At 37.9% G+C, this 288,358-nt stretch overlaps 20 protein-coding genes, 1 long non-coding RNA gene and 1 other non-coding gene across 39 annotated transcripts in view; 9 read left to right on the forward strand and 13 right to left on the reverse strand.

The window, feature by feature from the left end:
- Positions 1 to 588: 588 nt before the first annotated feature.
- On the forward strand, positions 589 to 24,391 carry LOC113496115. The gene is made up of 3 exons (XM_026875233.1): positions 589 to 1,067; positions 16,095 to 18,703; positions 23,235 to 24,391. The coding sequence occupies exons 2-3, from the start codon at positions 16,095 to 16,097 to the stop codon at positions 23,341 to 23,343; spliced, it is 2,718 nt and encodes a 905-aa protein (XP_026731034.1). The 5' UTR covers positions 589 to 1,067; the 3' UTR covers positions 23,344 to 24,391.
- On the reverse strand, positions 24,382 to 33,728 carry LOC113495911 (spidroin-1-like). The gene is made up of 20 exons (XM_026874912.1): positions 33,714 to 33,728; positions 32,823 to 32,921; positions 31,222 to 32,553; positions 30,989 to 31,046; positions 30,855 to 30,902; positions 30,749 to 30,775; positions 30,419 to 30,609; positions 29,786 to 30,346; positions 29,504 to 29,673; positions 29,187 to 29,293; positions 28,469 to 28,581; positions 28,149 to 28,245; positions 27,887 to 27,999; positions 27,514 to 27,591; positions 27,188 to 27,310; positions 26,779 to 26,922; positions 26,518 to 26,693; positions 25,802 to 25,937; positions 25,111 to 25,243; positions 24,382 to 24,792 (listed from the first exon to the last, which is right to left on the reverse strand). Exons 1-20 carry the CDS (start codon positions 33,726 to 33,728, stop codon positions 24,638 to 24,640), a joined length of 3,876 nt encoding a protein of 1,291 aa, XP_026730713.1. The 3' UTR covers positions 24,382 to 24,637.
- On the reverse strand, positions 33,546 to 40,842 carry LOC113496116 (V-type proton ATPase catalytic subunit A). 3 transcript variants are annotated; one of them, XM_026875234.1, is made up of 14 exons: positions 40,744 to 40,842; positions 39,190 to 39,296; positions 38,348 to 38,460; positions 37,936 to 38,163; positions 37,581 to 37,718; positions 37,103 to 37,254; positions 36,695 to 36,819; positions 36,396 to 36,542; positions 35,808 to 36,023; positions 35,459 to 35,618; positions 35,134 to 35,203; positions 34,808 to 34,944; positions 34,482 to 34,671; positions 33,546 to 34,312 (listed from the first exon to the last, which is right to left on the reverse strand). In XM_026875234.1, the coding sequence occupies exons 2-14, from the start codon at positions 39,272 to 39,274 to the stop codon at positions 34,220 to 34,222; spliced, it is 1,854 nt and encodes a 617-aa protein (XP_026731035.1). In that variant the 5' UTR covers positions 39,275 to 39,296; positions 40,744 to 40,842; the 3' UTR covers positions 33,546 to 34,219. The 3 variants fall into 3 exon arrangements, with proteins under 3 accessions (XP_026731035.1, XP_026731037.1, XP_026731036.1); XM_026875236.1 differs by lacking the exon at positions 40,744 to 40,842 and adding an exon at positions 40,636 to 40,654; XM_026875235.1 differs by lacking the exon at positions 40,744 to 40,842 and adding an exon at positions 39,588 to 39,677.
- A 1,267-nt stretch (positions 40,843 to 42,109) lies between these two features.
- Positions 42,110 to 44,358, forward strand: LOC113496118 (tRNA 2'-phosphotransferase 1). Of its 2 annotated transcripts, XM_026875239.1 has the most exons (5): positions 42,110 to 42,332; positions 42,410 to 42,490; positions 43,187 to 43,400; positions 43,545 to 43,845; positions 44,241 to 44,358. In XM_026875239.1, coding segments are annotated over exons 1-5 (618 nt in total). In that variant the 5' UTR covers positions 42,110 to 42,330; the 3' UTR covers positions 44,261 to 44,358. The 2 variants fall into 2 exon arrangements, with proteins under 2 accessions (XP_026731040.1, XP_026731041.1); XM_026875240.1 differs by lacking the exons at positions 42,110 to 42,332; positions 42,410 to 42,490 and adding an exon at positions 42,827 to 42,879.
- On the forward strand, positions 44,037 to 49,696 carry LOC113496117 (speckle targeted PIP5K1A-regulated poly(A) polymerase-like). The gene is made up of 4 exons (XM_026875238.1): positions 44,037 to 44,524; positions 45,490 to 45,759; positions 46,208 to 46,363; positions 46,747 to 49,696. Exons 1-4 carry the CDS (start codon positions 44,263 to 44,265, stop codon positions 48,576 to 48,578), a joined length of 2,520 nt encoding a protein of 839 aa, XP_026731039.1. The 5' UTR covers positions 44,037 to 44,262; the 3' UTR covers positions 48,579 to 49,696.
- Positions 49,697 to 52,029: 2,333 nt separating this feature from the next.
- LOC113495983 (speckle targeted PIP5K1A-regulated poly(A) polymerase) lies at positions 52,030 to 54,196 on the forward strand. Of its 2 annotated transcripts, XM_026875013.1 has the most exons (4): positions 52,030 to 52,157; positions 52,370 to 52,522; positions 52,690 to 52,850; positions 53,286 to 54,196. In XM_026875013.1, exons 1-4 carry the CDS (start codon positions 52,145 to 52,147, stop codon positions 53,781 to 53,783), a joined length of 825 nt encoding a protein of 274 aa, XP_026730814.1. In that variant the 5' UTR covers positions 52,030 to 52,144; the 3' UTR covers positions 53,784 to 54,196. The 2 variants fall into 2 exon arrangements, with proteins under 2 accessions (XP_026730814.1, XP_026730813.1); XM_026875012.1 differs by having other exon boundaries at positions 52,690 to 54,196.
- Positions 54,197 to 55,742: 1,546 nt separating this feature from the next.
- On the forward strand, positions 55,743 to 57,506 carry LOC113495573 (terminal uridylyltransferase cid1-like). 2 transcript variants are annotated; one of them, XM_026874341.1, is made up of 3 exons: positions 55,743 to 55,846; positions 56,223 to 56,417; positions 56,683 to 57,506. In XM_026874341.1, exons 1-3 carry the CDS (start codon positions 55,834 to 55,836, stop codon positions 57,492 to 57,494), a joined length of 1,020 nt encoding a protein of 339 aa, XP_026730142.1. In that variant the 5' UTR covers positions 55,743 to 55,833; the 3' UTR covers positions 57,495 to 57,506. The 2 variants fall into 2 exon arrangements, with proteins under 2 accessions (XP_026730142.1, XP_026730143.1); XM_026874342.1 differs by having other exon boundaries at positions 56,223 to 56,264.
- A 512-nt stretch (positions 57,507 to 58,018) lies between these two features.
- On the forward strand, positions 58,019 to 60,116 carry LOC113495572 (terminal uridylyltransferase Tailor-like). The gene is made up of 3 exons (XM_026874340.1): positions 58,019 to 58,089; positions 58,471 to 58,644; positions 58,976 to 60,116. The coding sequence occupies exons 1-3, from the start codon at positions 58,074 to 58,076 to the stop codon at positions 59,926 to 59,928; spliced, it is 1,143 nt and encodes a 380-aa protein (XP_026730141.1). The 5' UTR covers positions 58,019 to 58,073; the 3' UTR covers positions 59,929 to 60,116.
- A 97-nt stretch (positions 60,117 to 60,213) lies between these two features.
- Positions 60,214 to 77,030, reverse strand: LOC113495569 (acid phosphatase type 7). Of its 2 annotated transcripts, none has more exons than XM_026874337.1 (10): positions 76,680 to 77,030; positions 74,942 to 75,136; positions 66,564 to 66,685; positions 65,848 to 66,032; positions 65,307 to 65,507; positions 64,972 to 65,084; positions 64,521 to 64,653; positions 61,685 to 61,746; positions 61,237 to 61,328; positions 60,214 to 60,746 (listed from the first exon to the last, which is right to left on the reverse strand). In XM_026874337.1, the coding sequence occupies exons 1-10, from the start codon at positions 76,801 to 76,803 to the stop codon at positions 60,666 to 60,668; spliced, it is 1,308 nt and encodes a 435-aa protein (XP_026730138.1). In that variant the 5' UTR covers positions 76,804 to 77,030; the 3' UTR covers positions 60,214 to 60,665. The 2 variants fall into 2 exon arrangements, with proteins under 2 accessions (XP_026730138.1, XP_026730139.1); XM_026874338.1 differs by lacking the exons at positions 60,214 to 60,746; positions 61,237 to 61,328; positions 61,685 to 61,746 and adding exons at positions 61,928 to 62,336; positions 62,659 to 62,750; positions 63,148 to 63,209 and having other exon boundaries at positions 76,680 to 77,028.
- Positions 77,031 to 78,005: 975 nt separating this feature from the next.
- On the reverse strand, positions 78,006 to 152,452 carry LOC113495568. Its single transcript, XM_026874336.1, has 5 exons — positions 151,923 to 152,452; positions 151,620 to 151,767; positions 151,262 to 151,280; positions 81,595 to 81,691; positions 78,006 to 81,335 (listed from the first exon to the last, which is right to left on the reverse strand). The coding sequence occupies exons 1-5, from the start codon at positions 152,379 to 152,381 to the stop codon at positions 78,684 to 78,686; spliced, it is 3,375 nt and encodes a 1,124-aa protein (XP_026730137.1). The 5' UTR covers positions 152,382 to 152,452; the 3' UTR covers positions 78,006 to 78,683.
- Positions 82,221 to 89,000, reverse strand: LOC113495570 (interferon regulatory factor 2-binding protein 1). The gene is made up of 4 exons (XM_026874339.1): positions 88,042 to 89,000; positions 85,806 to 86,042; positions 85,093 to 85,334; positions 82,221 to 84,980 (listed from the first exon to the last, which is right to left on the reverse strand). Exons 1-4 carry the CDS (start codon positions 88,709 to 88,711, stop codon positions 84,855 to 84,857), a joined length of 1,275 nt encoding a protein of 424 aa, XP_026730140.1. The 5' UTR covers positions 88,712 to 89,000; the 3' UTR covers positions 82,221 to 84,854.
- On the reverse strand, positions 150,690 to 150,761 carry Trnat-cgu. Its single transcript has one exon. It is a non-coding gene; the product is annotated as a tRNA-Thr (tRNA).
- A 762-nt stretch (positions 152,453 to 153,214) lies between the features above and the next one.
- LOC113495575 (ribosome-recycling factor, mitochondrial) lies at positions 153,215 to 154,200 on the reverse strand. The gene has a single exon (XM_026874346.1). The coding sequence runs from the start codon at positions 154,103 to 154,105 to the stop codon at positions 153,338 to 153,340; it is 768 nt and encodes a 255-aa protein (XP_026730147.1). The 5' UTR covers positions 154,106 to 154,200; the 3' UTR covers positions 153,215 to 153,337.
- A 127-nt stretch (positions 154,201 to 154,327) lies between these two features.
- Positions 154,328 to 158,229, forward strand: LOC113495574 (poly(A) RNA polymerase, mitochondrial-like). Of its 2 annotated transcripts, XM_026874343.1 has the most exons (8): positions 154,328 to 154,611; positions 154,682 to 154,857; positions 154,957 to 155,277; positions 155,583 to 155,711; positions 156,000 to 156,107; positions 156,430 to 156,641; positions 157,041 to 157,270; positions 157,362 to 158,229. In XM_026874343.1, the coding sequence occupies exons 1-8, from the start codon at positions 154,500 to 154,502 to the stop codon at positions 158,036 to 158,038; spliced, it is 1,965 nt and encodes a 654-aa protein (XP_026730144.1). In that variant the 5' UTR covers positions 154,328 to 154,499; the 3' UTR covers positions 158,039 to 158,229. The 2 variants fall into 2 exon arrangements, with proteins under 2 accessions (XP_026730144.1, XP_026730146.1); XM_026874345.1 differs by lacking the exon at positions 156,000 to 156,107.
- A 352-nt stretch (positions 158,230 to 158,581) lies between these two features.
- On the reverse strand, positions 158,582 to 159,451 carry LOC113495576. Its single transcript, XR_003400742.1, has 2 exons — positions 159,355 to 159,451; positions 158,582 to 159,102 (listed from the first exon to the last, which is right to left on the reverse strand). It is a non-coding gene; the product is annotated as an uncharacterized LOC113495576 (long non-coding RNA).
- Positions 159,452 to 159,485: 34 nt separating this feature from the next.
- LOC113495912 (thyroid adenoma-associated protein homolog) lies at positions 159,486 to 181,246 on the reverse strand (the record flags this gene model as incomplete). The annotated part of the gene is made up of 25 exons (XM_026874913.1): positions 180,845 to 181,246; positions 180,542 to 180,722; positions 180,118 to 180,351; positions 179,661 to 179,919; positions 179,272 to 179,450; positions 178,770 to 178,993; positions 178,206 to 178,387; positions 177,356 to 177,543; positions 176,628 to 176,823; positions 176,113 to 176,268; positions 175,341 to 175,555; positions 174,884 to 174,998; positions 174,412 to 174,557; positions 173,422 to 173,586; positions 172,789 to 172,947; positions 172,325 to 172,400; positions 171,850 to 172,034; positions 168,387 to 168,516; positions 167,859 to 168,086; positions 167,345 to 167,497; positions 166,737 to 166,862; positions 166,262 to 166,365; positions 165,680 to 165,931; positions 164,699 to 165,444; positions 159,486 to 159,610 (listed from the first exon to the last, which is right to left on the reverse strand). Coding segments are annotated over exons 1-25 (4,830 nt in total), but the record flags the coding sequence as incomplete, so codon positions are not given.
- A 425-nt stretch (positions 181,247 to 181,671) lies between these two features.
- Positions 181,672 to 185,527, reverse strand: LOC113495682. Its single transcript, XM_026874553.1, has 2 exons — positions 183,637 to 185,527; positions 181,672 to 181,926 (listed from the first exon to the last, which is right to left on the reverse strand). Exons 1-2 carry the CDS (start codon positions 185,138 to 185,140, stop codon positions 181,778 to 181,780), a joined length of 1,653 nt encoding a protein of 550 aa, XP_026730354.1. The 5' UTR covers positions 185,141 to 185,527; the 3' UTR covers positions 181,672 to 181,777.
- Positions 185,528 to 192,350: 6,823 nt separating this feature from the next.
- On the reverse strand, positions 192,351 to 199,279 carry LOC113495786 (23 kDa integral membrane protein-like). The gene is made up of 5 exons (XM_026874724.1): positions 199,136 to 199,279; positions 195,178 to 195,375; positions 194,663 to 194,815; positions 193,472 to 193,657; positions 192,351 to 192,505 (listed from the first exon to the last, which is right to left on the reverse strand). The coding sequence occupies exons 1-5, from the start codon at positions 199,193 to 199,195 to the stop codon at positions 192,434 to 192,436; spliced, it is 669 nt and encodes a 222-aa protein (XP_026730525.1). The 5' UTR covers positions 199,196 to 199,279; the 3' UTR covers positions 192,351 to 192,433.
- Positions 199,280 to 203,696: 4,417 nt separating this feature from the next.
- LOC113495778 lies at positions 203,697 to 216,642 on the forward strand. Of its 2 annotated transcripts, none has more exons than XM_026874708.1 (7): positions 203,697 to 204,108; positions 211,682 to 211,784; positions 212,146 to 212,259; positions 213,816 to 213,941; positions 214,707 to 214,765; positions 215,275 to 215,448; positions 215,904 to 216,642. In XM_026874708.1, the coding sequence occupies exons 1-7, from the start codon at positions 203,935 to 203,937 to the stop codon at positions 216,081 to 216,083; spliced, it is 930 nt and encodes a 309-aa protein (XP_026730509.1). In that variant the 5' UTR covers positions 203,697 to 203,934; the 3' UTR covers positions 216,084 to 216,642. The 2 variants fall into 2 exon arrangements, with proteins under 2 accessions (XP_026730509.1, XP_026730510.1); XM_026874709.1 differs by having other exon boundaries at positions 203,698 to 204,108; positions 213,816 to 213,899.
- A 464-nt stretch (positions 216,643 to 217,106) lies between these two features.
- On the reverse strand, positions 217,107 to 239,479 carry LOC113495776 (eukaryotic translation initiation factor 5). 7 transcript variants are annotated; one of them, XM_026874706.1, is made up of 10 exons: positions 239,117 to 239,479; positions 238,778 to 238,912; positions 222,006 to 222,111; positions 221,016 to 221,229; positions 220,671 to 220,885; positions 220,434 to 220,551; positions 220,106 to 220,292; positions 219,487 to 219,591; positions 219,254 to 219,410; positions 217,107 to 219,148 (listed from the first exon to the last, which is right to left on the reverse strand). In XM_026874706.1, the coding sequence occupies exons 5-10, from the start codon at positions 220,825 to 220,827 to the stop codon at positions 218,484 to 218,486; spliced, it is 1,389 nt and encodes a 462-aa protein (XP_026730507.1). In that variant the 5' UTR covers positions 220,828 to 220,885; positions 221,016 to 221,229; positions 222,006 to 222,111; positions 238,778 to 238,912; positions 239,117 to 239,479; the 3' UTR covers positions 217,107 to 218,483. The 7 variants fall into 7 exon arrangements, with proteins under 7 accessions (XP_026730507.1, XP_026730502.1, XP_026730500.1 ...); XM_026874701.1 differs by having other exon boundaries at positions 220,094 to 220,292; positions 221,016 to 221,211; positions 239,117 to 239,477; XM_026874699.1 differs by having other exon boundaries at positions 220,094 to 220,292; positions 239,117 to 239,477.
- A 446-nt stretch (positions 239,480 to 239,925) lies between these two features.
- LOC113495777 (mitochondrial import inner membrane translocase subunit TIM44) lies at positions 239,926 to 242,972 on the forward strand. The gene is made up of 8 exons (XM_026874707.1): positions 239,926 to 240,093; positions 240,175 to 240,270; positions 240,678 to 240,845; positions 241,220 to 241,361; positions 241,586 to 241,692; positions 241,854 to 241,943; positions 242,117 to 242,239; positions 242,347 to 242,972. Exons 1-8 carry the CDS (start codon positions 240,091 to 240,093, stop codon positions 242,932 to 242,934), a joined length of 1,317 nt encoding a protein of 438 aa, XP_026730508.1. The 5' UTR covers positions 239,926 to 240,090; the 3' UTR covers positions 242,935 to 242,972.
- A 2,154-nt stretch (positions 242,973 to 245,126) lies between these two features.
- The window catches only part of LOC113495774 (echinoderm microtubule-associated protein-like 2), a 43,702-nt gene continuing 470 nt past the window's right edge, over positions 245,127 to 288,358 (reverse strand). The window contains exons 1-18 of one of the 4 annotated variants that reach the window (XM_026874695.1): positions 268,423 to 268,601; positions 266,496 to 266,681; positions 264,880 to 264,988; positions 264,269 to 264,409; positions 262,885 to 263,001; positions 261,818 to 261,889; positions 256,739 to 256,903; positions 252,814 to 253,024; positions 252,192 to 252,398; positions 251,584 to 251,770; positions 250,926 to 251,134; positions 250,342 to 250,468; positions 249,965 to 250,217; positions 249,494 to 249,626; positions 248,425 to 248,512; positions 247,376 to 247,520; positions 246,861 to 246,942; positions 245,127 to 245,944 (exon numbers count right to left, since the gene is read on the reverse strand). In XM_026874695.1, coding sequence (XP_026730496.1) covers positions 245,819 to 245,944; positions 246,861 to 246,942; positions 247,376 to 247,520; positions 248,425 to 248,512; positions 249,494 to 249,626; positions 249,965 to 250,217; positions 250,342 to 250,468; positions 250,926 to 251,134; positions 251,584 to 251,770; positions 252,192 to 252,398; positions 252,814 to 253,024; positions 256,739 to 256,903; positions 261,818 to 261,889; positions 262,885 to 263,001; positions 264,269 to 264,409; positions 264,880 to 264,988; positions 266,496 to 266,681; positions 268,423 to 268,510 — 2,646 coding nt within the window. In that variant the 5' untranslated portion in view covers positions 268,511 to 268,601 and the 3' untranslated portion in view covers positions 245,127 to 245,818. Of the gene's footprint in view, positions 245,945 to 246,860; positions 246,943 to 247,375; positions 247,521 to 248,424; positions 248,513 to 249,493; positions 249,627 to 249,964; positions 250,218 to 250,341; positions 250,469 to 250,925; positions 251,135 to 251,583; positions 251,771 to 252,191; positions 252,399 to 252,813; positions 253,025 to 256,738; positions 256,904 to 261,817; positions 261,890 to 262,884; positions 263,002 to 264,268; positions 264,410 to 264,879; positions 264,989 to 266,495; positions 266,682 to 268,422; positions 268,603 to 288,358 lie in introns of those variants that run through there. The other 3 variants (XM_026874696.1, XM_026874697.1, XM_026874698.1) reach the window with 3 other exon arrangements.

Below are 288,358 nucleotides of genomic sequence, written 5' to 3' on the forward strand. Positions count from 1 at the left end.
TTTAATTTTACGAGCTGTTGCTCGCAAATCATGTATTTTACGTAAACGTCACTATAAACCAATAAACCTTAAGAAGCGAACCAAAACCGTGAAACCTACATCTACTAAAGTAAGATTTAACCTTAAACCGATTACCGTGAGAGACTCGATGGCACCATATTAGCATACAGTTTCTATCCATCAAGAGACCGACATCTCACTACGGCGGTGCCCCAAAAAGGCAAGCCACATAAAAAGGCCACCTGTCCCGCATCGGTGTCAGGTGACCGGCCCGCGTCCGGCCCGTGTCCGGCACGCGAGCCGGCCGCGGCCGACGAGTTTTCTCCGGTAATTGTCGCGTCCGGGCGCGCTGCCGTTGCGTCACTGACCGCGAGCTTACATGCACAGCTTTGTTTGGGACATGTTGGCTACTTGACAGTGTTGTGATGTTTAGTAGATCATGTCGTGGACTTTCTAATCAGAGCGATGCTGTCTGTATTGCAGGATGAGCTAGCAATCAGTACCTAGATTATAATAAACAAAAATTTCAATTAAAATATGATTTTATTAATGAATTTTGATCAATATTAATTTTCAAGTAATCAGATGGTCTATAAAATACATAATCTTCACAAACTGGACACAAAATAAATCATCTATATGAAGAGAAAATATCCAAAACCGATATGATGTAACGAGACCCAGATTCACATCGAATGGAATGTTCAAAAAAATTGTCAAAATCTTCACACCATCCCACCTCGGTGGAGAGTTACACAACACGAGGTGCGCCGGCGCAGCTCTCACCGCCAGTCGCACCTGACGCGCCGGCGCGGACACCGACAACACCCGAGCACGCACGAGGCCGCACACCGCCGCCAAACAACCGCAGTACTACATACTACTCACAATCATTCTTTAAGTGGTTTCATATAAATTAACGGATTTTGTTATTGCTTTTGATAATTTTTGTAAGTGTGCTGAGCTTGGGATCCGAGTGAGAGTGGTGTGAGGAAAGTGAGTGCAGGCGGAGCATGCGCTTGCGCCGCTGATATTTTCACTTTCTACGCGACGGGACATTGCGCACTGTGAGTATACTTACTATAGTACCCTCGTGTTATGTAATGTTTGGACTTTCTGACACGCCGCCGCTGGCCGCTGCTAGTGCCCGGCCGGTCACAAGCCGCAGCAAATTATTATGAGTAAATTAAAACAATATAGAAAATTAAAGGTGCAATACCCTCTCATAAATTGCTCTACAGTCTACAAGTCCAGGAACAAAATTCATAAATGAAACAATACCTATTAAAATAAAATTAAAGCAATGAGATAGAAATACAGACAGAATTTTAACTCTTGAAAAAATAACGATATTTTATACAAAACAATCAAATATACTTCCTTTTCTTCCATAGAGCTATGAAAATACCCTTTCACTTTAAACATTAAGGATTGTTCTTAAATATGCAACTCGTGAAATGCGCCTGCGCCGGGGTCCTTAATACGTCTTTCGTGTTGACAGCCTTCACAGATAAAATTCTCGATTTATGGCCCAAGTCCTTAAGGTCTAAAAAGGGAGTAAAAAGTAAGGCTAATAAAGGAGAAGCTTTAGATCACGATCCTCATTCCGACGCGCGCTGGGCGTCTATAGCCCCATACACAACATACATTTCATGATGACCACCCACACGTACAAAATTGAACACCGAGCAAACAAACATAGTTAAGCCGCACTTAAACTTGCAAATAAGGAAAACCATCTCGACATCAAGAACTAATAATACGGAGACCACCCTTAATCTCAACTATACTAAGCCTCTACAAGAAGCATCCTTTGTCCAGCAACAGTTAGAAAATTACTTTAATTGAAGAGAAAGATGACTCGACTCGCAAACGTTTAAGGATAATTCTCGTTAAAGCTGTTTTTACAACAACATTGACCGAGGATCGACCTACATACGGCGCATAATGAGCGAGTGAACATTCAACAGGCAAACGATTAAGAAACGTTGGGAAACATTCACTGCAATAAACAGTTTGATCGTGGCCGGAATACATAGCTAACAGAACTGCATGCGGGGATAAATAAACACCAAATAATAGCAGTTCAATATTAATAACAGTTCCGTAAAAGTCTGATCAATAACATTATGTAACTTGATACGGACCTGTATGTTAATATCTGTATCTCATAAATATTGCTAACCATAACTCGTAAAATACGTAATCTGTAATGAAAGTAACGTATTTTACAAAAAAAAATTGAAGTATTTCCTAAGTAGCAAGTCCGTAGTAAATGCGAGTAGGATTCGCGACTCTGAACGTTTCGTGCAAATAGGCTAAGGAATGAAAGACCATATCGATCGTGCTTCACTTAGATTTTTATTATTTGGCATTATGGTGCCCACGGAAATACATAATCTTTGTAAATTTTAACTCCCTAGCTAGCACAAGGTACAGCCTAGTGACAAATGAAGAGATCGGCAGCGAAGCCTGAGTAATAGGGTTCCGTTTTTACCCTTTGGGAACGTACGGAACCGAAACAAGGATTACTTTGTTCATTTCATTAAGACGTTTATTATAACCTTGTTAAAGAACTCGTCCTATTTCTTACTTCTTACATTGAAAAACTAGAGTTAAAAGAAGCTGTGACTTGTTCAGCAACCGCTTCACTCAAAGGAAAGTAGCATCTGTGTAATATTGAATCAAGTTATCGCTACGTATAATACTCAATATTATTCCACACCGCTTTTGTTTAATTTGTCTGACCTTAGCTAATTTATATGTAATCGCTGTCCTAGAATCCTCAGGTCACAGTGTGTCCTCGACAGTTAAATGGCGTCGTTAAGTGAAGAGCTCGTTAACACGGCTTACTACAGAACGTAAACAATCACGAAACCAGTTAAACATGAACCACCTCCGCACCACGAGGTAAAGGAATGGGGGTTCTATGCATGCTGTTAACTTATCAATACGACTATAATAACCATAAACGCTTATATTTATATGGATTGGAAACCTGAGCTTTCTGTTCAAATAACAGTGTTTTAACAACAGTAGAGAAACAGAATATGATATTATGTTTATCGTTATTATACAACGTGACGATGACCACATAAAATAAAACTAAAAAAAAATAGAACTGCTACATCCATGACTTCATAAAATTATCGTTCCTTCTAGCAGAAATACGTAATAAGAAATACTTGTGCAATTTAAGTAAGTAAACAAAACAACGCATCATTAGTAGTATCAGACTATCGGTAAAAGAAAAACTAGAGTACAAAAGACAGATTTTACAATATTAAATTGTCACCGAAATTAAAAAACCGAGATCAATGCAGTTACAAATATGAGTCACACACTAATCCGCGCACCAAGAGCGCAGCTTTTCCTCATTCGATCGATATTGTGAAACAAACAACAATGGCTGGAACAAAAGAAAATCGCACAAAAAGTTCTCCGATCGGCGGCAGTTGTGTAAGAGATCAGTTCTCGTGTGAAACCTGACTTACGTCACTGAAACTGGGCCAGCACACCTGACGTGTCTGATCGACTTTAACTACATCTGTATAGCCTTTTTTGTTTTGTTTTCTCTATCGTTTCGGTGTTTTGTTGTTACTTTGGCTTATGATTTTTAATAATAGCAGAAGCGGGAAGCCAAGATTAAATCTACGTCGCGAAGGATGCTGAAATGAGTTTAGTAATCAAAACAGTAGCAAAAGCAGAATGTTAAAAAAGGAAATAATTTACATCAAAAGTGTAGATTTCCGATGCGATTTATGTAAGACGTTACCGAAAACAGTCCATTATAATAACTGTTTCAATTTTAACACCTGAAACCACTTTAACCGAGATCAAAATTGAAAACTCAAGAAAAGAGTGCAATTAAGTGGATCTATTGAAAGTAAGGCGGGTAGTTACGCACTGGTTCACTGCGCATGCGCGGCCCGCGGCCCGGAGTCACACGCTTCAGTAGGCATCGCTACAGCTTGTTGTTACACAAATACTACAGTTTTTGTGTAAACACTGTTAAACGGTAGCTTCAACTTTATCTATTGCCTTATTAACCAGCTGTGATATGGGGTTAGTGCAAGAAAAAAAAGGCACATAAATAAAAATTCTAAAAAGTTATTGTATTCAGACAAATCATCAAGGCTTAGCATATTTTTTATGCTGTGTTCTCCATATTCTATTTCTGTTCGGCGTAACCAAAAACTCTTTCTGCCCAATCCTAATTTCATTCCTTGAAGTAGGACTTTTTAAGGCTTCTGCCATCCTACAAATTATTGAATCTCCAAATTGTGTTTGTAAAAGTACAAACTAATTACCTGATATGTAATTACCGCTGTCAAAAAATTGTACATAATTATGTTTTAAATGTGCAAGATTTAAACTCCTCAATGCAGTAATACCTACTTGTAGTTAAATAAAACCTTATTTTTTTATAAAGTGAAATAAAACTGTCTACACTTAACACCACCTTAAATCAAGAATAAAAAGTTATCAACAAAGCTACCAGAGACGTACCACAAACAGAAATAATAGGCTGTATACTGAAATAAATTAACCTCAAACAGCGAAGATAATCTATGGCGTCGTATATAGAGCGAGACCAGATAAGAAACGCTATTAAAATAGTAAACACCATAGTATTCGTGTCGGCAGAAAACCATCAAAATTATAACGACGAAACCGAAAGTTAATTAACTGTTACAACTAGTTTGTGGTACCTGGTACAGTCGACCACACTGGTTGAAAAAACTGCATTCAAAATCAAACCTAAAACCCTTGATATAAAAGCGCTAATTTATAAAATGTTATGGATAATATGCGGTTGACGGTACACTAACCTCGTATTATTTTGTTTTGGAATTAAAGCCGGCGGCGAAATACCTTCTCATTACTCGAGGCCGAGCTGATTTAGAAATAGATTTAATCATATGTTATGGCAAAAAAAAGTCGTGGAAAAAGTATTACGCGGTTATAGGTCAATATCAAGTTACAGATCTGGTTGTACGCGAGAATCAGGTTAATAAGCATCTGCATGTATCGCTGTTATATTACGTTTAATCTGACCCTAATATTTTTAAACATTAACGAAACTAGAAAACTAAGCTTTTCAAATAGCCAATCCACTTATATAACTTGAATTTCAAATCTAAGGTTACACCTAACTCTACCACACTGCCCTGTGTATAACCCGCGATAACCTGTGGCCCGTGATCTCACTTTCCAAGTTTCCATCGATTTGCAGCCACGAAATCGATAAACGTACGATATTTAAGTAAGATTACCGTGAATGCAAGTTTTAGAGACCTTCCATCATCTGCTGAGGAAGCGAGAGGTCGCTCTACCCCCTGTAGAACGATGTCTCTTTTCCACAAATGCAATAGTCACCTTTGAAGATGGTGGTAGGATGTCAGATAATCTCCATAAATACAAGTAGAACATTGATACAGCATGGGAACCATTTAATAACAGAGCCGAGCCTGCTTTCGCCGTGGTTCAGATTGCCATGGAGTAATCAAAGGAAGGTCACAAAGCACAGATGGTTTGAACTTTCAGCTTTAATCAGGAGTTTAATCTAATCTTAATCATATATTATTTATAGAATTAGCCATTACTTTGCCGGAAGTCTAACTGTTTGTATGTACATTAGTACGCCATAGCTGTAAACTCCGCTCATTACGTGTAATATTCGCTAATGCGTCGTTATCGCAACTGAAAGTATCCAAACACATTAATTACGCAATCTAACGGACACTCGTGTGTGATGTCTGAGAAATAATAAACACTCATATTATCATCAGAATTAAGCACATTAAGTAATCAAACACTATTATAAACACATCTCAAAGATTATCCACACTTTGATTACTTTATCAACGTGAAATACCCACTTAGAAGAAAGTGTAACGCTTTATTGCAAGTACGGCAATATACTCTAATTCTATACTTAGTTTAAGATCGTGTGAAAATCCGAAATCGTCGAAATGGTATTTCACAGCATTCATGAAATATTGCGCGAAACAACAGCTTTTATGTCGAACTCCAAAATGTTGCTCTCTAATTAGTAATTACAACTCGCGTACATTAATTTCTTGAACGTGGGAACCGTTGCTCGGCTAACTTCGTCTTGCATCGTGCTCGTTCGGGTCTGCTCGTGCAGAGTCGGGTGCTGTCGTGCGCGGCGGCGACCAATCAGCGTAACATGACGCAACTGCTTTCACTAGCGCCCAAAGCAAACACGTCGATCGATTTTGTAATTATATTGGAATGCGATGCTTTCTTATTTGGATTTTGATTCGGTTTCCTTGGCGTTATGCAACGAGGCCTTCGTATGTATCATAATACTTCCGTTTTTTAATACTAGTTATTGTTAAGTTGGTCAAATGTTAATGTAACTCGTACGTAATCGATGACAGCTTCAGAGAGTCTTGTTTTGATTTGTTTACAAATAATATGGATACGTGTAACTAATGTTCCGGTAACGTGTAGCACTTTAAGCTCAACTTATTAATCGATTAGTCACGGATACATGTACTTTTGATTGGGTAACCAATTAATATTTTTGTTTTTGAAAAAAATAAAACACATTAGATTTTTTTTCAACTTTTGTCTAACATCTAGGCTTATTTTTATACGTGTCACAGTACAAAAGTGAAGCTTCACAAGAAATCCTATTTCTTCAGCAGCCTGTAGCCCCCTGCCCCAGTCGCCACTCGCTTGCCACACCGCACTGAAGTCACGCTTTTCGAATCAACTTGATCAGCACGCACAATAAACACCTGCTCTGCGCCTGCGCACGACTCTAATTGTTATTTATATGAAAGGCGCCAGTCTCGTTCATTCAGTTTATTCAATAAACATAAACCTACTTCAGACCATTACTTCACCGTAATTAAAATCATTAAAAGAATTTTAAAATTTGACACTATTTTACAGAGAACCAACGCATCATAAGTAACTAATATAATTTAGTTAAGGCTTTAAGAACACAATGTTTTTGTAAGTTACTTCATTGCTAGAGGTTTTAATTATTGTTTACAACTTTTGCCAATAATAATAAAATAATGTTTCATGCCCATGAGGTCGAAGAAATTTATAGTACAGCATTAACAAATCTGACTGGACAATTGAATTATAGTCTTTAATTAAAGTAAAAAGCATACAAGACACTACATTAAATACCAATAATATATTGTAACGTGACAAATATATTATTAGTATACTTAAGTAAATAAATAATATAAATGCTTAACGAGGCGCGGATCCCGAGTCCTGCGCAGGCGCGGCGGCGCGCGGCGCATGCGCGGTCACCTCGACACTGATTTATGACTCACTTCATACGAAGCGAGTGTGTAATGTTTGTTTGCCTCTTATTTATGGACTTTCAGATTTCTTGCCTCTTCATTATTTACTGATTTACCTTAAAAGACAATTCACCGTTGAGAACTTATTTTATATGCAGTTGTTTTGTGTGCGTTAATACAACTAGATGCAAAGCTCGTAGTTCGAGTGTTGTGAGTACCACACTGACCTTTGACGCAGAAATTTCAAGCTTATTTGAAGTTTGCTATCTACGATCCGAATTAAGTCTATCTTGTTAGGCTAAAACGTTAACATCTTCAATGACTTATGAGTAATCCACAAAAATCCGTAGCACTTCGTAGCACATTTTCTATCAGCCCTACGAATCAGTTACGACTAGAAAAAACTTTTACAAACAACACCTACAATTTACAAATTACTACAGGCCCTGCTAACAAGCAAGCAGAACAAACAAGCTCGGTTCGTTATCTGCTCCCTCAAACGTAAAACATAATTAAACTTAGTAAGAGCAACACTCCAACATTAAGAAAACAAAACATTACGAGTATCTCAACTATCTGTTCATCAGGTAATTAAAATTAGCTAATGACCGCGCTCCGGCGCAACGGACACTGCGCAAGGAAACGCAGAAGGCTCATTAATTTAAATGAAACGGATTAATTTGTGCGATTAGTCGGAGATGCTGAACTAGCTTGTTAATTACACAAATGCTACACAAGTTAAACAATAAGAACTAAACTAATAGGATTTTAATTATGATCTGCACATATTAGTCATATTTTTGTTACTCTTCTACTCAAATCAAATTGAAATAGACTAGGGAGGAAGGGGGAACTAAACTATATACATACAGTTAGTATGAATATAGGACACGTCCGGGTCTCTTTTTGCTTGTCTAATAACGAGTATTAATATAATTTTAAATATGAGTTGGAAGTCGGATAAGCTGTCATTGCATGTTCAACTGAATCCAATGACGTTGGAAATCAAACCTAAACATAACTTGGGGAAAGGTTAAACTAAAATAAATTAAGACTATACGAAATTGTTGATATTCGAGGACTTAGAATTACATGATCTACCAAGTGAACCTTCTATTACTTATAACAAACAGTGGCACAGATGCGCAGGGTGCGGTCGTCGACCCGGTGGCCGGTCGCCATGGAAAGTGAAATCCCTGCAGCCCTAGAAAACGAGAGTTACGCCGACTTCTCATATATTATACATATAAATAAATACATATGTATATGACGTACACTTTGGGCATGTTTACCAGCACTAAAAGGAGAGAAAAACTTAAGGTTTCCTGTGCACGATACAAAAAGAGATTTTCCATAATTTTGCAATATATCACTTCTAGTATATTGCAAAAAAATAAATTGTTTGCTTAATATCGTTGCGATCACTAATACCAATAAGTTTCTAAGAGCTATGTCAAGAACCGTAAAGTTTCATTGTTAATACAAACAACTTATTTATAACCTGCATCACACCACATTGTATCATCATGTTCTCAACAAGATTGCACAATACAAAGCGTTTCCCAGCAAAAAGTTTTCCCCACGGATCAATGACTCACTCCACTCGACAAAAATAGCAAAATAAAGCAAAAGAAACCTTTCTATTAAATGGGGTCAAAGACATCGCGACACCGCTGAGGAAAATTTAATAACAGCCTACAATATAGGTCGGATTTCTAGCCGTCACCCCGTGTGAACGGAGGCTGGGGCGCACAATGCGAGGAAAACGCGCAGCGCCGCACAATGTGTGAAACACGCGACCCACATACATCCCCGGCTGGTTATGAAAACTATTTTAAAAGTTTCATTTCTCCGCTTATATTTTATACAGCTTTTATATACTTATGATACAAGTGAAAAGGCATGGGTTTTCTCGAAGAACATTTCCCAATTACTACATATGCCTGATGGTTGGTTAACATCTAGTTCAATTCTAGTTTTCAGAAAACATAAACTTAACAATGCGCCCTTTTTAAAGTCTATTTACAGGCAGGTAAACCAGTCCCCATAATTCATAGTAAACTGATTAAAACTTATTATTTACGCTAAAAACAACTCATTTGAGCACAAAGTCCATTATTACGCCAGCAATATTTTATAGTTTTCCTGTAAATCATCTCTATTAGACATTACATCAACGAGAAAGTTAAAACGAACACTTTACTAGAAAAACATTTAGTTTAGACAAATGTCTCGTACATTACGTGAGTGAGCTTAGCTTGTTGCCATTTACATAACATAGTGTTCAGTGTTAGCGGTAAACTTGAAAGTGAATATATTTGCACGCTGGACGTTTGGTAAATGTCGGCTGACCTCGGGACCCCGGGATAGTGCCGTCAAAGAAAGTGTCAAGCTAATGGCTCGCACGTTTTATTAGAAAAGATAAACAACTACATATGTTAATACGGCGACACGGCGGCATGTGCAACAAATCATTAATATGACGTGTGTGTGGGCTTTACGTGTCAAACAAAATTTTGATGCTTAGGTAAATAATAACTGAATATTTCTTTTATTTGCTGCAGTCACCGGTTATCTTCCTAATTACGGGAAAATACTAGTTAATTTTCAATTTCATTACGTAACAGATAACTTCGAGTACTTTTCTGACCGAAAAACAAAACACAATAGAACTGCTGAACATTCTATATTCATTTCTTAGCGTCCTATCTCAATAGGATACGAATAAATTAAAGTGTCATGCATGTCACGTTACAGTCCCTCTCACAGATCGTACTCAGCGATACAGAATATAAATCAAAGTGCAGTACATGTGTCGGCGACTGTACATTTTCACTGAACGCTCTGATTATTGCGGTGAATCGCACTACAATCATACGACAGGAGAAATTAAAACTAACGTGAAGCCCGAGTGGAGTGACGCCCGAACATTATACTCGTATCATAATTACATAGCGAGCCAGTAATTAGAGACATTAAACACGGGAGGGTGACAACCCGGTTACCGCAATCGTCCAGGTTAACAATTGTTTTTCTGAGAGGAGTATCAATCTGCTTGCAGATGGACTACGTTGGTGCGAACTACTTAAATTCGACTGAGTAATACTCATTCTAATAATGATTATAGATCGAATCTATTTCTATTCTTTTTAACCCAATACAAAGAGGAAGAAGTTCTCGATTCGTCTGTTTTATTATGTTTGCTAGCTCAGGGCTTCGGACTAGAATCTAGTCGGTAAAACCGTGTAAGTAGGTGTAAGTTTGATTAAATTATATATGTTAGGTTATAAGTTTTTGTTTAAAAAAATATATTAGCTTCTATAATGTACATATTTGTGACAAACTTTGCAATTCGATGAAAGCTAATTAATTATTTTAATCTAATTCTATTGTTAAAGGGTACAAACAACTATTTATTAATTTACTACGGGATTCTATCTTCGACTTCATTTAACAACAAAACAAACGTGACATCATATGACACAACATTATGTAAAGGCCATCTTAGGTATAAGGCCGGTGACCTAAGCCGGCCTAGGTCTTAAACGTGCACAATACGCGACGCGATCGTAACTCCGACGGTTATAGCTGTACGTGACTTCAAATAACATTAGCAATGTAGCATTGAAATTTTATGGCCAACCATTTTTTGCACCTAATTGAATAATTAATAATAATCTAATAATCTTCCTTTACTAAAAAGAATAGGAACAATTCACAATGCACTAATTTGATACAAAAGAGTTTACAAAATTTGCAACCTCTGCCCCCCAAAGTCATTATGTTTTGGGAGTCATTGAAATATACCTACAACATTGTGGATTTATGTTAATAATTGAATACGCATTTAATTTACAAACTACTTCTTAACCAAACAATAAGACAGTACGCACCGGAAACATTTCCCACATCCCATGCGTAATGAGCCACTTACCACCTAAGTAAACCAAGTCAACGTGGAAGCGAGACAACGCATAACATGTTGTATAGCGCCATCACTCTCCCACAATGGTAAAATACTTTTGTTTTGTTATATAGTGGTGGTAGAGTGTCAGATGTGAGGATAGCAGAGTTACTAGAGCATAGTTAATTGTGCTTGTTGAACCTCGCGGTAACCTCGCCGCTGCCTTCGTGCGTTTGTATTGGGAAAGCGGCAGTGAGGCTTATCATATATCTAGAATTTACGTCGGTAATATGTTACAAAACAAACAATAAAGTTTGCCTACAAACTATATACTACAAAAGTTAATTAACTTTACGACATTAGTACTTGGTCGGTACGAGGAAACAAGATATTTATAAATAACCATGTCTCGATGATGAGAATAAAATTAACCAATATGATGAAGCTAATTCGAGGATGAAGATACAATACTAATCAATAAGATAAAGGAAGAAAGCCGCTAGAGAACATCTCATCAAGTCAAACGTAATTAACTGTCATATAAAAAGCGATGAATGGGAAAATCTAAAGTGAATAGTCGTTAAGCGTCCATAGTAATGATAATAATTGACCCATCAGCGAAGTGATCGACAATCACTCAATAAGCAACATTTACATCCCGCCTTATACGGCCGCGTCGGAGGTTTCACTGCGCATGCGCCGGCTGTGACGACACGACACGGACACGGGACGACATCGTCTGTGGTGGAGTCTTTGATTGTACCGAGACCCGTCTCCCACTGTGAGCTAAGCTATATAGCACTATAGCATGCGTATGTCAGCGATAAACTCATAATGATGCTACTTTTCTATTCTTCAAATACTAAAACTCCGGTTTGGTTTTAAATAATTTCATTTTTTTTTCATTATGATTGCTTGCTATACGATGACATAAGCGACAGTGCAGCGCGAGTATAATTTAGAATACTTTGACCTCTTGGACTTTGTGTAAGAAGTCATTTAAGTATAATTCAGCATCATCTAAAAATACTTAACAAATGCATCATTAGTTACTTTTCGTTGGTTTTATTATACGCACCGTAAGGTAAAAATATATATTATATAATAAAACTCGATTAATGGTGGTAATTTATTTTGTAGTAGAATAAATAGCGTCGTATTTTACTATAATTTACATTTTTCTTTACAAGAACATTATTGAACATTATTGCGACTCGTATAGTGAGGATGAATGGATTTTATGACTCGTTTCAAATTATTATTAGATAATTTATAATTATGATTTATTCATACTAAAATGTAAGACATGACTTGCACGAGGCTCTTCAACAAAAACGTTAATAGCTTCAAAGTTTATAGTCTAGCTATCTCCTCGCTAGATGTGAAGTGTCGGCCTGCTTACTTCCTGCAGTGACTAAACATAATGACACTCACATATGTACAAGTTTCACCTCTAATAGGACAGCACTAATAGCCCACTAATCAGGTTTTTTACCGAAACGATGCGATTGCGAATAATCGATTCGTAATACTTACCGATCAATCGGTAGAAAGCTTGGAAAACATGTTAATTTATAAGAAAAACCGAGCAGCAGACGTCGCTATCCTGGATATGTTATTGTCAAGTTGTCGAGGAAAGAAGTTGATAATTACACTTTTTAAACGACTACTCACCGACTTACTTACATTCAGTAATTAATTATTTGTTAACGTAATACAAATGTATATAGTATCGATTTATTCTAATTAAAACCCAAAAAAAAATTGAGAAAAAAAATTAATGTCATTTTTCATCACCCTTAAAAGTTTTTTAACAGAACTGTTAAATAATATGCCTACTCTTTTTTAAGTTCTTCACCAGACTATGCTGGCCAATAGTCTCATATGCCAATGAAGGGGCCTATGACATTACATAGCTAACTACAAAACATCCTGTATCCATATTTCTCTTTTTTTGATAAGGCGGGAGAATCCTCATGGAGACCCACTCCCTCGGGGGAGGAAATGGGTAGTGTCAGACTCTTACTGACTAAACCTGAACCGCCGTGTTACGTCATCCGCGTTGTTGTGTCGGTGTATGCGTCGCAATCCCTCATACACCGACCGCGGGGTATCCATACTTCCCTACCATCACCAGTAGACAGGTCGCACTCGAGCCGACACTAATCAATGCTCGCTCACGTGCACGAACAATACTTACGTGTGGGCGGCGCACGCGCAGCATTCTATGCCACGACACGAACCAATTTAGTGTCATACCACACATAATATCTGGGTGTAATTTATCTATAATATGTATGTATTTAGAAATATATAAGAAAGTTTATCAGTTGTCTGGTTACCATAACACAAGCTCTGCTTAGCTTGGGATCAGATAACCGTGTGTGAGTTGTCCCATGATATTAAAAAAAAAAAAAAAAAAATATTGTGACAATGGTGCGTATTTACGACTTTAAATTGTTTTCGTTTTTCATGCGCCGGTAATAGAAACCACGTCTATACTATAGTTACAGGTTTAATGACTCTTGGTTTCTTAAGAACACATCACTATTATATTATCAATTTATTGATATACTAGCTGTCCCAGCCAACGTTGCTATGCCATATGAAAATAAGGGTATGAAAAAAATAGATGTTGTCTGATTCTCAGACCTACCCAATAGGCACCAGAAAATTTCGCGAGAAACGGTCAAGCCCTTTCGAAGGAGTTCAATTACGTAGACCATGATACGAGAATTTAATATACCTATATTAAATTTTGATCTGACTTGAAAGCTACTAAGCTGACTATGAAAGTAAATAGACAATCTTTCATAACTCAGAAATCGGGTATTGAAATCCATCCATAAATCGTAGGCAATAAAATTAATGAGAATAACTTTACAAAACGAGATAAATGGTATATTTAAATAATTACACCATCACTGTAATCACCGCACACGCTGACACCAATCAATTGTTCCCCACATCATTATGTCACGCGGTGATTACTACGTGTCGACCAATAATATCTGTGAGTCGTAAACGTAATGATCTGTTGGGTCACGCCGAGAACTATTTTTGTAGAGACCATTAAACTTTCTTTACAAGCTACATAGGTTACCTAATAGTTATAGTACAAGATGGTCGTGTTAAAAGTAAAAGCTCTGTAGTCAATAAACAGATCGTTATTATTATTATTATCTATTGCCTCGCTTCACATTATAAACACTGACACTATAATTGTCGAGATATAGCTAATTGTGTACTAAGCCGACAGTACTTAGAGGTTAATATTAAAGAAACAGACCTGAGACCGTTGGTGGCATACATTATGAGATCAAATCATCTTTTTTGTGAAGAAGTTACTTACACTTGATAGGGAGTGGTCGTTCTGCTTCGAGAAATAAAATGGGAGTAGGGTAGTTGTTCAGCAGGTCTGATCCAAGAGAGTCAACGGGCAGTAAAAGGGGGACTCTCCTGTTTTACCCAAATCGGGAAGAGTTATTTGATGATTTCCCATCGCATAAAATAAATAAATCGGGGTTATTCAGGGTTATCTGTAATATAACGCCCTTCAGATACCTGCAAGGCTGCACTACCCTTACTACCCGAAGACTTTAGGTTCCCAGTGGTTAATGTTACTTGAATGCTTGTGAAACTCCCGCAAATGTGGGTTGCGCATTTTGACGTTAATATCTTCAGATAGATATTTGCGATGCCTTGTGGGATAGGCTACAATATTTGTTCGACCTTCAAGCTAAATCCATGTATACTACTAGGGGAAAGTCAAAGTGTAGAGCACCGTCTTAATAATACGTCGGTTAACCAAGTGCCGTATATAGTGTAACAGACACACTCCATCATCATGACTGTTAGAAACCCACACGCCTACACTTTTCTTCTTTGCTTTCTACACCAATATCTAGATATAGAATCCGTACAATTTCACTTGACGATCATCGTAATATATTCTTTAGTTATTATAATTGTGTCTACAATTTTTATTACAACTCGGCGCTTAAAAGTACTTACAAAGGACCTCAATCTATAAAATGAAATAAAATATCTAGTTTGACTGCAAATAGAATGAATGTTTTCACTTTTATATGTCAAATAACTTATAAGCTAGTGAGAGTCGACATTTCCCATCAAGCAGGCTACCCTGAGAAGAAATGTCGATAAAACTCAGGAGAATTTTCATCATCATCGTCTATTAGCTTTTATTACATAAAGCGATCATGAAATATGTTGTAGGTAAAGGTTTACGAAATAATATGAACAATTTTAAATAAAACTGTAATATTCCAGAATTTAACTATTTGTTCCTTTCAAACAGAATTTTAGTGGAGCAAGTTGCATGAGTCTTATAAATACACAAACTCAGGTGGCTCTCGTAGTTGTAACAGTCAAGCCACATATCTGACCTCATTTAACTTTGTGATAACCTTATTTCCCATTTAGGCGCATTCCATAAAGTGAGCCTACCTCAAAGATAAGAATATAACTCATTTGGTCAACAAACAAATGACTGTCGGTTTGAGTGACAATCAGTATAGGTATCAAAAATAGAAACATGCTGTTTGGTTGACATAAAAAGCAAATCACATCAATGAAACAAATCGACCACAAAGTATGATATGAGATAAGTAATTACACACGGTCTTCAAACTGGGCGCAAGAAAAAGTAACTCTCATAAAAACTTAACTTATAGGAAGTAAAAATGTAGAAACCATCTACCGTGAAGTGTATTCAAACAAATATAAATTACTCACTTTCACTTAAATATATGAAGTTTATAGAACGTTAATTAAACATATAATTATAAAATTAACTATGTTGTATTTAGGTAATAAGTAGTGCAATTGTTACAGATGACACACATAAGTTAACGATTTCCTTGTTGTTGTTCCAGATGACTCCCGTGATACGGCTCGGCGCCATCCTGTGGCTGTTCTGCGCCGCACTAGCAGAAGTCACAGAACAAAACACCACGACCACCACGAAGGCGATACGGACCACGATCCTACCGTCCAGAACCACGAGAACAGAACTCAAGGTGTCCAGGAGCCTGAACCCTCTAGAAACACAAACACTCAACGTGAGAACGAAAGCAGGACATGTGACGCAACTCATTGTTAAGAAAAAGGACAAGTCTACCACTCACCATGCCAGTAGCACTACTCCTGAACCCACGACTGTTTCGATAAAGACAACAGTATCAGTCTTCAACAGTACCTCCGATGAAAACAAAAATAAAACAGAATCGAGGGACCAAAGAAAACTGAACTTCATGGGCGCAGTAAACAGCGATCTAGCTGGATATGACTACTACATGAACCGAAACAAAAACGCTGAGGAGCCCACCGATATCAAGGCGGAGTACGGCAACTGGTCGCCAGTGTCTGTGTACCCTGAGTCTCATATCCAGGAGGACGGAGGCAAACCCGACGCCGACCCTGACACTGCCAACTACTACCCCACGTACGACAATGAAAAGAAAACTGAAAACAAAAAGGTGTACATAACATCAACTAGCCTTTTAAACTACGGAGGTCCTATCAAAAGTTACAGGTTTGATCCCCACAATCCAGTCATAAAGAATGACAGAAACCCAGTCTACATTGAAGTCGTAAGCACTAAAGTTTCTGAAGGCGAAGGGAAATCGTACAAAGTACCGGATCCAGTTGTTATAAGTTCAGAACCTATGTACATAAAGAAAGCCATAGATAAATACAATAAGCGTGGTCGATCAATCCTTACTCTTGGTGAAGACGGCATTCCAGAAATCCAAGGTGTGAGGATGCCCGATGACGAGTCGGATAAAAAAACTTGGCGCAACGCTAGAGTTGTAAACGGAGAGCTCCTTCCTTATCCAGAGGGTTACACTCCACCGAAAGCTGTACCTGAAGCTGACGTGTATCCGGACGTCGCCGCCGCAGACCCCGCGCAAAGCTTCGGACCCTTCACCAAAGCAGACAACTTTGAACCAAAAGACGGCCCATTCACCAAATTCGATAATTTGAAATTCGAACCCTCTGACAACGGCCCGTATTTGACAAGTGATAATCCGACGTACTCATACAAACAGAAAAAAGACAATTATTATCTGAAATCCGGCTACGGTCCTTTCACCAAAGCTGATAATTCGAAAGTTGCAAACTCGAAACTCATCGAATATATTAAGCAGATAAACGAACAAGAATCGAAACGCGATTACTTCAGTGGCCGCAGCTCAAGGTCGCACAATGGCGATTTGGATTACGCGGAAAGCCACATCCAGAGACGTATGCTCCAACACACCGGCGAAGTCAACTTCCCCAACTCCGCCTTGTACACGCCGAAGAATTCTAAACCCGGTTTTGATGAAAGTGTTAGGAACCCGGTCCTGCAATACGCTCATCCTGATCTAGGAGTGCAGCCCGCGAAAGCGACTCGTGACGGTGTAGACGGCTACAAACTCGAAGAACGAAAAATTAAGTATTACACAAATAACGTGCCCAAGAGCGCGCACCCGTACCCTATGGAACCGGTTAACGGCTACGGACAACAACGTTCCCAGGCCAACATAAACGCTAACAAGTACTACGAAGACGAATACAACAAGTTTTCTTACTACGACAACAGCTACGCCCCCAGCCAGAGCGCCCCGCGGTACCCTTACAACAACTACGCTTACATTAAACGCGTGCCTGAGCCCTCTCTGTGGAAAAGATTTACTGACTCGATGAAGGACACGTTCAACTCCGCCAGCCAGACAGTGCAACAGTTTACCAAACCTATTATTGACCCCATTGCCAAAGTAACGCAACCCGTCTTCGACCCTATTGTAGAGGCAACTCAAAAGATTTCATCTAACTTGGGTTTGTACCCCTCGAACTCCATCCAAACACAGAGGTACGCGCAGGACAAGATAGGCGTGGTGGCGGCGGCTTCCGGAGCCCCTGCGATGTTACCGGCTATCGGACTGATGGCTGGCGGAGCTGCCCTAGGGCTCGGTGCAGTGGCTGTTGGGAGATTCTTAGACGTGAACCTAATGCGTAGCGCTGGTTTAAGTGAGGATGACATTCAGGACGAGATTGAGAAAGAACACAAACGTTCTTTTGGCAGTTCATACGACATAGACAGACAAATTCTAAGTACCCAAAAAATTTACGACGACAACTACAAGATGCCAAGTGAAAACGTATACGTTGTAATGTCACCTGACGGAGAAACCACACGTACCAAGCGTGATGTATTAAATTTCTTCCAAGAGCCAAGTTACCAAGGCGCTCGGTTACGGAGAGTGAAGCGAAAGCACATCACTAAGCGGTCTTTAAACGAGGACCTGCCTGACGACCTGCAACAGCTGGACAGTCCCGCAAGCCCGCAGTCCCTCACGTCAGCCGCCATGGACCTCGTCAAGCAGACTGACTGGAGGGACTCTCAGTGCGCCAAGTTCACCTTCTGTAAAGTGCTTACGTCACAGTCATCAGATTCAATCTTCGCGATGGAAAAGAAGATGGAGTCTTTATTAAAACTGTAAGTAAATCACCCTGACATTTTGTATTTCAAATAATTCATTTTAATAGCGCAGTTTGCCCTATAAGGTTGCAACAAGCAGAGGATTCTTGCAAAACTTCGGTCACGATATTCACTTTAAACCTTTGTAGTTGTAGCCTTTTAAACGATTTGATAAATACCAGTGAGAACGTGCTTACAATTCAAACATTATTATTAATAAAAGCAATATATCGTGATCGCGGGACAACACAAACATGTAATAACGTAAAACCAACAACGTAGTTACTGACCTAGGCAATAATATAAATTCAGAACTCAATCAGTAACTTGATTAATAATTAAATAAACTTATTTACATCAAATATTTTTTCGGATGATAGTTGTATAAAGAAATAACCAATATGATTTAAAACTAAAACCCGCAATGACTTCTTTCTCACTTCTTGCTTCGCCATAATCAGGTAAAAAAATGATCATTTGATTGCGTTTGGAACTGCTTCGAACACATAATGACGGTACTTAATGTTGTCGTTCAGTGAATCACTATCATTACACTAAGTAATGATAAGTTTACCTTACGCGTAGAAGCACAAACCACTTGACAAAGCTTGACACGTCTTCAAAAAAACATGATGATCAGGACATCAAAAATCATAAATAAATCAAACTTGTGCAGCCTCTCTTATGTCGTTACGTCATTTTACAAGTACAGGGCCCCGATTCTCCTATTTACTATGCCCGATTAATGAATGGCAATTGGATTATATTTGCAATTATTCCTTTTCCCTTGACAATTTTTCCAACTCAATGATTGGAAATTAATTGAATTGATCTTGAGTTTACAAGGCCCATACTGAATTTTCAATTATTGTGTAGGAAAAATGCTTAATAGAATACGAAAAGTGACATTTTAAGTCAATTTTCATTCATTAATCGGCCATTGCAAATAGCAGAATTGGGGCCCGGTCTTGTGTTCATTAAACTAGATCATTGCCAGCCGGACATAGTCCACAAATAAGGCTATTAGTGCCCTCCCAGCCCTGCAGTGTCGCGACGCGTGTCATTACATTAGGATACGTCCACACGAGTGAACGGGCATTAGAAACCGAGAGAAAGTGATGATTCGCCTCATCTGATGCGCGAGGCGCTGATAACGAACGATTACTTAATAATCATACTTTCAACTTCTTCCACATTTTTATATTTGTTTTATTCTCTAAGTTATTTTACACAATTAGATGCTAACATTCACGCTGGATAAACTGACGATTATGTTGTAACCAATGTTTTAAGATTTCAAATCCATTATTTGTTGTTTTTCCCACTATCTGAAGGTGCTAAGTAGTAAAAATATAATATTCTTTTAAATTTTTCTTAAAATATTAGATCACACCCAGATGGTGCATAATATTTATTTAAAACTGTTTTACAATATGCAAAGATCAATTTTGGACAACGACCTTGTGCGTGGGACGTTGTCTACAAATCGTCTGGTCTTAAAAATGGTCAAAATTAACCAACTCAGCTGTGAGTCGCGTCAGAAGGGCTCATAAAAACATAAAGTTCCTATCTCCGAAATAGCATACGTTTCAAAAGGGTTTCAACGTCGACTCACATAAATCCAACGTATTACCTACTTATGTTAGTACAAAGCCTTTACAAGCGCAGCTTCTTCACTTACTCAATTACTGTCATTACGCCATGTCCGCCATAAAATAGCGACATTTACATCAAAAAAGTAGTGACGTACTAATTCACGTGACAAACATTAACAGAGGTTACATTAGCATGCATTACGTGTGCACTTTCTCCCGCTGTCCATGTGTCCGTCACGTAACGCCGGCCGCGGCGCAGGCGCAACAAAACACGACCGTTTTGCTAATAAACACCGCGAGCTTCATGTCCTGCATCGTGTGCAACCAAATAGAGTAGAAATTTGTCGAAAGAATTTATTCAAATGACGAGTGACGTACAAATACCAGAGATTCGTTCGGGAATGCAAATTGCAAATATGCACGAAAGTGCTCAGTGAAATGGCTACATAAGAGGCAGAAAGTATGAAGAATCTTGAGTAAATGTTAATGTATCCGGTTAAACAACTGCTTGGTTGCAGTATTGTGGTATTTTGTGAAAGATAAATCTTTACAACCTCATTGTAACCATCTTGAAGTGTTCACTGTACCATAATTCCGGGTGGCAACCTCGTAACCTACTTAAATATATAAAAAAGATAGAGAAATCACAGAGTAAATAAATAAAACGTTCAAATATCGAGCGCGGTGCGGAATGTCCGGCTGAGCGGCGACGTAACACCACATAACCGTTGCGTCACGCGCGCGGACGCCGACAGCGATGACCGCCGCGCGCCGCACAGCCGGTACTGTGTCAAGCTGGTCAAGCACTTGTAACTTAATGTTGGCTAGTTTAATAACTTGGATATTTGACGCCTTAATTAATAGTTAGGTCTGAATTTAATAGACGTGATTACCAAATTGAAATGCAGTGCAGTAGAACAGATTCGATATTACTACACTGAATTTAATTAGTGTCTGTTTTTGAAATGGCATAATAAGCGACAGCCCCTCTTGACAATACCATCGTTAACATCAATAGAAAACGCTCTACTAAAGTATAGGGTCACATCTCTCTTAAACATCTTCATTAATGCCAGCATTTACTAACAACGCTTAAGACTGACGAGATGTAACTTGACTACAGGGACTCTGTGGATGGAAGCTTTAAACGTTTATCTCATAACGCAGGTTAAGATATCCACATCACCCACGATTCATAAAATCATAATATAAAATAAACTCTGACTTCTTAAATAAGTTTCAGTAAATCAATCAATCATTTTCCTTCGGCTGTATCGCTGACTTGTCATACGCACACTCTCAGACGGCTTGCCGCCAAAAAACGTAACCGCTTACGTAAGGAGGTGCGTTCGGAACAGGTGAAAGTGTTCCGCCCACATTCCGAACAGAGTTACATGTTCCGATCGAACTCGCGGAAATTTATTTTACTTTATAAATTGTTTTATGATCACTCGAATGGGAATAGTTTATTCATGTGTAATAGACGTAATGAACCTCCTTTGTAGGGCCCAGTCCATAGTATATCATATATTATTTCGAGCCGAATTTAAGCCGCCGCCGCCGCCGGAGGAATGTTGTCTTGGCTATATTCTGAGGCTGTACAGCCTTGAAAGTACTTTGAGCCGGTGTTTAGGACAAAACAGGTACATTACAGCGAAGTATCGGATATTATGCTAGTAGATTGAACGGAACATCAAATTGTAGATAGTTCTAAATTAAACATTAAATAATGACCCCATTTAAGTAGTGCAATTGACTAAGTCTATTGATGGCATAAAAAAAACATCTGAGAGAAAAGCGGAACGGTTTACTTATTTTAGAGATTACCGAAAATGGGGATAATTTTCAGGATTTATAGAAGTCGAATACCACGGTATTTACTTATAGCAAATAATTGGTTTTATACTAGTACAAAGTTTAGTACTAATATATCACTTACACCATGCGTAACCATTGTTAAAATGTATCAATAGCAACAACGTACGTGAGTTTTTTATAATGACACATTGGGTAATTCTCATGGCACTACAAAACAAGCTAGTTCCTGGTACTGTGAACTAATACATATTATTGTGTTTTAGTTAACCTAAGCAATATGTACAATCAGAAAAATGAATCATTCTGATTTTACCCACTTCAACATTAATAATTGGATATCAGCGTCGTAAATTAAGAAGCATACCATATTTGATTTTAGACAAAACCAACATATGTAATATTTTTTAAAATTAACATTTATAAGTGTTTTCCGATTATTTATGAACTCGTGCAACTGTTCTTTCTTATTTTCGAAATCATCTTCCAAACCACTTTTATTTAATAGTGGTTTAAAAGAGTTACGTTCATAACTAAACTTACTTAAGTAATTTAAAGTCCACAAACCTGAAAAACGTCTTTGACAATCAAATCTTCGACATCCCTTCAAGTAAAAAATGTACGATAAGTACATGCGACCTCAACAGGTAACCTTTCAACACGACCACCCAAAGACAGCTATCGAAACAAAAGGGAAAACAGTACAAAAAGAAACTCGCCACAAAACTAGTGTCAATATAGTTTCTAAGTCATAAAGCATGGCGATGCGGCGATGGCGGATAGAAAGCGTGCTCCGTGGTATGACCCGCCACGGGCAGGCGCAGGGTTAACCTCCTTCAACAAAGGAAATTGGGAAAAGCTATTGTTCTTGAAACAAGGGTACTTTTTTATAACGCCTAGAACTAACTAACCTAATCTTACCCCAGCGGGGTTGATGATGCTCTTTAATAACAACGATTTGGGACTGCAAAAATTAAGTAGCAAGTTGTGAAGGGAGCGAAACAAAATGATTCGATTCAAATATAAATTTTAAACCAGAGTTGGTTTAATTCGTTGTATTGTTTCGTTAAATTGGCTTGTCTACTACTTCTAGGTACCTGTTACCGATATACTAACTTGTATCCCTTCTGTAATCGCAGCATTTCCCGTGGCGGCGCAGGCGCAGCGACGGTGGCGCACCAGCTCGGTGACGTCATGAAGGCCAGCAAGGACCACGACTGCCACCGCTTCCGATGTGATCAGCACTAGAAGAATCTTCGTAATATTCAGGGACACCTTACCAATTGAATACTTTACTAGAATCCTGCTGTAAATTGAGCAAGGGCCCTGTTGTTCGAGAACGAAAATTATTTTTTGTTGGCAAAAATTATAGAAACCAATTACCATATTGGTAAATTGTTCCATCGATCCATCGTTAGTGATCTTATTTTTCGTTGTAAATAAGTTCTTTCCTTTGAATTTCAGATATTTATGTAAGTTATTCAAATATTATTCTATTCATTGTAAGCAATACAAAATCGAATCGACTTTAAAATTGGAACACATCAATGAAAGACAACAATTCTTGGTAGTGTGACCAGTAAACAAATAATTTATTGTTATTTATTCTGTAGTCTTAAGTTAGTTAGTATAGATGCTAAGGTTCCAGGGTGAGAAAGTCACGGTTTATTTATTAAAAAGTTATTGTGCAGCAAAATAGAGGGAAGTGATCTATTTGTTGTGCATCGCATTATAAATAAAGCTTGTGACGTAAATTGTAAATAAAGCTTACAAAATCGAGACGACTAATAATCGCAAGGTCGATTTTTAAGCGCTTAGCGAAAGGCAGGCCTTACGTGAGTAGCCATCAGTGGCACCCGCCATATAACGAGTCGTTCCTAATGTCAGTACCACCACCACTACACTGCACACCACCAGCTGGCGACATCGCTTCGTTCGTATTTATTGTTACCAAATAACTATTTATATCAAAAGGCTATTGTCTCGTAAATTATTGTATTTATTCTATTAGATTAAATTATTTAATCACTAATTCGTTGAGTTACTTTTATTCATTAAGTAAATTATTAAATTGTTTCTAAGACCTAAATGTCAGAGACCTAAATGTCTTACATTTACGAGATTGGAATTCTATCATCGTTTTATTTATGCAACATACTATATTTAACTATAACTTTGTAACCTAATTTTATTTTTATTTAATAGATGGCGCTGTAAGTTGTAAATACGCTTTTTCAGAGAATGTAAATTATTTATTTATTTTTGTACGATTAAAATAAAAAATAATTGAAATAAAGAGTTCGTTTTATTGACTTCAAGAAATTCAGTAAAAAATCTAAAACTTCGAACGACTGCGCCATTTCATACAGTAGAGTGTTTAAAAAGCAAATAGGAAGTAAAAAATATACCATAAATCATGTAAGAAATAAACGATGTTTCAATGACATAGTAAAACAAGTCAGTTGAATTTATCAATGTGTTTATCGATGGTGGACGTAGACCGCGCACCAGGTCCCTCCTTCTCAGTAGCCCTACCTCCCAGCTAGTTCAGCTGCAGCTTGCTGAACATCTCCGCCACGAAGGGCGGGGGGTGGTGGCTCGGTACCACCGACATCACCGACCCTTCGTTTTCTTCCTCCTCTGCCTTCTCCTTCTTGTCTTCTTCTACTTCCGCGGCCTTGTCGCCTGCTGCCTCTTCTGGTAATTACAATAAATTATTTCCATAATCTAAAGAACTAACGTAAGCGTCAACCTACATACAGACCTCAACAAGCGATTTCAATAAGGAACTGAAACAATGTGTCTTTAATCCACATACTTAATGTAGTCCCGAATGTATCACAGAACTGTTCAGCAGAAGCCATTCGGATAAAAAAATGTTCGTAGGCTTATTTTACGTAAATATTTTTCCTTATTAATTACTTGCGTCAACTCCTCAGGCAAAGTAAAGATGTAGCCCCTTTTCTTAAGGACAGAATAAGATCATATTCATTTCCTCCAAGAAAAAATGGTAACCTTTGTGAGGCGAGGGATGCTTGGCGGGGTGGGAGCGCTTGGCGTGCGAGTCGCCGGCGCCCGCCTCGGCCGCCTGCGGGCTGAAGCGGTTGCACTCCAGGCACGGCTGCAGCTCCTCCTCCAGCATGTACAGCTAAACATGGCCACACATTACATACATCACACCTACTCCCACACACTCATGAAATGTATGCACGGAAGAAATACAAAAGGATAGTATAGTTTAATCCGTGACCTAAACATCGTTGAGTATAATAACATGAACGTCAACATTGCGTACCAAATAGTAAATAAATTCTACTATTAAAATTAAAACATAAAAGCATACTTCTTAAACAGTTTCTGTGGGACGGCAATGTTAACAGATAGTTGGAGCGACATCTGTAGACTAATTACCGACAGCTCACATTATGCGTTGAACTAATACTTTTAATGATTAGATGGCATATGTAAAAATACAGTACAAAAGTTTTGATCATGAAAGAGCAAAACAAAACTCTGCGATACTCTGAACGATAATTAATGTGGACGGCAGAAAATACCCACCATATTAGATATAATTTAGGTCAAGTACGAACAGTTTGTTTTCATTTGTCATAATATTACCGAAGTTGAAAGATGCAGCGAATATCGGGGAGGTCCTGATAAGTGATACCCTATCGTGTACGTGTGACAGCCAGCAGCAGCTCACCCGTCCGTCGGTGCCATAGCCCGCGTACCGCTTGGTGGGCGCGGCGCGCAGCTGGCTGGCGCCGGCGCGCTCGTGCGTCACGTTGCCCACCATCAGCGTGTGCGACCCGCCCACCCAGCGGCGGCACACGTGCTCCCTGAACATACACAACATATTACATTCCTAACACACTCAAACACACTTGTCTTAATAGCCACTCTTTAAAAATCTAAAAAGAGCCATTAAAATGACAGGAATGGTTGCCCGTTAAACCGGTGACCGGGATACTTGGCAAAAAATAAAAAAATATTACACTTGCTCGATATAATCCTTCGTTGGGCAAAAGCCTTTTCTAACTATGTTGGTGTCGAGTCCCAGTCTACACGGAAGCAGCTAAGTAACAGTGTTTTACATGGAACAATAACTTATTTCACTTCCACAACCCAGCAACTCGGGCTCCACGATATGCCTTGAAAATACTTGCTATCAGACTTTTGGCTTTCGACTATCCAAAAACATTAAAAGATATATTAATAACATCCGAGACCCACGATTTGAAAGCGAAAACGAAAATGTCGTATTCCTGATGGAACCAAGTAATAAACATAAAGTAAAAAATATATCATAAACTATACCTTGTACGAATCGGCTACAAAACACGGTTGTGGTTTTACCGTCTCTTCTTGATATCTCCTGTCGTGGTTCTCATGTCAGAAATTTAAGAAAGCCGATGTTACCGTTCGTCTGGTGGGGGCGGCAGCGTGGTCCCGGTGAGGCAGGGCTCGTCGGGCGGGCGCAGCGCGGGCAGCGGGAAGGGCTTGCCGTGGTTCAGGTCGAAGGGCTCCATCAGCGCGGGGACCAGGCACGACGCGCACATGGCGCCCTTCGCCAGGGTGCGCGTCAGCATCGCCGCCTGGAACAAGGAGCGGACCAGGAAGTTATGCTTTACTTATTCGACTAAAAGCATATACGTTCAGACCGGTGCAGCTCTAACCTACCTTGGGCTCGCCCAGCATGATGTACAGTTGCCGCAGCGTTTCCTGAATGGTCTTCAGCTCGTCCGTAGCGTTGTCCTTGATCACTAGCAGTTGCATAATCTCAGCTTTGCCCTCTGCTATTGTTGTTAAGTCGCTAATAGCTCCCTGTAACACAAAAACAGGGACAGGATGACAGTCTTCCGGTGTAATAATAGACTGCAAACGATTGCAATTTAAGCCGGTTTCATAAACTATGCCAAAAAACATGGTAATTTAACGTCAAGGCCAAAAAATCCATGTCGTTTTAAAAAATATGATTCTATACAGGAACGTTTTTACTCACGCTAAGAAGCGACTTCATCTATGTTCACAAAGCTTAGATCACACAATTATGAACCTAGAGCCTACAAAATGCTTGCAAGAAACTGACCAGCCACACGCGGTCCTGTTTCTTGAACTTCTCGTAGCACATTTCTAGCCGCTTCTCCAGGTCGTCCCGAGCCACAGCGAAGGCATCCTCATGCAGTAGACCTTCCAGGCGACTGATATCAGCCTGAACATAACAGGACATTTACTCAATACTATCGCAAATGTATGGGCGAGATCTGGGAGGAGAATTTTCGACCGTTGCCACTTTGCTATGGGGAAAAACAGGTATGGAAGCAAAAAGTTCATATCTTGTGCACAAAGCAAATTTAAAGCATCCTATACAGAAGTCTGGTATTTCTCGTTTATGGAGTTAGAGGATACAATTACCTTATCTCGGAGCCCATCGAACACTTCATCACGGTCAGCCTTCTGTTCACGAAGCATCTCCACACACTCCACGAGACTCTGAAGTCGTCAAAAGCACTTAGATATAGATACACTGGAATATTTTTCTTACAGAACAGGATAGAGTATAGGATTTACAGTTTTATTTAGAAAAAAACCCTCTAAATATTATTTTCCACTCATTATACTTACAGAATCGCAGTGAGCAACTGAATTATTTGAGCTATTTATGGTATTTTTCATAAGAAATAAAGATCGATATTTAAATGTAGAGCATTTTTCGTTTTTCTCAGGTTTTATGCATACGAAACCAAACCAAGTAGAAGTTTTTTTGATAATATGGATGTCCACTTACTCTCAGTTCTTCGCTCAGCTGCTTCTGCAAGGCAGTGAGACCCTGGTGCGCGTGCAACGTGGCATCCAGCTCGGTCACCAGACCCTCGTAGTGTTCAGTCAACTCCATTATGGCTGAAAATATCCTTTTGTCAACCAGCAACTTAAACCACAACTCCAGATTCATCAAAAATAATGTAAAATGAGCTTTAACTACAGTTTTTATAGGGTCCATTATCGCAGGTGCAAGTCCTTTGTTAATGAACCAGTAGTTAGAGACTGACCAGCTGTCTCTGCGTTGTTGTTGGCCGACTCCAGCTGAGTGATGCCTCCCTTCAGGTCAGACCTCATTTGCATCATCTGTTCTTGGAAACTTGCCATCTGAAGCAGGTAACATCAAAAACGGTTAAATATTTCGTATAAAAATAACAACAAAATTTCGGTATCAATTTCGCGCACAGTTTGTGGGCGTTTTTTTGTATCTAGATCTGCTTTAAATTATTGAGCTAATATCTATTTCTCCAATACGTTTATATTTGCCCTTTTGTCAACTATAAAGAACATATTTTTCATTTCAAATATTGTCTGCTGCTGTTATTTATACCTGTGTGGTAAGTCCGGAGTCGAACCCGCTCAGCTGTTCAGCGTAGTCAGCAGTCTGCCCGTAAAGCTTGGTGATGCGCTTGTCTAGCTTCAATGCTATGTCGAGCTTTTCAGCTGAAACAATAACGGGTAAAATGTTAATGAACACATTTTAGGCACCTCGCAATGCTCAATACAATCAGTATACTCTGTCGATCCTAACCCTTTGACTGACGTTATTATGACGCATGCAATTTTCCGAATTTCGTAAAAACAACCCTTTTAAATGGGTTGATCTATAAATATGTCTGCCAATGACACTGGCACATATTAAAGCTAGTAGCAGACATCAGAATGTAGTGCGTAAAATAAATTGCGTAAAGTGCCTGAAAGTAAATTATTACAATTTGGCAGAATAAAACAGATTCAATCTATCAGCTATAGTAAATTAATCAAATGCTTTACAATATCGCTTTGAAACGTTATTAAAAGCTATAATATAGTATAACCTTAGATATAATAATTGACGTTAAAACTCAAGTAAAGGATGTTTAAAAACACTGGTGATAGAAAAACGGTCACGAGAAGTAGATATTTTATTCAAATTAAAAATTACTACGTTGGTCAGCTAATGGACTATTTCATTTGACAATGATGATGATAAATAAATAAAGAATTGATAGAAAAGATCCAACTGAAATAGTAATCCCAATTTTTTTATGACCTATTGTACCGCTTACCTACAGACTTGGCGACGTTATTTGCATTTTCAGAAGCAAACGAGGACTTAGCAGTCATAGACGATATTTCCTTTATGATTTCAGTCTTCAAACATTGCAGGATATCTCTGAAAGTAAACACTTCTCAATGAAAACTGGAATACTTTAATGTTTTTTTCTGGTATCTTTTCGAGAATTACAGCACTATTCAAGAACGACCCTCAGCTAAATGAAGTTCTGCAATACAGCCTGACCTCTTAGGGCGACTTATTGCTGTGCGTCGTACATACCTCTGTGTAGCATATTAAAGAAAATAGATGAAATACAGATAGCCTTACGCCAACTCTGGCTGTGTAACTCCGGCGGTGAGCCCCCCGGCGCCGGCCGCCAGCGCCGCGGACACGGAGGAGGCGCGCGCGTGCCGCGGGTCCTTGTCCGCCGCGTGCGCCTTCTGCTGATCGACAGCCACCGACCTACGTTGCTGAATCGATTGACGATTCTTTGCAGTCTAAAGGGATGAAGACGATTGTGATTATACTCGGCAGTTAGAGCTTCATGAGGTCGCCTAATTCTATTTCGAACTGGTTCATTAATTTTATACACAATTAAAAATTATTTACCGATGTAGGGCTGCTTTGGGTGCCAGAACTTGACCCCGGCCCGCCGCCGGACGATACACCTCCACCTCCGCCGTAGCCTCCGCCAGCCCCAACGCCTGGCCCCTTCGCCCCTCCCGCACTGATTCCGCCACCAGCAGGAGCACCTCCTCCACCTCCTCCACCGCCCCCGCCGCCTACACCGCCACCGCCACCACCGCCGCCCACCCCACCCGCACCGACCGCACCAGCCCCTGTCCCCACACCGACCCCTGTCCCCACACCAGCGCCTGTCCCTGCGCCAGCGCCTGTCCCTGCGCCTGCCCCTGTCCCCGCGCCAGTACCAGCAGCTAGCACCGCCAAGACCCCACCAGCTCCTGCGCCCCCGGCTCCCGGACCACCGCCTCCGCCTTCAGCACCACGTGCTAGGCTCGAGGCAGTGATAGCAGCTTGCTTGAAGTCAGCTTCAAAGTTTCCGATTTGATTGGTCACATCATCAGGCAAAGCGCCAGCTGCCGCTAGCTGGGTGAGCAGCCCTGCCATACGAGTCAGCGCTTCTTCTGCCGCTTGCACGCGGGCATTCAACTGGTAATCGAAACACCCCACATTTTAATGATTGCATGCCTAGAGATATTTTTTTTCATAAAGCGACAATACCTGCATGGCTTGCATGGTGTCCGTGAGAGACGCAGTGCCGGCAGCGAGGTCTTTCCGAAGTTTCTCATTATCGGGTAAGGCCGGCATTGGCACTGGTCCCGCCAATGTCATCAGATCTTGTACAGCTTTATACAGCATTGCAAACTGGGTAGGGGATACTACTTCAATGCTGCCAACACGATGGCGAAGATCTGATTCAGAAAGAATAGCAGGATCCATAAAACTGACTCTCTCACTAAAATTGACAAGAATATGCATCCAATCTTCATCCAGTCTTCATGGAGTGGGTGCTATTCATTATAGCACCCACTCCATGAGCCTTGAACATACCTTGTCGCCCGGCTTGACCCTTCTCAACTGAAAAAAATTTTTTTTTTTCAAAATTATGAAACAATAATTTTGTTCAGGTATTGTATTGTAAGTGTAATGTATTTACCGACTAAAACGGTGTCCTGAGCTCCTTTTCCACCTTTGCGCTCGGCCTCTAAATTTAATCCAAAAAAAGTAATTATTTACCCTGCTGCAATATTTTATCCCTTTAAGTTATTACGATCATCAGCAACATTTTACCTGATACTACAATACTTGTGCGCGATCCCTCTCTTGCTGAACCTCTGCCCTGTGATCCCTAGAACAATACAAACAAATTATATCTAAATGTTTACTCAAATTCTACCAAAACGTGTGTCCCTCAGTAAGGCAAAAGCCTCCAAATGTTTTTTATACATATTTTCAGGATCACACAATTTTTTTACTTTTTACTATAGTAATCTTCAAGAAGATATCCATTCAGGACTGCTTACAGATTTCACGGTGTCAGGAGATTTGCCACCCCGACTTCCGCCGCCGCGGCTGCTGTCGTCACGATCATCTGCTCTGCCTCCACCGCGGCTACTCTTGGCCCCACGACTGTCCCCATCGCGCCCACTATCACGATCGTCGTCACGGTCACCATCGCGCCCCCCTTCGCGGCCACCTCGCCCGCCACGGTCTTTTGTCTTACGTCCACCCTCGCGGTCACCGCTACGGCCTTCCTCGCGGTCACCACTGCGACCCTCACGGTCCGCACTTCGGCCCCCACCTCGTTTACTTTCCTTATCGCGATCTCCACTTTTACCACGATCTTTAGTGCGTTCCTTACGCTCCTTGCCACTTTCTCCGCCGCGACCTCCTTTCCCACCAACTTGCCCACCTGGCTCAGCTCCGCGTGCGTCGCGCTCATCATCATATTCTCCGCCACGACTGCCATCGCGTCCGCTACGATCGGCATCGCGCCCACCACGATCGGCATCGCGTCCACCACGATCGGCATCGCGTCCACCACGATCGGCATCGCGTCCACCACGATCGGCATCGCGTCCACCACGATCGGCTTCACGTCCACCCCGATCGGCATCGCGTTCACCACGATCGGCTTCACGTTCACTACGATCGGCTTCTTTTCCGCGACGATCGCTTTCGCGTCCTCCACGATCGGCATCACGCCCGCCACGATCGCCATCGCGTCCACCACGATCGGCTTCGCGTCCTCCACGATCGGCATCACGCCCGCCACGATCGCCATCGCGTCCACCACGATCGGCTTCGCGTCCTCCACGATCGTCCTGGCGTCCACCACGATCATCCTGACGTCCACCACGATCATCCTGGCGTCCACCACGATCGGCATCGCGACCACCACGGTCGTCTTCGCGACCAACACGGTCGTCCTCGCGACCACCACGGTCGTCCTCGCGTCCTCCACGGTCATCCTCGCGTCCTCTACGCTCGCCACTTCTGCCTCTATCTTCTTTATCTCTTCCCTTGTCTTTCTGTCTATCCTTTGAACTTCCGCGACTCTCTTGGTCTTTATCTTTACCCCGTGTGTCTCTGCCCCCAGTTTGATCATTGAAATCTTCTTCGGGTATCGTTTCTTCTCTCACAGATTTCTCCTGGCCACGAGGACTATCATACGACGAGCTATCCGACTGTTCATCTCTTTGCTTGTGTCTAGCATCGGCTCCTCTTTCCTTCATTTCTTTCTCTAGTTGTTGTACTTCATCAAACTTAATCTCTACGTCCTGCTCTAGTAGACGCAACTGGCGCGCGAAAATATGGAGCACAGCTTGAACCATTTTAAAGTTCACCGTGTTTTTCTGAAATGAGAAAGTTGTTTTTAATAGTTTATGCAGTACTAGCTGATCCCCGCGTAGAAACACGTTTTTCTCAAATATTGAACACCTAATACTTATAAATTCTTAAATAACTGAACCGTCCAAAACAAAAACGTGTTCAAAGACAAGAATTGAACCACCCAAAGTGATACACACAACACATAGCTACAACCCATATAGTTAAAATACTTGTTAGAGTATTATTTATGACATTTTGTTGTTCATTATTACAAAATCAATATTTAACTTACATCGATAGACCCAAAAGCACAGTTGATCAGTTCTTCAACGTTGAGAAGCAGCGTCTTGTCGCTCATGGTGAGTTCGTCTAAAAACTTACGTAATTTCGACTTTTACATGTAAGTATTGATATTATTTAGCCCTTGTTTCAGAGAAACAATATAATACCTTTCACAAATTCTGCGAACGCTTTGTTCTGAAAATTCTACAAATGTCGATAGTATACATAGGTACGTGCGTCACTATCTATTTAATACGTGACAGAAATATAACTAGCCAGACTTTTATGGTGCAACCTTCTTTAAAAATTCAATTATTCCTAAATCCAAGCTAGTTGCACACTTGGCTAAGAATACACCTACGAATAATCCTCTAGGATTTGCTCCACACGGGGTTTGGTGATGAGATATATCAGTATATCAGAATGTACTCTGTGTGAGACACGTGCTGCCGCGGTGGGTCACATGTGCATATTTGCCCCTTGTCGCACAATCAACAGTTGAAGTAAGATACGCGACTTGTAACAATTGAAGTATGTATCAGAATTTATCTCCCTTATTTTATCCTGGTTTATATTGTTTTCAATAACAAGCAAGTGGCGGAAATATTCCAAAAAACTTGTAATCAGACAAAGGTGTCGTATGGTAGCATGCGAAATACTGTGATCAGACTTGAAAGACATCTGAGATAACTGTGTACAGGAGTAGGGTATTTATAAATAATACAACATTGTCTACACTTTATTTAATTATTTATTTATTTATAACTTTCGTCTCCTCAACACGTAACGTCACAGAGGTTCAAACAGCAAGTAATATACGTTATTATTGCGCATGATTTTTGTACAAGACGCCGCGCGTCGCTAGCTCAAACACAGCGAACTATCAAAGTAAACATAATACTGAACTCTTAAACATTGCCGATATATCGAAATGCTGGTAACACTGATATCTAGACACGAAAAGCGTAAAAAACTGCATATTCAATTTTTTTTTAACAAAAAACATGTTACTTCGATTAAAACTCTAATAATAACGTGGAATGCAAGAGGGTACTCGATATTATGACTTTTAAAAACTCGCGAAAATATAAACGGGCATAAAACAATTGATTGTTAGTGTATAAATAGTATATATTTTATATAAATAACAACTAATTAACTGCGAGCCGGTCGCGGACGCGCGGCGGCATTTGTTCGTGTATTTACAAATGGAGAGGGGCTCCGCCGCGCGAGCGCGAGCGCTCAATTTCAACAATTGGAATCAATAATTCTGCATTGAAATACGAGTAATATAATTAATCCTATACACACTACGTAGACTTTAACACATTTATTTACGTCTATAGTGTATTAACAATATGCGATGTTGTGGCCCGGCGTCGCTAGCCGCCAGCCCGCCGTGCGCGCCTAGTCCTCGAGGTTGCGGAAGGCAGCCGCCATGTCTTCCAGGAGCTGGTCGAAGTCGGCTCGGATCTTGGCTTCTCCATCTTTAACGGGGTCCTGGGAAATACATCATCATTTAAATATAAGTAAAATCAGTCATCCAAAGTAAGCAATTCCAGGCGTCATTCTGGTGACGTGAATTGGGCTTCATTTACTATTGAAAGCTGTCTCTTAATACTTCTGTAACAGATTGCAGTCAGCAAGGATCTTAAAGTATCCCTCATACCTTGAACTTCATGGATGAGAGCTGGTAGAGCACGTTGCCCATGGCGTCGCGGATGACGTTCCACGTGACCTTGTTGTCGGACTGCGCGGTGGACTCCACGGCGTGGCGGGACATGTCGTAGAACGAGATGATGTTCTTCAGCATGCCCACGGTCTTGTAGAACGGGCAGAAACGATCGTATGACGAGTAGCTGAGGAATAAACACTTGTTACTACCAAGCTTATAAAAAAAAAAGATGTACTCAAATTATGATCACTACTCAAATATGAAGTTAGTTACCTTGGCAGTTAACCTTCAGAGTTCAAAGATTGATGTTGTGTACTGACCTGTTCTGCTGCAGGAAGTCGTCCTTAAGCAGCTTGGCGACCTCGAGGGTGATCTTGTCGGTCTCGGCCAGCGAGGCCTTGCCGACCAGCTGCACGATTTCTGAGAGGTCCTCTTCCTCCTGGAGGATCTCCTTGACCTGATAGCGAGACAAAATCACTCATAAACAACGGCTGATGCATATGCCCGACATATAAGTCTGAACATGTAAAGCAATCCTTACACAATTTAAAGATTTAATATTTTTTTATTTACATCATTTTTTTATCTGGGAAAACCAATAATTCATAAAAGTTACTTTAGAATTTAGTTTGTGTACAATTCATACCTTGGTCCTGAGGGGCACGAATTCGACGTAGTTCTTGTCGTAGAACTCATCCAGAGCACGCATGTACTTGCTGTAATAAAAACATATCTTCAGTCACACGAAATTCTAAATCACTTAATTTTACTTCGATTATTACGTCCAATCTTTAAAGTTAAAATCTGTCCCTTTTATAAAAACCAACAACTTGATTCATTTTATTCCTCATTGCATGACTAAGAGACTAATAGGCTATTACAGTGGTCGACAGGCAGTGAACATTTTTTTTCTATTGGTTTCATCTTGCCATCATTTTTGTCATGTGTAAGCTACATGTTAGGTAGAGCACCTGTAGGAGATGAGCCAGTTGATGGAGGGGAAGTGCTTCCTCTGCGCGAGCTTCTTGTCCAGCCCCCAGAACACCTGCACGATACTCAGCGTGGCCGCCGTCACGGGGTCCGAGAAGTCTCCTCCGGGCGGGGATACGGCGCCCACGATGGATACAGAACCTGAACGATAGCTTTGTTGGTGAGTAATTAGTCTAAACTTTACTTTTAACGAAGTGGATATTGGACACAACATGCAGGATAAGGCATGAAGCAAAAGAGTATGCACTCTTTTTATTTCAATAGAAATACAAATTCATTTACATATATTATATTCGTTTAAAATATATATGAGAATAACATGTTACTGACCTTCCCTGTCGGGGTTTCCGAGACACTTGACTCGCCCGGCGCGCTCGTAGAAGGAGGCGAGTCGCGCGCCCAGGTAGGCGGGGTAGCCCGAGTCCGCCGGCATCTCGGCCAGGCGCCCCGAGATCTCACGCAGGGCCTCCGCCCAGCGGGACGTGGAGTCCGCCATCATGGACACGTGGTAGCCCATGTCACGGAAGTACTCGGACAGAGTGATACCTGGTGCGACAATAACATTATTATCATTAAGTATGTTACATGGTTTGACGCAAAAAGTCATACTGCAAAAAATTGAGATAAAAGATTTTTTTGTTACTTACTTATATGAAAGTACCATACAATGTCTCACATTTTTTTTTCAACTAAGCTCTCTCTCTCATTCATTCATGTCATTCATCACTCTCATGGTCCAATGGTAAACTTTTAATTTTTTTCTCAAAGTAACTCATTGGCGAAAAAAACCTTCAGCTTTCAAACTTTCAAGTGGAAATTGAACCATAGAAGAATAAATTATATGAATTATTTTAATATTCTCAAGTGAACCCTACAGTTCATCTTATGATGGATGTTATTATAAGTTATAATGCTGACCGGTATAGATGGAGGCCTCTCGGGCAGCGACAGGCATGTTGGAGGTGTTGGCGACGAGCGCGGTTCTCTTCATGATGGACTCTGTCATACCCTCGATCTCCACCGTCAGCTCGGGGAAGTCACGGAGTACCTCAGACATCTCGTTACCTGAACAAAGGAAATACTTTTAGTCATGTTTTCTAATGTAAATGTCTTCTCTTATATCTAAATATTTCCTTAAATGAGAACAAGCCTGCATTTATAATGGGAACTTTTATAGGCTGGCATTATACATTCAGATCGTGCACAAGTTTACGTACCACGCTCTCCGCAACCGACGTAGATGATGACGTCAGAGTTGGAGTACTTGGACAGCGCCTGCGAGATTACAGTCTTGCCGCAACCGAAGGCTCCGGGGATGGCGGTCGTACCACCCTGGACACAGCTGTGGCAAACATACATAACATTAAATTTACAATATTAATAGGTACTGTTTTAGCTGTACACTACAAATTACATTTTAGGGATTTCCACAATATAGCATTGCAGAGGACAGAAGAAATCGAGTTGATCACAAGAAAATCAAAGTCATAAGTCGTGTACATGATACAGTGTTAATAGACTTTTGTTGTTGACCATTAATTTTGGAAACTGGCACATAGGCCTGCGCTGTGGAGGCCAAGATAATTGAGTGATTACAAGTATGCGAGTGTAAATGTGTTACTGACGGGAAGAGTGAGTCGAGCACACGCTGCCCGGTGAGCAGCGGGTGGTTGGCGGGCAGCTTCTCGGTGACGGGGCGGGGCTGGCGCACGGGCCACACCTGCAACATGCTGTACGACGACTTCTCACCGTCGAACTCCGTCTCTAGCACCACGTCCTGCGGACACACGGACCGTGACAAACCTCTACATAACCCTTAGTTAAGGGGCAATTAAACCAGACCTGACCTTGGCATCTTATTCAGATGTCATGAGAACGACTGAATACCGCCAATGGCGACGTAAGTTGAAAGTCTGGGGGACTTTCTGTAAAACCCAATGAGATACAAAGATTGGATTCCTTGCAGCGAAAGTGGTGTTTTAACAGAAAAGAGGCTTATTATCACTAGTGGACCATGATACTATGAGCTAAAAAATAACTTCTTCTACGCAAGTTTAGATGTCCTTCATCAAAACTGTAGCAATATATACAAAGTATACTCACAGTGACTTTGTAGTTGCCGGCGGGCGCGATGTATGTGACGGTACCCTTGGCCTTGGGCGGGATGAGCATCCTGTGCTTGACGAGAGTGTTCTCGTGCACCAAACCGTACAGGTCTCCGCCGGTGATGTGCGAGCCGGTCTGTTAGCAAAAGGAAAAGTTTTGTTAATAAATATACGCAACATGATTTTTCTAAAAAAAAATGCTTTTGTAATATAATTTTCCTTAACCATGTTATATGTTTTGGTCATCTTTTGCAAATCCAAGGTTGAAATTTCATAGGACACCTTTAGAATACTACCCGATTTTTCTTGTTAATCTATTTATTTAATAGTTGCGATATGTTTTTGTTTCTTACCTTTACATTGAGTGGGTTGAACTCCCAGCTGACGTCCCTACCAAGACTGGGAACGTTCACACCCTTGGGGATGTAGATGGACTGGGTGAGCTCGTTAATGTCCTTCAGGGGACGCTGGATACCGTCAAAGATGGATCCCAGGATACCAGGGCCCAGCTCCACGGACAGGGGCTTGCCGGTACGCAGTACGGGGTCACCCACTGTCACACCTGATGTCTCTTCGTATACCTATGCAAGGAACACAATATGTTTTGTACTGCTCATATTTTTTTTATTTTCTTGTCTATGCAGCAATATTATGAGAAGACAGAAGACAAGTTGCCATATAACATTTCGTATTTTACAAAGTACGAATTATATATTAAGATCAAAAGAAGAGATGATGAAATAACGGTATTATAGATAGACTTACCTGAATGGTGGCCATGTCACCCTCGAGACGAATGATCTCTCCCACCAGCTCATGGTAACCGACACGCACCAGCTCGTACATAGCCGATCCGGACATTTTCTCCGCCGTAACGACTGTCATAGTTAACGAAATGTTGTTACTTATTCAACTTAGTACGGAAATATGCGCTAACCTGGTTGTTACTAACTTTAAAGAAAGAAGATTACTCATTCTACTGAAGGTATATTCAACCATATTTTTGATTTAGGTTGCTCATTCTTATATCGGAAAAATAAATTGTTTCAACTCCTCATTAAGTTTGCATAACATATGCAGAACTCATCTATGATTCTCTCATTTAACAGTACTTTTTGCATAACACTTGCAAGATATATAAGCTATTTCCTTTAAGGTAATAACATACTCAACTCCATTGTCTGTAAGTCTTGCAACCATAATATTTAATTTACATCAAGCTCTAGAGTCATCCTGTTCGTAATATCATAACTGCATAGAATATAAAACTAGAGCAATAATAATTTGTCTGTCATTTGAACACAAAACCACTGCCAAATGTTGTTGAATGACGTAATAGGCGTCGATTTTACTGCGACCTATTTTGCATAGGAAATTAATGACCTTGCATTTCTCATGTCATCCTTGGAGGTTTTAATTGCTAAAAAGTGATTAGGTTTTCAGCAAATGTGTCTAATTGGTATACTATGGAACAATGTGTATTTACATTGTACACACACTAGCTAAACATACATCATTGTAGCTTGTATCTCATATTATGAAAGATTAACGTCATCTGATGTAACGAAGCCTATAGGAGAACTGTAATTGTTATGTGTAGGACTTACCGGGACCGGATACGGCAAAGACATAACCGAACTTGTCCTCATTCTCTTCACCGGCGATCGTCTTCAAACCGCCTTTGGTCGCCATGATGAATGGTTAATTCTTATACCTGTACATAAAGAAACCTGACATTGAAATTATTTATTTCAGAACTGCTATAGTTACACAAAATCACACAAAACAGTATGAGCATTCTTGATTCTGCCATCATTTAGTAGTATCTCTAATATTAAATATGTACACTAACTTATTATTGTAGAAAAGTCTAGCACTAAGTTTAGCACTTTATTTTGATCAACTACTGGTACCACTTTGGACTATCTTGACTGGATATTGTTTGATTTTTTTTCCTATTTAAAATGTTTTTAAAAATATTATAAACTCTAATTATATAACACACCTTGGTAATAGTAGCTACAAACTTAAGTCAATAGTGCAGCAATGTAACTGGTTGGGATGTGACCATAGACTGGCAGATCAGCTGATCACTAACTTTTATCAATAAGCACTGATAAACACACTCATCCATCACTGTCAAATCTCTTTTCATGGAGATTTTGGAAAATGAAATATTATTTTGCTTTGAAAAAGTTATCATTTACTAATTGAACCTTATTTCTTTTGTACTAAGGACAAGAATCTATTATAGAGGCATAATAAATTCTTGACCTGAAAGCTTGAAAAAAGATGATCAGATGTGAAGGAATACACTGCCAATAGATATACAGAGTTTTTTCTGAATTTAGTTATGGATGCAGCTCCAAAATGCACCTACCTTCTTGAAATCTCTTAATCAATAAAACCAAAGACTAGGTCATATGACCTAAATTTTATATACTTTACATACATTGCAAAGTAATTTCATATATTTTTATTAATAAGTAAAATGAAAAGTAATTTTTAGGATAATGGTAGATTTCCATAGTGAGATATGTATGAAAAGATTGCTCTCAGATAACAGAATATGATGAAACAAGCTTTTTTGGCAGCTTACAAGGAGCAGTTAAAAGCTCTCCTAGTGGACATCAGCCACATACCTATTGAGCGCTATAGATAGAGCCTGTAAGTATTTATTCAGCAGCCTCCACTTAACAATCATAGGAACAACATCACAACTATTCAGGATCCTTCACTTCTCTTTATTTCACAAAAAGCATACGCACCGTCCAGGTAAGATGCTTCAGTTATTTTACAAGTATAGGAATGAAATTCTGATTGAAATCTTATTAGTCTCCAGTCACATGATAAATGGGTGGAGGGCTAATTAACTATCGTAAACCAAAATACAAATGCTAAAAGTAGTTTTAACGGCAAAATATGCTAAAATTAAAACAAATAACACTTTAAAGTAGAACTGTACCGGATATATATCAAGAAATCTGAATAATGCGTGACATTACATGGGTTTCAAGCCAAATTGACTATGGCAGAATCAGGAACAATCTTACCGCAATTCAGAAGAATTATACTTCACACAGTAAATAACACATACACCGACCAAACGAAACTAAATTTATAACGAATTACAATTATTTAATATTAAAAATACAACTCACGGGACGACAAAGATGGAAAAGACGGACCGAGAATGGCGGAGGATCACAACTTATCACAAGACCAATGATAAAAGTGAAGTCAGCTGACCTAACTCTATGCCTCATTGTCTATTCCACACACTTCATTGATTTTCTGACACTTGATCACATAGCTATAACCAAAGATATTTTACTATGTGCAAGCCATTAACACCCGTAACGCCTAGAATATTGAAGTCATTATAACATGAAAAGATTGTGTGTTACTAAAACTTTTTGGTAGTTTAATTTTTAGTTTGTGGAAAATCTACTAAAGTACGATTGTGTAGATTAGGAAAAATATATAAGTAAATAAAAAAATATTAATTTCTCACCCAAATAAAACGGCATTCTTGTCACTAATGTCGTATCATCATCATCATCATCATCTCAGCCCATAGCAGTCTACTGCTGGACGTAGGCCTCTCCATAATTTTTCCAGCGTATGCCTGTCTGAAAATAAATATCAAAACTAACTACGCATATTTTTAATAATTCTGTTTTGTTATTTTTATGAGCCAGAAGCCAAACGACACTCACCAATACTTTAGCCTCTGGATTGCCCTAAGAGTGTCTGTGTCATATATTTGTTTGAAACATGGTGGCACAATAAATGTCATGATTGTCATTTTCTATATTTATAGCATACATTGTACATATTTCACCTTAATTACGGGTATACAAAACCACACTTAAGTAACTTACAAACCAGGTACAAACATATTAGGAGAATACATGTAATATATATAAAAAACTATGCTAAACTTTTCCGAACTTTTTATAATGCAGATCAAACGGAAGAAGGATGGGTGATCACGACTGTTAGCAGGTTAACACTAAGAAGAAATCTTGTTTTCTGACTTTATATTTAATAATTTTATTAAGTACGAAGTCAAGTGTGAATGTTTTATTAGGACTATTATATAAGAACGTCATTATTTATTTTCATTAAAACCAAAACAGATTAGTATTTTTTTTCACTGAGAAAAGATGGTGTGGACAATATCTTGATAGGTATAAGTCTCGTGGACGATGTACGTACCTGAACTCATACTAAACGGCTGGATCGAATTTAATGTTTTTTTGTAGATGCATTAAGTTCGGTGGATAGGCTAGTTTTAATTCAAATAGGAAAGGAATGCTGAAATTACTAGTCCATATATTAGGGGCGTGAAACAAAAGCAACACATCATATTGATTAACCTCTTACCGCGAATTTATCCTAGGCATTGCTGCATTGTCTAGCATCCAACTAATCCAGAATAACGCTTGCATAAAAAGGAATGTTTTAAAAGTAGGTATTAAATTTTTTGTATTTTTAAAGAAATTGACAGTTGACAATTTTTGACATTCATTTGTCAAATAAACGGGAAAATAACGCATGCGTTTTTTGCGAAGACAACCGCATCCTTTGTTTTCTAGTTTTCTGTTATAAAACTTAAATCGCAAATTTTCAAGTCTTGAAGGACTTGATTACCAAAATAAAGCATAATCCATAATTAGTGTTAATCAGGAGCATATTCCAGTGGCATTTATATATCGTAGAGTTAAATTTTGTTGACAAATTAGATGTACGTTGTCGGAATGACGCGCTGTGTTGAAGCAAAGTATTATTATCATAGTTTACTCACTTACATATATTTTTCAGGAATAATATAGACATACAGTTAAGTAAATCGTTGTCTTGGTTGTTACGACACGGAGCACTTCAAGAAGGTTTCAAGCTGAGGTATCGTGTCATACATTATATTCCGGTCAAACTCGCGTATAAATATATTTAGTAAAATGTCAGTTGGTTGGTTGTATACCTGTTATTGCGTGCGTTGTGTGAGACAATTCAGCCGGGTTACCCCGTTATTATTGAACTACGATGTAGATACTCAATGATAAGTTCCTAAGTTTGGGTATTACGCCGAATATTGCCCTCTAACCAAGTTGGTCAAGTGAATTAATTGTTCGTTAATATAGTGAGCAATAAAAACTGAATCCACTAAAATTAATCAAAGTTCTAAACTAAATACATAAAATCAGGAACTAAAGTTAAGTAAAAAACAATGTTTTGACAAGTGTGATATTGTTTATGTGGCATCAGAATCTCACAATATATTATATAAAAGTGTAAGAAGTTTGCATTTGTAGCATACATCTGTTTTTTTTTTGTTTACATGGAATAACATTTTGACCTTTAAACATGCTCACTGCATAAAGTCAATGATATTTATTGTAATTAAGAGGTTAATGATATTTAAATTATGTTTATTCAATTTGATACACCCAATTTAACCTTACTGACTGTGACTTAAAGTCTGAAATCAAGTGAATTAACTTGGTTACTTAACTTTAAATACTGACTATGTATTAGATTGTGGTTTAGTTAATTAAATAAAACATATTAATATAACTAATAGATATCTATTAATTGCAGCCCAGAAGGATATTTAGAAGTTAACAAAATACTACAGCACAAGACATTCAGAGGTAAATTCAACACATCTGACATAGAGCGGGTTGTATGCAATAATGATAAGCAGCGATTCAAACTGAGACGGAACCCTCACAACAACTGTTTGGAGATTAAAGCTAACCAGGGACACACTATCAGTGACGTATCAGACGCCGACCTAACACCTATCACAGAGGTAAGTTACATATATTTTATAAATGTGCAATTTGTCTTGACACTGAAGCTCTTGTCAAACCAGACAAAATATTAGATATTGTATTTGAAGCTAAAACATTGACAGCATAATGAAAAATGTAATGTAATATTGTTTGAATTGTAGTCTAAATACAAGACAGTAATCCATGGCACCTATTTAAAATGTTGGCAAGAAATAAAAAGTAAAGGATTGAGCCGTATGAAGAGAAAACATGTGCATTTAGCTAAGGGGTTACCAAATGACGCTTCGGTGATCAGTGGACTACGCAAGGACGCAGACGTCCTCATATACATTGACCTACCCAGGGCATTAGCTGAAGGTATCAAGTTCTTTGAGTCAGAGAATGGTGTCATCCTAACTAGTGGCAACGAAAAAGGATACTTGGAGCCAAAATACTTTGCAAAAGTTATTAATATTCATACAGGTAAGATTCTATGGCATTTTACTAATCATAATTGATAATATGGTTGCCACTTGAAATTGTGATCGTACAGAAAAGTCAATCATAGATAATTTCAAATATTGTACCACACCAAGAATTATTTCAACTGAAAAGTTTATTATTATCTGTTGTATTGGTGATTCCCCGCACTTGAAGAAATGTAACGGCGACATTAACTATCGCAGACTCAACTTAGGGGAGTCCCCATGAACATTTCTTTACGTCATTTAGCATAACTATTTATAGCGTCTAGTGGGAACTTACGCGAGGAAAATATTCAAAGTTGTGGAATTAATCTTCAATTTCTCACCAAAGTTTTTAAAGGCATTTGTAAACAAAACATCTCTTGAAATCGTGTAATAATTTGTATCCTTCAGGCGCCCAGCTGTTCCCGTAGTCATGGAAGGCCGCTCGGTAAGGGCGGCGTCCACGGGGGCGCCGGGTGTGGGCGCAGGCGGGCCGGGTGGCGGAGCCCCGGCGGTTGGGGGCCCGGCGGCTGGAGGCCCGGTGACTGGGGGCCCGGCGGCTGGGGCCCCGGCGACGGGCAGCCCAGGTGGCGGGACGGGATCGTCGCCGCGCCACGCCGCTCGCCGCCGCGTCGACCGCGAACCACCCGACATGCACCCTAACACCCCGCACAAGCGGAGGATAATCGTGTCTGGTTTGTATTATTTACTACAATTATCATTTCAAGAATAATAAGGTGGAAGAATAATAACCAATAAACCATATTTTATAAAAAAAACCCTAATTTCGAAGTTAGTAGTCTGATAAAAAGTGATTTATGATTAATTTCCTTGATTAAATTATTTCCATACAAATAACATTTTTAAATATATATGAAAACTAAAACAAAATACTACATTTAAAAATTATAAATTATATTGTCCAACCGGCAACGGGTAGTACCGCTTTCTGAATCAAACCCTTGACTCAGACGCTCAACGAAATCCTCCAAAGATGATGGTCGAGGCTCTTGGCTATTAAGCCATTGGCACTCACGACCATTTGCATCGGGCTAATGATTGCCGAGTCCACCTGCCACGGTCGACGACCTCGTGAGAAAAATCCAAATTTTCCATTTGTTTTTCTTTTTCTGCGTTCACGAGGTTCTCCTTATGGAGAATGACATGAACAATCACTACTCGATCTACCACCTCCATATCAGGCTTATTGGCAACTATGTGATATGACCATTTTCGAGAACTGGGTCGGGAACATATATTACGGCAACCTATAGTACGGCATCTCAGATTCCACAAGCTTGTACTTAAGCAATCTGCTGATAGATAATCCTGGCCATTTGATTATATGTGTGCAAGTATTCGCCAATAGCAAGAAGAGAAAAGCCCGAAACTATATGCCCCAAGAATTCATCGGGACAGTGAGATGCCTGACAGATGTCAACTGTGCCATCCTTAATGATATATTTTCGGTAGTTATTCGTCATGATAACTTCATCCATAATAGCACATGCAAAGCCTTCGGTTTATCGACAGAGATCACGAAAACTTATTATTATTATTTCCCATTCACCGACCAAACAAACTATCAGTGTTTTCGTTACAGCCACAACATTGAATAGTCTGAGTCGGAAGTAATACAATATAATATGTGTGGGTGCAGGGTTCCCGAGCTACGCGCAGGCCCACGACCTGCTGGAGGCGTTCCGTCGCTTCGGCAACGTGCGCGTGGACAAGCTGTGCGCCTGGGCCTGCGTGCTGAGCTTCCCCGACGCGCGCGAGGCGGCGGCGGCGGCGGCGGCGGGCGCGCGGCGGCCGCACGTGTACGGGCACGTGCTCAGCGTGCGGCCCTACTCGCCCGCCGCGCTGCAGCTGCTGCGCCCGCCGCCGCCCGCCGCGCCCAAGCGCGACTTCCCCATGAGCAAGCAGAAAGGTACTGCCAGCGTTGCACACCGCCCACTCGGCAGTGCCCACTATCCAATGAAGCAGTGAAAGCCTACGCTTAAGCTAACTACATAGATCTCTTAGGTCTGTGCTCTATTAAGTGCTGGTCCATGGTTGGCAATTTGTGTGTTAACCAACATCCAGTTGTTGGATTCAGACTTTATGAGAGGCTCTGCTAATTGACATAATAAGTATACATAACAGATGTTTTCATCTCAATCTAACGCTACTTAGTATTTCGTCATTTCATTAGGTACACAACGTGGCTAATGAAGGATATTAATTTGACATTCGTTTTTCTATCAAGTCAATAGAAATTTTACCTATGTTTGATGCTACTTCTGCACTAGAATGCTATACAAATAATATTGGACTGACATTGTAAGTTTCTTTATATTTTAGCTCACTGCACTAATAACTGAAAAATTATTCTCCAGGTGTGATCATAGACCCTAAGAAATTAGAGCTGACAGGTGACTTCCACTGCCAGCTAGACAAGATCCTGTCCGCCGTGCGGCTGACGCAGGAGAACGTGAAGACGCTCAGCCAGCTCTACACCGACCTGGAGAGCGCGCTGCAGGTGCAGTGGCCAGGTAATGGGCAGCCCGCACTCAGTACCTGCTTGATACATTACTAAATCTAAATGTAATATAACTTACAGGTCGGATTGATGTTATGACGTAGGCATCTGCTAAGAAATGATTTTGATAACCCCCATGGGGATACAATGACTAAAATGAGTGATGATGGAGGATGTAAAAGTTGGAACATATCAGTACTTAATTGAACGAAGTGCAAATAACTTTTCAGGCCCAAATTTATAATAATACACGCTAAACAAAAGTTGCAAAAACTATAGCTAACTAATGATAATACTTCTTAACGCGAGTGAAGCCGCTAAGAAAAGCTAGCAACTATGTTAGTTTTCACACTTCCACTTGCCGGTCGTAAGAATATTTGTATGATTTGGTTGCAGGTTGCAAAGCGGTCCCGTTCGGGTCAATAACTACTGGGTTGGGCATAAAGACAAGCGACGCAGACTGTTTCATCAACATCCCGGGGCAGTACCGCGTGCCCAACGGCAACTACGTGAACAAGGCCAAGCGCGTGCTCATGCAGCATCCCGACACGTTCGCGGAGATCCTGGCCATCCCGCGCGCCAACACGCCCATCGTCAAGTTCTTCCACATCCCCACCAGCACCAACTGCGACGTGACCTTCAAGACGCCGCTGGGCGCGCAGAACAGCCGCCTGGTGGCCTTCCTGCTGCACTCGGACCCGCGCCTGCTGCCCATGGCCGTGCTCATCAAGTACTGGGCCAAGGTGCACGACCTGTCGGGCACGGGCAAGCTCACCAACTACGCGCTCACGCTGATGATCGTGTTCTACCTGCAGCAGCTGCCCATCGCGCTGCTGCCGTCCGTGGAGTGGCTGCAGGCGGCGGGCGGCGCGGCCTACCTGGTGGACGGCTGGGACACGGGCTTCCGCGCGGACTCCGCCTTGCCGCCCACCGCCAACACCTCCAGCATCGCCGAGCTGCTCGGCGGCTTCTTCGAGTACTACGCCAAGTTCAACTTCGATGACTTGGTCATCTGCCCGTATTTTGGCACTCCCGTTAAAAAAGAGTTATTCAAAGACACCGCCAAGATGCCTAACGAGTTCCAACGATACAAGACGAATGTTCTGAATAACTACGCGTTGCCGCTGAGGTATCAGACGGCCTTCTGTGTGCAAGACCCATTCGAACAGTGTCACAACGTCGCTTCCACGATAACCAACCGACTGGCAGGAGATCTCAAATGCTACTTCATATTTGCTGCGGACGCGTACGAAAAAGATAAACTAAATGGTTGTCAAAACTTTCTACCGATTATATTACAAGAAAAACCTAAACTGCTCAGAGGAAAGTCACATCCTGAGTACAGAGTGAATTTGTTCCCTCGACTACTCAATACTATTATGGAGTCAGAGTGGAAGGTAGTCGTAAGAGATTTGGTAAAAGACATCTTCGAAAATCTATTCAAAATCAAACTGACTTTGCTTGAAGAAACTGTCAATCCTGAAACTAAAAAAGAAAAAGAGAAGTATTCGGCATGCCTGAACAAAGCTATCTGGAAGAGAAAGTCGTTTTCTAAGCTGTACAGCATTGTTGACATGACGTTTGTCGAGAGGCAAGCCAAGATCACGGAAGAAATAATAACTGCAGATAAGCATGACCTGGGCATACAGTTCCTGTTGATCTTGACGTTCTGTAATGACCCCAAGAGCGCCGTAGTGGCCGTGCGGCTGGTCACCGGGGATGTGCACGTTTTTAGAGATTTCGGCAAGTTCTTCATGTCCTCATGGCAAACCTGGTTTACACAGATGCTTAAACAATTTTTGATATCACACTGTCGGAGCGACACCATAGACGATTCTATAGAATTGGACAACAATGATATTGGAATGGAATCTGATTACGATGATGAAGACACGCTCAACTCCAAATCAGAGTCTCCAGAACATGAGCCCGTGAAGAACAACACGAAAACTGTCGAAACAGTGTCGGGTGAGGCTGTGTCCAGTACCAAAATAGAAACTCAGGCAAACCATGCAGATGAATGCATGACTAACAAGAACGAAAAGCTGAATAATACTACCGAAACTTTAACTGAAAATGCCGAAACATTGCCCGTAAACAGCAACCTCCCGACGTCAGACGCCGCTACTTTGATCAAAAGCGCCGACGCATTGATCAGAGCTATCAACATCAACGGCTCCCCAACAAGTGAGGTCAGCGAGTTGACTGTCGCTTGCGCACAAAAGTGACGTTACAGAAGCCATGTTCTGTCTTGAGACTGTAAAGTTTTTTTTTTACTTAGTGTAAAAATCGTTCTATCAATAGACATAGTGAATACAAATTATTTTAATATTAAGCTAAGTCACGTACGATTTATTTTTATGCGGTTTTTAGAAATTTTAATTTCAACTATAATCAAAGTTGTTTGATTTCTTAACCTGCCCTGCTTTATTTAAAAAGTGATCATCAAAATTATTTCTAAGAAATTCTGCTCTTTCGTGGACTTTAGAGAATAAAGCAGCCCTACATTGTGTTGTCTAAATAAGTATGCTGCTACAGTAAACAGCGCAGTCATTTCTTCTTCGCAGGCATTTCTCGTGTGAGAAGTTAGGTTTCGCACAAACTGTCCTATTATGGCAATTAATAAAAGTATGTATGCAATACAAACAAAAAAAAATCATTTTTAGATTTAGTAAATGTGGTGTTAAAGGTATAACGGGAAAGAAATATCAAAATAAGACGTTCAAATATTATTATGCTAGACCAGTTTATTTTCTGACCTACAAAATAGTTTATTATTGCATTTCTTTTTTCAAAATGTATTAAAATAGTAGGGAACACATAATAATTATAACAATACTGACACCTTAGCCGCTACTATCGGTTAAAGTAAGAATGAATTTAAAGAAATGTTAATGCTGCATGATAAAATAAAATAGAAAAATGAGAAATCTTATACATTCGTTGTTTTATTTTGACATTACTTTCAAATGTTTGGCCTTTGAACAAATTATGTCGTAGATAACTAGGTATGAATTAAATCTAAATAGGTACAAAATAGAGTTACGCCAGACACTGGCTCGTTCTTTACAGTTGGAGACTGATGTCATGTTTGTTAAGTTATATTTTATCATATATGTAAAATAGAAAGAAAAATACCCTTTGACAATATTAATTCAAGTTCATGTTGACTTCCGTTATAAATAACTACCTATAAATGTTAATAAAATATTGGAATTGAATGCTAAAATTTTATTTTAATAATTGAGTGTATTTTTCGTGATACATGGATTTTATTGTTTCAATTATGTATTCCGAGAGTCAGAAAATTGTATCAAAGACAATAATATAATTTTGTGGAACCAAACATTTTATTTCATTGCAGCATTGCACTGCAACTTCCCGCCATAAAATAATACCTATTGATTAACGTTAACACTACATGATACACTAACATGCTTACTTCTTCCACTCATTTTTTCATTGTTTAAGAAATAATATTAACTAATAAGAACCTCTTGACAGTAACAAATACAACAGTAAAAAAGAGAATTAGCAAAATTGGTCCAAGCGTTCACGCGTCATGCCATGCCGTGACCAAGGGAAATAGGGATTCATTTTGTATTATAATATTATAGATAAAATGTTTAAGATGTTTTTTTCCTGCATCTTTATTAAGTATCTATGCTGCGACTTCGTCCAAGTGGAGGTTCAACAAATATTGAACAAGTTATTTATTCGTTCATTTTTGTTATTTTTATTTTATTATCTACTTTCATATATTTGCGTTATTGAAAAAATTATAAGACATATATGTATACGATTTTCTTGAGCTAAAAATAAAGAAAAACTGTCATTCCTCGCACGTAAACAGATCAAAATCGTTTCACCCACTTCATAGATTAACCGGAACAAACCGACTGACAAATGTTAATATTTATCATTACTCTGTTGTTTTTAATTGTACTTATATTAAACTGGTTCAATTTGCATTTCTAAAAAAATAAGACGGTTTCTTTGTTCTTTACCTAATTAGATTACTCTATTTGCGCGTGAGCGAGACCTGTGAACGTAAATTATTAACAGCGCGGCCTATGCGTGAGGGGCGGGTAGGGTGTGTGGGTGGAACTCGCAATTTTTGCAGGCTTAATCTTTAATTTCAATTCAATCAGGAGATATTAAATGACGAATTACACTTTTATCCCTTGCGCAGAATTTATTAAAATCCTTTCTTAGCGGATGTCGTATGCATGTTAAATTTCAGCCAGATCTGTTCAATAGTTTGAGTCAGTAAGTCAGTCTCCTTTGAGTAACATATTAAAAACTATTATATTAGTAATTGCTTCTTTGTTAAATGTTATAGCAAAGAAATTGCGAACAATAGTAGACTGTCTCCCTATAGTGGTATTCAGAAATACGTCCCTTCCCGGAACCGGAAAAAATTACCATTACCGTGTAGGTACTGTTTTTCAAAATGTTGCGAAATGTGTTACAACAAGATTACAGAAACTTGTATAATAAAAGATGCTTGATAGAAGTGATGTGCAATTCAAGGTCCGTGATTTTAAAAATATTTATTAACTTCCGCTGGAAATGAACGGTCTAAAATCAGAATCGTTGAACTGCTCCTAGCAAAATTGTTCTTATGGCGTAGCCTCATGGTCGCTCGTCGCTCATTTTTAAATTTCCCGCGTCTCGAAAAAGCGACAAAATATGGAAGAAAACTTTTTTCTTTTCTTTTCTCTATTCTATAGTGTATTAATTACCTATGATCTTTTTTTCCCAGCGACAAAGCTGAAAATGTTGAGCTATGGCCTTTGCAGTCGCTCGTCGCTCGTTTGCAGCGACAAATCTGGTCATGTAATATGTAGCAATAAAGCTCAAAATTTTGAGCTTTGTCGCTGGGAAAAAAAAGATCACAGGTAATTAATACACTATAGAATAGAGAAAAGAAAATTAAGCGGTCGAGACAAGTCGATGTAAATTATATAAAAGCGGTGCTGCAAACGGTCTCTAAATTAAGTCCCGTAAATAATGGAATCGGACAAGGTAAACACTTTAAAACATTTCATAAATATTAGTAGAGTATGGACACAATGTGCGTTTAAACCATAATTTTGTTTCCTCACTGTACAGTTTTATCGACTTTAATATGTGCATTGTTTCTACATAATAGCCAGTTCACAATTAGATTATAGATATTAATGTTTTGTTTTTCGGGATTTTTTTTTAAATGCGGTCGCTCGACCAGATTGTCACTGCAAACGAGCGACGACCGACTCCATGAAGCAGTGACTTTTCGAGTCGCGGGAAATTTAAAAATAGGGTCACGTGATTGGATTTGTCGCTGTAAACGAGCGACGAGCGATTGCGTGCGGCTACGCCTTTAAAGTTACCTACTTGTATACTGACTTAACTGGAGCTGGACTATCTTAGGTAGATGTTTGTTTTACTAAAAATAATAACTTAAATAAATCGGAATCCGCCATATATTTTATTCTTAAAAATAAATGGTAAGGTTACAATCACTGAGGTTTACCGTGCCTGTGCAGCATAGAGTAAAGGTCAAAACTCAATTTTATAGCTTTGTAGCTACATTATTATTATCATGTTACCGTATTTGTCGCTGGAAACGAGTGTCGAGCGACTCCATGAAGCTGCACCTTTAAAGTAAATATAGAGAGAGCTGTGCAGTCACATTGACGTTTGGTAAAATGTCACATTGACATATTATATTACATGATAACGATTTAAACGACAAACCACATTGTTTGTTTATGTGTAATTTACGGATGTAAATATTTTATCATTTAACATGGATCAGGAAGGTACCTATATATAATATAAATAATTTAATGTCTGGTGCGCATGATATATAAATTCAATCGTCCGATGTCTATTATGTGCAATATATTCATACATATGTAATGCATATGTTACCTTTACTACCTGATTAAGTGATACGAGGAGATTTAGCTTTAGATTTAATTCGTTATATTATTCTACTTTACCATTACACGCAATTAATTGTTTTCATTAGATATATTGGATACCTCGCAACTATCATTCGATGGAGACTTTGACGATCAAGTACAAGAAATATTACAATTTGTACGATTGACAGCGGACAGAGTAGAGGAGCTGCAGCTCATATTTAATAATTTAGAAGATGCTCTTCAACAGCTTGCACCAGGTAATTAGCACTTCATCAGAATTTAGATATACCGGGATTTAGCTTCTCTAATGTAGATTTGAAATTTTCAGAATATTAGTTTATTTACAGTATGTGTTGGTATAAACATTAACTAGTAAATAAGAGCAGATAATAAATAAGTGGTTTTCAAGTATAATTTGTTTCAGGATGTCAAGTCATACCATTTGGTTCAATAGTGACCGGACTGGGCATTAAAACAAGTGATGTGGACTGTCACATAGTCCTGCCCCCAAACATAGCACCCACCATCAGACATGTGACGGGTGCCAGGAATATACTCAAGCGTTACTATCGCACATTTGCCCAGGTTATTGCTATTACAGCTGCTAAAGTGCCCATTGTAAAGTTTATACACATACCCACTAATTGCCAATGCGATGTTAACTTCCAAAGTCCAATTGGGGTACATAATAGCCAGTTAATTGCACTACTCTTACATTGGGATAAAAGGGCTTTGCCGCTGGCGGTACTTATCAAGTACTGGTCAAAGGTCTATAAATTTACAGGAACCAACCTGATGGCTAACTATTCTCTTATCCTGATGTTAATATTTTATTTACAAACATTGAACATCTTGCCTTCAGTTTATGACCTACAAAAATACATGCCCCCTTATTTTGTTGAGAATTGGAATGCAGCCTTTGATAGTACTACGTACAATAATTCAAATACCTCTGACCTCTCCTTGTATGAGCTGATGGGTGGCTTCTTCACATACTACAGCACATTTAATTATCAACAGAATGTTATATCACCATATCTCGGCCGAGTGATAACCAAAAAGGCTCTTGAAGATTTAAGTACTTTACCTGAAGAGTTATCACTATACAAGGACCATGTATTGAGTGGCATATGTGTCAAAATAAGGATGGAATCGAGAATATGTTTGCAGGATCCCTTCCAACACAGCAAGAACTGCACTGTTGCTATATATGAAAGACTAGCACATAAAATAATTTCACTGTTCAAGTTCGCGTCAAAAAAATATGAAGAAGAATCACCCAGTAGTTTTCTAAAATCGATCTTCACAGAAGACCCATGCATTGAGCAGTTACCTTCGCCGCCGCCAAAACACCAAAGACCTGGAAACACTGGTCAGAAGGTTGAAAAGGTGCCTGTTATCCAAAACAGAATCCACAAGAATAATCCAAAGAAAGCCAAGCGAAACTTACAGAATAGCTTCAATAATTGGTTTGCACAAAATAATAAGAACTTGAGAGGAAACATAAAGAGTACTTGAAGCGAGTAATGTGTTGTGATATGAGCATACTTTACGTGTGATAATATACTGTAAGTGTGGGAAAGCCAGGGAACACAACGACAGGTGTAACGTGCGTCGTTTAGTGTCATCAGATAAGGACTGCCTTTGCAACATGAACATATTGTTACTGTCAGTATTAATTTATTTATGTGCATTGTACATGTTTAAGTAAATCTTACTTTAACATGAGTGTATTACACAATCAGCTGATCAAACAGAATAATTAATGTTAAGAGGACAATATAACTATGCTATTTTGTGGCTAGTTTATCTTAGAATATAAGTATGTATACTTATCAATAATTTGATAATGATTATGGAATACCTTTTCTGGATTTCACGTGTAATATTTAAACTTAATATGAGTAATAAAACATAATTTCTCATAAAAACGTATTTTTATATAGATGTTAAAAAAACTAGTGGTTTTGTACACACCGTGACTGACTATTTCAGCTTCGATAAAATACTACTTTCATATTTGGCAATGTGCAACAGCGGCAATCGGTACAAAAGCACACAGACTAAAAAATACAGTGCTGTTGACTCGACAGTAACTACTGCCTGCGACGTACTGTATGTGTACCTATATGTAACGATTAAGAATACATTAGCTGTCCAGTTATTATAACAACATGACGATATGTAAACGACTTGCGCTGTGAAGCATGCGCTACTAATACACAAATTATATTTATTTGTTACCAGCCACTATAAGTGCCTCAAGGCAGGATAAAGGATCCCACCCTCCATTTATCTCGGTTTGTGGTTCACAGAGCACAAGAGTCGAACCTGCCGTGAGGTCTCCTTTTGTTGCAAACTAGTCTGTGTGTAGTTGTTCATCCATTGTAGTACCGAGCTCATTTGGGCGATTGCTAATTTTTTCCCACGTTTTTATACCTACACTCACTTTCTTGTTGATATTGCGATCAGTAAGCTTAACTCCTAAAAAAAAATTGACTTTAAAAATCAAAATACCCACTTTCTTAAAACGTTTTTAAATGTCACTTCATTCAAATTTTATCAAAATCGGTCCAGCCGTTTTTATAGTTATAAATTTTATTGTTATCGGGTTTGACGCTACCCAAAAATTTCAGCCTGCTAGCTTAACGGGAAGTCCCTCAAATCTGAGTTATAAAAATCCAACCGAAACGATAAACAAACAAGAAAATGAGTGGGAAAATAATGCGCTCCATGGATCGTTGCAGAAGAAGGGGGAAGAATGCATGAGTCCTTGAGTTTTCTCTTTATTGGGAGCGTTAGTAGCCCCTTCGTTATTTGTTTAATTTATTTCATTATAGGTTTTTAGGCGTTTTCGTTGCGTATCTAATCTATACTTATTTAAATTCTGTGCTACCTATGTGTGGTCGGTGCTTCTAGAATATATTACGTACTAATTTATGTTTATTTTAAACTACCCATTTATATTTCTAATGACAAAACGTTTAAATAGAAATCAATTATAATCGTAGATTAAACTCTATCTTCGAGCATTAAGGTTTTAAATTATTTTGAGGTCTTTTCAGTGCGTGGTTTTTTGAATGTCTATTATGCCTAATACAATTGTACGCATAGAAACACAAACACTTTCATTTAGTGGTCTTGTGTCCGGTCTCTCTAGCTCCAGTCTATTCTACTTTGTTCGCCCTTTAATTATAAATGTTTTAACTAGAGCTCGCTAATCTAAACTTGTATAATATATTATAGCTTAACGATACGTGAAATCAATAATTATAATCATCAGGTAAATCTCAACATAACAATATGTACTTAATGATGCAGTAACTATGTCTGACTTCTAACAGAGGTTAATTAGATTTAATAATAATATTATTCATAGTTAATTTGTATAGGGTAATTTATTAAGATTATTTGGTTAGGTTTATTTATTTTTAATGTAGGTACTTTAAATATTAATGTAGATTAGCGTACCTTTATTTAGAAATATTGATTTAATGCTTGACCTACCTTTTGCTTAGCGTTGTACCTGACGAACGAAGTAAATTGGGCATCTTGTTAATTCAAGAATATGAAATTAAAAGGTAACTCACTAGTGGTTTCTTAGGTTTACGCGAATGTTAGACATTGATATGAAACTACTTTTACGGATTTTACGGATGCAAGACATCGAGACACAGTGAGCTCATACTGCGTAGGTCGGACCACAAATAATTAATTAAAATATGAAGGTAGAACGAGCAACATCTTCTGTCAAGACGAACGCCATCTCAGTCTGCCCGTGACCATGATACCTGCAAAGGTTTCGAAACGTCGGGAACTAAAATCTAAAATTAAACCGCGATAAAATCCGTAAAAGTAGTTTCATTTCAAGGTAACTCACTTTTAACATCAACACGACTTCAGCGACTCCGTAACAACTGCTTTGAACCGTTAAACTAATGGGCTAGTGTTGTGTAGGTACTTCAGTGGCAGTATTAGCGTTGGTGCTGGTCTGCTTGGGTAAGTGGGAGTATTGTAAGCTGCTACTGGTGCGGGACTTCGAGGCGCAGGCGCGGGTCGTGCTGGCGGAGCAGGGGCTCGGGCCGGCGGAGTACGCCGCGCTGGGTCAAGTGTATGATGACGTGCGGCACACCCTGACCCGGGCCTGGCTGGGTCAGTTATTACATTATTCCGATGCTAATCTTGCAATCACTTACAATGTGAATTAATATTACAATTAGGTTTAGTTATCAATTGGGTTCAGTTACGCAAATTACTTGTTTATTTAGATAGGGATAACAAACAGCAGTACGTCTTATCAACAAGTTAAATAATACATTAGTGACAGCGATATACACTTGTTAAACACTGATATAACGTAACGCAACGATGTAGAAAAATTGGAGAGGAAGTAATTAATAATCTTGTTTAATTGCAGATGTTGAGGTGTTCCCCATTGGTTCATTGTTCACTAGATTGGCTTTAAAGAATTGCGACGTTGATCTGGTGGTGAACGTGAATGATGACAGTGAGGTGTCAGAGCGTGCGCGGGTGTTGCTGCTGCGGTCGCGCGCCCGCTACCGGCGCGTGGCTCGCGGCGGCTCCCGCGCCGGCGCGCGACCCACGCTGGTCCTGCACTTCACCCACATTGCCTCGGGCAGGAAGTGCGACCTCAGCTTCAGTAGCCAAACCAGTGTCGAGAACAGCTTACTCTTAACCTACTACTTAAAACTGGACGAAAGAATAAAGCCTCTCATATCCCTCGTCAAAGTTTGGATCAATCACTTGGACAATTCTAAACATTTTAGAAGTCACATTCTGTGTCTTTTAGTTATTTTTTATTTGGAACAAAAGCATATTGTTCCCCCACCCATTGTCCTTCAGGAAAATTTAAGTGATAATTATAGGAATGGATGGGACACGAACTTTAATATGATACCATTCAAATCAAATAATACGGAGAGTCTGTATCAACTGTTGGGAGGATTCTTTAAATACTACAGTATATTTAACTTTAGAGACAATGTGTTAGCAGTTCGAAACGGCAAGACTTACCATAGAAGCGTGTTCCGGAACATCAGCACTATCCCTGAAGAGTTTTCAGATTACAAAGATTATCTAAAGAGGCCTGACAGCACGCCGCTGAACTTGGACAAGGATTTATGTATTCAAGATGCCTTTGGTCAAAACTATAACATAGCGGACACTGTGCCCAGCGACCTGGCTGCTGACTTCCTATCTCATCTGTAGTTTGCCGCAAAAGCTTTTCAAGAAGCACCAAGCTACCGATTTTTACCTACTATACTTGCCAAGACCTGTGCAAATCGACACCCAAATTAGAATAGCATGACAATGGATGGATTCGCTAACTAACGACATTATATGGAACATAATATCTCCTCCCGGCACTATAGCACCTGCAATAATTACCTACTTATTTAACAACTATTGGTCAACTACTCTCTGATATGAATGACAGAAGTTTAATAAGTTAATTTTAAAACTCTTACAAACAAGTTCAGCATTAATCTCAATAGCCCAGTAATTGCTAAGGTTTAGAGTAATTACACTTAGTCGCTTGTCACACAAGGTCACATCGCGGTTTTTATATAAGTATTGACCATGCATGTGGACGCCGGTGGCGCTCTGCTCTGCGCCGAGATATCAGTGGTGTTCAATATTTATATTGAATTATTCTATTTTATCTTCAAGCATCTTACAATGAATATAATACAATTAGTTAATTTTCACCTCGTATTGTCATTTTTGAGACATATTAATATAGTTTTTATAGTCTGATGTAAATATCGTCATTGTACACTTGAAATTATGATTTTATTTCTTGGTAAGTACCTATCTAAGTATACTTGTTACTTATAATTTGTTTTTTTTTGCGATGACCTATTTTTTAAATCTCAACGAAAACGAGAAAGATCAAGTGTAACCATTTAATATTTGAGCTTATATTTTTTAAAGGGCGAATTATATGGATGAATATAATATATTTGAATTTCGGAAAGTACCCTAACGATTTTCATGTTTTTAAATATAAGCAAATAGGTTTCGGAGGCTTCAAATTGATCAAGCTAGGATTCAATTTTAGAAAATGTCGTTTTAGATTAAAATTCTCTTCGGTAAATTTAATTGTAAATAATAGGATATTAATTTATAGAACTTTTTGTATGGTGGTTCAAACTTGATTAATAACATTATTATATTTTTGTAGTTCTGCCGTTGGTCTTATGTGACAGAAGTTTGTCGCAAGAGATATGCTTGGACGGGGACTTCGACTCACAAGTGCAGTGGTTTGTAGAGAACGTCATGTTCTCATCAGAGGACAAGGCTCAGATCCGCCGCGTGTTAGACGACGTCAAGACTACCATGCAACGGCAGTGGCCAGGTGGGATATAGTCCTAACCCTACCAATATTACAATCGTAAAAAATTGTTCCTCTTTCACGCAAACAAGATTAATACAAAGGATAGTTAAATCCCGATTTTATGTCTTATTTTATGTTGGGGTTATTATTTGAAGCGGGCGAACCTGAGGGCAACAGCTACTGTATAATAAAATTTAAACTAATATAAATCTATATTTTACTGCCTCTGATATAAATACTATGAAGTTGGATTGATAAATAATTACTTATTGTTGCCAGCAAGAAGAAACTTGAGAAATAATGTATTATATAGGTAGGTACTAGGCAATAAACTTTTATATTTTCGTCCCAGGCACTGAAGTGATTCCGCACGGATCGGCCGCGATGGGAGTGGGAATAAAGACAAGCGACGTCGACTGCTACGTCAAAATACCGAACTTTAACACTTCGGCGGACCTGTACGTGCTCACAGAAGCCACGGCGCTCCTGCAGCTGCAGCGGGACATGTTCTCCGACATGACGTGTGAGCTGCTCCCCCCCCCAGCCGACTCCTCGCTGCTCACCTTCCGCCACCGCCCCACGGGCCGCCTCTGTGACGTCATATTCACCAATAACTCCATCTACCAAACGAGTGCCCTTAACCGATACTACTTCAATTTAAACGAAAAATTCAAACCTCTTGTTGCCATCATAAAATATTGGTTTCAAGTCCAAGAATTGAACAAGAAAACAATTATGAGAAGCTTTCACTTGTACCTGTTAATTATATTTTATTTGCAACAAATTAATATGGTTCCCCCAGTGTTTCGATTGCAAAATAAACAAAGACACTTCGAAGGCTTGTGGGATTTGAGTTTCGATGAGATTCCATATAACAGCACAAATACAGATATCAGTTTGTATCGACTTCTGACCGGCTTCTTTACTTACTACAGTGAATTTAACTTCGACGACTATATCGTGTCGCCTTACGCGGGTCGTCCGATCAGGAAGATTGAGTTTTTAGGCAACACCAGCGTGTCTGGAATATTTTATTTATATAAAAAGAATATGAGAGAGTCCGGCTTTAAGCCGCTGGATGTAGAGAGGGCCATCTGTATCCAGGACATGTTTGTTCACAACGTGAACACGGCGGCGCGCGTGTCGCGGCGGCCGGCGGCGCTGCTGCGCGCGAGGCTGCGGGACGCCGCGCGGCTGTCCGCACACGGACTGCTGACAGCTTTGTTCACAAACCCTCAACACAAGGAACTACTTAATGAAACTAATCTAAGTATTCCAAGCTGCAACAACGCAACCGATATGTAATGCAAAAGTGAGGTAATAAGACACAAGGACAAGTTGTGATATGAGAACCATATTGTTCTGCAATAAAAAGAAGAGTTAATTAATTAGTTAAAAAAAACTTTATTTATATTTAGAAAAACTGAAACAATTTAAGTAATTTACTTAACAATACAACTGAGTAACTAATAAATGAAGGCTTTTAATATAAATTGCATTTTTATTATTTGCATTGAATGCTTAGCTGTACTTTACTTTGTGTACCTAAGCCTAGCCTAAATCGAATAAACAACATTTTTAATGTCGCTAAACTGCAAATATCTTAAATGGCAAGAGCTACAGACTACCGTCTCCTAACTAATTATTTCCTACAATATAAAGCGAGTAAAATATATGCATATTTCAGAGTGAGGTATTTCAATCAGTGGGATAACTATGTTACTTTGCTGGTACATTATAAACTCCTATTAAATTGAACTTAATACCAAATTGGCTACTTATTGCCATACGATGAGTATTATATTTAGGCTTCAGAGTAACACTATTAATATTTCTACACTATATGTAACAGGTACCTAAATATTATAATTCAAAGCTTGAGTGAGTTTTGTTCAGCTAACATTGCATTTAGTCTGCAGTTTCCTATTTCTAAAATAATAATACAACCTTTTTCGTAATATGAGGTAAGAATCCCTGATCTGAAACTACTATTGATGCGGTTTGATCACGGGTTGCTCCTTCTAAATATGAGTGCATGAATTCTATATCTTAAAAACTGGCACCGGTTTGTCTTTGATCAGCCAAAACGAATCGATCACCTGCCCCTCAAGGTCAACTGACACCTGTAACAATGAACATTATAATAATTAGGTTGTATGATCTATGTGGCGACTGCACGGATAGCCGTATGGTTGGGTTCACCAAACCAAACCTAAAGAGCACGATGTGTCGCGGGTTCGATCCTCACGTAGGACAAGCATTTCTGTGATCCACGATTGCTTGTCCTCAGTCTGGATGTATTTGTGTATGTGACTTGAATGCTTGTGAAATCCCCTGCGACACAAGATTTAAATACCATAGTGCGTTTTTGTTTTTTTTTAGTCTATTCGCCTGTCTAGACCAGGGGCATGTCTTTACGCTTTGGAAGGTTGACACTAATTGCTAATATGTCATCGTAATCCACAAACTCCCGGCAGGAGTTAAGAACAGATAAAATTTAGGTTATAAAAGCGTAAAGCTCTATAAATGAGCTAAAATGAACTTTATTGCTTGGCAGCTAGAATACATATTGATATCATTGTCTTATCTAAGCGAGCTTGTACTGACACTGACCTGTTCCATGTGGATGTGCGTTTTGTTGAACGCCTTGAACTTTGTGTAGCCGTAGTCTTGCGAGCGGAACGCGGACCATTTCGGCTGCTTGTCTGATGATGTAAATCACATTTTATTAATAATGTTTTCTTAATATATTTTTTATTAAAAAAGCACTCTTAAAATAAATACTATTTTTTTACGAACCAAACTTAATAAAAAAGAATGAAATCGGTTCAGCCAGTCCGAAGTTCTGAGGTTTTAAACATTGTAAAATAATGATTAAGAACCTCCTCCTTTTTTAAGTCGGTTAAAAGGGGCCAGCCAACATTTGTGCTGTTATGACAAACTGCAACACTATTTAAGGGGTGGCGGTAGGCTTTTTGCCGATATTTTGAAAGTCACTAATATTAAAATGATCTACAAGTTGAATAATACGTTAGTGATGTTAATTGCATGAGTTACTTACTTAGGAAGTGATCCCTGCCCTCCTGGCAGCCGGCCGAGCCCGTTATTATGTGAACCGGAGCTCTGCAAGTACCATCATATTAATTTGCTTCACCTATAGTATAACAGTGGGCATACAAGTTCACATAGTAGAGGGAGCGAGAGATAGATTATTAGACAAAAAATTGCCAAAGCTTCCAAGACTTCTTCTCTCTCTTCTAGTTTGTACTATTTGTCATATTTTCAGGAGAAAAAAAAACATAAATTATATACTAAATCTATTTATTAAAAACACAAGATTTACAAAAAATGAGATTCGTAATTTACAATTTTGTGTATAATGCGTGAAATACATCATAACATTTCAACTAAAACCATACTAAAATGCAAGTTCGTGTTTAAGAAAACCGTCATCGAAATAAAGTACATGATCCCTTAGTCAAAACTTAAAATAATATAAAAGTAACTATTAAAACTACGAATAAATGTTTAGTAACATCACAAAATAAAATCCATGGACTCGTAAACTATTACGTCTCATTGAGTTTTACGTATGCATTGGTATCATTACAACTAGTTAAAGTTGGTTAGTTAGATTATATTTTGTAAGGCTTGTGCTCATCTTTGACGATCCAGAATGAGTCGATCACTTCGCCCAATAAATCCACGTCGACCTGAAACAATATTTCTTGCCGTTAAGAGTTGAATATTTGAATGAAACTAAGCAACAATCAGACATCAACGCCTTCAGCAAGTCTTCACATTAAGTAGAAAAGTATTAGTCCTGTGTAAATTCAACTAAAGATACTTATGATCAATGCTTATTCCCTTTTGATAAGATTCAGATTATTGACAGAACTATAACTTGTAGTTTGACCTTTTAGGGAAGTGGAATACATTGCCATAAGCGACGTTTTACATCAACAATTGCAACATGACTAAATCGCATACGAAAGCAAAATAAATAAATGATTAAATACTTATTAATGTGCATACCTGTTCGAAGTAGACATGCGTCTTGTTGTGAGCCACGAACCGCGTGTAGCCGTAGTCGCTGCTGCGGAACGCTGACCACGGCTCGGGGTCCGCTGGGACACAACATGCATCTTTTTTAGAAAAACGTCTCCCGCAGTAGGGAGTTTAATCCTTGTGTCGCGGGGGTTTCACAAACATACAAATCACATGGACATAGACACCCAGACTCAGAACAAGCATTCGTGGATCACACAAATGCTTGTGTTACGCGGGGATCGAACCCGCGACACGACGCACGCAGTGGGTTTGGCGTGGTGATCTCAACCACAATCTATCATGTCTAGTGATAGTTAAGCCAAAGCAGGTGTTAATTTATACAATACATTTATCAGAATAAGTTTCAAAATGTATAATAAATAACCAAGTTCAACATTGTCGTTGGTGTTATTTTTTTTCTTTACTTAATTTTAAAATATTTTCGGTGAAATAAAAAGAGTAATAAGGACTTACGCCTGAAGGGATCGGTTTTCTCCTGGCATCCTGCCGAACCAGTCACTATGTGCACGGGAGCTCTGAAAACAAATGTTAATAATGTTTCAGGTAACGTTAATCGATTACGGTATGCGTTCAAAGCATGCATACAATCTCTTGCTGTGGGTACTATCTGTCCAGAATGTTTTAACAATGTCGGATTACTGCAAAGGCTATGCTGAAGGTTTGAAGTGAATTACACTAATTTTACCAAAAAAAACACTAACTTTGGAAAAGAACCCAGGCATAAACAATAAGGTTATGGTTAGATACAAAGCTGTAAGCTGTTAGTCGTTTAGGAAGATTTTATAGAGACAGGTTAAAGTTCCTTTGATCTTTCGAAATTTGACCAGTAAAGCATGGGTATATATTATAATAAAATATAAATACAATTAATAAGTTGCAGGTTTAAAGTGTTATGTTAGAAATATAAATAACAATAAATAAAACATATATTTACCTTTGGAATTTTGACATAAATTATCACAAAGCTCGTTCCAAATGATATTATCTATTGGTATACAAATACAACCCACTCTACATACTTTATTTTTCACGAAAACAAACAGTAATTTTAGACACAAAAAAATAACACTAGAAGTTTTATTTAAGTACGGATTTAAAGCTTATTTGAGCAAAACAACCGTTAAAAGACATGAAAACTGTTAGCACTAAACCATTTATACTTCTTTGACCAGCATTTTGAGTTAATAAAAATGTAATCTAAGGATTGTTACGGTATATGGAGATAATACAAATAGTCTATCCTTACACATAATAAATATTCGTGCTATATTAATTAAACCTCTGATTTAGTAGCCAAGCTCCTCAAAGATTAGTATTATTATTGTAGAAAGATTTGTTAAAATGATGAATATTATAACTTAATAGTTTTCTTTTAAGTTGAACTTTACACAAGACGAATAATATATTAACAAAAGTGTTAAGTTTTATAAGGTGACATATGGAATACCTGTAATGATTAGTTTTAAGCATAATAGTGCACCAAAGTCAAATAATTAGATATTATTAATTATGGCAATAACCCGTCCGGGACTTGTTTCTTTGATGGAACATTAAAAGGTTTCACTCTAATGAAATGACAATCAACACAAAAAAGAATGTCTGTCAAATATCAAGTTATATGAGAGACCACAAAACACGGAAGGGCCGTCAAGGAGTCATGATCAAAAGATTTATTTCAACGTCAACATTTTTATAGAAATCAGACTTTTTGAATACCATAATAAGGGTGTTATCACATTGAAACCGCTACCCAGGCTGTATTAGTAGAAGCTAGATAAAAAGTCACAGTATGGCTGGCATGCCCTACATGTAGAGTGTGGGCTCACCGCGGGTTGTGGTAGGGCTGGCGCGTGCCGTTGTAGACGCGGTTGTCGTAGAGCGGCCACGTGCGCTCGTACGAGTGCTCGTGCGCCCACACGGCCGCGTCCACGCGGAACTCGCGCAGCAGCGGCTCCAGCCCTGCGGGGGGGGGGGCTTCAACATGTGGCGGCAAGCAGTAAATATCAATGTGTCATCCAAAGGCCATGCTCAGACACATTTATTTATTACTAGCTGTCCGAACTACGTACCGCCTAGCAGTTGATGTACAATTATTTTTTTTGGAATTTTTCCATATTTTAAACCTTCTGTGGACTGCCACGAATATTTCAAGAGTAAAATGATCCACATCGATTCAGCCGTTCTCGAGCACTGCTCATACTTTTTTTCCCTACAACTTTACAGCTTTAGTCGACAATCAAGATATATACAAGATATCTACCAGTTACGGTAACGTACCATACACGCCGAGCAGACCGACCCTGGTGTACTCGCAGCTGCAGTCGATGTCATTCGAGTCACTGCAGTACATCGGACGATGACCGAAAAGAATAATCCACGGACGCTTTGCTCTAGAAAAATAGACCGCATTTATAGTGAGGTAAGATTCAATTTTAACTAAATTATTTATAATGATGGATACTTTCCATTTTGAATTGTGTTTAAAAAATACAGTAAAAATAGTAATATTCACTTTAACAATCGTATATCACGTATACATGACAAATACATCTAGTTGAAAAGGACTCCTTTGAAAACGGATTTTTCCTAAATAAGTAAGTTTAGAGATTTACCTATTTTGGGGCAGGTTGGCTTTAGCGAGGTCTTTCTTGAGCCATTCGTACTGGCTGACGATGAGCTTGAGGCCGTACTGCGTGAAGTAGTAGACCTCCGTGGATATGGACACGAAGTGTATGGGCCCGAGGTCGAAGCTGTAGTACAGCGAGGAGTCGCGGCCCGGCATGCGGAACCGGTTCGCGTAGTTACTGAAGTTACTGGAATAAAGAAATTTTATATATTCTGGCGTTTTTTGTAGCATGTAGTAAGCTAAAAACTATGAGTATGTTACAGTCCATTTATTAAGCAAAGTCATCTTCCCTGTAATTATTTGAAGGAGAAGAGTTAATTAAAATTCTTGTGAGTTATAGCAATTAATTCACAGAATATAAAACGTAGGGTTAAAATTAAACTGTCACTTTTATTTTAAACCAAGAAGGATTACAAAAAGCCTATATAACTCATTTTCTGGTCAGTCAATTCCCTAACCAAGGTTACAGGAGGCATATACTAAATACATGATAATATGTATAATGCAATGTGGTGCGTGGTACTGACTAGGCCTGCTCGTGGTTCCCGGGACAGGTCATGTATGGCACGAGCGCGGCCAGCGGCTGTATCTGCCGCATGAACTCGTCGCCCACGCGCGCCTCGTCCGTGTCCATGTCGTACGCGAAGTCGCCCACGTGCAGGATCACGTCGAACTTGTCGCGCTGGGCCTCGTCTTGGAGGTATGAGAGGGACTAGAAATGTACACCAGGTTAATGATTAATCATCTTTTTATAGAATACGTCCTTATTTCAGGTCGCAAAACAATAATAAATCCAAAACAGAGTTAGGACCCAATTTGCAGAGAAGCGTAATAAGCGCTGCACTAACTAGGGTACACGCCCACCCTCGATGCAGGGCCCTTCATCGGGTTGTGTAATAAGCGTTTAACTCACTTATATACTTAGACACAATACTTGGTGTTTCTGGTTAATCTTTACATAATAATCTCGTGTGTTTGTAGTTAAACACCTCCGAAACAGCTTGACCGATTCTCGAAATTTTGTGCGCATATTGGATAAATCTGACAATAGGATATCTCTTTGTCATCCCCTTGAGTATTTTTTTTCTTATTCATACATCAAGCTTTTTTCTGCACCATTATAAAAAGACATTTGCTGGGTCAGCTAGTAATAATGTAAGAAAACATTGTTTATTGCAGGTTGCTACGTCGCGTTACGCAGCAAACAGAAGAACGCGCAGTCACTAGGTATAGTGAGTAGTACCTGTGCGTTCTTGTTGCCCATGTCCCCGTAAATGGCGGCGCGCACGGGCCAGTCCTCGCCGGCGGGCGGCACGCGGAACCAGAACATCTCCGACCAGCCGTACACAGAGCCCGCGTGGTAAACTGAAATGTACCAAATAGACTAATGTTGTAATTGGTTTTCAAAGGCCGTCGCGTCATTGTAACTAGGACTTATAACAACTTAAATAAAACCATGCCCGTTTAAATTTAATAAAGAATAACAAGAATCCACAAAACAAAGCGTTATTTTTTTGGAGGTCAGCCTGGCAAAGCTTTACAGAATTCAATGGTCACTAGAATCAAATATGGTCAGATAAATTTTACTCTAAAAAAGCTACTATAGTCATATTATATTATGTTTCGTTTTACGAGGAATTATTTGGACTAGTTCTATCCCCGACAATATAATTAAGTAGATTGCGATGCAAAGATTACAAATAAACAACGGATGAACATCCGCGTACGATAACTGTGTCGCACGGGCTCCAACTTTACAGCAAGAGACACCGCGCGAGCACAACTATTGGGGGTGCCGGATTGGTGAAAAATGAGAAGGCCCTTGTATAAACACCAAACTCAATTTATTGACGCTCAAACAGAGGATGCAAAACGTAAACAAACGCAGTTTGTTTACGTCGACTATTTCGTAGGGCTCCGTTGATGTCCTTTAGGGCTTCGCTGATGTCCCGGGGCTCCTTCGTTGTATCCGAGGCGTCGCTGTTGCTGAAGTCTTCGAGGGCTTCCTATTTCTTCCTGTTGGTCCGCTCTTCTTGCTGTGTTGCCGCCGAATGTGTCGACTCTCGGTGTGGGCCGCATTTTATACAAATTCGGGCCCCGAAATTCCCCCGCTCCCATTGGCCGACCAATAAGATCGCTCGCTTTTCGACCAATAAGAGCGGGGGCGGGGCCCGCGCGCGGTTTTTTCCTTAAGGTTAAGTACGACGATACTTTACCACACCGAGAGCCGTTTACTTAAAATGCTATTTTCTATTTAAAAATGAATTACAATAGTATGTTAACTATACATTTTCTGAATCATTACTTAGCCTATAATATGAGAAAAATATAATTTTTACAATATTCCTATCTTAAAAATATTCACAATTTTCGTATAACTTTAATTAATTCCGGCTCTCCTATTGGTCGCTGTTACTGGAATGTTTTCCAATAGGAGGCCGGAGTATACTAAACAAACAATAATCTAATCAGACTCTAATTTGACTTAAACTATACTTAAACCTAATCATATAACACTAATCACAAATACTGTTCATTGTTTACACTTTTTCTCTTAAACTGTTCACGCTGTCCCGCACATCTCTCCCGCCGTGCGACGATGTTGCATCTCCTCCGTGTGCGGGTCCGTCGTCGTGCAGGGGCAGGATCACCAGCTTCCTCACTGGTCGACGTAGAACTCCTCCTTTTGTCCGGATGTCCACTGCTCTGACGACTCCATCTGGGCCGGGGTACGTGTCGATGACCCTTCCTCTGACCCACACGTTACGGGGCAGGTTGGCGTCGACTATTTGTACGAGGTCGTTGACCTGCACAGCTGGGCCCCGTCCGTGCGGCTCCCGCCGGTGTTGAAGCTCGGGTAAGTACTCTCTCACCCAGCGTGTCCAGAATAAGTCAGCGAGCCTTTGGGCTGCTCGCCAGCTGGATCTCGAAGCTACGTCCTTGTCGGTGAAACTTCCAGGCAGCGGTACTCGACCCTGTCCTCCTAGGAGGAAGTGATTCGGCGTCAGGGCTTCTGGATCTTCGGGGCTCACTGAAACGTGGGTCAGTGGCCTGCTGTTCACGGTGTACTCCACCTCGGCCAGTAGTGTGGATAACACCTCTTCTGTAGGGTGTCGCTCGTGCAGAGTGGCGGCGAGCGCCGTCTTGACTGACCGGACCATTCGTTCCCATGCTCCTCCCATGAACGGTGCGCCAGGAGGTATGAACCGCCAAGCGATGATTCTCTTTGCAGCTTCTTCCGCCGTCGCTTCATCTATTTGTTGTCGAAGTTCCTTTTCAGCTCCCTTTAGGTTGGTGCCGTTGTCCGACCATATTTCTGTAGGGCAGCCGCGTCGAGAGATCATTCTTCGGACTGCCATCACTGCTGAGTCGGTGCTGAGTGAGCCTGCAATTTCGAGATGGATGGCTCGCGTAGTGAGGCAGGTAAATATCGCGACGTAGCGTTTCTGTCGCGTTCTTCCAACTGTTACAGATAGCGGGCCGAAGTAGTCCACCCCAGTGTAGGTGAATGGCCTTTTGTGATGAGCCAAACGACACTGTGGTAGATCACCTGTTCGTGGATGTGGCGGAGTCCCTGTCTTCATTCTGCAGAACAAACACTGTCGCAGTACTGAGCGCGTTGTAGGGCGCAGGCGTAACACCCAGTACTGTTGTCTACACTCGTTCACTGTCGCTTCTACTCCTGCGTGATGTAGCTGTTGGTGTATTGCTCGTATCCATGACTTAACTATAGGATGGTCTCCGTCTATTATCATGGGGCTCTTGAAGTCTTCTGGCATGTATTTGACGGCTTTTATGCGACTTCTAAGCCGGAGGGCACCATCCACACACGTGACGCTGAGTTGATGTAGTCTGCTTTCCTTGTTGACCGGTTTCCCACTCCTTAGGTTGGCTATTTCTTCTGCGAACGACTCTTCTTGAGAAGCACGCATCAGCAACTCCTCCGCCTGCTTGAGGTTCTCGGCAGAGACTGGAAGGAATTTTCTATTTATCTTTGTTGTTGTTTTCTTCTGTGTTTCATTAGTGCTTGACGTTTTTCTTGCTATCTTATTCCAGCTTGGATCCTGTTCTTTGTTTTTCTTAGTCCTTCTGTAATTTACGCTTTCTTTATTTCTTCTGCAGAGTTCAATGAATAGAAGAACTCGCGCTGTAGTATATCGAAGCCGGTGCCAGTTAGAGAAGCGTGAGGCTTCGGGTAGCCCTTCTGTTAATCTAAGTTCTCTTTTATTCGCTATGTGGTTCACCTTCTCTTCCCCAGAAGTGTCTTCGATCTTCTTAGTATCTGTCTCGACTGGCCACTGGTCCTCTTCTTCGTACAAGAAGTCGGGTCCCTTGTACCATCTGTGATCCTTGTCGAAGGTGAGCGGGACGTCTCGTGTCGCGTCGTCCGCTACGTTCAGCTTCGTCGGAACCCAGCGCCACTCGTTAACTTTGGTACTTTCTTCTATAGCAGCAAGCCGATGAGCCACGTATGGTTTGTAGGTGCGTGACCCTGTCCTGATCCAGGTGAGTACTGTCTTACTGTCGGTCCAGAACACCTTGCAGTCAGGTTTCCTCTCGTGCTCTTCTATGACTGAGTCTGCCAGTCTGGTGCCCATAACTGCAGCTTGAAGCTCCAACCTCGGGATCGACGTTAGCTTCAACGGTGCCACCTTCGCCTTGGCGACGATGAGAGAGAGCTTGACCTCGCCGTCAGGAGTTTTCGTTCTCCAATACAGGACCGCAGAATATGCTGACTCGCTGGCGTCGGTGAAGATGTGAAGCTGTATCGAGGCAGCGTCGCTGTAGTTCAGGTATCGCCTCGGTATCTTCACGTCTCGTAGCTTCTGTAGGTGAGTCAGCCAGGTCGTCCATTGCTCCGCGAGATCTTCGTCTATAGGGTCGTCCCACGCCGTTCCTCTGCGCCACACTTCCTGCAGGAGCTGCTTCGCCCGTATGGTGACAGGAGACGCGAAGCCGAGTGGGTCGAACAGTGACATTACTATCCGCAAGGCTTCTCTCTTCGTAGGTGTTTCTCCCTCCAGTAGCGTTGTCGGAACGCGAGCTAAGTTGAGGTTGAAGGTCAGCTCGTCAGTGTTCAACTTCCAGATGACTCCTAGTACTCGTTCTGTTTTCTCTTCTGTCTTGTAGAGTTCCATATCTTCTATGAGCTCCTCCTCTCCCAGCTCTTGGAGTAGCAGGGTTGAGTTGGACTTCCACTGTTTGAGTTCGAAGCAGGCCTTTGCGTGTATATCTCGAACTCCCTTAGCTATACGTACTGCGTCCTCTAGACTCCTGAAGCTGTCTAAGTAGTCGTCTACGTAGTGCTTCTCTATGATCGCTGCTGCAGCCTCGGGGTGTGTGGCTTCGTGTTCTTTGGCGTTCAAGTTCTTGACATATATTGCTGTTGACGGTGAGCTCGACGCGCCGAAGATCAGAGACGTCATTCTGTACTCTTCTGGAGGCTGGTCGTCTCTTCTGTTGCCCCTCCACACGTATCGCAGGGAGTCTCTGTCAGCTTCTCGAAGTTTCACTTGCATGAACATTTCTTTAATGTCCGCCGTGACTGCTATTTGATGTTGTCGGAAACGCATGACGACTCCAGGCAGCGACTGCATCAGGTCAGGTCCCTTCAGCAGCATGTCGTTGAGCGCCACCCCTCTTGTCTTGGCGGCGGCGTCGTGTACCACCCTGAGTTTCTCTGGCTTCATTGGATTGATGACAGCGAAGTGTGGTAAGTACCATGTCTTCTTGGGGTTCTTGTCTGCAGGAGCACGTTCGGCGTAGCCTTTGGCGACGAGTGCTTCCATCTGTTCATTATACTTCTGTTTAAGCTTCGGGTCGCGATCTAATTTTCTCTCTATATTTTCGAGCCTCTTCACGGCGTTGCAGTAATTGTTGGGAAACGAGATGTCTTCTTGTTTCCATAAGAGGCCCGTTTCGTATCTTCCTTCTCCTATTCTTCTCGTTGTCTTCTCTAGGACTCGGAGAGCTTGCTGTTCTGGATCTGTTGTGGGCTTCTTCGGGACGATGCATAAAGAGTCCATTTCGAAGTACTTCTTGACCATGGCTTCTAGGTCATCTTCTGGTGATTCTTCTGTGATATGCGATACATAGTCGATCGCGTGCTTCATTGTCCTGGTTTGGCTTCCGTGCAGGACCCAACCCAGCGGCGTGAGGGAGGCCACTGGTTGGTGATGATCGCCTCTTCTTATCCTTGTGGTCACCAGAAGATGCCAGTTGTCCTGTCCGATCAGTAGTCGTGGCTTGGCTTGGTCGTACGTCAGGTGTCCCATCAAGTCCGTCAGATGCTTGCAATCTTGAACCACTTCCCTGGACACCTTCTGTGATGAGACCTGCAGGTTCTTAACTGTTCTGGCTCGGACTCGCTCTTCATGACCGTTCATACCCTTTAATCGGAAGGTGACTCTTCTTGACGCAGCTTCTGACGTCTTTAACTCGTTGATAGTTTCTATACGTAGGGGGTCGACGGGTCCTGTGGCACCTATCTCCCTGGCGACCTCTTCGTCTATTAATGTTACTGTCGACCCGTCGTCCAGCAGAGCGAAGGTGTCCACGACTCCTTTGGGCCCCTTCACCTTCAGCGGCACGATCTTCAAGTAAGACTGTTTTCTTTTTGCTGTCCACGCAGAGTTGATTACTTCTTTGTCCTGTTCTTCTGTAGGAATCTTCTCTGTGCTTTTTTCAAAATGAAGTAACCTGTTGTGAAAATACTTGCAGTTATCTATCCCACAGGGCTTGGGCTTGCAACTATGGGTTTTGTTTCTGTAACGCAGACAGCGAAAGCACAACTTCCTTGCCTTGGCTAGGTCCCATCTTCCGCTGTTGTCCTTCTTCTTGAACTCTGCACAGTCTTGCGTGTTGTGTCCCGTCTCGTCGCATGCTGGACACTTCGGTGTATACGTTTGCACGTTGTTGACTCTCTGCGGTTTTCTAACTGTAGGTGGCGCTGCTACCTGTTCAGGTAGCGCATATGGACCGCAGAGTTCAGCTTCCCGTCTGAGAAATCTTTCCATCTTGACGAGATCGGGTTCACTTTTCTGTTGACTGGCGGCGTAGTCAAAATACCTGTACTTGAGTGTTGGGGTTAACTTGTCCACCAGAGATTTGCATATCTCCGGGTTATATAGGTAGTTCAAACAGCTGAGAGTCTTCAATGTAGCGACGATGTTGGAGACCTTCGTTGAGAAGATGCATATATCTCGTGGCGATTCCGTGAGGCGTGGGAGTCCCCGGAGCGCCTCCATCTCCACCATCGCTATTGCTTCTGGTCGCCCGAATCTTGACTCCAATGTCTTCATAACTTCTTCCGGAGCTGCGCTGGTGATGAGCAGGCCCTCCACGGCTTCCCTGGCTCTTCCTTTGAGGTTTCTTCTAAGCCTGTTCGTGTTTTCTATAGGAGAGTACGACGACGCTGTCTCATAGTAGGCCGCGCGGAAGGGCAGCCATTCTTGATGTGCACCGCTGAAGATCGGAAGTTCAATGAACTTTGGTCGCTGAGCGGCCTTGACCGCGAACGTTATTGCTTCAGCCAGCTGCGAGAAGTCCGCTGGACCTCCCGCCGGTGCTGGCTGCGCGGGCTGCTGAGTCTTCTGCTGTGGCGTCGCGTCCTCCTCTGCTGTGTTCTTGTTGGTGTCGAGCCAATTGGACACCTTCTCGTTCACCTCGGTGATAGAGACGTCGCCTTCTTCATCTTCATCTTCTGTGTCTTCAGTCTCCAAGGCGGCCAGCTTCGCCGCCGCGAGCTCGACCTGTAGGCGCAGGAGTTCTTCTTTGGCCTTTGCTATCCGCTGCGCCTTCTTGCTGTGTGTTGATCCCCCCCCTCCCCCCCTCTTGCTGGGGGCGCGCGGGGTGGTCGGTCCACCTGTTTCATGTGGGCCGGTTGCATCCTTCCTGTTCCGCTTGACTGTAGATGCTCCTGTTCTGTTTTTGTTGACACCGGCGGTTACCCCCCCCCGCGGGGGGTTCATGTTCGTCTTCTTGACGGCGTGAGCGGGCAGCGTGGTAGCAGCGGAGTCCGAGACCGTAGGCGCGTTGGTTGCTGTCGCGGCCGCGGCGGTGGTGCCGGCGGTCGCGGTGGCGCCCGAGGTGGCGGCGGTGCCCGAGGTGGCGGCGGTGCCGGAGGTCGCGGCGGTTGCCGATGACTGCGTGGTGGCTGTCGTCACGGAGGCGGATGTATACTCTGTAGTTTCCGTGGCGGTAGTCCCTGTGGCTGTAGAATCGATCGCAGTCTCGGCGCTGTTGCCGGTCCCCGAGGTCGTAGCGGTGTCCTCGGATGATGGCTTCTGTTGTGTTGCGACCTTGCGGCCCTTTCCCTCGGAGCGTGTGACGGGCATGGCGCTTCTGTCTTCTATTCTTCGGTCTTCACAACTCGATCTGTAATTAAGTTCGATGTTCGAAAGGCCAACTCAATTCCACGTATCCGGCTCGAAGGACCATTAAATGTGTCGCACGGGCTCCAACTTTACAGCAAGAGACACCGCGCGAGCACAACTATTGGGGGTGCCGGATTGGTGAAAAATGAGAAGGTCCTTGTATAAACACCAAACTCAATTTATTGACGCTCAAACAGAGGATGCAAAACGTAAACAAACGCAGTTTGTTTACGTCGACTATTTCGTAGGGTTCCGTTGATGTCCTTTAGGGCTTCGCTGATGTCCCGGGGCTCCTTCGTTGTATCCGAGGCGTCGCTGTTGCTGAAGTCTTCGAGGGCTTCCTATTTCTTCCTGTTGGTCCGCTCTTCTTGCTGTGTTGCCGCCGAATGTGTCGACTCTCGGTGTGGGCCGCATTTTATACAAATTCGGGCCCCGAAATTCCCCCGCTCCCATTGGCCGACCAATAAGATCGCTCGCTTTTCGACCAATAAGAGCGGGGGCGGGGCCCGCGCGCGGTTTTTTCCTTAAGGTTAAGTACGACGATACTTTACCACACCGAGAGCCGTTTACTTAAAATGCTATTTTCTATTTAAAAATGAATTACAATAGTATGTTAACTATACATTTTCTGAATCATTACTTAGCCTATAATATGAGAAAAATATAATTTTTACAATATTCCTATCTTAAAAATATTCACAATTTTCGTATAACTTTAATTAATTCCGGCTCTCCTATTGGTCGCTGTTACTGGAATGTTTTCCAATAGGAGGCCGGAGTATACTAAACAAACAATAATCTAATCAGACTCTAATTTGACTTAAACTATACTTAAACCTAATCATATAACACTAATCACAAATACTGTTCATTGTTTACACTTTTTCTCTTAAACTGTTCACGCTGTCCCGCACAATAACTATTAACATTCCCTTGTTATTTACAAATTATATTGACTACACGTACTAATTTAATTCTTACGAATTAAAAATTGATACGTAGAGTAGTAGAAAGGCGAGAAGCAATTGACTTTTACTGGAAGTATAATTTTTTAACAACATTTCTTGGAAAGATGTTCCAGATACTTCACTTAAAGCAAGAGTTGCGGTTATAAGATCGAACTGGGGCTCTACACGGCTCAGAGCGAAATCCTACTTACACAGCAAAACAGGTTAAGAGCTGATGGATTTTTCTTTCTGTCAAAAAAAAGCAAATAAGAGCAATCACAATCACAACACGGTGTTACCATATTTGGTGTTATACTTGAGGTTCTTGAGCACCACGGTGTGGATGTACTGGCTCCGCTTCAGGCTGCCGCCGTCCACGAACAGCTTGCTGGAGCCTCTGCTCTCCTGGTCCATGATGCCCGCGCCGTACTGCACGCGCGACTCCTGCGTGTCGTTGAACGTCGACCATGTTACCACTATGTCGTTGCTCTTGTCTGAAAATAAATTTATAAGGAATATTGTCTACTAGGAGTACTAGGTATATAACACGAATATTCAACTGTGCTTAAGAAGGGAAAAGAGGCCTTTGCCCTGTAACTCTTAAAAGCAATAATATGTGGATGTGGATAATAAGAGGCTGGCAAAGAAAGGCATTTGTGAAGGGATGTGGTGGATTTTCAAGTACAAAAGGCCCAAAGTGGGCCATTAACATTACCCTACTCCTTAGTAAATATTAAAAAAATCTACATCAAATATTTACTTAATTTTCTCGAAGATTCTTAGACGATAGTGCTGATATGGACAAGATAGAATTAATAATATGATGATGTAAAAGTCGTAAGTTACTCAATGCTACAGTTTAAACAATATTGTTTACAATTATGACTGGCAATAATGTTTAGTGATTATGTATACTACTACTATTTCAATATTATTATGGCAGGTTTGTTATTGCTTATGTATACAAAGGATTTGAAATCCATACTTTCAGACAGACATTTGTTGGTTATCGTAAACACGCAATCAGAAAGGCAAAGTATTCATGAAAGTATTTGTGTAATTATGATGTCGGAATTCATTGGAATAGCAGAATGCATATATATAGGTATTATATGTTCCGTCATAACATGTATTGCTCCGGATTGTCTGAGATATTGTTTAGAGTGAGCCATTAGAGGTGTAAAAACAAATAATTTTGGATTTGCAATGTTATCTTGTGAAGAAGTTAGATAATAAACTTGCTAGTATGTTATCATGCCTATTGCTAGCACTTATTGAGTGGTTTTACTGTGAAAGAGAGATGCCAGATAAACTATGTCAACAATTTTATTAACACAGTTATGCATAAACAAGTCCCAGTTATCATTTATTTTAATTAGTATGTTTGTAAAAGTTCAATAACTTGGTGTACTCAAAACAAGCGATAGTTTATCAATTTACTTAAAAACAGGACACACTTAGTTGATGATAAATAGATTTAATTACTGTGAGTTAAAGTTCAAAATGATATATGAATAAGTTATTTAAAATATTCAATGAATAATAGTTGAAATACTATTGACACCATTAATTACTTTGATTTTAGTTAAATTATAAATTGTAAGATTTTTGAAGCCTGTTTTTAACTCATATTCGTTCCATGTTAACCATTACCCTGTCCCATAAGTTATATGGATATTGCTAGTGTGCAATGGTTGTGACTATTGGCCCAGCGGGACAGGAAACAGCCTGGCCCAACTATCTTTTTATAACATGTAATAACTTAGGTATGGACAAAAAGTTATAATGGATCTATTTATTTATTTTCAGTAAAACTGTAGTAAGAACTAAGCTTAAAAAGGTAATGAGTAATTTAAAAAAATCACAAATTGTTTACAATTTTGTCTATTAACTAACACTACATACACATCTGCCACAATGTATAATTGCATCAATTATTGACTACAAGGAAAATGTGATAAAAAAATAAATACGCAAATACTGCGTTTAATACCTGCGGTAGGTATAATTACTAATGAATACAAATGTTGAACTTACCTCCAAACGCAATATGGACCTGCTCTGGCTGGCAGTGAGTACACTCATAGGGACTCGGATTAAAAATATTAAACCTTCTACCCCAGGCTATCCCCAGTACCAAAGATAGAATAAATAACTTCATGATCTAATTATCGCTTCGTTATTTAATCAATTTCTTTTATTAACATTTATTAGAAGGTACGCGTTAAATTTTAACAAAACACGTTAATATATTGTATCAAAGCTGATGTACGTCCCTGAACGCTCAGTTTATCACTAATTGGCATCAGAATAATTCAAAACATGTAATCATTACTTGCAGAGTCGCGAATCAAAACTCGCATCAAACATTGTTGACAGAAACGTCAAAACTAGACATTCAGAAACTTGCATTGATACCTGCAGTATAATAGAATGTACTCTGTGATTCCTACGAACCAAATATACAAAACTCTGAATCCCGAACGATTATAAAACTACAAACATATTAATATATAACAATGTTTATGTATCACTGAACAAAGGTTTCATCCTCAATAATTTAGTTTACAATATCGATCAATATATATTTTGTTAGAGAGTAAAAATTATGTTTCGGAACGTAACCTTAATCTGGAGTTCGATTCAAAATAAAATGAATTATACTAATTTATAGCAATCTTTTGATTAGCAATGCTTTTCTTAAGTGTTAGTTCTGAAGATATTAATGAATTAGATGGTGTAAAAATTGTAAAGCTTTTTAAAATGAATAGTGTTGTGCCGGAATTGAGCTAGTTTTATAATTACACTTTTTAATAACTTAAGAGAAACTTCTTGTCTTCTACGTAAGTTGCCGCAGTTACCGGTCAGTACCGTCAATGTTGCATCTGCCAGTTTGTCTGAATTGATTATTCATAATAAAAATAAGGTAAGTGAGGTAAGTTTTTTTTCAATCCATTAAGTACCAGAGATTCTGGGATACTCATTCTCCTTTCGGCTTTCATTAATAAATGCGTTTAGGGGTTTAAGGAGTAACCAAATCCTCGTTTTGTGTTACGTTTTTGCGGACGGATTTATGTAATTCCTAAGTACGCTGGCTATTATTATTATTAGGTACTAGGAATGTCTCAACTTATCCAGGTGAGATCTCAACTTGTTTTTAACATTTATAGTGTAGGGTTGTATTATAAAAACTTTACTTCCAAATTTTTACTTATTACTTTATTATATTAATGTTTCAAAGTGACTTTTTAATTTGTAGGCCTTCTACTTTGCTCTTGCAAGATATTAGAAGATAAATAACTTGAATGTGCTGTAGTTTATTTCTTGAGGGGCTACACATAGGTTTAGAAATGAAACAAGTCCTTCAAGTAACAACTGTTTATTCAGTTGCAATGCAAAATATGCTTAGTTCCTAATTAAAATATAACTAAATGGCATATAAAATATACTAAAATATGTACAGATACTTACAGATAAAAATTAAAGTAGGTATATGCGCTAACTGATTTGTACTTCAGGTGATCAACAAATAGTGACAATGAACACACATTAGTACTATAATTGTGAATCAGTACTGTTACTAACTACTTTTAGACAACTTCTGTTTGACTTAATAATTTAATATAGTGTACCTTTTAATATTTGCCAAAAAATTGGTTAATGGCCAGAAATAAGCTCAAATATTTTTATGTACCTAGTATGTCTTGTAGATAGAGCATTTTATAGGAAGACATTAAATTTCATCCAAGTATTTTTTTTAAAGTGTTGACACTTCATTTTAACTGTTTTACAACAAATATGTTGTAAAACCTTTTGTTGTCACATTTGACATGACATATAATCCATTAATAAGTAATTCATAAAATAATAATTACATTATCAATTTCATTAGCACATTCTTATTAGAAGCAATATTTAACCAAAAGAAATACTTAGTACTAATTTATCAGTACTGATCCTCAATTATATTTTCTTTAAATTAAAGTCAACAGTTAAGGCACCAAAATAATGATCTAAGACCAAATTCATAGAAAATAACTGCTACAATAGACCCAAGCTAGCTTCCCCCTCACTTGACTTGTTTTGCTTATTAGACTTCTTTATATGACCTAAACTCATTTCACCTTCACTTTTCAAAGGTAATATGCCTGAGAAAAAATCTGAACTACATTTAGAGGAACTAACAGATTCTGAGTCTGATAAAATTCTAGTACGACCAAATTTCCTCTTTAGTTTTATTTCACCTAGACTGCTAATTTCAGATGATTCTACTTCCATTGAACTAGAACTTGATGTTGTATTATTACGTTTAAAAACATGTCTCGAGCTTTTCACAATTGTTCTTGGTATGCTATCTTCAATATTAGATAAAACCTCCCTAGATGTGCGAGGTAGACGCAGACTGAATCTTGGTGAAGACAGGTTAATGGATATACCAGGATCATCTTCGTTTTCGACTTCTTCTTTATCGTCTTCGTTAGTTACGAATATTAGTGGGCTGGTGTGATGGTCTACTGTCAATGCAGCAAATGGTGATGTAGTTCTGGTTTTAGTTCTAGTAGGTGATGTCATGACATTTTTTACATGTGCTGGAGAAGTTTGTGTGTTTTTCTGTGAGGCTGCCACGTTCTTCCGAATCTCGGTCCCTTTCGAAGTCGAGGGTTTGTCAATATTTTTTTCTAAGATATCGCCATATTCATCCACAATAAGTTTTTTAATAAAATCTTTTTCAATTTTAAACATCTTCTCTACTTCTCCTTTTGGGTCTATACAAGGCCAAAGATCATTGTGTATAGGTTGTAAGTTTTTGTCGCATATTGGTGACGTTTGAGTTTCTTTCGGGGCTATCCTTTGTCCTGTATTACTCTGTGTTGCTGTATCTTGTGTATCAACAGAATGTACGAATTCAAATATATCAACAGTATTTTTAAAAGACAGGTTTGGTTTTGTATATGTCAAATTATGAATGTTTTGAGTGCTTGGCGTTGTTTCCTGGTTTTTAGTTTGAGTTCCTGGATCTTCATCGTTACTATCAATAGTAACATCGGCTTCACTGGATTTCTCATGTTTATTGGAATGTGAGCTATCTGTTTTCTGTACTTCCGAATTTTGTTCTGAATGTTCTGATTTTTCATCTTCAAAGTCATCGTCATAGCTTTCATTTTCCTTAACGTCGTCACTATCACTTGGAATTCGTTTTGCCACTTCATCTTTTTCTTCATATTTATTGTTTTTGACATTTTTTGATAGAGTCTCACTAACAGTTCTTTCTATATCGATTACTTCTTGCAGTAGATTTTCGTCAGAGGTCGTGAGTATATTAGTCTCTTTTAGTTTGTGATTTCGAGGACTATTTTTGCTAAAAGAATTTTCACGGCTGCTTAAGATCTTGTCTAATATTGGGCTCAATGGTATGTCTCTGCTATTAGGTATGTCTGATATTTCTCTTTCAATATCGCTTGCTCTAACACCTCCTACAGTCAACTTGGAGTACGGTATGTATTGGATATTATTTAAGTTATTGGGTTTACTCGTTACATGAGAAGGTACGTTGGTTTTACTCAGAGACTCTTTACTTTTGCTTGTTTTAGGCTTTGGAGTTTTATTTTTTTTTGTATTCGTAGACCCATAAACCGAGTTAAGTTTTTTGCGCCATTCTTCTAAATTTGAGCGAGGACGCTTATCCAAGTCTTTTTTGTGATTGACTTTTTTGCGTTCATTGCGCGATGAGCTTTTTGGAGAAGATCTAATACTTGCTAGGATACGCTGTTGTGTTTTTATCAAACTTGGCGTATCGGAGCTCGTGTTCTTAGTGGACCCACTACTGTCATAGGTAGACATTTTAGATACTTTTCGAATCGTTATAGCCTTAATTTGAGGTTGATTCTGTGATGCAGTCGGCACAGGTGAGGCTTTAGTTGGTTCTTGTGAATTTGATCTGGGCACCTCATGGGCGCAAGCAACTACAGCAACATTTCTCATGACTGTGGCAGCCTTCTCATGTTCTTTATCCTCAGGTAATATGTCTAATTGTAACACTTTCTGTTCTTTTAATTCACTTCTGATATCAATAGTTGGCATTTCTTGTACTTGTAAAACTCTGCGTGGCGTCTTTAGTTTAGGTTCGACATATTTAAAACAATATTCGTTATAAGCTACAGCTGGGGCGTTGACTACCTTACCATTATTAAGCTTTTCAGTCTTGGAACTATTTTCGTTACCGTCTATTTGTATGATTTTGGTGCGAGTTACTTCTAGATTTCTATTTAAAATAGGCTTCTTAGATACGGGTGGAGGCTTGACCGGAATATTAACATTAGTAATATTTGATTTTTGTGAATTTAACATACTTTTCTTATTCTCTGTTAAATCTTTATTCGACTTGTACTTAGCTATATTTGCAGGGTTATCAATGATTTTGTAACCATGGAATTTGGCATTTACAATTTCCTCAATATGAACTTTCTCATTAAATTCTTCATCTAATGGTGTAGGCGTAGTTTTAACTTGCACACCCGGCTCATGGAATTTTGACAGTTCACCGGAAAGTAGCTTTAGGTCATCCGCAGTCGATTGCAGCATTTCATGCAGTTTTCTTAATATAATTTCATCTTCTGGTTTCAAAGCTGGTTCAGTGTTCCATAAATCGTTGTCTATGATATTTACCATTTCAAACTTATTGCTGCTTTCAACCTGAAACACCAGTACATATTTCTGTCATTGTTGTTATAATATTGTTTACCGTATGTTAGGTAGTAGTAGTGATCAATTTATGATTTTTGTGAGATGGATCTACTTTATTAAAGATATCTCTCAAACTTTATCTAGGAAATTATGAAGAGACTTAGTTTGCGTAATTAATTAATTTTTAAAAACAATTTAATAATTTTAAATAAATTTTTGAAAACCGTTTATTGTTAGCTTATTTTAGAAAAATCGGGTCAATACTAACCAAATATCGATCGACTGGGTATCGTGACGCGACACTTCTCATCTGTTGGTCAGACAAAGGGGCTCGGGCATTCTCTCGGTAGTGCTGCTGCTCCGTTCTGTGAACAATTACGTAATTTCTACTTGAAATTTGATCTTTAAACAATTTTTATTTGTGTAAAATTTCTTGACTAAGTTTCTTTGTCTTGGCAAGTAACACAATGGTTAAACTATACTAATAATTTTTAAAATGAATAATTGAAAGCGTAAACTTTAGTTTTTACCAGACAAGTTTGCGTGTGCACAAAAAAATCATATGCAGTTTAATTTCCTTATATCATAATATTCTTATATTTTTTTACCTTTAATTTTTAAAGGAAAGTCTTCGGTTGAAGAATGAATAGCAATGGCTATGTTTACTTAAAAAAAGAAATAGCTGCTATGAAAGTGGGGTATAATAGTATATTTCGGTGGCAGAAACTGACAGTTTTTTATTCCACCATGCTGCTTATAAATACTTGGATTTATTATAGATTTTATTGACATAAGGCTGGCATAAGGCTGTTAACCTATACGCAATCCTAATCAATAAAATGTCAGCACTGAAATGATAACAAGAGGTTTAAAGGTTTAATAAAAATGCATAAATATACAAAATCACATCAATTGTATTTCACCAACATTTACATTAACGTCTTAATCGAAGCATTTCACTTGCTGCTTACAGTAGTAAAGAGACAAGTCTCAAAATTATATATATCCTGTCGATAAACTATCGACGTCTACAAACAAGCCTATGGGTAAAGGCGGACAATAATAGTTTGATATGTTACATGCACTTCACATGCTATTACCGTGCCACTAAACAATGCACAATTAGTGCTACAGAATAGTCCTTATCAATTCTTAAAAAAATGCATACTTGTGAAAATTAGAGTGGCACTTAAAACGTTTGGCAAAAATGTTCATCTCTTAGCCACAATGTTACTTTTAAAAAGATCAAAGTGTTTATCGCCTTATTTTAAAAATAATTCGATTTCTATTTTAAACGTTTTACAATAAATACAAATCCTTATTATCTATATTTAAATTTTACATAGAAGTACATGTAACATAGCAAAACAATAAAAAAGTAATACGCACAATTTGTGCTTACAATTCTTTCACCTTTGCCAATCTTGGCGAGAATTTAATTAACATTTGACAAACCCATTCCGCGGGTAGTTTTCACTGATAATACTAATATCAATTTCGAATCTATCAGAAACGCGACGTAGATAAAAAGCCCATTGACAGAGAGTGTAAAATGCTATACATCATCACAACTAAATTAATTCCACTTGAAGTACATCATTTGATACAAAATGACACCCAGTTGACATACAAACATGCAGAGAAGAAACAGCGCTGAAAGCACTCGTTTGGAAATTATTATTATGAAAAGTTATAGAGTAATGTATTAATAGAAGTAATATTCCGTTAAGCACAATCAAAATCTAAGTTTAGCATTTTATGTAAAACAACAAAGTAATAATAGTTGAAAAAGAATAATATTATAAACATGGCTCAATGTCCTACTAATACTGGATCTATAGCCCTGATTGTATTGGCTGTATCGCCAAGTCTACCTTAAATATTTACAAGTGATAAAGTATGTACAACGTACGTATATGTACACAAATAACATCTAAAATAAATAATCGACATATCAATTTCATTGTATGCTCTAACTTTTAATATTTAAAGACATTGCGTCGTCTGAGTTAAAGATATAAAAGCTATCGTATTAAATGATATTGAAGTAGGTATGATTAAGTTTTGACAAGCATCTATGTTAAAACTTAATAATCACTAGAATTCCGAGTGTGATTTAGTAGACGATTATATTTCACATAATTCATAAAGAACCGTCAACTAGTGTTCCGATCGGAAAATATAACTAATTCAAATTCGATCATATCGCACACCACAGCAGTAATGCTGAGAAACACAATTAAATAGAAGCTCCAGCGGTCGTCGTCTGATAGCTTTCGAAACTGACGTACACTACGAATCGTTTAATATTATGACATATATAATGATAATAATATAATGATTACTTCACTTTTTACAAATAGCAGCGAGTTTTAAGAGTTCCTATAACGGCCGCGTGTTCGCGGTTCAGATAATTTGACATTTCACAAAATGACTAGGTACGCCTCCTTACGTGTGCAAAGCGATCTCGCTAATACTGCACCTGCCAGCGCATGCGCTGCAGCCGCATCACGAGAGCGACGCCGCGGCAGCACACGCGAGCCTTACTTCCAGGTAAAGTATAAGTTATCCTTACAAAATAATCAACTTAACCAACGTCGCTCCCATGAGCCCGACGTCACAATACACAATTTTGAATGGTTCCCAATCATCAATTACCACAAAACAATAAGTCAAAGAAATTGTTTAAGCTGAATTTTGTCGCCAAAAGTGAAACAGTAACGGAACTCGAGCCACTCTGATAACATCACTTTATTGTTAAAATAAGACTATTTTGCATGCGCTGTATGTGATAAATACAAATATACATCGATCTACGGTCTGTACAGGGAGCGATACGCTACCATTATCAAATTACTACGACTTTACAATCAGTATCTGGACTACATAAAATATGTCATGATAATTACATCGTATAATACTTGAATAGTATATAAGAATCACATAAATAAATGCCATGTTCACTATGGTTCGGGACCTAAGGGTAACTAAGAAAATGGCATCCGAAGAAACATCTGCTTGTAAGCAGCATACCATCCTCGAAAAAACGTCGACATCGAATGAGGACATCAGATCATCACATCCTTTAGAGTGAATCGTATAGACGTCAACACAACATTACAATAATCGAAAAATCGTCAAAAAAGTTTATGCGCTGCACTGGGCATATCGCATCTAGCTCGTTGATCAACCATTGTTGAATGAACGAGCTCCAAAATAAATAAAATAAGTGATGCGATACGCCCAACAAAGCGCCTTCGGCACGGTTCATACCGCTCGCCGGCTGCGAAAACTCATATCCGAATAGTCGAGCTATCGGTGAGTGGACTAAACTTACAAGTTGACTATTTACAAAGTTATATACAAGTGATCGGTTTGTACGGACGAGGGCCCGGCCTCGCCCCGCCGCGGAGCCGCGCGCCCATTGCGACGCTTGCGGCCACGTGCCGCGGCATAGTCGCTACTCCTCCCGTGCTATGTTCACAGCGAGAGGGACAAGAGGTAAAGTCGGGGCTGCAAAGCACTGCCCTAGGTCTCCCGTTCCTTCTTCGGTTTGAACTCCTCGCCGAGGATCGTAGCAATTTCACCCTGCATAAATGCCCACGGAACGGTCGAATTCGCCAGCGGGCATTTATCTCCACTTGGACAGTACACCTGAGGACAATGGAGATTATAATCAACTTGAGAACCCTTTTAAAGGATATCAGAGAAATAGACCGGAAGAATCAAATCGTTAGTAAATTGAAAAATGAAAATGTGAACTCACCTCTGATCCTTGCTGTCGCTTGATAGAATCCCGAGAGCAGGGGAAGCAGAACTTGTGGTGCGGCTGACTGGGACACTGCACGAAGTGCGTATCTTCCAGGCGCTCCTGGCAGAGCGTGCACTTAAGCAGCGGCGCAGGCGTAGGTGCCGCCGCTTCTGTGCCCTCACCCGCCTCTGTCGACGACACCGATGTCGTCGACGACACGTGCCGGGAGCCCGACGACCGCCGCCCGCCGTTCGACCCTGTCGGACCGGAATGGAATCGTTAGCTACCGTCTGCTATACGCAATTTAGTTAAAAGAGAAATATACAAAGAAATAAGAGTGGCGTCCGCCTTCGCATCGGCCACGTGTCGAGGTGAGGTCGTGATAAGTCAGCAGACTGTAGCTGGACGGTATGGGCGCAAGCGGTCATCGGGCGCCATGCCGAGTCCGGCCGGCGCCACGGCACAGCGATCGGACGCCCGCCCGAGTCCGACCCCTCACACGATACGACACAGTGAACGCGGACTACCGTTAATCTACACCGGCAACTTTTGCAAAAACTGATTTGCTCGTAAATACTTTCTTTTCTACACGATACACTGACACGTTTAATTGTAGTGAATCTTTAAGAACGGTCCGAATGGAATATAAGTACTCGTATACATGTTTTGAGAAAACCGACTGCGAAGTGGAGGTATGCGGTTCAGTCTCAAATCGGCAAAAAAATTACCTGATGAATTGGGTGAGTGTTGACTTGAGCGACTAGCAGATCTCTGCGGTGGAGGCTGTGGTGGCGAGCCACCAGCAGATCTGGGCGAGCCGGGTGGGAGCGTGTCGGCTACGGACATCAGAGCGGCCATCGGAGATGGGCCTGCTCCTGCAACGCCTGTCACCGGCGGCGAGCCGGCCGTGCGGCCTAGTGGAGACCCAGCTGAGCCATTTGTCAGAGGAGCAGCATTACCATAGCCTGTAGATATTTTCATGGTTACCATCACTATGTTATTTATTCAACTTGTAAGCATTATCAAAAGTCGATATGGGTTTGAAATAGATAAAAAAACAAGTAAAAAGCACCTTAAAGTAATATAATGTGTGGTTAAATATAAACAAAAGTGAAATGATGTATTTGGCATAACATGTTAAGCGAATGTTCCGTCGAGGCACCTCTGCCGTACGACACCAATTTGATTTGTCCGAATAACCTCACATTCAATGTTGGATGACACATCGTTTGCGGTGGACCGACGGATAGTAAACACACGTTCGCACACGCATATAATGTCTTATAAATAGCATTGTGTGTTAATACAAGCTACGTAGTGAACGGCGATGTGTCATTGCCTGGTCACACAACGTCGCTGCGGGCGGCGGGTCTTTTGGACTGGCTCCTATAGTAGACGAGTAAGTATAATAATTGAAGATACGAGTGCCATACTCGTATGTGCAACGAATCGTGTCGCGACCGAGCCGCCGCCGCGACGTTGCCAAACATCGCGCAATGTGGGTCCCGTATGTGTACGCTGTTAGTATGCCGTTGCTATGTTATGAAACTTTTATTGCGACTTTTATTCAAACACGCATTACATATGTTAAATAAACAATAAAATGGCTGGAAAGATAGCACACAACATAATATTTTAACTGTGCACTTTCTTTCAGCTCGCTTGTTTCTGTTAGTTGGATGTTTAGTAACATTTACTGACCTAATTGGATGACTATATAAAATAGTTTAAATGGTGTTACTTATAATTTAAATATTTATTTAATGTAACACCTTCAATTTAACTTTCTTCTATTGTTATCGCGTAAATATATATTATTCATTAGTTTAGTGAATAAGGGCGTGAGTTATGGTCGGTTGGGTCTGTGTGAAGGCACGGCCGGTATGGTTGCGGTGACGTCACGTACGGTGACCTTTTTGGCCGGCGGCTCGTGGCGAGCGGCCGCGAGCTCCCTATACACACGCCAACGGAATGTGGTCGAGTGACTCTGCCAAGCGTAGGCAGGCGCTATATTTTTTCGCCCGTCGGCCTACCTACATACGTACGCGAGCGAAAATGTCGTCACGCGACGTTGCCACACCGCCGCGCGCCGTGTCGTGCTTGCATTCACAGCGCTGTGCCGCGTTTATATTACGTGGGTGTTTGTACGTAGTGCCGTGGTGTGCGAGAGGCCGCAGGCGCGGGCTCGCTTTCGAGAACGCTCAACCAGTCGGACCGGTTTCGTATTTATGGACCGAGTTAATGCACCTACCTAGATATGAATCCCGTGGCGGACGCTTGCGCAAAACATCCTCACTCATCTGTCTGAGCACGTACACGATACTTCGCTATCGTCCGTGTTATCAAACTACGCGTGACTGTACCAAATACTTTTTTTTTTATAAAATGTAGGTTACATTGTTATTTGTAAACAATGGAATATCTGTATGCATGACGTACGTTATCAACTAGATGAAAATTAACACTATTATTACTTTTCCCCTTTACACCAAGACAACTAGCATGAGATTTTATATGATAAATAAACTTACGAGTTGCTAATACTAATACATGCCTTGCTATTCATTTAAAGGTTTATGTGGAGGCATGCAATATGCCATACGTAAGATAGAATCCGTTTTTATATTCCCGTATCTATTATAAAATGCATTTAATCTAAAATTTAAAATTAAGGACAATATTTAAATAACTCCAATTTATAAGAGATGTTTTTATGTTTAAAAATATACATATAATAACTTATTATTTCGAGAGCAAAGCAGGGTGCTATTGGAAGTTCCACTCCGCAAGAACATAGAAATTGAAAGTTAAATGAAACAGCTCACAAAAAGTTCACAATAATTAAGTATCACTTTTCAATCAATTTGGTGCTAACGCAAACAATAAATATCGACTTTTGATAATAATACTCGCTATTTCACAATTTGAAATGTGAACAAAATGTTTCAAAAAAACATAACTTACCATTTGATTTAAATGAAGTAGCGTCAAACGATGGTGTGCGAAGTGGGTGCTTTTCTTGCTTGAAAACCCGATCAGGAGCGAAAGGTGCTGCAAGAGACACCGCAGGTAGTGAATCCCCACGAGTTAGAGGAGGCCTAGAGTGTTCTTCTAGTAGCCTTTTAGCGGGTTCGTGGTGGTTTTGATGGTCGTCCTCATCCAATTGGCGTTTAAGTGCAAGCCCAGGAGCTAACCGAGCTCCACCATGCGTTGGCAGATGATGCGTCGGCAGGTGAGCTAGCCGCCTACCTTCATGTTCCTCTCGCCTGCTTCCATACTCGGCTAATAGGCCAGCACTGGCTGTCGGTCGCGGATGGTGTAAAGTAAATCCAGTAGCTGGTGCGTGATGAGCCGGCGGGGCCGGCTGGCCTCTAGCTGTATTTTCCGCACCATTTTGATGGGCTTCTAGAGGCGCTCTGTGAGCACCTTTGGCGTGTGTCGGACCACGGCCTTCTTGAAATCCATGGGCTCGCTTAAGCTGCCTAGCTGTATCCAAAACCACTTCTATGCGATCTGCGCCTTCATAATTAACGCAACCGCGACACACCGCCTCCGAAAATTCATGCAACATCGCCCACGGCATGCGGGGCAAGTCGCACAGGTAGCAGTGCTGCCGCTTCTGCATCACCGACATCTCGCCGCCGGGTGTAGATCGGTGTGCGAGAGATCGGTCTTCTTCTTGCCTTTTGTAAATTGTCACAGATTTTTCTTGCTCAATATAATAAACACTGTCACCATGGTACACATTAATCACTAAACAGTTTCACACTCGCCTTCGCGGACGTCGTTTACCGAAGGTATAAAACGTTAAAGGCATTCGCTCAGGGAGCGAATCGACGAGAGACTGAGCCGAGTCGTCGGTGCGAGGCGGGCTGCGGGGGGGCCGAGGCGGCGGCGGCCATTATCGAGCGGTGACGTCAGCGCGCGCAGCACGACGACGCGCCGAGGACGAGCCGTTAGCCGCGACGCGGATGCGCCACTCGCGCCACACCGCGCGCCCGCTACCCCGGCGACACACAACACGCTTATCTCACGATAACCAACACGAAACATGCACAACGTTCACGCCTTAACAGATGCAATGAGGTTATTATCAAGTATACCACTACAACGTTCTGCATATATTGTTCAAAAAGATGCAAAAGGTTGCAATAATAGAACTACTTCTTGTTTAAGTATTAAATACAGACACTAAATAATAATCTTAAAATACAAAAAGATTTGAAATTTATTGAATAGGTCATCTAATAAAAACATACCCTATTGGACCTTAATATGTATTGGAAAATACGTAGTAACTATCAAATTTCAATCTAGTAACCAGTTGCGTATTCTAAAAGAATGTGTCACCGGTTAGGTAATTGGAGCATAAACTAAATGAATCACGGAGTTACCCGCTTGTCCCGCCACACATACTGGCAAGCCCTCGATTCCGCTAACAACTGTCTATATTATTCAACGAAAGTAAACAGCATCTGTTGTAGAATAACAATTAGTGCTAACACGTATAGTCGACGTGTTCGATGCATTAAATTTCAATCTATTCTTACTCGGTTTCCTTTCTGACGGCTGCATTCTAAATTATTATTACCGAGCAACACGGTCGGATCCGGCTGGAAGACGGGAGCGCGCGGGGGGACGCGCGGCGCGACCGGTTTGGCGGCCATCTTGAGACGTGACGTCACGTGACGAGTCAGCCGAGCGTGCGGCGCGGCAACGTCGCACTAACTCAACTAAACACCGCCATGTTGCCGTTCATTTTTGTTGTGCTTTAATAATAATGAAGACGGCTCATCGCTTTTTGTATGCGACTGAGGATCGGAGGAAAAACAGTTATGCGCCCAGGTAAACGTGGACGTAGATTACGGACCGGTGATCTGGCCAGTTGGCCACACAACACTCGGACACTAAACTTTCAATGACATCACATGTTATTCTAGTTCCAAATGACTGACGATTTTTAGAACGTTTAGGTATATAATTTTTTTGATATTATTTTAAAGTATCTAATTAATTAAACCAAATTCCTAGGTCTTTCATTTTCTGTTTTAAAGGTTAGTATAAATATTTGAAAGGTAAAGTCAAAAGTTTAATATTCAATCAATTAAACTTCTGAAACAGTTGGTGCCTACAAGCTAAACAACACGGTGCTTTTTGTTATCTCTTTTATACACATTCTTGTGTAATTACATCAGAAAGTTGAACATTAAGAAAATTATTAATAGATTGCTCTTATTATCCTCTGCGAAAAGCGCATTCCCTCTGAATTTCTGAAAAATAAACTCAAAGCATAGTGCCTGAATATTTTACGCGATCTAAAACTTGCAATCAACTAACCAAATTTACTTTTGATTCCGTTTCACTTTTTCGCGATTCAAAGAATAATCAAATTAAATCAGTAATTTAGAACTATCAAGAATCCAGATCATCAGCTTCAATTGCTCTTTGGTTTTAGCGACAATTCCGTTTAATGCATGTTCCGTTTTATGCATGCACACTTATACATAATAACCTAGTAGGTTTATCCCAGCAAGGAAAAATTATGATTTTACCGAAAGACCGAGGTGAACGAACTATCTGATTTGAGTGATTTGAATGAAACCCTTAAAATTAAGGATTCTAGGGATATTGAAGAAGAGGTACTTAAATTGAAATGGCATTTCCGAAACTCGTAGTATTTTGCCAACTGCTAGAAACATACGCTTCCGATATCCGACAGGCCCAATATGTAGGCAAAGATTTACTATAAAATCAAGTTTGCGAGGCGCCCGGTAAAAAGTATCGAGGCACGTGGTCACTATATTTATTTACATCTAGTTGTTTGCAGCGGACGCACACGATTGCGGGATCAGATATTACTTAATAATCAACAACTGACAGTGCTGTGAAAATTTAGTAAGTAATAATTGATTTTGGAGACGTTCACGAATCATAGCTATAGATTGTCATAGGACCTAATTCTTCGTTGATATGATTAAAACCACTCAAAAGTTCAATTAAATTAATCTTCATCATAATGTGATCATTTTGTGACGATTTTTCTTTCCTGAGGCATCTCAACATCCCATTTTTAAGACACGATGATTTAATTATTCATTCAGTATTCACGGTTGTGTCAAGAGTCCTGTTGAAGTATAAAACAATGCCAACTAAAATTTGGTGGAATAATCTAGATAGATGATTGAAAGTATAGCGATACGGAGGGTCCTCCTAGCCCACCATCACGTATAGTATGTCGGGAGCCCGGATCGATGGTAGGGTCACGCAAGGCGCATGAGCGGGCCCGCACCTATAAACACGTGTCAATGTTTATTTACGTTCTGTTCACGTATAAACCAGTAAATGTACACAATCGTCGTATAGGTTACGTTTGAAAATACTTGTAACATTTGGTCATCAAATTGAGTTTGAGTTAATTGCTTAAAAACGTATAATATTAATGGATCTTGCAAGCAAGATATTACTGTGAAGATATTTTCGTGCTCTTAATTTGGGTTTAAGTTTACAAAAAAGAGCAACAGTCTATCTTATGTACGATATCTATCCGGAAACTGATGATGAAATTATGAACGAGTACATAAATATGATATAGATTAGTATTCACACCTTGTGGCAGCTTAGTAGCACTTGAATAAAGCGAAGGCGGGTCGCAAGTTGGATAAGCATTACGATCAGTATAAGATCACATACATTAATTATATTGGTGAACAAGGTAAAGTATTAAAAATAAAAACTATTTGTAAAGTTCTTTTATTTTAGTCATGGGCAAGGGTGCAAAATTTTGCCAGTCTGCAGGTTCATAAAAGGGGTGACTGCAAAGGGAGTAGCGGCCGCATGTAGCTAGGTATAGCAGTCGGGGAGGCAATTTTCGTGCACCATGATGCAATTTATACTTATACGTTTTTGTGACTACATACGAGTTTTGCGATTCAATTATTAATACAGAATTAAAATTCGACCGGAAAGCAAGTTTAGACAAATGAAATTTCTCTTTTTGTCAATAATCTAGATGCGCATGAATCGTTTTGCGTTAGTTCAACAAGAATACTTCTTTCTATGAGGCTGCTTTTTAATTAATAAATATTCATAATAGAAAAAATAATATTGATTTAAATTTTTAATACCTTCTGAATAGAAACTATTATGTTCAATTTTGCATTCGTAATGTTTCCCAATTTGCTTCGTACTCATAAATACTATAACGTTGTTTAAGTATTAAAAGAAATACCTTGGAAAGGATTAAAAAATACCTAATGACAAATGGAATAATCATATTATTCATAATTCTGCGACTGCGGTTTGCACAAAAACGGTAAAGCAAGCAGAAAAGCGGCGAAGTTTATTAAGGCTGGGTTGTTGGCCGTCCTTGCCGCTTTGCAGTTGAGAAATGTTGCTTACCGGTGATGGCAAGTCAAATTTTAATGATACATAAAAATATTTTTCGGAACAGCAGTTAATATAAGATTATACATTTATATAACTAAAATAATTTAGATTGTCAGCACGCGCACCATATTATCGTGCATGAATAAATTATTACCGATATCAGTTGCGCCGTATAGTCTGTTTCATGTCTACCACCATTTAGAGTACTATGATTCAACAACCCCCCACCAAAATATAACGTTATATCATCCCGTAACGCCAAGGGTTGAGGGCAGGCGTATTATTGATTCGTGACGTCACGAACTTGGGCCCCACCCTGGCTTTGTGTGCGGCTAGCACGAATGAGTTTGCTAATTCAGGTTTTATTTGATAAATTTTACTTGTATTTAATCACAAAGTTTAAATGCTTTAAGTATATGTTTAGATTTTTCTAAACGTGTAGGGTTGGCTCATTGTTTATTTTCAGAGCACAAATTAATTTGGAATAAAATTATTTGTAAATACTTTGAACATTATTTGTCTGTAGTTTCTAGTTTAAATTAACTTCATAGGAATTTATTAAATCGATGCAGGGGAAGGCTTCAGTAAGATAAAAAATAGCCATCGTTATCCACATGATCCTACAGAACAAAGTACCGTTATCAGAATTCAGTTCGATTAAATGTACGATGATGACGTAAAATCAATAAAAAATTATATAGGTATATCATGACGTGCCGAATAAAATTACTCTGGAAAGGCTTTGGTATATTTAAAGTAGGTAATCAATTGAAGTTGCAATTCCCACACCATTCGCGGCTAGTGCACTTGGACTTGTTACTTACTGTTTTATAAAAGTAGACTAGTATTTTTTTATGAAATAAAGTGTAACAAATATCCCTAATTCGACGAAACTTCGATATGTTAGCAATGGTTAAAAATATTTCAAATGACAGCTCAATGTCGTACGCCACGTGTTAGACAGTCAGTGGCCTTTTCTGCCTCTGAATGTGTAACTCTAACTAAATAAAAGGTCGCCAAGATCGTTGTGTAAGACATGTTGAATATTCAAATGATATTAAAATATTACAAAATGGTATGTTAACATCTAGACCTATCGTAACGTTTTCAAGTCGTTTACCTCAGCGACGCAACCGAGGGGTGACGTGTAATCTCGGTTTTTATCGAGCGCTGCCGTTGCCGGCAGCCGCGCCACGCGCATGCGCAGCGACATCGATTTGGCTGTTTAGCGGTCGATGCGCTCCCATCGCAACACACCATAGCGGAACAGATAAAACACCAGATACTTGACTAACAAACACTCAGACACTCACACATATACGTGCGCCAAACTCAGCAGCTACATGCGGTCCCCAAGTTCTTACTACCGGCAGTGCAGACGATGTATACAAACACTGTAGATTAGTGTGTATCAGTTTTATCGAAATGGGATGCAGACAACAGTGTTCTCTGTACAAAGGGACTTTTGTCGATTAACATGCTGGAAACTCTTGTCTGTCGTGCAGCCGGAGCACGGCTCAACTACGAATGGGTCTGATGATAAGCATGAACGACGGATCTCCATAATCACTTTATATGTAACTTGTATCCAAGAAATTTTCAAAAGTAATTTAAAGTAATTTTGACAAGTTTGTTGCATCGTTTCTACTACACAGGTCTTAGGTAGCGGTGAATGGTGATCCATATGATTTTTGACGTTCAAAAAGTGCTGCATTGTAGACTAACATGAATAAAAATATATTGTTTTTTGAAATAAATAAAATATACTACTATCGGTACTACAAAACACTATGTTGATCTGTAAAAGCTTTAAATCAATGAAAGTTGTGATCACTTAAAATGTAAAAAGTTGTGATCAGGGTTAAAAGGTTTTGATACACATAAGCTCTAATGAATGACGATTCAATTTTAAGCGAATAGGAAAAACTAGTCAATCCTAGATTGCTTTATTGGCTCAGACTTCCTACAACGTAGCGTCGCGTCGGTGCCGGTGCAAACTTCGATCAATATCTCGCTGGCCGGGAGCAACCACCCTGAGTTTTGGCACTGGACACGACTAAATTATGAATGTGCAAGGGGTGGAGTGTTTGCGTATTCATTTGTTCAATGGATACTGCGTCCACGATAGCGCCGATTTTTTACAGTATTTCTGCATATTTATCAACGTTCTTCTGGATAGAATTATGTTTTGAAAAGTTCCTTATAGTAACAAAACTAATTTACGAATTCTTGGAAAGAAAGGCGGGAAGAATTTCTGGGTCCCGGGACAAAAGATCGATATACTGGGAGATCCTTGGCCCCATTTGACATGACCCGGTCTTTCGCCCCGCATCTTCTGCACAATATCTCGGAGCTTCAGGACTTTAGATACGTCTAATTCATAAACAATTCAGTGTCTCATTTGGAGTCTTCTTTTCTTTTATTTGCTATATTGTGTTGTTTGTTTATAATCGTTTTAGTATTTTAAAAACTACGTATTAGTTAGGTAGTAGTAGGAGATGTTTAAAAAATAATTATACTCGTTTATAAAAAAAAATCCATACGGTAAACATTATATTATATATACGATTATAATATACTAAAATACTTTTTAAAGTTTCTATATGGAATATTGGATGGTATGGTAATTGAGTGGACTAGGTAAAAAAAACCTCTCTGGAACATAAGAACTCATATTTATTTACAACATTTTAAATGATGTTAGTTACTAACTCTTCTTGATGAAATAAAAACTTTTGAATGCCATGGGGGTGAAGAATACTTATTTAATTGCTTGGTAGTTTCTGTGTTAACACTGAGAACTTTGTATTTAGTTACTGCTTTTTGCAAAACTACGAAATTTCGCCAACGAATCAAAAGCAATCATCAAAAAAGATTAAAGATTCCGAATTTAAGTTAGAAAAATATATTATTTTATTTTAAAAGTATATTAGACATACACATAACACCAAATAAAAATAAAGATACACCCTTTTAAAAATAAATAAATAAATAAATAAATAAATAAATAAGTAAAATACCAACATAAATACATATAATTATATTTCTTACATATGATATATAAAATTATAATGTGCATTTATTAATGTAATACATCAAAAGATAAAATAAAATTTTGATAGGCATATGTACCATGTATGTATATAAGGCTATTTGTTACTGCTTCCTCTCTCCTAAGATTTTGCTGTGCCCGACAGGGTCCATAATGGTTCTGTATTATTAGATTTTAAGACCTTAATGTACATTATGGAACGCAATAAATAATTGAGTATTGAGTATTGATAGACTACAATGATAAATTACAGGGTAAAACTTAAAATTTTGTATACTTAAAATTACAGTAATGAATCTCTAAATACATTTTTACACCTAATTAGCTAGTTGTTACAATAGAAAAATACGAAATAAATAATAAAATAAAACCTGTAGAAACATAATAATATACATATATTCAGATAAGGCGCGATATAAACATTTTACGCTTTGAATTTACTGAAATATACAGTTCGCTCACTATGTCCGGTTTCGAATTACTTGGAACTACATGACATTTCTTTTCCTCTCACTATAGAGTTATAATCATTTATCAATGTCTTTAATGTCTACTTTAATATAATAACCTTTTCTTGCATTTATTCCTACTGCTTTTGCAGAACTGTTTTTTTCTGTCTACATTCTGTAACTTATACCAAAGACTAGATCTGTCTGCCAACCGATAGTGTAGGAACCATTTGTTTATATGTACATTACATCCTCCCTCTCAATGGAGCAAAAGCAAAAATATGCTCCCTAAAGGCAGCATACATTTGCTTTTGCTAAGCTATCAAAACTTCACAGATTTATGTTAGAAATCCATAGGTCACGGATTCCCGGAACCAGTACCGTGCAATGAAGATGGCCATTAGTCCGGGCCGACGGAGGTGACTAAATCCTTGGCCCCATTGCCTATTTTGCCAAGGCCTCTACCTGTTGATCTACTTTTTGTTGACACACCTATCACAATGTTGGGACCGTGAGAATATAATATTCTTGCGAAGAATCTTAAAAAAATATAACATGTTTATATTTCGCTAACAATACGTATGTAAATAATTCGACAAGGCTAACTTACCGTCAGTTGGGGCAAAATTAATGCTTCCCATCATTGGTACTGGATTTAGGTCAATAGGGTAAATAATTGAACACGCTGATATCTCTGTTTGCCATGAATTAGCTTTTTGTTTTACTATTACCTAAATACAACGCCTTTATTCTGTGATTTGAGATAGAACACAACTTAAGCCTTATTTCGAGTTCTTCAGTAATTCTTCATTATCCTATTGTCTAAGAAGTAGCTACAAATAACTGCTATTCTTAGTATCATTTTGTGAAACAACGTTGTATACATTTATTTTAACTTTAAAGTAAGTTTAAAAGTTAGTGGGCGCAGCATCTGCAGCTGCGGGATCAATAGCCGGGGCTCGACGACCGGGTCGCGGGATCCTTGGCCTGGTTACTTGCGATTCAACCCGGCCGCACACCTCTCATGTCACCTTCAGAACAAATAGGGCGAAGCTACCCGCCTAACTACCTATCAACCTTACCCTGAATTGATATGTTCTCAATTTATGGTACTAATAAAAAGATCTCAGACATCAATGTCTCGTATTATACTAATAAGGGATACTTGGGATTCCCTAAACACAAAATATGAACGAAGTAGGAAAACCACACGCCAACTGGCGTGCACAGAATGCGGCCAGAAGAACCTCTCCCCCTTGATCTTGGTCTACTCTAGCGTAGATGATACGACAGCTCATTTATTAAAAAAACACTTTTTTTCAAAATACTAAAATGGACACAAACATTAGTAATAGTTCAGAAAACGCATTCGTAGGAAAATTCGTGTTCAGATAGTGTATTCTGTCTATTTGTTAATTATTATTTAAGGTTACAAGTAATTGAGTGGGCCGCATTTTGAACTTAATTGTGTTTCTTGAAGTTTTTACCCTCGAGAAAAGAATATTTGTGGAAGTAACTCAAAGAATTTATTTATACTGCGGTAATAGTTCTTATAAGAAGAAAATAAGTAAAACATTGTTCATCAAAATGAGAATTTGATCACTTGTAAATATAGCTCTTCTACTTGCCAAGGAAAAGGTTTATTTTTCGTATTTCCTATTGTACGTAATGATGTAGTTGCAGAACGCTAGTTATTGTGGGACATTTTAATAATTAGTTTATTTTGCGGTTTGCCTGTTTTGCAAAGGATTGTTACAACGCATTTTCCTGAAACTCGACTAATGGTGAGCATGAAGGAAACTTAGTTATTTATTCCACTTAGTTTTATATAAATGACGCATATCGGGACTAATGTGGCTTACGATGCTGTGACCGCTAGGTAACGATAACTTTTCATGTATCATTTGCTAAATGTGGAACTTGCAGACAACATGTCAATCAATTTACAGACTCGACTTTTGAACAAGCGACAAAATAACAACTTTTACAGTCAAAGTTCATAAGAGGAAATATAAGTTATTATAATATAATTATTATTTAACAGCGTAGTGTAACGTCAGATACCTACTGCTGTTTTAACAACAAATTAGTTTTACTTACGTTCTACTACCCTAAAGAAGTAGGTAAGTGCATGAAGTTGATGTTTTATGAATTGGAAACATTTAATCAGTTAGTTTCATGGTATTAAGTATACTTAATAAGTATGTTTTAAGGAAGCAATAAGCATAACCTTCCGAATTGGCTGCTTTTGAGGACAAGGTGACACCGCCACGTGGCCACACGTGTTGGCGCACCCATCGATGTAAGCAGAACTTATCGATTTACACTTCCAGGTAACACCATATCTGTAACAGGAAATTCGTAATTCGCAAACTAAATACTTGTTTGTAGTGTTTGTACACATAGGTACGGCAGACAGCGGGGCCTTGTGCCGACAGATTTGAATATTTTGTTTAATACATTAAGGCCACGATCAGGTTACGTGAGCGTAAAAATAGCACCAATAACTTCAAATGTCAAGTTTTACTGAGCCTTAAAGATTTTCCTTATCGTACATACTTAATTTTGAGATACTTAGCAAACAATGAAAATAGATTAAATACACAGTCATTTTTCAATATACATAGATCTGTCACCGAGAAGTAATAACAATATTAAGTTTAACTTTTGTAGCGTACTGATTTATTTAAATCCGTCTTAATGATATTTTTATGATATTGGTCCAAGGCCATCCCACTCAGTGTTGCAGAATGCAAATAACTACGATAAGTGATAACGTACCGTGTGTACGCAAATAGACACATCCTCTCTGGAAACGGAAAGTGTGGCTGACAAGCCGATTGCTTTAGTCACTCTGATTTCTATGTTGTGTATTTTATATACTCCAGTTGTAATGATATAGCAACCATTAAACTAAGTAGGTCTATTGAAAATCTATCATAACGAAAAAATGTGAAATTATTTCTAACCTGTTAGATTAGCATTTTACAAATATAAAATATAGTTATACTACAAGTCCACAACAAACGAACAAGACAATTAAAACAAAATATTTTTGCCAGGAAAGTACTAATTTTAATTGCATATGCTGAGGATTATCGAACAAAGAGTTGTGAGAGGCGTCAATGAACTTTGTTTGCCGTAGGTAAGCAGCGCTGATTAATGATGTCCTCAGCGTAAACAACATAATGCATCCACAAGTGTCATGTCTGTTGTTTTTAGCTTTTTTGCAATTATGCATTCTTTTGTGGGCCAACGAAAACACACTCCTAACACATCCCAACAGTTCTGTAGAATGCGAGAGAAAATAACTGTTAGAATTTACTAGCTTAGTCGAAGAGCACGGTTTAAGATAATATTATGAATACGAAAACTGGGGTTCCCCAGATGAACCCGGATTGACGTATTATCTACTGCTTAAGTTTTAAAGAGGCTTTTTTTAAAGTCGTGAGGTATTACGTTAAAACAATGGGGAAATTGGATCATTTCTTAGTCAAGATTAAAGACCGCTTAAACTTAGTGCATAGAAATGGAGTTTTTGCTCGCGTTACCGTTATTCTACCAATCACATTGGTGTCTGCCTCATTCTGTTAAGTACTTTATCGCGTGCTGAAATAATAATAATAGAGAGCTTTCCTTTTACTGCAAGGTTCCCTTTAAGTTTGTGATATATTTGGCCTTTAATACAATTGCCTAGCGGTAGCCTACGCCTAAATACATGATTGGCCACAACTGATTTCGGTTGGTGTCCCATACAAAAGTACCTGTTCCTCTGTGTACTTGAGGTATTTACATTTAAGAAAGCCTTACGTACTGGTTTTGTTGGTTGCTAAGCTATTTTTGTTCAAGGAATTCATTTCGTAAGTAGGCCCAAAGTACCTTAATTTATAAAATTTTATTACATGACGTAACAATTTTGTTTTGTTGTCTTTACCATACATTAAGCATTGTTGTAAATAAAAACTTCAATCACAATTATCACTCTGGTATATAAAGTACATTCGTAAAAAAATCTATCAATAATAAATGATTTAACTATCTGAAACTTTATTATTATTACAACAAATAGTTCTAGAATAAATAACAACCTTTATCGACGCAGCTTAGAAGTCTGAGGAGGCCACACAGTTTATCAACGTGTGATATAAACAGTCGATTACATAACTACAACTATGTGGGTAATCGATGTTATCACTGTGACTATCTGTCTGATTTGTTGAAATTGTAGGCCACATCCACGGAATACTTTACTTTATACGTTTTAGGTTAAATGAGTACGAACATTGATCTACAGAGACGGATTTATGATTTGTAATTTGGATTTTATCTAGACAATTACTCATAACAAATTCTCCATTAATCAAGATGAAACATTTCCTATTGGAAAACATTCAAACTTGGGTAAATAGGTCACAAAATCCGCGAACTTCTCTGACAACTATGTGACTTAGTACGTATATAAACCGCTAAAATACCATCTCGCATTGCAGACACGTTTGTAGGACCCAATCCGAGGGTCTTATTACGTTAGTGTAAGGCGCAACTTTCATGTGGGCGAGTGTCGTGAGCTCATCACATTACGGGCTGCATTGCCATTGCACACGCCTTTTCCCAGAACCCTGTTTCGACATTATCGTAACGGATTACATAACAACTTTGTGTTGTTTGTGTTATTAATTAGTTATTTTATAGATGGACAGGATCTAAAGTTTTCCTTTAAATAGGTTTTCAGCTTAAAAAAATACTTTTTAAATTCTAAAAATCAAACACATTATGTTCTGTGGGATTAGACTAGAAATCAAACAAAATAACTATCTAATGGCCTATATGTATTAGGATTTTTTTATTTTTATTTATTTATTTATTAAAAAAAATAGAAAATTACAATTTGAAAAACCTTTTACGAATGACCTTCAAAACACGATTAATTTTAATAATCGAATTCATGACTGTTTATGCAAATAAACTTTAAGTGTGATGTGTTGCAAAATACGTAAACTAACGATACATACAACTGACACAACAATTATTTTCCTTGTATGGATGACGTATGAAGCTGTTACGGCTAAGCAACAATGTCCAAATAACAATATAATTATTAATGGTGTGTTGTGACAGCGAGCGCTCAGCAGTCACCACGTCGAGCCCGCGTGCTCGATAAGCGCTATCATCGCCGGCTGCGCTCCAGAGGAACTTTCCATTGCGATATGGCTAAATACGTAACGCTTTATTTGCTATATTGATGTGTGATTTCGAATAACCGGATGTTTACATGTGACAGATAACATTAGATTACTAATTCAGAGCAAATGTGTGATGACAATAAGTAAAATATCTATCGATAATGGCATATATAGCCAATTTACGCATGTAAAAGGTGTGATGGTGATGTCTTCTTTCATTTATTACATTTGCATGTGCTTTATATGGCATTTGGGCCAAAGTCGTTAAATACATATGAATAAGAGTTCCCATCATACATAAATTCAAAAACAATGAATTGACATATTTTTGTATCAACAATGGAGAAGTTAAAAGTAAATCTGAATGATTGGTTTCGACCATCTGCTTCAACAGTTTAATATGGAGTTTGGATAATGTTACAATCACGTATATATTTCTACGTAATTAGTGTACCATGCGCTACGATTGCGTATCTTTATCGCGCATGAAGCGGACCCGTTATGTATTTACAAAACAATCGCGAATCTCTGGGGGAGAGTTATCAATACAACGCGAGGTCACCCAATTAAGTCTATCTCGTACTATTGATAAAATATTTAAATTGCAATGTTTTTCGCATTTATCAGTTATAAATAGAATTATAAAAATATTTTTGTTATTCTGGAAATATGAACACATTGTATAGGTACTTAAAAAGGAACAATGTCAATCGCTTTTTAATTAAAGGATGTGATATTAGAAAAACAAACACGTTGACGAGAAACAAAGGCGATAATAGTATAGAAACAGTAGTCAGTGTGACCAGTGACGTCAATGAGCAATTCATCAATCAAGATGACTTAGATGATTACGAATATAATGGATGGACGCGACCTAGCACAAACTATTCAAAGCAATTATGTTACATTTGCGCGGAAAGAAATGATCCTTCATTACATAACGTTTTCATGGCTTAGATAAGGTTAAAATAGCAAATATTGTGTTTTGGTCGTAGAGTATTTACTTAAAGTATCTTCTTAATGATCGTGTAATAAGCATTTCGATCCTTAATTAAAAAAAAAACGTTTTATACAAAACTATGGTGCGATTAATACCGAGAAGTTAAAATCAATGCAAACATTAACATAAATACTTATGAATGCAATGATCACGGAAGACCAAACATTCCTTAAAAATAATTAAACCAGTTCAAATGTTTACTGAAAAAATCTAAGTTAACACAAGGAGTGATTATTTAACGAGTTTTCCTCGAATTGTTTTTGAGTTGGTAGAGATGACTATCGAAGCGAATTCCGTTACATTGGATCGTAAATGGATGTCAACTGTTATCAGGCTGATAGCGATAGTACCCGATATCAATTTATCAGTTGTTTGTTGAAGTGAAGCCAACACTTACGCTTTATCTACGTGTAAAACCTGCGGCATTTAGTATCTAATATTAACATTTATTCTGTGGATATTAACAAAAATGAATATATGTATTATTTGGACAATTGTGATTTTTTATCGCCTTTCTTCTATTTCGTGAATAAGATTTCTCATATAAAGAGGGATTAAGATTTCTAGGTGAAAACAATCAACAACTTGGAATCCGTTTTATAGAAAATAAGCAGATACTCTTTCAATATAATGAATGTTAAGAATGTAGATGTATTCCCTTTTCACATTAACGTCACTAAAACATGTTAAAAATTATCAGACGCGATATTTCAGTGTCGCACGAAGTTTTCGCCACTATTACGTGTTTAATCTCAATCACCTCTTTAATCAATGCATTGACGCGATACTTTTCCTACAACATACCATTTCCAGTCGTATACAATACATCATAGATATTAGTAGTCATTGTCATGTTCAAAAAGGATAAAAAAACATCGTTCGATATAGATTAGATAGCATGTGCGTCAATACGTGGTATAGGTAAGTCACAGACCTTTATGTGGAACAGATATTTCGTTTATCAAGACAATCTCGTTGGCGTATTGCATGGATTAGCGGGATTACTTGATATTAAGCACTCTTATTGTTTATATTTTTCAACACTTTAATCTTTGATATTTTACAAGAGCTAAAAAGACGTCATTATAATTTATATCCGGGTATATTGACACTATCTACTATCTGCACCAATCGTAGTGAAAGATGATGATGAAATTTACTTTGTTGTTTGAAATGGCATCCATTGGCTATGGCTATTTGTGGTACCAGGTCTAAATAAATAATACTGCAGTGTGCCGCCAACTCGCTTCCATGGTGGCAAGAATATTATTTTACGAAGTGGTGGTCTCCCCCTGTACCATGCAACGGTGCAATATACAAATTTTGGTAAAAGTTACTAGGCAGTTCCTAAAAATAATTGTTTCGAATCCACACATTGGTATTATCTACATAAATTTGAGCATTGTGTTTATACATATCGTAAGTGGGTGATGTTCACCGCATGATTTCTGAGACTGTGCAAGATGATAAGAAGCTGATACACTAATATGTTTATATTTCATTGTCAAAACAATCCGAGTCTTCTTTACGAGAGATAACTGTGAAGTTCAGCAGACGATAAATAAAAGTAACTTGATTGATTATGGACAAACACGGAACAAAAAGACAGCAGCGATTAATTCAATAAGTAATTCGTTGTTTAAGTAATAAAATTAATTAAGGGTATCATGTTACAATAGTGATAGTGGAGATTTTTTAGTCGAGGTTTTTATTAAAAATAACCATACGAGAGGCAAATAAAAAAAACAAATATGATATCAATCATACAGCCTTTAGCTCTTAAAATAACAATTGCTGCACACAACTTCAAAAACAAATAGCAGATAATGTTGACCCGCCTATCTGAGTACAACATAGTACGCAAGTGTAAGCTGATATTAAGCTATCAAATGATGATATCACATTCGTAAACAATGAACACGTTGGGTGCATGTTCTAGACGTTGGACTTACGGCGCTATCACCATGGCCCGGGCGCGGGCTATCAGCTAGCTTATTATCGGATTAATAATTATACATATTTTTGGTAAACGTAATAGACGCGTTACATAAAACAATAAGGTGATCATTGAGTGAACACGTCTAAACACAATCGTTGATTCTAGTCAATAATACCGACAAAGTTATCTGCCGTAAAATAACAAAGTGGCATAGAAACACCTATTCGTAGAAAAAGCAATTTATCAGCTGACTTATTATGACGCCTTACATGTATTATGTAAGCAATGTAACCATTTTAAATACAAAGTAACTTCATCGAATAAATTCACTGTCTGTCCAACATTAAAATATAAAAAGTTAAAACATTGGTTAGTGTAGTCACTCTCTGCTGGTTTGAGGCAAGATATATTTAAACAAATATTACTAAATACAAATTCATATTTTTTTCCTTAATGGTAAGTATTTTTTTTTTGGACATCTAATAATATATTTGGTATTATGGTAGAACATATTTGACAATCACGGTTCGCACCACAGTAAACAAGGAGAACATTCAAGCTACGTGCAAACCGAATTCTGTACACTCGATCATTCTACTTAGTCATTGTACTTAAAATGTACTTAACTCATATACTTCGTCATGCAGACCGCAAAAATGTGTTTACTTGTAATGACGGTACCCTTTGCAGACACTATTAAGGAAAAGTCTTCTATTGTATTGTTTAAAGAGGCAAGCATAGCAGCCACTACTAGTGCTGTACAGCCAATAGGCAAATCTAAACCTGGGAATCTAAACCGTTTATTTTACGTTGCGGGCTATATTAAAGAAAAGAAAGCCTATACTCCTAGCCCAGTACTCAATAAAGGGAATACTAGTTTTAAGAGTAAACTTATACCTTCTCATAAAACTTTTAGATACGTTAAGAAAACAAGGTTCTATTGCCATATTTCATGGAACCGTATCTTCATTACACCGAAATGAAGACTTATCAAAGATTCCCAGGACGTTACGGTCATCAAATAGATCTTTTGATGTTAAAAACACATCAGTCTCAATGGTTTCTGGATACTATTCGTTACGGAGACAGATCACTAACGTCCAGAGATGAGCCATACACCTCACATTATAGAACAAAGTCAGCTGAATTGCACACAACTTCACGGTATTTATTTGACACTTCATGAGCTTTACTGCAACCAATTTTTGCAATTTCTAATTTCTAATATTTTTTTAAATACCAATATTTAGGAGAAACTTGATCAAGACAAAAACTTTTAAGATTAAAGTAAAATAAATACTTGTCATAATTACTGGTTTACTTAGTATCTAATTGCGTATTATATGTGTGCTAATATATTACCTACTGTTACTGGTTTTCATATAAAAACGGTCAACAAAAATTGTGTAACGTGAGTTGAGGAACACAAGTAATTATGCAACGCGCGTTTCGGATGAGCGGCCACCGTACGGCGACACGTTCTAGAATCAAATTCAAATGTCAAGGTGAAGGTGACGTGAAAGGAAACGCACGGTGACGTCACGAGCCGCCATCTTTAGCCGGCCGCGTCGCTACCAATGACACTTTAAAGTGTACGCGAGTACCCAACTACCCATGTTTAGTTTTATTTAGGACAATAGACGACCATTGATCCCGCGCTCTATACACATATTATATTGACCAATGAAATGCACTGCAACTTATCGAATATTTTTCGCCGGAACGTAGACGTCGTTAATTTGAAACACGGATTATCCGTGCAGTAAAAATGCAAGGTGCCCCAATTTTTAAAACAAGTCGCCCAAGTCGGCAGTGCTTTTAATACAATTTTTGGCGGCCCTATTTTAGAATGATGAACAAATCTAATTACAAACAAAAAACCGTTTGTAAGTTCTACAAAATAAAATAAGGCCAAAATTGAAAAAAATAAAAATAAATTGTTGCACTTATTTTACTTTGAATAGTTTATTATGCACTTGAAGGTAACTATCGACGACTGACATCATCGACAGTTTCAATTATGACATGAATTAACAACGGTCAGTCGTGACGCTGAACTGAAAGTTGATCAGAAAATGACATCAGTAATGGAGGAAGAACAATGCAATGCACTGCGTTTGATTTTAGTAGATAACAACAAAGTTGCTGGTAGCGCAAGGAATTTAGTAACCAGTGACCTGTTACATTAGACATTTCACTTATGATTCCTTTAAAATGTGAAAGTAAAGGAAATTAGTTAAAAAATAACTTTCAAATTGATGCTGAAAAATGATTCAATGACCAACATTCTGATGGTCTTATGAAAAAGCGATATAGATACGCTAGTTGATAATGGTCTGAAATAAAGTCATGAATCCGTGCGTTCTCACGAAGCGGTGCCTGCGAATGCGCTAAATGTTAAACAGTTCCCTAGACTATTGTGTGCTGAGCCAAGTGGAAAATCTTACGACAGCTAAAACACAAACCAAGCCGAAACACATTTTTTCCTAATATAACAATAGATTTCGTTTATGTTTTTTTTTTTAATAATGATATTTAAAGATTCTGTCGAGTACAGAAAAATATAAGACTTGCATCTACATTTTGATTGTTTGGTCTATAGCAGAATACTTTTATATTTAATTTTTAATACATATTTATCTACAGAAATCAAGATTTATTTTGTATTAAATATTATTAGTAATTGTGATAAATGTGTAGTTTGATGAACTATCAACTACGCGAATAAAACGATGAATCAACACTTAATTTAAACGATTCGCCAAGTTTTTAAGTGACCTCATAATTATCGTCTAACGCTTAGAACAGGAAACATATAATACCAGAATAATAGTTTCTGTCTTGCAATTTTAGTAATTATTGCTTTTTCGTATTAAAAAGCAGACAAAGTGACGTATAGTTAGATGGGGTGCCAAGCCAGTTCTCTGAAGAGTCGTGAGAACCTTCCCACCGTTGTGCCAGAGCAATACATTCACATAGGTTTTTGTGAGGCAACGACCGGTCCGACAGAGCAAGGGTACGCTAAAAGAATCGTGCACCCGTAAGTCATGGCCAGGTTGAGATTTCAAATAAGCTTCATCATGTTTTATTCAATTTATAGTCCGAGGACTCCGTCCGAATGGACTAATTGACCCTGAGTCGGATCAAGTATTGACAAGATGTATATAGCAGTTGGATCAGGATAAATATCATTAAGATATTAGATTTGAAGAAGAATTTCATAAGCGATGAAATTTTGGGACTTTATTTACAAAATGAAATACGCCGATCCTCCGATCCGAAATAGGAGATCCTTTTTGGTTTCCACTTTCCGAGAATGCAGTGTCTCGGAAAGTGGAAACCAAAAAGGATCTCCTTATAATCCATAACCTGTGAAACTTGCAAAAATGTAGAAAATTCGGAAGTTATGGAATAAGTCGCAAGATCTCTGAGAAAACTGCTTGTTTTGGGTCGTCGTATAATACTACAAATTATCTATAGCAATGAATAACACTTGACACTGGTTCTCAGCTACATTCGATCGATTCAATGTGATGGTAGAAGCGGTCGACCTTCGGGGACCTGTTTTGGATACAGCAAACACATCTTATTTGGCTGAGCGAAAAGAAACGTGACTCAAGGGATACGTGATATTGTTTATCTACCAATTTATTATTTGACTTGAACATTTTTGCTTCATCTAAGACAGGACTAAACGTATTTTTATACTAACGTATAAAGCGGCTGTGAACAAAAACAATATATTTACGTTTCAAAGTACCAATGTAATCGTGAAACAACTCCATATTATTATGTACCTTGCATCTGTTAAGCCACGTGATCGAGGCGGAACGTGAAAAACGCGCGTCGAGTAGGTTAGGAACAGACCAAATGGAGCGGGAGGGGAACTGGGAAGGGTGCATTGAAAGGAGGTAAAGAGCCGCAGAAACAAAAGGCTTCCTCCGTCTTACCTGCAACAAAGAGAAGCGATTATTATTACTCATGTATTGTGCGACACAAAACTCAAGTAGCGGGCATTATATAAATAATGAATAAAACAGCAAAAAAATAATCGGTTTAGATTAGTTTGCTTTCACAATGATAAGTTCTTCTCCAAGTTAATGCACTGACTGTGAAAGACTAAAACTTAAGTGTACAAGAAATATATTAAAATGTAGAAAATTTCATGCAAGATTATCCATTTCAAAGAAGTTGAAAACAATGGATAAGCGTAAAAGAACAGATAAGATTCAAAGTTAAAAACAACTTCTAAAAACAAAGGTGTTAAAAAAGTGCCAAAAGAATTAACCGAACAATGAAACCAGTACCTATTGTTATAGTGACGTCAATAAAAAAAGTAAATGCGGTTGTAAAAGTTACAGCCGTTGCCCATCGAAGGTGTTAAAAACTTGGGTGGTCTTGAGAGTCAATGTAAAAAGTGCTAACGGTAATTTACCGTATAGTAACAGTTCGGCTGTTGATATTATGCTTCTGATAACATTTAATGTGCCGCAATTGAAAGTGCACTAAACGTAGCTAAAATGCTTTCTTAGACCCTTTGTCAATAACAAAATGCTTCCACAAACAGCCGCAATATGAATATTTCACGAGGAATTCAAGAGAACATATGTTTATGACTCCAGTCACATCACTCGCTTCACACCTTGTCAGCTTCATTCCTTGAAATAATGCTTTTTGTTTTTCCCCAGTTGTAATGTCAGGTTTAGTAAAAAAAAAATTGAATTGCTCTACAACTGACTTTTGCACAGAAATCCCGAATTTGTCGTGTTTCAAAGATAAAAAGTCTAAAAAATGTTACTAAAAGTAACGTACTAAAGCATGTACAAACATATTCAAGTATATATTAATAAACTATAATATTGTTTAATTGAAATTAGTTATTCAAGAATCCTTAGATCGATATATACATATGTATATCCTCATAGAATGACAGAAGAATATTGAAGTAGATTATATGATGGTACAAAAATAGTAATGAAACTCAATACAAACATGCGGTTTTCTTGTAAACAGGAACTGCACCCAATATATCCCAGTTCATATTTACCAACATACACAACGCTTCCGCTTGTTAGAAAACGTTCCGTAACACGTTTTATGTGAACACGTCATTTCAAGAGCTGCCGTAATCAACCGACTTATGAACTTAGTTCATAAAGCTAGAAGCAGTGGCATTCCCGATGATTCAAGCAACTCCCTAGCCTAATATAAATACAGTAGCTTCGCGTGTTGCGTGTCCAGCCTAAGGCGGCGAACACGCGAGCGGTTTCCGTGACTGGCGGCTAGCGTGACGCACGTCACAGACACATTTCTATCCTCAGTGGAATAAAGAACAGGATTGTTCCGATAACGCAAAACTGATGGTATTTATGGACTAATATGGTTACAGGATTTTATATTGTCGTGAAGAGTGCTTGCTAACGTTTGTATTAGAAATGTTACAAATTACAATGTTTTTCGAAAGGCAAAGACGATATTGAAGGTTACTAAGTAGGTGTGTGTTTAGAGTAAGTGTTCTAGTTTTAGTGTAATTAAGTGTTAAGTATAATGCGTGATACGCGACCCTGCAACATTAAATAATGCGACTTATAATTTAAAAAATTGACTTCGCACAAAGACTATAGCGGTGTACTCGCAACTCGTGGAAAGGTGTTGTTTCCGCCGCCCGCCGCCCACCAGCTAAGGGATTGCCCCTTGTCGTGCACCACTGTCATTAAACAGAAGTGTGAACAGAGCACGCGAAACGGGTATAACCACAAATAACGGTTCCTTTCTAAAGGGAATTAAATATTTAACAATCAATCTACACTTGGATAGTATATTTTATTCAATTTTGATTTTTATTTAAAATATTGAGTAACACAGTTTACATACAGAATTGGATAAGGTTTAAATAAAATACTAGACTTGGCCTATCAGGCTATATACTCGCGTAGAAATGATCTATAACCAGCAACAACAAGCTTTGGTCATGCAACGAACTTCTCACCGCAAATTTAGCAATTAGCGCTAACCTAACGTAAATTATCAGAGAGCACGGCAGATGGGTGTAATCACGCAAGCGGTGCTAGAAAGCGTTCTGCACGCACCTGAAACTGTTTTTGTAATCCAGATTGATAGCCCACACGCTTCATCAACGTTGAACAACTGTAACATCTGTACACAACTAGAGAACGTCCGCCAACAAAGTATACTAACTTCATTAGAAAATAAATTCAAGTCAATTTATAATTTTCTCTTAAATATAAAAAGATAAAACTGCATTTGTATGATACTTAGAAATAAGGGTAACAATATCGCCGAATGTTTAACATTTTTACATCCAAACATTTTTTCCGTTACAATTTTTACAATTACTATATTGCATTACTTAAATGAAGATTATATTACTTACGAGTATTTAAAAAAACAAACCGATATTTCTTGACTGCTAATAACGTCAAATTGCCGTCATCAACAGTAGCGATGAAAACCAAAGTATTTCTACGTTTAGTTCTAATGTTAATAGGTTTTTAATATACCAAATTTATTTATTTTCACGGAGTGTGTAGTTTTTCTTTAGCTTTCCAAGATCTTTGTTTGGCGGGGGTGTTTAACAAACATTCAAGACACCCAGCCTCAGGACAAATATTCGAGATTTCGTGGATCACCCAAAAGCTTGTAGTACGCGGGGATTGAACCCGCAGTACGTGGCGCACACTGTGTTTGGCGTATTATCTCATAACTTTAATGCTAAGCGTAAGCTCCGTAGCATCTCGTTTGGAGTAACAGTCAAAGAAGTCGCTTGACGGACGTACCTATTGCTGTAACAACGGACGCGCATTTAGGCTAATGCACGACATAAACTGTAATGGACTGTAATCTTGGCAGATTATTATTATATACTTCTTAGGGATTTCCTTAAATATGTTGAAATTCAATATAACTCTTGACGACGTGTTTGTTGAATCGTGTCGTGAAAGTGAGGCTGTTAAATGCATATTTTTTCTAAATTCTACAATTGGCAAATCAATCGTTACTGGTGTGCATGTTATTAAGTCATGAATGCATTCTTTAATATAATTACAACGATTGCGTCAAAACAAACAACATATGTCGTATCATTAGCTTGGCCTATTTAATATGTTTACAGCTGTGTAAATTAATACCTATTTATTAGTGGGGTGATGTCACACTATCTGTGTGCTTTTATATTTTTAATTGTATTATCGTCATTTATTTGAAAAGTAAAAATATTATACTCACTTATACGAAGAAAATTAGCTTTTAGATATCGGACGACTGTCCGAGGTTAAGGTAATTAAGGTTTTCGGTTTTTTCTCTAGTCTTAAACGTTCATTTTCATTATAGCTCTAGAAATACACTAACGATATCTTTGACATTGGCTCCTACGTGTCTTTCACATGATTGGTGAACGTGGAGTGTTCCTTAAGCTTTGTACCGGTCACGTAACGGCTGCCATTCCACTATGAACTTCAACGTTATCACATGAAATAGTAATCATGTGGCGATATATTGTTCAATACTAAAGTAAGAAGTAAGTTGATTTATTCTACTTACATAAATTAATTATGGTGTTAGTTAGTGTTTCTTTCAATCTGTTCGTTCAATTTACATCATCAGTTTACGAGATTTTAGAGGCATATGACCCGGTTGCGTACCTACGTATGAGACAACCTACTTACCATTTACTAAGGACTATGATGACGCGTCACATTTAGGAAAGTGCACGACACCTATAATTCTCTCGGCACGCGAACTCTTTTGACCCGCAACTGCTGACATTACAATGGTGACATTTCGTGTCTTCAATTCCCGCGTCCATGGCTCCGTAGCGTGATACGAACACTTAAACTGTTCAAACTGTTATGGATGGCTTCAATCTAATTTAGGTTGCTGGTGTAGTCTGCACGTAAGGCTGTTATTAATAAAATAAATCTCAGAAAATGTAGCACCGGTATACAGAAATTTACTATTTGTTTGCCTTTGAGTCAACATGAATATCATGAATCAAAGGCAAGCATTAATGATGTGTTGTGCAAATTGTTTGCTAGTAGCTACAATTTGAATGTAGGTGGTACTTAATTAAAACATGAGTCTATTGTTCGTTAAGAAACTAATTAAACATGGACTAAATTGGCAAATAAGGCTACAAAACCCAATGCCAGAAGTTGAACTAAATGACAAAAGTAAATTCTAATTAGATAGTGGTATGATCTCAGCCGTCAACGTTTAATCATAGCTATACGTCTATTTATAGGCCTACAAGTGGCCACGATTAGTCACGTGCGGTCGACGTTACGCAGTGTGTTTGCCCGCGTAATCTTCTACGTGTTCATACGATTGACCTACCAGCTGATACGCAGGGCTGCCGATGTACTCTTAGCTATCTGTCCGTCAGTTAAAACATTTTTACAAATAAATCAATATTCTATTCTATTATGCGTGGATTCAACATTATTTTTAAAGTTAAAAACAGGAATTTTGCTACTGAACAACAACGATACTAGATGATTCAAAACTATCTGGACATAAGGTGTAAAAGTCTGAAGTTGAAAACAATTAATACAGTTATTTTAGTACGTTTTCTTCATGACAAATATCTGAAAAGCAGAAATCTCTTGAATGCAGCAGCCCTGGTGATGCGTCAACGCGAAACGATTACTGACCCACGGGTCGACAAAGAAGGAGGAATATTCCGCTGTTAGCAATTACGACATTACTATGTGATGTGTGTGCTGTTTAAGTATTGATACGGTTAATATAACAAGCTAATTAGATAAAACCAAGACAACATTATGACGTGTTGTAAGATTGTAATGAACTAAAGAAGTTGACTTATGGGCATCAGTAACGGTATGCATTTCACGTAACTATTACATTGTCAGACTTTTTTCTGTATATTTAATAGCTTAATTGTGATGCAAATTGACCCAATCCATTTCATCTACTATACAAAGTACTGAGTAGGATAAGGATTTTGATAGCCAGCTTTACATCCTGCGTAGAAGACCAACTTCATGGAAATGTTTGAACAGATTATACTTATATGATCGATTCATAATTATGTAACAGTACATTGTATCAACATGATAGCTTATACAATAGTAGTGCTTCTAGAAGTAGTAGTGTATCTATGAGTGTTATGTATTGTTAATCTGTTATCTATAAGCATATTATTATAATATGTTGTAAACTGCGCAATACTTTACATAAGTAAGTACATAGTAGGACCCATCGGTAAACGTTAGTGTAGCGATGATCACAAGTATACACGTATAATTTCGCACGTATATGAATTTTATGTTTATTATCAGTTTCATTACATGTCAAGCGATTAATTTACTTATGTACATCGACTACAAGTACGATGTTTGTGATGCATATGTTAATAATTAATGTCACTTTTGTCTTCACTTAGGTAACGTAGTCGCCGAAGGCTCCTTACTTGGGATGGGTTGATTTTTGTCTGTATACTCGTTCTTATTTTATTCGAGCCGAATTCTTGACTCTCTCGACTGTAGTAGAGTCTCGTTTGTGAGCACGCGACCAGCGAGGCATTACATTTGTTTACTGACACAAATACGTCACAAAGCCAACAGTTCTGACATTCCGTCAAAGTTTATTCCAGTTTATCGTCCCACGTCGTGATTTACGTTATGTTTTCAACCCACTGCGGTTTCGGCACGGGATTCATTCAGTATTTTGGGTGTAGTAAATGGCCTGATTATATAAGAACGTAATACAAATTCGGCCCCGTGGCAGACCGTCAATACGTCACTAACTTTAATCTTGTAAAACTTTCTGATATTCAGTATACCCTACGCGCGGCGCTAACATTTATAAAATTGGACGTGGGAAAACCATTGAGACGTGTTGCGGTGTATATCTAAATATTTGCAGTATTCTGTAGAAATCGGCACAGATATCAATTTAGTCTAACAAAAAAAGTCGCGTGGCTACAGCTAAGATGTCATTAAATTATTAGATATTAATTGAGAACATTATCATATCAGGTCAATTGTATTGTTAATTAAAATTTTGATAGCATCTTGGGTCAATAGCTCACGTATTATACTATGACAAATTACGTAAAATACTCGTGTCGTATCATTAAGTTTTTGCAAGACAACATGCATTTAATGATCAATGTTATTATTACGTCATTTTATTCACTCAAGACCTTGAGATGTAGGATGGTAAAAAAGGTTCGTACAATTAAAATGCCATATAGAGCTTAAGGTCGGAGTTGTAATAAAAAAATCGAAACGCTATCGACGAGATGCAAATGCCTGACCGGTTAAAAATATCTCACCTTCAAATCTAGTTTGACTGGATAGATCGAACCGTCGAATTATAAATACTATATCGAGGTTTGTTTTTATTTTGTGTGAATACGTTTCAGGTGTTCTGTGTTGTAGCTACTATAGCAAGTTATGTTGTACTTGGCCTCACTCTCACTCCAACATATATATGTATAAAGCTTATCCAATTTCAAAGGCTTGGTCCTCGTTCATTGTATATTTTAATACCTATATGATCATTTTTTATTTCAATTGAGCTCCAAGAAAACGAAAACGTAGAAAGGTAGTATTTAGTGCAGCTTCAAATTCTATTTATATGTAGAGTACGTGTGTATGTCAAGAGGAACATTTTATTTACGTTACTGCCATAGAAGTTATTAGGTACCTACTCTAGCAAAATAGAATTTCATAGGTCTCTAGTCTGTAAACAATATTATATACCTAAATACCGGAGATACAAACATTGAAGGAACGAAAATAAACAATGGCTTTAAATATTCCACAACATTATAGTAGATCAGACTTAAAAATAGAGTTTATATAAAGATAAGTATCAAATAGCGGTTGTAATCGTCGAAGATAACGGAATGACGTCAATGGATATTGATATAATAATAAGGTTAGACTTTAGGACGCCCGGCCATCGTAAATGATAGTAGAGTCCCACACACTGATGGATTTAGATACGGATGAGTGGTTTAACAATTACTGTCAATGTTAAATGGGTGCAACTGATGTCATTGGTTCGATCAGTTTAGCTAAATACACATAATGTATCCAAAAATAATAATAGTACTGTATCAACAAATGTGTCATCAAGGCACATTGAGCAGCGTAAACCACCGTTCCAACTTTTATGGTCTACTCCCGTATGTGGAATTGAAACATCACACTATATAACCAACACGAGCAACACTCTTTGAACTGCACAGGAAAGCTAATGATTTTAGGCTTTAAACATGAAACCATTTAAGAAGCCCACGATAATTTCAAAGAGCCTTAACTTGTCGTGGATGTTTTATTTATGTGTTGAGGCACATCAGCATGTATTCTCACAAATAACCAGTTTAATACTATATACATCATGGTTTTATGTGCGGCCTTCTAACCGGAACCCTTTTCCTTGTCTATTAATATGTAAAAACAAATTATAAACTCGTTATAAACGGGGGTTTCTGAATATCAATCCATTAATATATTGATTTATACCGGTGATGTTTATCTTGTGGGATCAGCGATTAAATTTTAAATATATTTATATAATGTATTTTGATAACGTCAGTGAATAAATAACTCCAAGGTAATGCTTGTTTACAAAATCTTACGACATTTATGTGTCTGTTTGGTATTTCCTCTACCACCGTCATTGTTATTCGTCGTTGCACCATTAGAGTAACTAAAATTATACGAAATTTGTGGGAGAATATCGTTAGTCCATTTCGTCGCCCTGACGCAATCGACAGACCGCAGGAGGTCGTATTTTCAGTAAACAAAATTATGTTTTTCCTTAAACACATATTAGTAAGCAGTTAACAGAACCACTTCACAAGTGAGCTAGTCAGAACATTAAGTAATCCTACCACAACTAGGTACAGTCAGCGCCAAAAGTCGATGAACAGAATCAACTTTACAAAACAGCTGTTCACAACAAAATGCCATAAGTTATAGTCGCAACTAGGAAACAAAATAGAATGTACACCAGAAATTTACAAAAGTCGTTAAACACGAGTATTTCAAAAGTATCTGTGCACTAGTATTCCTAAAGTCGCTGAACATCATTCTATCAAAAGTCACTAAACAGCAGAAAAAACAAAATTAGGCTAACAAAGTATATTTTTAATGTTGCCGTGACTGTGTTAATGTACCTACTTTTGACGCTTGTCAAATCCCAGGTTCGAAAGAGGTTTCACTAAGGATCTTGAAGGAGGTTTCACTTTGTGAAGAAGGTTTCGTTAACAATATCTAAAATATTTTCATTTGAATTATTACTTAAAGTAATAAATGAAATATGTGAAATAATAAATTTCATTTAAAATATATTATTTTAATATTTTACAAAAAATAATGGATTAAAAATTCTAAATATCCATGTTTTTAAATGTCACTCCACTCAAATTGTATCAAAATCGGTGCAGCATTTTTAAAGTTATAAATCGTATTGATATAGATACAGCAAGCACTGTCCCAAAAGTAGCTCAACAACATAAGCGTCAAAAGTAGGTACATTAACACAGTCACGGCAACATTAAAAATATACTTTGTTAGCCTAATTTTGTTTTTTCTGCTGTTTAGTGACTTTTGATAGAATGATGTTCAGCGACATTAGGAATACTAGTGCACAGATACTTTTGAAATACTCGTGTTTAGCGACTTTTGTAAATTTTCTGGTGTACATTCTATTTTGTTTCCCAGTTGCGACTATAACTTATGGCATTTTATTGTGAACAGCTGTTTTGTAAAGTTGATTCTGTTCATCGACTTTTGGCGCTGACTGTATGTTTCTTGTGCCAATCCGCAATGCGTAAGTCACACCGTTCGTTCATTGACTTGACACTGCATTTCTCTATAACAGAATATTACAAAATAGAATATTATAGCCATTAGAATATTCTGTCATATATCGATCAAATATCGATAATGTCAAATATCTTCTAACACTTACCAAATAATAACAATCTTTATTAAAGACGACATCTACTGCTTAAAAATAAACGTATAAATTATAAAACTATTTATATCCCGCGTGATTTCAACAATTTACACGAGAGAAGTCACGGACAAACGTTACCCTCAATAAATATATCACTAAAAGCTCAATGTAAAAAAACAAATAACTCGAGTTTGTTCTAGGCTTGTTACTCTTGTTAGTGACAGACTCAGTTTTTCCGCAGTTTGCTATCCGTCGCCGGCAGTGACAATGTTAGTGATTTAGCTACCTCGTCACCATCACTTGAACATTTATATATTATTATTATCATTTGTTACCACCTGCTGTATTCACTTTATAATAATAATGCCAGACATTAGTCTCATTTTGTTGACATTTTCATAGGTAAAAACATAAAATCTGTTTCATATATTTCAAAATGATAAAAGAGCATTGAATTCGAAGCGTTTCCGTAAGTTTGAATCTTTACTGTCTACATCTACATCAGCGGCACAGTGCCAACTATGAAAAATACTTGTGATATCCTTATCGCATCAGTTGCAAGTTTTACCATAGGAATTGATTTAAGAAGTGCAAGAGTTCTTGCTTTGTTACCAGCACTTCTTTTTTAAGACTCAGTAGTTTTTCTATTTACTATCTTTCTGTTTTAGCATTTTCGGAAGTTGAATTTTGGCACACGTGGCTTGAACGGTTAACCTGTACTATTCAAGTCAGATTTATATTTACGTAACACTAAATTATAATAATAACATAATACCTACTTTATTCGTCTGATTTCTTAAAACCCAGATGTGGACAAGTTATAAAAATAACCTAAGTCAAACAGGTTACATTATAATATTTGTGTACAAAGTTAAACACGTTACAAAATGAGAAATACCTACAGATGGTATGACAAGTCACAGTTGTTGAAACTGGTTTATATGTAGTACTGTTTTGTGCCACTAGTTGACAACTTTTGGAATAAATCTGGCTTTGAGAAACTTGATCGAACTCATGTCTACATTATAACTACTGGATACATTTGTCCTTGTTAACGAATGAAAGACTTATTCCAACAGAAACCGGTTAATGGAAACTCGTTTCTGCGACACAAAAAAATAACTTGTTACCTATTTGTGGGACTGTTCAGCAGCAACATTCATATTTTATATCTCATAATGAGTTGGAAATAATGTTATGCTTATTCGATAAAAACGAAATACAAATCCTCGGCGATTATTTACACCTTTTTTTTCTCAACTGTTAAACGTTATTACATCATGTGGGCACGGTTAAGCAACACTTTTTTTGAGCATAGAGGTAGGATTACTATGGTCCAAACTCCACACAAATAAATGTTCAACACACCATCCTAAACACCATGTGTTTCGTTTTCATGTAAATAACGATTCGCTGACAGATCTTATTACGTTGGACCCCATTTATCGCACAGGGATTCTTGGCATTGAACCGGCTGATGACGTCACAGAGATCATGCGTTCATATAACACTCGCCATGGTTACAGGGCTAAGAAAAACTTTGGAACAAGATAACTAGCACGCTATAATCGTGTAACTGTTTATTTTCCTACCAATGTTCAATTTCAGTTTTCAGAAAAAAAATACTCTTTTTTAAGTATCTTTGGTAAACTTATCCTCAAAATATTACATGGATAAGTCTATCGATTCTTAGAGGTTCGGTGATACTGTTATTTATTGACTTGGCTTTATGCCCATCGATTGCAACACCAATATTTCAAGTTTTTTGTGAATCACGTTTTGTTTAAGAAACATTTGTTTTTCCATGGTCCGCGCCTATGGGGTTTTTCCCAGTGAAATCGCCTGATCGTTGCGAACTGGAACTGTTGTATAATTTGTGTCAGCACGGTCCACTCCCCGCACTCAGAACACATTGGTGTGGTCATCAAATTCTATATTTACGTATTCAAGTAACCGGAACGCGGCGATCCGCGACCGGTTCTGTGAACACTTAGGCGACGGTTACGTTAAGTAGGTACGCTAATAAATAACATACTTTATTTTAGCAAAACTCAATTTTGGGAGGACTCCGTTGCAATATAACCGGCAGTTTTCCAACAAGTTGGCACAACTCATGTAACGTCATTCAATATAGATAATGTTAAACCGAATTGCCTCGGTTTATCGTGCGTGTTGCGGTATACCAAAGTAATACTATTGGGTTCTGCGCTGTGACTACCTTTGCTATAAAAAGCGGGAATTAAGAAAGAATTACATAACGTGTATTATATTGTGATAAATAGACAAACGGGTACTGACTGACGCAAGTTAGGTTGCCTACATCTGGGGGCACAGTTTATATTAAAGCTAGTCTTCAAACAGTGGTTATAAAGTATATTTCTCAAACGTGTTCCATATAACAAGGAAATACGAATGTTTATGAGTGTAACAAAAATAACGCGGGTTTGACGTCACTAGCGTGGCTCCACTGTCAAGGGCGGTAGTCGGCACTCCACTAGCGTATAGCGATGTAAAGCAGTAAAAGTATGCAGATAAGTAATACCCATATCTAATATGCCCAGCTAAGCGTTGCGAGGTGAATTTAGATTGTACTTACCTTTTGAATTCGTTTTGGTATAATGTGCAATGTACCACGTGTGTGCATGATGACGATAAGCAGAAAGAGAAAAGCGTTTCTACCGAAGCGACCTTTTAAATAGACGACTGTGAATTTAGTTCAAATCTACGTGTTTTGATGAATTACAGGTCGCGAAAAAGGATCTTTATCAAACTAGTTTCATAAAAAACGGAACGAAAAATATAAATAATACATGTTTAAGCTATAGCTCTATGTCAGTCATGAAAGAGAGAATGAATTTCAGTGAACTTAGGGAATCCGCATTATACCAGTAGCAGCAAGTTATGTGTGCTTCAAGAGTTTATTTATAGGTAAAGAATAACTAATACATAATTACTAGATATGTAATTATTGTCCCTGTCAGGGTCTCAAGTAACAATAACTATCGATCTAGCTTTTAACGAAATGAAGAGTAAATATTGTGCTTTATATTAGGACTCACTACTTGCAGGTATTTCATTATATATTTAGAAAGCTAGCACGAGTATTGATTTTCCCCTCATTCAGAATAAAAATATACATTTTCATTTGAAATGTGTTCCCAGTTACATAGGTGTTATTTCGCCTTATTCTTTAATTATTAATTTTAATCTTATAGTGCCACACAAAGCGAGATTATGTAATAACTGAACTTGCCAGAGTAATGCTAATCTGTAATGATATATTTTTGTACAAAAGCAATATGATAAGTTAAAAGGTTGTCAGTGTTGGCACCCACTCTACGGCCCACCTACTTTACAATGACGTCAAATAAGTTATGAACAATCGATTAAACATGAAAGCGGTCCGAGCAACGACTCATGTAGTCACATTCGACCTTCTGCGATCCCGTGTAGTCTGTGGCGTTGTATCGAATGACGTCACAGCCTCGTTCAGTGCCAAGGCTCCGAGTAACGTAAACATCGCTCGATCATTCCCGCATCTGTATACTGATAAGCACTGTTTGCAAAGCAAACTGGATACATCACGATTGCTATAATCTCGTATACAAAACAAATTTGAGCATTAATTTACAGCAGAAGTAAATTAGATAATAACAATAGCAGAGCACAGAAGGTGGAATTATTAAATTCTGCTAAGTAATTAAATCGGTTACAAAATGATTGTAATACTCGTAAAAACCTACTTACTTAGGTTAAACACCGCCGCCTAGGCCGCCAGTAAATGCAAAACAGATTTTAAATGAAAACATAAAACATCTGATACAACAATGTAATGAGACGTAACTAACATTTTCTGTAAAACTAAAAGGAATAAGACACGTTAATATAAGAACTATAAAGAACGAAGCATTAACAGCTTTTTGACAGGACTAGTTGTCTACCTCAGGAGGTCGATGAATAAAAAGAGCAAAACTCGTTGGTTGCTAGTTTGAAATCCTGAAATGCATACATTTAAAAGCGCACCTGTATTGAGTGTTTGCTTTCATTTACATTTTGTATAGTGCTTTACGGTAGTGGCACTTGGAAGAAGAATGGATAGGACGTCTTATTAAAAAAATATCTGGTAAAGAAAGGCGAAAATTTATTACATGCTCTACGACAGAATCATTTTGAAATAATAGTATTCGACTTATAGAAATCCAGTACCCTTTACAATACTTTTCAAACTGTCATTAATGTACTCGTTACAGATCGAACATAAGTATTGTTCCTACTCACAATGAGGCCTTGTAAAATTAGCAGGAGAAAGTCGACAAACAAAAGGATTTGATTTATTGTCGTCTATAAATGCACGTTTAACAAAGTTTCAAACGTCTAATGATATAGTTTACACAATGACACTCTCCCTTTCCATGAACCAAAGACAAATGCTCAATGACATCGGAGCAGTTATAAACATTGTTTTCTAAATAACAGCGAAAGTTTCTAATAACTGACTTTGGGTGTATTCCAAATGTCTTACAAAGTTTATCCTTTCTGTTCTAAACGAGCTATGAATGGAATCGCACAATGTTATTAGCTCAATGTGTTTCATATCACGTGTTGTAAGAATGTACGGTACCAGTTGAATGGTACGTTACAATGGCTGCTAGTTGTGATCAATAGACTAGAACATAGCCAAGTACGCATCTGCGTCATTATTATATAAATAGCACAGAATAAATGAGACTTGTTAGCTTTCTCAAAGGATCTGGTTGAAATGTAGCTAACACGGACTTAAAGTACACACTGATAAATAAAGCTATGATGACAGTCTGAGTCACACTTACTATTTGGATAAGCCACGGGCCAAGCTGTCTCTACAGAATTATGCGTGTGTTTGTTCAACAGATTACCCAAATATTGGGGTTTTCCTTCAAGCAAAAAAATTAAAGGACTTTTGACGCTATGGACCAAAATTGTTATATGTTATGTGTTGACCAAAATATGTGTCATTTGAAGGACTATATGAAAAATAATATTTTGCGCTACAGAATAGATTTATACTAACGTTTTGTAATAGAAGATATATACTAGGATTCAACCGTCGCAAAATCCATAATATAAGAAACCTCAAAAGCTGATGCAGGTCACGAAAAAATAAGATTATTACTGAGGCATGTTTGTAAGCTTATGTAGTACGCGTTGCTGTATTGGTTATTTATAAACATGTTAAGCAAGTTTTACTATCTTAGACCTAGTGTTAGGTAAGGCTTTGCCACTCATAAGATAAATTATAATTCTCAGTGTGAGCGTTTAGTTCACGGTCGACATAAGACACGACCTGTCCCAAGTTTTAACATATTTAGAATGTTCTAATAATGTATGACCTTCGTACACATAATGTAACATATTTCTGCAGGTGTGGCTGCCACTTAATGAATTTTGAATTGTCACACAATATATTAACATACATATATTATAACGTGTAATAGCTTATGTTGAGATGAGTAAATAATGATACAACACATTAAAGAAAAACCCATACCCACTTTTGTAAAAATTTTGTATGATTGATTTTCTACCACCTTTGTTTTTCTTAACCGTACCGTTGTACATCATACAACTGATGATGTGATGCAACAATTTTTCGGGAACTTATTAGTGAGGGTTTTTTTTGGAAATTGTATCTTGTTGAATATTTTATGAAACTTTCATAAAAATCCTTTAGTAATACATAATATTTATTTAAGCTTTTAATCAAGATGTAGGGTTAAGCTAGGACCAAAGAATTTCCTTATCTTATCTCAACAGAAAGTAACGTTAGCTGATGTGGAACAAAATGTACCACGTTCTTTCACGGCTATTAAGTTTTTTCGTGTAATCTCTCAAAAGGATAACGGAACACTAAAAGAGTTGTAACTTGTAAAACTTTAGTGTTTTATGGTCGACTTTTACTTTTAATAACTGTAGTTTTATTATAGTCTAGCGCCGGATAGCAATAGTTTTACAACTGAAATACGGTTGCATTTATTAGGAAGACATTAGTATTATTTGTCTTCACTTTTACCGCCTCCCTAATCCTGTCGGCAAAAGTATTTGTTAGGTCACAAATTAGTTTTCTTTTATTTGCTTTTATTGCGGAACGATCAACTTAAGAAACTTAAGGTGATAATACTATGACACTCGGCTCGCCACGTGTACGACTGGGAACTCACATTCAAGTTACCTTGTCAGCACTTAGATATGTGGGTGAATTTCCAAAACAAATACTGACTCATCCCGGGACAATGAACGGTTGTTACGTTGTACTACTAGGTTACGTACACCGCACCTGAGACAACATCCTTGTTGCGCAACACGTCACGTTGCATGCTCGATAGAGTTGGTATTTGTTGCGAGGTCCATCTTCTTTTAACATTAATAAATAAAATAATTATGGAAGAAATATTGATTGAGAAGGCTTCAGGCATCGATCAAGACATTTTTATCGTAATGTTCATTTACTTATTTAGTCCTTGTGGTTAAGTCGCAGGGATTTTACAAACATTGCACTCACATGCTTTACAGAACAAACACGCACAGACTGAGAAGAAGCTGTCGCGGGTCATTAAAATGATTATCCGGTACGGGTACCGTACAGTGGGTTCTAAGTCAAATTCATAAGATAACTTGTATTCTCTTAAATCTACAGTTGATTTGACACCCAGTAAACACATCTATTTATAGCAACTAAAAGCACAGTGATAAATAAAGTTACGTATGATATCCGGAAGCAAAGGTCAATCATATAAATTGTTTTTTTACGGGCACTGACTTCACGTACAACAAAGAAAACAATGCTTTGTTTGGCACAGAATTAAAATTCGACGACAACAGCTAGTAATCGCACACAAACAAACTAAACACGTCACAGCACCAAGTAGGTCGATGACGAAGCACCACCTAAAACGTTGACAGCAGCCTGTCGGCTAGGTTACGTGGTGTTGTTATCTAGTGGCGAGTGTGGCGACGGTATGCATCGCGCTGATATCAGCTTCTTGGAATCTGTCCCCAATAGCACTCGTATGATGAAACGTCCATAAATAATCTTGCTTGCAATAATCTCTCAAGATTTGCGTAACATTTATTGTCTTCGTAAAACTGGCATCAAGTATAAATATACATTTAAGATTATTATATCTTTGACGATAATTTGATTTTTATTCTTGAATGAAAAATTATACAGCACAACACGCCTAAACTTAAATTTACTTCCATTAAATAAATATTTAGTAAATAATGTAAGTAGCATGACATTCAACAGTAAATTATCAAGAATCATAATTTTGTCAAAGTTTTCTCGCGATATTAAAGTTGTTTACGAATCCAGTTTCCTTAAAACAAGTTTTATTCAGCGTGTCGTTGCCTCAATACTTTCGGTGCTCGTTGGTGGAGTACAGCGGTTGGTCGAGACTCGAGGCTCGAGACTACACGAAGGCTTTGCTGAGCTTATGCTTGATTCATGACTGCGTTGCGTGTTCAGTTTTTATGCCTGCATAACTTGCCTGGGGAATGTGTAATTGCGTATTGTTCTAGGTCAATAACACCCATACTTATGCCGTTCTATTATAATACTAACTAAAAATTATACGTAGTTATATTTTCAAGTAATGCTTTAATACCACGCTTCGCTGTAGGTATGCCTTATTCAAGTTCCTTCACGGTTCTTATGTAAGGATTTATAGCATGTAAACAAGAAAGTAATTGGGCGGCCAGGAACGGATGAGATGACGTCACAGCCTCGACATCGGTGACGTCATACTACAATACTACAGAGTTGTAAGGGGGAACTCACTTAGCCTTATAGTACTATCATTTGATATGGGTGACTCATGTCCTCGATGTTCGCCATAAAAGTGGTTTTATTGGCGCCCGCAAACGCCAAGAAAAACAAGATGATATATAATATATATTATACTAGCTTGTAAAGCTTCTCTTAGTAACGATAGTAAAGATGTATGTTGGCTAGATCACGTGTCGATAGGTTATTATTGGATTACAAGTCCTTACCAGAAATAGACTAAATACACAACGTTACTACGCAATTGAATCCTGACATAATACTTTGATTACATAGAGGATTCGTGGTAAAAATGTATAAACTTCTCAAGATGATCATCATGACTAAGTATTAACATAAATGAGTAATACAGGAGTGATGATGTATAGTTTACAAAGCTGCACAAACTTCAGTGGGTACTTAATATTCACATACAACGTGTTATGTTTATGTTGTCAGTGGCTCAGCGGCGTGGTGACGGCATCGCCCATCTGCCGGCGCAGCTGTCACCAAGGTTAACACCACAGCCTTATTTCGCGACTGTTTCTTTTTCATTTAAATCAAAGCGTTTTTGTAGGCACACGCGAACAACTTTGTTACTGAAAGTGGTACAGGATGACGTATGTATATTTAAGTATGTTGCAACCTATAATTTACACTGCAGGTGCTGGTAGTGTGTTAAGAAGGGGGAATATTTACACTGATTTTGAGATAATTGACACGACAGACTGGCGGGTGCATTATATTTAATTGCGAAGTAGCAAATGCATTAAAGAAGTATTGTTAGCGCATATTCAAGGGTCAATATGGGCTGAACTATCGAAGTTGAATTGACGATATGTCAAAGGAAAACCTGCTCCAGACAATAAAACCAGTACTTCGAGCTGACAGCTGATACTCTTGATAATCAGAAAACGCGTCTTTTTTTCTTCCTCTAACAGGTGTAGATAGGTGTTATTATAATCACGTGGCTACCAATATTTTTAATGGTTATCTTTTTCTATAAATAAGTTTTTGTCCGTATTTTTCTGAAGTTCTTTGTTTGCAGCGTGATGGTATCCTTCCTATTAGCTAATTCTAACAATGGGGGACTTCCATGGAACGCATACACCGGTCTCTGAGTAATTTAAACACAATATATTTTCCTTCAAACATTTGATAAGCGTCAATCACACTCATCGCATAAAAAGGTTGTGAGTGCGTTTGTATAATTAACTTTTCCCGCTGGAACAGCTGGAATATTTCTTTGTATTTTTTAACAAGACACGTGAGAGCGGACTAGAAACGACGTGGTTTTAGTTTGGTGTTCCTGCATAAGGAAGTTGGTTTCGTTTTTGCTTTATATTTGCTTCGGAGTCATTCATAACAGTTTTGATGCCATTGAAATTACTCCAACTGTAAGGCTTTCAAATAAATAGTTTCATCTCATTCATTTCGACCAACCGCATTATAATAATGTATTTTGACAAATAAGTCGGGCATGAAACAATTATAGAAACGTCTGTATCACTTCAGAAAATGCTTCATACACTTAAAATAGTCAAAGGTAACCATGCTTGTTCGTCGTTTCCAGACACTGTTATTTCACAGTTATCACGCGTGATTGTTATTGTTTTCCAATATCAAATCAGCGGATGACGAACATTTCCTATTTGTGAACTAGTAACAGATATAACCAAATCAAGCTGATTACAAAATCTAGATTAAGTAGATAAGCTGAAGTGACGTCAAACAAACGAGGTCGACTTATTGAGTTCGACAGCAGGTTACCTCGTTACATACATTGTGTACGTGGATTGTGTCTATTCAGAAATAACGAAAGTAATATGCTAATAGGTAAATAAATAAGTTAAGCTAAAACGGACCAGACGAATGAGTAACGACGCTTTGTAAATTTATTAATATCTAGTTATTTTTACACACGCTTTAACCAGCATATTTGCGCAACTTTTTAATTCAGGAACCTGAAACGAATCTATCCTTCAACAGTATTTTTTGGCAAAAATATATTTTTGTAGTACAGTTTGGGACCAGAAGCAAACACGTGGGGAAAAAATAATACATGTATAAACAGTTGGTCTGCTTTTAGGAAAACGTCTATGACTACGTATACCGAGAACTACATAGGCACGTGTTTTACAACAGTGAGCCAAATAAAAGCGAATGTTTGTTTGGTCTGCGGTGCGTTGACGCCGTTTACCAGAGCATGAGGAAGACACATGCTCATGAAGGTTTGTGCAGTCCGAATTATATATACAAATTAATGTTTGGTTTTGTGCCCTGCCATTCGTTTAGCCATCGCAATCCGAACTGCCAAACAAAAAAACACTGTGAGTGTATAATATAGGAAGGAAGCTAATAGTGGTCTGGAACAACACCACAGGTGTTGACCACGTCTGTTGAAAGTGTACGCGTGTGTACCTAACGTTTATATTATGAACAAGCTGCCAAAGTAAATGCTGAAGAATAAATAAACATAGTAAAAACCAAAAGCTTTCCAGTTTCGTTTAATAATAGCTTGCTAACACATTTCTAAACAGAACTAGGTTTCTTTAATAAAACTAATGAAATACGTTCATTAACGAAAGCAATACTTCTAAGAAATTTTCACAAGCAATACGGAAAACATTCACGTTAAGAGTCTGGCAGAACCGTTTCAAAAACGGGAAAATATTTAAAGGAAAATCGAAACGGATTCCCGTCACAAAGTGGTTGGAACAATAAATCCATCGAGCTGGCATTACGCGTAATTTGGCACGCACGGCGCGTCGCACCAAGGACCCATGTAGGCAGTGCTCGTTCGCATTCAGGCGGGCGCTGAGCCCCGCATCAGTATGCCGGGCGGCGCCGCGGGGCTTTGGCATGCGCGAAACGTAGCGACACTACGTCATGCTTTAGCCGAGGTGTGTACATGTGTTGGGCTACAGGGGCGCACTTGTAATCTTATTTAGGATACTAATGAATGAGGCTTTTAAGGAATATTCTAGGCTATTCTGAAAATTGATTTTAAATAACGCTCCTGAAAGTTCTACCCATTAATAGGCATTAAAAGAAAACTGATGTATTTCACGTGTTCAGAGATATGTACCAACACATGCCTAGGTAGTACTTCTAATGAGCTTCTCTGTAGTTCGTGAGAATTGATTAACACGTGGCAACGCACGTTAAATGTATTAATGTGATTGACGTAAAACGAAAACTCAGTCTTGTTCGCATGCCGCCGCTAAACGATGTACACACACGGTTTGACGCAAATCGCTCGTTACATGTCGATATTTATCTGTCATCATGTTGTCAAACTCATGTGTCGCGGTCTTTACTCCGTCCTTTGAAGCATGTGATGTTACTCAGAGCAAAATACACATTAGTAGCCCATGAGTATGTGTTCACATTGAATCACTTCTACTTAAAACATTTAAAAGAAATAAAATCTTCATTTACTTTTTCGAAAACCTACCACATAGAATCTTACTAAGAATTTGTGATACGAAAGTGGGCCTGGATTATTTTATTGAAATGAATGATATAAGTAAGGTTGAAATGTTCGTGTACTATTTCTTTGTACATTTAGTACACAACTATAATTATTATTCTTCATTATTCAATTTGTACATGCATAAGGAATAGAATATTGTTATGAGAAACTATCATTAACAAAGTTTTTAGATATCAGGCAAAAACGATTAAACTTTGGAAAAATATTGCCTAAGTAAAAAATGGTTTCTGAATTCGATTGTCGGATAAAACAGTGAAACTCAAACAATAGTCCAATTACTATCTATTTAGATAAACGGTTAACGTGCAGGAAATGCGTAGGCACCGCGATTGAGGAGATTTGCCAAAGTCGATAAAACTGCGGCGGCTATTAAAATTGTGACCACTGGCCCGATATAACCGGTGTTATTATAGCAACAGATATATTTGCGATACTAATGAATGGGAACTCATTTGTAGGTTACGTATTACAAACGCAATGGTAACAGTAAACAGAAACACCAGCTGAAATTTTTATAATAACTATCGTGAGACAGTTCGACTCGCGATCCCGCCGCGTCTGCTCATGATTAAGGACTCCGGTTGGGTCCGAAACTAGTCGGGCTACCCCGATAAATACGCGTGAGTAAACCGTTACATCATTTAATAACCAGCTGAAATACCGATGGATGTTATAAATAAAAATCTTTGAAGATAATTTGTGTATGAATGTCCTTGGTTTTATTATAGCGAAACCAGAGAAAAGTGTAAATATGTACATAAACGCTAAAGCGTTTTATGACCTCATTAAAGTTTATAGACAACTTCATAAAATTTAAATTTTGTAGTATAGTACATTCACATAAAAGCTTTGCAAGGATTTGACATTTTCTTATTAATTTGGGACTATTACAACTATGCGCCTAGATCACGTGCTTGAAATACTTAGATGTTCTAAGAAATGTAATCCACTGAACTTCTTTATAAATAGTGTTTTATGTATTAACAAAAAAGTGTTCGTTGAGTTCGTCCCTGGGCTTCACCCCACGTAGTATTCGCATTGCGTCCGCACGAAGGACGCAGGAGCACGGCCGGGACAGATGCGCTCGAGTAAATCGTGATCCGAAATTCCCTCCTCCACCCTCGTGCCCCCCACACATTGCTTTTATCGACACCCAGTATTGTGTCAGCATAATGGTAACACATGGTAAGGAGGAAAGCGTACGAATGTTTTGAATGACAATGAGGCACTTGAGTTCCTTCTGTGAAAATTGTAAGGTGGCGGCTACAGAATTCTGAAGTATTGTATAGAGCGATTCCACTTCATGTTTCATTTGTTAGTCGGCTTTTTGTGAGTGTGTCACGAATATGCAAGCTGCGTAAATTGGCGAAGCTATTTTTACGGTTCATTTGATAAGGTATTCTGTATTATAGTGATTACAGAAGGTTGTAGCTTCCGCTGCGATGTCGTCGTAAAGGCGTTTGCACATCGGTCACGCGCGGCTGAGTGTCGGTCAGTGGCGTGTCGGTCCCACGTCGCGACACGGTCCGCGAGCCAAGCGCGAACTGCTGATGCGCTTTCTAACGCTCTTGGATATTGGCCATGCGTGTGATATTTTAATATACAACAAATTGCATGAGAAGGAATGGGTATCAAGTTCCGTGAAATTTTACATCGCGTGCATAAATCAAGGTTAGATAGTAGACGTTTGAGTGGTGGTAAAACACGAGTACAGTGAACGGTGGCAATAAAACATTTATTTTTTAATATATAAATTGAATTAAATTGTATAAGTATTAAATAGAAATATTTTTCAACATCTATTTTTAATCGAATTACTGAAACCTGCGGTAACTGACATACATGAAATGCAGAAATCTCCTATAGACAGGTAATCAATGTCAAATTGCCCTCACTTATTTCAACTACGTTCACAAGCAAGCAGATTGACATAATTAACTCATTTAAGCTGTAGTTGTCAAGCGCTGTTGGAGTGACGACACGTCGGTCGCAGTGCAGACCCGGCGCAGCCTATACAAAGGCCGAGACACCTTAACTGATTCCATTGTGTAACTTCTGTACCGTAGCGTGTGAGCCTGATATAATTATTTTAATATGGAGTGTTATGCGCAATAGTTTCCGTCACTACTACACGCAGTTTCGCATGAATAATCTTCAATAATTAGTTAACTTTTGCGTATAACCATATAAGGTTGACTGAAGCTTAAAATAAAAAATATTAAGATACATACGAAACATAATTAAGTATTCATTCTGAATCATTCTTACCAAAAAGACAAAAAATGCCAATATTTAAAACAGGCAAAGTATATTAAAAGAATAAGAAAATAGACGTGGCAGTACATCTTTCCAAAGTCAGTCAAGCCTAAAGAAGATTGAAGAAAACATCACAACAGATCTGATAGAAAAACTTACAATACGGTGCACCTACAAAAAACCGATTGAAGAGAGAAAAAAACGTATCTCGTCTTTCTTACGTGAGTTCACCTAATAACGAAGCTTACCGGTTTAAAAGCGAGATTCCAACGGCCAACAAAAAGCGCGGGCTAATAAATAAAATGTATCAGATGCGAGTCATCGTGCCGGCCAACGGAACGGTCACGGCCGGTGCGTGTCACGGGACGTGACGCTCCCGCACGCGCCACGCTCCGCCGCCGCCCAGCCAGTGTGAACACGCCTCTAGTTTTGCATAATCATTTCTAAACTACTATTTACACGTTTTTGTATTCTCTTTACAGGTACGCCGATACGAAGGTCATCTATCGCAGTTCTTGTCTTGAAATTCAAAGATATATACAGACTTTACAGTACAGGATGCAGATACATTTCGAAGATTTATACATAAAATAGTATCTTGCGTTATGTAGCTGTAGCTAAAAAGAACCTATGCTAAAATAATATTAAAATTCATAAAGTGATGGATTCGCCGTAATTCTTTCATAAAGCAATCCGGATTTGAAGCAAACGATTTCATTACAATGTCGAGTACCTGTACCTAAGTAATAATACAACAAAAACAAAGGACAACAATCTCTTAAAACCTGTTTCGTACACAACCGGCACAAACGGATCTCGACAGCGTCTAAACCTCGTGACTTATGATCGTGATTATGAAACTAACCATAATGTTCAAGCAATGACAGTAAAAAAACTGGCCCGAGCTACGGACGTCATCACGATGTAATTCGTTAAACCCACACGAGAGGTGGAATTCGTTGAGCAAACGCTTCCCGTGTACAAACCGCTCCGTTCGTACGATAACACGATAAAGTTGACAAGCCTGTGATAACGTTGTCTGTAACAAACAGTTAATATCACATGAGCATGCAACATGCGTCACTGGACGGATTAACTTGAGTACTGTCGAGTGTTCCGCGAAAATTGACATATAATAGGATGATTACAGCGGATATTGATGGAAAATAGCACAGGGCCGGCTGAGTTCCACTATTGATCGATCGGCAATGCGAAGGCTGACGCAAGGACGACGGCTTCCATAACACTCTATTAGTTATTACCCTTTAATGGATATTGAACTATCTGCCAATGCAACCTTTACAATCGACTTGTAAACCAGTTCGTGGGTTTGTGGATTATGATCTATTCTGCTATAGCTATGTGCATTCAATGTTTAGCTTTAAGTATTTAGTGTAGAGGTTAATGCAAAGATCTTATGACAGTCAGATAAAGCCTACCGTAAAATCTTAAAGAAATAAGTCTAAATCTTTGTTCACACATAAGGTGCTATTATTTTCTTACATAATAAAACACAAAGTTTTACATAAAGCAGCTATTTTTATAACGTTACAAATAACCCATCGCTCAACTTGCACTATCTGTGTGGTTTGTTGTAAAATGCAAGAAAGATTAAATACCTTAGAAGCAACAGCACTTATAATAAATTTAACTCATATGCAAACATGGGCTTATCTGATAGTAGGAAAGTATTTATCTAATCAGCGTATGAGTCTTTATCATAAGGAGTAAGACCAATGATGCTACGTATCGCCGCCGCTGAGAATGTGTTTACGTAAAATACTCATTAGAGATATAGATGACTAAGTTCGGGTGACAAAAGATACGATGTTGTATAACTATACAAATACTAAAGTGCGAACACAAATAAATAATTCTGTTGGCCCACTTGGACCTGTACCATGATGAGTCAGGAGTTCTTTGACAACTTGTATTTCCTCCTTTCTCTAGACATTAATGTGAGAGAAGTTTTAGGATAATATCAGGGTTATAAAGTATGAATATAAAAGGGTTAAACCAGGCCATGTAAGGAAGTTTAGATGCATACATTATAGTTGTTTTAAGATCCTTAGAAACCTAACTTAACTATTTTAAGAAATTGTTAGAATGTGGTAACAAAACAATTTTATTTTAACCACAAAATAATAACACGAATAATAAGAATTCGTTTAAACCTGGTCAAGTTTACAAAACACGTAGTAATGTGGACGTGGGTAATGTAGGAGAGGTTGATTCCGCAGCGCGCGGACGAGAAGTGGATGAAATAAAAAAGAAAGTCTAGTTACCGTTCGTCGACCCACATGGCTAAGCCGGCGAGGCGGCGAGGCGAGCGCGGCGGCCGCGGCGCGTCGCCGCACCAGCGTACGTGACTCGGGATAAAAACGAAATTGAATTGCCCGAGAAATGACATCCAATGAATTTTGATACAACACATACGTATTATGCTGACAGTTTTATGACTGACTACGTCTTACTCATAAACATATACGTTAGAAAGTCTTACAAGAAGCCTATTTTACATGGAATAACGACATCGCGAAGACATTGAAATGATGCATAAGGTGGTAAATAAAGCAAGGCACTATATTATGCTTCTGGTATACAGTGCATGCTCAAAATAACACAGCTTGCAAGGTACAATTAGTTTATCTGGCGTACCTATTTAATAATATGATGGCCGATACCAAATAGTGCCAGTAAACTGTTTACTGTAAAAGAACATTCACTACGTATCGTATAGTACTTCTCCCAGAGGCCACACAGGGATCTGCTTTAAACATTAACAACCAGAATCATGGCCAGACCATACAAATACGAGCATTAAAGTTTTAAATAGCACCGACCGATTACTTTTAAACCGATACAAGTTTAAACCAGGCCAAAAAACATGCTAAATTAGACATCGGAGCTCGGAACCAATTGAGAGCTGTAAATCCTAATTAGGTCTGTTCCACTTAAACGAGTTCGCTATAATTAGAAAAAAGTACCTAAGGCGAAAATACTAAAACAGTGTGTATGTGATGTTGTAAAGGTACTAAATAGTGCCTTCATAGATAAAACAATATTTTGGGAATCTTGGTAAAGTTTTATTATATGTGTCATCAGAGCTTTCAAAAATATTCAACTCACTACATCATTGCAGGTGCGCTAACTAGTTTGATTGCAGAATTCTGGGAATATCACCACTATTTTTGACTTCACGGTATTCTGCGAAGCAAAAGCAGGTGGCATAAAAACCAATGTTAATACAAAAATATTACATCATGGTTTACTAGAAATCTCCGTAAACAGACCTTCAATCTAGTCCACCAATACATTAAGACCTGCATCATTCTGTCGTAATGAAACTTTAATAGCTCTATTGTATTACATATATGACTGCTGTCCGTGCTAATTCACCATGAAAACGTCTGTATTTTTAAACTTCTTACTTTGAACTGTATTAAATTGTAGAGTGAACTTTGTAACAGTGGTATTGAGCAACACCGACTGTCGATGCCGGCCGGCAGCGGGCGGTATGCCACGATAGCTTGGACTACGATCACCATGGGGATCATTGTCCGCGTTAGGCACCTCCGAAGGCAAGGCCTTACCACGTCGCTTCTGACGTCGAGCTGTTAGAAAGTTGCCTGCTTGCGTCACGGCGTCGCGGGGTCGACGACCGGCGCACGCGTCGCTACAGGGCTGACACTCACAAACCTGGTCTATCAAGTCGACTGTTGAAGCAATCGCATAGTAGGAAAGGTTAGTTATTAGGGACACATTTTTTTTTTCATTATAAATACATGTATTACTTTGCCATTTTAATTGAGGATGCACTTAAACTTTAATTACTATTGTTATCAAAACTTAGGTACGCAACAAACTAGATGTTTACCTCTTTACAATCGCACAGTTGGTCTTAATTAAAATATTATTTACTCTTGTTAAAAGCATTATAACAAACACCTTGATAAGACCTTATACAATTATATGTTAAGTCTGGTTTTCCTTGTGACTAATTATGTATTTATTCTTTAGTTGCACTTACATTTTGTAACTTTATAAAAAAAACTACAACAAACTGAAACTAAAGACTTATTGATAATGTACTTTTGCATAATACTTAGGAAAAACATTCATATTCCCACTTGAATATTTTCTAAACCTATCCTAACTGCCCCTTTAGCCTGAGATACCTATTTTCTCAGGCTTTAGGGGTAGTTAGGACCTTGAAGTTAATCCATATGGAAATTAATTAAGGTTAATATGAATAATGAGAAGAGATAGGTGTCTCGTGATGTCAGCCCTACAGCAGTCACGTAGCGTCAACGTAGCGACCTCGTTCGCGTCGCGTCCGAGCTCGCTTCCCGCCGAGCAGCCGCGCTGTTCTGAGCCACCAGCTGTTTCACTAATTATAACAACAAAACAACATGCAAACCTAATGCACTGTCACGTAACACACAAATTAAATGGACTTTGACACCATAGCCAGCCAGATTTGGCTTAAATACTTGTTAAACGTGGTTAAAAGTCAACGTTTATCGTTAAGGCTTATCCCGAAAGTTTGTGGATGATGCAGTATTGGTATATAAAGAGTAAGACATGATGTGTAGTTATGGGTGTGTTTTCCTAAGATTCAGGCATAAGGTATGATGGAATAAACTTATGCTGGCGATTGTGAGACATCCATGGTATCTATGTGTTAACAATAATGATGGATCTTCTAATCAAGTAAACTCACGGCATCGATTCTAATAAAGATTAGCTTTACACGGTCGGTAGCACAGATAACATTGTTGCCAACACACAATTCATGCGTGACCCACTTTAATCATTCATTATACAAGATATTATCATTTAGTCACATGACATCAGATTCTTGACAATACTTATCATATCTGCCAAAAGTGTAAGATACGAAGCTGTTGTTGATAGCCGCAGGGAAACTCATTGTTTGAAATCAAGTTATTTGAAATCTGACAATTGCCATATCACGCCTTTCGACGGATCGTAGATATTGTAGTGCTCTACGCTATACTACGCGTACTTGAAATATACTTGAATAGCGTTAAATGAACTGAATCAAAAGGAAGTCAAATCATCAACAAACCATAGAAGAACTATAATAAAATTGATTTAAAACAGAACTGAGAACCTGCTCTGCTGCTGCTGCTCTGTTACCTACAACATTAAAATGTATATTCTTAAGTTGATCATCTTAGTAACAGAGCAGTGCTCCAACGGCAGCCAAGTTTTGTTACACACAAACTTGATTCAGAAACTGGCTTGAGCCACCGACACGCTAGCCACATACTTGGAGCAACTAGCATACCTTTCTCTTTTGCCAGTAATTCAGTTCCTTTCACGCACTTAAAAATATCTACAATCCTGCTTCAAACCAGTCTATCGAGACACATGAAAAACCCACATGATCAACAGCTTACTGCTAAAATACTGACTGGTGTGTAGGGGTAATAGGGGTCTCGTATATTTTGTGGTATAAGACAAGTATCGCCGGTTCGACGGCCGGCCTTAGCCCAGTTGAGTGACGTGAAGGGGCCCCAATCATGCTCCCCACTAAATGCCACGCGCTGAGAACGTTCTCAGAGCTCGAAACGCTTGTAGTTCAATGAAATAGGGTCAGAGCGACACGGTTGTGTGAATGCATGTTTTATCGACGTACACGTGGGAGATAGAGCAGGTTTACATTTTTTTTTCTTTACTTTTATGGTATGTTACTTGGATTAGGAAATCGTGAACGTGCTGATAGAAACAGTTACACCAAGCCGGTATATAATAGTTACAAAAACCATTTATTGGTACTTGGTGGTCGAGTCACATAACTGACCTAAGTCTGGAGTCTAAAGTGTATAAGCTTCTGGAACGCTAATATTTAATGGTAAGTGTTGACACGGAACTTTGTAGAGACGATGGGCATAACAAATATATGTTTAACAAACTTGATTCGCAAGAAGCAAACTGGTCTGTGATTTAAGTGGCGTACGATTTCTAAGCACCAAGGAAATTACATAATGGTATGGTAAATATTACGCAATGAATGCTTAGCGCGTCCAAGTGTGTAACGGTTCGCTAACAGATGAGAGGAAAGGCAAAGGTTGGTGCATTTATCGCCTGTCCTTATGTAAGCAGAGAAATTGTATGCTTTCAGTAGATTACAAATTATTTGCATACTTGGGTACACTGCACCACGATGCCAACCAGTTTCTTAACAATTTTACTTCCTTACTATACAATACATTTTACAAAAAAAGGGCATCTCTAATAGTTAAACCTAAGCTTTCAATAGTAATAGTAAATAGTTTTTAACAGTTTCGCACCGTAAGTCACCAAATCCATGTAATTCAAATTCTGTAATCAGGATGATATCAAGTTACAGGTATTACGAAACCGCTGGAAACATCTGATAAACAGTCGAAAGCTGCGATACCTGATATTGGAAACCGGTGAACAAGGCGAGTTGAGAAAGTCACAGTTTTAGGAGTTGACTGTATGACTTGACTCTACAAACTACATGATGATGGATTGCGAAACTCGACGTGTCACTGTTTATGCGGGTGTCGTATCTATTTGCACTTCGATACACTGTAAAGGCAGTAGCGCTGACGACTTATCAAATATTTATTCTTGTAGTACTTATAACTACAAGCGTCAAATTCTTCTTTCCCAAATAACATTCTATGATTTTTTCCTGATTCTTTTCACTGGTATCCCGGCATTCCAAAAGACGTCTTACTGAACTCTGTTAAAGCGGAGAGTACTCAATCAGAACTAATGTTGTTGTCTTTCGAAGCAGCGATTTGGAAGTGTATTATATAATAATTACCGATACCATAAACGTACTACCTTTAATAGATCATGATAACACGCAGCTGCTATAATTACCTCACTTACATAAAATATTAAACCAACTACCTACACTCATTCATGGCACACTGAACAGTGTATACAGATAACATTTTACCTTGGAACTTGTCCTACGTTTTATTTTCCTTATAGTGTTCAGTTAACGTTCAGAAGTTATTAATTTAATTTTTATTTCGACGTTATATACTATTCAGTTGTTGTGAAGAACATTATTAAATATGAAATAACAACGAAAAAAATATACTTTAGTACTGACTGACTGACTGCTAGATACAATAGGTTCAGTTTCATATAAAAGGGAAAATGGGACTGAACGACAACTGGTCGAAAATATGAAAAAACTGATTCTGAACACTAGTTGCTTAATTGTGAAAAAGTTTGGAATCTAAATCCTTAGTTTATTATTAAGTTAGACATTTGCGTTCCACGTCCAGGTATTGAGTAACATTAAGTGGTGGTTTCTTTCCAGAATAATATTTTCAGAATACAATACAATTATAGTCTATAATGATGTTTATACGCAAATAGAAACTTGGTCGTGGTTATTACAGTAGCAGGTACTGTATTGAGTCATGTTTGACCTTGGCAAAGACAAAGAACGCACTATTGTGCGGGACAACAAACAGTACCTCCGATAAAAGTCTACCTAAACAGGTAGCGGCGAACGTGTTGTGAATTTATATTGTATTTGCGAGAACGTTCAAGTATTCGTGAATTAATGAAGGAAGGTGGTCTCTATGATAACGAAGTAGAACAAAGGAATCTGGTGTGAGCTACTGTGCTTGTATTGATCACGGCACACACGGTTTGTATGTCGGCTTGACGTACAAATTAAAGGATGTTTGATGCACATGACAAGCGTCATAAGCATATAGCATTCCCTAAGGGGTGCGCTTCATTTGATACAAGGGGAGCTAGAAGGGAAAATTAGTATACACACGCGGAAAGTGATTCACCAAATTAATACTTTAAGCATACAATATGAACGGTAACGAGTATCTAATTAACTTTTATGTAATTCCCAATCTATATTATCCTAGAAAACACGCTGTTCTAAGTTGAAATATTATTTCGGGCAAATATACCAAATCCACAACGAATATAATGTTTTCTTGATGCTTTAAAGTACCTACTCAAGAAGTCGTTATGTAAAGACGCCATTTATCACATACAAACCACATGGTTTTATGTGCTATGAATCAGCGAGCTAAAACATTAGGGCCTTGTCTCACTTGAGTGTCAGTGTCAGTGATCAGTGTTCGCCGAGTTATTCTTCGAACGCACAACGCTGTATGAACTATATTAGTTGCAGACCTTGTTAAGATGTATTAGACGCCACTTAGTGCTGGACAGAAGGAATTTGGACCTACTTTCATACGGATGCATAATTCAATACATTGCCTGCAGGCATCTGAAGTCAAGACATGCGAGGACGCAATTTAATGCGTCTGTCTGATTATATAATTACAGCTTCTGGACAACATAATGGATGTTTATAGAGAGGTTAGCGTTTGCCGCGGTTTGCCTTAGGATCGAAAATGAGTGACATAGGCTCAAATTGCGGACACCCAATTGCGGCATAAGTCTCGAAGCTACTCGTAGATCGTAATCGTTACATACCGCAATATTTACAATACATTATTTAGTCCTACAAGACGGATTATTTAGATTCCTACCTCATGTTTGCAGGTTATTCGTGGCGCGTTCGTCTGAGTGTGAGAACGCCCTTACATCGTGACCATCAATTAACTGGTATGTATGTAGTCTAAAAGTAATGTACACAAAGCATTGTAGGAAAATCACGCAATCAGTGTGCAATGTCAGATGTTACGTAACTTAACTAATAGTATGTGTAGTTATCTATCTAGTCTCTAGGAGAGGAATCTAATTGGACAGTTCTGATTTTGCATAATGCCAGCTGAGTTATATTTTGGTACATTTTTTCTGCAACAGCGTTCTATCCATCTCTCTTATCGGCCCAGAGATGTAAATGGCCTTTAAATAGGAATACATTCAGAAGACGCAAGAACCATACAAGTATTTTAGCAACTTTGTTATGGATAAGTATATTTCAATTAATAATTTTTAAGTTCCATGCAGCCCGGAACAGAGAATCATGGAAGGATTTGTCTAGCAGTGGGACGCAGTGGGCTTGATAAAAAAAACAAAAGAAACTCTTCGATAACAAGACCTTATCACACTTCACAATTTTTTTTCGGTAAGTCATATGACTTAAGACTTCACATTGCTATACATTTGATTTAAGGGATTTGGTCTGCGTTACATTGTAGGTAAGTGGTAGGTAGGTAAGTGGAAATGTCACTTGTTTAGTACTTGAATAAATTGAGAAAACCTACAAATACCAGAATTAGGTAAATGTAGCCCAACGGTTCTGATTCCATGGTTAACGAGATTTAATATTAGCCGAGTACGGTGATGCAAGCGCAATTAATTAAGTGCGACTTCTAACACATACACATAACGTTTTCAATAATGTTCCGCGCACTGTGTTATAATAAATACACTTTAGCGCAGCTAATATTAAATTATTCAATTAGTAAATATTGCCAGGGCTTCTAAGTTAACTATTTTTGCATAATTTTGCCTATTAATAGACTACAGTTAAAATATTTTCTATAAGAATTCTTCAACCACGATTTATATATCTGACATTTTTAGCAAGAATGATACACAAAAAGAGTTTATAGCATTTGTAATTTTATTGACATAAAGAATATCTTCGATAGCATAAGCAACATTTCCATTTGATATGATCGGCAAAACTCCGCATCACACAATAAATCACTGAACAATGGCGTCCAAGGCGGAACGATTGCCTTTGCCTCAGCTCGTGCAATGTCATTGTCAAGGTCGCCGCGATAAGGCATTCGTCACATCGCCACGTTTAATTGCATTCCATCGATATCGCGCGTTGCATCATCGCAACGTGATGTTGGTGAAATGTGTTTTTTTTACTGCCTCAATTTATGTTCGGTCATTTTCTCTGCTTCACAGATTGGTCACGGTATTAGAACAATCACCTTCTATGATCGATTGTACATTTCTGTTTCATCGTCAACTCTTTTTTTTACCTGTATTTCACTTTCCTTGTTTTATATATTTTTCTTCAATTAAATATACCTCGTAGGTAACTAAGACATGTAGCTATACCTGTTAGTACCATATAAGTACATAAACTACATAAGTGTACCGCCGCAGAGTACGTTGGGCCCTTACCGGTCACGTTCCTTAAATGGACAAGCACAGGACGAGAACTGGTGATTGCAACACCTACTAGCGCAGCTTTCCTATAAGATACAAGGTTTTTGTAACCATACAAATGTACAATATAGAAAAATATAATATTACATTGGTACAAAAAAAAGTTAATCGCCTTAACGTACACGTGTGTAGTGTAAGTAAGAATATGTTGCAGCTAAAGATGATAAAATAAAACAAAAGGAATAAAATAACATCTTAATTAATTTCTAAAGATGAACCCAATATCCTGTAACCCGTAACGCAATTCGTGGAATTGGAAATCAGAATTTTAATATTGTATAGCTAGATACTATTGTATGCTACGGTGTGCCACGGTATTGTATAAATGGCAACTGCTATAACCACCATGGTGGTTGACATGTGGGTCCAAAACATTTAAACAAAGACATATTGGATCGCCACGCTAAGAAGAAAAAACTTAACGAATAAATGTATAGAGTTATTATTCCAAGCCTTTCTAATGTAAATATAATGTAATAACGTGCTGAAAGTCACCTTCAGCAGCGGTGTTATGTCATAGATTAATAGCGCATTCCAATACCGATCCATGTGTTGCGTTCGATACGGAACAGTCACCTGATACGCTTGTGTTGGTTACTTGTGTTACATACTGTTTCTCTGAATTAATAAATAGATTTGCGAATATTATGTCCTCAGTTATTTGTGTATTCTCTACCTTTGTATAAACAATGAATGTTTCAGTTTTACTGTTAAACACATCTTGTTATTTCTGTATAGCCGTTGGTTGACTGGAAGATAATGCCTGAGGTATTAAGTACACCTTTGCAAAACTTTCATGTTTAAAGAAAATATAAAAATCTAATTAGAAAAAATTCGAAGATAATAACTTTAAAAAAACGAATCTTATCGAATCCTAATATGACGTAAGCGAATGGGGATTAACTTTATCATTATGGTCTTATTTTTAGTCGAACTTAACACACGTTAATAAAGTATTGAAAGCCGACAATTATCTCAACATTGATAACATAACGTATCAGAACACTGATAAAGACATCACGTAATTATTTATCTTACATGGACTGACACCCCTAAAAGATAAAACTCTACGTGATAAAGTTCAACTCCTGGATTCAAATACACGATTAGAAAGAAAGTATATTATCTCAGTTGAAGTCACACCTAGAATATACTCGTATAATGAGTTTTCATTTAGAAAATTTCTTAGGTATTATGATGCTCTATTCTTTTAATAATATTTGCGTGGCATTGAAACATAATAACCATTTCTTAAATATCTGAACACCTTTCTAAACAAATGAAAACGAGAATGGTGCAGCTATCAAAATTCTGAGAAGTTTTCACCATAGCACGTACACAGATAATACTGTATGACCTTCCACCAGAAAGCGCCAAGAAAAGTGTCAATATCTACACCCACGTAAGCCTGAAGAATACAAACACCTCATTAACTAAAAGAACAATCGAAATAGAAATCAAAAGGATATTTAATGGCCGCGTGACGCCGTGATCCGATTATTAATATCCCGTAGACGAATCATCTCGGAAGTCAGATTACAACGTGGAAGTCGAGATAGAACACACCGCGAATATTAATGTAGTTTACGCAACCTTCTGCGGGTTCAGCGATTGAATAATTAATTACAACATACACCATTCCATTAGTATTCCGGTCGTTTTTGCAATTAAGATGCACATAGGCGTTGCTATTATCAACCGAGACCTGGACTCACTTGAAAGTATTCGTGGGGAAAGCCTTTATACCAGGCTCTTTGATGTTTAGGCGTAAATAAAACTCAGAAACAAATTGTATAGAACACTTTGTTAGGAACGAAAACAAAAAAGGTTCCGAAGCCCGTTAAATTATTTTCCTTTCCTGTTGAATAACTTGTCGACTGAACTAACGATGATATTTTTAACTGAACTCGACTCTAATGATGCCTTCAAGTACGCGTTGGCCACTTAAGCGAAAAATTTTCAAACAGCAGAAAACGTAGCGCAACAATGTATTTAACGCTTAGAAACGAGGTTTTGTGAATGAGGAGTCACGAACAGTTTCCTTCTAGCCAATCCAACACATACTACTCCAGTTTGAGCCAAGTAGTTAGTTTTTAAAGTAGTTTGTTCCTTGGGTTTTGATAACCTGCATAAAATGTTTAATTGCTAATATATACACATGTTTCACACAAACTAAAACTAAGTATAAATAAGCTTCCAATACCACTTAATTGCCAATTTGAAAGCATGCAACGTGCTCTGTTCCATATTTACGTCCTGATCTAAAAGCTATGAGAATTCTACTATCGGAGAAGGCGATCAAGAATTCTCAAGTTACAGTGAAAAAACTCGACTGTATGGATTGGTCTGGGTGGTGGAGCCCACAATAATTGTCAGTCCGGCGGGCTGCTATCGCCTATCCAGCTACGTGAAGATGTTACAAACCGTTTATTGGTATTCCCCTCGACTCGGTCGGGGCGCGATTATCATTGTAAATGTACTCGTACAGGCAGACGTGAGATTTTTCTTCGACGATTGTGTAATCAAGAAAAAAGGCCGGTATTGTTACAGGAGAGAGTTTATTTGTAATACACAATGTCCCAAAAATATTTCTCATAGAACAAAATGTAATCTTCAACTATACTTACAACTGGCTTTTACAAAAAAATGCATTCCTGATCAATGAAGATTAAATTTTCTGTCTACTTCATAACAATAAACCATGGCATAAAAGTACGCGTCCATAGTGCAGCAGTTTTTAAAAAATGTGCGTCATAAAAATCGCAAAGTCGCAGAACTAGCGAGTGCCGGCTCGTCTATTTTCACTACATGTACGAATGTAAATCGAGTTGCGGGAGTATCCTCCACCGGCCGGCTCTGGCGATGGAATAACAATTTGCGAGCAGACGTGCAACTACTAATTGTGTCTGTAGCCTTGCCATACTAGCTTATTGTGTTTCAGTTGCGAAATCAAACTACTGTCAGTACCAGACTAGATGGTTTGTTTTAGGTTCTATGCAGAAAGCTTGATCTAACAAACTGTCTTCATAATTCATTGGGCATTCATGTTTAATGTACGAATAATATTATTTTTGCAGACATGTCCGGGCATCTTAAAATTGTCAATTCTGAACAAATTTTATGAAACTGGATAGTTTGTTTGTTTGATCGTGCTTATTTAAGATACTAGGTACTGGTCTGATTAGCAAAATCTTACAGTTTTAGATAGCTCATTTATTGAAGAAGGTTATACCATCAGGTTATGATTAATAGGAACAGAGCACTAATTAAATATGTTATAAAAACGGGGAGAGATGCGTTCTTTCTAAAACTAGTAACCCGATTACAAAATTTCCTAACTCATATCTTCATAAACACGCAGACGAAGTAGCGCGCAACAGCTAGTATTATATACAAGTAATGCGTAGGAATTACGAAATTCATGTCTAGGCACACGAAAGCAGCACATTTGTCTTAGCAAATTTTATGTAAGTTAAGCCGTCACTTGTCAGCAGAACACTGCATTAAAGTATACACGAGCTGGCCGTTAATCAAACACTGTGACAACACACATAAAATGTTTCTAATACCTCACATTTATCAAGGCATAATAAATTGTATAATATCCGAGCAATGTTAGAAATGTCTAGAAACGTGGTTCATGCAAGAGGGTTGATAAGGTTAACGATGTTTTTACTGTTGGCTTTGAACTTGGATTTTTCAATGTTATCAAATCGTTATTCACGGTCTTTCTATAAAGTGAACATTTCAATAATAATGCGGTAACTACGACACACGCCGGCCATATGTTTCAGGTACTTGTTGAGAAATAATGCAATATCGAGAATATTTTATAGTCCTATTTATATCTGTTTCCATATTTACGTTGACATTAATACAAAACAAACACATAAGTATCAGCTGCTTGTCAGACCTTGTATGGGAGACTGCATGAAAAGACTTCGAAACTTGTTAGACTTTATAGCGAGTACTGTCATGGTAACTTATTTACATGCAATATTTAACTAGAAACACCATAACACGTATTTTTATGTCAGAAATATTTTCCCTAAACTCATGTAATTTGAAACACGTGCAAGCGTACTTTACTTGATAATTTCACGCATGTATTTTGACATCACAACGGAATCACTAATTGTTAACAAAAAAATGCACAAGTAGAAGTATATTCTTTTCTCTACACATTTCAATTTTGTGCTTATACGAAATGTATGTAGGTATATAATTTTGTTTTTGATCATATTGGGTATGCTTCAAGGCACAGCGATTAGACCATCCGCCATAACTAGAATGCCAAAAGTGGCATTCCTGTGTTGCGAGCGGCCGGCAAACCTGCACGTGTCGTGGTCGGATCGTTACGCAAACTGGCGCGATCAAGGCCGCGCCAGCTATCACTGAACATTTCGCGCTTGCAACACGCGAACGCACTCCATTATATTCCATGTGTGATTGAATAGAACTTAGGTGGGTTTGTTATAACTACGGACTGGGTTTGTAAATCATTATTATTTAGGTGTTCGATATCCATTTCAATTTCACGTGTTTCTATTAGTATATTTATTTGAACAAATTAGTAACCCATATCTTGTCAATACAGTAACGACACTATACGATAATCTTCGATTAAGTTACGTCTTGTGAGGATTGTACGTAGTGTTACACAGAACCGCAAGTAATAAAGCTATATGGATAGAAAAGAGTAAAGAAGATTACAAGTGAGTACCTGTACAGGTCAGCTGAAAGCGGCGCACGTTGACTGTTTCTCATTACTTTGTCAGCCTCGGAAAAGTTCCTGAGCACGTGAACCGAGGACGTGATCTTAACATTTCGCGGAAAATTGCCAAAATCCTCTGGAGAGTTGACATGGAAGCCAACATTGCCGCTTACATGAAAGTATACCAGTATCCCGAGGTGCGCACTAGCCTACGAGAACTCTCAGAGAGATTCGTGCTCGCGCATAAACTAAAATATAATTAAATTAACTCAGCGTCGGAGAAAGCTCTGGAAAGCTGACCTTTGAAAAGGATCTAAAATGACGCCGGTGCATATGAAACTTGTATGTTTTAAAATTAAAAACTAATCGTTTATACCAAAAGTAAAGGAGAAAAATATTTAATAATTATGACCATATTAAATTAATCGTAAATAGTACGTACTACCCTTTTTATTCTACAGCTAGTTAGCACTCGCGGCTTTTCATGACAAAGAAATAACCCTATTAAATTAAGATTTTTTTATAATAATATAATATAATATATCCTGGGACAACTCACACACGGTTATCTGATCCCAAGCTAAGCAGAGCTTGTGTTATGGTAACCAGACAACTGATAAACTTACTTATATATTTCTAAATACATACATATTATAGATATTTACATATTTCTATTTTCCTTTATACAAATCACAATGAAGTACGAACATTTTGAAATGTTAGCAAGTTCGACTGTTGAGTAACACGAATTTCCTGGTTTCCGAACTAAAGCCATAAAAATGCAAAGTTGAAGGTTTATTAAAACTTTAATAAAAAGTTAGAAAAAACAAACATGCGGTCGGGAGCGTGAGTGGCTCCGCTTCTCGTTACTTCCCAAGTCTCACTTAACGTTTTTATTTCCTGTTGTTCTGCTCGGATATTATAATTCACAAAAACATGTTTCGCGAACTATAAAGATGCTATTTTAGATTTGACTATAAAAAAAACAAGATCACAAAAACAAGGATAGCATAATCATTTAAATACTTCATTTTCTAAGTAAGGTAACAGTAACACAACGTTGAATTTCAATCAGTCTCACAATTTTAAATTATACGCGTCGTAATCTGCAAACAATGAAAACTTTATGACGGTCGAACGCATGCGCACATAATATTTTCAAATTACCCGAACACGACTCCCCATAAATAAGGAAATCCATGCAAACGCTGGCCAAGGTGATGCGAGTTGTGCTGGGAGCGATGGAAGATTGCATCCGGGGTGCAGGCACTGGGAGGGGGGGGAGGGGGGGCTGGAAGCTGCGCCGGCGCAGGCCGACGACCCGGTCGGTGACCGCAGGGCGTGCCCTTCGCGCCTGTATCCATTATTGCACCTTGACTCGGCCGAGCGGTCGTTAGAAAGTTCAGATTGGCATTTCATTGAAAAAGCGTTAATAAAGGTAATAATTAAATTTTGTATTAGCAGTGCGTGCTTTGCACTTAATTTTATTCTGTTAATGCTTTTTATGTACAAATGCAAGGTCATATGTACGCATTAATTGATAAACTCGGCCACTTTAGTGCTCATTAGCACGTAAAATAATATTACACATAAACACAGTGATCTTTGTTCATGCTGTAAGTTAAAACGAATAAACTTGCAGCATGTAGGCTAGTAACCGATCTGTATCCGTACCTATACAGTTCATTCCTTGTTCCTGAATATTTCATCGATATTCTATAGCGCTGTAAACTGTGTCCCAGTTGGAAAGACATAAAACACTATCAGACAGACTACGATAATAACTGGACTCGCAGGTGGGTTCAGATAACCCGAGTGCCAGCGAAACAAGTCGTGTATCGAGTAAATGCATCTCGCTGCAGAAACAATTTCCGAGGTATGTACTTGTACTTGGTATTAGCCTAAACGGTCAAGATCGTGACTCAAGACAACTGTTAAGCAACGTTATGCAATATACATGGCTGTACAATATAGCGAGCTCAGTGCTCGACGTAGGAAGGCAGGTGGTCTCTTTAGTCCGTACTTTTAACCATTTGTACGGAGAATATTTTGATCGTCGACTTCTTTTATTTATTTAAACAGCGAATTTTGAAAAGAAACAAAGCAAGCTCCGTAAAGTAAAGTTTCAACAATAACCAAACAAAGAAAATTTAACAATGCCACCCTATAAATGTACCACAGCTAAGCAAATCTTTTCCAAAGGTATTTGCATTGCACAACAACTTCTTCATTTTTTTTCTTAATTTAAACTCACAAGCTTAATAGAAATGACTAGTATAAAGACAACGCATATCCGTGATCAACATTTCGTCGTCTACAACTTCCAACAGATTGCATCACTGAATCACTTCACTGAAAATAGCTGGTTATACCTGCGGCCTGCGGGCCTTGCCAATTTCACGAGCATGCGTCTCCCTCCAACCGAGTGACAGGTGACAGATTCTTAACACTAACATCCGTTTCTCAGTCCATAACGGCGGTGACGTCATATTCATTCAGATCGAGACGGCGTCGTCGTTGTACAACACTGGCCTAATACGGTCAATGGTTGTAAGGATACGTGCCAAGTGAGTGCGTACTCATATCAATTGCGCTAATGTGACGAGATTTATTCGAAGCAGATGGCGAGGTTGTTGCAACGTGATTTTCCATGTCAATAAAGATTAAAATAACTGTAACACTGTATTTCCCTTCACCAAATCTTCCGTTGCCAATTTCTGTTATAGTATACAAAGATTTGATTTGGCAATTGAAGATATGTATCTTTAACGGCTTCCTTCGGGTTTCTACGTGTGTAAGAAGATCGATGAATGAAATTAGGGAATATTCCCTGTTCCAGAGACTAATTTAAATTTATTTGTTTATTACAGACGTGTTCAGTTTTTTAATTGTTAACTGTGACTTATACAGGCGCACATAAGTAACACCATTATATCCTTTCGAAGAATACATTACTATTTAAATTTTAATGCTCTCCAAAATTCAAGTCTGTTTAAGTAAAAGTCTGTGTAACTTCAGACCAACAACGAGAACCAAATGCGACAAAGATTGAAAACGGATAAAAGTGGCCGTGATTAAAATAAGTTCAAGAATCAGGACACAATGTTTCGATGAGCAATGAAGCTATCACCAAGTGAATGCAATAGGGATCGACTATCAAGTGTGTAGTTACAGGAATAGCCTGGACGCGTGCCAATGCGCAGGCGCAGGGAAGTGGAAGTGACGCGCCGGACGGACGCCCGATAGCCGCGCTGATTGACACTCACTAAGCTAACAACACAGAAGTTTAATTGCAACCCATATTTGGCAATTTAATTGAATAAAATATTTGAATTTTCTATATAATAGTGGTTTTTGTGATACATGAGAACTGATTAGCCGTGGTACTGTCAACAGCCTAGCACGGAATCACTTTAGCTTCAGGTGATGAGGTACCACGAAAGCTCTTCGCAGTTATAAGATCATATTTATAAATATTATTATGTATATTACGATGGTCCTTCTGTTCATTTGTTTCACGTGACCGGCGCTGTCGATCATACTCGACTGTATGTCGCACAATTAGTGATGTAGCTCGCTAGTAAACGTGCTTCAGTCACTTAGTGTTACATGAATTGATTAGCCTATGTCAGAGATTTAAGACGCCCTCAGCGCAGCGCTAGACGCGAGCTTTAAGTTTTACATGTTTGTTGCAGACGCTTGAGAGATCACTACGATATATAATTTTAATGTTATTTATGGTATGAATAAAAGCCATTTACCGCCATTATATACTTGAAAAGATGGATAATTGAGACCATAAAATTAAATTTGAAATAATAACTTGGTTCTGCTCATTAATTATTATTAAAAACTGTACAGATTTGAGGTTCCAACTTTAAGAACACATCCAACCTCATACTTCATCTATACTATATTTAATTACGTTCACATGATTCCGTCATAAGTAACAGAATGCAGTATAGATACAAGACTGCCGTAGCTTTAGAACACACCAGTTAAAGCTGGTTCCAAATACATTTGACCGGTTTCATTAATTAGTAGGTAACATTCTCATTCAATTATAATAATTATCTCTGTTATTCAAGTGTGAGAAACAAACGACACTCATCAAAATACAATTACAAAATAAAAACAACTGATATTTCTTTTACGTGAATGGTCATACATTTCATTCATATTTTTTAAATCGCAGCTTTAAGGATCCTACTTTATATCAAACGGTTGATATAAAGAAAAACGGTAGATCTAACTACAAAAGTTTATGAAAATGGAACCATTAAAATATTTTCGAAACTTTTTCCGGTTTCAAGAATAAAAAGCGATTTTTAGCTTCCTAAATTCATCTTCAGTATAAAAGCGTGGCTTCTATCACTTCTCTCAGAAAGATCGCGAATTAAGCATTAATCAAGTTTAAAGCCACAAAAATATCATGTATCCAAACAAACAATGGGTCGCTCGCACAGGGAGCCCGGGGCTAATTACTACGGGCTGAGCTAACGGTACAGTCAGGTAAACGTAACGGGCTCTAACTGTACCGGCGGGGACCGACTGGGAGTTGGGACTGCCGGGATATGACACGAATGTGGGGTACACATCACCTGCGCCGCGACCGTTGGAAATGTGGGAACGGATTTTTATCGAAATAAGATTCCGTGACCCAGATGTTGATAAGTTTTTGTAAATATCAACTATCACGTACGTTATTTAATATTCATGTATCAAACAGGCGTTTTTATCTAGACATTTACTGGTATTGACCTTCGATTGAACGTTGATCGACGTGTGTATTTACTTTTCGAGGCATACTTAATTCATACTATACTATCAGTGGTGTTGATCACCAATGTGAGCAAATGGAATATGTTTAAGATAATATATTATATCCAATATAACTTGAATCAACAAAATTGAATTAAGCTTTAGAAATCCCAACAATTATCTCAAATATAAATTCAATGCACAGACACACGTACTATAAACATGGAGGTTCGGTTAGAATAAGATCAAAATAGTTGGATGACCAATTTATCAGAAGGTATAAATAGTGTGTCCTTGTGTTTGATAACAGCACAATACATAACAATTTAAAAATATCACTCGGATCTCATACAAAATGAGGTATATTAGAAATAATGTCGTTATAAAATTATGCGTTGAAAAATAATGCGTATTAGTGATATTTTTTAATAAAAAATGTTATAAAAACACAAAAACAGCGCATAGTGCACAATGCCTCCTGTGAGGATTGAACTCACGACCCCTGGTTTACGAGACCAGTGCTCTACCACTGAGCTAAAGAGGCGATACAATAGGTGACGAAATACTCAGCTGGGTACTACGACTGAATTACTGATATATTGTGCACGTTTTGTAGCATATATTATACGAAAAGATATTAAATTGTTATACATTTCGAATAATTAATAATGATTTTTTAAAACGTCGTTTTTAGCAACGAAAAAAAAAAAAATAGAGTCAACCAAAAATAGTCATTATAACGATGATAATTTTACTGTATTACCATCACATTCTGTTATTTTACATTAAACCTAAAATACAAAGAGAATCTACTAAAATACAACCAATACCCCAACAGCATAGACTTCCCTATGTTTTTGTTTATAAGTTTAAATTTAAAATGAACCTCTTTGCATGATAAGTAGGTTTAAAATTAGTAAATTGCATAAAATGACAGTTTAAATTAATAAAACTTATGAATTTATTATTGTTATTAACATTTAAAAACGAAAAGTGCCTGTAATGACGATTTTTCTGATAAACTATTTGGCTATTTCCACTCACCTATTAATTACTTCAGCATCTGTAACAAGTATAAATTAAATTACATTACTTTTAATTAAGGTATGAAACTGTGTAATGAGTAGCTTGCATCATTTAAAAGCAAGAAAGCACGAATAAGATTTATTTTCGTCCAATTTCGGTGTCTTTAGCGACATCTAGTGATTGTCGTCGAAACAAATTTACTGTAGTTTTCATCTTTATGCACAGATGGCGTTGACTTAACATTTTATATCACTTCAGGTTTGTTGGAATTTATTTTTTTGTGTTTGTTCTCACTGCTTCCTGGTTATTTGTATTAGAATACAATTGTGTATTTTTTTATTGTCTTAAGTTATTGAGTAAACTAGTATCAGCTTACCATCGGGCTTGAGTCCCGGTGGCTCTACTTGCACTGCCTTATCTTCAGCCACATTGCCCACATCATCCAACACTACTCCACACTTCTTATACAAATTACTGCGAAGTTTCATCAGCTTCTCCGTTTCATTGTAGGCTCTTATTTCATCCTGTAAATTAATACCATTATTATAGAATTGGTGATAGCAATTAATCCATTTGAAGTTCAGTTCAATACTACACAGATCTCACTTTGGTGGCTTTATCATTTGGGTAGTAAATGGTACAATGTTATAAAATTAATATAAGGGCTTAAGATGTTTACCTTTAAATCCTTTAGTCTTGTATGAGACCTACTAGATAAACACTCCCTAAAATGAGAACTCGACCACTTTTCACCGCTGCTAACTAATACCGAAGGAGCCGACTCCTGAACTTGAAAGTTCGAAGGTTTTTTAACTGATTTCTTAAGCTTAGTAACCGTGCGAGGCGGAGATAGCGCGGGGTCCAAAGACTTAATTGTTTTACGAGGTTTCACAACATACGATTTTCTCACTTTTTCCTGATCCGTATCTGGCACATAGTCATTCAAAACAAATGGAAGTTCATTAAAAACTCCGGAACTCACATTCGAAACAGATGGTTTCGCGCCAACTCTTACAGATGAAGGGATATCATGGCGTGTAACAAACGAATTCGATCTAAGACTGGACCGTGATTGATTGCTAACACGAGACATTACCCTATCATATCTATTGCTACGATTTCTACTAACGGAATCCATCACATTTGTTTGAAAGAGATACAGTTTACCAAATCGAGTTGTTTTGCAAACAGAACTGACACTAAGGCTTTTTTTTAATACCACCTGCTGTTTTTTTGGTTTGAAAGACTTGCCTTTTTAGCATTCTTAATTATCATGGAGTAACATCTAAAACCGTAGGTTATAGATTATTAAAATAATTTAAATGAAAGATCTGACTGCTTGATTGGATAAAAAAAAACCCCCAAAAGCGGGCGGAATTGAACCTAGATATAGTATTGTGTACCCCATCTGGATTTCTTCTTCTTAAGTATTATGTAAATTACAATCTCCTTTGGTTATTTAATATAAGATAAGATAATAATATAATATAAGTTTCCACAGAATTAGCGACTCGTTCATGGGGCAATGTACACGCTTTTACAATAAACTTCCCATAGACGTTCGTAAATTACCTAATATGAAGTTTAAAGTAATGTTTACCGAATTATTTTTTTTAATTTTCAATCTTTTTTGCTTTTATTTCATTGTAAGTATAAACTTTATGCAGGTATATGTCATTTGTAGTTTCTCAAACTGGCGATTTGAGTGAGTTTCTTTTTTTTTCCTTGCTCTGATCGATCTTTAATAGTACTTTCTTCAAAAGACTGTGACCCCTGAGTTTGTTTCGACATTTCTTCTCAGGGTAATCAGATAGGAAATGTCGACTCCAGCATTCTCAAAAAAATAAGAAGACATGTAAAAGTGATGATATATCCTACTTACAGAATTAATGATTTCATTTCATTTCATAAGATTGACCTCTTTTGTGAACTAATGTACTAATGACTTGGGTAAACATTAATAATTCATACTTTACAAAACCAGCTTATATTTTCAAATGATAATAATTATCTATAATCTAATCAATTAGCTATAACAATGATTTATATTCTAGTCTCAAAGTTATACAATGTTTAAATGCATTTATCTTAAAGCTATTTTCCAACAAGTTCATTGTGTTTCATATCATAAATAAGCTTTGCTTGATTCTGGTACTCTTCACATATAGCATTGATTTGTTTAGTCAAATTAAATACTAAGTCTTCTGAAACCCCATTCTGCTTTTTAAGTTTTTTATTAAAGTCACTTTGCACATCTTTGACAGCATCTCTACACTTGATGTACAGTGCTTTAGCATTCTTAGCGAGTGCCTCCCTATGTTCTTTAGTAACCTTAGGTACAGGAACATACAGTGTAGTGCCATCCTGTTGAGGATTAAGGTTCAGTCCAGATCCTTGAATAGCTTTCAAAGCATTTGGTATGGCTTGTGGAAAAGAGGCAAAGTTTATGACCATAGTTTTAGGATTTTTGCGAACAATCTGAGCTAATTCTTGTAACTCATAATCTTTTCCCTCAAACTTAATTCTTAAAGTTTCAATAGAGCCCGTTGTAGACCGGAGAGAAAGATTTTTTGCAAAGTCTTCCTTCATTTTATCAATAGCTGCATTGCATCTATCTTTCATTTTATCCACTGGAACAACTTCTGATATAGCAGCGACATTAATTTCAACTTTTGCACCTTTTCCTTTTTTGTCTTTTCCTTTATCCTTACTCTTTGCATAATTTCTGAATGCTGTGGTATGAATATTTGGTAGGTTGGAAACTATAATCTTGTCATTACTTTTTGAAAAGACAGGAGGAACTGTTTTTAAATAATTTATCAGCGTAGGGTACACCAGACGCTGCAACATTCTGGTTCCCATTTCTGTGAAAAAGCGTAAGTACTTGGTCTAATAACTGTAATTCACTTATTTCACGTCGAACAATAATAAGAAAAGTAACCTCAAACTTTTTATGAAAGAAGGTTTAAGCTGTCAAAGAAATCTCAGTTCTCAATTAAATATTTGGGATTTGGTAGGATTTGTAACGGCAAACTTGCAAATCGCGTTTTTTTTTAAATGAAGTTTTATAGAACTAAAGGGAACTACAGACATATTAGATGCAAATAAATTGTTTATGTAATTTACATTGCGCGTAATTTCCGCGTAAATGTTCATTTTTCACACTAGTTGCGTTAGGAAACCGAGTGTTTCTGAACGATTTCCTCTCTATCTCCCTCGAACGTACATTTGACATTTGACAGCAGTCCAAGTAAAAATGTCTGTATTATTTCAAACTTTGGTAAATAAAGGAAAAATACATCTGTTTAGAAATTTATTAAAATCCACACCGTCCTCATGTAAATGTTTACTTGTCCGCAAACATTCAGGTATGAGGGACTTCTATGTTATGAGATATATTGTTATGAAGGTTGCTTAGAGGTTATGTATTTATTATAGATGGAGCACAGAGATTTGTATCTTTTGATGAAGTTGTGGCCCAAAGGAGAGCAGAAGCAAGACGAAGTATTGTGGTCCAGGTCAACTCAGAGGCTTCGTTCAATGAATTATACGGTTATTGTTCAAAGTATGCCACTATTGCTGGAGTACATCATTACAAAAATACTGGTGGAGAGGTACCATAATTTTACTACGTTTTTTCTACAAAAATTTCAGTAATTAAAAACAAGTTTTCTTAACTAATTGAATGTGTTAAAAATATGTTGAATTTTCAGCATTTCATGCTTATTGAATTTAGCTCCGAAGATAACTTGAAAGAAATAATAAAGTCATGTAGTACGCACCAAAAAGATCTAGATGTTATGGCCCTGAACTCTCCATTCTTGTGGTTCAGAGCTGCTTCTGGGAAAAAGGAAGTCTTTAAAACACCGAGTATGACACTATCTTCCATGGATGGGTGCTCAATGGTAGATGAAGATGAACTGTTCCAAGAGTTACTCAAGTGTGACACTGTGTCGGATCAAATCCAGCTCTTGTATGATAGGACTAAGCTAAATGATTTGGGAATAAGACTTAGATACATGGTTGCCAGACAGGTACTTGTTGTTTTAACTATTATCACTAATTAATCTGATCATTTTACCATATTTCAACTAGAAAAGAGATGACTAAAATCATTTACAAAAATATTTGATTATTTTTATTCATTACTCAAACATGTGAAAGTTACTGTTACTGAGCACATAATATTAGGACTTGATGCATGACAGCCTGAAACAATTTTTAAATCCTATATTATATTTAGAATGCAACTTTCTTGCATTATATCATGACATTGTATTATTCTAGGTTATACTATTATCGTATCATTTGAACAATTAACTAAGATATATATTTTCAGGTAGAGTGTGTATTTGAGAGCTTGTATGCCAACATAGCAGTCAGACCTTTTGGCTCATCTGTCAATGGCTTCGGGAAAATGGGATGTGATCTGGATCTAGTGCTGACCAATACTCTGACTGAAGAAATGGTAAATATTATTTATTTAAACATTTTAGTCAGTATCCAGATTATTATGATTTTTTTTTTGTTTCTAAATACATTAAAAAACAACTGCATAAAAAAGGTAAAATGCTTATTAATATTTTTCTAAATTATGCATAAACAAGTGACATTTGTAAATAGTTTGCATGAGTTCAAACTGAATGGTTTTCTTAGCCTGATATGTTCTAGTCCAGATCTTAATATGTTTATTTAACATAATCTACAATCTAAGTCTATCATATCAATATTCATCCAGTAAGAACTAATTCCACAGTGGAATGAATTATACCATGCAAATGTAAGGAGGGCTCAAGTAAAGCAAAAGATGAAAAGTAAATCAAAACACAACCATAGTGTCAGCAGACTGGGCCCCTTAGACGAAGTACTTGTAATTAATACATGTATTTGTTGTTAGAAACTAAAACCTTTGTACTTAACTAACTAATTTATTATGTTCTAGAATTTAGACAAAATGATATTTTTTTTGTGTAAAGTAACTTGCCTAAACATTTCATTATTTATAGATTAATGAAGAGTGTTTTTTAGATTGATTCTTTGATGGTGCTATGTATTTCGCATAACGCTACTGTATTTTATTTTTAATTATTGTCAAATATATGTACATATTGTGTAGAATATTATTGGCAATGCCCGGCATGTTGTCCTATACTAATGGCGGGCCGGCTGCGGGTGCGCGTGTGCAGAGCAGCGCGCACAAGCGGCTGGTGTTCCAGGACAAGCGCTGCGAGGGCGGGCGCTCGCCGCGGCAGCGCCACATGGAGAGCGTGGCCGAGCTGCTGGAGCTGCGCGTGCCCGGCGCCGCGCGCCTGCAGCGCATCCTGCACGCGCGCGTGCCCATCGTCAAGTTCGCGCACGACTACACCGACCTCGACTGCGACCTCTGCTACAATAACATGTAACGAACCCTACTATATTATTCCTCACTAACCAGCTAAAGATTGTCATTTGCTAGGCGTAAAAATACTACCAAACTATGAACAGAATACCCCTCGCTAGGCTTAGTTGATCACCTAGATCACTGCAAATTGACGATTTCTGATACCAGTATTTAGAATCCAGGTATCACAACGTGGTGGAACTGAAAAAGTCAATATATATTTAGTTTCAGCCCCATCAATCTTCACAAGTATTTTACGCATGCGAAATTCGTGCCGTTTTGAAAGCAAATTTTTCAGTAAAGTAATAAAGTTTTATAACTCTTTGAATGGCCTGTAACTTAACTGGAACAGTTGCTAGTTAAATTTATCTACATACATACATGCCCGTGGTATATCCCCGTCCCTTGCCGGGTCAGGTCGGGCGTCCACATGTCGTCGCTGCTGTGGTCGCTGGGCGGGCTGGACGCGCGCGTGCGGCCGCTGACGTTCGCGGTCCGGCGCTGGGCGCAGGCGGCCGCGCTCACCAACCCTCACCCCGGTCGCTGGATCACCAACTTCCCGCTCACGCTCATGGTGCTGTTCTTCCTGCAGAACACGCCCGGCGGCTGCGTCCTGCCCACTGTTAAAACCTTGGTGCAGAGGGCCGGTAACTACTCATTTCATTTAGCCAAACAAGATTTTTAAACAAGGCAGCAGAGCCTAATCGTCTCTATATTCATTATAATTATTACTTCTAGGTAAAGAGGACGTCAGAATAGCTGAAGAGAACTTAAACTGTACATTCCTGCGTGATATGAACAAGCTCCCGCCGGAGTGCTACTCACAGAACAAAGCCAACCTGCAGACCTTACTGCTACAATTCTTCGAGTTTTACTCTCAATTCAACTTCCAGGATAAAGCTATATCGATCAATGAAGGAACGGCCATCAGGAAACCTAACTCATTACCTCTATATGTTGTGAATCCTCTCGAGCAAGCTCTTAACGTTAGTAGAAATGTTAGCTACGAAGAATGTGAACGACTGAAGTTAGAAGTGAGGAATGCAGCGTGGCAGCTCGAGGCCGGCCTCGAAGGACAGAAAAATGACGACTGGGGCGTGCTTGGACTAGTAGAAAGGAAAACAACTAGAGGGTTAAAAAAATTACTACGAGTAGGCAATTCTCATAGGTTAGTTTCAGTAAAAGACTTATTTAATGACACAGAAGAAAGTGTTTCCAAAGAAACGTTAAAAAATAAACTTGAAAGACTGACCCCAAAAAGCGATACAGAGATCGAGAAAAATGTGAAAGAGATGAAAGATACGTTAGGGAAGGACAAAAAAGATCAGAAGGAACAAAAAGTAGTCAAAATGAAGTTTAAGAACAATCAGATAGCGAGTGAAGTGTTTAGGATACGAAGAGATAAGATTCTCTGAGTGTTCGAGTTGTGTACATAGCGAGTGACTGTTACGATAGCTGATGTCCGGGAGACCGATGTACTTGAAGCAATGTTTAAATTGCAGAGTGATTGATAACGTAGACTAAAAAATGCGTATCTTATGTTTAGAGATATAAATATTTCACCTGCAAGAGATATTCCCTATTTAGTCAGCATTCTTTTCCAAAATACGTCGTAACCTTATATGCTGTGCATACTTATAACATTTTGAACTATTTTTATGTGTAATAGTGTGTTTATTAGCCGCTCTTGTGGATACAGGAGTGTCGTTAGTATTTACAGGATTCCGAGGTGCTTTATAATTCGAAAGATCTTTTAATAGTCAAATAATAAAAGAGATGTATGTGCGTATGTGTGTATCCTGTTTGGCCTTTGACCCAGTGGGACAGTCTTCTATTTAGAGATAGGGAATCACTTTTAGTGAAATGTTTATGTTCGTAAAATTTTATTTGTTACGTTATGTTTCGTTTGATAATATTATTGTGCAAATGTAATATACTTGTAAATAAAACGAACGTGCTGCTAAAACTTGTGTCATTTTTATGTACTTATTCCATGACTAGCACAAAATACATTTTGAACTAGCAATTCTAAAAACTCTTACATGAAAATTGTAAAATGCTTCTTTACACAAATTGTGTATTTAATTACATTATATGCAATAAGGCTTACAATATTTTTTATAGGTCTAGTATATAGAAATAGTATAGAAATAGATATGATATAGAAAATTGCTCTAAATATGTAAATAAATTATATTTTTTTGTTAATTTGCTTACGTAATCTATCAATAAATAATTCTACTTTTGGATTCAAAGAGTCACATCGCTGTAACTTTTCGCCCGCGGCCATTTTCTTGAAGGCCTCTACGTTGTCTCCACACAGTTTGTCGAATGTTTGTTTGTATGTCGGATGGTCTATGAACGGGAGAGTAGGATCGGTGACGTCACACTCTTGTACCATCAGGTCTGCGCACTCGATCGTCCATATTGTTTCTTCTAGGAATATGTTGTATTTTTCATTTTGATCGAAAACACGACACTGGGAAACAAAAGCTTAAGTTAATTGGAATGAGAGATAGTTAGTATATTGGCCGTTACGCTTGGCGGCTTTGATCCAGCAGTGGGATAATACATGTTCAGGAAAATGTTAAACCGAGACCGAAATTTCTTTTGTCAGTGTGTACGATATATTTCCACCCTGAGGCTGAGGTAAAAGCAATTACCTCTTATCTTTGAAAAAAATATTCCAAAATAGGCTTTAAACTGTTAAAATGAGCAATACTATAGGTACCTCATCGCTGACGTCATCGCCGGCTACCACAATAGAGTTGAAGTCTAGCAAGGCTAGCACCGCCAGCAGCGGCGCGCCCCGCCCCCGCGCCGCCCGCCCCCGCAGCGCGCCCCCGCCCGCGCCCCGCCCGCGCCCCCGGCCGCGCCCCCGCCCTGCCCCGGCAGGGAGCACGCGGCGGACACGCGCGCGCGCACTGACGGCGAGTCGTCCTCTATCAGAGTCACTACTGTCGCCCACACGCTAGCCGACAGCTCAACTGCCAGGGAAACATGTACATGTTAAAAGTAATCAAAAATATACTAAAAACCGAATGAAAATGTACTTAAAAAAGCTACTCTTTGACATAATTTGAACATGGCTTATCTTAGCAAATTAATAAAACATTACGCCCAAATACAAGCATAACAGCTTTTTTTTCCTTTGTGGGTAGGCATAGTGGACACAAGTGAAAATAATTCGCTACTTCAAATATTTAATTTTTAATAGTAAAGTTGACTATTTACATGAATTTATGTTAGTATTGAATGTCTAGCCACCCTTCGCTCACCATATAACATAGTCCTTGTGTTACATACAAGTTTTGATACACCAATAAGTCACTGAACTTTGACCCCAGTAAAAATCGAAAAACCGACAATCATGAACGCTAACTACACACTTGGTGACCTGGAACAGCTGTTTACGAGCCGGATGCACCAGTACGAAGACAAGTTACAGCGTGCTACATCCAGCTCCAACTCTGCACATCCTGATCTTGCTTCATTGGCCGTCGAGTTTGCAGAGTTCAAATCCTTTGTGTGGCAGGCACTGAACACAATGAAGATGCAGCTGGATGCTTTAAACTCTGCTGTGGATCGTCACGAGACTGCTATGCGCCGCAAAGTTCTTCTGCTGCATGGTGTCCCTGAGAAACCCTCAGAAAAGTTGCCGGAAACGGTCCTTGAGATACTGAAGACGCGTCTTAAGCTATCTGAGGCAAGCACAAATAACTCCATTCACGTCTGTCATCGGCTGGGAACTTCACAGCAGAAGGCCAGACCCATCTTAGTGCGGTTCTTCACCATGGAGCATCGGCAACTCGTATGGGACAACAAAAAACTTCTGAAGGGTTCCGGTATTACAGTTTCCGAATTCCTGACCCGTACTCGTCATGTGGCATTTATGGCAGCCCGCAAGCACTTCGGGATCAACAATTGCTGGACCATCGAGGGCAAGATTGTTGTTGTTTCCCCGGACATGTCTCGGCACAAGTTGGAGACTATGGACGAACTCCGACGGCTAACAGCGCGTTTCCCGATGAGTGCAGGTGACGATTCTGTTCCTCCGGAGCAGCTCGGTTCGCCAAAGGAGCCAGAGGCCCCTGCCAAGGGTTTAAGGAAGGTGCGGCGGCGTAATTGACCGGATTATTGGCTAATTTCTACTCGTATTTTTGCAAAACTTCAAGTATGTATCTATTATTCTATTCTTATCTAACCGCTTTTGCTATCTACCAACATTGTATTACTTTTCATCTTCAATTTTTCTAATTCTCAAGTAGGTATGACAAACATTTATATCCTAACCTCACTCTGTATCTGTCACTCGCACTCCTGTCATAATAATTCTAACTGTCACTAATCCGTTTGACGTTTCAGTGCGTTTAGTTTTTAATTTATTTTTTACTTGGCATGTTGGCGATTGCATGGACTTTTGTGCGTTTTGTTTCGGTAATGGTATATAGTTTTAACAATTCACGCTTTTGTTTTTAAATAGTTGTGAATTCACACCTACCGTTTAGTTGCTATTTTCTGAGCTTATCGATACAAAACAACTTATACACTAATGCAAAGTGCTGATTTTATGCCTCATTTTATTTTATTTTTTAATTTAGATTTTTGTGAGTTTAGGGTGGCTGGCAGTCTTTAGTTTAAGCGACGCTAATTACTGACAGTTGCTCGCTTATTTTTGTTTACCTTCTGTGTTTGTTTTTAAAGTATTTTTTTTTTTGTTATTATTAATACTGTTTTTAATTTGACATGGTAGATGTATCCTCTAATTTTGATGATAGTTTCGTCTCTTGCTCTTCCTTAGATAGTTATGTCAGCGCGGACAGTGATTCCCCTTCTGTCACTTTACGCGACAGAATCGCCTCTGCATTTTCCAATACTCCTAATAACCTCCACCTAGTCCACATTAATGCCCAGAGTGTTCCTGGCCACTACAATGACCTTCTGGCGTCTATTAGTGGTGATGTTGTCGATGCGCTGTTGATTTCGGAATCCTTCCTGAAACCCTCCCTCCCCTCTACCCAATATCCTCTCCCCGGCTTTGTGCTAATCCGCAACGACCGCACTGGCAAGGGCGGTGGTGGTGTGGCTATCTATCTTCGTGCTGAGATACCCTTTAGAGTTATATTTTCATCTCCCAATTTATATTCTGAATCTGCCGAGTATCTCTTCATCGAGATTATAGTCCGCCACACCAAAATTCTGTTAGTCGTAGTATACTGCCCTAATCTGCATATTAATTATTTCGAATCTCTGGAATCCCATCTGCACAATTACTGTCCCCTATATGACCACATTGTCATAATGGGCGACTTTAATACCTGCCTCTTAAAACGTGACAATCGTTCAAGCAAGTTAACATCACTTTTGTCTTCCTTTAATCTGACCGTCCTACCTTCTTCTCCTACTCACTTTTCTCCCAACTGCACCCCTTCTCTACTTGACCTAATGATAGTTTCTTCCCCGAACAATGTTTCCGCCCATGGTCAATTCACTGCTCCCTTTTCCTACCACGACCTCGTATATATATCATATCGTATCCGCCGTCCTAGAATCAAACCTCAATATTTGCAGCTACGTAATTTCCGTACCATGGATCTCGAAGCGTTAAGGTACGATGCTGTGGCGGTTGACTGGTCGCCCTTATTCTCTGCGGAGTCCATCGACAGCGCAGTGTCTATCTTGAATTCTAGGATGGTAGAATTATTCGACAAGCATGCTCCGAAGCGAAGAGTCAAGGTTAGACACGACCCTGCTCCCTGGGTTACTTCGTCAATCAAGGAGATTATGATCAGTAGGGACAGGGCCAAGGGTAGGTACAAGCGAAGGCCATCCGACTCTAACTTGGCTTTTTACAAACTTTTGAGAAACCGTTGTAATCGTCTGTGTCAGGATGCAAAGAGGCGCTACTTCCACGAATCTCTTGAAAAACTTAGTCCTTCCGACTCTTGGAAATTCCTCAAGTCAGTCGGTATTGGTAAACCTCCTAGAGTTGACATTCGCAAAGACGTGGACCTTGATGACCTCAATCGCCATTTCGCCTTGTCTCCAACTACTCTGGGGTCAACTGAAAAGTCCTCCACTTTGCTGGAGCTGTCTCGTTCACCAATACCGAGCTGTCCTCATTTCAATCTTAACACTGTCTCCTTCTCGGATGTAAAAACATCTGTCCTTGCTATATCTTCTTCTGCTGTTGGCTTTGACAATATCTGCTCGAGGATGATTACACCTATCCTAGAAGAATTACTCCCTATCCTTACTTACATTTTTAATTTATCAATCTCCTCCCGCACCTTTCCGTCTCTTTGGAAAAAAGCTTTTATTATTCCTTTGGCAAAATCATCCAACGCTACTACTGCCTCCCAATTTAGACCAATCTCAATCCTTCCTTTCCTATCCAAAGTCCTCGAGCACATTGTACATCGCCAAGTATCTGCCTTCTTAACTCATAACTCTCTTCTTTCTCCTTTCCAATCTGGTTTCCGCCCGGGCCACAGTACCGTCACTGCCCTGATTAATGTCACTGATGACATTCGCCTTGCTATGGAGAACAAGTGCCTAACAGTACTTGTTCTCCTCGACTTCAGTAGCGCATTTAATTCAGTGGACTATGATGTACTCTTGGGTGTACTACAATCTCTCAACTTTTCTTCCTCTTCCGTAGATTGGTTCTCCTCCTATCTTCGGGGCCGTTCGCAGTGCGTTCGCCATGATGATTCTTTTTCTGATTGGTGTAATCTCGTTGCGGGGGTGCCCCAGGGTGGCGTCCTCTCTCCTCTATTATTTTCTATCTTCATTAACTCTTGCACACGTTCAATTACTTCTAACTTCCATCTTTACGCAGACGATTTGCAAGTGTATCGGCATTTCGCACTAGCTGATGCTGATGCTGCTATATCTGCCATAAACCTTGACTTAGTCCGCATTAGTTCATGGGCGAAGTCCTTCGGACTACGACTGAACCCAGATAAGACTCAGGCATTAATCATCGGCAGTCGACATCAGCGTAGTTTACTCGACGCCCATTGCATCCCTATTTTATACCTCGACGGTATAGCTATCCCATACTCCGACACAGCCAAAGACTTAGGCGTTATAATCGACTCGAACCTTTCGTGGCGATCTCATATTAACGAGGTTAGCCGCAAAGTGTATCACTCCTTCCACTCGCTTAAGAGCCTCCAGTTTTTCCTTCCCTTGAAATGTAAAATTTCGCTGGCTCAAGCCCTGATTCAGCCGATTATTGATTACGCTGATGCCTGCTTTTTAGACGCTACTGAGGAGCTATTAAACAAGCTTGAGCGCTTGCAAAACTTGTGCATACGTTTTGTTTTCGGGCTACGTAAGTACGACCACGTCTCCAACTTTCGCAAGGATCTCAAGTGGCTTCCTATCCGCCTTCGCCGGAACACTCGGATATTATGTCTCCTTTTTAACATCCTTCATAATCCACATTACCCATCGTATCTACGAGAGCGTTTCTCATACGTCAAGCCTCGCGACGCTCCGTGCCGATCCCACCTCAAAACCCTCCTCAAGTTCCATCCCCACAGCACGGACTTCTACTCCTACTCCTTCACCGTGCACGCAGTTCGATTATGGAACTCTCTGCCGCCTGACATACGGAATTCTTCATCTATTTCCATATTTAAGAGACGAGTAAAGGATCACTACCTGTCATCTTAATTTCTGTTGTGTCATATTTATATTGTATATATGTATTTATTTATGTAATTGTAATCTTATCTTAGTTTGTCTCTTTTTATTATCTTTTCTTCTTTTGTTAAAATTGTATTTGTCATATTCACCTCTTTCTGTTTTTCCAATGCTTGTACACTATTGTCTATTTTTCTAACTTATTTATCCTTTCGCAGGTCTGCTGGAAGAGATTTCTCAAAGAAATAAGCAGTACCTTTGTACACCTCTTTCTATATTTGTGATACTTTTATTGGTCTGTGTACATAAATGATAAATAAATAAATAAATAAATAACAACGCGGAATACGATTTGCGAGCAAGAATCGTCGAAAGCTTTTATCAAGTGTATAGTTTGACAACACATCCTAAATAATACTTACAACTGTCGGCTTCGCTTAAGGTGGTGGCTTCCATCTCCAAGAGACGACTAACATTTTTCTCCACAAACTTGACTACTACATTTCTGGTTTCCTCACTGTTATCAGAAGAGCTGTGTTCAAGAACCACCCTTATAACATCCAACAACACATGTTCAGAGATTTGAGAATCCCTTAACTTATCTGTCACAAAATTAAGCAAGCTCTCCAGATACACGTGAGTCAAGTTTTCGTGCGCTTTTTGGACACATTCCAATAATTTATATATTATTTCTTCATCTGTTACTTGACCTTCGATATCCCCTATGATATATTTCTGTGTATTCCCTTCCAATGTCAGAATCCTCAAACTTTTCTGCTGGCACTCCAAGCAATCGTTCTTTAATATATTACATAACAATGGTATATAGTCTTCATTCTTCCTAATGTTGTCCAGAGTAGTTTTGTTGGATATTTCTTGTAGATGCTCCTGTAATTTGTCAGGGTCATCTTCTGTTTCATCGTGGAGTACGAGCAGATAGTTTAAAACGGACAAGACAACTTCGTAAGACGAGTGTTGCAAGCCTTTGTATACGCCACTAGGTATGTGCTGGTGTTGCGACTTAGTAGCTAGGATGAAGTATAGGTAGATGGCGTTGGAGAGACAGACGTCTTTTCCAGGACATATAGTTACTGGGTTGTTGATGAAAACTAGATTGTGTAGGATACTGAGAATTTCGGCGGTTGTTTCTTCAGGTAGGGCTGGGAATCTAGAACGGAATACAGTAAGAAATTTAATAAGGCATATGTATAAACGAAATAACATTTTAAAAATATTTGATGTTTTCCGTAAAAGAAAGAGTAATTTTAAGTAAATACTGCTGTTTGTTTATTGGCAAAAAAAAAAGGAAAAAGGAGAATTTGCCTTTATAATTTAGTTTCTCTCCTTTCGGGAAACTCTAAATAAATAATACAAATTACATTGTCATTTGATGCACAACTTACTTCCAAACCACCAAATTAATGACTTTGACAAGTTCATCAGCGATGATGTAGCAGGGCCGCGAGCTGCTAGCCTGGCGCAGGGCCCAGAGCGAGCCCTCCACACAGCCCTGCAGGTCCCGCAGGCCCCGCGCCAGGCCCGAGGGCCGCGCCGCCAGCAGCCGCGCCAGCTGCAGCAGGACGCCGTGGCAGTAGTTCCTCTTGATATTCTCATCGTGGATCAGCGTGAATAGTGATTGTATGTGGCCGATGTACCTGTGGGCGTAGTTTAGGGTAGAATTTATTAACAACGTACTTTCATCATCATCTGTGGAATCTTACATCTATGTCAACTATGATAGATAACTGAAAAGCAGCCGTGTTACTTTTCTTGAATTTTTCACTTGCGTTAATGACTGAAAAGGCCCGAACATGTACTTTCATGAACCATCGTAATAGGTAGCCTTCATGCCTTTACTAAGATTTAAAAAAAGTTACTTATTCTCTATTTTTAAGGGACTACTTAACACGCAATAAAAATTGCTTTTATGTTTTTGAAGCATTTTTTGGAATCTGATCAATCTGTAATTCCGTATTTATACTAACTGTTCAGGTGATATGAGTGGTACGATGGCTTTGGCCGCCAGCTGGCGAGTCTTCATGACGCCGCTCCTCGCACACGACATCACGTGCGGGATGAAGGCCGTCAACTGAAACATTCGTATCATAGAAGAATGAAATTCTTCTAGAATTCTTTACATCATTCCACGACCCCCTGCCCTTATCACAATTATTATTTGGGGTCGGCGCAAAATCTTCTCCTTCCATACTTTTCTATTTGACGTCATCTCACAAAAAACACTCTTTGCAGTAATATCGTCTTTTACACAAACCATCCATCGTTTTCTTGGTCGTCCTCATCCATACTCAACACCTTCCTCACCACATGACTCTCATTCCTTCTAGAATTATTTATATGCCAAAGTTATTTAATCTTAACTCTTATGTGGGAAGAGAGCTATATTGGGGCAGCTACAAGCTGGTATCATTGTTAGCAGCAAGTGTTTTTAGTGGTGAGTACCTTAAGGTTGGAGGCGGTCCCCTCCAGCGCGGAGGGGTAGAGCCGCGCCAGCAGCAGCAGGACCGGGTACAGTGACGGACGTAGCTCCTGCTTCTCCGGGGATACACTCACTGACTGCAACTTGTCCTAAACACATGTCATATATTAAAGAAGTTATAGACATCCAAAAAGAAAGTTAAAACAGTGTTCAATTTGGAGATAGAAGGTCGCATTTTTTTGTAACTTAACCATAATTAGGTACCATTATTTAATCATTCGTTGCCTAACTTTGATATCAGACTAGTTAATTAGTTTAACAGTTAGCTCAAGCTATTCAATTGAGTGTAGTAATAAGTAAGTTTAGATTACAATGAAAAACAATCGATAAACCAGATTGACAAAATACCAGTGTTTTTGAGACATGTAAAAAAAGGTATATGGGTTGTATAATACGTTTTGAATGTACTTTCGGTTAGACTGATATTAATGGCTTAATAGCAACTCTCCGCATTTGAATATCGTATTGTGCAAAATGTATGTTGCTTATTATATGTAGTTTTCTGGTTCGCTCGCGAGTTATTTTCATATTGAGATGTAGATCGAGTATGTCCTAGTGCCACGTTACGTACCAGCATGTAGTCGTAGAGCGCGGGGTACCGGCAGAAGAACAGGCGGCCGGTCATGCGGTTCCTGGGGCTGAGCCGCTCGGGGTCGCGCTGCCGCAACACGCCGAACACGCGCACCATCAGCGCGCTGAACAGCAGCGTGGACGAGTTGCGCTCCTGTATGCAATGATATCATAGTAATACTGGTCGGGTAATAATACCTCGCGATACAAAGATTGTGTTGTGAAAGAAAAATAACTCGGTAGGGTAATAAATAAATTTATGATGGTTCAGACTGGAAAGAAAAAATTGGTGGAAATTTCAATTATGTTGCTAAGAAAGGCATGATAAACAGGTTGGTGACAGACGCTCTGTTTTAGTCTTAGAACCCTAAAATAATATTTAAAATTTACCCCACTTTGGGGTTTTAGTTTTATTGATTTCATTCAATCGTCAAAACTTTATGATTGTTCATAGAATCAATGTAAAAGTCATATTTATATTTTGAGTACTACGTAAGAAGCAGTATATCCCGTACCGCCCAGGAGTCTCCATCAAACCCGTGTAGCGCGGCCAGCAGAGCGCCCTCCACGTGCGGCGCCACGTGCTCGTGCAGCGCGGCGTGCCGCACCAGCGCGCGCACGATGTTCAGCGCGTGCGACCGGACCTCGGGCAGGCCTTCAGCTGCCAGCTGCAGCAGGACCTGCATGCTGTCTGTCAGGCCGGTACACGCGCCCTGCACCTGCAGCTCCGAGCTCACTAATGCCTGTGGGACGCGCCCGATGAAAAAATATTTCAATATTCTTTTATTTACAGAGGTATAAGGGTAAAATATAACAAAAGTGTGAAGAAGACATGGACATGGCGAGGTACGGGCAGGAGGCGATACCTGCCGTTCGAGCGGCTGGGTACTAGTAAGTTTACCAAAAACCACGCAGACGAAGTCAGGCGAAAAACCTAGCATCGTCAAAAAAAAACAGTTCCCTCGAATTAGCCCTTCTCGAAAATCAAAGTCGACATTGAACAATACCCTGATTCCCACCTAAAACCACCTAAAACTCCCTACCTGTATCATGTAGGGCAGGCCGGCACTCCTGCGCGTGGCAGTCCCCCCGGCGGCCGGCAGCCCGCGCAGCAGCGCCCGCAGCCACGCGCGCGGCAGCTCGTGCAGCGACGGGCTGCGACACCGCCATAGGCTGGACACCACACTTATATCTCAGCAAACTCTTACAATTAAACGTTATTTTAAACTAAGAGTTCTAAGACCCATATATCCAAAACCAGTTTGGGTTCATGCCCAGTCATGGGACAATGGACACTATCTTTGCACTCCGCCAACTGTGCGAGAAGTACAGACGTGCGCACAAGAACTTGCACATGGTGTTCATTGATCTCGAGAAAGCTTATGATAGTGCGCCGCGGGAAGTTTTATGGTGGGTTATGAAAGAGAAAGGTGTGCCTGGGAAGTATGTGGAGTTACTTCGTGCTATGTATAGGCAATCCTGTACATAATGTACATATTATACGTTCAATCGTCTGCTAGCAACTCCGACCAGTTCAGTGTGGCGGTGGGCTTGCACCAAGCGTCGGCCTTAAGTCCTTACCTCTTCCTGCTGATTATGGATGCCCTAACGGCGGACATACAGGAAGAGGCACCCTGGTGCATGCTATTCGCCGATGACATTGTTCTGGTTAGGAATGATGGACATGAGATCCAGAGCAGACTGGAGGTGTGGCAGCGGAAACTGGAGAGTGTTGGCTTGAAAATCACCAGAATCAAGACAGAGTACATGTTCTGCGATTTCGGCGGTCTCTCCAGTCCTGAAGCTATAACGCTTGATGGCGTGCGCCTTCCAGTCTGTTCCGACTTTCGGTATCTTGATTCATACATTCGATGACGAAATAGAGCGGTCAAGCACCGAATTAACATAGGATGGATGAAATGGCGGCAGGTAACGGGAACTATTTTTGACACCCACATTCCCCTTAAATTTAAGGGGAAGATCTATAAGACCATGGTCAGCCCTGCTGTCCTGTATGGATCGGAGAGCTGGGCGACAAAGCGGATGAATGAAAGATAATTGCATGCAGCAGAGATGAGAATGTTAAGAGGAATGTGTGGTGTTACAAGAGTTATCTGCTCTGTGTAAGAAATGAGTATGTAAGGGGAAGTTTGAAAGTGGCACCGGTTACAGAAAAACTACGTGGCAACCGGCTGTCATGGTATGGGCGTGTTATGCGGAGGAATAAGAATCATGTGGTGAGGAAGGTGTTGAGTATGGATGTGGATGGATATAGGAGAAGAGGACGACCAAGGAAACGATGGATGGATTGTGTGAAAGATGATATGGCTGCAAACAGTGGCGTGCACAGAGATTTTAGTCAGGGTAGGCAAAAAGAAACGGCCAAGTGCGATTCTGATTCACGACTCTCACAGTTGGTACAAAATGTAAAAAAAGGTTACCCATCAAATTCACGACCGTAACAAATGATGCTTAACCTCGATTTCTCGGTGATCTATGAAACTGTTTACTCTCTAAATAACTATCAACGTTCATGCCTACAGCCGAAAGACAGACGGACAGAAGGCCAGCCGGATTTAAAATGTTGTGCGGTAAACTTTGTAGTTACATACCTAGTGTACCTAGCCAATGTATTTGAATATTAAACTTTTACAGCTATCTTTTCGTCACATCATTTATCATTGAATCGCAGGTAGTCAATAACGTTTACATTTCTTTAAACTTTTTTCTATTGACAACATACCTATCGTAATATTGTAACCACGTACGTAAACACGAAAATAACCTTTCCGTTGAACAAAGTAGGTACCAAGCGGGAAACCAATAAATCGTGTTAAAAGGTACTAAATAGATATATTTCTGTATTTTTTTGTAAATAAGTTTAGATAAGTGAAATAATCTAAGTATAGTTTAAAATAAATGGATAGGGAAACAGAACAAGCGATTTCTCTGTATCTACGAGCAACTCGTTAGATTTAAATCATTATTTTTTCTACGTATTGTTTTGAACGATTGACTCACCTTTCTTAATTTATGAGATGTCTTGCGTAGAATTATATTGTTTTATATTAAATTTACGATTAACTGTACCTTTCGTTTGTATCAAATTCAAAAAAGGCGTACTGCGGCCTTTCGCGATCACTTGTTTTTTGTCACCGAAAGATAGTTTTAAAAACGCACCAGTTTTTATTTTCTGTACACACACACCACTAGAACAACTTTCACAGTTAAAAACTTCCATTATTTATAATAATTATACAATTATCAACGATAAAATCTCAAAGAGATGCGTTTACGAAACGAATCAAACAAACAATAATAATGGCGTCCAGGGTTACCCAATTTGAAAAAATACCCATATATTTTACTTAATATTACCCATTTACTCCAAAAAAGTTGAAAAAGAAAAACCCGAATAATCGCAAGGTTTACTTGTTCATTTGATAAAAGTAAAGTATTTAGAATAAAACAAAGAAACTTTATTATTTTGGTTAAAATCAATGAATAAAAAATCTGACGTCGTTGAAAAATGACAAAGAATATTTTTTAAATGAATAACAATGAAACACATTGGAGAAAAACTATAGTCGTAATTTTTAAATGCTAAAAATATAATGTAAAAATTCCATACTCCTTCTTAATTACCCACCTTAGAGGGTAAATCTTTTCAGTTGGGTGGTAACACTGATTTACGACAAAATTTCGCGGTTGTAATAAAAAGTCACTGCCTACAGTTGTGTTAGTGTGCGTAGTGGTGACGTAGTGTGTACAAATGATTACATCAACACACACAACAGTGTTTTTGTATGACTACGAGACTTTCACACGCACACATAAACACTCCACTGAATCAGTTAGACATTTAGTTTAAGTGTCTATACGCTTGGTGGCGCTAGCGCAGCGTTGTTAAGAATGCAAAAATGTTCGTAGTAGTGTACTAGTATAAATGACAGATGGCGTTGTTTTAAGTTTTAAACACTTCACTTATTTAATTGTTCTATAATTAGATTAATATATGTTATGTAAAAATAATTATTAATATTTTAAATAAAATATTATTGTGAATGTCTGTCTTAGATTCTCAGGGTAGGCAGTGTCTTTTTGTCTTTATGGACTGCACGCCACTGGCTGCAAATAATGTTTCTTGTGAGATAACGTCAGAAAGGTATGGAAGGAGAAGAGATGTTCCGCCGACCCCAAATAATTATTGGAGTTCTATGATCCATATAGCCTAAAGATAAAAAATATTTTACAGCCATCTTGTTACGTGACTCCGCAAATTGGATGCGTTAGCTGTTCACCAATAAACGACATTAGTTAATTCAGATACAAAGAAGATACCACAAACATCTAGACCCGAGACAATGTAGAAAATATGAATTTTTACAATGACCCGACCGGGGATCGAACCGGGACCTCAAAGCTAGCGACACCTTGAAACCGGTACGTACGCCACTCGACCACGGAGGTCGTCAAAATGTTATTAAACTAGTCCGCTTAACTCACCGCGATAATAGCTTAGTGAAGCCAACATGCGCCTGTTCGAAGGCCCCCCTGTGCTTGGTCTCGGCCAGCAGCGACGTGAAGTGTTCCCCGATGGCCGCCACCTGCGACACCGACAGGCTGCCCGCCGCCGCGGCCTCGCCCGCGATGCTGAAGCGGCCGCACAGGGTGCCCAGCAGGAGCGACACCTGGGGAGGAACAAGAGTGACGAAAAGCTGCGAAAGGTTGCCGTCAGCAAAAACAGCTCACGGTATTCTACTTAAAGTTCAGGCTTCAATCGAGACATACTGTTAACGTAAAGAAAAATGAAAGAAATATCTTTATTTTACATTATTAAAAATGGACATAAATATGACAAGATTTACTTAGTAAGACTGTTAAGGTAAAACAGAATACTTTTCGTATTTTTGTATTGATGTATAGTGATTAACTTCTATTTAAAAGAAAGTGAAATGGTTAGGAAATATTTTTATTTTACCTCTTTAACAGATCTCCAGGCGCACAGCAACACCATCTGCGCTGTGACCGGTCGGCCATCATCCAACGTCACGTTACTAGCAAACAAATCGAAGAAACTGGTTAAATAGGAAACCCTTTTCGTTACCTCTGCCAAAAGTATGTACAAATTAGTGGAATTAATCAAAAATAAAAATGTTTTCATTTCTATTTCGAATGGCTTTTTTCAGACACTTTTGGAATGTTAATATTAATGACTTAATTGCTCATTTAGGGCTTAATTTCTTTTTATCCAGTGTATATCCGTATGGACTTGTTTCGTCCTGGGGAAGGCAAAGGGGTGTGCCGGACTCCTACCGGCTAAAACTACTGGAATGCTCCCCCGTTTCCTTTAAGCGGGGGTCACGCTTTCGCAAACTACCGCGAAATTTAGAGTTTACTCCGATTAACTACTGTAAATCCATGTTTAAGTATAGTGGTCCGTACCCGGAGTTCCCGTGGTCGGTCAGCGTGGTCATGTCCATGGGCAGGTGACCTTCGGGCGAGGAGTTGTTGACGACGCCCGCCACCGCCGCCGTCACTTCTGAACACGTTTGTATAATGTCCGCTATTAGCTCCGTCCAGCGCTCGTCCAACGATATAGCTCTAGAAGAAATATTTTTTGTTTTGTTTTTCATCTCATTGGCTCCAAAAGTAAAAAGAATATTAGAATTTAGTATAAATGTGCAATAAAGGAAAAAAAATAGATACAATACAGGAAAAAGCAATTTTATGGACGTGACGGAAATAATTTTTCACATGTGTCGTCTAAAAATCACATTTACTCGTGAAGCGTCATTAGAATAATTTGTTTTGACACATCATATTCGTACACATTACATAAAACAATGTTGTTTAAACAATCAAAACACTTGGTGTAGTAAATATTAATAAATCAATTTTACCAAAAACATGAGCAAGACTTAAATGTTTTTTAAATTGTGTTTCACACGTCATTAGTCATGTCATTATCATCATTACTTTTTCGCAGGCTTTGTGGGTGTTTAGCGTGGCGTAAATTCTCTGTTTTGTCAAATGTCTGTGTTAATGATATATCGTAATAAGTAGTGCTTGTCTAACCGCGTGTCCACCTGGCCCAGGGCCTGCCCCGCGCAGTGCAGCAGGCCGTACACCGGGCCGCGCGCGGCCGCCCGCAGCACACTGCGCGCGCAGCCCCGCGCCTGGCGCCGGGCCGCGCGCTGCAGACGGCTCAGCAGGGAGTATAGCACTGGCTCCGCTACAGGGCTGCACATATATAACAATACGGTATTTTACTAAATTATCATTATTAAAAAGGAAACGACTCCCGCAGTATGGACTTTAATCTTTGTGTCGCGGTGGTTTAACAAACATACAATTCACAAGAAATAAATAAAGAAGAAAGAAATAAATGCCCAAAGACACCCAGACTCAGAACAAGCATTAAAAGTTTGTGGACCACACAAAGGCTTGTTCTACGCGGGGATCGAACCCGCGACACGACGAGCACAGTGAGTTTGGCGTGGTAACCTCAACCACTCGACTATCCATGTAGTCAAAATTATATAAATCTGTTTCGAAATCGCTCAAATTTCCGAAAATATTGAATACGGATTTTTCATTATATCACATCATTAAAAAGCAAAGCAGCTAAGAAGATTAAAAGTACTTACGATGATCGAAATAAGTGTATGGTAGAGGGGACAAGTTCCCACTTGCTAGTAAAACGAGAACTGGTAAGTGACGTCACGCGAGACTTTATTTAACCTTATTTTTTGTTTACGAGATAAGAGATCACAGAAAAAATACGTATCCAATATTTTTTTGGAAATCCGTCTCGTACTTAACATTTTGTTTGACAAATACCCTATTTACAAAATAAATAAATTACCTACAGCAACAAAACATTTTTATGGTGATAACAATGTTAGATTAAATAAATTATATTTTTACGTTTAGGTTCATGTTAACACCGGCCTCCTTAATCCAATGAGAAAAAACACGACACAACTTTATCTGAAATAAGATTATATTCCGTTGACTTAAAGTCCATAATACAACTTATACAACAATGTCAGACTGTACACATACCATGTTTCACCTTGCAGAATGTATTCCGGCAGTCGTCGCCTCAGCAAGTCCAGCTTGTAGGCGGCCGACACGCACTCGGTCGGCTTGAGTAGTGACGCTTGAGCAAATATATCCTTTATGTCAAGGCTGATAGAGTATGTTTTAAGCTAAAACAAAAATTCAACAACTGAACATGAATCGCCAATCGTATGATGATGATGTTGAAGTGAGGAAAAGTAACATTTTTTGACAACAAAAACTTAAACTGACTTTAAATAAAAAATACTGGACCAGGTATTAAACGTATAAAATATGTATTAACTTGTAAAAATTATCAATACAATCGGTTCATCCAATCTAAAGTTCTTACAAAAAACATAGAAAAATGAAGAATTGAGAATTGTTTTTGAAGTCCGTTGAAAATTTCTAAGACAATTTTCATCAATTTTAACTTATATTTTAACTAGCACTTTACAAACCCTTATGATATTACCTTGAGCAGTTCCACAGGGCATCCCTGTAGCGCGTCCAAGGCGAACACCTTGTTGTTCTCGTAGCTGTCCTCCAGGTGTAACAGCAACTTCTCCACATATTCATGCTCCCAGTGTCTAAGATAAAACAAGCCATATATTATGTAAAGTAAATACAAATAAATATAGTTTTTGGTTAGGTAAAGGCTGCTAACATTATGCTAGATAGCGTATTTTTTGCACGTATAAGACATCGCTAAAGGTTAATTTAAAACTGATTTTCATAAAACGATTCCAAATTAAGATCAAATACCGAAGATAACATACTAATTAGTTTCCATTATATCATGTATTGTGAACATTCTTTTATAGAACATTTAACCACACAATTTTTTTAAACCCTTATAAAATACCTTTTCCCCAACATTTAGCTTCCAAGGGCTATAAAATTAACAATTATGAAATATTAATATAATCTACCTTTCATAGTCATCCAGAGAGATTTGTTCGCACCACACGAGTATTTGCAGCGCGACAAACCGCCGGCTGTAGTTAGCGCCGGGGATCAGACTGTCGAAGCACTGCCTGCGTAACTGCTCCACGAAGCGCAGGTAATAAGCGACCTTATCGCATTCCGCATTAGGTCCTTTTTGCCGCTTCAACACTTTGTAGCTTTCTTCAAAACGTTTTACGAACTACAATGATTTTTTTTAAATAAATAAATAATTACTTTATAAGTTTTAGTGCGGGTAGAAGATAAATAATATTTAATGATCAATTGTTTGCCAGTCTAGTAAGTGGGTTCCACAGCCGAAAAATTGAAGGCGGGAATCGAATCCACCTCTGGTATAGCAGTCAGGGCCACAACTGACTTTTTTTAGAGTAAAGGAATCCTTATAAAAGTTGATGGTCACACTGCCCCGACGATAGCTTCTGCACCACTCGTCCAACATGTAGATGAAGAATATTGCATTAAATCCAATGTCGGGAGTGGGCTTGTAATATACTTGACAAAAGAGCGAAAATTTAATACTTTTGATCCACTTAAATAAGATAAGTAACTATCATGAGCCTGATTCATTATTAAATGATGCAATGGTTTACTCACGCGTATTTATCGGGAGTGCCCGACTAGTTTAGGGCACCCACCCGGAGTCCTTAATTATGAGCTGACGCGACGGGGTCGCGAGTAGACTGCGAGATTTATTATACATTCAAAATAAAATATTAAAGTTTAAATAGTTCTTATTACCTTCTTCATAACAGAGAGCGTGAGTTGCCTGAAGTTGGGCGCCTGCGCGTTGATGTTGTACTTGAGGTAGTGCAACACGAACTGCAGGTCGCCCGCACTGAACAACTCCGTGGACTTCGGAGACTCCACTATCAGGGACAGGGACAGTATTCGCGTCTGAAATATCAATATAGCATTTAATATCCTATTGATATTAGACTCGAAAGTTTTTAACTTCGGATGGATGTTTGTTACTCTTTCATGCAAACAAAAAACACATATTTTCGAGATACTAGCATTAGCTAAGAGTAGAAAATTATATCATTTTACTGTAGTTTTTGCTCGTGGTTCTGTTTTCGTTATTAGAGGTTTCGGAACAAAATCGGTTTCAACTATATTAAATGTCAAATAAAAAGCGACTTATACTGTCATAAGTAACTAATAACCGTGAAAACGGCAAGCCCCTCTACCCTCCCCCTTTTCTGATAATATTCAGCTATTTAGATATGAATATCATTCTTAACGAGTCTACAAACCTCGTCCACAGCGTCCACAGCAGCTTGCTTCAGCACATCATAACTTATTATACCCTTCCATTCATTGTCTGCACTATGATCAGATAGAATTTCGATGAAACCGGATTTTCGAGCTACTCTCAATAGCATTAAGACGCATTTCAGATCGCGCACCTGTTGCGGACTTGATTCGTTTGCTTGCTTTATGTATGGTGTTCTGTAATATCAGGTTTTTGAAGATTTTAATTTTAGCTGGTGAAGCGATACTGATACAATACTTATTAAGTTAATATGAAGAATTTTTAAGTTTTGTGATATTTTAGTAGAGTTTAGAATATAAGTGTTTTGGTTTTGGGCTGTAAACATATATTTCGTTTTTAAATAAATAAATAAATGAATGAAAATTACACTTAAGATGAAATAATATATGGCAGTGGGAGCTAGACACATCATTTGCTAGTAAAAACCGTGTGGTAAGTGACGTCACACGAGATTAAAAAAAAATATGAAATTAAATATATCTGTTTTTTGGTAATCTTTCTGACGGACTTTATCGATTTTTTTTTTGATAAATACCCAATTTTAGATTAAATAAATAATGCTCACATTAAAAAAAGGAGCTACTTCATAACGTGCATAAAAAAAAATATGTTCGAATCATTAAGCATCACGCAATCAATAACTTATAACCTTCAACGTAAGTTTTAAATGTTTTGAGTATTCTTTAATGTTCAGCCAAGTATACTCACACGTATTGCACAACATCGGCGTTAAGTTTGAAGGCCTTGACGAGCAGGTCCTCGATAACGTTGAGCACGCAGGAGTCCCGCGCGCGGCCCGCGTGCGCCAGCAGCGGCCGCAGCCAGAACTGCTGCAGCTGCTCAGGGTTGCACTCCGAACATAACTTGTCTAGGAACGCTTCCAGAGCTATGCTGGCCTGGGAATAAGTTTTTATTTCAAGTAGGCCGTTTTCCAGGCACTTTCAAAATGTTACAAAGATGACTGTAGTTGTTCGGTTCCAAAGTCTTATGGAGAAGAACGGGCAAGAGACTCCATAATTTACTCTTTTTAAAAAAAGATGTAGATATATAGAGATACAGATGTAACATTGAGTATTTTAGTGATTCAAATTTCAATATAGGGAACGGAACAAGACCGGAATTTCGCTGTGACCTTGCAGTCCTGTACACGAGGAGTAGGTTCGATCCAAAAGCAAGCAAAATACCCACGTGGCATTTACCAAGCTAAATTTAGTTTCTTAGAAAAGACACCACTGGTAAAAGGGTGAAGGAAAACATGGTGAGGAAACCTGGGTAATGGATTCCTAAATCGCTAAACAGCAGTGAGCTAGCGTCGTGATCAATGCTCAAAACCCTTCCCTACGAGGGGCGAGGTTTATGCGTATCTAGGCTGATATTATGACTTTTATAATAGAAAAAGTTGGACGTGTTAAGGTAAGGCGATCTGTGAATGTGGCGAATATGGCATGTGTCTAAAAGTACAATCTATAAAAAATACGTGTCTTCGACTTGATTTCCTTACTTTTAACTGAAAGGAATTGATTTAGGTTATTTTTCAACGGGAAAAAGTACAACTCACAGTATTATGCAGCGGCTGCGAGTCGAGCGCGGCGATGACGTCGGCGATGTCCGGGCACAGGCGCAGCGCGCGGCCCGCGCCCAGCGCGCTCACCAGCCACGTCAGGCTCAGGTAGTAGCTCCGGCGGGATCTGTCCAGCGACGACACGGCCCACGTCAACTTGTTGAGGGCAGTGGCGTCGCCTGACCAGGTACGAGATACAATTTGAAAACCCTTGACAGTAAAAACGTGAAAGTTTTAAATAGCACGACCAATTTCTATCAAACATGCCTGAGAAAACTCGCACATAAGTCACTTTTAATAAAAAACAAACTAAATTGAAATGGCTCAATTCGTTTTTTGGGGAATTTGTAGCACGATGCAACAAATTCCCCTTGTTTGTTTCCCCCATTCTTGTCTATCAGCAAAACCACTTAGGAAACGGAGAAGGATGGACGAATCCTTGCTTACTAATATGCGTCTAATATAATTTAATTTGACATTGTAAAGTGCTACTTCTTAATCTATTTAAATAAATCATCAAGCTAAAACTCTAAAGTCATTTGACTAGCAAAAAAAAAATACCTTCTTTCTCCATTTTAGCGCAGTATTTAACAACACACGCGAGTATTTGCCCAGTGAGATGTCTGACGCTGTCCATATAGTGTTCTAGATGTGACCACGCGAATAACAACAGCGAGTCGACTAGTGCGAGCCCTGTGGCTTTGTCTGCCACTTTATGTAGCAGCTTGCTAAGCTGGAGCAGAGTACGGGCAACGCTAAGGACGAAGGTCGATTCTGAAGAACTCCTGAAACATTATATTGTGTCGTTATACTTAATTCAATATTATTTTGATTGCAGTGGGGGTTTTTTTGACTGCACGAACAAGTCCGAATGACCGATGTACCAAGAGTTCGATCCCCGCATAACTGGAAAAGCATATTCACAAATGCTTGTTCTAATTTAGGATTTATTTTAATTTCTATAAAGCCCCTGAAGCACAACAACTGATTAGTGTGAGTATCGTTTAAAGAAAACAGTGGTAGTGCGTGAGTTGTCAGTGTCAATATACATTCTATGACATACCTATCTCCTATATCCAATATTTTCTGCGTAAGAATAACTATAGCAGCGTCATTTCCAACCAGTGTGAACAGTTGCTCCGCCGGCACAACCGTAATGATAGCTGACAGTAGTGACAAACGGACTACTTCAGTGTTCTGTAATTCTAGTATTGTAGACTCTGTGAGATTACAGTTTAACACCTGAAAAATGAGATAAAGAAAATTATATTGACAAACAATCGTAGCGTTATAGGTTCGACCCCAATATGGAAATAAAATTTGTGTGATCCGTGATTAAATAACTAATGGATTTTAGGATGTTTGGAAAACTAGGACAATACTAATAAGACTTATTCACTATTTCTTTAACCTAAGTATTATTGTATTTCTCTTAAATTTTATTATACTTACACTTATCCAACTGTCTTCACCATTCTCTATAACATGCATAGACAAGTACAGAATGCCACACACTGTCTTAGTGTCCATTGGTACATCATCATCATAAATTAGTGCCTGAACTAACAACCTTATCTGCTTGAACATAAGGATCAATTTACTTATGTTTTCAGTGTTCCCTTTCTGAATGATATGCAATAGTAGTCTTAAGGTGAGATGGGCTATGACAAATATTTCGTTCTTCTCTGTTGGAGATAAAGTTTTCTCTTCACTGGAAAAATAGAAATAGATTATGTACATTTTGCTTTCAATCTCTCTAAAAGACATATCTATTTTATTAAAAAAAGTTCACGTTGTCATCAATGAAAATAATTCCTTGTTGCTACTCCACTATGATGACATAACATACTTTATTCAACATGCTTTATCAAATTATCCAACAAACTATTAACAAAAATATATTTTATACCTTAAAGTGTTCACACAACACTCCAGACAGTTCCTCAGATACTCCGCAAGTCTAACTTCAACTAGTCTCACTGCGGCTGTCCCTGTGTTGAAGTTCTCTATACAAGAAGCCACTTTGTTGACTGTGTCTATGTACTGTTTGTAATCTGTTGGTTTGTTTGATAACTGTATGTCTATGTGATCTGCTAGTACTTTTGTGAATGCTGGTTGAAGTTGTATGTTCTTTGTTATTTGTCTGAAATGTTTAATCTTAGATTTTTGAACTGTCTCTAAAAATATAACTAATTTAGGTTAACTAGGTTAACTTTCTTTATTTTAAATGTTTTTTTTTTTATTATTACACCACAAGTACTACAAAGATCTTTGTTAAATAAATACTTGTAAAAACATAATTTATATCATAGCATAATAAGATAATATAATACCTTGAAAGAAAGCATTTTACGGGATGCTTAGACTCGGCATGAAAAAATGTAACTGCTAAAAATGTTAAAACATCAATTGATATCGTGTTTCTATGAGAATCTAATATCTTCTTCAAAACCTGTAATTGATCATCTGTAGAAGCTGAATCTATAAAGTCCTTTATCTGTTTGTTTTGTTCACCTGAAAATAAGTTTCATTAAATGAAATCAATATAAAACCCAAGGCGTGACGCTTTGGACGTTTAAGTGTTATTAATGAGAACAACGAAGTTTGATAATTGTGTTATATCAATTGTATATTACCTTCAATATTAACAAATTCGATTGGAGTAGCGACCGGCGCGTTTCCGATTGAATTCTTAGATTTCCCGCCACCACCTCGACCTAAATTGACTGATGAAGGATTCATAGTGTGCAATTATTTTTAATACTATACTATAAAGTATTGTCTTATTTAATAAAATACAAAGGGAATCATATGTTTTCAATGTTTACAGCAATACTAACATAACCTCAATATTTGCTATAAACGTCAGCATGACATGTCATTGAACTACCAACTATAGCAGGCTTCATAAACAGTTCCAACAAACCTTTTTTTTTAAAAGCTTAATGTTGCTTTTACCTCCCCGAGCTAGGTGAATAATTATTAATGAATTATTAGCCATAGAAGTGTTAATTTAATTTAAGTGTGTACTTATATAAGTACAAATCATTATATTGGGCACTATTATATTCTTTGACCTTTGTAAACAAATAAACGTTTAGAAAATTAAAAGTTAAAAGTTCCGAAATAAATGTCTTGTGTCAAAACTAAATGAAAGTGTGCGGGGAATATTTACTAATTTGCTTATCAATACCATTTACTGTATATAGTAAGTTATTTTCAAATCCAACTCACGCAATACGTGTGTACGCACTCTACTAAAAACATTTTCTTACAAACGCATTGGGTAAATCTATCATACTTGTGTTGGTATTTATAAAATGTGTACTCATATTCTTTTCATCTCCTAATAATTAAAGTCTAATAGTAAGCCTTAACTGTAAGAGTTTCAGATATCAAACCCAACACTCATAAAAAGGTGCAGAACCTAATTTATAATCTTATAAAGGAAAATAAAACAATATTTAAAAAAAGAGTAATGTACTTATTTCTTTCCACATCGTCTTTTATTTACATTTTTATCTTAATAAATAAATAATCCTAGTTTACGAGTATATCACACTAATGACCTATTCAGTCTTATCGGCGACCTGTTCGGTCTTGTGCTCTTTAATCTCTTCTGCTTTAGGCTGCTCAACCTCTGGCATTTTTTCTTCTGCAACAGGTGCGTTCTCCTTTATCCCGCTCCCGCTGCTGTCGTTATTGACGTCACTACCCCCTGTTGATGAAAATACAATATTAATTCATTATTGCGTAAAAGCGTAGATTAAACGGTAACCGATTATAGTTAGCATAAACATATATCTGGATTTCGAAGTAACGGTTAATAAGAAAAAAATAAATATTAACTATCGGTTAAACCTGTTGTTATGGTACCGTTGACCCGAGATGTAGCGCCTTGCCAACTACAAATAGAGACCTGTTTTCTTCCGAGACACGTGAAAGTGACCTTCAAATGAAGATGCTAATTGACGCGTAAATAGTTACTCCAAACATATTGATCTGACAAATCTAAACGGGGAAAAATACTTATTATAAGTATACTTCAAATGAAAGAGATGTTTTGTTAAAAAACTTTAGACAAGAAACAATGATAAGGACGCTGACTTTAACAAATCCAAATATTTGATTTAAATAGATATCAAAGTGTCCTCTCAGTAAATGATTTATTTCTACCACATAATTAATCTAGTATTCTTAGACACCGCGGTGGCGTAATAGTGATTTAATATCAGGTTGAATATTGAGGTGGAGCCCTCAAATATTCTAGACATCTTAAAAAAATATGGCAAAGCAAGGCATTCAAGCCGGTATTGTAACATGGAACCTGCATATATTTCATTCCTTTTCTCTATGATTTTCTCAAGTGGTGCGATTTTAACCGGCTGATATTTACCTCAATATACCTTGGTACTCTACATAAAAAATCGTATGTAACGAAGTTAATCAAATCATCGTTGTGGTAATAAGATTCTAGCGTGTATTACAAAGCAGCTCGTTACTTAATGATACGGTAGAATAGATATCTGCTGTTACATACATTATTATACATACTTAGATATTAAACGGGTTAAAATACACACTTAAATACAGTAATAGTTAATACAAATACATAAAGTTGTTAGATATAAAAATAGCTTTGTTAGTTAGGTGTTAAGCTGATTAAATTGATCCATGATAACTGGACATAAATAACTGTACTTAATAGCTTCCATTTCAGACGAACTAATTAGAAATACAATTTAATTTTTGAGTGTTTGATTGGGATCATTGGACAAGCTGATACCATTTACATTGGTGTGCAAAATGACATGGATGTCAGCTTTACTGTTAGACACACCGAGCCACGGACCCCTGCAGGGATCGCGCGAACCGTCTTATAAACTGAGTAATTTTACCTCTAGATATTCCTTAGTTTTAGAGGCCACAGTTCTAGGTTCTAGTATTGCAAAAAATGAATTTGACGGAGCTAAGACATAAAACATAAATAAGTTATAAAGTACATGGTGATTCCTCATAGAACTAATCTTTAGTCAAAATATAAAATTGCGAACACATAAAGCGTGACAAACAAATAGTTACACACGGGACACTGAACCTCGACGTCGGTACCTGAACATTTGTGCCCACAGTATTAATGGCACTATTCACTGCTGTGCTCACTGTAGCGGCAGTGCCATTGATTAGAGCACCTATAGTGCCTATCAGAGTACTCACGAAAACCCCCCATGCTGCCACTGTAGAGAATTTAGAGTGTTTGTGTAGAGTTAAGTGTAATGTAGAATTGAAATCCTTTTTATAAAGTTTATAGAGTACATATAATATTATTTTCTATATAAATAGATAGTATTGTGTAAGAAGTTCTCATGCAAATGTATAAGTATTTAAAATGTCGAGGTAATACAAGTATACAGTAATTGTGACTCACCAGTGTTGGGGCCGCCGTGACCGCGGTCTAAGGCATTGTCGTCCTCCTGCTGTGCTACTACAGCGGGTTTCTCTTCCTCGACCCTCTCCACTTCTCTAGGCTTCTCAGGGTTGTTAACGTTTTGGACCTTTTGTACAGCGCCAGCAATTCCTTGGGTAAGAGGATTGTTGAGGATAAGCTGTCTGATGGGACCGGCGGGAGTGACGGCGTCCGCATGGGCTTCACTCGTTGCCTCTGACGGATTAGGACTTGGTTGGGCCGAGGACGCTGCAGCAGGGGCTGAAGTCGGTGCAGGTTGTGGGCCTGGAGTTACTGGTCTAAATTGGAATAAGTTTGCTATGTTTTGTTGGGCAGTTTGGAAAGCTTGGACGAATGGTCCTGAACCAGAAAAGATCTGTCCTGGAGCTGGCGTCGAGAAAAATGCTATACCCTGGTTAATCACTTGGGTCGGATTAAAGAAGTTGGTAAACTGGTTTTGGAGACTTTGCAATACGTTAGTCGGTGAAGGCGGCGCAGATGTTACTGGTGTGTCTGCCTGCACTCCTGCTGGAAGGGCTGTCGTCGTGGAAGGCTGGGCGAATGGGTTTGGCACATTCCATTGTGGAGTCTGAGTGAAGTTGCTAATCAGTTGAGTGATGTTACCCAATGTGTTTCCAAAAGAAACTTGCAGGGATTGGATGTATTGGGCTACGGGGTTCTGTACCCCAGCAGCGGCAGGCGGAGCTGGTGCGGGAGCTGGGTTGCTTTCACCTGGCTTTTCATTTTCAGCCTTCAGAGAAGCAACTACTTCAACACCGTCAGCTAAAGTTTTGACCCTGTTGTTAAACTCATTTCTGAAAACATTTAGACCCTTTTCAATTTGGTGGAAGTTTGCTTTGGTCTGCTCAATACCCGGCTTGTTTATATTGGTACTTTCTGAATTCAAATAATTCTGAACGGTTCCGTTTATTTTGCTGAGCTGATCAGTAAATCCTTCACGCAGAGACTTGATACTTTGTTGTATGGTTTGAAGTGGTTCGTTGTTTTCTATCACTTTTTGGATTCCATCAGTAATACCTTGGAGACTTTGTTTCAAAAAAACCTGTGCATCGCTGACACTTTTCTTAAAGTTTAAAATAGTTTCCTGCTCAGCTACATAATATTCAGGGTTTTGTGTTTCATGTTCTTGACGCTGAGGAGGACCTGGATTCCTCAAATCAGGGGTTGGTCTATCGATCTCTTCGGAATCGTCGGCATTTTCAGGAGTTTTGAGCGCGGCTTCAGCATTCTCAACGATGACTTCGACGGGGATTGCTTCAGGTTTTGTGCGCAGCTTGTTCTCAACATCCTTAATGGTATTCGCCTGGTCTAATAGTTCCTGTTCACTTGATGAAATTTCTGGGGTTTTGTCTATGTTTTCGGGAGCGATATCGAGCAGCTTCTTGTCAGCGCTGAGCTCGGGGATGGAGGCGGCGCGCGCGTGCAGCGCGGCCACGGTGACCAGTAGGAACGCGTACAGTCTCATGCTTGGTCTCGCGGTGTACTAAGGCCGCCGGGAGGGGCTCCACATTTATACGACTGAGGTAACGGTGCTCGGCCGCCGCCGCCGCACATAGTGTTTACGCTTTCCGTGCGTTTGCTCCGCGCTAAATGTATTTGTCATTATTTGTATTTAAATTGCCTACACGAGCCATTTTGTTATCTCCTTGTAAATTAAAAGTTAATCATGTTTTAAGTGAAATTAATTTAATTTTCTTATTGTGTAAGTATATTATACACTCGATCTTATAAATTACCTTTTTATAAATAACATAACTGAACAAAGGTTACTTATACGTATCACAACAACATTAACCTATACCTTGACAGCAGGCTGTATGGATACACTTAATGGCGGCCTGTGAACTGATGCCGCGGAACTCAACAACATTGTTAAAATGGAACTACTATAAAAGTAAATATGACAATAAAAATAGTTTTCTTTGTAAATATAACTTGTACGGACAAACATTTCAAAGATCAAACTTACTATTGTTATTTGATACTTTCGTTTTTTAAAGGCAGTTAAAGTAAGTACTTAAGGCATTACATACAATGGCGGGTCAGGAGTCATGAGACGAAAGTGCCGAAGTAAAACGAAAGTCAACTAATGCCTAGCGTCGATAACAATGGGCGATTGACAAATACTAAGGACTAGGATACCGACTCATGCACCTATCGGCTTAAAGTTCGGTGACTGCCTGCTTACTCATTCTAGGGCGATATATATTAATTTTTAACTGACTTCATAAAGTAGCCGTTTCTCAATTCGTCTGTATTATTTTGTTACCTTATTAATTAGGACTGCATGAACTAATTTCGTTGTTCTTATTTTCATTGAAAGTGAAATAACTGCCATTAGGTCTCCTAGACATTTATTTTCATCAATTTCGGAATGTATATTTTTTGATATTTGAAGTCGGTTGTATGTCTCTGTTGTTCAACCAATAGTACCTACTCGCAATACACATAAAGACCTGTAACAAACTGTGGTCTGCATCTTGTGGACTAAATCATTGCAATTATTAGTCATTATCTGTCCAGTGTCACGTATCAGCGGTATCAGCCTATTTTTCTTTTTAAGCGACTTCCGTACTAAGAAACTTATCCCTATACGTATCCCTGTATCATGAGAGATACGAAAAGGTATCTGTAAAGGAGGCTCCTTAGGTATATCCTGCGTTAGCTTAGTAAGAATATGTAGATTTCAATAACGAAAGGGAAAATTCCTTTGCCATAAACATACTCCCACATTAGAACCCTCGGTGCTACGATTCCCCTTGCTATTTATAACTCCGGCTGCTGGACTGAACCCCGCTCCCGATACCCGTCAAACCTGATTCGGGAAGCCTAATGTGCGACTGGCGGAGATATACGTAAGATACCGACAACCTGCGGCCATTACAAGAGAGCAAGTGTGCCTTCAGTTGTGATTATTATGTAAATATGAAACATGTAAGAAAATCGTGGGAGCCAAATTACTGAAAGCTACTTTTTTTTCTTGCAGCCAAAGGCGAATCTAGTTTTTTTCCTTCAATTCGACTTTATTTTAGAAAATTTTAAACGCTGTAGGTTCCTGTGCTCTATCGAAACCGATACTACCTACTGATGCCACCTCTAATAATAGATGATGCGAGTAGATCTCTACTTGCTCAGTTCACAGCATATTCGTTTCAGATACAGCCTCGGGCCTCGTTAGCACACAATAAACACGAGACGTTCGTTACTCCGTCATACATACATTGTTCAGGATCGTTACCCATTAAAGCCAATCGTAAATTGATGATGTTCGGTAACAGCTATTTACACTTGTAGCAAAGTTAAATGGGAACGTGGATCTAGTTTTTAACCCCGACTGTGGCTACTTATGTCGCAATTTGAGCAAGCCTTGTGTTTAGCAGTGGTCCGCCATAGGCTGCATCAATTTAGATACTGATTGTGACTTGGAACAGTGCGTACATCAGATTTGTAAGGACTTATTTTAGAATGGAACTCATCATCTCAGTCAACGAAAGATTTTAAATTTCAAGAAGTGTAAATGTAAAATTGATATTGGATACGAGGAAAGAGACAATAAAAAGACAAACAACTCAAGTCATGCATACTTTCGTGGTCAACGGTCTCCGAGCACCGTACTAATGTAAACCAGTATTGGAGGTATTAAACGTTCATAAAACAGATTTAGATAATTTTATTCAAATTTATGCATGCGTAAAGTTTCATAAAATATTTGTTTAAGCCTCGGGAATTTCCATTCCGTCGATACACATATAGGTTTGTGTTGAACGGAATTGAACCGACATAAACTGAAAAGAATTAAGGAAAAACAAAAAGGGTTTCGATTTAAGAACTGACTGACAAAAATAAGACCATTCGGGATCTATCTGGAGTTTCAAATGGACTTGCCTACTACCCAATGTAAGACTTAGGTAATTCTAACGCGGCCATTTCGACAATGAACTATGTAAATCTTAGACATTCTTCATATTTTCAATATCGTTATGAAGTCAGTACAAGTTTTGAGATGAGAGATAGAGATGTTAATGTTTATCTTATCGTTTATTCTACTTTGGTCCCTGCAAAAATGTATTACTCATATGATTTTAGTCTTTATATATGGGCGAATATGAAACTCGCTATTTATTCCGTCCAGGTGCGTAATTCCGCAGTCTGCAACCGCAGAAGTCATTCAAGTAACCAGCACGCGTGAGTTACGAGGCGTCTAAACAGACCGTTACTATCACAAACATGTATTTGACAATTTATTTCCTTCCACAGTTTATGGTCTACTAAACGAGTGATTAGCTGTGGGCAGCGCCGGAATATTAATAAAACAAGTAGTTCCGAAACGATCTAGGCCAATGTCCCAACGGTTATCTGGCTTGCCGTCCTGATGCAAATTATTATAGTAACCTACGCTCTTAGAAAGTAAATGTGCCGTTTGAGTTGTATTTATGTGTAGTTAACTTGTATATGGGTTAGTGTGAGGGGCGCGTGCCGGCGCAGGTTGGGTCGAGCTGCGTTCTCGAAAGGAGACGGTTCTCGAATGCCTGTGATTCCGCTCCGAGCAGGCCTGAGAGTAGTGCTTGTACTTGTGCACACAAGCATAGTAACACTTCACCTACCGAACAGATACAAAGCTATTAGCTTCTCGTAGCTCAGTCTGAGTGACGGCTCGTGTGTCACCCGCCGCTGCTAGGCCGACCCCTTTCCCTCATTTTGTTGTATTCGCAAGACCAACTGCAAATGTTTTTGTTTCATTATCATGTCACTGTGTCAGCTTAGAAGGTAAAACGAAAAACGTATCGAAAGTACATATTGGTGCAGTTTTGTGCGCGGATAGTACGCGGATGAAAAGGTAGCCACAGAGGCATGACGACACAAAATTAGATTTAGGCATCGTTAAAAATGTCGCGCTGGAGAGGATGGAGAGGCCTATGTTCAGCAGTGGACAGCTATAGGCTGAGATGATGATGATCAATCATCGTCATAATCAATAAGAAAATAAAATAAAAGTATGTTTTTAACAACCAGAGGCAGAGGTCTGCCACCATGTCTTAAAGTATGCTTAGGGGAGAAGGCAGACTGAACTAAATTTCACAAAATAGCTGTTAGGAATTTGTGAAAGAAGTCATTTGTCTATTTCAAACTACAACCTAGTTTAACAGATTAAGGATATTGATATATTGAAAGTCTTACAGTTGAACACTTAGCTAGTTCTAAAGCACACATGCGCATACAGGTAGAATATATTCTATTAAACAAACGTAAATCAACTTTAATGGCCTCGTATTTAAATATTTATGAGATAAATATTTCCCTGTTAATGAAAATCAATAAAGAATAACGGTGTCACTGGTTTTATGACTTAAAGACCAGCGTTTATTTAAATCTGAGATTTCTAGCGGTTCTAAACTACGTTTAATTACTTTTTCAACATTTTTTTGTGTTGGCAACATGTCGCCTTGAGGGACATCGCTCTAGAATTAGATCGCTCCACTATAATACATAAGCGGAATTGCCTTTTGAGCTTTTTCGTATTTGCGGCCGATACTGTTAGGCGCTTTTTTAATAACCTTTAGCAATAGAATAGGATGTATTTATTTACTCAGGAACAAGGTTTTACAAAAAGGTGGTTACAATAAACTTCAGAATCTTTAATGTTAATATAGTAGTTTTTATCTCTCCATTTCATCACTCTATTTCTGATGTAGACCTGACATATGAAGTTGCATATTTGCTAGGGGCTTAGTAACGCAAATCCTCAAATTATCTACATAAATAATATTGATCTTAGAAAAGAAAAACCAAACTTACACGAACTTCTCTGGGATTATAAACTTGTTCTAATATTTACGTGAGATTAGGTTTTAAGTTTTATGATCTGATGATGTTCCAGATCAGATATATCACCTTTTTGTTATCACGTCTCGCGGTCGTTGACCCCGTGCAAGCTGCAGGTACTAGCGGTACCGTTACTCGGAGCTGGCACTTTTTGGAACCGCTTTTTATTTCAACTGGCGCCGTCACATCCGATTCGGATGAGACTTCAATTGGAATTCAGCTAATAAAGCGCTTTTTGATGTTGTTTTATTTATGGCAATAGAGTATATCTACTGGTTATTTCGTTAAGAATTGGAGAAATGGACTGCGTGTGTGTTGTTTACTTCCTGACAGATTTCTTGTTTCCCAAACTTTTTGTAATCCCAATACTATAACCCTAATAGTAATATAATTAGAAGCAATAAGAAAATTAGCAATAACATAATAATGAATAGTCTGCAGTCTACAATTTTTCTTTTGTTTAAACTTAGTTACATTTCGAAGACTCTAAAAGTGGAATTCCTCATTTCTCAAGATGGATACTTACTTAGAAAATGCCATTTATCTCACTTGCGTTCTAAAATCTTGAGACGTTTTTCAAAAAGAGATCTTCGCGGTACAAGAATTAAATTTTATGATGCAGGAGACGTTTTGAAGAAGTAAACAATAATTTATTTCTAAAGATACATACCTTACTTCCAAGTAGCTTATTACATTACACCTCTTACTTCAGCTTGAAGCTGGTTCCGTCTCAAAGGACCAGTTGTTCCGTTACTTGGTTCGCGGGTCACCGCAGCAAGCGCGTGCTACGTGCTGTGCACTTGACCAACCTGACTACTGATGCACGGCTTCCTAGGACAGTACAGGTATCACATAGGTGTACTTATCTAAAGGACTTCTGACTAATTTGTTTACACGTCAGTCGTTTGTTAAGTGGTGATAAATCGATGCTATTGGTGAGGCGACGTAATAGTTTGTTAACAAATAAAATATGAGTATATAAATACATGTTTTCTATAAAGGATATCGTTTTAATAAATTGTAGTATCTTAACTTGGCCAGTGTGGATTGTCTAAATAGCGCCTAATTGTAAGAGGACAAATTCAAAAAGCACCTAACAGCTTAAGGACCGGAACGATTTTATAAATCATCGCAAGTTATAAACTATTAACAAAAACATATCCACAGCCTAAGTGAAAATAGTTTTTAGAACATAATTCCTACATTTCCTACCAGCTGAAATGACTTGTAATGTGATAAACAAATTAACACACAGTTTAGCTTTTCCCGGTAACTTTATGCAACTACTTTCACTGAAAACTTTCTTTCAGTTATCACTGTGTGCCTTCGAATTAGTTTCTTTTTTTAAGAAATATGGCGAGAACATTCAACGCAACATAAAAGCGGGATGAAAACTATCCTATGTAATCCTGGTTATAAATTGTCTGTGTGCCAAGTTATGTTTAAATCCGTTTAGTGGTTTTTGCGTTAAAGAAGAACAAACATCCATACATACAATTTTTTAAGTTTATAATATTATTAAGAAGTAACATATGGGAGGCCCCTTAACTACTTATTTTATTAACTTGTTATAGTGAAAACAGAAATACATCATCTGTGAAAATGTCAACTGAATAACTCTCTCGGTTCACAAGATTCGTCCTGGGGGCTTAGACAAAGTAACAATTTAAAAACGATAACGAAGTTCGACAAGACTCAACTGTATGGGATTGACATAAGCCGCGTTAAATCACGTGGCCAACCGTCATCGTTATCGCAAGTTGGTAGACAATGTAATAATTCATAACGAAATCATAACCAAACGAATCGTCATCGCGTTTGTTCCTTACAAATGTGTAGACAAAACAGATTTAAAAGGATGAAAGCGAAGTCTACTATTCACCCTATTTGCTTACTGAAACCTAACATTTTGCTCGTTATCTTTGTAATACTTAAGTAAAATCAGTAGGTACCTAAATTACTTCTACATTAGTTCAAGATAAATATTTTGCATGGGAATTGCTCTTGTGCGACGACATATTTTTTTGAGTGAAGTAATAAAACAATGTAATTCCGATCAATTATAATTGTAAGATGTGTTGTAACTATATAAACTTTGTTCCGCAACTTACTTAACTTTTGAGTTCCTTGAAAAAAAAAGGTTAACGTAAATATTTTCGTATTCAGTCTACGAAAGCTGTTTCTAAGTTGTTTAATGTGTGTTTGTGTTGAGTATTATGAGTTTAGTATTGATAAGAGCTGTGACGATTGTGAAGTGTTGAGAGATGTACCTACTAGTAGCAAGCATAGGTCATTGCAGGTAATTACTTCTAAAGCCGTGAATTTGCCTTGGCATTCCTCCCGTCTTATAACTAGGCCGTCTTATAACTAGGCTTCAAAGTTAGTCAAGTATTGTAATTATTTTATCTTTATTTAAACATTATACTATAGAGCATAGACATTATAGCGTGCCGTGTAATATGTATAGAACAACTACAACTTTAAGGAGAACTTTCACACTTCCATTTTTATTATAGTTCTTTCGATGATTCACAACTTGGCTGTAGCTGAGCGCCAGGCGCAGGTGCTTACGAAATAATACATAGTTAGTATAAAATATGTTTAAAACGTTATTTATACTAATGAAAGAACAGCGTAAATAACCAGTTTGGGTGGCTATCATAAATAGTACTACGGCTCCAATATCTCCTTCGTAATTTGAACTATGTTAAGATAATGAGTCAATAGTCAAAACTGAGAACAAAGAGTCGCTTTATCAAAAAAAGAAGATACTATTAAACAGATGAAAAGGAATAAAAGGGAATGGATATAAATATTATAAGAAGCAAGTAATTTAAAATGAAAAGCAAGTGTAAGCCTGGAAGGCAAGATATAATTTAATAGAGTAACGTACAACTAGGTGCAAACTTATCGACTAGTAATGTAGGTGGGATGGTTAGTACCGCGCCCTTCGGCCCTTGTTCCTCACGTGGTTGGCCAGGCACAGGCCGAACACTGCTGCTACCAACTGGAAAAATGCAAAAATACCATGATAATGTTATATAAGACGATGTGGTAGCTTAAACGGTGGAATTGGTTGTAAAAGTTAATCAGGCGTTTGATACTATACGGTTGAGACGGTTTGTAACATATTCGGTAGTCTTTACGTTACAAAAGGGTTTAATTTGTAGAAGGTTTTAATATAGGAAACCTTGCTTAACCGCAACACGAGAACTAGAAAACAATTAATCAAAAATGTCGTTGACATGTCCTGATGGGACCGAAACCCCAAATTAAAATAAAGATTAAAAAAAAATTAATCAAAAATGTGGTCCTTAGAACAACTTAACTAATATGGATATTATGTTATACTATTCATGGTTAAATATGTCAAACAGAATATATTTTAACATATAAGATTACTATAATCTATCATATCTAGATTATTTTGTACTTTACTATTGATTTTTACTTCACTTTATCGATGCGCGCGCAAAATGAAACAGATCAATCCTCAATTTAATATGACGAACAGATAAAGGAAGATCTATTTAAAAAATCAGGTTACATTACAAAAACCACACAATTGTTTTGCTCTTTTAAGATTAAGACTCGATCGAAGTAGGTTATCTCTAAGATTACCTAGTTGATATACACTCAAAACTGATTAACAAAAGAATAATGGCTCCAATGAAAGTATACATTAAGTTGAATAATGCTTATCAAAATCCCTTAATTACTGATATTGATAGTACTTTATAACCGAGCGAAAGTATGTAGTGTTACAAAGTATTATAATATTGATATAATGAATATATTACTAATTCACTGAGTATAAATTATTCCTTCTTCAAAATTAAGATTTGTATGATAGTTTTTAACACCGTATTCTTATATCCATCCAAGTCCATCAAACCAAATTTCCGTCCTTTGCCTTTTCGGTATAATGTACGCGCAAAATGTTCAATCCTCTATATCAGCGTTAGCAACTCACCTCAATAGCTACAACAACGATGGCGACCACTCCGATAGCGAGTCCGAAGGTGTGGAAGAACTCCTGTACGGTGCCATTGCAGCCAGAATAGGCGTTGATAGGCGTGCAGGGTGTGGTGGCGCAGCACGACTCCGGCAGATTCATGCTCAAGTAGGACAGGCTGCCGTTAGGACCGCAGCAAGAGAACTAGAAACACACGAGTAGTTCAATCAGATAAGCATATTTTGTCGCATCCCAAATGTGGTACTTATGGGACCTTAAAGTATATAAACATCTTCTAATATATAAAATTCCCGTGTCACGATGTTAGTAACCGTACTCCTCCGAAACGGCTTTACCGATTTTTACCAAACATTATATGAGTATTCAGTATGTCTGAGAATCGGCTACTATCTATTTTTTATACCCCTAAGTGATAAGGGTTGTCCACCCTTTATATTTTGTCTCCACTGTGATCATCGACTGTTAGGCGGTACGTCGTTCGCCGGGACAGCTAGTTGAATATAATTTTGAACAGGTGCCTCAGTAATTATAGCATGAGTTGTTCTTTGGCTTATCTTAATTGGGTTTTAATTAGTCATATCCAATGCATTTTAGTTATAATTATACAAGTTGTTGGCTATGTGATGCTATTCAAAGGTCAACTTGTATTCAAGTTTTTCATAAATTGACAGTGGTTCAATGGTATAGCTAAAAGAACGACATCCTGATTCGTGACCAAGAAACCGAGCAACCATGGATTAGTGATATTATATAGGATATTGTTGATTGGATTATTATTAAATCTATTTGTCAGGCAACGTGTAAACCTTTAATATTATTATCAGAGTTTTATTATAAACATCAATGACAAACAATAAAAAATCCACGCTTATCACAAGTTTAAATTACACTCGATCTCAAATTACTAAACGAAATAGAATCCGCACAAACATCTGCACGCGTCAGCTTGGTGTTTCGATGATATTGAAATAACATCGGAATGAAACCAGCTGTGCAAATTTGGACTGCATGTTATGCCAATTGTTTTATTTTCATGTCAATTCTTTGAAAATAAATAAGTTAATTGTATTACTTATTGTTATACAGAATAGAGAAATGGTGAAATGTTGAAAATCAAACTAACTGTGCTTTTCTTTAAAACGATACCCTTGACATTAAAGTTTTCTTCAAATTATCCTTGTCACTTACCGTCTTTTCAATCTCTTGGAAAGAGACCTTATCCCTGCTGAAAGCTTCGTTCAGCCACTGAGGAACTTCAGCTATAATGTCGTCCAGCTTCACGAAGATCAGGATGGCCAGGGTCAGCTTGATGATCATCAAAATCAGCATGAAGATGGAGTACTGGAAACATGAAGTGATAATTTATAACAGTTCGTGGAATGTAGAATAAGGTTGCATATTCTTCTTAAGTGCCACTCATAACTTGAATACACTTGAGTTACAATTATTGATTTAAATATTTCAATTGTTGTTTTAAAGATACTCTAATTTTTTCGCTCCAGTGCTTCAGTGTTCGGAAAGGCACGTATGAGCCATGTACATTCTGTTCAGTACCATAACATGATCATGCTTGATCTTCATAAGGTCCTAAAATGTCTTATTTATCAATACTTCAGGCGCCACTTATGGGAAAGTATCTCAAGAAACCTCAGCTTTCCTTTGCCATAAAATTATTATCTTTAACAATTAATAGGAGGACTCACAGTGACGAGCATGCAGTTGTTCTCCCGGATGGCACCGCAGCAGCCGAAGAATGCGATGAGGAAGACTATGCCGCCCACCACCATGGAGGTGATGGGCGCGGTCTGCAGACTCGCGTCCGCATTCTCTATGACGTTGATGATCTGCGAGATCTGCAGCTGCACCGCCACGCCGATACCCAGCAGGGCGAGCCCGGCCAACTGAAATGTTACAAATTCAAATTAATATTGTGTCATCAGCAGCATTACTCCTCCGTTTATCCAGTCGCCAAAGAGTGTCTGAGGCTAAGTTGCCGATAATTATGCTTTCCTTCGGCAACTTGTCATAGATGAGGTTGAATAAGCTTCAGGCCTTGAGCATGGAGTCGTAAGTTTTATTTTCATTTGGTGCCCGATTGGGACCGAATCGACGTTAGAACAAGTGTAAGTTTGCGTTGCGTTTCTATTACCTTAGCTATGTTATTTGAAGTGGTTTTTTTTAAACTAAACTAATTTGGTAAATCTATTTTATCGATACCTTTATTTTTGCCCTACGTAAAAAAGCAATATGTCTCGCTAAAAAACACACATAGAAAGTTTCGCTCGGCTCCTGAACGACATATAGTCGGTTATCAGTAATTGGAACATTATCTCCGGCCTGCAGGCTACGAGTTATCTTATCAAAATTATCGCAGTTTTAGGTGCGACGCGCCGGTGGCCTCATATCCAACGGTTTTATAGCTATTGCGATCTATACATTAGAATATAGTTATAGTATTGTTTTCTCATAATGAGTATTCGATAACGGGGATTTGATAAGCTATTACTGGTTTAGTTCGGCTTACTAAACCTTTTAAGATATTCTAGAGACACGAGTAGAGCATGTCGTAATCGTCATAATCTAGATAAGAGAAGGCTTTAAATGTTTTTCCTTAGGAACAACATGTCTACATCCAACTGCTAATTAATGAAATAACAAGCCGAGGTAATCAAGCCATCGAGTGTTCGTGTTACTTGAACAATTATCATGAATTTTATTTGAGTATACCAAAAATGTACGTGGTAATACCGCCAGCATCAATTAAGAAAGGAAGGAAGAGATTCACTATAAAATCCGTCAGTTTTAGCTTTAAAAATACGTCCCTGATTTTTCTAATTATTTTCCTACAGTATCACGATATGTTGGCAATCGTTATTTGTATTTTTATAAAAACAATAATTAGGGACAAGTTAATATTGATTACGATTTCACTGTTGTGGTTTTGTTCCAATTATGTCGCGACAAATAATAAGGTTATCCTTTATTTGTTATTGTAATATACTTGCGAAATCTACACTAATATATAAAGCTGAAGAGTTTGTTTGTTTGAACGTGCTAATCTCAGGAACTACTGGTTCAAATTGAAAAATTCTTTTGGTGTTGAATAGAGCATTCATCGAGGAAGGCTTTAGGCTATAAACCATCACGCTGCGACTAATAGGAGCGAAGATACAATGGAAAATGTGAAAAAGAAGTAGGACAATGAAATCGCGGGCAACGGCTAGTTATTGATATAAGATAGGACGGTAAGGTGCATAGATAATGATATTAAGGCCTAGAGACGATTCATGGAAAAATCTATTAGACATCAGACAGTCCTATAGGTTGAAATGTATTTTATTTTAAATAAATATATATATTTGTTTGAACAGCAAACGATCGGCCCATGGGGCCAGGTGCAAGAGTTCTTTATAAAACCTCGCAAAGCGCTTGGTCGACTCAACACGTGATCAGAAGTCTGGTCTTTTCTTTGCACATCTAATTGGCATTGCCATTCAACGTGGCAACCTTCTGGCAATGTTTCCCGGCTTCGACAGAAATAAAGATGACTTTTTAATGCAAGTTTAGCATAACACTGTTTATTCGTCAGAGTTCTGTTAATTGTAACTTTTAATATTCATTAAAATCAAAATTTAAAACAAATAGATATAAGTGTGAAATGTGTATTTGAAAATTGCAAACATGACTTGCTCTTATTGCTGGTGACCTTAGAAACATGCTCATCATTCGAGGGTCAAACAGAACAGCTGTCCTGCATTGTGGGTCATTACTTCCATATAGAGTCAGAGGCCACACCTGGTCAATGCGTCATATCTCTACATACAATCCGTACAATGTTTTTTTTAACATTGTTATTATTTGATATCAAAGTTTCGTCTGTTTATCGCAATTGGAAGAAACAATATAAGTCAATTATGACTTATTTTTCTAAATTCAAAGCATGAATAATAAACATGAGTAAAATTACTGGTATTTTATTTGCGTCAGTGGTACTGATAACTCAAAACCTATTTAGCAATACTACATAAACATTTAGAACTTTTGTTATTCGATTATCTCTCTTATATATCATGTGATATCTTCAGTTGCGAGGATGCCCAGTCTTTTGAAAGGCTAACATGACAAGACCGAAACATGAGTCTAGGTAGAGACCATCATCCGGTTCGGAAAAGACATGAACAGCAATGCACAGAAGATAAAGTACTAGTTCGTATTACGAATTATTATACTATCACCCCTAGCAGTCCCACTGCATGTTTCTCTGTTTCATAGGCCGCGGACAAAACACACCAACAAGTTTAATATAGTTTAACTCAAGATCGCATTACCCTCATTAGTACACAATAACTGCATATCCAATGTACAATAGATCGTAAAACCCCTTAGAAAAATGAACAATACAATAAAAGTTAAAGTAGTGACATTATCATTATGTTATATCTATATTACATAGTAAATAGGGAGGTCAGGTAAGTCGCTAGGTCGACAGATATCCCTAACATCTTTTGGAAAAATTACATTCTTTTAGTTAAGAAAAACGTATCCCGAACTAAGGAATTTAATCCTTATGTCGTGGGTTCTTTACAAACATTCACGTCACATGACACCCATACTCAGGACAAGCATTCGTGGATCACAAAAATACTTGTGATACGCGGGCATCGAACTCGCGACATCTCGCGCTCAGTGTTTACTGAGCGCGGCTGAACTGCAGCCTTCTAGGGCATGTAGGAGATAAGCCAACAGATGTAATCATGTTCGTAACTGACCACACTTCTTTGTATTTACATCACCTGTGACACAAACAATTGCTGTTAACTAAGTAATATTTTCAAATCCTGCATTAAGCGATCCAAATAGTTCACAAGTGGACAAAATAACACCCCGATGTCTCACGCTGTGTCATCGATTATTATCTTATCGCCGGTGTTGATAGCATGGCTATATGTTATAAACAGGTTATATAAACATTAGCTCCAACGAATATCCTTACAATCCCTTAAGTATACTTATTTTGTAAAGAGGAATGTACTTTATACCCCTACTCGGATAGCGTGAGGAATGCAAATAAGTAGCGTAGCATAAATCAGAAGTTTGTTTAGGTCTTTTATCAAGTTGTGTAAGATTACTAACTAGACTAAGGACTAACTGTTATATGTCCAAATAAATTGTTGAAAATCTACAGGTCAATTCACATCGTCAATTCGCATCCACGTATAAGCTACTAAGCGGGTAGATAGAAATGCATCCAAGATTGGGTGCGACTAGATAAGCAATGATATCACGAAAATATACGAAATTAAATTCAATCAAAATGAAACCTTCTGCTCATTCGTGTTTACGTATGTATGTATTAATGCACTTCAAATATATAGAATCTATATTTAATAACAACGCCCATTTTACTAAGCGCTTCAATAAAAGGGTATTTGTAGAAAACTCTGCAAAGTCAAGACAAATAACGCGTCTACTAACATTGTGAAAGCGTTTTAAAAGATCATAAAATTCGTTCTAGATGATCTCATGTTACTTCAAACAAAATTGTAGATACACTATCCAAACACAAGCGACAATATGCACCAATTTAAATAACGAAACATCGGTTCGCTCCAAAAAAAAATTACAGGCCTTTATTTCTCATACAAGTTGGTAAACACTTACCGCAAAAACTAAATTGGCGAAGAAGAGGATGTACTTCACAAGAAATTCACCACACCCCATCTTGATTGGGTATTAATTTAAATAATAAATTAAATGTACACGTTCGCTCAGCGCACTGCGTGATCTAGCACTGTACAACACAAGTCACAACACACCGTTGTGACAAACACACCTAGCGCAGATAACAAACGCACACAACAAATTGAATTTCCGTAATCGCTAAAGTAATGTGCATTTTATTTCGGGATCTTGATTGATTTTGTAACAAAACTTATACTTATAGGAACTTTAAACTGTTATAAATCTATAATAATAGTCTAAATAGTTCCTTATTTTAACATTAAACTTCTACCTTACGTTTTATATTTAGGACCACCGGCTTTTGTATTTATATCTAAGGGCGAATGGATAGCTATATATTTGTAATGTACTGATCACACCTATCCTATTATCTTCACGCTATTAGTTTTCGCTGAAAATGAATAATAAATACTTTATCGATCATTCATTAGTTAAGATTATGTGTACTGAGAATGTTAAGGACAGAATTAAAGACAAAATACTAGTAAGTTCTCAAGGAAAAAGTACATGAAGATATTTTTAGACAAACTGCAGATAAGGTACTCATTGAAATCGAATCGCAATCATATCATCATTCTACCATATAAACGAACGTATTTTATACTATAATTTATTAATACTAGATGATGTTTTGCTTACATTCATTTTATTTGCATGCACTGAATGACTAATACTAGAATACTAAATGCCCTGTAAATAAGCTCAGAAAAGCGTTTCGAAAGATTCAACCAGGGCCACAGTTCCGCTATTTATAATGGCCGATGAATGAACGGAAATAGGATTAAAATGACAGTATTCGTTCTCCCCTAAGCATTTTTCCAATGCAATATTTGAAAATTCAGTACGGGGGGAACACTCACATTGAAGACCCAATTATTGCGTTGGCAAAATGCTTAGGAGAATACGAAAAATGATAAATTTAATCTAATTACCATTCTTTCAACAGCCATTGTAAATAGCCCTGGGCCCCGATTCTGCTCTTTTACAATGGCCGATGAATGTCTGGCAATTGGATTAAATTTAAAATTATTCCTATTCTCTTAAGCATTTTGAAAATACAATAATTGGAAGTTAATTGTATTGACCTTGAGTGTACCGTCCCATACTAAGTTCTTAATTATAGTGTAGGAAAAAATGCGAAAGGTGTCATTTTGAGCCCATTTTCATTCATTCATCGGCCATTGTAAATAGCAGAATTGGGGCCCTGTTAGAGTTATTGTTTTTCGAGATTGAAGGAACTCTATGAGGAAAAAGGGTTTCCCCGGATAAAAAAACGTTCGGTCTAATATAAGTACTTGTGAACTTAGCTAACGCTTCTTAAAAAGTCAATACTTCTAAGAAACTACGTCACAAACATTTACTAAAAACAAATGAAACATCGATTTGATTCATGCTTGTAGTTTAATATGAATGACTGTCAACTGTTACTACAAACATGAAGTTATTGCTTTCGTAGTGCGATTGGGTGAAGAGGACAGGACTATCTGTCTAAATAACTTCGTCCCTTTCTAACACTAAGTGCTAAATGAAGTTTTTAGAGTATAGTCTCGTTATCTTGTCAGCTATCTTATCTTTCCGAGGAACACATTTGGGGCATTACGTTAACGGATATGGAACTGACGGTTTACCTACAATGTTTTTATTCATTACTTACATTTACATTCCGAATACTTTGGTCCGAAGTATTGTTCATTCTTTTCTTTTGTTGTACGATTCGTTCCCGATCGGCCTAGTGTAGTCTCAGCAAAAGTCCCTTAAACTCTACATATAAGAACTTACAGCATTGAACAATTTTTCAGTTGTTTATATGGAGGTAGATATTTTACCCAATATTCAATTCCGTAATTTAATAATTAATTAAACTTACGCAATGTACTAAATACGGTATTTCAGTCTGTGTCCAACCACAGACTTGAACTCCCTTGGTAACTTGATTTGAAACATTTAAATCAATTTGAGATTTTGTTTTTTTATCTGTTTATTCCAAATAATCTTGGGCGTTCGTAGGTTTTATTGTAACATTTGTTTCTAACAACTATAATTTATTTTTACTAACCTTATTTGGAATTTAATTTGTAGAAGGATCCAATTATGGTCTCTTGTAAAATGACCCCTGCCCAAATTTCGACTTCTAAGAAAAACAAAGTGCCTGAAATCAAGGCATTTCAAGTTGCACAGAGAGGCACGGACGGAATAAAATTGCAAGACTGTATCAAAAACTGTTAAGGAAAGTAAGAACATGAATGAAGCTAGGCAGTCCCTCTAGCCAAGCAACATTTATAGGCTATCGGTAACATTTACGATTGCAAATTTATACACAATGAAATCATATTATTATATTATACGTAATAAAAAAACATGACAAAACGCAGATTGGGTAGAGAGGCAGGACACTAAGCGAGCTGTGATGACCATAGATATAGTTAAGTAGTATCTGAAAGATGACATAGACGCCGAAATCGCGAAATATACAAATAAAAAATTAATGCAAGGAGAAAACAGAAAAAGGGAGGCTTATAACCAACAATGGGCTATTCAAGTCTGATGATGATGCATATGCAGCTAACTATGGTACAATCCTTTCGATCGGCCTATCACAAAGAAAATCACTACTGGAATCTCTTATAACTTCAAAGAACTTATTTAAAACAACTAAACGCCGCAGAGCGTGGTTACCCAATCACCAGTAAACAGCAATTTTCTTTTAGAAACAATGTTGCTATCATGAAATAGCCAGGCGCTTACCATCCGACGAGGAAATTATGACGAAGTGCTTTTAAAATACCTTTTTAATCTAAACAACTTGATTCAAACAATTTCCCCGTGGTTATTATAAGCACGCACTGAAACTTAGCTAGTTAAAAGAGCTAGTTTTTTAGTCTGAAGTTATGAAGTCCCTTTTATGGTAACGTGAATGTAAATTCGTGACTAGGTGCCTGGGTGTAAACTATAATCATTGTTGTTTCTTACTTTCATTCTTTTACTTGCAAAAAATGGGTAGCAAGATTATTTACTGAATTTGCTTAGATATCCGAAACATTGGCGTGCATAACATCCCGGCGGTCCCTTACACTTAAAAATTAAAGAGATTAGGTTTATTTAAAAAAAAGCAAGGGAAAAACATTTAGAAAGTCAAGTTCGATTCTAGAAACCTGGGTAATTGACAAGGAGCCTTCCGAATGTCTGGATAGACACCTTACCTTATCTGAAGCAGCATTTTGCTACTTTAGTCGGCCGGCACAATAAAGCGACTTAATTTTAAGACGTGAAAAAAAGGTTACTATAAACTTATACTTATAACTCTTCAGGTCACTACTATTTTGTTCATGTGGTTTCAATGTTGAGATTGTAGATGGCGCTACGAGTTACTTAACATGTTCATTGGTGTTGTTAGCAAATATCCATTTTTTCCATATGTCTGACAAATTAAGTATTTTTACTGAGTTGTTTATGAATTGGTTCGAAATCAGTTTTTCAAAAAGAAGATTTGGATTAATGATTGAACCAAATACCTTAATGGCAGTTTTTTCAATAGTAGATACAGAAATCTAAAGCCAATCATTTCGTAAATCGGCTTAATAAGATTATTTTTTTTACTGTACATAATGTGACTTAATGTCACAAATCCAAAGGTATTTAAGTGAACTAAAACTAACAGAGGAAGAGGGATTTAAACGTGGTAGAAGAACATCTGTAGGTAGAATTGATGTTGAGGTTTTAAAAATGGGATATTGTACATTTTTATTTATACATTACAGACTTCAAAACAAACTTACAAAAATAGATAAGACACCCAATACAATAGAATAAAAATCGCACTTCGCACAAAAATATTTCTGTGCGTGAAGAACAATTGAAAAAATCTAAGTCAGGTTCTACCAAATAACATTGCAGTTATGACATTATTTTGTAGATCTACTATTTAGCCAATCTTTAAAGTGACTTTATTTATCCGATCCTGGATATCCTTTGTTAAAGGCAACATATTCATGTAAAACCGCAACATATTCAATCCGACTAGGGAAAGTGGGACAGACACACACCGAAAGCAGGACTTTTCCACTCCTATTAAAGAATTCAAGTCATACACTGCACTGCATCTATCAAAGATATTCACACTGAAAAAATATATTTTTCCCCGTAAAGTCAAGTTGTAAAATATATCAGGATTTGAATCTGATACATGATCCAGTTATCCTTCCGCTTGTGAATCAAAACAATTTCCATCCGTTATCCTGATTGCGTCAACCAAATTGTTTGATGAATTCTGCTATATACTAATTGCAATATTTACATAATCTAGTTCGGTTCGTTTTGGACTATCCATGCCGGTCATGACGACGTCACACTTCATATGCCGCGACCCTGAGGGGACACCAACAGTGACGTGACTTTGGGTTTTTTCATACAAAAATTAAGGTATAACCCCACCAGTCCAGTGCCCACTACGTCCACACAATTCAAACAAACCGTAAGTCAATTTCAATCGGCCGAGTTATAGTCGATATTTTTAGAGTTTAACTCAAAATCATAGTCGCAGACAAGTTTACGTTCGCCAGTCGGCAGTATTCATTCATCCGTCATACTGAGCGGTTGTTACTTACAAGTGCACGCAATTAACGCATAGTTTACGTACATACAACGAGTACTTAAGAGAAAACTTTGTATAGACTTTATTATACTGTGTTATTCTTTCTGTATCTGTATCTGAGTGAACAATGGCGAATGACCATGTGAAGCTGGACATTATCAACGAAAAACACAAAGATGTGGACACTGAAGCGATCGAGATCGTTTTCGGCAGGCCGGCGGCGCCTGCGCTTCCTATAAACACACTCACAAACAATGTCCACCTGATTAACAACGAGAGAGGACACCATGACATGCATTTCGTAAGTATTGTTTTAATAAGAGAAGACATTATTCTTATCATTGAGTAAGATCAAATCTTTCTGCACAGATTTATTGCGAAGAAAGTGACGTTATCACAAGAATTACTAAACACTTTTGACTAATGAGTGAGATAAAGAAATCTGTCGCACTAACTGTATTTCGGTCCGACTTTTGAGTCTTGTCAATTGTGTACAGCCACTTCAATACATGTTCCTGATAGGATATAAGGAAAATTTGTCTGAACTACTCGTATCCCTAGAGATAGGAAATCGTGTAACTGGTCATAGTGGTCATTGACCTGGCAATTATCGTTAACTAATACAAAAGTTACTTCTATTTTTTGTCTTTAACTTAATAAACAGGCTGGATGTGGAACCTGTGTCTAGTCGATGAGTAGTAAATTTTTCTCACAATGCTGTAAATTATATTCCTCTTATCTAAAAGATGTACATATAGTAAAATTTGTCAAGTTCACTGACCTACATTTCTACAATATTTTTGCTCTTCAATACTACATATTAATGCGCTACTAAATTCCTTTCCGCTATATATCGGTTTTCCTATTATGGAGGCACAATAAATGCAATACAAATACATTGTGTGTCATAAATGGATAGCATTTACATCTCTAAAGATTTGAGGTATATAATTTCATGTTTTATCAAAATTTCGATGTCTGTACTTTTGGGCTATCAGTGTCTGAGACCGGTTTGAACCGACTGGCAGAGACTTGCATGTCTCTTCAATGTCATATTTTTTGTGAAAAATTCCAAAACGGTCCTTAACATTTTCTCACCATTCCTTTTAATGTAAGAAGATTTAAGTAAATCAATTTTACCTGTGTACACGCCTATTATCTCACTAACATATGAACTTCGGTTGGCTCTTGCACCTCTTGTAATGTTGTCAGCACTTCAGCATCGGGAGATGTTACAAAAACTTTCATAAAATGGATAGCCGGATTTCTCTTCCATTAATGAACGATGTTATCATCAACATCACCATCAGCCGAAATTCGTCCACTGCTGGACCTAGGCCGCCCCAATTGCACGCCGTCGAGATCTATAGAATGAATGATGTGATATTTCCAAATCATAGTCCTTCTACATGTAAATAGTAAACATATATAACCTTCTTTTAGAGTTGCGATCCCCAACGCATGGTTCCGTCCGGTTTTGTTGACCTGCATTCCGATGATACAAGTTGATGTCATGGTTTTGCATACAATTATACTGCCTTCTAGACGCTCATTGATAAAGGTTTTATAGCCAAGAGCTAGCTCAGTACTCATGACTATTATCTAACTATCAGTGGATGAGTGCCAACTACTTATGAATCCTGTTGTCAATGATTTGTAGAGGTTCTCGGTGTAGAAGAAATACTTAGATTGTTTAATTTAATTTGATCTTTTTAACAATTTGTACAAGTTCAATTTTCAGACTTTTGCTCATATTTTCTGACCGCTAATACAACCTACATATTATACCTAGGCTATAAGGTACTTTTTGCAATTTTCGCGCATGCACATAGCTGACTTTTGTATTGTTTAAAAAGTAATTAGCACGCACTAACTGCGGCCGGCTTTCATTACGTTTTTAATGAAGTTTAATTAGAAGAGAGAGGACAAAGCTGAACTCAATACAGGCAATACCACGGCAATCACGAGACCTGGCAGTAATCTAAAATCTAACTACTAACTAATAAATTAAAAACACATTGCTACTGTTCCGTCAGTGTTGTGGGGTTACATAGGCACCATAACATAATAACATGGAGCTTAACTTACATAGTATGGTAATATTACGAGACTAGAATCACAAGACAACACTGCTGGGTTTTCTGGTCCTTGCAGACTCAAGACGTGTGGCAATTGGTCCCTATTTGCTGAAGGACACTTGTGAAAGAACTGACTTTGACGTAAAATATTAACTGCTAAGCTAAGCTCAGCAAACAGTTATTTAAATAAACTGTTCTTTACAAGACTAAATTTAGTATTAATTAACACTACTCGCTAGGTGAGTGGCGTACCCGAAATTTGTCAAAATGGAAACGCATAAATATTTAGTTTTTAAAGATCCTTATAATATGAATAAAGTACATAATTTAAAACATTTATATTATTGCTATGACAGAACCAGTCTGAATAATGATCATAGTTGTGAAATTCGTAATTCTCGTCACTAAGTTTAAAGATAAATGCTGATGTAAGATATTAAAAACCATTTTTTGTTTCGAACTCCCACATACCGGGCATGTTTTATATTTTACTAAACGCGCTTAATAAATTGAGTGATATGTAAGTTACTTCATCGTCATCATCATCATAATCAGTCCATATTCGTCCACTGCTGGATACAATCCTCCCCAATTGCACGCCATCGAGATCTATCTTCGGCTGCTCGCATCCAGCTCCTGGCAGCCATCTCGCGCAAACGTAGTGTAGGACGACCTCAGTGACAAACAAAAATATTGAAATGAAGGCTTCGATTTACATAAGTTCCGTACGTGAAGGATAAAAATGGGACAATATTAAATGCTACGGATCTGCGGTCTATCCGTCTGTCTAACACTAGGCTGCCAAAATGTATTTTTTTTCTTGCTTATACTATTTGGATCCGGCTCCACCACTGGAATAAGTATAGCATTACCTAACCATGTGATATGCTTATCAATTTTGTATTGTAACAAATAATAATAGTTGGTTTTATTAATTGAAATCATAAAGGAAATTCCGGTGACTTTCCTACTAATACGGCTTTACCTTATCCTTAGGATTTATTATAACTATATTTGTGCTTGTTATAACTATTTTGTATTGTATTGTTGGTCCTTAAAAGGTTGATCGATAAGGACCCACAGCAGGCTTTTGTTGATACCGCTCATGTAGGCTCTAGTAAATGGGTGCGACTATTTATAGACAAAGTGACACGTAATGTCTTTGTCATTTCCGCAACTTAAGGCCGTTGTTCATTACTGTTGGAAGTACTTTATTTAATGATCTGCGAGCTACATAAATCTGTTCAAGAGTAAACCATATCTACTCCAGACTTCTTTAAACCAGCAGGCCCAAAATTCCAGGAATATGTATATTTTTACATCTAAAAATAGAGTAAGAGCTTATTTATTACTATCGAAGATGTAAAAGATACGCAGTAATTGCGCAATTGAAGTAATACATCGTAAGAGAGTACGCAACGTCTTCTTTCTGTCTTATCTTGTTTACAGTTTAAGAAAATTACGACGAATATATCTTGACCACTAGGATCTATACGGAGGATGTTATTTCGCTGGCAAATATGTGGTTCTCATAAAGAATACCAACACTTAACGCTTTTCTGGTTGGACCACACGGTAATAGCAAAAGTTTGGTGCGAAATGTCTGTCTGTCAAGAACACATTAGGTACACTTGGGTGCTGTCTATACTTGGGTTACACAGCAGCAAACTCTTGCTACCATTTGCGTCATACGGAGATGGTCGATAAACCATGTTGTAATCTGGAACAAGAAAACATTTCTCTAGGTATTTCATGACTTTAAGTTACAGGGTACGTTAAGTTTACACCTAAGGGTGATGAGTGGTGGATTCCTCCATGTAAGGTACCCTATTCTGTCATTGCCGAATGGTTAAATACAATGCTGGACTTAAATACAATATTGATTCACAACTAAGCCATTGCTATAACATCAGTGTATTAAATCGTAAAGAAACTATTGAATATTTTGTTACAGCACAGGTACAGTCGCCGTTCCTGATTTGGCATTTTTAGGACGGTTATAGATAAACATAAGGGTATACGGGATCGTCTATCACTTACACCCCATATACCCTGTCCCATATCACGCAAAAATACTGGAAAGATTTGAGGAAAATTTGCTGTAATGCAGTAATATTCCTACATTTTATCACTACATTGCCACATAAACAGGATCCACCGCGCATTGTATTCTGAAATCAAAACGCTCGGAGCCGCGGGACAATTACTTATAATATATTTTAAACGTACTAGGACGTAGGAGACAAATAGTAAAATGCCTTCATTTAACTTAAAACAAAAAGCTTATCATCAACTGCACAGCTTATCAAGGTAGAGTCCCACAATGGGGGCCGGACGAATACAAAACAATCACTATCACAGTATCCACAGTCACTACAGAATAAAGTCCCGTCGCGTCACTCTTTATCAAAAACTTTATTCTAGTAACCCCAGGGGGATTACCATAATCTCCTAAAGCATTATTATTTCAGTCAAGGAAGCGGGATAGCGCATTATGTGGCGTAGAGCGGCGTCTTGCTTCCATAAACCAATCGTTTTACATATGACGTGGTGATGGGCCTACAGCACAACATTATTCAAAACATGATTGACAAATATAGCCTGTTGGTCCGGACCCTGACTGCTTTACCGAAAGTCGTGGGTTCGATTCCTACCCAGGACAAATATTTTTGTGTTAAGCACCATCATTTGTTCCGTGTCTGGGTAGAATTTGTATATATTGTGTCATTGGCCTAGCCTTTTCCCAACTATATTGGGGTCGGCTACCAGTCCAACCGGTTTCAGCTAAGTACCAGTGTTTTACAAGGAGCGACTGCCTATCTGACCTCCTCAACCCAGTTACCTGGGCAACACGATACCCCTTGGCTAACCAACTGGCTGTCAGACTTTTTCAAGCTTCTGACTACCTGTAACGACTGTCAAAGATGTAGGAATAACAGCCGGGACCCACAATTTAACGTGCCTTCCGAAACACGGAGGAACTCGTTATGACAAAGATGGTCACCCATCTACGGACCAACCGCGTCAAGCATAGCTTAACCTGTGATCGAATCACTTATACGGTTATAGCTTAGCCACGAGCTCCTCTGTTGTGTATGTATTTAAAATATGTAAGTATGTGTATCAGTTTTCTAGTACTTAAGCTTTGCTGACTTTGAGACTAGATGCCTTTGTGTAGGTAAATGTTGTGGAATATTGTTATTATTTAATACGCCAAACTGATTATTTTCCCCAGTTTAATGGTCGCTCAATGTATCAGTCATACAAACAGCATTGAACTACTTAAATGTATTCCATCATAATTAATTGTAATTAAACCTGAATCATGTAACCACAGGATCCTTCAGTGATTTTCTGAAATCATATCGAACTAACAGCTGTTGAGAGCGGTTTAACCCACTTTCTGAGAAACTCTTGAAGGTTCTCTCTGTTGTTAGACATCACAAATGACTTGTCCCTTTTTTAACCCCATGATTAACACAGGACGGTTTTAGTGTGGATGACGTGTTATTACGATTATTATGTAATTTGATAGGCATACTTTATGTATGTAACATTGTGTTACCAATTTGTTTTATTGTTAGTATGATTATACGCATAAACGTATATGTTCTTTATTAGAAATTTTGACATGTATAATTTTATTAATTATAAAATTGAATGACGTAGCAATTTATGCCGCCTCCGTGTTCGGGGCTGTGCCAGGTAAATCAACGTTTGGGGTATTTCTTTCTTTGAGTTTTATTTTATTAGCCGGCAGCAGATACGTCATGCTCCCTTAGTCGTCACTGCCTGCGGTGGCGTCTTGGGTCGGGTCACCTCCTTCCCTCAAATATGGCGAGGGAGGTGATGGCTGACCCTTGCGTCATACTCGTGAACGGGTGCTGCTTGCGGTGGCTGGTCGGTCTGCTGACCTTGGCCGAGTAGTTGACAGTTTAAGTTCATAGTGGCTTAGGTACCACGACCTCAAATATTTGTTTGTTTGGCACGGCACCTACACACTTATTTTGATATATTTTTTAATAATTATATTGTAAATGGAAAGACAGCGTGCTGCTGGGGAGTTTGTTGCGCCGTTTCTTCTCTCACAGCAAAAGCACTTAGGAAGCGGTGACGGGTGGGCAAAACTGGGTGCTGTCAATGTAATTTGACCTTCAAAAAGTGCTACTTAGTAGCCTAATTTGAATAAATGACTTTTGATTTTGATTTCCAAAAACAACAAACAGAAAAAGTACTAGTTTATTAGTGGAAAGCTTAGAGGGGAAACTTTTCAAGTTTGGTAGTATGTCTTACATTATTGAAAAAGGCGTCTTCCGCTTGAAACACCTTTTACGTTCAACAAAATGAATTTTACTATGCTAACAATTTTATCTTACAAAAATGTAAGGATATTGTTAGCCTCAGTACTTTGACCTTTTCCATAGAGATGGTATGTTATCTTCTTTCTTGATACTTCATCATCTTCACATGAGCATGCATTTACGCAACATTATAACAGTCAAAATGATATATTCGTATAGTTTAGCACTATTTAACATTGAACGCTGGCAGGGTTCATTAACCCCGCCCACACATTGACTCATTATATTAACACCACGCTTACAACGCCATATCATCTTAATACATAAAAAACGCGCCAAAGAGACGATGATTCAATCCTTCCATTATTGTTTCATAACAGTGTAACATTGTTTTAATTGAGGTTTTCCTTATTCCTGTAAGCCATTTATTGAAAATTGATTAGACCCATTCCTTAAAACATCGGAAGAACTTCAGAACACATCCTACATATCTACGTACAAACTTAAACTTTTTTTACAAATTGTTGTATTAATCAATTGCATCAGCAATTTTTAATTCATGAATTCAGTATTCAACGATCACGGATCGCATTTAATATTGAGTGTGTATAGTATATCAACCCTGTATAGAGTGTGATATAAGTACTTAAACGACGTAAAAACCATCACACATGATTTCGAAAGTTGCATGAGTCAAAACAAGAATTGACATCAATTTAATTTATACTGCAGTCTAACCAGCGCCTATAAAGGTTATCGCGCTACGTGCATTGGGAAAAACCAAGGCAAGAGAAAACAAGAGGCAGTGTCACTCATAAATAAATACCCTCTCTTCCCATCAGACTGCTTGGGAATTTAGGGCTTTGTCTGCATCTTATCACTTTGAATAATTTGCACGAGGACAGAGGAGGATACACAAGGATGCGATAACGTTGACAATTAACATAGTGGTACAGTGCCCTACTTCTGGGTGATATTTACGCTCAAATACAATTAGGGTCAGTGGGCCAAAGTCCTGTCAAATTATGTCAACTATGCGCAATTAACTGGCACTTTACATACCTACCTAGCATCTACCTGTAGTAAGGAACACTGATAATATATATTCAGTCGGTTAAACACTCCTCTCAGTCTCAAATTTCCGTAAAGTGTGTCACTCTCTGCCACTGGTAAGGGGAATGTGAGACAAATAAACGTCACGAAAATGGTCAGTTTGTGAATATTGAGCATAAGTACTTAGATTGTAATTGTAATGAAAAATTTATCAGATATTATATTTATGCTTAAACCTATGCAAGTACTAAAACAAGTTCGAATAGAGAAACTTAAAACGACAGTGACTTTCGCCACCGAGAATTGAAATGTCTTGTGGACCGTTGTTAGTTTGACTTCCAAAAATACTAATGATTGCAGATATTTTGAAAAGGACCTGTATTCCATACAGCCAGATACTGAGTCATAACCATATGTTTTACATTACGTATTTTAATTCCAGAACAGCAACAATGATCGAAACAACTTGAATGAAAGTGACATGGAGCGCCCCACGCAGCCACTGCTAGAAGATTCCAAAGAGAGGACTACACCGCCGCTAGCAGGTCAGTACTCATACCTTTAATAACTACACTACTAGCATACTACTAGCATATGTGTTTTTACTTTTGGGTGGCAAGCAGGAATACTTTAGATCAGAAGACAATCCAAGATACTACGGCAATAGGAGGATAGCAGGTGAAGGAGTCTGCCACCATCTGTTAAAGCAAGAATGTTAGAGATGCCGCTCTACACACTGGATTCCTGGGTTTCTCCATAATACGGTGGTCTAATTGATGTGTTACATCTGAACTCAGGGTAATATTGTGGCTATTGTACCACAGTGTACTCTGATTATTTTCTTTCAAGAGGACCAGCGCGTTCTTAAAACATTTAATTAGAGTATAAATTATGACTGTTCTACAGTTTCCGAGATCGATGACCTGGACGGAGACCCTCCGAGCGACGCGACTCCATATCGGGGCATCGACGACGGCCTCCTCGACTCCACGGACACCAAGCTCGCGGGGCATGACCTGGGTAAGGACCTCTCATATTGCCACTTGATTCAGAGACATATACCTTTTTGCTGCGAGAAGGTGAATTTAATTTTTTTGGTTCAACTCCTTTGTCATACTTCGTTCTAATGAAATATTTGGTTAGCTAACTCCAGAAAAAAAGCGTTTTATCGCACTTACATTACTGACTTTCTATCTAAAAACTCAAAAGCTTATTTTGCCAAAATAACCAATCTACTTATTTCAATATTATTTATAGCACAATAAAATTACTGCAACTCTTTGTCTTTAAAGGGCGGAAATGATGACGAATGCGCGTTGTGTCTGTATATTTTAATTAAAATTGCTTACGTGATATTTAAATATTACGCAGAATAGGGTTATGCGTTATAGGGTTAACGTATTATTCTGTAGACAGTTTTTGGGCCTACCTAGGTACCTACACTGCCTAATTGATACTTCTTTTTAGGTCAAATGAGTAACTAGATCTTTGCCCAAAAACCCTTTTTACGTCTTCCCCTTTAACAACTTACTGATAATAAAATGCAATTATTGAATTTAATAGGGCACGTTATCATCGACCGCGATACACCGACGGATGTGGTCTCGGTAAAGTGATACAAGTTCGATAGTACAAATGTTAAAACAGTGTTTGGTAACCTATTAAGCAAAGTACCATTTATCATTTGGGCCACAAACCTTGGTTGTGAACGTACGGTACTACAGTACCTTATTCTCGTTTGATTCTTAAAGTATTGGTGTTAGGATTAATAATGTGGCGTGTGTTTGAAAATAATAATACATTACCGACGAGTTCGGAGCTGGTCAGTGTTGAACTCGGGGCTCTACACGTAAGTAGGTATCAGACATACCTGGATCTCTTTTACTTTTCCTTTCTAACTTTTTCCTGGATGTCCTGCATTCGGGTTTTCAAATAAATAATATCTGTTAACGGTAACGTGACAGCGTACAGCGACATCTAGATGTCCAAACACGCAACAATATTTCTTTAAGACATGACGGTAGACCGTCAGGTATTCCAAAACCCTAGCTTGCTTTAGCGTCTAGCGTTTTGATTTTTGAAACGAATACATGTGTTACTATCATGCTTTTCTCTAATGAAAGCTCTAAATGCCATGTGAAAGGAATGTGATATTCAATAGACTATTGTTTTATCTAAATGAAACGGAAAAGGTAAATTAAATCAGACTGAGCCGATACATTAATTAATATTTCTTTCTTTTCCATCGACGGAGATTTTTAACAACAACGAACTTTCTCACCTACAATACACACATGATCTTATAATTAAGGAGCCTGAATTTACTTGATTTGTTCCTTTCCTCTTCCATGATTGGATTTTCTGTTAGAGTACCTTACTTATAGAGTTACTGCCGGTTCTTCTCCATAGGAACGACATTATGAAACCGTGCACCTAGGGTCAGTAACTTTAGCCTAAAAGAGCCTGGCAAGCGTCCTACATGAAATAAGACTTTTAATTTTAAGCTTCAAGGAGGATCTATTCATATGTACCTAAATATGTTACACACTAACACATGTTCCCAATTTATTTCACAGAGGGTGACGATCACCACCCGGAGCTGTCTGCCGGAGCTGATGAGAAGCACCCGGACATGTTCGGCGAGGAGGTCGGCACTGACGGTAAATTGCCGAGCGCCTATGACGAGCCAGACTACCCATACGGTGATTGGAACACGACACATTATACTTACCTCACACCCCACTCAATCAATAAGAAAGAAAAAAAAAACTTAATGATACAGTTTTTAATTTATCATTTCGAAAAAGTCCTCAATTTTGATAAGTGATCGTAAAATAATTCAAACCACTTAATACTAAACGGCTACAATTGGTTATTAAACCATTAATACAAAAGTTAACCTCGAATCACACTCATTTCGAAAATGAGTGCAATCGTAACTGAGAAGAGAACCGTTATTTTATCGATTTAAAATCATATCAGATTGCTAGATGATATTTCTTTAAATATTATTTTAAACATTTATAACATGTAACTAAAAATTCGAGAGTAATTCTATGATTACTTATAATGTTACAACTGAGCAAAATTAAAAACACATCCGGATCATTTGATGAAAGCGCGATTTTTTCCTTTGATTCGAAACTGCACTATTTTCCTACACTACAGTCGTGTACCCAACCCGTGGGCAAATCATTAAAACCTAAGATAACAATAACTTTTTTAACCATATGATACAACTAACGGCATGCTGTAGTGATATAACCTAGGTTAAAATTGAATGCTCTTATTATATCGCATAATATTAACATCATCAAAACGAATGAGTTTCTTTAAAAAAAAAAACACGTTAATCGATCGACTGCGTAAGTTATACAATGGAATGCATCATCCGTCAATATCCATAACTTAAAAAGAAGGTAGTTCCATCAAGAACATGTTTACTAATGTAGGTCGCTTAATTTCAGATGTCAATGGGCTCTCAACGAGATTTGGAGAATCTCGGCCGACTTCAGCCATTCCAGTTGTAAGTTTCATGCTATATTTAATTTTCCAATTTGCTTATACTTCAGAGAGGATTTATTTTACAATCACATAATAATATAATATAGCTCTTAGTCTTAGAAAATAGAAAGGGCGATGGAGTTTAACCCTTTTGTCGCGGAGATTTCAAAAACATCATAAGGCATCGACTGACATACATAAGACACCTAGACTCAGATCGTCGGTCACATAAATGCTTGCCTTATTTGGGGATCGAACCCACGACCACCAGTCGACTATACGTGCACGCAGATTATTGATTACTAAGGCAGTGTCTGACTACATGGTTTTAAAGTTTGAATATTACTTATTTACCAGCTGTTAGTAAACATAAAAGCCTACCAATACTTCTTTAAGTAGTATTATTGAATTTGTTGAAGGAAGCTCTGAACCATATTCGATATCTGCAACCGTCTCACTTTAGACCTTCTAGATTTTCTGTCTTGCCGGAAAAGTTCGAATAAAACTTATAGTATGTTCTCCTTTGATCAGATCACTCCTGACGTGAACACCTACCAACAGAAGAAGAACCTGGCGCAGGGCATGATGGACCTGGCCCTGCTCTCCGCCAACGCCAACCAGCTGCGGTACGTGCTCGAGTCCGCCTCCACGCACCCCTACTACTATCCTAGTCTCGCCTTCATCTCACTCAGCATTATCTTCCAAGTAAGTTTTACTTATTATTACCAGGATGACTGCCAAACTCGACCCAAGCCAGGTGTATACTGTCTAACTTGTGACATCAACATGAGTATACGTTTCAAATTCAAACAAACATTAACTTTTCAAAAGAAGCTAAGCTTTATGGACTACTTCTCCCGAATACAGAAAAGCTCTTGTTCTTGTCTTTTTTTCGCTTTTCACTGATAGAGACAGGGTGATACATAAAAAAAACGTTAACGTTTTAGTATAGTATGCCAAGTGCCTTTCCGGCGGGAGGCAGCTTCAGTGGCGCCACTATCATGTCAGTGGTGGCGCCACTGTAGCCCACAGTAACGATACCCACTAGTTTGCAGGTGTTTCCGAGCCTATAACTGCAAGACTTGGATAATCCTTTGACCTTTAATTGATAATAAGTTAAATTAAATCTTACCATTCTAACAAAGCATTGTCCTCCCAAGGTATTGGTGGGCATTGGGTTGATCATGAACAGCCGTTATGACGTAAACCACCACAAGGACATCTGCAAGGCTGACAAGATCAACAACATGACGGTGTTGGGCGTGTTCCTCATCACCATCGTCAACGTGTTCATCACGTCGTTCGGCGTCGCCACGCAGCCGCCACAGCAAACAGGCTAGCCGACCAATAGATTATACACAGACAGATAAATTCAATATGCTTATAATCTGTACAAATACGTGTTTAAGCAGACCCCGGGCATAAAGACAACGGTACTTTGAAATGTATATTATGCAAGCGAAACAGTCAACCCAGTCAATATTATCAAGTGACAACAGTCGATTATTTATATGACTTTCCAGTACCTGTTTCTATGACCGGGGTAATTTTATAAAGGATTATACACCTAAGTACGGCGGGAAGCCCGATCTACTGTGGGTCCTTCGCCACAGTAATATGCTGTGATACACCTTGTTTTTACTGTCCCTATAGCTGAAGAATGATGATCTTAATCAAAAGACTGAATATATTTATCCATCATCATAAAATACTTTTTGTACTTAGTTGTAAATAATTAACTTATTATAACACCATATCCATAGTTTGTCAAATCTTTTGTTTGTGAATTAACCACAATTTTAATAATCTCAAGACACTCTTCTCATGGAATTAATATAAGAATAGAACTTAAGAATATTAATGTTATTTATCGCTCATGTTATTATATAATCTAATATTATTTAAGCAATCAATTCATTTATCACTTGTTTTAATAAAATGCATTTATATCATCGAAACCGGTGTATTATTTTCCAAAATCCAGTTAGCTGTGGCGACGTGTTCCGATGTGAAAACAACCAAGTGAGCTTTTATTTCGGTCGGAAGAAATCTCTCGGATTGTTTGAACATGATTTAGCAGGATCACACAAACACGCGGCCGAGAATGATTGAAAAGTGATGTTTCCATTCTGTTTCCATTCCACCTGCAGGTGTGTAGTGTGTATTAAGGGAGTCTAAATCCTACTAAGGGATTTAATTTGAAATTAAAAATATAGTTTTTAAAATCAATCATCGTGTCGTTAGTGTGTTTAGGAAGTGCAAAAGAACTGATAAATAAAACAACAAAATCAGAATCCAAAATGTATTGAATACAAAACAATCTAATAAAATTGTCAGATGGCAATTTCTTTCAAAATATTCTATTTTAATAATAGTTAATAGTAAGAGGAAACATTGCTCGTCTGTCGCAGTCGCGAGGCGGCCGATCGTATCCCTATATATTACATGAGAACTGCGCGCGCGTGTAGTGGGCCTCATCACAAATAAACTAACCTAAATTACATACACATATAAAAGTACGCGGGCCGAGTTACCGCTCTATACACTGTAGCTGTCGCTATTTCATCGCCAGTTACTCAGCCCAACATTTGCCGATTTTATAATTGTAATACTAAAATCAATCAATTTCTATTACATTTAAACATCGTACAAACTCATATTGCCTTAGTAACAGTGCAACGACTTGGCATCGTTCATATTGTTGGTACATACATAACACATCTTAGTTTTGTGACTATTCGTATCTAGCGAGCTGAGGAGCGACACGGTAAGGTGTGGGGCCATGTTCAGGCCTGCGGTCGCTCCTCGTCAGTACCGCGCGGTGTTACACCAATGTATATAAAACTGCGTCCCAAAATATATATCGGAAAAAATTGATTAAAACAATATAAAAAAAACATTCTATATATAGGAACATATAGTGATGGAAAAAAGAAAAAAATATAGTTTCCTATAAACAGTCACCCTAGTTATAAGCTTTGAATATAGTGATTTCAGAATCACCGTTCATTTAAACCTTACTATAAATATTATAATTATACGATTTGTTTCTTCACCTCCACAGAGTAATCATAACTTAACACTCAAATCCTAGTGCCATAACTCCAAATACGTAAGTAATATATTATTTTGATAGAATTAAGTTATGCCTTAAACTCATCTGTACCAACACCGCGAAACCAGCGCAGTGCTATATTTAAGATGTAAATTTCTAGATTTATCAATTTTCTCATGATAGTAGATGGTAAATACACACAGGCTTAATACACAACACGTTTATTTTCAATACATATAGCTAACTAAACGAACGGTGTTTCTACATTATTTTGAATAATTTGGATTACATCTAGTGGAGTGAAACAACTTTACACCTCCCGTAAGGGACAAAAGGATTCATCTATACCTATTCTAATTACTTTGGAAGGGTACTTTAGATAGGGTGAACTACATATTAAATGTCAGCGGGTCCCGAGCCAGTGTTTCGCAACGAGATGACGATTTATATTCTTTCACTACTGGTTAAGAATTTCAAAAAGATTGATGTAAATTCGAGACACGATTTTTTCTAATAAATAAGAATCCAACGGAAGGTGGATAGGCAGTAATCCCAATAAATGCATTGCGTTCTACTCGGACAAGTATAAGTCCGTGTCCTTCTAATAAATTACAGCCGAATATAAAAAAGGAGGAGAGGTACGAGTGAAAGTATATAGTGGGGGGTGCGGGCGGGGGCGAGGCGCCTAGATGGCGTCGATGTCGACGTCGAGGTCGTCGTCGTCCTGCGGCTTGGGCTTGGCCTTGGGCGCGGCCACGGCCTTGATGGGCGCGGCGGCGGCGCGGTCGTCGTACTCGATCTCGATGTCGTGCTCGTCGTCGTCGTCGCTGGAGTCCTCCTCGGCGTGCTGCAGCCACTCCAGGAAGGGCGCGGCGCGGCGGCGCACGTCGGCCACCAGCTCCTTGCTGGCGTACTTGCGGCTGGGCTTGGCGGCCCACTCCAGGATGGCGCGCTCCTCCACGATGTCCTCGTCGTACAGCAGCTTGAGCACGCCGGGCACCTTGGGCAGCAGCGGCGCGTGCAGCGCGCACATGGCGGTGAGCGCGTGCAGGACGGCGCGCTGGGCGCGGGAGTCGGCCCGCGTGCAGCGCAGCAGCAGCGCGCGGTGGCGGCGCAGGTCGGCGGCGATGCTGGGCGGCCGCACCAGCACCTCCAGCATGACGAGCGGCGCCTTGGACTTGACCTCGAGGCGCTCGGCCTCGTGCAGGATCTCGTTGATGGCCTTGGGCGAGTCCACGTCCCCGCCGGCGGCGCGCTGCTTCAGGTACGCGTAGAACAGGTCCATGCGCTGCTTTTCGTTCTTCTCGCTGTCCTCGGACACGGTCATGCTCTTGGCGCCCTCGGTGAGATCTACAAAATATAATACTTATTGAAATTTTATGTATCTACACCAAAAGCATTTCTATAATTTTTAACAAAGAAAACCAGTGAAAATTACAGAAGTCTATAACCAACCTTGCATGCGCGCGCGCACCGCAGCCTCACTGACATCCACAGTCCAGGTACCATCGTCGTCGTCATCGGCCGCCTTATCCTTTTCTTTCTCCTTTTCCTTCTCCTTCTTGCTGGCCTTGGGATTAGGAGTGGTGGGAGTGACAGGCGCCTCGCCCTCCTGGAAGCAAGGTACACAATAGTGACTGGGTGTCGGGGGCGGTGTCCCCGCGACAGTGAGTAGTGTGTACACGTACCGGCTTGGCGTCATCATGCGCGTCGTGGTTCCCGTTGGGCGCGGCGGCGCCGGGCCCGGACCGCTTGGAGCGCTTGCCGCGCCCGCCCTCCGTCAGCGATGAGCCCTGCACATAACAAGCGGCCCTCACACTAAACACTTATTTCAAATAAAAAACATACAAAAGTGCCTTATCAATCCATAATAGCTCTAAATATCGAAATACACATTTAAAAATAATTGTTTAGGAATTAGACTTATACTTACTGAACCGATAAAGTGCATGCACAGTCAATAAATAATACATAAAGCGAAGTGAGCATACAGAAACAACACTCAAGGTATTAGCACAAAGCCAGTGACATGAGTTTGTTAAATGTTTGTGTCAGTAATGTCTGTATATGACATTGTTAACTGTTGAATGGCGACCTGATATTTTACAGTTGAGTATCTAACAGGATCCTTTACTTTCCATAAAGTTATGTTTATATCATAACATTTAAACTTGTTGGTTCTTCCATCTCCATGCCGGGCGTTTGGTATTCGGGGAGCATTAAGAACCAATCCAGAGTTTAGAACATGATGGTATGTAGTTATAGTAATGGTAGTAATGTAGTGCGACGGTATACCTGCGTGTATACCTGGAGGCTGGGGTCGAGTGCGGGCGGGTTCTTGAGGATGAAGGTGTTGAGCTTGTGGTTGAAGTCCAACTGGCCGTGATAGCCGCACGCCTTGCAGCCCTGCGAGATCGTGTTGCGCTTCGTCGACACGATGAGCTCCGTCTCCGGGTTGTCGCACTCCGGGCACAACACGAACTTGCGGATGAACCTGACACACAACAAATTCACATAAAACTTATGCGACCAAACAACAACAACAACCCTATTTTTTAATGTTTACGGAACCGCTTTTTCCATATTTCTATGGAGATAAATGGAATTATCTTGATTATTTGAATGCATGTTTTACCCGTCTAACAAATCCTGCAGTTTAGCCGAGTCATGGCTTCCATTCACGATGAACCGCTCGTTCTTAAAATCAAACTGTGTCTGAGCTCCCAGCTCGCAACCAAAGTACTTAGTAGGATCTGAAATCAGGAAGCGAATTATAGGTCAATTTTTGTCTCTTGCATTAAGTAGGTAAATTTTATTTTTGGGCTTAAGTTTAGTGATAAAATGGGATAACTTAATCATTTTGTGGACTCACAAGTGGCGGGTCTGCCGAGCGCCTTGGCGACCTCAGGCATGTTGACGATGACAGTCTTAATGCCGTTGCCCTTGCCCTCGACCTTCGCGCAGATGCGCGGCATCTTGTAGCGGTAGAACGCGTCCGCCACGTTCCGGTTCACGTTGACCGACCCCATGGCGAAGGGCGGTTCTGTTCTGGCGCTCGCTACGAAACACTAGGCTGCGCGTTTACGTCTGGAATTCACGAATTTGCTTGTTAGATGAAGGATTTTTTGCTATACTTTGTCCAATTTCGCAACATCCTGATTTTGTCTGGTTGGCTGTTTGACAACCACTATACAATGAAGTAGTAAGTATAACTCACCAGGTTAAATAATGTAGCGGTCCTGTGTGTCAGTGTGTGTGTTGTGTGTGTGTGGTGTGTGCGTGTCTAGCAGAGTGCGGCGGCGGTGCGGGTGAGTGCGAGCGGTGTCAGCGGGGCGGCATGCGGCCGGGCCGGCGCTCCCGCGCGGCGCGCCAGTCACGTCTGCCGCAACGGCAGCAGCTTCCGGTGCCTGTTACTGCAAAATTTTGATGGTCTGCAAACAGAGCAGTTGTCACACCCTGACGGCTTACATCTACTATAACGCGTTCGTGTCCAAATTATTTGTTATTAAGTACACTACCAATGCTCATTTTAACGGAAATTACTTTGAATCATTCAATTAAACAATTGTCTTGGTAGAGTACCGAATGTTATAACAAATTTAATTGACACATAATGGTAGTCTAAAATTTTACTGTCTTACCTCTCCCACGGTTTGCAAAGACTATTTATTATACATAATTAAATCTAAATTATCGCAAATTAACTTGTAATGAAAACGTAATTACGAATCAATAAAATTTAAATCTTATTCTCGATAAGTTCACAATAAGTTGGAATTAAAGTGAATTATATTACGATGAACCACGTAATTCGAAGTTATTTTTCAAAACGATCTTCGCTTTTGAACCTTGAAGAATTGTATTTGCGGAGAACATGGCTTTAGTTTCAAATTAATCCGAAGGTACTTAGCGACGGTTAATTGCGTACTAACTTGCGGCTGAGGTAAATGTTTACTATTTACCACAAAACGTACTATCTTCATAGAATATGAAAGATAAGTTTTTAATTTATATATTTAAAACAATAATATGATACCATACCACCATATGACGCTTTTCGGGATAATTATATCTAGCAATGTTAATCGAATTTTCTAGTACTGATACTGGCTTAAAAGAATAAGATAGGTTTCAGTAATCAGGCTTGATACGCGCAGTTATAGGACGCACGCATTAATATCTAGCTGGTGTTGTTCCCAATGCATACCTGCGGGCAGTATATCTAGGTGTATGCGTCATGCACGCTCGACGGCTGCGGGCCGGTCTCCTGGTCGCGACACACCGACTACTCTCCTCGCACTGTACTGATGTCTCTGCAATACAATATAACAACTACGTTAATATTGATTGACGTTAGACAATGTTCGCTAAGTAAACTGAGCTGCGACCCACCGCTGGTCACAGTAGCCACTTAACATCATACTATGAGATAGCTCTACTAGAGCCGGATAAGGAAGTGAAAAATGAATGTGTTCAATGAATATTTGAGGATGCATATGGCTTGAACTAGAGCAGATATGTATTTACCCGACCAAAACATTTAACATTCACGTAGCAAATGTACGTGCGCTCTTAGACATCCTGCGAACTGAATTAGAGCCGTATAGGAAAAATACAAGCGTTGCATCACTCTCGGAGCTATAAAATCCTTTTTTTATGTTTAAGATACGCGACGTAAATTTATTGCCAAATCGAGCCGTGAAACACTGAGTGAAATGGGAATAAAATTACGTGCACCGATCGAAACGGGTACACAATAGGACATCTGCTACCTTCATTATAGGTTCATCGTATTAGGAACGGCGAACCCGAGAGCTCGGAAACTTCTTTGTATTATTTTGAAACAGGACTTACTGAAGCTCTACCAACTTACTCCCTTTTTATGACGGAGCACATATATCTACGTTAGTTATAAGTTTAGCTATGAAGTTTCCAAATATGCCGTAGCTGACTAAAAACAAATAATGAATATCAACGGGACAACTTAATAATAGTAAAATTAGAGTTAATAAATAAATTCGATATCACAATGTTCCAGTTTATCACTAACAATAATACGAGGCAACAGGACGGTCTGTCATCACGTTGTCGTTGTTAAATACATAGCCATCGCAGTTGCATCTTGACGGCATAGATAACAGCATCCCATTGCATTAAATCAAGCAAACCGGTCGATTTATCAAACATTACATTAAGATTAATGACATTAACTAAGCAAACGTTGACACTTGTGATTACCCAAGCTATACATAAAATAGAAAAAATAACAAGACACGTCAGACGATAGATAAAGACTCACATTATCATGAGCTATCTCCATACCACGGCGTGGACCGCGTCAAGCGAAAGGTACAAGGTGATCCTATTATAACTGCAATGTTGATACGTCGCAAATTCATAACAATATGCACACACGCACACGAACATATAACTTCACAGCGTCCTTGTAAAGAACCATAGCCATTGGTGGAAACGTTCGCGGCACGCACACACGCATGGAGCTAGGCAAAGATTTAACTTATATTTCGGGTATTGTTGTGTACATCGGTTTTGAAGTTGCGCGACATCGCGGCGAGACGTAGTGTGCTGGAGAAATGGACGCGCTTACAGAATGTTATTAAATTGAATACGATTGTGTGCGGTCACGGCAATCGCTCGCCAATCATTCTCGATTCGACACGGTTGCTCGCTCCTACCATCATGTTGTGTGTTTAATGTGGTTTCGGATGTGGCCACTTTATTGCTACAATGTGATAAGCGCTTTGATATTGAATTTTTACACTGCCAATGTTATCTTCAAGTTTTTATTTATCTAAAACCTTTGTCTAATCATCAACATATTTTGTATTAACTGCCAGTGTTCATTCGGTAGATTCAACCGTAATGCATAAAACGAAATATGCACATTCTTTTACCATCCGGTATTATTTTCATAACGAATAACGAAATTTAAAGACCGATAGGAAATAAAGGCCAATTGAAAGAAAGACCAGCTTTGTTTTTAGACCCAAAACGATTAATTACTTATTAGAGCAAGAACGAGTAGCGCCAGCGGTCGATATAAGTAACAATTAATTAAGGCCGAAGTGGCTAAAACAGCTTACTTATAGGCTTTTGTAAGTTACCTACTAATACCTGTCCTATAACTTACTTCAGTAAAGGAATGAATCTACGAGTGTAGAATTAAAAACGATTCGTATGTCATATTTTAGCTAGTCATGCTGCAGTAGGTGGTCGGTTAAGTGCGGCTCTCCTCCAGTAGCGCCGAGTCGGGCCCGCAATGCGCCACACTCGAGCGTTACTTCAGACGGGCCATTCTTTATGGAACTCCGAATGGGACGCCAGTAAATTATATTTCATCGAACAAAAAAAAAACAGGATTGTGGGATAAGTGGATAATAATCCGAATATATATGCTAATAACATTTATTTTTCACTCAACATAACTAGACAATATTATAAAAAATAGCCCCGTCAGTAGTAGTTGATGTACAACAATAAAGTTTCCACAACAATACAAAACATTATTTATGAACCTATACGGCAACAAAATGTCAAATTCGTGCTCACCTCGCGTCTTAAGATTTCGCAACAGCACTTCTAGGTTATTTTTATAGCAGTGAGCTAAGAGTTCTTTCTTTTTTTTCTAGACTTAAAACTCTATGGTAATGATTGCTGGAGAACAGCAGAAAAAAAATGACTGATAACGTGTATCACTAGTCGGACATGGGTACCTTGTTAGCTAAACAATTATCGTCTTATCTCGAAGATTCCCTATTCATACGTTCAGTAACAGGTCTGAGATGATAGTGACGCCGATAGGCAACATCCGTCAAGATTATAATGATGAAGCGATCGATGAATGTAATCGAGCCGACAGAAGACCGCGACACATTCATAAGTGAGTAGTGATTAAACTAACTTCTACTCGATGTATGTTTACACCGATCAATCAGTCTCGTCTTACAATGTGTATGTAAGTCGAATTACTACAATAACAGGAAGCGAGTAGTATGCATGACATGCATCACATGCGAGGGGAATTCGCACAGTGAACGGACACTGCAGACAGTGACCGGATAGCATAGTACAGGAGGTATTCAAAACACGAGACAATGTTGTTTGGACGACCGTGATCCACCGGCATTCATTGACTGATGGAAGGTGCGGGGGATTGGCGACACTTTTGAATACTCTTCAGGGACTATCTTAAGGACATCACTTAATGACAGGAAGGCATCTTTCTACTTGCATTTGTGTTCGAATAGCCCAATCAGTGTTATTAGACAAAACACCAGTCCAGTTGTTAAAATCATAAAACTTTCGAGTTACCTTTACACCAATTTGAAAATATCATGATATCCTCCTGAGGAAACTGCATTTTACAGTAAAGTTCCTATCGCTTGTACCACGTCGGTGTCAAGTGCAGGTTGGATTCAATGTTGCAACACGATACTTACGAAGCTGCAACCCGATCTTTACAGCTACCAATGACGAAGGAGCTGCAGAAACGTAGTGTTACTTCGAATGCGTCACTTAATATTATTCAAGACTTGCTTTACGAAGCATTACTATTTTAGTGACTATGTTCGGTGAACCACTAGTCCGCCTATCTCGTACCATGCTTATGTTTAGATGGTGATTGTTAGTGTTGAATATGAGATTGCGCCCCAATCACCGGCGTGTTCCCCGGCACCGGCACCGGTGTCTGCAAATCTAGTTAGTGTATGCAGCATCCGGCTGTAGCGAGCAACCCCCCGATGCCGCGATACCACCCCGTCAACACATATTGATGTTACGCGCTATAATAAACATAACTACTATCTGTCTGGCAAACAGATCGATATCTCATGGCAACCGATGCGTTAGATACTCAATCAAATGTATAAATGCTAATGTATAGAGGTTTTACACCGATATAACTATATTCTAGCGTCCGGCATATCTGATGACTGTGATACAAAGCTACATTCTTTTGCAATATGTATTGCATGACACGTAGAATGAAAAATAACAACAATCGTCTAGAAATTATTCGTCTTTCTTCTTTTAGTATATTCACGCTTAAGGATTTTACTAAAAATACACCAAGCATGATCATTGAGTTCGTTACCGCACGCAATAACAATTTCGTGTCGTAACTCTACGACAGATTTATATAAATTGCATATGACACACGAGTGAGTAAATAAATTGCAAATAGACGTCGGTAAAGATTATCCATATAAGGTTGATATCAAAGGGGAGTATAAATGAGCAAGAAAGTTGTACCCTCTCAATGTTCTGTAATGAGGCTATAAAGCTTGGGAGTCACAGCAAAGATCCATAAATGAAGCGTCGTGACCGCAGCCGTGGACAGGGAGGGCCGAGGGCTTGAGGGACGGAGGTAAATAGGCGGCGACCAGCGATAACGACCGGCGACGCACCGCGGTGTGAGCGACGGAGCTCCCAACACATTTCACCCTTTCACAAGCTATTTATTGCATGTTATGTTTGATCGTCCTATCTATGTCATGTCTGTGTCAATTTTTTTGGGTGAAACGTTTAGTTGACAATTTTTGTCCATTTAATAAAAAGACTGAAACAGTAGTAACAGTAAATTTTGACGGACACATAATAAATTAAAATAACTTTTTCTTACTGAAACAAGGGGTGGTCTATATTAACAAGATTTTAATACAGTAAGAGCGATTTGTCGACACATAAAACTCTTATAACAAGACCCACGGTTCCTTCGACTACGGATTGCCTCACAAATAGGCTATTTACGCCTATTTGCACACTACATCGGCTTTGATCGAGAAGGAAGCTATAAATAGGAGAGGTTTGGTGTATTAGTCGTTGGGTAAAGGAAATTGTAAACTTGCTACAATACGGCTGATTGCCTTTGACACAATAGGAATATTTCTAGCGAGAGGATGAACAAAGCTTGGCTACTGCTGATTTAAAAATCAACCAAATTGTTATCAATTCTGTACTATAGTCGAATAAACACGTACTTATACAACAATGAATAAATTTCATTCAGTAAAAGCTTCCATCATATCACAAAATGTTCACGTGTTTTGCTTATCAATGAATAAAGTTATGAAATTAATATCAGAGTTACTTAATATCAAAACTCTTATCTAAGGCTACTGAATTTAAACAAAGCAAATGTTTACCTCAAATTGTTTTTAAGGCAATCTGCGTCAGAAGCAAATCATTATCTTTTGTAAAAAAAGACAGTTATCTGTCTACTTCTGCTGTCACCTTCACGCAACTTGTAGAAAAAGAAAGGTACGATAAAAAAGGAGTGTTAGCATATTTTTTGTTTCCTAATATGCCAAACATTTCAATTGCTACGGCCTAAATAACGGACGTTAGAGCTAGCTAATGTGATCTGAAGCTCTCATCGGTACAAGCAAGGGCTTTAAATCACGTGACCGTAAGCAGCGAACCAAACTACCAGTAAAATCAGTCGCAGACGTCTCCGTGTCCAACATACTTTAACGAGCACAAACTACATATTTACAAGAATAGCGCTGAATCATTAACACCGTGACGTCACAACTTGCTACCATTTGTATAAAACAAATAACTTTTCAACAAGATGGGGAAATTTTCGAGACAGTAGACTTCAGTATAATAGGCGACAAATCACGAAGGGTAAACGTTCGAATCCATTTGGATATATTAAAACAAAAGTTTATATTGGATTTGTAATTCATTGCAGCCCTGTAATTTTGCGTTCGAGGACTGCAGCTATGAAACCAATTTAGAAAATGACACGTTCCAAAATATATGAGCTACGAAAGAGGAATTCTTCGCATGAATAAAGGAAAAGTGTATGCAGAGCTTAAATATAGTGTACTCCACTTTGTGTTCATGTTGGCAATTACATTCAGATTTTTTCTTCGCCTTCAGTGACCAAGTCTTTGTAGGCTTACAACCAAACCTTGATCTAATAACATTTTAAAATAACTTTCTTATATTTTCAAGAAGACTGCGTGTAAAAAGGTGTTTAGTGGTGCGTTTGAAAAGAGTTTAGTTTGCACATGTTCAGCTAATTCGTTCGTGTGGTGTGTTAGGCACGAGCAGAATGTTTGGTTAGTATAGTGACAGGAGTCAAGGTTGAATCCATTCGTCAGGCGTGAACGACTCCAGATATATGACATTAACATGCCATAGGTGCACCCACTAAACGACCTCTACTGCTGTAAATTATATTTTAACAGATTTACATGTTATTTCCAAAGTAATGGCTGGACAATACCTATGTTGTACGTATCGTATACAGTGTTCTTGCCAGCATTGGTTCTGAAAACCACAACCGACGTAAGCCTCTGGAAACCACAATAATATATGCTATATTATTGTATAAGTTAAAACATGTAGCTAGAGTTGTCTGCTATTAAAATAATGTTTTTAATCCAGCTTTAAAATAATATGTATAATCTTCGTTTAGCAAGAGTTTACTAATTAGAATAGTTCATGTATGTGGGTAATTTATTTTGAGTTAAGTAAATGTCAAAGTATTTGTCTAAAATAGTAGATACATAGTAAAATCACGGTAGCATCATGAGTTAGCAGATACTCATACGGTAACATGTGGTAAGTGCATGGAGGTGGCACGTGCATACGTTCGTTATTGCGCATGTATGAAATGAATCTCGTGAAGCAGGCTGTGTGCCAATGGCTTCGCAGGACGCGCTAGGCCCGGGACCGCGCGGTGCCGGCAGCGGCGGCGGCAGGGGAGGACGGAGGAGGCGAAACGCATGCGCTGCGCTACGCTATCGATTATGAGCCCAGCCGCCCGACTTCTCTCTAGTTTAAAGTAGTTTAAAAAATACCACCCCTGCAATATTGACATCAAGCTTTTATATCTAAAAAATATTGAATCAACTAATGACAGAATAGGCAGTAATGGACCTTTTACCATTTTACAGCGACTTGAAACAAATATTATATTGAGACAAAGAAAATTTGATGATTCTAATTTTCCTTTTTGATAAAATTTATTCAACAAATTCCGTGTGCGATAAGAAACTAACGTCAGTTACGCTCCTAGTTGAACTACTACTTGTGTTCTTGTAATAGCCTCACAGCCAAATCTTAAGTTGTTAATATGTAATATTGATGTGCGGGACCAAAAATAAAATTCACTGTAAAATAAAAGGGATGCAGAACTTCATTAATCCGCGAGGCAAATGCTCGGCGTTATAAAAAAAGGAAATTAAATTGGAAAAGAAGGGAGGAAATTATCCTGAAGCCGGGTCAATGTTCTCGACGTTCCTGTCAAGAACATTATGCCTTGAGAATAATATGAAAGAATCTTGAGTAATTTGCGACAACTTGTATAATGAAATGTACGAAACTGAACTAACAAGCATTACAAGTTATTATTACGTGTGTAAAATCGAGTGAGTTTGCAATTTAATCACTAATTCTGAGCTAACATTTTGTACATTTCATTTCCTAATTTTTGTATTTTCTAACTTTATTTCAAGTCTCAGACTTTGATTTATTTAATTTAGCGCCGCGACCATGGTGACCTAAGTTCTGTAGAAAAGTATAATAACGAGTATGAATGGAAAAGCTTTTGTTCCACTGATTTGTTTTCCCCACTCGACTCTTTGACTGAAGAGTCCCTCAATAGCAATCTTTTTACGCAGTATTTCAGCGAGGCAATCTGATAACCGAATGGGGAGGGAAAGAACTGCTAATTGAATACAAGCGACAAGTCAACTTTATTTTGTGATAATATGAACTGGGGAATGAGGGTGCTTCTTACTTATAGCTAAAAAAAGGACTAGGCTTTTAGAACACTAATGAGTTTTTGAGTGAGAAAAATTAGGAATGACGTGTTGTGTTGCTTTAAATTATAAATACCGAAAAAGGATTACAATTCACCTATACGAGAGCAAATCTAAATGTGTTTATTTATAGGTACCATGACCACCGCGAAGAACATCTAATTATTTTAGTATAGACAAACAACTATATTTAATAAGTATAATTTAATAATATAGAAACAAACTTGTGCAAAGATACACCAAATTCACAGAACAACTTCATTGTTTTAGCAGCGATTGTAGAGTCGACGATAACTTGGAGGCTTTAGATGAAAGTTCGGGAACGGATATCAGTGAGTTTCTCGATTTCATAAATCTTAATGATCCTAGGGTAAATAGCAGGCAGCCGTCTCGTGTGACGTAGATAAAGCCTAATGTAACGCCTACGCGTCTCACACTGGTGGCTGCACGTCACTGCTTACCCAAATGTTTAGCAGACGTTACGTAAGCAAGTATCACATAGTTTAGATAAGATAAAAGAATTGCGTACATTGTTACTGGGCAACGAAGAATTCTAAGAAATCACATCATTGATCAACATGTCCTACAAATATAAGCAACTACTGTCACGAGGTGGCGAGAATAACTTTACTAAGCACAAAACACGAGCCTTTCAATAAAATTCATACATTTTCAAAATAGTATCTTCACGCTATAACCTAAATAGGGATTAGGTTATGTTTCTCCCTCTGGCTGGTATACAGCATCATATCATTACGTATAATTTGGAGCGACAATAGATTTTGTTGAGCATAACGATAGTCATGATGTAGAGCGTGAAGTCTGGACGGGACAAAAATTTCGAATCAAACAAAAGGTTGGGTCTTCACTATTGTTAGGTTTACCTTATTTTGTTAAAGGTAATGGGAGATAGAACACACGACCCTTCTCATGTTACGCACTGAGTAACAACATTGTACACTTAGTAACTTTCACTCTCGTAGATTGAACAAGTCAAGACTCAATTAACGCCTTGATCAGATTGTCCTGTGCCTTGTGTCACGATTTGATAATTTAATTGTCTCGTGACACATGAGAGCACGAATAAAGTTGGCCTCAGGATTTAGTAACTTTCCTATACCTAACAAATAATTGTAGTCCGTCTGGCATGTAAATTTTTTTGCATAGCAGTAGACATATTTCTGTATGACCATTGAAATTTTGGATGTTATATGTTGCTTTGTTTTATTGTTAACATAGATAACATTAATAGCCGCCATAAGCAGGCTATCATAATACAACTTCCCACTTGATCAATACTCAATTCCTGTGGCCCATACTATGAATTTGTGGATTGTTGAGTGCCACAAGTCTATCCTTCTTTATTAAACAGAAGAGCATCCTGTTTTACTTTCGTGCCTTTTGCAATTCCCAGGTTTGACATATTCTTCGAAAAAGCATCGATTGTCTATGACCGCATCTTAGATTTAACGATAAGCCGCATTGGCAACACAGTGACCGCCGTCTGAGCACTACTACGCAGAATAGTTGCGCGATCTCGGGCCAACGAACTAGCAAACCGACCCGAACCATAGTCAGGATTTATGTCGTCATTGTAAACAATGCTGCTAATGATCTATCAGAGTTATTTACTGTTAAGTAAATTTAAAAATCACTAACTCTAGAGATAAATTGTACAAAAACTATGACTTCATATTGCAAGTCAAAATCATAATTTCAATAGAACGATAGTAACACTTGTATCGAATGCAGTAAACAGCTAAAATAAACAGCGTTCCCCCTTGATAGCCATGCATCGCTTATCAATATCACGAACCGGTGAAAACACTAGCTATTCAAGCAGGCAGTCGCTTTGTTTACCACAGGATGTGCGTTTGTTTGCATTACCATGTCCGCGCGCAACGATTCAAACGCGAGCACACGACGATCTTATGTCCACAATTCATAATACACATACATCATTTATGTAATGAATACGTACGTTTTCCGTTTACGGGCAGCAGTTAAATAATACTACAAAACTCGTTCATATTTGCCTAAATTACGTTGTTTTTGTTTTAGCAACCGTGTACCGTATACCATATATTGGATGAAGGTATTAGAAAATTGGGTGTCTTTGTGCAAGTGAATTGTATGTTTGTGAAACCCCCCGCGACACAAGGATTAAAATCATAAGAGCGGGAGTCGTTTTTGAAAGAAAAAGAAGAAATATAATATTTTTCATTATTTTTATGCAGCAAAACAGTCCTCACAAGCCTGTATCGAAGTTGTGTATTGTCTCGGAGCAATTACGTTCCCTTTACTATGATACTGGTCTCTCCCACCAGATGAATCTTGGTCAGTCTGGTACATCGTTGGCGGACCACAAGAGGGAAGGTCGCTTCCGTTTTAAGCAATATCAGTGTCAAGAGTTCCGGGTGTCACAAGACGGATGCAATGAACATACGATACCTATTTAATTGTTCACTGGCTGACTGCTAATTGAAAACTTGTTATACATACACAATATGTAGAATGTCAACTGAAGTCGTGTCGCTATTTGAAGCATAAACCATGGTTAAAACACATCCTATCGGGGTACAGAAATAAAACGTGGATAACAGTTGGTTATCGAAATCAGCGAAAACGTCATTCCTCAAAAGAACCACAATGGCTATTGGACTAAATAAAAGAACTCAATGGCGCATCGAGATCGTTACCAAAATGATATATGTGACGACATTTTTACAATCGACTTGTAACTGGTTCTTATCTAGATTTCTAGAGCGAATTACAACGATAAATTATAAGCATGACTAAACAAGCATTGATTAACGTTTCTCAAACACCAAATTTTAGTAGTAACATTCTAAAATATATTCCAAATATAGTAAACATAGTAGTGTAGTATATCTCGTAATAAATGAGGCAACAACGAGATGCAATAGTTAGTAAGTATTACGTGTGGCAAATGGCAATTTAGTACAGCTAGCTGTACATTGAATTTTGGCCTTTCGGTCTACGCAAACATTCGTTGGACGACACAAGAACACGCTTTTCTAATTTCCTAATCGTATTTTTGTGAAACCTAAGTTTGGCCGCAAAAAAATAATTACTTAGAACAATACGTTCATGTTTAACTAACAAAGGTCAGTAGAAACCATCCCACAAAGGCTACGGATCGTTATGCCGTATCCCAGTAGACCGAGAGCCGACATCGCGTAACAAACGTGAAAGGCGGCCGTTGACCCCGCGTGACATAACCACGTTTCGGCAACACTCGTAACATTCGCTAAGGGATCCGCTAGACAAGTGCCATTAAAAGGAAAGTGGTATATTTACGCTCATGTATTTCACTCACGATTCAATATGGTCAGTTGTGTGCAAAATTTAATTTAATAATTTGCATGTTATGTCATAACCAATAGAACAACTTTTTGTACAACAGAGGTCTACTGACAACCTGTTTGAGTGTTTCACGTCATGTTGTGTCTTTAATTTACTAATATTTTGTAAATTCACTACTTAGACAAGCCGTGAGTTAACACATACGAGGGCTATTAGTTTCAGGCACAAAGGAAACTTAGAACATGACTGTTAGATCACCACTTTCGCAAAATAGCAGATTAATTCTATATTTTCAACTATCATCTTTCGAGTTCTAAGGAACGAGTCGTTTTCTGCTGTAAATTCCCTATACGGGACCAGGCCTGTGCTAAGCAATGGGACAATTATAAGTATTGTTAAAACCTTAAATGTGCTACTTAATAACGTTTCTTTATGAATAGCTCTAGTATTCCTATGAAATAGTTAAATAATATGTTACTTGAAGTATTCTGTCAGCACTACAAATGGATTTAGTTAGTAGGCTGTAGAACCAATTTAAAAGGAGATGGAACTCATGTACTCGGACATAATTCCCTAAATAAAAGTAGATTAAAATAAAAAACTTATCATATTTCACACGCTGAATATATTCATGATGCGTGTTACAAACAATGTAGCAGCCTCCATGTGTGAAGGTTTCTACATTAAGCCTGGTGGAGGTAGATGGGTCGGGGGTTCTTGTTCATTTAGTCTAAGACATTATCGCCTTCGTAGGTTACTGCAAACGGGTAAGATATGCAAAACGCTTGGGCCAAGAGGGAGGCAGATAAAAGCTTAGCGTGATTGAGGTGGGGGCTGTTCTCCACACCTTTACACGTGTAAAATACGAATATGAAACATATGACAATGTAAGCAAAAGGGGCCACTGGGTCAGATGTGTGGTCATAGATGATGATTAATATAATCTGTCACCTGCGCGAAATACTTCTTACATAATTATGGCTTTCAAAGAGAAAATCATGTGTTTCTGGGAGATGGCACAACGGCGACGGCAGTGGAAATGCTTTCGCGAGTAGGACAATTCTCTCTTAAACGCAAATAATCTGAGTGGCTGAAACTTGAACAAGTCACTTGATCATATCAATCAAACAGGACAGGGCAAAAGCAATATTATTATAATTTAAGCCATTTAATGAACTATATTTCATACTGTAAACTAAAAGTTATATTGTTTTAAACTTATTACGCGCATTAACAATGTTCTCGTAACTGTTATATAACTATATGTGCAGAGTCATCACTAAATGAGAATATGAACGTAGTTCGGGCAGCGGCGAATACGTAGGGTGGTTTTTAGTTATTACCGGTTACAAACAATTCTGGAAGAGTCTAGATAGCTCCCGTTAAAATACGACGTCATTAGCTAAACTAGTAGTTGCATGACATAGCGATAAAATTAGACTTTTGCTCATCTATATAACATACTTAATCCAGTAGTTAATCATGTCGACAATAGCGGAAAGCTTACACGCTTTTACGTCACACACCCAACGAAAGGTTGTATAAACAGCAGAAAAAATAAAGGTAAATGTTTCTTGTGCGAATTCAGAGGCCAAGCGAGGCAAACACTGAGGGTTCGCGATGTGTGGTCGACCTTGTCGCTTGTATTCGTACGAATTCAGACCTTGTCAACGGCTTCCCTATTCACGGGCTTCTACTTACATGGGTACCTACTTCAAGAGAGTGGTGAGCGGCTTGCTATACAGGCAGCGAGTTTAAGTAAGGGCTGGCATGTGGCAACGTGTAAAATGATAAACTGAAAACATCTAGTCAGAACCGTAACGTAACACTCGAATATTCTTGATCTCCATCTGTTATTCTGGGCTTTTGTGCCTATATGTGTAAATGTCATGGTTACCAAGCGGATTTTATTTTCGTCATTATGTCTCAACATAGTTACAGTATTTTTGTTGAAATATGCAGGAAATACTACACTTCTTCGGTATTATGAGAACCAGTAATACGAAAAACAGAATTTCTTACAATACAAATTGCTACGCTTCATTGTAATATTGATTTCCATTGAACAACGAGCGGCTTCTGCGCTTTTGGTGCATGTGAATTAAGCCACCAAAAGCCTTTGATGTGCCTGCGGGTAGAACAGCGCTAAATTGAATAAATCAAATAACATATCTAACAAAAGACTTGACTTGTAATTATAATTCTGTAGGTAAGTGAACACGGGACGATGTCGAGATAATATGTAGTAGTAAGTGCTGTTATTATAACATCAACGTTGACAAATTGCATTATAAAGCACTTCACTAAGTGAGCGACTTAGCGCATGGATAGTGAAATGATAAAGCTGAAAGCCAGTATATGTATATCGATATGCTAACATGCTACATGAGCAGACTTGTAAGTAAACAAAGAAATAACGTAAATAACAATACACTCTCGGAACTGTATGGCAGTAATTGAAAAGAGCGATAACGACTGAAAGTAGGCTCGATTGTTACACCGATTGGCTGCAGCCGCGGTGATGACGAAACTACTTCTAATTAATTGCAGCCTTATGCAGTATACACCCCTTCGAGGTCAACTGAAAATTTCTAGTTGTATGCGAAAGTAGGTCTTCACTATTAATTGGCACCTTCAAACTAAGTTGAATCACTTTAAAGACACGCGGGATGAAGGACTGTTCGTATCCAAAGGCAAATTAATATTAGTGTTACATTTTACTTTGACGAAATTTTAGCCAGCATTTTGCCCTTACAATTTAAATTACGTGTTTCAGGCTACCTGTATTCTCAATAAGGTCAAGTGAAAAGCCAGCCATGCGGGAAATTAAATGTGAATGCACAAAGGGACACCTGTGTTCCAGACACTAATATTTCTTGTTTCTTTATTCATAACAAAAAAGTAGTTTATTCTATAAGTACGTGTCTGTTTGTAGAATTTTTCCAATAGCAATGAGTTTTATTCCCAGAGCAAAGTTTTGTAATCTCAAATTCCCAACAGAATTAAAGTAGCAAGAAACTTTTAATGGAGAAATATTATAAAGCGAGGGATATCCTATCACATTTTCCAATCAAGCTTGAAGACTCAAAACCCACGCAGTCTATTATAGGACGTAATATCGTGTTTCCAGCAGACGAGGCACACTCGAAGCGCGAACCGTAATGATATATGTAACCCAATATAATTCTGTGCAAAATGTGTATCGATCGCGTGGGAGATGTGGGGGTGGGAGGGGGTGCATCGGCCATGATGGCACGTGGAGCCGTGGAGCGCTTGTTAGCCGCGCTTAGATTGTGTTTTAAATACTAGCTACTCAATAAATCTTTAGTGCGTTTCACACGAGTTGTTTTTACTGCACATTCGATTTTAATTTCGCAGATTAAACAATTTGAAGCTTTGTAATTATCAGGTTTATCATTTTTCTTATATACTTCCTCATTTAATAACAATTATTATTGAAGTTATGATATTGAAGTTTACAGGCAACTGAGCATTTAACGAAATCCGTTGTGTCCAGCTTAGAATGCCGTCTGCATTAACATATCTAAAAGGCTCTGTAGCGAGAGGTACTCAGATGTAAATCGTCATTGGATCTCAGTGAATCTCTCCTGTATTTGCATGAAAATCACGCTTCGAGGAATTTACATGAGAATTGTGTATTCAGGGTCTAAGCTTTTATGACGTGATTCAAATAACGTGTAATAGTGGAATGTATGCAAGCAACGGAAAAGGAATTACTTAGTGGCTAGGTCCAAGAGTACTCCGTCGGAAGGGTTTCTTCTGAAAACATTTCTTTGACTTTTGTTCCAGCGCATCGTTATTCAGTATGGGGTTAAATGATCACAGGTTATTGGGAAATCATTGAAAATACACTTAGAAACAGTATTTCTTAAATAAGATTCGACGAAGTAAAAATAAACTAACCAACTTGTGTATGTATTGTGTAATATTATGTTATGGAGGAAGCCCATATTTTAAAGTTAATAAACAGAAAAATAACTAGACAGGGAAGCGTCTATGACTTTACGTGATTAGGATAACCTACGAAGTTATTAATATTGATTTTAGGGAAAACCTTTTTGCTTAAACGAAGCCTTAGGTTCTAGCAGCCTTTTAGGAGCAATGTTCTACCGACGTTTTGGTGGGAGATGAATAAGAGTTATCCAGAATAGAGCAGCGCCTTTTCGAAAAGTTCTATGTACAGCATGGGGCTGAAGATACGCTGATCTGATACGAACTTGCGTGCTGCGTAAATTGGTCCCAAAATTTCGGTTTTTCATTCTTTAAATTAATGGAAAATGTATACGGGTTCAAACAATTGACAACTTAGCCTCCCGACAGTGTTGAAGGGACATTCGTAATGACATACCGATAATAGCAAACAATTAAAATAGCTGGATTGGTAACATTGAGACATGATGCCACTATCAGTGATTGAGGGTCTCAGCTTGTCTGCTGGGGAAACTTCTGTATTTTAGGCATGTGTCACATAAAATTATTGTTCTAGGAAATCAGAATACTGATGATGGCTATTCCAATATTGTGGATGAATGAATTTAGTGAATTTTACCAACACTCCTACACATTATTGATTCAATAGTGAAAGACTGTCTTTGTATATTCAATTTGAGTGTGCATTTCTAAAGGCTTGGTACGAGGCTTGAAAATAAGACAACATACAAATTTAAATTATCACTTTCTATTAGATTATTTTGCAAAACATTATTCATTCTTATTATGAGTTATTGACATAAAATTAATGAGTATTACTTAGTAACATAAATACGCCCTCAGAAGTCTTATCAAGAATAAATTATATGAGGACAACAAACATTAAATTGTATTGGGGAATGGCCTAATGCTCAACTGTTTGTTAATAATTGCCATGAAAAATTATTAATTTAAGTTATTTTACAATGTTTCCACAATGTGTGTGTGACCGGCACATCAATTATGTTTATTAAATTAAACCAAAGTATGTTGATAATATTTGGAGATAATAATTTCCAAAAATAAATCAATTTAGTCTACAATCAGTTACAGAGAATGTTACTAGTTGAGTTTACAACTGGCTTGGTTAATTATCAAGCAGATAAGAGCTCAGTTAATAATAAATAATTGGTGTGATCATTAACCCTATGTTAATGACAATCATTACTATATCTCATGACTTTCTGCTGTACATTTAAACATTGCTGAAGTAAAGACCATTACTCATTCATACAATTCTCTACAATATAACACAAGTGGTTTGGTATTTGGTAGCGTATAATGACTTGCATAAGTTATACTTAATAGATTTCATAAGCTAATGTAACATTCATTAAAGATAGTATGGTAATCAAAATCATATATATTATTATATTGATTAAATTTCTATCCTTAACTGTTTCATATTTGTAAAGGTTTTATTGAATTTATAGTTACACTATTAGGATATTTTTTTTTTAATTTGCACTTGCCGCTAAAGTATGATTTTTAAATTAGTAGAGCTATAAATGGTGAACTGATCTTACAAGAAAGTATTGATCCAGTAAAGTACATGAGGATAAATGCAATTCAGACAAATGTAATCAGTAAATAGCACTAGTGTTTCTCTCAGCTATCTTGCATGACAAACTATTTTCAGGATTAAAATATTTTTTATGCCACAAGTACATTTCTAATTTATAAGCAGATAATCGTGGAAATCAATAAAAGTATAATCAGAATTGCTTTCACAAGTTGTAATCATAGTTAAGAATATTCTTGATGGCAAGTGTGTTGCCCTGTGGGTGATCGAAAATCCTCGAATAGTTTCCACATGCACGCGGGCCGTGTCGCGGATTAAAGCTACATGTTAATCACTATCACTCACCTTTATATCTTGCTAAAGTCATATAAAACGGTAACGCCCCAATGGACGAGAGCTGACGAACGGGATCAATTGTTGATACTGGCTTCCAGGAAGCTGGCTTCAGATGAACTGCCTCGCACACGCCGGGCGCACTACCTGCCGCAATCAGTAACACCACAATCAGCTAAAAATACACACACACTATCCCAACGCAACATTTCAAACTATTCTAACCAATTTCTACAACAGCAATGTACGCACCAGCTGGCGAAAACGTGGTGACCACGGTCCGCGATACCTACTAGTACTATACTATACGTAAATATGGACTAAGATATTCGATATTACGTCGCTAGCTACCTTCCACTGTCTATGACGAAGCACCTCGGTATTCCACCCTCGCCGTGCACTTTCAACGCGTAATATAACAAGGATCACGATCGACTACGAACGAACATAAAATAAATGAGATTTCATCAAACGCAACACGTTTCCGTGGCTAAATATGACGACAGAAAATAAATGAAAATTGTACACTTTCTTATGTTTCTCGAACTGCCTTCACACCGGAAACGAGCATTTTTTTTAAACTTGAAACAACGACTATCTCATATTTTAGAATGTATGATTTTACACTGGAAAAATATTTCATTTCTAGTTCTTTGAACGCTAAGTAGTAACAGAAAATTTTATAATTGATTATACTAATAAACAAGCGAAAAATCCACTCCAAAATATATTTGTCAACAGGAAACACGAAATCTTTTAAACTTTTATTTTTGTCTATGCTTCTGACAGCTAAAATAGTTTTTAACTTACTCTGGAAAACGTACAAGGCTGCAGAAGTAGAAGAATTGACGCTTATTATTTTACTGTTAGGTAAGTTTTTAAACTTGTAATTAATTAGTACACAACTTCCTACATATCTTTACGAAATTCAGATCTTTGTAATTGTTTATGGTCTCAGGCAAGACATTGCGATTTCAACTTAGGCATTTTTATTCTTATAAGAGAAGAGTATAATTCTCAAATTTTTGAGTACCACGAAGTGAAACGCCTTAATTAACTCTCCAAGAAAGTTAATTTAGAATTTTGTATTTGGCTGTTGCATGTTATGTCAAAAATTTAGAATAGACAAAAAAATCTATATTTTACTATAGCAAAAACAACCTTGAAGTCTTTTTGACAGAAGATTGCACGGATTATGAATGAGTTTTCTTCGATGTCGTCTTAATATTCGATTCTTTATTTTACATATTCTGATTTACAATAAAATAGTATAGATAAAACAGTGATTTCGTAAGACTCGTGCGATTTTGTAGGATATTGAAGAAATGGTAAGATTAGATGATTTTTAGGTTAGGTTATGTTCAACGTCCTTGGTACATGTTACTATTTTCATTATTTGTCATTTTCAGCATACATGTAGACAGTTGCTATATAGTCCAGCGCGGTGGAAATGTGCATTACCTATAAATCTAAAACCAACAGTACTCACATGCAGAACAGACAAGGTTAGTACATTCAATCTCTACAAGACTATGATGAAATCGTATGGTTATAGCCGAAAAATCCCGGCACTTTTATGTGGGGGTAAATTTAAACTTTTTATAAGTTTTAGACTTGGAAATAAAATGAGTTTAAGTCATAAAGTTGGTAAACTATCAAGTTATTTTTGTAATAGTCTTACTAGAACCTATTAGATAATAAGACAAGATTAATAAAATATAAAAAATGTAAACTCATAATTTATGGAGCTCTGTGGAAACTTAACATATTGCTTAACTATTACTATATAAATACTAATGAAAACCTCTTATAATAAACTAAAAAGATTAAAAAAAATGCTAAATAATGATTAATCTCAACTAAATTCTAAAGCTTCATGGTATGATACAAACATTGAAACCTGTGTTTGCAGTATCCAGCACCATTACCAGAATGTCGGTTTTACTCAGCACGGAAGGGGTTCTTCTCCTCTATCATCGAAAACATAAAAGAAGATATGGCCAAGAACAAAGAAATGAAAGATAACATCAAGAAGTTCAGAGAAGAGGCACAGAAGTTAGAAAACTCTGAAGCATTACAGGTAAACTAAAAAATGGTTGCATCAAATTTGTATACTACATTAATATTATTTCAGTAGAAAATATGGTTCATCTGTTGCTATTTGCCATCCTTGTTTTCTTTGTTTATCAGCCCGAAAGGGTTGATTAATTTGGGGCTGATAAATTATGAGTAGTTTAATAACTACTTAAGTGATGTAATAGTTTTAAATTTTAGACTTTGACCCTTGATGTCACATGGGTCAGGCTGTTTTAAGTTGTCAACAAAACAAATGAAAAACTTAAGATGATTTATACTTTTATAAAACTATACCAACATCACTAGGAAATAAAACAGTAAAAAACATGATGTGGAATTATCTATTTAAATAAACCAAAACTTTTATATAAATTTTAGGCAGCTAGAAGAAAGTTCCATGCAGTCGAGTCAGAAGCTTCCAAAAGCTCAGAAGTACTGAAGGAGACATTGGAAGGCATTAAGGGCAAAATGGAGCATGTCATTGAGGAGGCCAGTAAAACTGAAATTGCCAAAAAAGCAGGTGAGAATGAGGATTGCATGTCATTAAATTAACTTCTCCATCTTATTACTGCCTCAATCTGTCTTAGGATAATCCACAGCCTATTTTATAATGGAGCCCATGACCCCTTCTATTTTTTTTTTTTTGTACAATATAAACTTCTCATGCCAATAAGAGAACAAAAAATATTGTTAATTTTTTTTACGAAGCATAATACAAATTTAAATCTTGTGTCTCATTTTCAGGTAAAATGAAGGAAGATATTTCAAAGACTGCCAAGGGTGCAGCCGAGAGTATAGCTGACAAAGGATCTAAACTTGGCGCCACTTCGGCTTTTAGAACTATTTCACAGGTATAAAATGGATGTACCACTAATAAACCTCATAAATAACTGCAATTAGTACTAAAAAGTGTTTATTTCCAATCAGAAAATTTCTTTAAAATCCTTTTTCTTCTCATGACACAGTCTTATAGGTATTTGGATTTGAAATACCACTTTTATTCTATTTCCAGGCGACGGCGGTAGTCAAGGAAGAGATCTCACCGCGGGGGCTGGAGGGCCGCGTGTACATGGCGCCCGTAGCCCTACGGAAACGTGTTGAGGTCTGTAGATGTAATACTTGCATATTGCTTTATTACTTGACACAAGTTACTTGTAGTAAAAAACTTCTTAATATAGTCTACTACACACACCCACGTGGTGCAGGTGATCCCTCATTCTACTGATTTATTACAAGCACTTATTTTGAATACACTATTGTCGTTTCGTCCCTTAGGTAGCGGAAGACGAGCGCACGTTCTCTCCGGACACGGAGACGCTCGGCGTAGAGCTCCACAAGGATTCTAAGTTCTATCAGCAGTGGGAGAACTTTAAGAATAACAACCAGTACTTCAACAAGGTATGTTCTAATTATATAGTGCGGAACAGCGTTGCCGAGCTAGGCCGCCTTCACAAGACTGAGAGAGTAAATGGCGTGGATGGTGATAAGTGCGCATTTTGTTTCAGGTTTTAGATTGGAAGATTAAATACGAAGAATCAGATAATCCAGTAGTGAAGGCATCCCGTTTCGTTACCGAGAAAGTAGGCAGTCTGTTTGGCAACATATTTGAGAAAACCGAATTATCGAAGACTCTCACGGAAATCTGCAAGATCGACCCCAACTTTACGGCTCAGAAGTTCTTAGAGGACTGTGCGAACGATATTATACCGAACATACTGGAGGCGATGGTGCGCGGCGATCTGGTCATCCTGAAGGACTGGTGCTACGAGGGAGTGTTCAACATCCTGGCCACGCCCATCAAGCAGTGCAAGCAGTACGGCTACCACCTGGACTCCAAGATCCTGGACATCGAACAGATCGAGCTCGTCATGGGAAAGATGATGGACCAGGGGCCCGTGCTAGTCATTACATTCCAGTCACAACAGATCATGTGTGTGAGAGACGCGAAAAACAATGTGATAGAAGGCGACCCCGACAAGGTCATGAGAGTGAACTATGTGTGGGTACTGTGTAGGGACCCGCAGGAGCTCAACCCCAAGGCCGCGTGGAGGCTGCTCGAGCTCTCCGCTAGCAGCGTAGAACAGTTAATATAGGAGTATTAATGTAGTTGAATTAAATCGTTGACATTTTATGTATGGTTTCTATAAACCTATCCATATCCTACGCGGCTGCGACGTAAGACGAAATGTTCGACCGGCTTCGTGCCGCGCAAACAGGTGTGGCTTTCGTTGCCAGCCAACACAGACTGGTACGAGAAACATGGCGAGAGTATTCCGCGATACGACTCAAACGATACGTCGTCTAACATGAATACGAACACACTATCGCCCATGTGATCAGTCAAGTGTCATTAAATTACCAAAGCGGTATCTGCCAGCCATTGTAAATATTATACCATGTTTAAGTTATCCCAGAAGTTACAAATAGTTTGGTTTGCAATCACATTAGTACTGTGTTCAATCGGGAATTTACTTTTAAGTTTTTTACTACTCGCAAACCTTTTCAAGCATTAGTTTAGTTATTTATTCTCCTGTGTTACTTAGTTTTAACTGGAGTTGTCCGTTTACAGCTACGAAACATGTATTGGTCAAATATGTTAAAAACCAATGAAATTATGTAGTTCCGTTACGTAATGAAATAAACAAGCACGACAGCATGAAATAGTTAATGCGCGTGCATCACATTGAAGGTGTAAGGAAAGGTTTTTGAGTAACATTACGTTTTGAGTAATAATTTATGTTTATTTTGTATTATTATTAGTTCGTTTCGAACACTTTATTATTTATTTTAATAAATTGTTTTATTTTAAATATTACTTTTTGCTTTTTTTCTTCCTAGTGCTTGATTTAATTATCAGATTCCTCGATTTCTGTTTAGGGGCGTCACAATCGAGCCACAGCCACATATCTCCGCTAATAGCTTATTTACAAAACATGTCATAGGTAATGAGTAATGTGATTTAGGTTATCAAAGGACCAATACAAACAAATGTTTTAGGACGATGCAGTTACTATCACCTATAGTTAATGACAGTCATAGGCCAAGGTCAGCAGTGCAACCGGTCACAACGAGCAGGACCCGTTTTGCGAATATGAAGAAATAGTCATCACCTCCGCGTCCATAGGTACTGGACAGTCGAACCAGCATGCTGTGGCTTATGTACCATAATATGCAACTTCATCATTCATACTTCAAATACTAAGCTGTCCTCAGCACAGGCATTGAAATGTTTACAAGGAAAAATAAAACAACAATTTTAAATACTCAATTATATTGGAGGCACAATGAACAGACGGCGAGGCCGACGTACAATATATTTACAAATATAATAACATTAGTGCTATCCTATGTGAGATATTATACCGATGCTGATGACGCAGTGACTAGGTTACTAAACCTTAACGATCCTACATAAAACGAACATTTAGGCTGAAAGAAACTACAAAGTATTATACGAACTTTAGAAATAAGTGGAATTTTGTAACATACGTCATTAGTCTAGTAATGAGGTTGTTATTCTGAAATTAAAGGAAGTTATAAAAGGGTATTGACACCACTCTATTTTAACGTTTTCTCAGAGATACAGGAATTATATTTAAATATAACTCTTTCTCTTCACTTCAACAGAAACAAATAGTGATGCAATAACTCTACCCTTTCATTCAATAATATAAAGAACAGCTTTTAGTAAGTATGTAGTTAGTTGGTTTTGCTTGAAGATAAAGCCGATGTTGTAGAAAGCGCAAAAAATATAAATAGCTTTTCTTTGTACTCTAAGCTGCATCCACAAAGTTGAAACTAACTGAAAAACTTTGCTGGCAATTAAGTTTAAAACAAGTGTCCATTTAATTTATTTTTATATTCTTTAAGTGGACAACGCACTATATTTTTCACAAAACGCAGATCTTAAAATAAAAAGTAACCTAATTTGTATTAAATTTCTTATCATGACTTAAAATACTTAAAATATGTGGACATAATTATTTTATTACGCCTAAAATAATTAAATTACGCGCCAAAAAGCTCAAATCACATAATAATAATAAATTACACAGTGTCGAATGTGTAAAATTCGTTAAAAACGTTAGTGTTGCCATACGACTCCCTAAGACTTTAAAATCGACGGAATCTTTCAATTGTTATCTATAAACATTTGTATTTTATTATTTCAATTCCAATTTTGACGTTGGTACACTATACTATGTATTAGACTTAATACTAATGTTTATAAACAATACAACTGTCCCTACTTAGCTCGTTTTGATCACAACCGTGCCTCTATGCAAAGCTAAAAGTGTACAATGCTTTAAAAAATAAATATTACAATACAGCATAATTTGCGTACAAATCAATTACATTAATCGAATAGGCGCTTCAGTAGGCTCCGCATATCAAGTGAACAATAATAAAATAGTGAATTAGCAATAATTCCATTATAATTAGTTGAAAATTGTTTAATAAAACAAAACTGGATACCAAAATTGTTTCATTGAATAACGTGTACAATAGACATACATTGATTGAATACTTTGATTTAGTTGCTTAATCACATAATTGGTCTAAAAGATTCTTCTGGATCACTTGAAGTTGATATTTATGCTGGGGACATTGTAACAAATATTGCTATTAGACAGGAAATATTATTTTAAGGGACAAGCAAAGCATGAAATCTGTGCAAAAAATTCACTCGCAATAACTTCAGATGAATAGGTACCAATTAAGATAAACCAAAATTGTTTACGCATTTCAATAATATCTTCAACGTCTATTCCAGCATAAGATAGGCCGAGTTGATTCAGTGTATGTTCCCAGTACAAATAACAACGTTGTGTATAACGTGTGATCATCATACTTGAATCCGAAGATTCGAGATTTTGAGAACGAGCTACCTTTGCGCAGCAAATATATAAAAATCCGCATTGACGATGGCTTGCTACGCTTATGTAGCAACATTCCCGTGGCATGTGAGCGTGTTCCTTAGTCCACGACCCACTGCAGCACGCTGGTGTCGAGCCCGCCGGTGGAGAGCAGGCGCGAGTCGTCCGGCAGGAAGCGGACACACGTCACGTGCGACGAGTGCCCGCCGAACTGGTGGCACAGCGACTGCGGGGGACACATTATTAACTAACTAAAATGCCTATCATTCATCAAATGGACCATATTTAGAACCTATTGGTATAAGTATTTTATGTACACTTATTATTTCTACATAATTTTGTATATAATCAAAAATATTAATTTATTGCATAAGATGTATTAATTATGAAAGTACTTTTCATAATAGCTGTTATTCATCTTACAATTAGCAACGTCATGTAGTTTTGCTAGCTAATGTACCACGCTGCCTAGACTGCCTCATCTCGATGGCTATTTAGTGCTAAATCACCGCTTTCCATTTCAGTATGTTGTGTTGCTAACGGGATGCCGCAGTAACAGAATGGATTCGGTCAATTTCTAAAGATACCAATTACCGAATTCCAGGGTTTAAGTTCAAGTCTCAAGCTCAACGTACTGAACGTACTTCGTAAACCACCAAGGTTACGTTCTCTATTCTTCTTCTTCGTTCCTGTCTACTGTCTTTGACACCGTCATCTACCGACCGTCAAGATTAGAAACTTTCCTGCCGAAGACCTTGCCTGCCCTTGAGTCTCGGACGGACAACTGCTACCCGGGAAGGAGATTGCAGACCCCTACACATCCGGATACTAAAGCAGTATAGTGGTGTTTCTCTTGCGAACTTAAATTCCTCGCGCGCTCGATATTTTGAATTCACCCGCAGCTCAACCGACTATTTGTTTTTTTTTTTGTAATAAATTGTTAGTCTTATTGTAACTATTATTTTATTTACACAAGCCTATCTACCTAGGACTACTACGTTACAATACTCATAAAGCAATTTAGTTGTTTACAGACTGTCACATCATTTAAACAAGGTTTTGTTGGGCATGTAATTGCTATATTTTTTGTAATTGCTTTGTGACTACTCATATTAGGTATACAAAGATCTTATCAAACATACCTTTGGTTGAGTGACGGGGTAGGCAAAGAGCTTCACTTTACCAAAGTCATCACCAGTGGCCACTAGCCGGTTATCATGAGACCTGCAAAAAGATTCAGTATCATTTAAAATTACTGATATATGTAGTTAGCTGTATTAAGAAACTGCCAATATCGAGGCAATAGGGATGATGATTGGGTATAAAAGAAAACTACTTCGTCCCTCAGTCAGATAAGAGAAAAGCATGGGAACGTATTTCTCGGTGTTGGATGGTAAGTACTTGGTTTCGGATGGTAAGTACTTGGTGTCGGATGGTAAGTACTTGGTGTTGGATGGTAAGTGCTTGGTGTCGGATGGTAAGTACTTGGTGTCGGATGGTAAGTACTTGGTGTCGGATGGTAAGTACTTGGTGTCGGATGGTAAGTACTTGGTGTCGGATGGTAAGTACTTGGTGTCGGATCGTAAATACTTGGTGATCGTAAATACTTGGTGTGGCAATATATAATCCCGGGTGTATATTGTAGTGTGAGTTTTACCGTGTGCAGGAGTTGATGTCGGTCCCGTCCGCGCTCTCTGGCCACACTCCGATGGTGGTGAAGGTGATGGGACACGTGTTGGTGGCCCACACCACGTCGCGCATGGACGTGGCTGACGGGATCTGGCGACACGTCGTCGCGTTCCCTGCGATAACACACGATAAAACTGATGCTCGGAACATACTATGTATTTATAAACAGTTCTTGTTAGGTAGTCAACTATACACATTATTTTTATTAAAATGTAATCAAATGGCTGTTAAAAATAAAATTTAACAGTATGTGGGTCTCATACGTCAAGAAAAGAGTGTATTTCATCATAAGCCATCGTTATTCTTATTAATCTTCTTCATTAGGGTTCCGTACGTCTGAATACAAAAACGGAACCCTTATAGGATCACTCGTGTGTGCGTCCGTCCGTCGCTTACAGTCAATTATCTCCGAATCTATTAGACCGATTAAGTTGAAATTTGGTCCACATATCAATTCCTGTGACCCAAACACAGAGGTGTGACGTGAGCAGATGAAATCTGTATATGGGGGGTCATTATTGGGGGGGAAGGGGAAAATTAAAAAAAAAAATCTGAAAACTGCATCGTGTGGCATATCAAATGAAAGGTCTTGTTGAGAAGATCTTAAATGTATTTTTTTGTAATTTTAAAATAAATAGTTTTCAAGTTATTCAAGAAAATTGACCATTCCCCCCCCCCCTTATCTCCGAAACTACTGAACCTAAAATTTTGAAAAAAAATACAGAAATTAGTTTTCTCCTTATAGAAACCTATAAGAAGTCCATGATATTAAAATAACATGGTAAATCACTCAATATTGTGCGTACCAACTTACATTTGCAGGAGGAATGTGTGGGAGAACATACTTTTTAACTCCAAAAACATGATAGGTAACATCGTATGGAACCCTCTTATTTTTCTATTATTTTGACTCTGTACCACTATCTTCTAAAGCGATGTTTTTTCATTATCAAATGTGTGTATTTACAAATACCGTCAATTTTGTAACTATGTCAGAATATTGATTGGAATACTTACAGAAAAGCAGCTCATAGTCTCCAGAATTGCTCCTTATGTACTGGCTGTCTTCAGACCAGTCTAAATGAGTGATGTAGCTGGAGTGACCCTGTAATATAACACTAATGTTATTTACTATGCACGAAAAATATAATTTATCTATTTATTGCGCTAACTACAATCAATTTCACCCATAAATGGTATCTCACTACTAAATTACGGGAGCGAGCTTAATTTCAGTTACTACTTACATTTATACATAACTTTAATATTATAGCCTTATTTAAATTATAGGTACACTAATACATATAAGCCAAGTCTTACTCAAGCTGGTCGACCACAATTTTTCTATAATAAATCTAGAGATGTTGGAACAGGGTGGTTTTAAAGCATATAATTTGTATCTATGTAATCTTAGCTACCACGGGATTGGGGCGTCAAAAGGACGCCAAATCAAGACTATAAAGCATGCATAATTTATTGTCAGGCCCTTCATACACGAGGCAACGCAAGTATCCAATCCCCGACAGGTTTAGGTATCTTGTGACGCGTGCCTATGCAGAAGCATGTACATTTTGTATAGCGGTAGTGGTTCGTATGAGAAAATTGTCGCGTATCGGAGTGTTGCGTCACCTTGTGTACAAATGGGCTTACCCTTCTACGTTTTTTCTCCGTGCACTAAGAATGGCATGAAATTAATGTCATTATTAGTATGCTGTTGAGATACGTTTTTTTGGGAATGGTATTAAATTAACAGGCCTTTGACTTCGTCGTGGATTTGTAAAGGCAAAAATGGGTAAGGGATCAACGATCATTTGATATATGTTATAGTCTACAGTTTGTTACGTATGTATGTATAACTGCTATATTATGTACTGCCTACAAAAATAATTCTGACAACTATTTGATCTAATACAAAATTTAATAATTCTAATTATCAAAAGCTAATGAAAATTTTATGTCTGAAAACAGAACCGAGTTTGATGAAGATTGAACTCCAACTACGTAGACAGGGTTTTTTTTATTACGTTACTGAATCCCACAGTCGGAACACTAATAAATTATGTGGAGTAATCAAGATAAATATTACCAAGCACTTCCCGAGGCGGCTGTACCTCGCGCCGTTGTCGTCGACGCGGTACACGTAGATGAAGTTGTCGCGCGACCCCAGCGCCACCAGCTTGTTGTCCGGCGAGTACTGGATCGTCTGGATAGGCTCCGTTCTGGTGAGAGGGGGTAAAGGTTAATGAAACATATTTGTAGGTGTTGTGTTCTAGATGATAATTGATAATATTGTGATTAATTTCGAAGTTGTTGAGGTCGATTGTAATATGTAAATTTATTTAAGTAGAAACGTTGAGTAAGAATTGTTTTTTTTTGGATTTTAAACTTCCTGGTAAAAGTAATCGACATGTGTTTTAATTATCCTTTTTGAGTGAAGCAAGATTTGCAATTATTTGTCTTCGAATTTCAATTCAGTTAATTTAGTTATTTTTTATATTTGTAATATGGCGTCCGACTCATTGAAAACCGCTAGAATACATGAGGAGAGTGTCCGTACCCATCCTGGTGCGCGGCCAGCAGGTCCCTGGAGTGCGGGTCGAACACGAGCCACTTCCCGCTGAGGCAGCCCACGGCCAGCACCTCCCCGCGCGCGGCCCAGGCCAGGCTCTGCGCGCGCTCGTCGATGTCCTTGCTCCACACGGTGCAGTGGCCCAGCGCGTCCCACAGCTGCAGCAGCTTGTCCCAGCCCGCCGTCGCGAACTGCGCCAGCTGCGGGTGCGCCGCCAGGCCCCACACCTCGTCCACGTGGCCTGGCCATACACAACGAGGTTTATAGTAGGCATTTTAAACATAAAGAATAGGGCTATCTGCATGTTACATTTGATGCTGAATGTTTTACTATACAGTTATAAAAGACAATAAACGTGTCCTTACCGAGTACAGCCGGTGAGAACCCAAGCTGCAGGTCCCCGTGCAGCACACAGTTGCGAGTGGTCCCCACGTATAGCTGCCGCCCGCGACCTTCCGCTAACGCGCGCACGCCTCCGTAGTGGCCCTCGATCTGATACGTATAAATTTAATCTAACTGATACTATTTTTATACTTCAATTTACTGCTGGGAAACGCACGGATGACAATCCGGGCCTTCAAATCAATGGCTTAACGGTACACATCATCTATACATTAGTACCTAAATCTTACAACATGACTTTTATCCTGAAAAGAGTAATCTAGGTCAAAGAACTCGGTAGCTTGCCGGGTAGAACGACTGGTACATTTATCTAGTACTAATAGATTAGAATCGTTTTTTTTTCTTACGGGGGAATCCTCATGGACACCCACTCCCTTGGCGGAAGTAATGGGCAGTGTCAGACTCTTTCCGTTTATCCGTTTTTTGTGTTGGTATATGGCAATGCGTTTCAATCCTGTATACGTAGATTAGAACTTTGTCTAAGGTCCAATTTGCCCCTATACTTTAATATTTCGTTACAATCATCCAACGCAGCAGTATGACTGACCACATTCTCCACACCAGCCGCGTTCATGTCGGCGTCGAACAGCACGATGCGGCCGTCCTTGCCGCCGCCGGTGACGACGTGGCCCTCCTTGGTGGGCAGCAGCGCGAACACGGCGCCGTCGTGCACGCCGCGCACCAGGCGCGCCACCGTGTTGGTGCCGCGCGCCCACACCGTGATGTTGCCGCTCGAGTCGCCCGACAGCACGTCGCCTGGACCACGCAGCGGTATAGTCAGTGGGTGGTGTTGAAATTGACAGATATGGTCCAAAGTAATTGTAAACGGTTCATTTTGAGTTATAGAGTCAAACATATTGAGCAACATATTCTGCGATATATCACATACCCAATGTTGCGACCGATGAAGGTATTCAAACGACTTAAAAGAGGGTGATAATTGTCACACTCTACTCCATTCAGCCTGGTTATAAACAGTGTTTATTACAAAATCAAATGTAATATGTAGCTACTTTTACGACAGTCTATAAAACAAGCTATAAAACCAAAGTAACTTTAAATTGGCTCTTATCAGAACAACAAATTACTTTTCAAGTTTTGTAGTAACAATTGACAATTTAATAACAAGAAAATTCACTTTACGTATTTAGTCCCAAATATGGATAAAAATGGGAGCAGTATTAATTCAATTTTGTTCCCCTCACCATTATGATTGAATCCGAGACACGTGACGTATTTGGGCTTGTCCCTGGAGTCGAACACGCCCATGCGCTTGTACAGCATGTTGGTCTGGTCCAGCGTCCAGAACGCGATGTGGTTCTTGCCGCACGTCACGATCTGATTGCGGTCCAGCGGGTGGAACTCCGCCGCCACTACTGTGTCTACTGAGCACTGGAATGGAAAAATTTTGATTAGAGGAATATTCATTAAGTCTGTTAGGTAGAAGATGCAATAAAGGTCTCAGGTGAAACCTGATGAGATAGAACAACACCTGAATGAGATTCATACGCCCAGCATCCTCTCTGTGTCTTGTAATCCCAGCACTGGGACCAAAAGAAATTTAATCCTCGTGTCGTCGAGGTTTTCACAAACATTCAAATCACATGCACTCATTGACCTCAACCACTCAGTGAAAATATAGATAAAATTGTATAATCTATCTAAGATTATACATTTTTTTTTTATAGAAATCACATTAACAGTAAAGTCAGCATTCCAGATATTGTGTTATTTCATGTATGTGTCTTTCACACCTTATTTGTATCTTATACTTGTAAAAAAATCAACCCCCCCCCCTCATTAACTATATTACCTTAGTCTCAGCCAGACAGTGTCCCTTGTCGGGGCGCTGCCACTCCCACACGGAGATGGTGTGGTCGGGCCCGTCGTCCACGGCGGCCAGCAGCGCGCCGCCGTCCGCGCGCGAGAACGTGATGCACGCCACCGCGCGCTCCATCTGCCCCGCGCCGATCACCGCCAGCGTCGCCAGCGACACCGAGTTCCACACGCGGACGTGGGGCTGGATGCGAAAAGAATAATGTGAAAACCGGTCTTGTTGAAACTGCTGTGGTAAAGTTTATTTGACTCCAGACTGTTCTCAGCTGTTTTAAACTAGAAGTAGAAGCCATGTTTTCTAAAACGGACTTCAACTTTGGACTCATAAAATGGGCATATTCCCTTTTTCAAATCAATTAACATCTTTAATATTTTGACTAGACTACGAATATTTATTATTCATTCTTAGCAGTACCAGTATTTACCTAAATTTTGTTGATAAATAAGGACTTAATTTAGGAATGAAGGTAAATTTACATAAACGTTTTAGCACTTCAATCTATTCTGTTTTCACTTCAATGTATTTCTAGCATGTAAGCCTTATTATGGCACAAATATTTTTTTCCTACGCTGACTTATAACCTGGTATCCCAACTCACCCTGGCATCAAGCCTGTCGTGTCCGGCGCACTGGCCGCTGGCTATCACCAGCTTATTCGGGTGTATCGCGATGCACTTGACGTCATCAGTGTGGCCGGTGTAGTGCCGCTGGCACTGCTCCTCTACGTTGAACAGCACCACTACTGCGGCCACGAAGTACACGATCTCGCCCGTCGGGAGGAGGTATAAGTTGCTGCGGCAGTCTTTGCCTCTGTTACAATCAATATAATATGTAATGGAAAAAATATTGAAAAAAAGATTGGCAAAAAAAATAATATGTACTAAATAATTACCACCAATTCCTTTTCTATTTTACTGTTTGCTAGATATTTTCATGCCTAACTTATTTATACCGACCTACGTGGGCTACATGTCAGATACATATTTTTAAAGATAAAAATGTAAATCTTTAAGTGTTTATTATAAGTCTCGCTCTGAACTGTAATATTTTTTTGTTTTTGTATTTTTCCACGATTAACAAAAATAAAATATTTTCGACTAAATTTACTGTTATTCAAAAGAAAGTATCTTGTCTTGACATTGAGGTGGAGTGCCAAGGCCGCCGCGGTCTCGCATGAGTGGTCAAGTTTCCACGGATGAGTCACGATCGATCAGACCGAGTCACCGCTGAAAGTGCGGCCTGCATCATTCATTCAGCTAAATTGACTTGTTGAAGGACTATCGACCCGCATTACCGGTGAAACAGCTTTGATCAACTTGTTAAGCCTACTTGATCCAATTAAAGCTTTGCACGTTGATTATGAGGACACTTTTGAATACGATAAGATAATGCAAATTTTAGCACACAAAAGTTTTTTACATAATTCAAAATTAATTCACCGGTAATGAGTATTTATTTTTGCTTGGTCCATTGACGTCAACATAAAATAACGAGAAAAACCGCAAAATTCCAAGAACAAAAACAATAATGTCTTACGATTACCGGCTAAAAACCAAATGATTCAGTATAATTTGTTTTGTTAATTACTGCACAAATCAGGCTTTGTTATTATGTTGAGTGTGGTGAGTTCGTGGCCTTGGATACAACCAGTCTGTGGTCACTCTGTCGGAACTAGACGTGTTGTGGCACCAACACTGTTTTGCTAACAATGTTGTTTTCAAAAGATCTACTTTACATCGGGCACGGCCTCCTTGCTGTAGTTAGGACTACTTAGATGACATCAAAGATTCTTGCTTGATAATGGCTATTCCTAATATAGAATCATGCTTGTCTTCTACTTCAGTTTAAATTGGCAATTTTCAGACAACGGATAGAGTCGAAACTGAGGCACACTTGTACAACTTAACCCAATAAGCTAAGACTGCAAAAAGCGATAAAATATCAAATACAGAAACCCTAATATTTCTATTTTCGTTTTAAATCAAGCCTGCGGAAAAAAATAGGCAGTAAATTTTGCTTGTTCTTTTTCCAATTCCTCTACCAAATCTGATAAACCTAATCGGATGAAACATTTAGGACCTTGAAATCAAACAATGCCTTAATGTGCGTGTCAGACTGGACGTTCCAGTTTATGTTGCGTGTTTGAGAACTAGTTCAATATACTTTTATTATTCTATAAACGATAAACATAGGTATATTACGTCAAGTACTTCCTGAGTTGTAAGTATTCCTTTATAAGGCAAATAAATTTTAAGAATATTGTATTATGTTTGCTGTTATAGTGCAATACAAAATGACTTTTAGGCCAATACTAAAACAAATTCAATTTTAGTAAAACTTTTTGGGCAGTAATAACTATTTGAATAAAAATAATGATATGTTTCTTAATGCTTTAAAGTCATACAATAAAACTCGACTGGATTTCCAATTTGGTATAAGACAATGAACTGTACAGTCACTTGCAGCGGTGACTTCACGCAATTTCTCGCTATCTTATCGAAAAGGTTGGTTGACCAAGCGTCAGGATTTCAATAACCTTGGTTTATTTAGCAATATACCGAAGTGCTGTTAGAACAAAAGCGTCGTCTTCCGATCACAAATTGAGGTAAATGATTACGAGTACTTACGTTTAGACGCACCAGATATACACACTATGAACAGATTAGGGCACCAAGTTTGCTAATGTTTCATGAGTTCAGATAGCTGGGTTTTAAAGCGAAATGTTGACTCTTATCGTATCTCTACTTTCAGTTCCGAACAATTTCTATGCGGGCGAATACTAGGTTATACCAATACGTAAACTTATTTAGAGTAAGGTATAATAAACCTTACGTGACACAAATACTCAGTAAATTTGACTGCTTTAATTGCTTACCTATTAAAGTAAATTGAATAAATGTTGGTATGTTTCTACATTCTCATAATGACGGGCATTAGGGGGGTTCCCGTCAGAATCGGTGTCGCGTTTTGGAAACACACCAAGTTGGGTGCGCGTGTAGGCGCTAATTGTGACTGTATCGACAATACAATTGGTTGATTGGGCAATGAATTTTATACAATGGTAACATAACGTCTGGAGTAAATAGGTAATGTACACATTGCATAATCGCGTAATGTACGAAAGGCAAAAAAGAGGAAATAATTTTATTCATTTCTAAAATTCACATGCTTGCCTTAAAGTATATGATTGAAATCGATATCTTATTAATACCTTATTGAATAGCTTTAATATAAAAATACCAAAAAAACTACATAACAATCACTCGGGAGCATTTATTGTCCAACCATATGTTACAAGATACAACGATGTCTATATTTGGACACAAGTTGGACCAAAACCTTGGTTTTGCCGTCCTTTTGGGACAGGATTTAAAACTGGCGATTCTTCAAATAAAGAAACATTTAGTAAACATAAGAATTGAATTGAAATTAATTTAAATTGCAGTTTTATAAGGAACAAAATAAATTAGTCCGAAAAAAAAACAGCTACGTTACATACATGAAAGTGAATTTAATTTCCGTAAGTAACTCTTTATGATAGCCCATAAATTAATTAGTTGACCTTTTATCACATATGCAAATTAGGTAATTTATTATACCTTTCAAAAATGTTTAAATATAATCTCTTTACAAAGTGCATGCATTAGCTAAATTGGTTCATTATTGTCTTTCCTCTTTACTGTAAATATATTTTTATCACGTCATAAACAGTAAATATGTGTACCATGTAGATACAGTAATTAACAAATAAGGAATGTGAGGAAATCATTAGCTTTATATCTTTATGTATAATTAGCGTACTACTTAAATTATGTGCTTATTATTAATTGATTATGTAATACGTATTGACAGTCTGTAAATAAATAAATAAAACATTTCTAAGTAACACAGACATCCCTGTCTGGTCGGCAAAAACAAATATAGACGGTTTTCACTTTTAACGATCAAGGCATAATTATGTTAATAAATAAAGTAAGGCGTATCGCGATACCTGTGACCTTTAGGAAGCTCGTCGATCGATAATGTCTGACCTAGAGGGTCCATTAATTATTCAACAGGACACATATAATACGCATTCCAATTTATCCAGACATTAGCGTGTTGGAAACAGTTTAAGGTCAAATTATGTAAAATAATTGTGTACTTACACTGATGGCTACCACATGCCTAGATATTTTGCGATAAGCCAACATGTCTGTCTTATTCTAGCCAGGAGGATAATAATTCGCAAACAGTACCATGCCACAGAATATAGAATAGTACTACGACCATGCTTGGTCGAAATCCTCTATATATTTCCTACATGTATATATGCAAGGAAAAAAAATTACTGCCTTTCAGTTGTCGAATCATCCATGTTCAGTAATCGATTATGTTTTTAGTAAGCCCTAATCATGAGCTCGCGATGTTTTCATACGAGCTAACCCGTGTTCTGTAAACTTAAATCGTTCATTTAATGACGATCCCAACCTTACGTCTGTTCCAGGAAATATCTAGCTGATGTAAAATGAGTTTGATTCTTACCTGTAGCCATAAGCCCACTCGAGTTTGAGTTTGTTCTGCGGCGGCGGCGCCACCTTCGCGGGGTCCAGGCCGTCGTGCTCGCTGGGCGCGTACAGCACGACGGGGCGCCCGCGCAGGTACATGCGCATCGACGCGTCCTCCTCGTTGTATTGACATGTGTGGGTACTGGAATGGGAACACTATGTTAGATGGAGACAGAAAAAGAAAGTGTTATAGTTTTGCTGGGTTAGTATTCTAGAAATCTCGCTCAATACGTTATGGATAAGTATCCCACTAGTTTGCTGGTAGGAGTGAGTACGATACCTTCTGTCTTTTCCAGATAGGAGGAAGTCCGTGTAGAACTTTTACACAGTTAGGAATAGAATATGGTGATTAGCATGAAAAGAATTGCTTTTGTCGAAAATATGAATAGAGATATAATATGCTGCCATCAAGAAATTACATCTAAATATACAATATTTATGGAAGATGTATAATTATACTGTCTTCCGATTAGTTGAATTAAGTTTTAATAGTGGTACCTAAGTATAACGAGTATTTACCTAAAAGGTACTCTTAAAGGAAAACATTTGAAAACCCATTCCTGTTAATTCAGACTGATTCTTACAACTAAGACATAAACAAATGATTGTCAGTGGTTAGTAATTAGTAAAGCATTAAAACAGCGCGTTAATTACTTAATTAATTACAGATGAGCACCTGGTCCTTTGAGACGCATTCATTATGACGTCACAACTTACATAATCTACAAGTACAGTAAATATAGATTTGTTGACTATACACACCTATTATCATGTATCTGTATATTTTGCTTTAAAAAACCTGTTATTAATATTCTCTCCAATGAAAATATTTCGGATGTTAGTCAGTCATGCGATAAACCATTTTGTCATTTTGCGTAGATTAAAAGGAGTAAAGTTATGAAGTATTTAAATAAAAATAAAAAAAAGTTTTGTATGAGAACTTCTTATTTAATGGTCATCTATTACATACTAAAATGTAGAGGGTCCTTTGTGAAATAAACGTATGTTCTTTATTAATTTTTGTCTGATATACTTTCTATATAAAGGTAAGAAAAACCTATTCAGAGGATAAAAAAAACATATTGCAAGCATATAGAAAAAAAAGCAACACACAAATTAATCCAAAAAACCTTAATCCGCAAAAAATATCCCCAAGCAACTTACATAGAGGTGAATGACATTGTTACCGCCAAGATGCGTTTAGCATCTGCCCACCACTAAAAAAAAATAGCCACCAGCGCAGTAAGCCACCGAGTGTCCGATTAGGTGATACAAAATAATCTAAAATAAAATATAAAACGTTACGCTTTTATACAAAATAGTGATCATTAACTGAAATTGATAACATCTAATTATACAATGTACAAAGTAATAATAGTGTTCAATGCTAAAGCTATCAACAATGGCCAAATGTGTTGTAGATTTATTTATAATTCTTTACCCATAAAATGATTATGATAATTGTTTTTCATTAGACTAAATGAAATAATTTAACCAATAATAGCAAAACATTAGTTTATCATATCATTTATCACATAAAGGGTAGGTATCAAATTAATTTAATAAAATGTATCAGAGGCAAAAAAGTCAAGAGTTTTTTTACCCTTCTTCCATGGCGCCAAAACAAGTAGCAAAACTTTTTTATATCCCCAAATATGGCAAAGGTATCGAGTACACGGACGCGAACTTTTCAAAACCGGTATTCGAGGCACTGACGCGAGTCATACAGCCGCCTGCCGAGAATATCTCAACCAGACTGCGTGAGGCAACGAAGGATCAAGCGGACCATGAAATTAAATTCAAGTTTTGTTCGTGAATCATTCGTATTGTGCCTTTTCCAATGCTGGCTTTGCGTTACCGGCTATTCAATTGTATAATAGAACAACAGTAATGTAGATTACATAAAGAGTATTCACCTACATAGATAACACATTTAGATATGAGGATCTTTAACAGTGTTATAGCTAGATGTAGTGAGTCACTACATAAATTCATTGCACGTTGATGACGTTTCCTTGGTTTTAAGGAAACTACCATTTACAGGTGTTATAGTAGTTGACAAGATAAGTAGTTGATGAGCTGCGGTCAGGTCAATGTCAAAGTTGATTACATTGTTGATTATATTCAGGCTTTAAAAACACGTCATCAATTTTTGGATAATGAAAGTGTGGGTGTCAAACTAAGGTGTAGTAGCTTTTATCTAATGTGTTGTTATTCGTTTAGTCACTGTGGACATATTTATCAGTGTTACTTTTTCCTGTTTTCAGAGGGAAAATAGCTAGCCTGTTTTGAAATGTTAACAACCTATCGGATTAACTGTGATGTTTATTCAAACTTGACTAAAGAGTTCAACAGCTTCAATTCTTAGTCTAAACCTGATCGGTATAGGACCTTTCACAACAATATAGAGCTACAAGCAACAGTTAACCTTAGTTCTGTCGAGCATACTAATGACTATTACACAGTAATAATGTAAGTAAGTAAGTAAATCGTTACTATTTTGGTTGGTTTAGGTAACTGAAAAACGAATTGCAAAACTTAAATGTGCATACACATCGAACAAAACAAAATTAACTTTTTAATTTATATTATTCTGCTAAATTCTGCACCTTCTTATAGATAACCATATCTTACGCCCTTGTCAGGTTTACAAATAGTAATCAGGCACATCTGTCATATCTGCAGTCATTACGGAAACTAAAAAGTCAGCCAGCAGAAATGACGTGAGTCATAACTCGTAACTGCAATATTCTAAAAATAACTTATTTTTCACAATCACAATATGAGAAGTAAAACTGTATTACAAGGTCATGTACCAATTCTGTAAGTAATATTAATCATAGAAATATGGTAAGTGTTGAAATCATTTAGAAAATGCATAAGACAAATAAGGTTTTTTTGTTTAAAAACATTACTCCTTAATTAATTGAATGCTTGCATCGTGGGGGTATTTTCATTCTAGTCACGTGCCCAAGGTTCAGAACAAACATTCATGGATTAAACAAATGATTGCCCTTAGCGGGGTTCGAATCCACGACACGTCGCGTATAGCATGTTTGGCGTGATGTAGTCTCATCTTTAGATTTCACAAGTATTTTGTCCCGTGAAGTGTGACCAAGAATGTAAAATATCAAAAGAGATTATAGAGTAGAAAACATCTGCATAATATTACAATGATTACAATGTAGTCTAGCAACAATTACTCATTTGAATCTTATAAATATAAAATACTTGTAAAATACGATTTTAAAATAGTGAGATACATCAATCTTTTGCAGATTGGTCGTTTCCTGTGACAAATATGATATATTTGGCCCACCCACATTCGTTCACTATTATTTGTTTCCTCACTTACATGCTGCCAAAAATGTACTGTTCTTCTTTACCGATTTACTGTGCCACTGTAAATATTTTGATTTAATGTATAACCTGACTGATGGGCAAAGATGGTTACTCAGAGGGAGTACATGATTGTGGAGGATGACCCATGAGAAGGTGGTGTGACTATCTTGTCACCTATGCGAGGAGCACATGGCCGAAAATTGCAAAAGACAAAAAGATATGGAAGAAGGGGGAGAGAAAGCTATGGAAGAACGCTTGCACAGGCTAATTAAGACAAAAAAGTATAAAAGTGTCATACTCCTACTGTGAAAGCTGTAGAAATAATTAACATAATCGCGCAATATGGCAAACAAACCTTCGGTCCACTTTTAAACATTTTTCAGATGCTACGAGTTCGAATACAATTAAATTAATGCACAACATCGCTATGCCATTCATATACTTAATCGATAATTCGATATACAAAACCCGTCCCCACACTAGCGGCGGTGGACCGGTACGTCCATTATATGTAATCAGATGCGCTAGTGTGGGCATGTTACACAATTCCGATGTTTTTGTCCTCAACAGGCTAGCAGAGAGTATGCTAATTTATATGCAGAGTTTTTGTTAACTTATAGAGTGCAAGCATTGAAGATCGATTTTTTGTTTGGATTATTGGAGATATTGTTAAATACCTATTAAAATATGATGAATACTACAGAATATCTTTGAGACATGGGAAAGTAAAAATCCTCAGATCTTCGGATTAATGTAACTATGTACTTTTTTTAGCAGGCGCATTATTTGCTGTAAAGTTAAAGCCACAGTACTAAAAGTATATGGTAGTATCAAACCTGACATATAAGTACTGTTGTATTGAACATCATTGACAACATACGGACAATGGCTACCTACATATAGGTAGATATGTCGTATATTAGACATACATCGTTAAGGCCAATTGTACGTGAAGGTCAAACGAGATCATTTATCTTCTCTACAGGAGAATCCTCGACACTAGCCGATGACAACATTTAACGTATCGTAATGAACCGTTTACTTCAAGTAATGGCTCGTTCAAATTAGTTCTAATTATCGTCATACTTTTGGTAATTGCATTTTCTTAAGTGCGAACATATGATTAACCAATTTTATTTATTAATGATCTTGTTCATAAAATTGGTGTAATTATGGTCATCCGTTAATGAATTTTCGACTGTACACTAAATAAGTTTTCTGTTTGTGGACAGTCACATTTATATGAGGCTTAAAAGGAATTAAGCCTTATTCCTTCTTTCGATAGGTCTCATGTCTGATGCCTCCTTTCAGTAAGTTGGGTCAATTTGTTAGGTTATTGGGGGTGTGTTTACTAATCTAGGACTTGACAGACAATTGATTGAAGTATTTATTGTTGATCAACGTTCGGGACAACTAATGTTAGACCGGCTGATTTCATTCATATTAGGGGATTGGACTAGAGTTTACAATTATTCTAGAAATAGCGCAGAAGGCATTTCATTTGAAAATAGAGTCGCTAATCTTAACAACTGTTCTTGTTGTTTTAAAATCCTTGTGATCTTAGACGCTACCTCCCATTATGAATCCCAAAAAAAATACAGAAAGCTGTCTAAATATTGTTAAAAGTACATCTAAATACAAATCCAACCGCATCCATGTTAGTAGCATCATCAGCCCCCAAGACCCGCCACCGATAACCAACAACGTCACTTACCCATGTTTCAGTATCGGCCCATTCTGAGACGGCTTAGAATATAAGTTTAGCAACGACTTTGTAGTTGTAAATCTAGAGGAGTACAAAAAACAATTAGACATTACAGGAAAATAGAAAATAGCAACGAAAATAAACGAGCACATAACTAAAGATTGTGAGTTGCAAGCTTAATTACTGCTGGTTTGTGCTTACATGTAAAACACGTTCCATTAAACATAATTATAATAATAATGCGTCCAAGCATGTCGTGCTTAGTACTGTGCTGTAACCCCAATTCTAAACAATCCGGTTGCAGTAGTTGTAGTTAAAAATGAAGACGGACAGAGTATTTTTTATCCTTTTTATATACTAGCTTTCATCGACAATGGGATCGTACAGAATTAGGAGCTTAGTAAACATCGGACGATTAACAATATGTGCTATGTCATAGATATATAGCAGATATGAAATTGTTATGTGCTGTAAAAATGATTCATTTTTAAAGCTTTGTAGTCAGCGGTGAAAAGATGATCTTTCTTTTGTTAGAAATATTCGTTTAATATTAGCGGATGTTCAACACAAGCGGATGTGTATATTCGGTTGGAAATATTGTGCATGAAGATGAGATTTTTTGTGAAAATTTACAAAGTTCACATTTTTTAAATTTAAAATGATTCTGTATTTTAACCGCTTACTCTTTCGCTAAATATTCATAAACGTTACTAGAATAATCCGTGAGTAACTTAAGTCATTTTAATAATAGCTGACAATGATAGCCTTACAATACAATGACGGTTGTCCACGTGCTAGTGGTCAAAGAGAACAAAACAATAATAACATTTCTGATTTTATAAATTGATAACGTTAATCGAATCCTTCAAATGTAAGGAAGTAATAATTCACAAGTCACAACTGTTTTTTCATAATATTTCATTTTCATATATTTGAGCTTTTTATTGTTAACGATTTCTAGAAATTCATCACTCGACTTCTTGCTTGTACCGCGCAGATCAAATATTCCAGCCTAGAATCGTTTTCAAAGTTACTCATAGAGTATTCAGCAACGTTTACAAACGATACCACCATACCTGCTGTTAGGCGTGAGTCCCTGTGCATTGAAGTCTCCGGTGGAGTTCCAGCGCTTGGTGAGGCTGTTGGCGGCCGGCGAAGTGCCCTCCTTGCTGGACGTCGAGTTGTTGCGTGATCTAAATACCAACGGCATCACTACGGTACTAGCTAATACACAAGTCAGCAATAAGTCCATAAACATTGACAGATTTATCAGGCTCTTATTGAAATACCTTAACCTTATGTTAAAACTGGAAAGCTTAGTAGCTATAGATAATATTATGGATGTTTTAATAAAAATTGTCGTTGGTAAATCTGCTTTTGTTTATGGACTTTCGTTTCTAACTGTAAAAGCCTCTTAGCAATCTATTATACTAAAGTATAATGTAAACACAGCAGGGTCTTATGCTCGCTACTACTAAATGTTTCAGAATTATTTCGATGCACCTCTAAGTTTAAATTCGTCGCGATTTTCGACCTTTGAAACTCCGAAAATGTCACGACTATTTCAAGTTTTCAATATGATTTGTAAATTATTTCAACTACTCACATGCAGTACCTATATCCTTATACTGTTATATTCAACCCAGGTATATAACTCAATGGAGGCTACCTGTTTATGCTCACTAGATGGCGCCACTAGCCAATGTATAATATTAAGTTTTGTTTGTAAATAAGCATATTTCAGTTATTATTTGAATTAACTTAATAGGGTGATTTTCAGACAAATTTACAAGAGTAAGTCAAATAACGCTTTTGTCTAACTCCAAGTGTCAGGCGACTAACAACTAAAGAATTGAAGTTTGGCGACCTTCTATGCTAGTAGCGCCTCTAGTGGGAAACCATACGCGTTAACCCCTATTGATGCCTTACTAAATATATAATCTTATCTAGTTAGTTTATTTTGAATGTAAATTACAACTGTATACAATCGTTGTGACCACATACGAGGTGTCTTATGTTTACATATACTACGCTACTATAACAATCGTATACAAGGTTATTTAAAAATGGTGTGATAGAGCTAGTGTCATTTCTTTTTCTAAATTTAGACTTAACATATTTTAGTTAAGAGGATTCCGTTCAGGATTCAGGAATTTCTGTGATTCCGAAGCCGGTCAATGTCATTTTGTACAGTGTAGAAGGTCTTTTAGGTCTTTCAGTTCATCCTGAGGGCACACCATGAGGTTATTTGGAACTTTTAACGACTTGATTGTCCCAACTCTAACTCTGTCCCGCTCATGCGTGCATGTCACCAGTAAGACAAACTACTCAGACACCTGTAATATTTCTCTCAAAAACATTTCCCTACTGAATAAACTAGGACAAATATGTCAAGATGCTTCACGTCCCCACCATTTATAAACAACCCCTCACCAGCTAAGTAACACGTCTCTTATCTACCTGTAGGGTTGCGGCGGGTGTGGCACCAGGTGCGGCGCGGGCGTCGCGCGGGGGGACGGCGACGGCGCGGGCGACAGCGAGGACGACGACGCGGGGGAGTCCGACTGCAGCGAACCGGTCGACTGGTGCTGCGGACCGCGTCTGGAAACAGACAATATTATTTTGTGAGTTAGTATTTGATTCAAGATGCTTAAAGATTTCGCTCTATAGATATAGTTAAAGTGCGCGAGCTTTAACTACTTCACCGGAGTGTTAAGTCTCAGATATTATAAAGGAAACCTAAATCACTTCTCAAAAGTATTAAAATACTTCCTACAATTTATTTAAGGATATAGAATTATAGATTGCGAAATCAGTTTCTTAACAATCATTGTCGTCTCGTGTTGCTCTTCGGAAATGTAAAAAACGTACACGTACATATTTATCTCGACATCATCATCAAAAGTAAATGATACATTGTATTAGGAACTCCTCTACACAAATGTACCTTTCTTTTAGTGGTTCTATTATCTAACAATATTAAATATAGTTTAGGCTACCTCGAGAGTCAATGGCATCTCAGTTTAAAAAAATATAAAATCTCTCTTTGAATGCTTTTTTCTTGTTCATACCTTTGTGGTAGTGAGGATGTACTGGATCCGTAGCTGGAGGTCCTCTTGGCGGTTTCCCGGTATGAGGGCTGCCTTAACCGGAGCTCCCGAGTCGGGGTCCCCGTAGAACCTGGAAGAAAAAGAAATGATTTTATTTTAATTGAAGTAAGTAACCATTGAAGTAACCTTTACACTTTTTAGGAAATAATAAAGAGATACTATTATTATACGTTGTAAAGGATATTTCAGCTCAGTAAACGATATGGATTTGACTAATTTGCAAAGTGTTTTGTTTTAAAAGTGGGTGAGCTGTGACACAATTTTCACATTAAATAAATTGTAAATTAAATTAGACCGACACACATAGACCACATCTTCGTGCAGATAAACGTGTGATATACAGGAAATTACGGAGTCCATTAATCATTATAAATGAGTCGTTAATGCTCTTATGATAACTATGATTACCAGGCAGCTTCCGTGAGAGAGTGAAGGGCCAATACGTGACTCTATCTAATGTGGAGAAATTATCATACTTGTAAAACTATGTTTTGTAGCTTTCTTTACACTTATATTGCCGGCAACAGGGTGGCGGTAGTCAATTAAAATTTATTTTTTGCAATGTCTAGCAGATTTCTGAGACGTATAGACGTCGTATGAGTAAGTAAATTAAATAATGCAAGATTACAAGCACACGGCTTTGTTACTTAAATTCATGTTATTTAAGTAAATCGTTCACAATGTTTGTCTTTTAACTTAGACGAACTAAACTTTGACAACAAATGACAACTGATTAATCTATCTTGAATATCGCTGTTTGCATTGATAGAGCAATTACAACAAGTGATGACAAACACCTATTGATTTGTTGTTGAACAACTGCGATTGGGTAAAATATTACTTAACAACATAGAACACAGTAACATTCTGGTCCGGAAAACGTCAACTCAATGATATATGACATAGGTACCTGCTACAAAGTAGGACAGACAACTGACAAGCTTTAGTACTACCAATATTCAATGTAAAAAACTACAGACCAGTGAAAGGATATAGACATATAGTCTGTATCATGTCGCAATGTATCGGTTGCGACTTGCGGAAACTATTAAAATCAAATCATTTAAGAATTGGCAAGAGATTAATGTCAGCTAGTTTTGTAATACTGATGAGTTGAGATGAAAATATCATCTTGGACTTTTGTCACACTGTTCTACTTATTTTTTGGTAGGCATTTTCTGTACTGATAGTCACTTGAGGTCACCAGGCATGACCGTCATCACCAGAAATGATCCTTATTATAGTAAAACATTTGTGAGATCCAGAATATTTGTTTTACAATGCTTGTTCTCAATCTGAATGTTTTAAGTTTGTAAACTAAATGTTCGTAAAACCAAAACAACTCGGGATGCAAGGGAAACCTCTTGAACTTGTTGTGATTGATACACGCCATATTAAAAGGTTTTTTTCCATTGGTTTTCTTTTCACTTTCTTTTCACACAGCTAGCTGCTGCGCAAAGGCCTCCTGTATCCAGATGCAGATGAACTTACGTGCTCCCGGTCGTCACTAACCTAACCCCTGCAATTCTGCCCCTTGCTACCACAAACTTATTTAGATGACAGCTACAAGTATATACCAGTATAAGCACCATTCCGTTGCGTGGCGGGCGCGGCGGGCCTGCCCTCGAGCGCGTTGAGCCGGCGCAGCGCGTCCGCGAGCGTGGAGCGCAGACACAGCAGCTCCTCGGCCTGGCGCGCGCACCGCACCTCCAGCTCCGCCACGCGCGCCGCCAGACCCGCGCCCTCGCCTTCTAACATCTCATCTGGAATAACACATTGCAACCATTAGAATTATATTAAAAAATCTTTACTCTTCCCGAATATCCATACAGCCAATTATAAGGGAAACCGCGACCATGACTACGGGTGAACAGTTAAATTTGTGTTCACTTGTCATCCTTCAATAAGGAACGGTTTTCCCGTATCCCGTGAATTGAAAGAGTTACGAGAATACTAAAACTAGGACTTGTAGTCTAAAGAAGAGTGTGACTTTGTATCAGTTTAATAACCTTCAGATTCAGTTGCAGAAATTGTTCTAAAAAGTTAATTACTAAGTGTAGGTCTATCTGAAGGAAGGTAAGTACCATGCCTCGCCAAAACTGTGTATGAGTGTCTAGCACGTTCATATATGTATTTAGATAAGAGTAGGTCCGAGAGCATACCCCTTTATGCGTGCAGGTTATAGTCATTCTGACATATTATTCAATTAAAAACACTTCTTCTGCTACAAAAGACTTTTCGTAAAGATTCAGAGAATGTTACCTATATGATGAAGATTTGTATTTGTGAAAAGGTAAACTAAGTCCATAGGTAGACTCGAAAGGCCAAATTCATGTAACTTGCGAATTTGTTAAATATTTTCGAGAATACTATAAACAATTCTCTACCAAAATAAAGTAACACACAACAATTGTTTAATTATAAATCTCGTAACATTAATTATAAAATCGACGTTAGAATAATTACATGGTTGAAAGTGTTTGTAATTAATAGTACTTTCACACTTCTATAACCATTCTATAACTGATGGTTATCACGATTAAATGTTAGTTAATAACAGTTATATTGTGTTGTCTCTAATTAAAATTATTGTACTTACATCAATTTATGAATAAACAACTAATAATAAAGTTTCAATTGAAAGTAGGGCACGCATACAGCGTTTTGATTTGAAACAACATCAAAGTAAAGGCAAAGTGAAAATAGGTTCACTAAGAGTGTTTGTCATGTTAATTATTTCCATCCAACATGTTAAGATATCCATGTAATAACATAAAAAATAACCTAACAATAAGGAATAAACCCAGAGTACAAGAAATAATCGTTTTTTTTTATAGAATTTAAATTATTATGCATGACAGACAAATAAGACCCATCAAACAATATAAGACTTTTCGCTTGGACTAAATCTGTTTACGCAAAGCTCTGATGACTTTATCATTGGTCTTGATTGTCGTTTGTTTGGCAACGCTGACGAATCACAACATAATGTTGTAAGACTGGCAGTGTCAGGCCACTTGCTAATTCAGCTCCTTCGTGAACACTATTGTATACCAAACAATAGGATTAATGTGTGTGCACATACGCGAAAATGGGGACAGATGTGAGATGCGCCTTCCTTGTATGCGTAGATAGCCTTTTTAAAAAAAGAGTAGTTACGTGTTATAATGGGTTAAATATATGATTAATCTATAAAAATAAAAGGAACGCACAAAATCAGCAATAAGTTATTATTTGAATTTATAGAGAGAGAATATGCATATAAGAAGTATGCATTTTATAAGATTACCTCGATAAAAATGAGCAAACGGAACATAATTAAGAGCAACAAACTAATACACAGGAAAGAATTTCTAACCATAGAATTAAGAATACCGATAGACAGTTACAGCACCACTAACGTAAAGTATAGCATACCTTAGTGACGAATAAGAAAAAAACTAAACAGTGCCATAGTATACAATGTGCCTGAATCCTACTAGCCCATATACTTGGTAAACTTACGCCACGCCGCGTATACATCGTTCATGGTGTCGCCAGGTGAGTCGCTGGCTCGCGAGCTCCTGGAGTCGCGGTCCCCATGGCTGTCCATCCTCTCTGGCACTTAGCACATTCACCACATTACTATACTGTATACTGTCACCTTTATTTAACACATTTTGTAAGAACAGCCAGAACGAGTTGTAGTTGTTGACTGCATTTGTTTTAATGTTTAAGGCCTATTAGTGAGACGTCATGCAATGTTATAACATCTAATTTATGTTTAGTAATAACGTCTAATTGCACATAATTGCCTATACAAGTTATAGATTTCTTTGTTTTACAATCTAATAGTGTCATGGTAGGCAGGCTCGGAAATTAGCATAAAATATATTTCATATTTAACAGCAAAAATACATATTTAGCATATTTAATGCCAATATGATGATAATTTACAGTATGATTTTCAAAACCATCTGTCAACGGGGCGAACGTTGCGTTGACATTTTTCTAGTTACAATTCTACCGGCCATGACAGTTACTGAGATGTCACCACACATTGCAAAAATGCGTTACAGACGAGCACAAACGTCACTTTCCCACATCGTGGAATTCGGGTAACGGTCACGGCGAATATGTACAGGTGTGGCCGTTTGCATAAACATGTGCATTCTATCGATAACTGTACTTCGGTACATCTCGACATCGTTGACCTTTTTGTTTTCAATTCTTTTGATGACCTGAATAACTGTGTTTATATTAAAGCAGTATAATATGATGATGCGAGTGAATTAAATAGTAATAGTAATGCAAAATGTCGATATATTCCTTCCTAGTTCGTTGTGCAGATGTTACAGAATAATTCTAAACTGAGCTAATAGATTAGGTATGTCCAACCAAACCACGACTTTTAAATTTATTATCCTAGATTAAGCCAACGTAATACGTTTTGTAATTGAATCCTATTTCGACAAAACTAATCACGATCACGAAGCAATCTGAAGATGAAATGCAAACATTACATAAGTAATACTTATTCAAGATTAATATACAATCATGATGGCAACTTAAGTATATTACTGAGAGAGCGAGCCAAGGAGGTTTTATGTAAGCAGAGAGTAAGTCACGAGAGCAGGAAGTTGTCGTTTACTAAACTACAATCACGTTGAAATTGTATGGAAATAAACGACTTAGTGCCGAGATACACGAGCTGAAGAATGTATTTAAATTTGCTTTTGGCTTTATATGGAAAATGAAATCAGCGAAATTAAGTTGCGATTATTTAGCTCTTGATGACGGTAGTTTATATCACAGTCGCTCGTTCCTAGGTCCAAGAAAAGGGTAAAGCGTTCTAATGTTCTTTGTTGGTTATAGTTTTGCTTGGTTTGCTTCTTAGCCTTCGTCAGGGCGTAGAAAATCCATAAATATAAATAAAAAAATGTATACATTTTGACGAAACAAACAAAAACGACAAAAATATCAATTCTGCCCACCTTTTGAAATAAACAGCTTCTAACGAAAATTAAGATGTAAAGCAAATAATTCAATCGCTAAATGATCGTTCATATATCGAATTTCTTGAATACGTCCTAAACTACGGTTACTTAAACAGTTTGTGTACGTACACTAACGTTATCGCAGAACAAAGTGTTCACAATTCTCACGACTGAGAAAGTCAACGTGAGAAGATTCGTATAAGAAATAAAGTACCAGCGTTTGATCTCAAATAATTACGACCTTAACAGCCAAGAAATAAGGTCACCATTGTAACTATAGATTTAAATTGCTCTATTACAGATAGCAGCGTTTATTAGAATGTATACTGTATCATTTTATCTGATGGAGTAAGAAAGGTGGACTGTAATTAGTAGTGTTGATTTACTCTCAGAAGGAATTTTTTGGTGAATATTTTGCAAAAATTTTGCGCAACTTGAGCCATCACCTTAACTTTTTGAAAGTGCCTGGAAAACGGCCCACTTGAAATAAAAACTTTTGATTTTGAGACTTTACTGTGTCAAAAATACGTCGTTGAAACAAAAATAAAGAAATATTTTGTTATTATCATTCGATAAATCTTAAAAGAATGGTCACGCGTCACCGGAGACTGTTATTTATAAGTATTCTAATGTTTTAACCACTATTTGTTGACCATTATTTGTTAATTTGAATTAAAAAACAAATAGCAACATCGATTCATGAAAGTGTTGGTTTGAGAATGAATGATGAAACCTAACGGAAACATTCCCGTTGTTTATTTAATATAAACGTTTTTGATAGTATCGCGTTATCTGACTTCAGAGATGGCGTCTTCACGTCTATATTGATACCAACGAACCAACGACTCACGATGGTACAGGTTTATGAGTTTACACTGATAAGACGCCGTTCATTTGGGAGTCTGTTTGTTGAACCTGGTTTTGTGGCAGTGTTTGCGACATACAGACAATATTAATGAATGGGATCCACAACTGTATCTGTTATAAGTTTTATCAAGTGACATGGAATGGAATCAAAAACCCCGAGGGTAAAATCTTTCACTCCTACAAATTTGAAGTGCCTCCACCGATGTTTATCAAACATGTCTAATAACCCTCGCATTTACCATTTTACCTTTAATACGAAACAAACTAAATTGAAATTACTATGATGATACAGACAGACCCTTTTTTGCGTGAGTGTATTAAATATTGGAGATTTGAGAGTGTTCTGACAAAGGCTAGGTTTAATAAGTTGTCAATTTTAGCTCTTATTCAAGTTCGGTCTTTTCAAGGAATGGTTTAAGTGTCACCTGACAGGTGACTTGAAAGTATACAGGATTTTGCATAATAATTTTGCTTTGTTCAAACGATTTATTCAAATCGTCAACTGAACAATAACAAGCAATATCCGTGATACAGACGAATAACAATAGCTTAATAACTTAAAAACATCCTTAAAACCAATACTTTATTACTTGAATAGCTCTTCAATCACTTAAAGTACCATTTGTTCAAACATCTTAGTATTCAAAAAAAATCCAGGCTAGAGAACCAGACGCATCCGTCAAACATTACAAATCGTATCACGGAATGATTGACTATTAAACCCATGGCTGTTGGTAAACAACCGGATGTGACGGTGACTAGCCATAGTGTTCATCTAAAGGTCGGTATACATTAGCTGGGCATTATTGTGATGCTGTCAATAGGGAAATGTACAAAAAAAAATATGTTTCGCCCGAAAATCACTACGAGCATACTTTTCTTCGAAAGCATTAAGGAAAAATAGAATACTAATTAAAAGTGTATAGTAGTGAATAAACCAAGTATACACTGAACAAAAATCAACAGTTCAACGACATGTCACACTATTTAACTAAGAAACAATAAAACGTGTTCTTTACTTATGTGTTACCATCCTAACAGCGTTAGATCTCATTGTAATGCTGCGAGACACATGCAAAACACAACATGAATTTCAATACGGATCGAAATGATGTAAATGACGTGAGTCGTGAATCGGTGTAAGTGTGGCAGTTTGTTATTCCGAATTCCGAACGGTGTTCGTACAAATAGGGTGAAAAAAATCACATTTGAAAATGTCAGCCATCAAATTTATGTTGTTATTGCTGTTTACCTTCGATATTTATCTATATCTATACTAATATATAAAGCTGAAGAGTTTGTTTGATTGTTTGAAGGCGCTAATCTCAAAAACTACTGGTTCGAATTGAAAATTTATTTTTGTATTGAATAGACCATTTATCAAGGAAAGCTATATAACATCACGCTGAGACTAATAGGAGCGAAGATACAATGGAAAATGTGGAAAAAACGGGGAAAATTCTAACCACGCGGGCATCAGCTAGTTCTTCGATATAAGTAACAGAAAAACACACATGTGAAAATTTCAAGTCAATCTCTAGCTATCATGGTGCATGAGTTGGCATGGTAGACAGAAAGCAGTGCCTCAATAATACGGTTCATTATACTGTTTGGGTATAAAGCCCTAAATAAGAAGTTGACCTCCTGTCCTATTTATTTTAAGCCAACATCAAAAAGGATTCACGTCATACCGTTTTATGAGATTGAACTGATAAATTGACACCATTCTATTTGAAATTTGTTTGATAAACTCTTTTAACATTGGCAACGTTTCCATGGGCCAGGGTAAGGAACTCATCACTCAAAAGTGATGCAAAAGTTTAAAACTACCGTGCGAGAAATGTTTTATAATCAAAGGATTCAAACAGAAAGGTTATATTTTAAAATATTATTATAGCGAGAGCTTAAGGCATGCCAGACGGCCCAGATACAAAGTTTTAAAAACATGATTGTTACAAGTATACTACCGCATTGTGTGAGTCACACAATAACTATCTTGTAGTAACACGGAGATGTAGATCCTTTATCAGACCTAGATGTTTTCTAGATTAAAGAAACAAGGAAGAGAGATAATTATCTCTTAATCAAAGAACGTGTATAACTCAGCACAGATTACCTCCTAGCAGTATATGTAGCATTCTCTAAATAAGAGTCAATAATAAAGGATTGTCATGTCATAAAATTTAAATTAATCCCAGACAATAACCTATGTACATGACAAATCGTCTTTAGCAGAAATGCATAGACTGTGATGTATTAATTGATACTTTCACTTGACAATTGGGTTTCTTTATCACATTTCCCACCACCAACTCCATCATCAAAAAAAGCCAAATACTCTTTGGTTGCAAGTTTAGGTTTGGCTTCGCAGTGTCAATCACTTTTATTTGAGTCCACATTCGAATATACTTGCAAAGTTTTTAGTTACCTTATTACTTTTCAGCATTTTCATCCCCACAACTTTCAAACGTCTCAATCGATTTCAAATGGAACCTGACTCAGAACACTTGCATATAATTTATTTTAAAGGTAATAGACATTTAATAGAAAAGAAACTAAAATAAACCCGCTCAATCCCTTCGGGAGTTATGCTACACACAGACATCGGGGGTTTCAAAATTGAATGACAAAATATTGACTTAAATCTGATGTTCAATGATAACAGATTAGACACTGCCGTTTAGATCCTATCAGCATAAGTCATGAGTGTCGTTAAGATTCATCGTGCGTGAATTGGTCTCGGTTCGTTGGTATTGTAAACGATACGTCGATGAGGCGGCGGACACCTCCATTGTAATGTCAGTAGGCCATATATCTTGGGTGTCAATAAAGGAACTGATTTATCAGTCATCATGCAAGGTTACTTCATATCCTATTTTAAGTAAGTAAGTTTTAATAAATGAATGTATTGCTTATTGCGTTTTTATTCGATATTAAATTAACTACTCGCAACACGACTGTTAAAGAGAATCATACTTCATAGTTTAGTGATGACTAAAGTATGGGTTTGGTTTGGGTTGTTCCTTCCAAAATCACGAGAGAACCTCTTGAAGTAACTTCCATTCGTTTTTTAATTGAATGAAGTGATCTTAAGTCACGTCTTTTGCCAAAAAGATATATCATTCCCATTAATTTGACCCACTCGATTTGCGTGAACGCTTGTTTTAAAAATATCCTTTGTAGATGAATGGAGGCAGAACAACGTTTCCGTAGAAGCATACACATAACTTAAGCAGTCATAACAAATGCCAACGTAGACTCAGTTATAAAGGAGAAGGCACCCAGGAAGGGGAAATGGGTCGGCCGCGGCGGTGTAGTTTCCGAAAGGCGAACGTCCTCATAATGTTGGAAGCCCGCCTGGCTGTCTGCGCTCCTTCCAAATGCATTGAGCTTAAATAACTTAGACACGATCGATATATTCGGGTACACAGTACAGACTACGCAAGTCTAAAGGGTACCTAGTGAATAATTTAGATATTTCTGATGGATGGATTGGACATTCTATAACTGAGCGAGATTTTGTCACGTCCATTGATTAAAATATCACTTTTTTCATTTGGTAGTTCGACATTGTAGGTAAACCTCTTTTTTTTCTTATACAGTTTATTTGGAATACTGTACTTTTTGTAATGTAGGTACATTATTTCCTCTACATTTATTTGTCCTATATTTGTAAGTTTAATGACGTGTAAATCAATCGTTTTCTGTATCATCACAAACAATTAAACATGTAGTAATGAAATCGTGTTATCAACAGGAAGCCAAGATTACCTGTCTCATTAATCACTTTTATCGTTCATTGCATTTAATCTAATACATACTCTTAAAACGTTACACTTATTTCATTTGAGTAATTAATTTAATTAACGTGAGAACTTTAAGAAAATTTGCTACTAGCAAAACGTGTATTTTGTTTGATCTAAAGTCTAAAAGATCCAAGGTCATGTGTGCTTGAGTATAATTAGCTAAACGTATGCAACACGACAAAAAAGGCAAGTTATTTACAAAGCAATCATTGGAGCGTCGAGATAGAGTAAACAGTTTCATATTGAGTTGGATATATGGTCAAGTGATATGCAACTTGTGCTAATATTGTTCAACTTGAGTAGCTAGCCATAACTAGACGTTTGTTAATAGCAGATTATTTCGTAAAGTTTGATTTGATGATTTAGTTTCTTATGGATAAACGGCATGGGAGGACGATAATTGAGTAGCTCTTTAAGATTTTTCTGCCTACGACTTTTTCTTGATTACACTAAACCTTCGATTAAAAGGCAATGTGACTAGATGGAATAAAACGGGTTCATGTTCATAGTTTAATAAAAAATCTTGCAAAAACATAAGTTTCAAGATTTAAACTTGATCCGGCAATAAAACAGTGAACAAGACTCACGTTGTCACGGATAACATGACTTTAATCTGTCTCATCGGCCATTAGCGGTTGTTTACAAAACTGTGACGTCAGGCGACCCATAGTCACAATATTTGATTTAATTATTTGCAAGTTTGTCAAACACGCTCGCGTTTGTTTACATTAACTTGTAAGTTATACTTTAAATATGGAACATTCCACACATTTTCCCTTTTCCAAAGTATCACGAACATTATTCGCTTGTTATTTTTTCTGATATTTAACTGTTCCCCTTGTAAATGGGATGGGTTTTTACGAAATTACCCGTAACGGTATTTCCCGTCCCCTTAGTATGGATATATCCAATGTGGTATTAGCTAATTACACATTGGATATTGATTTATCGATAAAGTAACACAGTATAAGGAGTGGCCCTTGTCTAGGATTGGACAGATTAAACGTTAGACACAATTTAGTAGGTAGATATTATTATTACAGGTATAATTTAAAGTTCCTTAGTTCTTGACTTTACGTGTGATAATACGAAATAAAAATAGGTAAGCATATATTAAAACGAAAATTTAAACAAAATTGGTAAAGAAAGCTGAAATTATGCTATTACGGTAACGTACAAAAAACCGACAACATTTACAACTTCATGCGTCTAACAATAAAAATACATGTTGAATGGTAGTTGGAAACCATACAAATAAATAGAAGTATTTATACCATACACAGTTAGAACCTTGACCAAATTGTGTAATGAGGAAAACCCATAAACCTGCGAATTACAAGGTCCTTGGTATAATGTAGGTTGACATAACACATTACAGAATATGGTTAGAGCCAAACCTCTCATTTGGTGGACGAAGGTTACTGTATTGAAATTAGTCATTTATAGAATCAATTAAAGAAGAATAATACTACAAAAATGTATACTATATATAAAGCTGAAGAGTTTGTTTGTTTGAACGCGCTGATCTCAGGAACTACTGGTCTAAAGTGAAAATTAATTTTTATTTTGAATAGACCATTCATCGGTGAAGGCTTTAGGCTATAAACTATCACGCTGCGACTAATAGGAGCGAAGATACAATGGAAAATGTGGAAGAAACAGGGAAGGTATAAATTGTAACTTATATCTTCTAACCACGCGGACGAAGTCGCGGGTAACAGCTAGTCTATTAATATGATAAGTTTTAAGTTTGTTCGTTCAACACTATTTCAATAACCATTTTTAAAATACGTTCTTAACCGTCTGCAGCTTATACAAAGTAGATAATTATAGTGTTTACAGTAGAATGGTATATTGTTCACAACATGGTAATCAACGATAGGACAAAATTGTAGGGTTCGAGGACTAATGATGATGTAGTAAAATCACTCAATTTATTTTGTTGGCTAACAGTTTCGTTGGTCTATTAACGCGGTCCATATGGCATGGCAGAATCAATATATCCAGCAGAAAATTGTTTTTAATCACGTATTTGAGTTTACCTTTATACATAAATTTTGATTTATTCGCCGACATTGACTATTGATAAAGAAATAACGGTGTGAAAAATAAATTCTAATTGTGGTATTGTCAGATCTATACAGAATCGTGATACATTTCGCAATACATTCGTTCCCTCATCCTATTTTAGATTTATCTAATTCGTTATCAACAAATCAAACGATGCCTACACATAACTCTGATAATTTCAGACATAAATAACAGTCGTTCCCCTTTTATCTTATCCATATTGACCGGTCACGGCACTGCAAATTGGATTAGCGATTGGCACACGCAAAAAATGGCTTCCACGCGATACTTTAAAATAATTTAATATTCTAAGCATGATGGATAGTCTAGAAAAACAAATGCAGACAAAAACACAGCCAAATTATGTTACTTAGGCGACGAGAAGTAACCTGTATTTTTTCGTTCATAACCTCACTTTATGAATTTATTTTTCAGATTGACAATCACAGAGAACTTATAACACCTTTATACACACTTCACTCTATTTTATCTCGTATATTTTTTACAAAACGAGGCCCAGGTTTAAAGCCGGCAGCCTCAGCACTAACTGAATTATCAATTGGGGACACACAGCTGATTAAACATAAGACGAAATGGTTCTAAATGAAGAGAGATCTGAAATAGAACTTTAGCTTCATAGTTTCAGAGTGGAAAGTGCTGGAAATGGAAATACTAGGGACCCTGTCGTTGTAAGTGGGGTAGGTCGACGCGCATGCGTGTCGACCCTTCAAACTAACACCATTCACAGAAGTTTCAGCCTTATTGCGAAACACGATGGGTGAGAGCCGAGAGAATCGATATGCGCGCGTGCGTATTGCTGTTGTCAAGTTGTAAATATTTGAGATATTTTGTTTGATGATTTACTAACAGTAACCAAGGAAATGAGGCAGTTGTTCATACAATAACTGTTTGCTTTAATTTACGATTCATAAAAAGTACAGATAGGTAAGAAGACACACCAACATTCTCAAGAAGAGGTCTCAACAGTTTAACCGGTTTAAATAAGTTGGGTACAACTTTAAATACAGGCATATTTTTGCATTTTCAATTAATTCCTAGAAAAATGCAAATTAAACACTCTAGAGGAAAACCGGCACAACAAAATAAGGGATAGGGGTCAGGATATCGAACAAGTTTCAATAACAACATAAACCTAGATTTCAGACTTGACGAGGGTGGGATAGGGTTGTACCCGATTAAGGTGGCCCCGGGGATATGTGGCTGTAGGACTTTTGTTTCAGAAACTAAATCAGATATCCTTTTTTATTGCCGACTTAGTTTTGAAATGTCAGACAGCAGTGGCAAGATGATGCAAAAGCTGAAACTTTTGTAAAGAAAAAAAAGCTTATAAAGATCATTTCGTTTCTGACTCGATTAGAACTTTTTCCGCAGCGTTGTTGGAGACTTTGGTACTACCATTAAAGTATTTAAAATGATGGTATCTTCACAGTTGTATGTGAATTCCCTGAACAAGTATCTCCACCGGTCAACAAGGTCACTGGTGATGTAATGTTGACATCATGTTATTCAATTGGTCTCGTGTGTGACCTTCGATGTCACATTGATTGGCTGGTCTCCGATTGATTATATTGTCTGCCTAAAACTAGCACGCTTAACGAATAGAGGATGGGTATTATCTAATAGATTTTTTGTGGGCTCGGCGTTGTTTGGCTATCGGAATTGTGTTTGCATTTAGAATTAGATTGCTATTTATTTTGTCACAATTAATGTTGTTTTTTTTTCAGTGAAGTGACGACTTATTTGCAGACTACAAAAGTTCATATTAAAAAGGTTTTAATAGCACGGAAAATTATACAGGCTCGTGCTTTTAAAAACTGACATTTCATGATGATATATGACAGTATTTACATAAATATTACACACGAATTTTTTTATCTTAAACGCTAACCTTTACATTGCTGTTAATATAAAAATGTCAATGAAAACGGTTTTTTTTTCTTACCATACAGCTTGTGTAAGGTTACGCATAATTAAAAAGAATTCACAAGCCACGCAAGTATTTTGATTACATTAAAACGATGGGAATTCCATTCGACATAATATTTAAACAGTTTTTAGATTATATTTACAAATATTCATGGCGCCTTTAGATACCTGTTATATGATACGTATATGTAGTTCCTGGTTTCAAGATTTTCTTATAAATAAAAAACAGTTGTAGATCATTAACATTAAAAAAAATATATGGTCATGTTTTGACGGTCCTGATCCATGATCATAAACAGATATCATTACAACCATGACTTTAGAAGTCATCAAAACAGTCAATCAAAATTCAAAGCCGAACTTTTCCAAGCTATATTTTATGACTACCTTACAAGTCATGTGCACGTCAATCCATTGTGACTACATTTGACAATATTCCATTCAAACATTTCGTACAGTAGTCCACTCAAGTTTTGTAACATATCGGCAGCACTTAAGTCTTAAGTCTTAAGCCTTAACACATAAGATTGACTTAAGCTTGAATCGTTCGATTTAAGGCTGCAGTGTGTGGAGGATTGTACCTACCTCTTGTTATCTTATCGTTATGACAATGAACTCCTATATGCAAATTCTGTTGGCGAATATTAATATGTTAATGTTATCTGTTCCGCTTTCTAGATAGCTGTCAAGGTTTGTTGGAAACGTACAGAGAAAATACTGTGTTTCAGCCCGATTCGGTTCAATACATTGTGACCTTTGTGGATCTTTGTAATAAGTTGCGCGATAAGGGATGAGACAATACTTTCTTGTTCACTTTCTCTATTGAGTTTGTAAATTGAAGTTGTGTTTTTATCACCCACGAAGACAGATATTCAAGAAACCAGGGTATGTCAAAGAGTACTTACCCAATATGTTGATGTACGTCAAGCTGTACGATTTATAGACTAGAAAAATACAAGTTATGTAAATCAACATTAAGATTCCCATTTATTTAAAACGTACCGCCAACTTGATCAAAGTTGGCGGTACTTTTATCCATCGATCACCAGGGCTCAGTATTAAAAACAATTAACAGTATTTACCATATTCAGATGCAAATGCCCATAGCAAGTGTTATTGCCTTAAGCATCGGATTCAGGGGAAACATTAGCATTCATTATGCATTCAGAATGTAAATCATGACTGTGTGTACATGTATTTTCTGTAAGCGTTTTGCCGTATAAATGAAAACTGCTGTCATTTGTTTACGGATCATATGTGAAGATGATGAATCAACGAACAGAGCTGTATTTGAAATATACATGTAAAAACCCTCATGACAAATTGAGAGGGAAATACGTATAAACTCTCTTTAGAATTCCTTAATAAGTAATTAAGATAATCTCACTTAGATTACTCATATGAAACAAAAAAAATCTGAAAATACCAAAATAAAGTTTATGGCTTTGTCAAAATGTCACTTAATTTGATTGTTTAGTGTTTATTTTCTTATCGATTATGCTAAAACCACAAGACAAATGAAGAAGAGGCTCACCAATATAAATTCAGCAGTGTAAGTAAACGATTTCATATCAACAGTTCCAGACAATTACGCGTCTTAAACTTACACAGTACTTTTACGCAAAGCCGCTCTTTCCGTTGAAGGACTATCCACTTTTTGCGTTTGCGATTGCATACATAAACTAATCGGATAGCGCTAATTAAGGTATAATCAGTCTCAATCAGCCTTGACCGTCGACTGACGTAACTTTGAAACGTTGGTTTATTCAGTGATTTATTTGCTTGGAGTTTGTAGCAATAGTAATGCTGTGATAGTAGTAGTGATAAGAGGATTATTAAAATGGACCACTAGCTTTTAGTATTGAGAAGATAGCAATGCAGCGTCAAAAAAAGGAGGCTGAATAATGGGGCGTTAGGTGCCTTCTAAAACTACGAAGTATTACTTTAACTTGTAGCGGTGGGCTTTTTGTCCATAGAGGAGTGCTATTTATACTATGACAGTTACCAAAGCCCGTTCCAGTAGCGAATGTTTCAAAGATGAATTTTTAGGTGGGAATAAGCAAAGAATATGGATATATAACGGTTACATAGCGCAAACTGTTTGACCTTGACAACACCTTTCGTTACGACAGTAATGTCGAAAGGCTTACAATAATACTTCGATTTATCACACCGATAAGATAGATGCACAAATTTATAACACCGGTTGTAAACGGGTGCATTGCATGAATCCCATAAGTACCAATGTATTATCTTAAAACACTAGGTTTTTAGATTTGATAAGGCAAGTTTAAGGTCGATAAGTCGATATTATTATTGATATCGTGGGATTGTGGGAAGAATGAAATTTAATGCTAAATAAATATGTCCGAATCTGTCCCGAGTGGTTGAGATCACCATAACAAATCCACAGAGCGCGTCGTGTCGCGGGTTCTATCATCGCGAAGGACAAGCATTAGTGTGGTCCACGAATGCTTATCCTGTATCTCTGTGCATGTCACTGCAATGTTTATGAAACCCCCCGCGATACAAGGATTCCTTTTCAAAAGCAAAAACCTGAGTGAGCCTATCTATTTAGGTACTAATTAGAGCTATTCATAAAAGAAGGATCTATGCAGGTGTACCTCGATATATTTTCCACGGCTGGAGATGTCAGTGATGCGAATTGCGTTCGGATTACAAATCGCACGTGTTGAACTCAGCGTAAACAAAAGTGAACCGAATCGTTGCACACGAATCGCGTGATTACAAAATCAATTTTATTCTATTCCATATCGTTAAAGATAGGACTTTTACTTTTATTTAGAATGTTGTTATTCTATATTTATGGTTGAAAAAAGCATCAAAATTCAAAAATACTCCACATTTTTATTTTCAATTTCCAATTCCTTGCTTGTAGTGTTTAAAAGGAGGTATAATTAAGATTTTATTTATATCATACTAGCTCTTCGTCCGCGGCTTCGCCCGCGTCGAGGTCGGTTATATCGCGTTTCCAAGAGAACTCTTCAAAAGTCCGGGATAAAAACTATCCTATGTTCTTTCTCAAGGTCAACTCTATCTCTGTTCCAAATTTTATTAAAATCACCAGAACATCAGTTCAGTGGTTTAGCCGTGAAAGCATAACAGAAAGACAGACAGAGTTACTTTCGCATTTATAATATTAGTAGGGAAGTAGGGATTCCAAATGTCAAGCTCAAAAATGCCTAAGACAATCGTAAAAGTGACTTATGAGGAACCTTACAATAATAGCTTATGTATAAAAAATAATAGAATATAATTAGTAAACAATAGTATGATGGGTAAATATAACCATGGACTGTGGAGTTATAAAACAGTGATGAATAAGTAATTAGTCGATCAGTCACGCACGCACGTAGAGGCGCTTGCCGCCTAGCGAGTACCACGCACTAACAGTTTGTAAACAACAACATAGATAGATAATCACGTGGAAAAATATATGTATGTTGGTAAAGGTAATTATTTTATATGAGCATACGATGATATTAAATGATGAACTAAACGTGTGTACTCTAAAGAAGTAAAGAGCAAATGAAAAAGATCGTGCAGGTCGATTTTACCTCTTCTTCTGCGTAAAAAGTTTTAAGTGTATACTTTTTTATAGATATTTATTATTTGATACAAAAACTACAACTTGTGGGCGTAAATGGGGGCTTGTGTGTGATCGGAACTTAGTTATAATAATATGAGCATTGCCTGGTCTCTATAAACTTACCTAAGACGTAAGATGAATAATGCTACGGAAATTCATCAAAATAGTATTTTCTATTATAAGAGATATAATAGTTGCATCATTCTAGAATAGGAAAGGTAAGCCTAGTTATTCATATTAGAATGTTTACTACTGTTCGGTGTTATATTAATTTATTAATAAATCTCGGTATTGTAAGGAAGCAATTACTTGTGACTACTTAAGCCATATGTGTGTATGTAAATATTGCAATATACTTAAATATGAAAGTTCCTATAATCTAGTATATACCAATGGGTAAACGGAACCGTATTACTGAACCGCTGTCTGCCCATCTGCTATAAGGCCGTATCCCGTAAACCATTATAGCTAGATTTTAGAAATAGTTAACTGAAAATGTACTTCTGTAACGGCCGCTTTAACAACAAATTCTGAAAATAAAGATTTAACAACAACGAAAGTTGCCATACCTAGTCATAAAAGGGTTCGGTGACAATCAACTTAGGTATTCAAAAGTATAATTAAAAAGTTGGCTGATTGTCTACTAATTATCATTTAGTCTTATGAAACCAAGGAGCTTGATTTTAAAGACAATTTACTATCAAAATATGACTTAAAAGAGGTGGTACTTGTAGGTGCATTCGTATATTTTACGTAACATATGAGTAAATATTATCCAAACGAAATTCTATGCAGAGATCAAAGGCGCACGTCACGTGGGCGGCCATATTGGCAACATGGCTACCGGGCCAGGGTCGCCAATCATAATTACACGACAGCGACAGAGGTATCCGATGACAACCAGTTGCACAATTACAATGACTCGTTAATTCAATTGTTGCTTTCGAATCGAGTGCCGGCACTGGTGGTATTGTGGAATGTTCTGGATCAAGGATCTGTGGTGATAACCTGATCACCTATGGACGAGTATGTGTGTGCATCGGGTGCAAAGGTCAATGACTGAGATTAACTTTGTAAAGCGAGATCGGTGATCTGACTTTTGTGCATACATTGCTGGGTTCAATCATGAAAGGCCGATTAATCAATTCACTCAGAGCTCTCCGTGGGGCATAATACCCTCCAAATTGCTTTATAAATGTGGGTCCAACATCCGCATTAAGTTCATCCAACCTTTGACCGTTCTAAGTATCAACCTTACTTTCACGTAGAATAATAAACCTTGATTGAAACCGTGAAATCATTATGCGACTTGTTTTATATCCTAAGAATGTTCGCAGTTAGATGCGTACAGCCGTACAATTAGCAAAACATTACAGTTTCCCTACATCCTTAAAAATGACCTGTTAGACTGTATTTCTTTACTTAAGTTACAAGGAGTTTGTATATGTTATTTGATGAGCAACAATAAGTGCGACAGGAAATTATACCCCTACAAAAATATCCCACTTTAGTAATAATAGGCCCCTGTACACCGGCGGAGTGGTTGCAGGCAGCCATGCGTATCGTCACGGGTTCGTTCCGTACAAAACACAGGAAGCGGCGCAGGATGTCAGGTGCGCCGGCGCATGGTTACCGCCTGATGTCATGGGTTCTGTCTATTGACTTACTTAGTAGGGGTGATTTGAAATCATTCTATGATATAATTTTGTAGATAGAGAAACGCACCATAACTGGTCACGACTTCCAGTTAATTAAAAAAACTAGATTGGAATATTTTTGTGTTTTGTAAAACATGTTACATTAAAAGTTTTTTGATCATTAGTAGGCAAAAACTAAATTTCATATATTTCATAATATAATAAGGAAGGTCTTTTCCCATCCCGATGAAATATCCCCATTATTATATTGTTTGTTCACAATCAATAACAACTCGCATCATAATATTATGTTCAAATGGAAAATTCCTCTATTTGTATTTGCGTAGTTACTTTTCCCATGTAAAAAGCCGCACATAACATAAATATCTAATTACTGTTATCAATAGACTATCCCTCAGGTAAATGTGTATGAGTCTTCCCATATTAATATTTCACGCAATCAGCGTGTAATCGATTGTATGATGTAGTTCCCACAATAACGCAATTTATTGTACCTATATATAGTATTAAGTTCTCGCGTTTACATTCTTTTTTAATGTTATTATTTCTATAGTATTATAGTGCACTATCTCTAGTGGACTGATGGATATTGCCTTTCGGCATTGAGTCCGCCTTATGTACCACAATTGTACATGAAAGTTTAAATAAATCTCTCCTTTACTTATCACTAACAATAAAAATAAAATTCTTACAACCCCAGTATACAAACAAATTAATACCAATGACAAACTAACCCATAATTATACGTAAGCTCTGACTTAAAAACAACCTGCGCATAATTGCACCCTTGTTACAAACCAAACAACTTAAATGTAATCAATTAAGTAATAACATAAAGTACTGTTATTATTTATACGGTATAATTGTAGCAGAAACGTGTTACTTCATGAATCACTTTAACACGTAATGTGAAAGTAATGAGGTGTAATTAAGGTGATAACAACCAGGGACCGGACAACCCCACTTTAGAGTTAAGCCGTTTGACAGGGTAACCCGTACACGGGGTAACTCATATCGCAGTGTTACCTTTTGTTCGAGTTACATCCTCGAAACCCAGCGAAATGGTTAACACCTTCATTATGGTAACCACGTGAAGGGGTTAACCCCTTCAATAACTTAACCCTTTGAAGTGGTTACCTTCACGAAAGGCTTTTATTCGTGTTACCCTGAATTACCCACTAAACTTGAGCTGCATACTTGCACCCTAGCGGCCCCTCATTGCTTTACTAAGACTACAGCTGATTTTCTTCTATCGCCGACGCGTCGCGCCGCGACTCGCGCCTCTCGGACAAACTACCTACGCGCGAAACGTCATATAGGTAACTAGCTGTTGCCCGCGACTTCGTCCGCGTGGTTAGAAGATATAAGTTAGGAATTTTTGAACGAAAGCCCTCGAAGATTTATATTTTTCTCCGTATTTGCCACATTTTCCATTAAATCTTCGCTCTTATTAGTTGCAGCGTAATTTTATATACCTAGCCTAAAACCTTCCTCGATTATTGGTCTATTGAACACAAAATGAGATCAAATTTTTTAGATGAAATTATTTATAATAATTTAAAAAAAATCGAATACAAGTTTTTTTTCATTTTTTGCATTTTCTGAGAAGATTTGACGGGTGAATTTTCGATTGAAAATTAGAGTGTTTTTTTATATTAATTCAAAATAAGGTGAAAAAATAAATATTTTTAATCAAATAAATTACAGCGTATTTGGGACACAAAAAAGTAAGTTTTCACCAAATTTAGTTACAAAAATAAATTTTTGTAAAAGATAAAAATAAAAAACCACAATCTTGGTTTTTTAGATTTTTCACATAAATTTTGAGGTTATGTGAAAAAAATGTAAACACAAAAGTTTTAAATCTTTTTCTTTTAGAACTTTGCCATTTGAATTTTTTCGATACGAATTTTAGTTTTGCCGGAAATCGATAAAAACCGTTTTTTACTCTTCAAACGTCACTCCCACCCCCTTCCCGACCTCAGATCACCCGTAAATTATTTTTCCTTTCATTTTTAGGGTTCCGTACCTCAAAAGGAAAAAACGGAACCCTTATAGGATCACTTTGTTGTCCGTCTGTCCGTCCGTCTGTCCGTCCGTCCGTCCGTCCGTCTGTCAAGACCCTTTTTCTCGGGAACGCGTGGAGGTATGAAGCTGAAATTTATATCAATTACTCAGGTCTACTGTCCCTTGAAGCTGTGAAAAAATCAAACTTCTAAGGCAACGCAATCAAAAGATACAGCCGTTTATGCCGCAAATTTTCGACACTTGCAAGGGAATCAAAACCTACAGGGTGCTTCCCGTGAACTCAGAATCTTGAAACTTGGTACGAAGCAACGTCTTATACCATAGATAAAGGAAAAATTACAAAAACCACTAATTTTTAGTTACATCATATAATATTTTTTTTTTTAATAATTTTAAACTTACTACCTATTTCCTCATAAACGCGTAGAGGTATTAAATTGAAATTCATACCAAATACTCAGGTCTATAATACCTTTAAGCTGTAACAAAATCAAACTTCTATGTCAACGCAATCAAAAGAAACAGCAATTTAAGCTGCATATTTTGAAACTCGCAAGTACTCGCAAGGGAATCAAAACCTAAAGGGTACTTCCAGTCGTCCTAGAATCTTGAAATTTGGCACGAAGCAACGTTTTATAGCACACATAAAGGAAAAATTCCGAAAACCTTAAATTTATAGTTACATCACATAATAATTTTTTTTTTAATAATTTTAAACTTACTACCTATTTCCTCATAAACGCGTAGAGGTATTAAATTGAAATTCATACCAAATACTCAGGTCTATAATACCTTTAAGCTGTAACAAAATCAAACTTCTATGTCAACGCAATCAAAAGAAACAGCAATTTAAGCTGCATATTTTGAAACGCGCGAGTACTCGCAAGGGAATCAAAACCTAAAGGGTACTTCCAGTCGACCTAGAATCTTGAAATTTGGCAGTAATGAACGAACTTTGTAAACCTTGCAGGTTTGTACGGAACCCTCGGTGCGCGAGTCCGACTCGCACTTGGCCGGTTTTTATAATATTCCCCTCCTTTTCTAATGGGTTTCATCCTACTATTTTTTCTTTGGTTTTAAAAATTATCGACCCTGGTCTACAAGTATAGACACGAAAAATATATATCACAACGTTTGAAAAGTGCGACAAGCAAAATTAAACTGTAAGATCATATCCACAATGATTTTTATTCCATGTTTAGAAGTCGCTCGGTAAATGCAACAATGGCGCCGCTGGGCGGTAAGATGTCACGTGCGCTCGTGGTTATACTATTTTCAAACTAATGTCTATGATAAAGAGTGCATATTGCATTGTCTTAGGTTGGAGTGGGTTACCCTGTTACAGTGTTACAGGGTAGTAAAGGGTAACCTGTTCGGAACAGGGTTCCAGTAATCCGTTCGAAGGTGTAACATATGTCATAGGGTTTTTTCTTGAAGCGCTTAAAAAAACCCCTTCAAAAACCCTTTCAATGAGTATCCGGCCGGTCCCTGATAACAACAAATAAAGACCACCTAGCGAGTTGCAAAAAGTTTTTATGCATAAAGCCGCATTCTATTAAACCTAAAAAACTGCAATAAATCCGCGACTGTTATGATCTACTTAAATAAAATCAAGGTCATACAAAACAAACACTACTTAAATAACATTTAAAAAACTCGAGATACACAACAGTCAGTACAGGTTGCATGCCAAGCTAATTAGTAAAAGAGCCATGAGAAATATTAACAATAGGAGTATTTTTCTGTCCCCTCTGACTGAATGGAAGACCTTTGCTTTTGAGATAACCGTAATAGCGGTTTGTCATTAACTGTAACAAAAGGTTATGAGACTGCCAAGAGTATGTAATTTACCGTAATTAATATATAGACCTGTTCTAATTTAGTCTGCTTGTTTTATAAGATGTAATGATTCTATGATGATAAATTATGGTTCGTCTAAATTAAATTCTATGTATGTACCTAAGTTGTGCAATGAAGTAATATTGTCTTCAAGAGTTAAATGTTTTTGTTTAACGCATTTATATGTATGTTATTAGATATAATAATTATACTGTATTAAGGTATGTTCTGTATTATTCAACGTATGAAACATTTCGTTTAAATGTATGCCATATACACAACTATAAACCTTGTGATTGACCCTCTGGTCAAAAGATGGGGCCCTTTCTGAAAATTATCAGTATTTTAGTATCATGCCATTACGTCACGAATACTCTCCTATAACGTAGATCAAGCATTAGATAGTATTCGAACCAGAGCTCAGCTTCTTAAACGATTTCGAACCATTTTCTCTCACCTGTGGTTTTGCACTTCCAAGATAGATGAACTAAGACTTTCTAACGATAAACGGTCTCCATAAAATAACGTACGTGTTACAGATATAAACACACCCTAATTTAGTTAGGCGAGGCGTAGTTGCGATGAAAACTAGGTCAAATAATACACTTGGTATTATTAGTCATAATTTTAAGAAGTTGA

Source organism: Trichoplusia ni, chromosome 7 (genome assembly GCF_003590095.1).
Source record: "Trichoplusia ni isolate ovarian cell line Hi5 chromosome 7, tn1, whole genome shotgun sequence".
Lineage (NCBI taxonomy): Eukaryota > Metazoa > Arthropoda > Insecta > Lepidoptera > Noctuidae > Trichoplusia > Trichoplusia ni.

Coding starts and splice junctions, on each gene's coding strand:
- LOC113496115 (XM_026875233.1), top strand. CDS start 16,095: ATGACTCCCGTGATACGGCTCGGCGCCATCCTGTGGCTGTTCTGCGCC. Junction 18,704..23,234: donor ATGGAGTCTTTATTAAAACT/GTAAGTAAATCA, acceptor CTGTAATCGCAG/CATTTCCCGTGGCGGCGCAG.
- LOC113495911 (XM_026874912.1), bottom strand. Junction 26,923..27,187: donor AACAGGACCGCGTGTGGCTG/GTCAGTTTCTTG, acceptor TTTGTGTTACAG/GGAGCTATTAGCGACTTAAC. Junction 25,244..25,801: donor GCTATGGCACCGACGGACGG/GTGAGCTGCTGC, acceptor GGCCATGTTTAG/CTGTACATGCTGGAGGAGGA.
- LOC113496116 (XM_026875234.1), bottom strand. CDS start 39,274: ATGGCGACCAAAGGCGGTTTGAAGACGATCGCCGGTGAAGAGAATGAG. Junction 35,204..35,458: donor AACTGGCTCATCTCCTACAG/GTGCTCTACCTA, acceptor TTTTTATTACAG/CAAGTACATGCGTGCTCTGG. Junction 34,313..34,481: donor TCTCATCCATGAAGTTCAAG/GTATGAGGGATA, acceptor TGTATTTCCCAG/GACCCCGTTAAAGATGGAGA.
- LOC113496118 (XM_026875239.1), top strand. Junction 42,491..43,186: donor CAAGAAGGTTTCAAGCTGAG/GTATCGTGTCAT, acceptor TATTAATTGCAG/CCCAGAAGGATATTTAGAAG. Junction 43,846..44,240: donor AGTTATTAATATTCATACAG/GTAAGATTCTAT, acceptor TGTATCCTTCAG/GCGCCCAGCTGTTCCCGTAG.
- LOC113496117 (XM_026875238.1), top strand. CDS start 44,263: ATGGAAGGCCGCTCGGTAAGGGCGGCGTCCACGGGGGCGCCGGGTGTG. Junction 44,525..45,489: donor GCGGAGGATAATCGTGTCTG/GTTTGTATTATT, acceptor GTGTGGGTGCAG/GGTTCCCGAGCTACGCGCAG. Junction 45,760..46,207: donor CCCCATGAGCAAGCAGAAAG/GTACTGCCAGCG, acceptor ATTATTCTCCAG/GTGTGATCATAGACCCTAAG.
- LOC113495983 (XM_026875012.1), top strand. Junction 52,523..52,689: donor TCTTCAACAGCTTGCACCAG/GTAATTAGCACT, acceptor AATTTGTTTCAG/GATGTCAAGTCATACCATTT.
- LOC113495573 (XM_026874341.1), top strand. Junction 56,418..56,682: donor CCTGACCCGGGCCTGGCTGG/GTCAGTTATTAC, acceptor GTTTAATTGCAG/ATGTTGAGGTGTTCCCCATT.
- LOC113495572 (XM_026874340.1), top strand. Junction 58,645..58,975: donor CATGCAACGGCAGTGGCCAG/GTGGGATATAGT, acceptor TTTTCGTCCCAG/GCACTGAAGTGATTCCGCAC.
- LOC113495569 (XM_026874337.1), bottom strand. CDS start 76,803: ATGAAGTTATTTATTCTATCTTTGGTACTGGGGATAGCCTGGGGTAGA. Junction 61,747..64,520: donor CAGCCCTACCACAACCCGCG/GTGAGCCCACAC, acceptor TGGTACTTGCAG/AGCTCCGGTTCACATAATAA. Junction 61,329..61,684: donor GGGCAGGGATCACTTCCTAA/GTAAGTAACTCA, acceptor TTACATCATCAG/ACAAGCAGCCGAAATGGTCC.
- LOC113495570 (XM_026874339.1), bottom strand. CDS start 88,711: ATGTCGGTGATGCAGAAGCGGCAGCACTGCTACCTGTGCGACTTGCCC. Junction 85,335..85,805: donor ACACTCACCCAATTCATCAG/GTAATTTTTTTG, acceptor CCGGTCCGACAG/GGTCGAACGGCGGGCGGCGG. Junction 84,981..85,092: donor AGCGACAGCAAGGATCAGAG/GTGAGTTCACAT, acceptor CATTGTCCTCAG/GTGTACTGTCCAAGTGGAGA.
- LOC113495568 (XM_026874336.1), bottom strand. CDS start 152,381: ATGGATTCCGTTAGTAGAAATCGTAGCAATAGATATGATAGGGTAATG. Junction 151,768..151,922: donor CAAGACTAAAGGATTTAAAG/GTAAACATCTTA, acceptor ATTAATTTACAG/GATGAAATAAGAGCCTACAA. Junction 81,336..81,594: donor ACCCAGTCGATCGATATTTG/GTTAGTATTGAC, acceptor CTGGTGTTTCAG/GTTGAAAGCAGCAATAAGTT.
- LOC113495575 (XM_026874346.1), bottom strand. CDS start 154,105: ATGGGAACCAGAATGTTGCAGCGTCTGGTGTACCCTACGCTGATAAAT.
- LOC113495574 (XM_026874343.1), top strand. CDS start 154,500: ATGTCTGTATTATTTCAAACTTTGGTAAATAAAGGAAAAATACATCTG. Junction 156,108..156,429: donor GACTGGGCCCCTTAGACGAA/GTACTTGTAATT, acceptor GCGCGTGTGCAG/AGCAGCGCGCACAAGCGGCT. Junction 157,271..157,361: donor AACCTTGGTGCAGAGGGCCG/GTAACTACTCAT, acceptor TATTACTTCTAG/GTAAAGAGGACGTCAGAATA.
- LOC113495682 (XM_026874553.1), bottom strand. CDS start 185,140: ATGAGACTGTACGCGTTCCTACTGGTCACCGTGGCCGCGCTGCACGCG. Junction 181,927..183,636: donor TCACGGCGGCCCCAACACTG/GTGAGTCACAAT, acceptor TTTCATCAACAG/GGGGTAGTGACGTCAATAAC.
- LOC113495786 (XM_026874724.1), bottom strand. CDS start 199,195: ATGGGGTGTGGTGAATTTCTTGTGAAGTACATCCTCTTCTTCGCCAAT. Junction 195,376..199,135: donor TCGCCAATTTAGTTTTTGCG/GTAAGTGTTTAC, acceptor GTAACATTTCAG/TTGGCCGGGCTCGCCCTGCT. Junction 192,506..193,471: donor TCGTTGTTGTAGCTATTGAG/GTGAGTTGCTAA, acceptor GCATTTTTCCAG/TTGGTAGCAGCAGTGTTCGG.
- LOC113495778 (XM_026874708.1), top strand. CDS start 203,935: ATGGCGAATGACCATGTGAAGCTGGACATTATCAACGAAAAACACAAA. Junction 212,260..213,815: donor GCTCGCGGGGCATGACCTGG/GTAAGGACCTCT, acceptor TTTATTTCACAG/AGGGTGACGATCACCACCCG. Junction 214,766..215,274: donor CGACTTCAGCCATTCCAGTT/GTAAGTTTCATG, acceptor TCCTTTGATCAG/ATCACTCCTGACGTGAACAC.
- LOC113495776 (XM_026874701.1), bottom strand. CDS start 220,827: ATGGGGTCGGTCAACGTGAACCGGAACGTGGCGGACGCGTTCTACCGC. Junction 220,552..220,670: donor GCTCGGCAGACCCGCCACTT/GTGAGTCCACAA, acceptor TCCTGATTTCAG/ATCCTACTAAGTACTTTGGT. Junction 219,149..219,253: donor GGTGCGCGCGCGCATGCAAG/GTTGGTTATAGA, acceptor TATATTTTGTAG/ATCTCACCGAGGGCGCCAAG.
- LOC113495777 (XM_026874707.1), top strand. Junction 240,271..240,677: donor TCACATGCAGAACAGACAAG/GTTAGTACATTC, acceptor CTGTGTTTGCAG/TATCCAGCACCATTACCAGA. Junction 240,846..241,219: donor AAAACTCTGAAGCATTACAG/GTAAACTAAAAA, acceptor TATAAATTTTAG/GCAGCTAGAAGAAAGTTCCA.